This window comes from Pholis gunnellus (genome assembly GCF_910591455.1).
Source record: "Pholis gunnellus genome assembly, chromosome: 8".
Classification (NCBI taxonomy): Eukaryota; Metazoa; Chordata; class Actinopteri; order Perciformes; family Pholidae; genus Pholis; species Pholis gunnellus.
In genome coordinates this window covers 19,454,393-19,742,750 of record NC_136534.1, presented here as the reverse complement: position 1 = coordinate 19,742,750, position 288,358 = coordinate 19,454,393, and the positions used below count along the sequence as shown (strand labels likewise).

The 288,358-nt window shown below is 43.3% G+C and overlaps 9 protein-coding genes across 18 annotated transcripts; 6 read left to right on the top strand and 3 right to left on the bottom strand.

Moving 5' to 3' along the window:
• Positions 1-9,813: 9,813 nt before the first annotated feature.
• Positions 9,814-27,021, top strand: LOC306700340 (polycomb protein SCMH1). Of its 4 annotated transcripts, none has more exons than XM_079165337.1 (17): positions 9,814-9,875; positions 10,483-10,619; positions 12,410-12,478; positions 12,785-12,862; positions 13,116-13,186; positions 13,347-13,581; positions 14,019-14,107; positions 14,394-14,640; positions 18,664-18,905; positions 19,875-20,066; positions 20,450-20,576; positions 20,857-21,057; positions 21,280-21,450; positions 22,377-22,499; positions 24,400-24,531; positions 25,669-25,802; positions 26,020-27,021. In XM_079165337.1, the coding sequence occupies exons 3-17, from the start codon at positions 12,454-12,456 to the stop codon at positions 26,137-26,139; spliced, it is 2,187 nt and encodes a 728-aa protein (XP_079021463.1). In that variant the 5' UTR covers positions 9,814-9,875; positions 10,483-10,619; positions 12,410-12,453; the 3' UTR covers positions 26,140-27,021. The 4 variants fall into 4 exon arrangements, with proteins under 4 accessions (XP_079021463.1, XP_079021462.1, XP_079021461.1 ...); XM_079165336.1 differs by having other exon boundaries at positions 19,872-20,066; XM_079165335.1 differs by having other exon boundaries at positions 18,661-18,905.
• Positions 27,022-33,526: 6,505 nt separating this feature from the next.
• On the bottom strand, positions 33,527-36,306 carry cited4b (Cbp/p300-interacting transactivator, with Glu/Asp-rich carboxy-terminal domain, 4b). The gene is made up of 2 exons (XM_079163951.1): positions 36,142-36,306; positions 33,527-35,251 (listed from the first exon to the last, which is right to left on the bottom strand). Exon 2 carries the CDS (start codon positions 35,240-35,242, stop codon positions 34,382-34,384), a length of 861 nt encoding a protein of 286 aa, XP_079020077.1. The 5' UTR covers positions 35,243-35,251; positions 36,142-36,306; the 3' UTR covers positions 33,527-34,381.
• Positions 36,307-79,455: 43,149 nt separating this feature from the next.
• On the top strand, positions 79,456-88,909 carry ctps1b (CTP synthase 1b). Of its 3 annotated transcripts, XM_079164323.1 has the most exons (18): positions 79,456-79,587; positions 80,388-80,568; positions 80,766-80,936; positions 81,080-81,180; positions 81,866-81,982; positions 82,154-82,237; positions 82,924-83,004; positions 83,366-83,517; positions 83,620-83,752; positions 83,941-84,029; positions 84,790-84,884; positions 85,747-85,809; positions 85,935-85,978; positions 86,068-86,164; positions 86,250-86,305; positions 86,419-86,515; positions 86,926-87,070; positions 87,386-88,909. In XM_079164323.1, the coding sequence occupies exons 2-18, from the start codon at positions 80,403-80,405 to the stop codon at positions 87,462-87,464; spliced, it is 1,770 nt and encodes a 589-aa protein (XP_079020449.1). In that variant the 5' UTR covers positions 79,456-79,587; positions 80,388-80,402; the 3' UTR covers positions 87,465-88,909. The 3 variants fall into 3 exon arrangements, with proteins under 3 accessions (XP_079020449.1, XP_079020451.1, XP_079020450.1); XM_079164325.1 differs by lacking the exon at positions 80,388-80,568 and having other exon boundaries at positions 79,476-79,587; XM_079164324.1 differs by lacking the exon at positions 79,456-79,587 and having other exon boundaries at positions 79,908-80,568.
• Positions 88,910-89,799: 890 nt separating this feature from the next.
• rab42b (RAB42, member RAS oncogene family) lies at positions 89,800-92,088 on the top strand. Of its 2 annotated transcripts, none has more exons than XM_079163923.1 (3): positions 89,800-90,111; positions 90,338-90,560; positions 91,395-92,088. In XM_079163923.1, the coding sequence occupies exons 2-3, from the start codon at positions 90,343-90,345 to the stop codon at positions 91,834-91,836; spliced, it is 660 nt and encodes a 219-aa protein (XP_079020049.1). In that variant the 5' UTR covers positions 89,800-90,111; positions 90,338-90,342; the 3' UTR covers positions 91,837-92,088. The 2 variants fall into 2 exon arrangements, with proteins under 2 accessions (XP_079020049.1, XP_079020048.1); XM_079163922.1 differs by having other exon boundaries at positions 90,303-90,560.
• Positions 92,089-93,048: 960 nt separating this feature from the next.
• taf12 (TAF12 RNA polymerase II, TATA box binding protein (TBP)-associated factor) lies at positions 93,049-97,027 on the bottom strand. The gene is made up of 6 exons (XM_079163925.1): positions 96,891-97,027; positions 96,164-96,401; positions 95,707-95,784; positions 94,873-94,987; positions 93,923-94,011; positions 93,049-93,798 (listed from the first exon to the last, which is right to left on the bottom strand). The coding sequence occupies exons 2-6, from the start codon at positions 96,257-96,259 to the stop codon at positions 93,763-93,765; spliced, it is 414 nt and encodes a 137-aa protein (XP_079020051.1). The 5' UTR covers positions 96,260-96,401; positions 96,891-97,027; the 3' UTR covers positions 93,049-93,762.
• Positions 97,028-98,108: 1,081 nt separating this feature from the next.
• On the top strand, positions 98,109-108,128 carry LOC306699501 (cell surface glycoprotein MUC18). The gene is made up of 7 exons (XM_079164133.1): positions 98,109-98,261; positions 98,960-99,081; positions 99,567-99,765; positions 100,905-101,050; positions 103,618-103,762; positions 106,107-106,251; positions 107,322-108,128. Exons 1-7 carry the CDS (start codon positions 98,210-98,212, stop codon positions 107,407-107,409), a joined length of 897 nt encoding a protein of 298 aa, XP_079020259.1. The 5' UTR covers positions 98,109-98,209; the 3' UTR covers positions 107,410-108,128.
• A 4,031-nt stretch (positions 108,129-112,159) lies between these two features.
• Positions 112,160-255,565, top strand: cadm4 (cell adhesion molecule 4). 4 transcript variants are annotated; one of them, XM_079165095.1, is made up of 10 exons: positions 215,975-216,941; positions 224,236-224,382; positions 230,770-231,057; positions 233,990-234,151; positions 235,663-235,753; positions 242,396-242,568; positions 249,333-249,443; positions 253,548-253,676; positions 254,649-254,727; positions 254,881-254,978. In XM_079165095.1, exons 1-9 carry the CDS (start codon positions 216,845-216,847, stop codon positions 254,687-254,689), a joined length of 1,239 nt encoding a protein of 412 aa, XP_079021221.1. In that variant the 5' UTR covers positions 215,975-216,844; the 3' UTR covers positions 254,690-254,727; positions 254,881-254,978. The 4 variants fall into 4 exon arrangements, with proteins under 4 accessions (XP_079021220.1, XP_079021222.1, XP_079021221.1 ...); XM_079165094.1 differs by lacking the exons at positions 215,975-216,941; positions 254,649-254,727 and adding an exon at positions 112,160-112,547 and having other exon boundaries at positions 254,881-255,565; XM_079165093.1 differs by lacking the exon at positions 254,649-254,727 and having other exon boundaries at positions 254,881-255,565.
• A 3,786-nt stretch (positions 255,566-259,351) lies between these two features.
• LOC306699527 (adenosine receptor A1) lies at positions 259,352-261,301 on the bottom strand (the record flags this gene model as incomplete). The annotated part of the gene is made up of 2 exons (XM_079164161.1): positions 259,352-260,213; positions 260,934-261,301. The coding sequence occupies 2 exons, from the start codon at positions 261,299-261,301 to the stop codon at positions 259,352-259,354; spliced, it is 1,230 nt and encodes a 409-aa protein (XP_079020287.1).
• Positions 261,302-264,088: 2,787 nt separating this feature from the next.
• Positions 264,089-269,847, top strand: rps19 (ribosomal protein S19). Its single transcript, XM_079163996.1, has 6 exons — positions 264,089-264,121; positions 264,900-264,970; positions 265,509-265,609; positions 266,515-266,698; positions 267,708-267,762; positions 269,793-269,847. Exons 2-6 carry the CDS (start codon positions 264,900-264,902, stop codon positions 269,823-269,825), a joined length of 444 nt encoding a protein of 147 aa, XP_079020122.1. The 5' UTR covers positions 264,089-264,121; the 3' UTR covers positions 269,826-269,847.
• Positions 269,848-288,358: the final 18,511 nt, after the last annotated feature.

The window sequence follows — 288,358 nt, the reverse complement described above, 5'->3', positions numbered from 1 at the left end:
GCCCGGTTGACCTCATTGGCCAAAAACAAACCCCCCCAAACTCTGTAGAGGAGAGAAGGTGGGAGGCCTGTAAGGGTCGGCTTCTGCCAGAACAGAACTAGTTGTCTGACTACGTTTAATTTTACCTTCTTAAACTTTTACTTGTTATGAACAGCCACACTGGAAGGCTGGAGTGAAAAGCCGGCTGGCATAGTTGCGATGTTTAAATATGCAGATAACAGAACACATCTTCAGACCCTCCTGGAAGGCGTTCATTGTGCTGCACTTGGTTGTTAAAAGTGAAAAGTGACGGAAATATTGTATCAAGAATGTAACAAAGAGGGCGAGGGAGAGAAGGTCAACGTGGGTGGGAATGTCCGATTTCTCTGTGCATGTCAGGGCACATGAGCGTGCCCCGCTGACTAGCTAGCTCACGGCTGCCGCTTTGCACTGTGGTGCACTGATGCCTTTGTTTGCGCTGTTAGCACCGTTAGCTTCGAGCCGCCGGCTCAGCCTTCACCGTTTTGAGGGCAGTGTGAGGCAATTCTAGTCCAAAGACAATTCACAGGAGGAACCCAGTCTCATTGCAGAAATTATATTTGAGAGTTGCCGTGCAAAAACTCCATCTGCGACTTTAACATAGATGGCTACCATGCCTGCCCATCTGTCCACCTTCACTTCCTCCCTTTTCTCCCCCAGCTGAAGTGTCAGAGGCAGAGATCTTTTCAGCAGGCAAAGTGTGTTGTGAGTGGCAGAAATGAGATTGATTTTAATCAGAGAGCCTATAATTACATTGCTGCTGTTGTTGTCACTGATGCTGACAACAGCCAGCCCTCCTATCTGCCTGTCCTTCAGTATGACTACATCTTTTTGTCTCCCCGCCTGAAGCCCGTCTCACTGTCAGTCTGCCTGTGTCTCACTTTGTGTTCCTCTCTGTCAACCTGCTACCTGCCTTCCTGTCTGCCTGGCAATACGCCCGTCTGTGTTTCCTGTCCTTAAGCATGTTCTTTTGTCTGTCTTTTAATCGCTATGTAGTACGTGGTGTAATTACTTGTTTCTTTGCATGTTCCTATGACACTCACATGCAGGAACGCTTTTTTGTCTGAAGGGACAAAGAGCATTGCAGCTCAAAACAAATGACCTTGATTCACAACCTTCTGCCGAGGTCTGTTTGTTCTGCTTCCTGTCTGACTCGTTTGTGTGTTTACTGTCTTGCCTCGTGCATGTGAATGTACCGGCGGCTCTAATGACTGACCTTGTGCATCCTCAGACTTTTACAACACCTGCCTTTGAGTATGTCAGTACGTCGACATGCCCTTTTAGATTAAGTAGGATGTAAACTTTATTGAAATGATTCAAGGCGCATGGTTATTACAACTGGTGACTGTACTCTACTTTAAAACAAACCCAATCACAGCCAAAACAAAGTACTGCCAAAAGAGATGGCACACATGTCAAAATGTGGTCAAATGTGAAATTGTGTTCATTGAGCAGTGTTTGCTGTACTGCAACAAGTGTGTGTGTGTGTGTGTGTGTGTGTGTGTGTGTGTGTGTGTGTGTGTGTGTGTGTGTAGGTGTGTGTGTGTGTGTGTGTAGGTGTGTGTGTGTGTGTGTGTGTGTGTGTTCATTCATTCATTCATGTGTGGGGTCACAGCTCAACAGCTGGTCAATCAGAGCTCCTGCTGCCACATATGGACACCCAAAGTGTTCATGAAATAAATGATTAAATATAATGTTACGAAATGAATACATTCAAAATATCAGCTATGAAAACAGACTTTTAAAGGAGGAAATTTAGAATTCAAAACTCACAAAATGAGCTGACATAAAACTGACATGAAAAGAAACGAGATGAAATAATATTTCATCACAGTGAGTTTTTACACATATTGGACTATTTCACAATTTCATGGTTGTATTTTATTAATTCCATTTTTTTTTTTTAAATTGAAGACAATATTCTCAATATAATAATTAATTGACAAATGTAACAGTGTTTTTATTCTCTTCATAAATCAAATGATAATCTAATTAACTGATTTGTAATTGCTAATAATTAGAACTCTAAATGTAATAATATATTAATATATTATAATTAAACCATTCATTATTCTGATGGTAGACTCCATAGACCACACCACTTAGAAGAGGTCCGTTGGCTAACTATATATTTAAAATTGTGGTGAGCAGATAGTTATTCTCTTCCATTTCAAATTCCCTTGACTTAAGCTGCTCTTGTACTCTGGTTTTAGTAACTCCTGTGCTCTGTGTGTCTTTGTGTCACTAAAAATGTCAGTAAGGTGCAAAAGTGTGAATTGAACATAATCCTATAAATTTAGAGCTGCAGGTCTCTATCGTGGTCGGGCCAAAAGGTCCCGTGGCTTCTTGTTCAGGAGCCGTGGCGTCCGTCTGCCTGTTGGTCCCCTTTCATGTTTGACATGGCAGGGTGCAGCGTGGTGAACTCGGCTGCCTGGTGGGGCAGCGGACTTGTGACACTGCTTATCCCCCACACTGTGAGACGCCGACACCGCCGGCAAGACAGAATGGCATAGGTCAACTCCTCTCTTCTCCCTCCATCACCCTCGGTGCCAGCAGTCAGAGTGGACTCCCAATTAGGTGACCGTGATTCCCTCATAAACAAGGTCAAAGAGACTGGAATTAGAGAGTTGGGGAGGGTCAGGGTTCGAGTTTGGACCATAGAAGCAAAGCGTGAGAGGACATGCTGAGAGATGTGGCTGCAGAAGAAGAGCGATAGAGGCTGGGTGAGTCAGGATGGAGGGAGGGAGTAACTGGGAGGAAAAAACGGAAAAAAATTGAAAGAAGGGAAAAAGAGAGGGAGATTTGAGAGACAGAAGGAAAAGGCAGTATTAATATTCACAGACTCCCAGCGCTTCCTAAATATTTTATTACTTCCAGCTGTTTGATGTTAAGGAGACTCACCAGAGAGCCTCACACTCGAACACACACACACACACACACACACACACACACACACACACACACACACACACACACACACACACACACGCATGCACAAACACACACTAATGAAGATGGATACATGCACACACCATCACAAAGCAACATTCACTAACCCACATGGAAGTAAATACTTACACACACACACACACAAACAAAATCTCACAACCGCAAACTCAGACACATGAACAACGTGCACAGAAACATGAACATCAACAAACACACACACGCACACACAAATACCAGCAAACACACTTTGAACACACTCATGGACAACAGCAATTACACGTATGTTCAAAACATTCACAGCCCCAAACTAGCACACACCAAACCACATGCAGCGTGCATACATAACCATAACGCACAAAAGTAAAAATGCATTTAAGAACTCGCACACGCACACAAATGCACGCCACTGGCTGTGCATCGATCATAATCTGTCTTTCAGGAGTTCTGTCACGTTTATTCATTTATTTATTGGCTTATTTATTTATTTGTCTATTCATTATTCGTTGGGCTGACTTTCTTTTTATTTGCCAGCTCGGTTCCGAGGGGAGAGCGGGAGAACATTCATCTTCTGATGAGAGCAGTCATTAATTCAGAACAGGCCCATCCCTCGTTCTCTCCCTTTGTCAGTCTGTCTCTTTCTCTCTGTCCATCAGACGGGCGCTCTCGCTGTCTGTCTCTGCCCATCAGCCCAACTTTTCTGCCTCTCTGAGAAGAGAGAGTCTTTTTGTCTGAATCTCCGCTGATTAAACCTCCGATCTGTCCTCTCCCGCTCTATCACCTATACTATGTCTAAATGCAGGCAAACTCATTTAATTCAGACATCTGAAAGGGAATTAAACAGGGATTTAATTTCAGAGAGTTATCTTCTTATCTTATCTGCTACAAAGACTCTGACCAGGTATACGTCACTGTTTTTTAAAAGCTCCGTTTGTCCCGTCCGCACCAAAATGTGAAGCCAGTTGCATTTAGAAAGTTCCGCCAGCTTTAACTCTTTTTCTAGCGCTGTGTTGGTCTGAACATAGCTTTACTGTGGACATACTCTAACGCGTATTCTTTCGCTCCGTCTCTGTCTCTCCTCCCTCCTATCTTTCCCCGTCTGATCCGTCTACCCCCCGTGTTCCCAAGCCTGTTAATCAGCAGATTGTTAATGAAGGCCTGAGTTCAAAGACACAGAGAGAGGGGGAGAGGAGGCACAGAGTGGTAAGATAGGGAGGAGTTCTGGACCAACTGTCTGTTTGTCAAAACATGTCCACCCGGCCGTCTGTCTCTTTGCCTGTCTTCTCCTCTGATGTGAGTCCCTCAATGAGCCCTCCGCGAGGACCACAACACAGCATTTGCTCTTTGGGTTTCCCTTTCATGTTCCATTAAATGTGAACGAGAAGGAGACAGAGAGACAGCCAGAGAGGGGGGAGAGAGAGATTAATTACACGTTTCAATAATGGAGATTAATTAGTATTATTTAAACATTGACAGTATCAACTAGACGTCAGGCATTTTGCGAGACACACACTAGAGTACTCACTTTAATGGGTAAATTCATGTCTCTCCGTGGCAGCCTAAAAGTCGTCTCTTCACATCCTTTCCCTCCTTCCACTGCTCCTTCAATACTGTACATCAACTCCGCTGGCATCCGAAATTGTTGTTTTCATGCATATCATTTCATGTTTATTCCTACCTATATTAAGCTTCGCAAGCTTGAAATAATCTTCCTGACATTTATCGTTGCTGCTTTTCCAGTACATAGACAAACCACAGCTTTTATGAAAGACAGCAGCACAGAGAAAACTCCCAAAGTGGAAATGGTCAAGTTCGAAGCACCAGCGAAGTCAAACCCTCCCCCCTCCCCTCTGCTGCTGGATGCCAACACAAAAGTGGCAATAGAAAAACTGAAAAATCAAGCATTTTGGCTGTAAAGATGTCACACAGCCCCTGAAAACATGCCAGCACTATCCAGCCTTGGCCCCAATTTGAGAGGGTGACAGGAAACCGTGAGGGGAGAGGGGAAGGATGGCAGAGAGTTACTGTAGAGAGGAGAGCGTGAGCTCTCAAACCACATCCCGACACCACAGGCCGACCTCACCCTTTTTAACAGTGCCATATTTCCCCAAAATGTATCAGGCGTAGCACGTGATAGCCAAATGGCAGTGAAATCTCTGATAAATCCAGGGAGTAGTTATTCTCTTGAGGGAAGGGCTGTCTGCTAGAATCATTTACAAGGGAGTGACGAGAAGATCTGTAACTGTTCAAATAACGAGAATAAGTAAAAATAACTCAAGCGATTTGGCACTCATGGCCTTCAGATGAATCTGAGGGGTTAAAAGATGATTAACTGGACAGGAAAAAAAAAAGAAAAAAGACATGTATTTTTGGTACATGGCATGATGGCCAGTTTTAGAATTTGGTCTTTGTTGTTGTGAGATAAAAAATTTACAAAATTTGAGGAGCTAAAATCGCTCTTTGGTTGAATTGCTCTGTTTAATCTGTAATGTGTGTTCTTAAGTAGTCATTTGATTATTTTAAGGGGTCACAAAAGCAAGCAACAATGAGCATCAATACAATTTCTCTGCTTTTAAATTATGTAAATGAAGACTGACCAGCAGCAGGTATAGATAACACACATACAATAATTGTTGGGTCACTGTAAATAATATTAAGAGTATGGTCTGGACCTGCTCTATATGAAAATTGCCCCGACTTAACTTCTGTTATTATTTGGCGCTATATGAATACACAATGTTCACACAATGTGTTCCCCGCGTTTGAGATGATCCAGTCTGGAAATCTCTCCATCGACCTTTTACATTTTCTTTTATATTTGCTCATCCATGGGAGGTAGTTTTGTTTTTTTGTTTTTTTTCCTGCAAAGACCAGCTTCACATTCCTGACTTTACAAGCCCCGACACTTGGGAGCTGTCCGGTATTGACCTGAGGTCTTTTACTATTGACCAGCTCCAACACTGAAGAGCAGCGTGAAGCTTCACTCCATCTGTGCAGAGATACGCTACGTTGATGTGAGGGTTCGAGATGTATTCAGAAGTAACAAGATCTCTGGTTAAAACGCTCACAAGACGGAGATGAGGGAAGTGAAGAAAAACCGAACAGCGGGCATCCGCCTCATACTCGGCTCTACAGGGTGCATTTGTGTGTGCGCGCATGTGTGTATGTTGTGGGTATTTGTGTATCCTTTCTCCAGCAGGACCCCCAGATCAAAACCGCAACCCACTCTCCCTCCCCATGCCTCTCTCGTCCTCTCTCTCTTGCTCCGTCTCTCCTCCCCCTCTCTCATTAAAAACTGCAGGCCCTGGCTTCTAATTAAATCCCACTTGAAAAGTCTTAAAGTCAGCCTCAGATTGATTCAATTTGCATTTCTGAACAGAGAACATTGCCTAAAAGGATTAATAAATTGGACGGAAAAAAATTCCTTCTTTCTGCACCGCGCCGTCAGAGCTTGTAAGACAACATCCAAAGAGAAATATCCCCCCTCAACAAATGTCTATCCAACATATGCTCTTGCTCTCTCTCTCTTGCACGTCCCTCCCAGGATGCCAGCAGAGCTGGGAAGTGTGTATCGGGACTCTTTGTGTGTGTGTGTGTGTGTGTGTGTGTGTGTGTGTGTGTGTGTGTGTGTGTGTGTGTGTGTGTGTGTGTGTGTGTGTGTGTGTGTGTGTGTGTGTGTGTGTGTGTGTGTGTGTGTGTGTGTCCTCGTCTGTGGGACAAGCACAGAGTCCTCTGAGGCACAGTCGGGAGTGAACACACGCAATCTGACTCTCACTGTGTGTGCATGTGCATGTTTGTGTGTGAGTGTCTACTTGTGTGTGTGTGTGTCTGGGTATTTGTGTATGTGTGAGAGGGGCGACTTTGTTGGAGCGTGCCAGAGTGCTGAAAGTGACAAGAAGGCACAGTGGGAAAAGATCCTTGCTCCACTGTCTGTATGTGCAGAAACAGACCACGGCAGTGGAGCCGTGCCATTGGCTAGTAGACACCTACAGCAACATGTTTGGGGAAAAAAAACAAAAAAACGCATCGCCAGCTAAGAGAGCCAGATTCAAGTAGTGAGATAAAATGAAAAGAGAGAGGAAGACATTTCAAATAGACCAAAAACCGATTGCGCTGCCAAGAGAGAAGAGCAAACACTAATATGAGAATTTACATTTGCGTTGACACAAAAGGTCTGTCTGAAAATTGTACTTTACAGGCTCTGTGTGTTTTTGTATTATATTCAACTGTGGAACCCTGCTAACAAGATAAGAGGAAGATTACCTCTGAAATTTCTTCTGATTACAGCTATCAAATGCATTTGCATTTGCAATTCAAACCTTACAATTCGCTTATCTTTCTTGTGCCGTTCCTTATGTTTATGGTGGGGTTTTTTTGGGGGGAGGGGGGTGAAGCTCATTTTGGTAAATATTGTAAAAAAATAAAATGACCCAAGGATTTTCATTCATGACACTTTCTTTCATGAAAAACATTTTGCAATAGTTTTTTGTGTATACAATGTGTTGAACCTTGAGAACATGTGATTTATACTGAGCGGACTGTTGGATGTGACACATTGTCACTGTTGTTATATGCCAGTCAAACGGGCTTGTATAATGGCTGATGGACTTTCATAGACTGCTGGCAGCTCAGTGGTTAAAGCCTTATTAAAAAAAACAACTAGAACCACATTGAGTTCCTTACAGACAGACAGGCACACAACATACAGTGGCTTCATTGCGTAGCACTGAGTTTAACTATAATTATAGTAACAGAGAACACAATACGAATAGTCCTCAAATACATCTAACACAGAACTGTATGAAAAGGAAACGAAACCAAAGAATTTAAAATAATACAAGAAAATATTCCTTGAAAAGAAATAAAATCATAATCATCATTAGGGTTTAAAGAGGAAAGTGAGCGGCAAAAATAGCAAGTCCTGTGCTCAGAGAAAAGCACAAAATAATCATGATGAAATGAGTAGGGTGAGGAAAGTGGCAGAATTATCTGGCGCTGCTTTGTATAAAACAACACTGACCCCTAGTGATATTAGTTAGGACCAACCAGAAAGTGATTTACATAATTCCTGTGTGTATGAAAGTGTGAACCTTATGTCTCTGCATGAGGACGAAGGATACTTAATATTTCTATATGAGTGTGTTCCTGTACAGTAGTGGCTTGTGTTTCTTTTTTTGTCTGGGTTTTTTTTTGTGTGTGTGTGTTTATTCCTCCACATATGTACAATCATTACAACATTAGATTTAAGTACAGAGTCTTTGCACTGTGCGTGTCCATGAGGTGTGTGTGTGTGTGTTTGTGTGTGTTTTAATAACGGTGCCTGGTGGACTGGGGCTTCCTTTGACGCGATGAAGGCTGACAGGCGTGAAACAGGTCCAATCAGGCGCGTGGGCACTGCCAATTAACCCTTTTCACCGTGTGAAACCAAACATAATTGCCTTGGGTGCAGGGGGCCACTGGGCCATGGCCTGCCCAGCGTAGGCTGAAATGGGCATTAGCAGTGCTGCCAGGTGACCATTACACACAATTGAACTGCTGGGTGTTTCTCCAAATCACATAGTTACAGTTGCTACTCAGATGTAATTGGCATGGCATTACCAAATGGCCCCATTTCTAATTTTCACACCTACACAATTCATCAGGAATATCTTTACAGATATTGTACTGTGCCCGGTTTATTACACTACTGCAGGCATACTGTATTTCAGTGATATTTTGCTCTGATTTCACTCTGGGAGCGTGGATTGCATTACGTTTTAGATATTAAATTCCTCTATTTGTAGTACATTTTGACGCTGCCATGATTCTGTTCAGAATGTTATAATAATCTTAACTGGAACAAATAGTGGTTAATAAGTAAAGCTTTGTGTGCACTGATAATCAAAATGTATTAATGTTATGCTCAAGGCAAATACCCCACATTCTTAGTCAAACACCCACAACTAGAGCACTGTTTAAATGAAACTAGAGCAGTACTCTGTACAGCAGTAATGCTGAAATAATAATGTTTACTAAAATTCCACTCTTATTTGTCTTATTTGAATATTCGTCTCATAAATTAATGATCATGGTTATCAACATTGTGTGATAAAATTACTGCTTATTATTAATGAGAGATATTTCAAACTAAAGCGCTGCATAAGAACTGAAAAACTCAATTCCTTCAGCGTTCTTAAAAGCAATGCAGAGGTCTCAGCGATGCTTGTTGGAGTCCTGGAAATAGTTTGTTGGGGATATTATATTCACTGTAATGTACAGTACAATGTACGCAATGGCATTTAAATACATACATTTAATTTATAAGCAGGATCTATGCTGTAATATGCACACTCAGTTGCCAGTTTATTCGGTACACCTGGCTAAAACTATTGCAGAATAACACAACAGTCCTGCAATGAATCCCACCTTGATGGTTGTTATAATATTAAGTTTTTCAATAGGTGCTGATTCAACTTTAGTTTTGGACACTGCACGTTGACGCCTCTGAGCAAGGTGTGCCTAATCAATTGGCAAATGACTATGTATTATAACTAAAGCCTGCTCATAAAGTAGCCTAGTTAAAAGCTATTGCACACATTGCTCTGTATATTAAAATGAATACAATGTGTAATTGCATGTCATGTTTTGGTATTGCAGTGAAAAAGATACCAGATATTTTTTTTACCTGGGGGGCTTAAACTAGAAATAAACATGTTACATTTCATATTGCTTTTTAAAAATTGTTTTAAATCTTTTGTCCGCCACGGGTCGTTGTTTTGCCCTTTCTCCATCCTCCAACCTCCAGCCTGTCTGACTGACTGCCCAACAAAAAAAAAATGTTGCCAAAACCCCCCTCCTCATCTTGTAGAGAAAAAAAAATGGCGGACAAGCGCTAAATCCACACCAGAAACAAACACACGTTGCAAAGCAAGGTAAACACCCTCGGATACACCGAGCAACGTCGCGTTTTCAGCCTCTGCTTCAGCGTTGAGCCCAGATTACCACCGGCTGGCCCCATATATGCTGGTGGGCTCCCGCTCTGCTAATGCTAATATTTATAATCAGGTCAGCGGGCTACCTAGCATGCTAAGTTAGCATCCCGGGCAGTGGGCATGTCTCTGTGTAGCCGCGCGTAGCATAGCATGCTGGATGTGGTGTCTGCACTTGCCGCATGCATGTCTGATTTCCCCACTTACTTTTGTGTCATACTTCGAGAGGCTACCGTTAATGTGGCGTTAACTTATGAATAACATAAGTAGCGCTGCCGTCACGTAAACTGGCATGTAACCCGCATGCATATCTACTAGAGGAGAGGGCGGTGGGGGGTCTCCCATGTGTTGGCTTTGTGTTTTTTGGATGGAGCTCAACACATTTCTGCAACGCGAGACGCGATATTTAGTCTATAATTGGAAACAGCGTCCCGTGTAGAAGACAGCGAAGTGGTACTAGCTGTGCTTTGAGATGTAAACACAAGCAACAGGCAGAAGGGGTACATGCTGATCTCTCTTCTAAAGCCAGTCCTCCTGTCACTTTTCCCAGACGGAAATAAAGCAGGGACCGGGCCGCTTTAATTTGGACGCCACCTCCCCCTCGGCGGAGGAAAAAAGGCGCACTTCCATTGAAGAGGAAATCATCCGGGGAGGAGAAACGCTGCTCAACGGTTATGAAGTTTTAAGGTAGGATGCTGTTCATATAAACATAACAAACGTCAACTAAGTGACCTCGTGGGTCCTCTGACATTGCTGTTTTACTTGTTTTTATTTGTAAACTAACACTTAATTTATAACTGCTCTCACAATAATTCAAATATTTGGCAGATGGTCAACAAGTGTGTCAATACTCACTGCCCTGTATTTCATAAACTCTAACTGAAATCTACCTGTTGGATTATTTGTATTTATATTATGTCTGATAAATGCTGTGTTGGACTGTGGGACGGCAGAAACAAGCCCCTTGTTTGTATCCATCTGACCTGTTGACCTGCACATTGTGTTTGGTTGGTAACGCTGGTGAGCTCAGGGTTTGGGTCACAGAGCCTTAACTCGTAATCACTGATTGATGACTAGGCATTTTGTAAACATTCTTACTAGTTTATTGCATGGGAGTGTTTAATTGATGTTTTGAGAATAACATTAATAGCATTGGAGCTGTGTGATACTGACAACGTTTTGCACTATACTGAGAGGTGTTTCTAATATTGTGTCCCCTCTGATGTGATCAATTGTTGCCTGCACACAGTTATCACAGCAAGGAGCTCTAAGTGACTCCTTAAAGTGCGAAAAAAAGCAAATTAAATCCGTATGTTGTACATTGTGGGCATGATCTTGGGTCTCTTTTGTTGAACTGGCCTCTGGTTGCCTCCCGTGATGATGATGATGCTACAAAGATAACAAGAGCAGCTATCTGGTTTCTCTTTCAAATGCAGTACAGTTAACATGTTGTAGCCCCACCTTAGGTCTGAGTACTCCTGAGGTGTCATTGGTGTGATCAGTTGTTTGAGTTCACTCTTACACACTTTATTAGTGAGTTGTTAACCCCTTAACTTTTACTTAAGTTAAGGGGTTACTTCCCATTTTTTTTAACTTTAAGAAAAAGATTTATAAAAACACAAACAAGAGACAAACTACACACAGGCTTTATTGGGTTTACATACACGACATACGAAAAAAATATATAAAGGTTGCTTCAGTAACATATAATAGTCCATCCACGTCCAGACGTGTCGTATCTCCAGTGCAGTGAACACAGATGTTCGAGTAGTAGGTTTTTGAATTTAGTTGATTTGCTTACTGATGCAATCAATAAAGGGACCCAAAAATCTTCACACATTTACAGGATGACTCAGATGCAGATTACCCAGTCCTTGACAGATATAAAAAGAAACCATATCATTGAGCAACACAGAGGCGAGGTAGATTTCCATCATCTCAAAATAACCTTTTTCACTATAACCATATAAAACATTAAAACCTCAAATATCAAAAAACCCCAAATCCACACTGTCTGACATATCATATATCATGTTTTTTTGCTTGTTCCAGCTCTTTGTACAAACTATATTAAATCTAACCTGAGTAGAGAGATGCACCGATGGATTGATCCGATTTTAAATTTTAAGCCTCATACGGCAACTTTTTCTTAAATATCTCTTATATTTCCTCAAATTATTTTGGTTTAGAGAACCAATAGAGGAACCATAAGAGTAATAATCTCAAATATAATCTTTAATACTGAGTGAAATATTCAAACCTTACACTCAATGTGTTCTATGGCTCCATTAAATGGAACAATTCTAGATGTGTGCAAAATATTAAACACATTTCCCCCAAAAGTCAGTCCGACATATGACCACACAACGGTTTGTTTTCAATCGTAACGGCAACAACAAGCGATCCACCACGTTCATCTCTTCATTTCCCACAGCTGTAACGGAGCTCTTTCTGTGTTGTTTTTCTCTCGTCTTCAGAGTGGAGGCCACTTGTGTGTCGTGAGCTTGGTCAGTATTGGAGCATGAGGAAACCTGTGCCACAGAAAGGTAAAATTCTACTTTGCCATTCGCAATATGAAAGCAGTATTCTCCCCCCCCCCCCAAATAACTATAACAAACAAGTATTCATAGTAGCTTTCAGGCAACGCTAGACGCATGGCACATTTTAGTTTGAGTTCATTCCAATTCCCCTTTTGTTCTTACTGTGCAGGCAGCTCCATACATTCTCTTGTAATAGTCCTGTAATCCCAGGCCATGTTTGGAGCAGTGAGTGTGGCAGCTATTGCAAGGTACTGACTGATGTGAAAATCACCCGTAGTTGAGAGCTTATTCTATCTTTCTTGGCTCCTCTAGCTATAGAGTGGAAAGATGGCAGAAGGATCAAGCAAGCCCGGAGTGGACGGCCCTCCCGGGTGCTCTCACAGTACCAAGGTAAATAACCCACAGCAGCCAGTGATATATGAAGTCGGTCTGGGGCCGATTCTAAAAGGAGAAAGTGCCCAAGGATTTACCTCGGCGTTGTTTCATTAATCACAGAGACGATATTTGCCGGAGTGTTGGTAATAGATTTCAAGCTCCGTGTGTCTTTGTTGCTCTGTGTTGGGGCTCAGAAAACATTGTAAAATGCAACTCAAAATGCATAAAAACACATACATTTCCTGTTGCTCCTTGTATTCCTCTGCAGGGCTTTTCAGTTGGGAGAAATACCTGAAAGAGACGGGTGCCGTTGCAGCGCCCTCTGCATGTTTCAGACAGGTGAGCAAGCTTAAAAGGTCCACTCTTATCCGTCTTCATCAAAGCTATTTGTAAGCATCTCTCCTGTGATTAATTGATGACACCAAATTATTTATTTCTCCACCGCCGGCTTTCACGCTTGCCGCTCTCCAGCTAACGCTTGTCTGTCGTCACCATCTAGAGCCTCACGCCTCCACTTAACGAGTTCAAGGCGGGCATGAAGCTGGAAGCGCTGGACCCGCGAAACACCACGTCCACCTGCATCGCCACAGTGGTGGGCCTGACGGGCTCGCGGCTGCGGCTGCGCTTGGACGGGTCGGACAACAAGAACGACTTCTGGCGCCTCGTGGACTCCTCAGAGATCCAGCCGATAGGCAACTGTGAGAAGAACGGAGGCATGCTGCAGCCCCCACTTGGTAAGGACGCACACTGACACATTAACTTTTTGTCTTTTCCTGTTTTAGGGGATTTCATTCTGGCCCACAAGGTGTCAGTGACTAACAGCACAAATGTCAAATGTGTCATGTTAATGCCTATAAATAACTCCCTAACACAGAATAGAAAGCCTCCCAGCCCGGACATTTCTGTATTGAATAACCATGGGAAAAGACACAATAGCATCTGTTTGTCTGCCCATGGGTATTCGACTGTTTATCTTTTCTTCATTTATTCATCTACAAATGATGTACTTGATTAATCGTTGATGTCAATGAAATGTCATAATATAGTGAAAACTCGTCGGAATTTCTCAGGGCCAAGGTGACGTGTTCAGATGTCTTGTTTTTGTAGTTTCCCCATGATTTGTCTGCGTGCAGCTGTTTGTAATTAGGACAACAATTGTCGTCTTCTTCAGGTTTCCGTCTCAATGCGTCCTCTTGGCCCATGTTCCTTCTGAAAACGCTAAATGGAGCTGAGATGGCGCCCTCTCGCATCTTTCACAAGGTACCTGTACAAGGCTCACAAGCTCAACACACTCTGAAAAACTACTTTTTGTCCCATATCAGGGAGAAAACAAGCAGGTTTCTTTATTAGTCATAGTTACTCATTCATACCAGAGTTCACTGGGATCGATAAGTCACTGCCATCATTTCTGGTAGAATAGAAAAAAAAATAATAAAATCACCAGTATTTTATTGGTTTTACTGTACTTTCCTGGTACACATGAATACACGGACACACATGCCCACTTCATACCTGACCCCCTGTTCTTTCTCTCCATGTTCCCCAGCAGGAGCCTCCCGCCCCGGAGCAGAACTCCTTCCAGTTAGGCATGAAGCTGGAGGCGGTGGACCGCAAAAATCCCCACTTCATCTGCCCGGCCACAGTGGGTGCACTGCGTGGCGTCGAGGTGCTGGTCACCTTTGATGGTTGGCGGGGAGCCTTTGACTACTACTGCCGCTATGACTCGCGTGACGTCTTCCCTGTTGGCTGGTGCGCCCTCACTGGAGACAACCTTCAGCCGCCCGGCACCAAAGGTATGGACCGTAACAGTAGGCGTCATGTGTCGTTTTTTTTTCTGCTAGAATATATTCACCTCCGCTGTATTGTTGAGGAGGCAGACACACCAGAGACATTGTTTCAAAGTCTCAACATGTGAAACCAAATCTGTCCGCATGGCCAGATAGCAACTGAAGTAGGGGAGTAGTTTAGATAAACTGACCCTTTGAAGACTCATACACTCATGGTCCACCCACTCGGGCGTTTTCACTTATTTGCCTTGTTGGACTTCTTTTCAAGACAGTGGAATAGTGTACAAAATGTGCTTGATTGACTTCTGTCTCTCTCTAATTACAACGTACACTTCTATTAGAGCTGTAACGAGACAGAGAAATGGTACATACTTCGGTTTCTGGGTCACGGTTTGGTATCATTCAAGAGTTGCTCATCGGCCATAATTCTTACTTTAACAGTGAAGGCACTCAAACTCTGGCATATTGTCAACAATAAAGAAATAAATAACTCATACATGTCAGTGAACAACCCAAGATTTTAAAATAAGATGTATCACTGTATGGGAAGTGGACACAGAGATTACATTATATCACTTTGTTATATTTAGTATTTTTTACCCAAATTGTAATAATTAGAGTTGCATTAAAACAGCCATGACTAATTCTCAATGAAACTGTATTTTTCATCATGTTGGTTTGTATTACTCCGTGAAGATGCTGCTTTTATTTTGTCCACCCTCTGTATTTTCACATTCATATTTTGATAAAATCCAGTGCATAACGAGCACTTTTATGGTGTGTTTTTTTGGGGACCAGCTGGAGTTTTCTGCTTTGCTTTTAAATTCAAGCACTCTTCTCCACAATAATGAGGATATTTCTCTACTGTTAGTTATCTACTGCAGTTGTTCTATTACGTTTCACTGTATTTGTGGGTTTGGTTGGTGCAACGCGGTCTACAGTGTGATGTACATATTACATCATCCGCCCGAAGGCATCATTAGTCGATCAAGTCATCAAACATGCATTTGCTATTTTTAATTCCAGATGGTGATGTGATCTCTCTCAGGATAACCTTTCAACTGTGTTTGCAAAATAGGCTTCCAACATCCAGAAACATCCAGCTCAGTTCTTGTAAAACGTTAAAGTAGGAATGGTTCTGTTGGTGTGCGACACAATCGGACGGTGAACAGAACCACACGATCCGTTGCTTTGTTTTTCCATTTAGCGAACAAGGAGTTTTCTTGTCACCAGGCAGTTTTTTTCTCAAAGCTGGAGCATTTCAGAAGTTGTAGCCATGTTTGCTGTCTCAACATGGAAAAACAGAGGAAGCTATTTGTTATACAGGAAACATAAATGGAAGAAGTGGATACAAAGGTTAACGGCCATAAGGTCAGCTGCACTCCTCTGTCAGAATCCGTTAGAAGCAGTGGAAAAGGAAGGCGGGATGTGGGGAGGCACTACATGCCTTTGTAGCTCTGCTAGTGTTTCATGAAGGCCTGGCACTCCACCAGTTGGCAGAGTTGGGCCTTGACGTGGTTGAGTCGAGCCTGGGTGCCCCTCCACAGGCCTCCCATTGGCACCCTGGCTAACGGGGTCCGATTAGACAATCTCTGGGAGAATTGAGTCAAGAGAAGGGATAGAAACGACGGAGATAAGACAGACGTATGCTGCTCGAGGTGGATTGTTTACATTGCCAGCAGATGGTGGGAGGAAAAAGAGAGAAAGGAGGAGCAACGCAGAGGAAGAGTGGGAGAGGAGGACAGGGCAGGAGGAGAGGGTGAATCCGAGGACAGCTGTGCAGGCAACCACACACTTTTTGGCGTTTCGTTTGGGCGCGAGAGGTGAGTAAAGATGAACGACAACGACAGAAATGCAGTCGGGGTGATGGATTAAAAGCTTGTGAGAAGTTATCTTCCTGTAATGTGAAACTGGCAGTGGTGGCTTTGTGAACTCGGTGAACTCGGTGCACTGAAGGGAGAGGGGGAAGAAAAGAAAAAAACCCCAGGGTTTGCTCATTACGCTGTTTGTTTGGCTTTACTTACAAGCACTGCCATTGATCAGCGAGCATGTAACCTCAAGCTCTTTAAACCTTTTAAACATATTATCTCGGATTTGTCCAATCTGTAAAGGATCAATCAGGTGTCTTGTTGTGTTTTTTTTTTTCTTCGCTTCACATTGGCTCCCCTATGAAAAGTCGCAGTAGCCTGCAGACTGAGCTTTGCATTGATTGGTGCGCCCGTGTTTGATAAACACAGCCCCACGGGCCGAGACCTGTGTTAATGAATGTGGCTGCTCCTCTCGTAAATCTGTCTATGTTGATCCAGGATAAATACGTGTGTGTGTGTGTGTGTGTGTGTGTGTGTGTGTGTGTGTGTGTGTGTGTGTGTGGGGACTTGCAGGTGCATGTGAGGCTTGATATCCTGGATATACTGTGGTTCTTTCTTCAGCGTGGTTGTTTTTTCACACACACATTCTTGAGTTTTTGCCAGCTGTGTTGGCTTCCATGAAGTACATGGCTTACTTGGTTATTTTCTTTATGTATTTAATATAGTTCCGGCTCTAAGGGATTTTGACATGTGCATGTTCCCTCAGTGGTTCATGTGATTTCTGAAATGTTTCCCGTCATCAAAGGAAGGGTGTGCATTCATGGGGTGGGAGTTTGATAGTTACATTTTAAGAGCGTCTCACAGCTGTCAGCGGCTTATTTCTTTATTAGGGCTTGTTCCTCAGGCTTATAAGGAGTTCACACATTTCTTCTTTTTATTCTAGCCAGCAGGGAGTTCGAGGTAGACTAAAAGACAATCATCTCTGATTACTTGTGTTCGTTCCTTCTAAACGACTCTGTTTTTCCCTTCTCCTCTTGACCCGATATCTTTCAGTTCAGTCTTTTTCTCTGCTTCATCTTCATCGTTTGTTGGTTGAAATGAATCCCAGTTTATGCTGGTAATGCCTGTTTGTCTGACTTCACAATACAATACTGGACTGATTAACCAGATACCCACCATAGAGATACATACAGTGTGCTGCTACTTGTAGTGTTATCTGGCCATGCAGATGGTTAAGCTTTATTTGCTCAGGCTTTTAGAAATCACTCTCTTGTGCTTTGAGTAACACAAACTAAATTCCATCCTCCTCATTTGTTTTTTGACAAACTTCTCAAAATCTGAGCAATAAACTCTTATTTGTAATGCATGAGTAGATACCATTAGAGCTTAATGGGAAATACGTTTGTTTGTAATGTGGATGGACCATCACTAATACTGCGAGAGAAAACACAATGATTACTATTAAGCAGTGCATTGATGTCTTACAGCAAGTCAGTGTATCATGATTAATTGTAGCATCTATTATTTCCCTTCATCTGAATACCTTAAAGAGAAATCATGTTGCAGAGAAAGAGGCTGAGTTCTGTGACCTTATTTTTAAATGCAGAAATGCCGACTAAACCCTTTTTGAGTTCACTGGCACGTTAAAAAAACACCGAATGAGCAGTCTTCTAAAGCAAACCCGGTGCATGCTACCTTCTTGGTGTAACCCCTCGCCCTCTCTTCTTCTCTCCGACTGTGAAGCACTCTTCACAGTCGGAGAGGTGTAGTGTGCTGTCATCTGTAACTGAGGAAGGAAGTTCAAGTGCGGGAAAAATGTTTTCGCTGCTGAGAATGTTTGACCTTCTCTGCTGGGAGAAACTCCAGCTCAGGTGTTTATGAGCGGTCCGGATTTAGTTCTGCATTGAACATAACTGAACTTTTGAAAAGTTTGATGCGACCGATTGTGGAAATGAAGTGGTGCCAAACTTGTTGTTCAGCATTTGAGGAAGGTGTTTATGAGTAATGCTGATATCTGATGAGCCACATGCAAAGAAAGCATTGGGAACTCATTCTCAGTCTGTTTAAACATTATTACATTTCTATGTTCTCTGTGATTTATATGGGGAGCCTGGAGCTGTAATTTTGAACTTCTTCTTTTCCACTCTAATGCCACAGCATTTTACTTAACTCCCTTTTTTTTTTTTTTTTGCGTACCTGTCCTTCTTTGCCCATGCAGTAGTGCTGCCTAAGAGCCTTGGGGCGTTGACAGACGGGAGTGTGGAGAGCCCAGCCATGCACCCCACGCCCACCGTGGGCAGACCTCCAGGTCAGAGAGGACGGAAGCCAGGCCGCAGGAAAACCAAGGTGACGGGGCTCTGGAATCAGAAGGGCTCAGCGTTGGGACCACAGAGCATCCAGCCGGGCAAAGCCCTGGAGCCCATCAAGATCCCTAAGAAACGAGGGCCCAAGCCTGGCAGCAAGGTAGGCATGAAGTGGTTTAGGGATACCATCAGGGACGCGCCATTGCCTTTAATTGCAGGATCAGTTCACCAAGTTACGAAACACATACTTTAATAACGTCTCGCCATGCAGATCGTTTGGGTTATATTTTCCCAGGTTTTGCCATATCTGTGACCAAAATGTTAACTTTCATGAACTCAAACACTGTGAAAAAGGATGCATTTTAAAGACGAAAAGATAGACAACGCCATGGTAGTGACCTGTCAATCACAAGGTAGCCACGCACTAAATCGTACACTTTATTATTGTATATTTTACTTTAAATGGGACCATAATTTACGAAACCAACCATGTTGAAGTTGAACCATAGAGTGGTGTTTACAAGCAAGTGAGAAGAAGGGTCACTTTCTCATAGACTTCCATACAATCAGACTTCTTTTTTCAGCCAGACGAGTCGTCCTCTGCTGGTTATTAGAAATAATGCAAGTTGAAGGCACTTCTGCGTTTGCTTCACTTTTCATAACCGGACGTTGCTGCCTGGTTAAAGCTGGACTATTGATTCAGTTCTAAAGAGACTATGTCCTTCCACAGTTAGCTCTGTGCATTATCCAGAATTCTATTTTTTTTAATTTAGGACTTTTTCCCTTTTTCAATGCTGTGAGCACCACAGACAGAATTCCATTTCATTGTATTTGGGTGTCGGACTCAAAACCAAACTACTGTTTATACATGGCACATTATACATTAATAATGTTAGAGGTTAAATAAAATGAGTTGCGGGAACCACGACCAACTGGCAGGAGGAGTGCTTTTTCTGTGACACTCTTCTCTTTGCTCACCTCTTATGAGCCTTGGTTGCATGTACACATTTTTGACCTTGTGTCCCGTCTTGATTTCTACCATTGTAGAGTGTCGCAGCATGACGAGTTGCGCCACTTGACGAGTTACGCCACTTGACTCTTTGTCTCCTTCGCTCTTGATTTGCAGCAGTTGGGTTGGGCGAAGCGAGCTGGCTGGCTGGAAGACGCCATGGCGGGTCCAGGGCGGCCAGTGACGGGTCCAGGGCGAACCAGGGGCAGACTGCCTGCCAACTGGGCACAGAGCATAGCTGTGCAGCAGGCCCAGACTCCGGCAGAACCTATCAAGATCCCAAAGAAAAGAGGGCCCAAGCCTGGTAGCAAGGTATCCTTCCAGTACATACACACTAACACAGGTATCGCTGATCCACAGATTATCACATCATAGCATTTGGCTGCATAAGGAGGGAACTTATTGGGTGTATTTTATAGAACACATAATAAATAACTTAATTTCAATAGTCAGCTCTATGCGTTGTCCAGTGCTCACCTTCTTCACTTAAACAAGTTGTTCCGTCCTGTTAAAAAATGATGAGCTTGTTATATTCGTTTTGTTTACTGATGTTGCACCATGTTGCATTTACAGGGAGGCACTTTGTTTTAAGAATACAAATCTAAAAGAGCAGTATAAGAGTGGACTGATGGTAAAAAGAAAAGAAAACAACAGAAAAGGATGTAAAATGTCTGAATGCGTGTGTTTCTATCCAGAGAAAACCCCGCGTGGTACCTAATCCAGTCCCCACGTCTCCTACCAGCAGCACCCCAGAGCCCGACACCAGCACCGTGCCTATGGACAACGCCACCATCCCCAATTCTGCACTACAGGCCCCCACAGGTACACAGACAACAGACCTGGACATAGTGCACATTATGATTGATGGGTTCACCTGTCTGGGATGTTCAGTTCATCTGTCACGCTGTCAGACACGCTGTCACCGCCTTGTCTGTCGCGTTGGCAACGGAATCTGACAAATGATGATTTTATACATGCAAGCAATATTTTAAAATAGACATAATGGTCCCTTGTATTTGATTACAATAACTATTTCACCATCTTAATAAGTCACGCAGCCTTCAGTATTGACTTCTCTGCTTGTTGCCTTCCCCCTTCCTAGTTTGTGTGTATCTAAATAAGTACGGCAAGGTGGGACCCCATTTGGACCAGCGGCGTGTCCAGAAGCTCCCGGACCACTTTGGGCCTGGCCGGGCCTCCTCAGTGCTTCAGCAGTGTGTTCAGGCTTGTGTGGACTCCGCCCACAACCAGGCCACCGTCTTCTCCTGCCTCAAGTCTGGGCAAGGAGGCGAAGTCATATCAGGTGCGGATTAAACCGTCTTCATAAATACAGAAATATGACTCTCCTGTCTCTGTTGAAAGTCCTCATGAAGCTGTTGCTTTGTTTGTTTTTGTATAAAGCTCACTCCTCTCACATCCGCCAACACGTTTCTTTTGCTCGTGTTTTCCACGTAAAACAAAAGACTGTGCACTATATCGAACAGAATTTGATCCTCTGTCCTCTGCCCCTCTTTTCCTTGTCTAGCCTTCTTTGACAAGCAGCAGCACACCCTGACCCTGCCAACAGTCAGCAGTGTCACCTACGTCCTCCGCTTCCTGGAAAAACTCTGCCACAACCTTCACTGCGATCCTCTTTTTGGCAGCCAGCCTATAGCCAGAGGAGGCCTGCACTACGACACTCACACATACACTACAGGTCGGTGCTCCTGTGCTCCTGCTGTGACTCCACATGCACAGCTACATAGTGGAAATGTTTGGTGAATGCAAATGACATATTTGATTTACAGACAGAGATTTTTCTCCTTATTCATAGACACAAATCTAATAGCCGGGGTGTCGGTTTTAATGCATTTTATATAATGCTTGACACCAAAAGTAGATTTTCTGCACCAGAAGTGGTCTTTTTTAGTTCTTTAGAAGATACAAACTCCCTGCAGCATAAGACAATCTTGTCTGCCTTACTCATGTGGAGATGTTGGCAGTAACCTTCTGAAAAACAAATCTTGTAAATCCTCAAGGGAGCCCCATGAGCCTCCCCTGAGTATCTGCACAGTATGTTTTACACTGCCGTACAAAAGGCAAATAACTAGTGCCATGCCGACAGTTTAGATTTCTTGGGAAGATAAATCCGACATGAAATATCTTTTTTTGTTGGCTTCCAGTTATACAGCCAGACAAAAGTGTACTGACAACAAGGTGCTTTATTGGAGTGGAGTAAAAAAAAAGTCGCATGAAATACGCTGTTCAATGCCGTGATGACTGTTTGTGGTGAATGTTGTAGATTATCTCATCATTCATCACATCCATCTTGTGGAGTTTACAGTGTGTATTTTTGCTGATGTGTTTTAGTTTCCTAAAGTCAGTCACTTATTAAGGTCAAACGTGATACATGACAAAGCATTCTCTGACGGGAACCAAATTCCCGGTATGGTTCCATTATGTCCGGTAGTATTTAAAATACAAAAGTATGTATTTTTTTTTAGCCATTCAGCCTCTTTGACCAAAAGAAGAATGTAAACAAATAACATACAGTCAGGTCCACTTATATGCAGCTTTCTCACCTCTAACTGTAACATCTGGCTGCTTCCTTCATATGTGCTGGGGTTTTTTTTTTTTTTTCAGAGAGAAGAGGTTTTGGAGACAGCTTAACGACGGGCCCAGGCCTCGGCACCAAGCGGTTGCTCCAGGATTACAAAAGTGCACTTCCTCAGAAACTGTCCAAAATCCCCCGGCACTCCACTGATGGTATGTTACTTTGAGGATTGTTGTGTTTTTTTTCTTTAGAATGAAACCCTGGGCCTCATTCCTGTACACCCTAGAGTACAAAAAGATGTTCTGCTTGTTCATATGCAGAGCTAGGGAAACATGTGTACTATGTACATTGGTAGTATTATTCATCAGACAACAGTCATATCTGGACAAAGAGCATTGTCAGTTCCCCATAGCTGGATTTGTCTGATAGGTTTGTTCTCCTATAATAGTCCATTACATTATCACTTTTAATGAATGCCTTTAATTACACTATTAGAACAGTAATAAATTATGCCTCCTTTATATTGGAGCATAAGCTGTCGATGCATTAGCTGCAGGGGGACTTTGCTGCTGCTTGCTAGTAAATTTCAGTTTTATTTAAATGCTTGTATTTTCTTTGTTCTTTATTTGTGGGTTTAAAAAAAAAAGGATTTCACTGATTAAACAAGCCGTCCACTCATGTGTATAGTATTTGTTTATATAATCAGTCTCTCAACTCTAATGCTGCACCACGTTTTATGTAGGACATTTAATGCTGGTAATCGACTGCTCTGGAGTTGTCCAGTAAAGTCGCATATAATCATATAAAAGAGGTAGTAAAACAGAAGAAGCTCTTGGCTCAGGAGTGAGTCACATTAAGTTGTGGGGCAGGAGGTTAATCATTAAGTCATCTTTCAATTTCCTTAGATTTTAATTAAGTTAATGTAATATTTGAAGAGATTTATGTTAAAGGGTAAAATCCCCCTAAAAAGGGCCTTCCACTTTAACAGAAGGCCATAACGCACACTCAAAGCACTATAACACTCTCTGAGGGTTACGAGCATATCGCTGTGAAACATTTTATTAAGTCACATTGTGTCCACACATTATGTAATAACTAGATAAAATGTAATACATTTTATCTCCATTCTGAAATGTAATTTCCTGCATTTTGTAATGGATTATTGCGTATTGCAGTGGTTCTTACAAATGATGGGAGTTAATTACCATTCGTTCTTATGTTTTGGGCCAACGAGGACGAATCAGTCTGCTCATCGTCTCACTAATGGCTGACAAACAGTCACAGGGCTTGACATTAACTTTTTCAGGCACTTGTCCTTCAGCTGAGATGTTTCACTGGACCGATAGCCAAACTTACTTGTCCGAAATAAAAAGTGTAGGCCTTTTTAAAATGTAAATACAACACTTAAATTCACGCCATGCTGACGGATAATGGATCCCAGAGGCGGCATGTAGATTAACAGTAAAGGTCCTAGGACACTGCTTTTGGGCCGCACCGTAGTCAATGATTGCTGTTTTTCCGACATGTGACGTTATCTATTTCCTTCCAGTAATATATGATTGAAACTAGCTCAGTACTGTTCCAAGAGAGAACAACCACTTTCTTAAGACGGCTGAGTAAAAGACTGGTCAATAGTGTCTGAGTGTGGCCCTAAGGAATGACGACAGATATATTTCCACTATCAGCGTTTCATTTCAAACTTAGACGTGAGCTGTGTCTGTACTGTGGTTAGCTCTGAAGCCAGATTGTACATTTTCCACCCTCAGAAAGCTGTTTGTTTAATCGTTACAACATTTCTCTAAAAGTTTGCTCAGGAAAGGTAGATTTGAGATGAGGCGGTACTTATTAAGAGAGAAGTTTAAGTTAGTTTTAATGTGTAGTTTTACAGTTGGGGTCTTTAAAAGGGTTTGGGGAAATGCCAGCACAGCGTATTATAAGTAGTCTTGAAAAGGTCAGCTGGAATAGGGCCAAAATAGCAGGTATGGAGAAATAGGTGCGTCCTCATCCCACCACTGCTTTATTGTGTTTAAGTTCTTTCTATGTGTCATGGTGAAACAGTCAATGTGTTTATTTTCTCTCATTGGTGAGTCTTCTGTGTGATTCGTCCCGCAGGTGAGTCCCTCGTGGAGAACAGTGTTGTCGCATCAGAGCACTTAAAGAAGAGCCCTCTCTCTCCCAACTCTACGGTACAAACTCCCGGCCTGAGGTCTCCCTCCAAGCTGCTGCATCACAACAACTCCACAGGTAGGAACAGACACACTGCAACAGGAAACGTTGTCGCTGTCTTCGTTTTCACGACATTTCAGTGAAGCGTTGGTAATGCTCCTAAAGTGTGACCTCGCACAGTGGCTGGATTCTCGCGATGTAGCAAGAATCATGCGAGAATCCATCTCGTCATGCTCCCGAGTAAAGTGTTTTGTCAGGACCAATCGGCGTCCTGTGAGGAGCTTTTGGGCAGCTATGGGTGTTGTTCAGGTGTGTGTGACAACACAGAGAGATGGCCGGTCATTCAAACAACAACAGCGGCCACTAAAGATGTTAGCGTGGATGCTGCAGTTTTATTCATTAAGCAGAGCAAAGAACAGCACTGAAGGCTTTTCTTGATGGCAAGAGTTTGATTGACAGCTTGTTCATCCAATCACCTGCCAAGAATCTTTTGAAAATGTTTGCCCTTTTTCCAAACGGTTTCCAATGATGGCTTCTCAGCCGATTCTGTGTAACAAAGCATCTGTTGTGTCAGGTCACCTAAATGGACGATCGGACCAAAAACAGCCCTGTGTTTATAATAAACGATGCAACGGGCTGGGAAGAAGAGTTTGAAGGCTTGTCAGACACCAAAAATAGAAAAATAGTAATCTTTCATTATGAAGATTGCGTGGTAAACTGAGCATTCACGTTGCAAAATAATCAACCAGCAATGTGCGCTTGCTCGTATTGCATTGGCCCACAATCCGGATGACGACCCTGCATTTTATTTTTTGCTGGAGCACAATGGCACCTCTGCTGCGTCACCGGTAAGGCCCCATTTAAATGAATGATGGGCACGAACACCTTAAAATCAGAAGAGTCATATTGACTCAACTGTAAGGAGGCTTGACTGATAATGATACATTTGAACATTCGTGTCACTTCGTATAGTAGGTGAATAATAGATAGTGACATTCTGTCTTTACAAGATGAATAACACTTATAGATTTAAAGCTTTCAAACGGCTTGACGGATGGAATAACTTAGGGTGTGTATTTGACAGGTTTAAGTTAAATTGTAGTACTTTTCTTAATGGTGTTTGGGCATTGCGAGCTAAAGTGTATTAAAGTGTTTGGTGAGTTAATGCATTAATGACTGTCTTCATGGATTTGTTTGCCCTTTTTGCACTTTCAGGCTCAGGCAGTTTCCGGGAAAGCCCGAGACAGAGTGGTCAGGACCCCAACCTGTGGACAGTGGAGGATGTCATGCAGTATATCAGATATATCGACCCAGTGCTGGCACCACACGCAGACCTGTTCAGAAAACATGTGTGTATTCTCTCATAAAGGAGGAGATGCTTAAAGTGATACAAATGTTGCGTTAGAAAATATAAACTTAAGTATCTATAATGTATAGTATAAATACACGTTTTAGACCACACTAGACATTGATTTTTGTTCCGTACATTTGCACAACTTAACTTGGTGGACAGCTTTATTAAAAAAAAATGTTATTAAAATTTTTCCCTCCCTCTCTCTGCTGCAGGAGATTGACGGCAAAGCGCTCCTGTTGCTGCGTAGCGACATGATGATGAAATACATGGGCTTGAAGCTCGGCCCCGCCCTCAAACTCACCTTCCACATCGACAAGCTCAAGCGGGCTTGAGGAGGTCAGCAGTAGCCTTCCAAAGGACTGAACTCCAACCCCATCTTCCTGTTCTAGGATCAGTATATCACACACTACATATTGTACATGTACTGACCATTTACATGTAGCAATTTCCATCAGACCGCCATATCTGGTATTACATACCCTTTGTCCTGACCTCATCCAATGAGGAATGTTTATTTTGTGTAGCACAATCCAGCCCTAAGGCAGCATGGGATACGTAGGATGACCCACTTGTCCTTCATCTGTTTTGCATTTCAGTATAACTTGAAGAGTCATACGTGGCTAATTTAACTGTAAAAGGCTTTTTTTTGGCCTGCTTTTATTATGTTACATTTATTCTGTACATTTCATATTTTCTACTTTATGGATTTATGGACTAGTATTTTTGCCTTTTTCAACGGTTTGTGTGGGATATGCTTACGGATCCCTAAAGCAAAGAGAAGAAAAGACTACATTCATTCCAATACTTGGGATGCCTCTGGTTAACGTCTCAGTTTGAGGCATGGTTTTGCAACTACAACAATATTAATTATGGGAAAGGAAAAAACGCGTTTTATGTAGGGATGCAGCGATACTGATATCGGTCCGATACTGGCTCAAATAGCTGGATCAGGTATCGGTGACAATATGCGGATCTATTATTGGATACCATTATTTTAATAACAATTCTGTACATTTATGTCTTCTGTATTTATTTGTTATTATTTACTTTTACAAAGTTTGGAAGTAATGTTTAAGCCTGATGTTGCCTTACAAAAAAAAAAGAATGATCCCAGTCACTTCCACACATTGAGGCATACAGATTATAAATGATCACTGGTATTGGATCAGTACTTGGTGTCTGCTGATACCCAAAGCCCAGGCTGTAGGTATCGGGACTGAAAAAGTTGGATCGATGCATCCCTAGTTTTATGAAAGAAAAAGAAAACACTTTATTCTGAAAATACTGCCATGAGGAAATCTGTTTCTTTATTCTGATTCTGGATGTTGTTAACATTGCCTTGTCTTGTCTTTGTTATTTGTACTTTTTTAATTTTTATACTATATTATTAGAGTTCCTACATGGAGAGCCCTATCATACTTAACATTGTTCAATAAATATATAATGAGTCAAGTGTTGGTTTATATTTTCTGTGCTATTTGTTCTGCAGTGTCAACCTTTAAAAGCCACGCTTTCTGATGACACACATACATTTTGTTCTCTTTTAATTAGCACAATATTTTTGTCCCTTTTTAATTGCCCGACCTTTTGATATAAACGTATTACATGCCACATACAAATGTAGGTTTGACGAGTCTGACATTTTGAGACTAACTTTTTCATTATTATTTATAATTTTATTATGAACAATACATTGTGTAGTTACAGTAGTCCACCAACAGAGGGCAGTGCTGCCTTATCTGCAGTAATGTCTCCTTGCTGTAGCTCCTTGGGACTCTAACATTCACTACCATGGGTGGTCATATCTCCATCTGGTAGACTCAGCATGATAATCTCTGATATTTTTACATCAGGTAAAGATTTCTTCATATGGTTGTTATTTGTGTTGCTTCGTTCTCAGTATTTCCTGTATTGCTGTGCAGGTATTTCATGTATTTTCCATTATATAAAGACCCCCTTATTTATGATTGTGTCAACCCATTGTTAATGCTGTTTCTGGTAAACGTCGCTGTCATTGTTTCTGTCAGTACATGAGGGCGCTATTAGGCCTGTGGGCGAAAAATGACTTGTGTCTACTGAAGCAACTTGGCACAAGACAGAAAATCTAACCACATCCTCCGAGTGAAAACAGGAAAACATACCACGTAAGGCTGAAAACAGTGACCAAACCCACTGATTCTAACTGACATGGATGAGTATGAATGCATTTCTCTGTGTGTGAGCATATGACACATACTCACAATCCGTGCTGTGTTTGTGTGTTATGCTCATGCACATGTGACGAGCTCAGAGCTCGTGGCTGATGCCTGTGCTTGTTGGTGTGTAGTAGTAGCCAAATTGTTGTGCATGAAGCCAGTGCTATTTATAGAAATAACAGCTCCTTGTGCCGCATATTGTGCTTATGGAGGTTGTGAAGCGAGTTCTTACTTTAACCACCAACGGTGTGATTTTTAATCTTATAAGAGATATTTTTAAGATATCATTCTTGTGTTGCTGGTTGGGCAGCAGACAGAGTTCTTTTAAGTGTCGAGGTGAATATTCAATATGACTGGCTGGGTTCTCTGCAAGCAAGATAGATTATCTTTATTGTTATGACATACGGTGCTCATTTTGGGGGAATTCTGCCCCTTCTATTTACCAACAATGCAGTTTCAGTATGTGTGAAAGGAAGTTTTGCGGGCTTACAGATCAGTCAAAACTGTGAGAGAAAGAAACGACTTTCTCAGGTCTTTTGTTATGGCATGGAAATACCGTATTGTCTGCAGAACCAGCCTGGCATGTTGCACTCTGCGAGCACAGTCAGACAGAAACGATACCAAAAAAAATTAAGTGCTGAGTGCAACACTTTCTCTCTGGCGGATACCAGAATCCCCAGCATGCCTTCGAGGTGGCCTCAGTTGAATGTACTTGACATTGAAATGATCAGGCTAATCTTTGAATCATGTTTCCTCTTATTTAATATATGTATTACAAATGTTCTATTACATTTGTCTGTTTTTGGTCAGTGGTAGAACAAAACTTCTGAGGGTTTTAGCACCACATAAAGAGGGATGGAAAAGGAAAATGTGATCACACCTCAGAGGAACCCAAAGCCTTTTTTTTTTTAAGACAAAAAGTTATGTTTGCTTTACATGACACGGACCGTCTCTAGCTACGATTTTTTGCAAAAATCTGATTTCATTATCTTTTCCGGATGAGGCCGCTGGCTTGCTTGTCCTCGGTGCTAAGAACGTTGTCTTGACAGCCCTCATCCCAGCTGTATCAGCCTCGTGCCTACAGATGGTGTTGGGCCGGCTAATGTCGGGATTTTCCTCCAAGGAAAATGTTGGTCACACGGCAGCGTGGGTTTTATCTATCCGGGAGTTCAATAATAGCATGGATCTCACACAAACACTCACAGAAACACAACAAATACACAGGTGGATATGACGTGCATCTGTTCGCATTTACACATTGATATTACAGTGTAAGGAGATTTTAACAGCAGGATAACACAAAGCCTCACAAGAACTGCTCTCTTGTATTAATTCCACCCCCAGCCTATAGCCTGTTACTCCGTCTCTTGTAGCGTGTGCTTGCCACTGTCACCAGATTAGCACGCAGGCTTAAAGCCCTGCTCACAAAGACACTGTGTACAGAACATAGCCTGTGTTAATACTGTTTCCCTCTATTCTAACCTACCAACCTGTAACTCTCCCGGGCAAGCCCACATCATTTCCCTGCTCACATAAAACGAGCCGGAGTCCAATAAAACCGCCAGTGCAGGAGGTGAACACAATCATATCAACTCCTGAAAAAGCCTTCCAACAAAGTACTGCCATTGTGAAGCTCATAATGTTCAATCTTTGAGTGTCACCTCTCCATTATATTGTACAGTATTAATATTTTGCTGACGCACTGTCAACAAAAATGTAATATTTTAAGCGACAGATGGGGAATATTTGCTATAGATTTTTGGATTGTATTACATCGCACAAGGGTCGCTGTTAAATGTTTATCTCCTAATAATCAGCTTGGCAGGTTTTGACACATCAAACTGCAAAACAATAAAAGGAGTTTGAGAGGTAATTTGAGCTAATTTCTTTGGCAGAATCGGTTTGAATTGCATAATAAAACCCCTTTCAACCTGGTAATCCCTGCAGTTATACAAATTAACAAATAAGAAACCAAAATTTTGCGCAACTGTTGCGAAAACGCTGCCCCGCTCAACCGTGTAAATCACACAACCCTTAAATATTTACCAGCGTTAGACATTGTTGGGACACCTTGGTGTGTTTGAGCCAGCTCGACGGAGAGGTGTCAGCTGTGTGCAGGAACATAAATTATTTACATCCCCCCCCCCCCCCATCTACTTCAAAGAGCTGGCAAACCATTCAACCCCAGATTTGGGGAGGGAGGGGGTCAGAAGAGGAGCAGCTAGTCACTAGGCAACCTCTGTGTCACCTGCCCTGACATGCCAAAATCAGCAACTTACCTTTTGGAGGCTGCATTCACAAGGTACGCGGCTGCATTTAAAAGGCCTCCTCAGCAGGATACATGTGGAAAACAAAACAATTACTAAGACACAGCTGAACCGTGTGGTTCTGGGAAAGAGAGTGTGATGTGTTTATGTTGCTTTTTCCCTCCTGTGAGAAAGAGGAAAGCTTTTGTTACTTAGAAGATGCTGAGCTTTACTAAAATGCCCAGGAGCAGAATCCAGCAGTGCAACAACTGATGTTTTCCAGAGCCTGTTGCATTGAAAGATCTGTTATATGCTAGTATTTTTTTTTTTTACTCTGGGAAGTGGAAGGAAGAGTAGCAGCGTGTCAGGTGAAGATGCAAGGTGACTGTTCAGCTAGAAAATCAGGAAGTTTGGCTTAAGCAACATGTCCAGTCAACTGAATGAACCGTGCCCTGAGGGATCTGCTGTTTATTTACCCCCTGCCAGCACACACACACACACACAGTCGTACACCACTATAGACGGCCACACACACACAAGCTTATGATAAAACATGCCAAAAACCTTCAAACTGTCTTGTTAAAGCAGACAAGTTCAAACATGTGCCCTCTTTACATAATACTCACACAGAGAGAGAAACATGCCCCTTGTTGTCAATAAATAACTCACGTTGTCTTCTCACTTTGTGTCTCACTTTCGCTGCGTTTTTCACTCTTTTCTTTACAGTTATTCACACTTGGGTATTCTTGGTGTGACTCCTTTGTTAAATCTCAGAATTAGCTCTCCAATAAAAAAGGGAAACACTCAGTTTAGTCATACTGTTTAGAAATTGCAAATTTCCAGTACATCTTTATTAAGTACTATTTTCTGGATGTACTTTCCCCATCATGGGATCCACCATGATCTGCCAGAAACACTGTAGGTGTAAGGGTCACAATGACCAGATATGACACCAAAGAAAATACATTATCTTCCCCCTGACTCCACACCGATACTGATGTATCGCAGCTAGCCTGTTTGATCAGGTTGTGTGCTGATGCTGTGATAGTGCGTCTGTGTGCGCATGTGAAGTCCTGGCCATGCGTGACAACAGCAAATGACCACCTATCCATCATTGGCACTAGGGCCTGAGATTACCACGAGCCCAGGCATGGCACCAGCTGGACCAAAGCCTGGAAAAGGAAATCTAGACAGTGCTCAATGCATAGACACATACAGTTCATATGGCAGAAGAGGGGAATGTTATCTGGATTGCATTTAACATACCGTGCGTGATGTGCATTGAAGGCTTTTAAATGGAATCATAAAACGGTCGTGGGAAAACCCAGTTTAGAAATCCCCGAGGCCTAAAAAAATGAATGTGAACTGGAGAGATCCTTACATTCGGTCTCACCCTCTCATTACTCAACTGTTTCACTTTGGCTGTCTGCCTCTCTATCAGAATGTGGCTTTTGGTCTCTGACTTATAGTGAGAAAAACAGCACGCTGCCACAGGAAGACACACTGTTGTATTGAGCGGTTGCTGTGGGCGGGCTGAAAACGAGAGAGTAAGAAGAAGAAGAGAAGTAACTGTAAACGTCTCCGAGTGTCCCACCCTGCTTAGCGTGCGTCTAGACCGGCCCCTGTGAGGCAGGCGGCAGTCATAACAAGGGATTGGGAGAGCAAACAGGGCTGTTTAGCGGAGTTAACCACTCGTCTACGGAGTCACAATCAAGAAGCACAACCTCTGCATTTAATTGGGGCTAAACAAGGAGCTCACGGTGCAGCATACAATTATGAGATATATGAGGCGACAGAGATCTGACAATGTGCCAACACGCCCCATGTGCCACACACCAGAAGACCATCTCACCAGATTGGCACTGGGCAAGGGACCTGCAACCGTTACTGAGCACTGTGCCAAGGCTGTTGGCCTACTTGTGAGCCATTCTCTTGACAGTGCAAAGCCAAGAAAACACACACACACACACACACACACACACACACACACCCTTAAGCTAGTCTCTGTTACTTGAAACAAGCCCGCATTGAGGCCAGGATATTTCAGTTTGGATCATCCGTGATACGGTGTTTCGAATTTAGCACATCAGCCTCGAACACAATTGGACAAATGAGAGTATATGAGGCTGCTTTAAGAGCAGAGTTGACTCAAAAATTTAGCAATCGTTGAACACTATTCCTGGTTACAAACAACAGTGTTCTCATTCCCCCTTGTTACTCACTAAAGACGCATTCGTTGACAATGTGAAAAGCTAGATGCGGCAATGACATTCCCAACATGACCTCAATCAAGCGTTTTTCATAGCCCGCAGGCACATGACAATCCAACAAACTCACCCACCGCAGAGAATCTCTTTACCCTTGTTTCATAATGAATGTAATTATATGGGGGAAATTGTTTTACCCCTCCAACTGGCTGTGGCTTAGACTAGAGAGGGGCTTGTTCTGAATTTGCATAAGTCATTTGTTATTATTTAGAGCCAGGAGTCGGTTTCTCTGACCAGAGAGCTGGGGAAAAGCAGCACTGTCTTTGAGTCAGCAGGGCTTACACGCTTTAAGTCAGTTAAACCCCCATCACGGTAAGCATTCTTTGGTCATTTTCACCTCCCCCAACCACACACACACACACACACATGCTCGCATTACTCTTTACACACAGAAAAGAAACAAATGTTTGTGTTGCTGCGGAGAAAACAATTTTGTTCAATTACTGTTTTGTAAGCCCACCAGCCTTTTCAATGAATATCTTGCCATTATGGCAAACGTGCACCACCTATTATGTCCGTGCATGGCATTTGGGCTTGGATAAGCACCGAGATAAAATGTTGAATGGTTAAATCACGTTTGGCTACCGCGACCAGAGATGCAATATCAGATGTACACTGACATATAATACCGCTCCTCTTTAGCTAACCAGCAGGGAAACGTGTCAGTGTCTCTGTATGTCACTCGTGTTCAGTAGCCTTATTAGCAATGAAAATGGCAAATTAAAGAAACGATTGGACTCTGAAAACCCAGGAGCAATGGGAGTAGAGTATATTCCACATAAACGCATAAATATTCTGTTTGAACATTTCTAACCCAGACTGGAAAGAAACTGGGGTTTCCCTTCACCCACAGGTTAACTTAAGCACTTAGCTAGCTCTCCACTGCCTAGGGGAAGAACTGTGCAATGAATGGAAAAGCAGGCCACATTTCTATCCAGGCCATCTTTATTGATCCTCAAAACCCCCTTCACAGACCACCCCCCCCCCCCCCCCCCCCCCCATCTTGACCACAAAAAAGGGGACAATATAAACAACCAATAAATAAGAATCTGCGCGATTAAGGCGGTTCTACACCTCCAATAGAACACAACAGTGTGGACATTTTGGAGTTATACAGCTTCATACAGTAAAAGCAGTAGATTTTTTTTTGAGAACATTACATCTAAAAAAGGCAACACTTTACAAAAAGTGAACCATTTTTTAAAATCTGGATGAGGCCCCCATTCAAATGAGATAACATTGATCTTCTATCGAGTCTGACTTATGATAGAAAATACAGGCTCTTTTTTAGATGACAGTGTCATCCGAGCTTATTTAAATACTGGGCCAAATAGAATGGGGGGAAAAAAAAAAATCATGAAGAACTTAATTTAAAATGTCTCCCCCATCCTACTCTCAGAAAAAAAAAATTGTTAAAACCACTTGGTTCCCAAAATGGAGATGGTGGTTGTTCTTTATATCAGTTTTCTCAGATAGGAATAAATAAATACACCTTTTTACTGGTAAACTGTCATGGAGTCCAGGCTTGGAGGCTACACAGTGGCATAGCATTGTTCAGAGTGGCTTTCTAAGAATTTCTGCATTTCTTCATTACATTCATGTCCAGGAAATGGGAGCGGTGGAGCTCTGCCTTCAATCCATCCACCCTCAGGCCACTCGCACATGTGAGACTCGAGCACTGCGTGTTCCCTGTGAATATCCAGAGTTCTTCTTCTGTACATCCTGCGCCGCAACTGGGCGTAGTTGTACAGGGATGTGCTCACTAAATAAAAAGGGAAGAGATGAGCACTCTTCATCCACCCTGGACAATTCTCTCTCTCTCTCTCTCCTGTCTCCATTTGTGCCCCTTTTGAAAATCAGGTCCTCTCAGCAACTAACGGTGCTGGGCTGCTGTTTGCTGACAAAGTCTGAGATGAAGTCAAACTCATTCTGGCCCAGGAAGAGTTCAGGCAGCTCCTGGACCCGATCCAAGCCCAGCTCCATGACCAGCGAGGTCAGAACCTCCTCGTCAATCATATCCGCGTCCATGCCGTTCAGGGCCAGGGCTGGTCCGGCCATGTGCTGCATGTTAGCCAGCTGGGCCGGGTTCATGCGGTACTGGGTCGTGGGCCCCATGTGGTTCCCACCCATAGGTCCCAGTGGGTGTCCGTGGTACTGGGTGTTGAGTTTTTGCAGCTGCATGCTGGCCATGAGCTGCTGGGACGTTAACCCTCCGTTCATGAACTGTTGTTGTTGCTGCTGTTGTTGTGGTGGTGGTGGTGGTGGTGGTTGCTGCTGCTGCTGCTGCTGCTGCGGGTGCGGGTGCTGGGCTTGTTGCTGGTGCTGCTGCTGTTGTTGTTGTTGGTGCTGCTGCTGCTGTTGTTGTTGTTGTTGTTGTTGTGGATGCATGTGATGCTGCTGCTGCTGAGGGTGATGCTGTTGCTGCTGGGGCTGGCCATTATACATCATGTTACCAGAGGTCATCTGGTGGTGCCCCATCTGGGCCCCGTTCAGTTGTCCATTCATGGGTCCGCCCACCATGCCCTGCCGCTGCCTCATGGCAGTCTCCATGTTGGCCTGGGCGCCACCGTAGTGCATCATCTGGCCATTGGGCAGCGCCCGCATGCCCTGCTGGTTGGCATGCTGCTGGTGACCTGCCTGCAGGCCGCCATTCATGCCCATCCTGTAACCGTGGAGACTGGCGCCCGCTGAGCTGTGATTCATGGGCATCATCAGATGGTCTGCCATGCCTCCTGTCTAGGAACAGAGAGGAGACACTGTTAGATCATCGCACGGGTCAGACGTGATGTTTGGAGGCAGTAAAAACATTTAAAAAGGGAGGTGCAGCTGGAATCGAGACTGACATGAGCCCATGTAGCTGTCCAGAGTCACTGATCAAGACACACAATAATCGTGCCAATGGTACCATGTGTGAGTACATAGCTGTGGGTCAAACCAATTGCATACCCAATTGACTTCTCTTATAGTGATCGCACAATTCACCTTCATTCAAAAGAAACATTTTCCCCTTGTAACGTCACAGTTAACCCACCGAAACGCTTCCGGACCAAAGAAATATATGCACGGTTGTTTTGCATATTGGCGACCCCTGAAATGTTGGGTCTTCCTAAAACCTCCCCTCTTTGTGTCAAGGCATGAACGCCCAGGTCGGAATTACAGGTTAACATGCAATGTTTGGGATTTTTTTTTTTTTTTTTTCCAGCCGTAGATTTCATGCACGACGGGATCGACAAAACGGCGAAAAATACGTGCATCGCATAGTGCATTGCTTAAATCCCATTAAATGTTGCATGTTAGCTGAGGCCGAAACAATCTTGTTACATTTTACGCACGTAAGGTTGCAACAAAGAACACTGACATCATGCAACATCTCCCCAACAGCTGAATCACCACATTTCTAGCAGGGCATCAAATCCAACAAAGGCTCCGGTTTTCTCCGATCACTTTGTGCCGATTTGTTTCAACGTTGGTATACAAGAACACTGTAGCCTTATATTATCCATTTTGTTAGATCTCGAGTTTGAAACAAGGGAATGCAAACAATGGAGCAGCAGCCCCGGAGACCACCACAGACCCAAAAAAAACCCCAATGTCTCTCACAAATATATCCGAGGAAAAACACTTACCCGTATCCGCTACGTTTTCACAAAGTTGCGCGACTTTGCTTCGGCTCCGTTTATTTAAACAGTTTTCCTCTGCAGGGCAACGCTCCTCCGAATTACAGTATCTATTCCACAGGGTTACGCTTCATGCTCAAGCGGGGACGGTGTGCACAAAGACTGCCGCATCAGATCTTGAAACGACTGCCTATTTTCTGGGTCAACTCAGGGATTATGTACATCTAAAAAGCTCAGAGGAAGGCAGTCGGGGAGAGGTGGAGCCTCGGTCCTGCCTCTTCTTTGTTCCTATTGGCCCTACTTAATATAATTGTGCATGGGCGTAGAAAAAAAAGGGGCTGTAGGAGAGCTGTGACACAGTAGCCAATTTAAATACCCCCCTCCCCGCTGTTTCTTTTTGAAAGAATATTTGGACATCTTGTTTGTCTTCCAAAGTAGGCTAACTGCTGCTGTTATAAAAACACAACTTTTGCTAATTTCAGATTTCCTTTTTTTAGATAGATAGCTAGATAGATAGATAGACAGATAGACAGATAGACAGATAGACAGATAGATATAAATATTATTGATATTTTTAGTTTTCTTGTGCATGTAAGTGGGAGTCAGCATGCATGCTCATATCTGCCAGTCTGTGTCATACAGCATTAGTGTAGAATTCCGTGTTCCCCACCCTTGTCTGCACCTACTCATCTATTTGGCCTATGTGCGTGCACCGCAAGAGTGTTGCCCCGGTATGTGCATGTGCACTTCATCTCCAAGATAACAGTTTGTCCATGTGACCCACCAGTCTGCTGTGTGTCCGCCTCAGTGAGGCAGCGGAGGGAGGGCAGAGGAATGTAGCCCGTGTGCTATTCTAGGCCACACTAACTGCAGCGGCAGTGCAACCACTGCTGTGCATGGATGTGTGTTCGCCTGGTTTACGTGTATGGACTGTGGATTCAGGAGTGTCAGTACGTTTCTGTATGTGTGTATGTGTGTGTGTGTGTGTGTGTGTACCTCCACTCTGCAGATGCACGCGTCTCTTGATTGCCCACTTCAGGACAACGACCTCTTGCCTGCAATTGCAAATGAATGGAACCACTTTGGGAGAGCGAGCCAATCTATTGTCCTGGGAATTCAACTATAAATGGACAACCACTGGCAGACATTTGTCATTGTTTGACATTGTCCAGTCACTTTAAGCTAGTGTTAATAAGCCACTCCCAGGTGTGGGTGCTATCTGAGAAACTCACCCAGCCAGTCAGTCCAAAGAAAAACACACACAATCAACATACGTTTCTGTGACGAGCACTCTTTGAGCGGAGCGTGTCTTCTGTACAAGGTCACTGCAGTCTGTGACAATATGACAAACACGTATTTTAAAATGCATCAAAACACTCTTTATTTTTTATCCCAGGGCCAAAAGCTCCTAATGGTGTCATTTGCATTAGAGAGCGTATAGGCAATGTGTCCAGACCTTCTGGAGCTCACCAATCACATCACTGCGTCTGTTTAAAATCCAAGATATTTGCATGAAATTGCAATCAGCCATGATCGTAGTGGAAGATATGCATTTTGTAATTATATATCCATTGAACAGACTTGCGTTGTTGTAATTAGATGGAGGGAGTATACTGCAGTCCCTTAAAGGCTGCTTTTCTGTATATGCTTCACATCTCTAACTATGGTCTATAATTTGGAGCGGAGCCTCCACACACCTTGCCTTGAGCCATTCATTGACTTCTATGCTTTGGTGTGCGTGTGTGTTTTTAATTCCAAGGATAAAGAGCAAGAGAGAGGGAGAGTTCATGTGACTGTGTATATAGGAGCAATAGGCTGGAAGTGTTGCTTCCATTCCCAGCTTGGACACACCCCTGTGCCACACTGTAAAACATGCAGTAAAAATGCTGCAGTTGCAGGATCGGTTGATTTCACACAGGTTTCACGCTCTACATAGGGTCTAAAGAATTAGTAGTTCAGCTTCTCTTATTTGTGTTCTCAGCAAATCAGTATGAGCTTTTCCAACCTATGACGAGCTCCCCCTTTAAGAAAGGCCTCAGCATTCCTCGTTGACTCTACTTTAGTGACATAGCTAATAACATCTGTGTCTCGGCCCACTCTGTCTGTGCATCATCTGCCCAGGCTCTCTGCATGTAATTCCCACTGTGGACTGCACCGACTCCAGCAACCTTTCTAGGTGTTATGAAGTTGGCCATGGAGATCTCATAACATCTCGCTGCCACTTTCAGGCCGTCTACGTCGGAATTCAAGGGAGACAACAGTCTGTAGAGATGTAGAGGCCAATGTGTATTGCTCCTCAACAGGGTCTTGGAGTGTGTGGAGCGCCCCCCCTGGCGCAAAGGCGCTCACTGGAGTGTAGTGGAGTGAAAGTCTGATGTTCTGCACAGAGGAATTGCCAGCAGGATGATGCATTGACTGACAGTGTTATCCTTGTGAGTTGGTGGAGGAGAAGCTTATAGAAATTTAACACCTAAAACCAGCCAGTGTGCTTATGATAGTATTGCTAAATTTGAACCCAGGCCAATCACTGAATGAACTCACTCTGCAGTAATAGCACTTTCTATGTTCTCCAGGCTGTGATGAATGGCGTATCCTGTGTCTAACTGAGAGGCTCTATGAGCTACTCTAATCATCTGCCAGTGGACATTGGACTGATCACCCAAGTCATCTTTTATCTCTGTCCCCATCAACTAAGATCAGCTGTCTCAGTCCTACCTACCTGACTAATCCTCCCAACACTGTATCTGCCAGTATTTACTGGCAATGTTAGCAATGTTCAGAGCCTTATGGCTGGTACAGACATGTGAGTTTAGAGGTGGAGCCATATGGCTGAGTAGTCAGGAAGTCCTGCCGTGTTCTTAAGATAGTTTAGCTTGCATCAGTATTAACATTCCTGATATACAAGGTGTTGTGCAAGGTGTTGTGGTGCTCATCTCAGATAAAACAAATACTCACTGTATGTGCTTTGAATACCTGTGTGTTATAGTGTGCTAAATGCTCCAGCAGGAAATTGAATTCTAAATACTTTAAACTATGTGTTCTGCTGCTTCTAATTGTAAAGATCAACCACGCCACCATGATTACCTTAACACTAGAAACATAAATTGAAAATGGATAGCACGTTTTTCAAAACATCCCAGAAGTTTGCTCTCTACATTTTTAAACTCAAGACATGAATGACCTATGAGTCACTTTCAACCTGTTCTGTTAGAATTGCTTCACAACATCAATATGAATCGACGGTCACCTTATTCAACAGGACAAAGTGTGTCCTAGTATGCACATTTCCCCAGAGATGTGAAACCAAAAGTCAGTTTGCTTGTCTCAGTGTGGGGGAGGGTCGTTATTGTTCTGGTAAATGAGAGAGTCTCTATAAATACTCCCAAGGCTTCCTTCCCCGCCTCAACCACCAATCAACAGTCACTGTTCAGCCGAGCAGCTGAGAGGGAGCAATAAGCCTGAGTCAAGGCTAACGGGGGAGGGTCTGACTCAAACATGCTGTGGTAGAGAAGTGGGTGAGAGACTTTGGAAGGGAGGGAGGGGGAGAAACCTGGTAACTGCCACTCATGGACCTGGGCCACAAGTGGGAGTGAGACTTGAGTGAAAGTAGTGATTTGCTGTGGTGGGGGGTGTTCGAAGGGTACCACATTAAAGCAGCTTTCCAAAAACTTTTGTGATTGTTCCACGTGAAGTGTTTCCTTTAAAAGAACGTTGGCCTGTTACTGTTTGATGGTGATACACTTGATTGATTTGTTTTTACATGTTTATTTCATCCCACTTGAACAGCCCTAGAAGGCCTGATCTCTATAAGACTTAACAAACTACAAATATAGAAGATCCGAGAATAGAGTTGGTAAGAATGGGCTCATAGTTTGTCTGTGTGGAGAAATTGAAATCAATATCACAATATTAATAATGTCTTTTTTTATGGCCAATGTATGCAAAATTACAAAATAGTCAAACGGATGCTCAGGGTAGTTAACTGTGTTCCGCTGTTATTACATATTACAAAGCACACAACTCTGCACACAAAACTAAAACTTTAAAAAAAAGAAATTATAGCTTGTTTGAATTTATTTTACAGAACACTTTTCTGTAAAATACATTGAATAAATATAAAATAATAATAATAAATATTCTCACTTTAAGATTCTGCTGAGAGCTGTATAGAACATGATTGCCCAGACCCAAAGAACTAGATCTAAGCCCATGTTGGAGGGCAAAAGTGTTTCTCGTTGTTCTGAATGCCTAACTTAAAGAGGACATGGGTTAGGTCTGTACTTTACACAGACAATGTGACAATATGGCCAACACACAAGGCAGGGTTTGAACTTCTTTCTCAAGCTCTGTTTTGTCATTCGTCACACTACTACTTCTGTACAACCAAGCACAACACTGTGATTGCCTCAGAGGGGAGACTGTTTATGCGCGGTTATCCCCATTTGTTTCATTCATCCTACATTCTTCAACCCTCTCTGTGACAGCAGGCTTTTTTGCCCCCGAGTAAAAGTGTGGCGATTCAGAATTTTGCTTTCAAACATGATCAGATGGCATGTGGCATGACTTTGTTGAAGCATACTGTGGCCTTCAGTGGTAGCAGGAAAAGAGTTGTCGTAATGACTGAAAGAATGCAACGTTCCTGTTAGCTGAGATAGTCGAGACCATGAAGGGGTATCTGAGGCACCAGATAAACACTGACACAAATTCCCCACTCCAGCTGAGCATTCCCAGCGCACTTACCATGATAGCAAAGACGTGATAAGTAGTATTGGTGCCTGCAGGTGTTCAGACGCCCCAACGCTGACTTAATGCAAGCTATACAAACCCAACTGGAGTTGTCTGCCTGGTTTTATGTATCCAATCTTGGCTCATTATCAAGCAATGTCAGTCATTTACAATCTTTACCACTAGCCCACTGCCTGCATTTCCAAGCAACACGGTTCCCCTGCATTTACCAGCCTGAGGGATCGTTGTCGACACAAACACTAATCATGTTCCCTTCACTGCACTTCCTGCCTTATAGCCACTGATGACGTTCCCAGTTACCTCCGTGAGCGTGCACATGCAGTGCGGGATTGTGGGGGGAAACACAGACTGGATGGACAACAAGAGCCAGCGCAACCTGACAAACAAGTAGCTATATGGAAGGAGGAAGTGGGAGAGAGTGGGAGAACACAGTGACGATGTGAAGAATGACCTATTAATCATTCATTATCTCCCAGCACTGTTAATGAGGTGACAACTCTTTAATAATTAGCAATGTGACTGAAGCATATTTCCATAGCAGTAGCCCGAGGACATGGAGGGCATTGGGGACGAATGGGGAAGGGAATATGGGATGCACCAGGCATAAAAAACGAACAGCCCCCACAGCAGCTTAGCAAACAATAACTTTCCTGATAGGGGGCTCTGGGAGGCATGGACAGAGAGATAGAGATAGACAGAAGAGAAGAGAGATAATGAAGCTAAATGCAATATTGAGACAAGAATGAGCCATGGAGGAAATAAGACATTGAAATAGTTATTTCTATATGTAGTGGGCGTTTAAGTTGTTCACCCAGCAGCCTTCATTATCCGTCTGTCTCATTTCAAGAGGGGCAGGCCAGGGCCTTCAGGCTTTTCTAACACACAAGTCAACGGGAGCTGTGGCCGGCTAGCACCCCAGCCTGCCATGGGCCTATTCATCTTGCACAAAACACACAAAAGAGCAGACCATGAGCCACATTCTTGACATCCAACCTCATCACCCCCACTACCCTCCCACCCCCGGCCCTGACTAGCGCCCCTCCCCCAGTGCCTCACACCAGGCAGGGCAGACAGGAGCTGCTATGCTACACTACCTAACTGGCTGGCTGGCTGGCTGGCTGGCTTGTTGGAGTTGTTTGGTGGAGGAAGGGATGCATGGAGGGAAGGGTGGGTGTGGAAGAGAGGGGGCAGGGATGTTTTCTCTTCAGTCAGCTAATTGACTCACAGATGTCAGGAGGAGTTGGGTTTGTGGCAGGGCTAAAGCACCCGGTGACACTTTTCCCCTCCACAAACAAACATAACACCCATGCACGCGCACACGCGGGAAAAGGTTGCGCACACGCCAGCACACATGCATGCACATGTACCTGTGGCCTTACCGTCTGTTCTTTCGCTCTCTCTCTCTCCAGTAAACAGATATGTCTCTGTGTTGGGCAGGGGGATTGGGGGGGGGGGGGGGGGGGGGGGGGGTTGTCTTTTTTCACTCCTCCAAAATAAATCTGATGGTGTAAATATGACAGTGAGCTGTAAGGTAGTCCTGACTGGTGCTCAGCTCCACAAAAACACCAGGAACTAACAGCCTTTTGTGGACACTAACAATCTGGTATGGTCAGGGCATAATTTCATTTTTCTGTTTACCATCTGGGGAGCCTCTCTGGCTGTCAAGCTAAAGCAGGTCTCATCTACTGATACATCGGTGCAATAACAGTTGAGGCAGTTCAAACGCTGTACTACCTATGATATGACCTATTTCGACGCCATGGTTTCATGTCATGCCGTGTTTGCACGCTGCAGTTTCATCTCCTACATGTATGCACTGCAGAATTCAAATATCTTCTCTGAACACCCAAACCACTGACAGCTGTGTGCGCGTGTGCGCGCGCGTGTGTGTGTGTGTGTGCATCTGTCATCATGTTCCTGTGTTTGTGTGTTCCAACTAGACTGCTAAACAGCTGAGCCCAAATTGAAAGTCAGTGCTGTCATTCCCTATATTTACCAAATGACTCACTCACAGCAGAAATGGGTTTGGACACCGTTAGTATACAAGCACTTGGTTACCACATCGTTGACAGCAGCAAAATAATTAGGAGGGAAAGTGTGGGTTAATGAAGAAACTATTGCAGTATTACAGTGGTGGAGCGCTCATACGCTAAAGACAGGGTAGAATAGGCTGCCTTTGGTCTCTGGGGGGGTGATGAAAGTACAGCCAACCTCTAAAAGGCACAATGTTGCATCTTTTAGAGTGTATTCAATAACAGTTGAGAGATCTGTACATTTTCAGAGATATTCATCCTCCAGAGGGACATTCAGGAGAGCAATCATGCTGTACTACCAAGAAAACATAAATCATGCATTATTAAGTTCCCCCAAAAGCTCTGTGCCATGGGTGAAGTTCCCCCTGTGGCCTTTGTGCAGTGGTCTTCCCATCATGAGGTCTGTTTGTGGTGGAGCCATATCCCGCTCCTACCCAGGCGCTGACAGCCAGACGTCCGCTCCAGGAAACAGCTAGTTCTCCTTCCTGACCGGGGAGCCCTATCAGTGTTACACCACCATCGCTTCTCAATGTTGAGCAATGTCCTGGTGAGCACATGTCTTAGCGGGTTAACACATATGCTGTACATACACATGCACAGGCTTCAGCACAGACACAGACACACAAACATAAACACACACACGCAGGCCAATCCACGGCCCGCTAGAGCTGTCTATAGTCTGCCTGTCTTCTTCCTGTTTTTCCACTCACCCACACTGTTGTCACTTTGGCCAGGAAGCTGTGGGAGAGATACGCATGACAAAGTCTCTCTTTATTAAATTGGCAGAGTGTCTGTAGTGCTTTTGGAGTCCCTGTTTGTGTGTTCATCTGTTTGAGAGGGAGAGAGCGAGAGAGAGGGAGAGAAAGAAAGAGTGAGAGGGAGTGAGAGAAAGAGAGGGAGTGAGAGAAAGAGACAAGGACAGCAAGCACTAGATAAATGGGGGTGGGGACCTAAGCCAAGGGCTGGAGGCTTATCCAAGATCCACTCTAGGCTCATCCCTGGATATTGCTGTTTGAAACCATGAGTTTAGAAGAGAGGATACAGAATAAAAGCCAAATGCCACTGTCATACATTCCTAACAATATCCATCCACTGCAAGAATATAGATATTGATATAATAAATAGCTGAAAAGCATGTTCAAGCATTTTGCTTATATATAACCTAGTGAATATAATATGCGTAGTGCAGTTATGAATTAACTGTTATCTGTGCATCTACAGTCTATGGTATACATACAACAACAGACCCTTACAGGGAGAAGCAGAGAGTAGCAATTAAAGAAAATAATGTTATTTTTTGTGTATTTCCTGGTCGAGGCTAGATAATCTGGTGCTGAGCTTTTGTACAGAGTCAAATTTTGGAGGACCGGAATTTGCGGTGCTGACCAATTGCAAAGCCATCTTGGCCAGGCTGACCTCTGAGAGACGTTAGCATAGCCGTCTAACTAGCTTACTACTACCCGCCTTAGTAGCCGATTGTTATTTCCAAAGAAGCAAGGAGCATGTCATCAGCTAACTATATTATTACGTGGGGTTACAAGTTCTGCTGTGCCTGGCAAATGGTCAATTTGCTCAACTAGCCTTTAGTTATTGTTCAGTTAGCAACTGAGAGAACATCAAGTCACTACGTCACCAAGCTCCCAGCAACACCTGTTTTGTATGGACATGCAGACACATTTCCATGTGCCATTTTCTGGCCTGGTATTAGAGTTGTTAGAGTTGTTTATTGTACATAATATTTACGTCTGTTTGGCTGAAAAACTATAAAAAGAGTACCAAAAGATACCATACCAAACCATACCACACATTTTGCATTTGCGGGTTAAGAGTGAATATTTGGAGCTACTGTGACATTTTATTTTTTACTTTATTTAAATATTTATTGGCCATATGTACTTTTTCTTGTTATTTGCTCAATGGACTCTGGCTGAGGCAGCGCTGTCATTTGTATAAAACATTTCATTCTTATTTCCATTTCTGCAGGCAGCAAACATCTGTGTACAGTCTCCACATCCATGTGCTGTAGATAAAGACAGGCAGGACAGAGGACAAGATAAGACATTGTGCTTTGCGGTCAGGGAGTACGCCCTCCTCTCCCTCCTCCATTCTCCCTCCTCTCCCCTGTCCCTCTTATCTCCTGCCTCTGTCTTGACCTCCACCCTGCTGCATGGTGTTTAGTCAGCGGAGCAAACAGCATGGGACTGGAACAAGTACAAGTAAACTCTGTTAAAAACATTCTCCAGAGCATTCTTCTCATAGAAAAATACAGTGAAGAATGCTTTCTTTTCGCGTGTGTTCAAATAGAGCGATCCAAAGATTGCATAACAGACAGCTTTCAGGTTTTGTGCAATCCATTGGCTAGTAGAGTAAAGGCTGTTTGAGCTGCATGCGGAGAATTTATTATTGAAGAAGTTAACCTGAAACACACGGAAAGGCATTTAATGAAACATGAAAAAACCTTTAAAATATGATGTACATGGTTAGCAATCTCTGATTATGGCAGCGTTACCGCAGCAATTTGAAATGGTGTGTCAGCGCAGGAAAAACGGCTGATTTATGACCAAAATAACATTTCACTGCACATGTTTGGTGGCTCGTCTTTTATTACGGCTTTCTATACTCCCCAGTACAGTACGCTTCCCTGCACTTTAGCCTTTTCACTCTATTCAACACCAGTGCATAATTGCTTGATTGTTGGCACCTGATTAACTTGTTTAACCGCTGTTTTCAATTGGGAATTGATTTATCAGCACACTGATGAAGTGTGGGTGAAAACATGTTGCACTCTTTATTAATTATACATCACTAGTGTGTTGAATGGGATTCTTAATATTATATATATTCCCAGTATTACATCACCTGCTACTCACAGTGCTTGTGTCATGTTTTTATACTTGCGTTGTTCTGTCCGCTATTTCACAAAGTCGGTCAAAAGACGGTTAACTTGCTGTAGTTGTGAGGTACAACTGAGCTTCATCTGTGCACACAGGGACAACAAAAAGACTCACTGTCTGTCGAGTTATATCCCAGTTAAACCGTGTTCTCTATTGGTTGTTGGGTGTGATCGTGTGAATCAACCTGAAGCACAGTGCTCACAAATGTGTTTGTGTTTGCAGTGCTGTCTTTGACTATTTGTTCAAGGTTGATTCGGTTTCTAGTATAATGCACCATCCAGTTTTGTGACAGTGTGCTACCCACTGAATTATTATCAACCTTTATTTCACTATATGTGAGACTGTTGAAGAGGGACCCTCATTTATAACGGCCTTGAGTATGATACATCTGGATCGATATATAAAATATTGATACGTATCTTGCTCTTTAAGATACGCCTCTATTTTGAAATTCCAATGGCATGTCTGTGCCACCATCTCTGTCTGTATTTGATTTGCTTTTTGCGAGTTGGTACAAATGTAACTGATTGTGTTAAATAGGCATATTTCATATCAATAACAGGCCCCCTTTTAACATAACTCTGCCTGTGACAGCGTATGATTCAGACTCTTTCAAGATTTTGCACAATGTCAATGTTTAAGAATGCTTTACTCTGGTATGTATTAATCTCAAATCATCCACTCGCAGTGCTTTTTGATGTGTGAAAACATATAGTATTTTCTGATGTTGCAACTGCAAAGATTACGACAGGCTGTGAGTCAACATACACCGAAAACCGAGTTCCAAAGTAGTCGAGGCTTTTGAATAAAAGGGAACTTCATGGTCAAATTCACTTTTCACTGACGTTGAAACGCGACAGTAATGTATTCTGTGGTTGTGTGTGAAAGTCGCACTGGTCACTCTCCCCTGAGCGACAAACAACAAGCAACTGTTTTCACATGGAGGGAAAAAAATGGGAGAACCCTGCTAAAATGGCTTTGGTTTATTTGACTGTAAAATTAAAGAATTCAGCATCTTATGGATCAATGGATTTGAGTTTTTTTTTAAAAGATCACCCAAAAAAGGTTACAAATCTTTCCATCCATAGCAGCCACCTGTTGGTTTGTCAGTTTGTTTGTCAGTTGTAAACGATCATGGGCTCATGTAGAAAAGTGCCGTTAATACATCCCCACTAGCTCTTTACTGTCATGAGATAAATTGTATAACAGTTTCAGGCAGTCAAATGTACAGAAGTCATTATTGTTGCAGCAAAACTATTTTGAACTACTGCAGTATGTTTAAAAGCATAATGGTCTAATGGTGCACTTTACCAACCATATCATTTTGAAGTCCTACCTGAGAGATTAAATGGATGCCTGGGTTTAGAGAATAAAACAGTGATTTAAGTGGCTTGGCCAGGTCCTCCATCAGACATTATTTGCCATGTTAGCTCTGGGAAACTCATGAGAATGTATGCTAAATCATCGTGCAAGTGACTTCTAGCTGGTCAACTGCCTCAACAGATCTAGAAGAATGAATCCCTGTTGTCTCTACGCCTATGCTTGAAATGAAGCCACTCTGGACAATACTCTGTGTTCTCTGTAAATCCATGGCGCTGTCCATTTTGCTCAAGTGGAGTCCCACCCTTCAGGTCCCACTTTCGGTTATTCTCTCCTTGAGGGCATCCTAAGTCTCATTCTTAAGGTGTGTTACTCGTGTGATTCATTTGCATTTACACCTTTGTTTTTGTCATGAATACTTTCACACAGAACATGAATATAATGTGGTGAAAAGGCAATGTATTTTTTCGCTAAAAGGAAACTCAATAAAATAGCTTACAGTATTGAGGCTATATGCATCAATTGACCTCAGACAGACTGCCATATGGGGCGAATAGGATAACTGATTAGTTAGTCATCTGCCTACGGCAATCTATTAGAACATTTTAATGAAAAAGTCTTGCAACTAGTTTTGATGCTAAATATTTGCAGGCGAGTACATTGCATTTTCGTGTTGTTTAATCGTCACGCCCCCTGCGTGTAAAGGCCTTGAGGGAGGGTTAAAAAAAAAAATCATATTATTTATAGAAACAAAACTGGAAGCCAATGTTTGCACAATCAAAATGGGCTGCAATCAGTCACTCCGTAGCAAAGGCTTTCCACTTAACAAGTTACTGGTTTTACTTTTTGTTCCAGCTGGCTCAGCGAAAATGTTATGCAGAAGATGAAATGACTTCACACCTCCGGTTGCATTTTGGGAAGTATGAAGTGTATTCAAAAAATGGTGACACAGGGTCAGTTTGCCCTTTCTGCCAACACAAGTAGAATCCATTCTCAAGTCTGCTTTAGTAACTCCACTTCCATGTGAAAAAACTGTGATCACTCTGTTGTGATGTGCCATTCCGCCATGAGGAACTGAAACACCTACACAAACCTAACACCACTGTTGACGTGTTAGAGTAATTTCAAAAACACTTTTGAAATTGTTTTTACAGTTTAGAGCTGTGAAAAACCACTGCTATGATGCTCCTGCTCTCTGTTAATGTTTCATAAACATGTTGCCATGCCTAAATCCTTCCACGAACACGGTAAGAAGTGAAAAATGAACAATAGGTTTGTTGCTTAGTGGTGGACAAAGACATCTTTGTTTGACTAAGGCAGCAATTCAACCATAAGAGCAGAGCAGAGCAGAGCTCTTTTCCACCCCTTACTAAAAAAGACAATGATGGCATTATCACTGAAATGGGATGAGGTGCCACAAGCTGCCTCCTGTGGGGATTTCCTGGCGATGTGGTGATCAGGACACACACTTCCTTACACAAACATAAATACCATTGCCTATTTGATGGGCTTTGATGGACTTATATCCTGCTTCAGCCAGGAGGACAAACACAACTCCCCGGCCATCAGTTAGTAAGGTGTGAGCCGTTTGACTTGTGATGCATATGAGTCATGAACAAATTTTGCAGAATGACAAAGGCAACTCGGAATCAGTCACAGTTGTCTCGATTCACAGGCTAGCCGTGAGTTATTCTCTTATTCAGACATCAAGCTTTATGTGACTGATAAAGCAACCGATGAAGTGACAGTTTCTGTACTCAATTGAAGATAGCAGGGAGGCGGCATTTGACAGAAAACAAAATGGGGCCTTTAACTGCAAAACACTTTTCCTTTATCTAGTTACGGCAACTCTGTGACAAGCAGGAGTGCCTTCCACATTAAGCTCTTTCACTGTCAGACAATTTCGTCTCCACCACTGGCAGTTGATTCAGTTTCTCTGAGACGTTTTTGAAGCAATGAGGCAGTAGAAGTGCCACAGCTTCGAGCAGCCTCCTCGGTTCAACTCAATTCAAAAATGAATTCTTCACAGCAAAGCAGAGGAGTCTTTGTCAGTGTCTCTTCCTGACTCGCTGCTTTGTTCTTTGTCATAATACAGCCATACCTGGAGCCTTCAGGGTTTTTCAAAATCCCTGCAGCATGTATGGGAAGCCGTGGAAATCAATAAGCTTAAAGTGCTAAATTGTTTGCAAGCCATTGATTGAGTGGAACGTATCTCTGTTATTCAATCCGCCTAATGACAACCGATTACTGTTTCCTCTGCTTCACATCCCATAGTTCGAGCCTTGATTTGATCCAAAGAAACAAATCAATATATTGACGCCTTACTTGTTTTCCTTTGCCGACCTTTGCAGGTGTGAGGGTGAATACGTAACTGTGTGTGAAAGTGCTTGAGGGAATGGTGGCAAGACACCTATTGCTGGCCATCGCAGTCCTGCGTCTGGCTGTCGACAGCTCAACCGTCTAGCGGACCTGTAACAGTCAAGTCCAATAAGTGTGCCGGACCACTGAATACATTTCATTCTGCCTGGCATGACATGACCTTTAGATACTGTTAATGCATTTATACATGATAAAACAACTGGTCCATGACTGCCAAAATGCATCTGGTCATTGAGCACTGATTTGAGAGTTATTGTTCAGTTTAAATTGGAGAAACCAATTAAAAGAAAGGCTTAGACAGTTGTTCATGAAATGTATGTGTTATGCACTGCACAATTTAGTAAAAGCTGGGGAGATATACGAGTCCTGAGGCATTTAGACTAGACATTAAAAGTTTGACATTCCACGGCATCACGCTTAATTACCTTCTTGCTGAGACTTTTTTCTGATGCTACCCCCTGACCATTTTCATGTCAAGATAGAAAACACGTTGCCCTTGGTAGGATTCCTAAAACTACAACAAGAGCTCCTTTCAACACAGATAAGTGGATATGTTCACAGAAGACATTCATTGTTGTATTTATTAGTATCTCTAAAAAAACACTGTTGTTCCATGCTGGATTGCAAACAGTGTGTGGAATACAAGGTTTTTTTGGGGGGCTGAGACCAGAGCCTCAATAGCAAAATTTCGGGGAGGGGGGGTCTCTAAATTCATAAGACAACTATATGTCATGTGCAATTGTCACTAAAATGTATTGTATGTTTACCGAGCTGCATATATTATTCAAACTGCAAAATTTCCCAAATTCCCAAATATGAAATGTCACAGCCAGCCAGAGTTGCACAAAGCGATCCTGTCTTCAAGTCTTTGGACAAAAAAACGCCCCCCCCCCCCCCCCTTAGGACAAATTTGATCCAGTGCCTTTTGTGAGAACCTGGATTAAAGCAGATAGATATGAGGGGAGACCAGGGGAGACGGAAGCCCCTGATTGGGTATTTCACCGTTAACTAGTGAGGCCCCCCCCCCGCTTCTAGTCTCTACGCTAAGCTAAAATAACTATAAAAGTCTGCTGGCTCCAGCTTCATTGTCCGCGCAAAGATATGTGTGGTATCGATCATTTCATTATACTCTGGGCAAGAAAACATATATTCCAAAATGTTGATCTAACTATTCCGTTTAGCTTTGGCCTGAGGAGCTGGATGGAATGTGACCTGAAGCTCGATCACACGGGTGGTCCAGGGGTGGCAGTGGTTTGTCTCCATCCAGCTCTAAAATGACATCTGACAGCAGCCCAGAGAGTAACAAAAAAACTGGACAGCAACAAGTTAATTGGTTAACAGAGGTCACAGCAAAATACGACAACAAGGACACTCTCTGAGCCGGCTTATTTAAGACGGTGGGGAAAAAAGAACAAGCATTTGAACACCTATATTTCCATCACAACTGTGCTGCCTCATCTGCGGAGGAAGATCACAAGCTCCAGAACAATTCCAGTTTTTTTTCTATGTTAGTGAAGAGTTAACCCACTCCACTGTAACGTGGATAAAAACTCTCCCCTCAACCACACATCTTGAATAGTGTGATGCAACTACTTAACATGTGAGGAAACAATAGAAGTATACGTAATCTGGGGTATCTTTGCAATTGGCGACAAGTATTACAGAAAAAGGTGCAATCCTATAAAAACATGTTTGGAGCTTAACAACAGAAAATGTCCCCCCTCCCCCCCCTGTATTTGTGAAGTAGGGATTGCCTTATCAATATTTGAGGGGCAAGCTGAGACATTTATGGATTCACCGACACAGTCACCATGTAGACGAGTGGGGCCTTGCCACTATAGTCTCTTCAGACTTCAGGGGCTTCAAGTGGGAATGCTCGTATATAATGTTAGTGCAGTGTGCTTATGTGTTTTGGGGGAGGGTCAGGAGGCTTGAGGCATTGATCAGCGCTTCTGTGCATATTGCAAGACTTTGCATTATATATGCCTGTGTGTGTGTGTGTGTGTGTGTGTGTGTGAGATTGTGCACACATGGTATATTGTATTACAGGTCACAGCATCCAATCTTCCTCCCTTCACTCTTCTATCCAGTGAGACCCCCACTCTGTTCCTCCACCAGGCTTATCTTGCCCAGCCGTTCATTCTTGAGAGAAGCAGCGTTTGGCAGAAAGAGACATCTGCTCAGTGAGAGAATGCCCTAATTATTCATGACCATTTAACCATTCAGGATTTGGTCTGCGCGGCATATGTGGCGTTTCTCATAAGTGCGCATCAGCCACACTTGTTAATGGCAGTTTCATTACTGTTGTTTTTCATTCTGTACCTCCGAATCATCGCAGAACACAGGCCGCAATAATTTTGTTCTGTCTGCCAGTTGTTTGCTATTATAATTCAAGACTGGTGTTTTTTGGAAAAAAGAAAAAAGCATCAAAAGAATGGGAATGGTGTGTTTTATTTTTTTATTTTGTGTGTTTTTCCTTGTAATTCACTGCAGTTTGGACGTCTGTTCTCTAACCTGTGTGACATCACACTGATACATCTATTGTTAGGCCCCATGTCTTTCCTCAGATGTGTCCAGAAAGAGCTCTTGAGGGGGGATTTTAGACCCACACGAACACAAACAAATGCCCAAATAGCTTAACATCTTGTTTTGCATCTGACCAGACTTCTCATGCTCTCTCTCTGCCTTTCTCCTCACCCTCCCTCTCCCCTCATCTGTTTGTCCTTATCATAACAAAACCTTGTCACCACGGTAGCTGTGGCCACGTAAATCAGCCCGGCCAGCATCATCTGTTCCCAGCTGTTTACCTCCAGCCAAACAAAGGAGTCTGCCTTTTTGTTGTCGCTGGGGTGGAGTGCTGCGTCGGCTGAGGGCTGTTATTCAACAGCGCACGCTGCTATCAGCCCCCTCTCTGAAAAGGCCAATTCAACACAGGGAATCAATGGATATGAGGAAAGGAGGGAAGATGTCAATGTGGGGGTTGTTGGACACTTAGAAACTATAAACAATCCTTCTTTCCCAAAGGAGCCTAGGCAGACGGGGCACAAAGGAGGCACATCACAAGCGAACGTGAAAAGCAAATAAATAGTTGCTCATCCCCTCTGTTCTCAGCTCAGGTGTATGCAGGAGCTGTTCTCCGGGGAGGAGGGGGTTCAGTTTGTGTCTCCAGAGGAGCCTTGGCAAGCGTCGGTAGGAGCTGCGAGGTCTCGTTTGCATCTGCAAATGAGACAGAACCCGGCTGGCCCATGTCACCTTGGCAACAGGCCATCAGCACCTCCCTCTCTGCTATATTAGCAGCCATGGTTGTCTGTCTGCTTGTCAGTCTGCACCCTGCCTCCCTCCATCCCTCCGCTGCGGGTTTCATCGCCACAACAGCAGCAGTGGCAGTATCCGTCTACCTGAGTAGACCCATTGGATTAAGCATCTCCCGAAATCTTTCATTGAGACCGTTGAATAAAGACAAAAACAGATACAAGATAAATGCTCTATAGGCTTTTGTGGGTGTCCCGGTGAATCCGACTCAAAGCAAAGAATTGGCAGCGGTAACATGCTGTGGTCATGAAATTGACATGGTGTGCCTGTGCCAAGTGATGGGAGGCTGGCAGCCTGGGTTCTTCAGGTTTTTTGGGATAGTGTGTGCTGTTAATCAATTAAGTGGCAGCCAACAAGTTGCATAGAGATGCTATGCAAGACTGAAGAAGCTTACAGAGCTAACTCGGCTTTTCAATTATCTTCACTATTGATTTTCAGAAGGTTGCTGGTGTGCTGGGTAAATACGCTGCTCAGAGTGAGCTGCTGTTTTAGTGTCATGTGTCAGACAGATCAGCGACAAAATGTTGCACATCATGTTTCTCTCTTCCTCTTTGGAGGACTATTTTTAAAACACACAGGAATGCTGTCTATCACAAAATGCTTAGTGGCCAAGAGTTTGGTGGTCTGTCACCTTTTCCACCCCAATCTTTATTGTTTTTTTGTACTTTGAACTATCAGATTGAACAAAAATAATAATGATAAATTAAACTGTTTCTTTCTTTCTTTCTTCTTTCTTCCCTCCATTTTTGCTTTCCTTCTAAGCTTGTGCCTCCCCTCCCCCTCTTATAACCCGCCACAAGCTTCCTGTTTACTCCTGATGCAACTGGAAGAGAAGAGGGGAACAATATTTGGTTTAGGGTTGGCAACTTAAATGTCCTCAAGACACGCAGCACAAGTAGTCGACATTATAAAAAATCCTGTCAAATCACGTCTCATCAATTCCACTTCAGCATGACCCAAATGCTCGATTGTCGTAATCTTACTGATTGAGCTGTTATATTTTAGTTCATGTCAAGATTTCTATCAAACTAGGTGTGCTCACAGTATTGCACACAGGGTGACAGACGCGTGCCAGCCCTCCCATTCGAATGATGCAAATGTGATTTCAGTGGATGGGATCCAAACAATGCAGGCTGTAAGCAATTAAACTCAACTGATGCAACTCTGCTTGACTGGAATTTAACACATGCTTACATCATCACATCAATAGTGATATAAAAAACATGTGAAACATGCGCACTGTGCATACCTACAGTGTATGTAAAAAGTCTTGATGAGAATATTGACTATTTATTGTTAACATTCAGCGTTTCAATTCGGCATTTTTTTCACTGTAAGAATCTTTGCAAATAAAAGATATGGCTCCTTTTGTGAGAAACATGAATACCGACTGCAGATAGTTTCTCTTTAATTGTAAATCAATCCATATGATGTAACATGCATGTCTCTGTAACTGCTGTTGTGTAGAAGAAGTGGGTTGCCTAGAAACTCTGCACTAATGCATTTTTCACAGCTTATGGGCTGTAGAACATTTTATGTCCCTAATAACAGTATGCTATTACAGAGCTTCTCAGTCTACAGTTTCACCTTTTAACAAATACGTGGTCGTGACACTAAAATGATAATTGAGCCTGGGTGTAATACTTAGATGTTAATGTGACCTCTTTGGGTATTTGTGTAAAAACAATCCAACACCTCTTGACCCTTTGAGGCTGTGAATGCAGCATGCTTATGTTTGGCTTGGCGACCAGTGTAACGCTAGCCCCAGCGCTGCAGCCATAGGGTGTGTAACTTAATCACATCCGGTGTGATTGGCAACACTGATGAATGTCCACTTTGTTTGCACAGCACATTCACCCCCACCCCTCAGGTTGGACGCAACCAAGACTAAATCTAATTAAACAAGGCCACCGATGCTCCCTGCCCCCAATGCTATCCCATCAGCGCTGAGGGAGTCACGGCCCCTGTGTATACTGTGGCATAGTATGAATCCTTTTGTCTTCTGCTACGCAGACATAAGGATCAGTGCTCCCACATGTGTGACCCATTTTTCAGACATCCTGTAGGCAATGAGCCACACCTCCAGCTGCCTCGTCTGATTTTTCATCACAGGTCACAGCACTTTTTTTTCTTTTTTTTTATGTGTCCTGTTGATTGAAGCCATTCCAGTGCTCATTGACTCTTTGTCATTGTGGCAACATCGTCTTTCGTCGTGAGGTTAAATTGGAATTGGATCAATGCAGAGTGAAGTAGTGACAGGGGTAAAGAGGGTTCATGTGTCCTTTTCCTTTCCAATACAAAGTCCTTTTCTTATGGAGGCTATGCCCTTGTTGGAAATGATCCATGGTATTCTAGTGTGGCTCACATATCCTGGTTTGTGAGATATAATGACTATATAATATATAATATATATAATAAAAACATGTATCATTATTGTAACATAACTAAGAAGGTATGCCATTGTTGGAGAATAAGAAACAACACTACACAGTCAACTCTGATACAGTTACACATTGTCCCTCTAGTTCTAAATATGTGTTATTATGAAAAATGAAATTATTCACTCCATGTAAATAATCTCTGATAGCATGAATTACAAAAGCAATTGCACACAAGTCACAGCAAAGATCTAGATATACTGTGGAACATTTTTGTGACTTAAACTTACCTGCACCAAATATGTACAGTATATGCAACAAAACAAAAGTAGTTTTATCTCAGTGTACAACAAAAGGTTTTCATTTATTTAATCGGGAAAAGAGTATTAAATGTCTAAAGAAACCTTTGCAGCACAGTCCTCATCTCATCTTTTAACCCATATGCTCGGTATAGTCCAACAGTCTTCTTTTAATATATAGATTAATACCCTGCTTCTGAATGTTTAAGCGCCTGCCTCATGCTCCTCCATTGGTTGGAACCTGGCTATCTTAGTTAGCCTGATTCATTTTCCTCCTCCTCCTCCTTTTACTTCTGCCTTCACGCCTCAAAAATTATAAAAGTGGTGTTCATTTGGGAAGATTATCTAAAAATACGTCATCCCTGCAACACTATATTCATTGCAGTAGAAGTTTACTGATTTGCCTCAAGACAACCAGTACTCCTTACCAATGGATGAGCATGAGCAAAGCTTGTACCTGTTTGACAGCTCAAAATATGTGTATTTTGAATGTACTGAAGATGCAGATGGACAGGGGAGAAGCGGCTGCCACTTTTGCACACTGTTGAGCTGAGAGCCGTAGAGTACTCTCCAACAATAGAGCCAGTGGCAGCACATAGAGAAGAAAAACAAGCTGGTAGCTTGCTGCTCTTCTTCAGTCACTTGACCTACGTGGCATCGGTGATAGGTTTACTGTGAGAGCTTAGTCTATGTGGACAAGGTTAGCCTGTAGAGGAATGGCTTTGTAACGCTGTTAAAGTCGAGATGAAATGAAAAATGCCCTTATAACCATTTTAGATCACATTCCTGGTCATATTGTGCACTAAAAAAGAACTAAACTTTATTTCACTCATGATATTCAATCAAATGCAAAGGATTTTATTTCAATCCCTCGTGTAATTGTACCCCGTTCAAATATTCTGTTTCATTGAGGAATACTTGCAGTACAGAAGCTAAAGATGCTCTGACTTTCGGTTCACTGGTACTTTAATTGCTACTTATTTTCATTTGTAAAAGTCATCATAAATGATTGCAGGACCAGGAACCAGGAACTGCTGTCACCTCTTTTAAAGCAGAGGTATATCCCAGCATGCTTGCTTCCAAGGCATTGAGATCACTGGCTGTTGGCAATGGTGACCAAGCTGTGGCATGTCAAGTACCTCATGATCCCAAAATCAAATGAAGACATCCTATGCCAAATTGTTGTCTAGGAACTAAATATAAGAGTCATCTCCATTCATTAACAAGGCTCATTGTGACTGACGAAGTACACCAGGCTGTTCTCATACAGCGTTCGTAGCTATACCAGTTGATATGTAATCCACGTAATTGTGAACCAGGAAGAATAAGGACTGGACTTTCACCCAGGAGACCATTGTTCGTGTCCTGTGTGAAACCAGAAGTCGTTGTTGATTTATTAGTCACCTAACTTCCGTACTCAAGTAACGCCACTACCGAATTGTTATTGCAACCCAAACCGCATTCTTTTCCTAAACCTAACCAAGTTGTTTCCTGCAATGATGGAAGTTTATTTTAAAAAGACGAGTAATTCACGTGTTGCAGGACAATTGTAGGAGAACACATACCCCTGTTATAGGGTATGTTGAGTAAACATGCACATCTCAGGGTGGTGAATGATGGCTAGTTTATACAAACCTGTTGGAGAGTGAGGCCTTCGTGATATACAAATACACATTTCAACACACAGATAATGTTTTTATGCATATAATGTAAGTATCTCACCTTCAAGTGAGATATTGTGACAAAAAGCAGGTGCTGTCAAACTGAATAGAACAGGGTGATAATGGCCTGAGAAAAACATGAATTATTCTTGCAGCATTTAAAAAATCAAGATCCTACCATCACCGAAAGACATACAAATAGGTCGATGCGAGGGTCAACAACAACATAGTCTTTGTTTGGCATATAATTATGCAGTGAAAACTTATTTCATGCACAAATCATACTCCAAAATGTCCTTGGAAGACTGCAGTGAGTCTGGATGACAATAACAAAGTAATGCTTGCCGATAAGGAGCGGCAAAGAAGTGAAAGCCTGAAGGTCAGTCCTGGTTGTGCTGGGAGCTCCCAGAGCGCTGAGGATTCTGCTGACATCCGCCGTCTTTGTTCTGCGTAATTGGCTAAAAGACTGAGCAACTATATTTACACATCCCCCAAAGAACATTAATTACAGACTGAGAGAAAAAGAAGTATCATCATTTTGCTGGTAGCTGCACATATGAATGCTTATTAGGGATGGTAGATAATATACTTTCTCTGGTACCATTTAAAATCATATACAGGATTCAGACTGCTTAAATAAGCTTAATAAGTATGAATGTTCACTTATGTGCTTGAGACGGTATTCATTTGCAGAAAGCTGATATGTTCTTTACAAGACATAACAACCCACTCTACACATGTAAGGTGGCAGATAAGAGTTGAGACTTCTTTATCTACTTTCATTGCAAGATTTACTGTGTTTTCCTAAATAGCCTCTTGACAATATTTGAAAAGAAATGTTGCATTCACCTGTGGAGTATACAGAGAAATCAAATCAGTGATGTCAATATCAGTATGAAAGAGACTTATGAAAAATCATGGTCTATTTAGGCAATGAAAAAGTTTATGTCTAAATACCCGCAAAACATTCCCATCAGCCTTTATATGTACTTTGTCTTTAAGTGCTCATTAGCAAACGTTACATGCTTACACACTGAACATAGATGGTGAACATGGTGAACATTATGCCGGCTAAACAACAGCATGTTGGTATTGTCATTGTGAGCATGTTAGTATACTGAGTCAGCATTTAGTTCAAGGCACCGCTGTGCAGCCTCACAGAGTCACTAGTATGACTGTAGTCCCTTAATCTTGTTTCAGCACCAAACCCCTGACATAAAGCCCTGATGGTTTACATAGATTATTTCTATACAGCCAAACTCAAAATTGCTGTCTTGAAAGGAGTTTATTTGCGGGGATAAACTAGAGCCCCACCCAACAACAAAATGAACCCAGAAGGCCAGATATATCAATAACATATGCTTTAGTTTACAGCGTTATTGTTTGTCTTTGCATGCGTGTTGAGAAAATCTCTCAAGGGTGAATGAAGATTTACAAGGATATAGTAAAACCGACTTTTAGGCTTTTTTATTGTTCCATGTTTAACAGTACCTAAAACAGACACACCCCTCATTATGTGCTTGCATGTCAGTCTTTTTGTGAACAGAATAATTTTGTTGGGGTGTGCTGTAGTTGTGACTCTGACATTTACTTTGAAACAGCCATATTATTGTTTTTTGTTTTAGGCATTCCACTACTAGGGGTGCTTGTTAACCACTTCCTGTTATTGTCTATCACAGGAAGTGGATCGACACTACATTGCAAAAGTTCAATCGCAGACTTTCAATTTTCCTGTGTGTGTTCATATTTTGCAAAGGATAGGCACAAATTACCCAACACATTCCGGATACCGGAAAAAAAAATATATCTATACAGACCAAGCCTCCAGGAAGAGCACTAGGCTTGAAGCTAATTTTACATAGTGGCCAAACCGTGGAATTACAACTTCAGGGTTCGCCATGTGATGCCATTGGACCCAAAAATACTTTTTTCCCATAGACATATATTAAATGACTTACTTACACAAGATATGTAAATGAGCAAGTCATTTTTTTGAAGTAAATCAACTTCCTAGTATGAACATTTGAATAGCCATTATTTCAATTATTAGTTCCTATAAAGATAAAAAAAAAATCCCTAATAGCCGAATCCAGAGCAATTTTCCTCCCTCCGTTCATGTAAATATGACCAGAACCAAGGGCTTGGTGGCGGGGTTAAAGAATACTTGTCACGCGCCACTTATGCCACTTTCATGGGATTGAACGGCGCCCCGTCTCCAACGCTGTATCCAGTTCTCTTTTTGCATCCATGGTCCAGACCAAAAAGCTAAACAAACAAAATGTGACCACTGTCACTGTAAACGAGTGCAACTATGTATTATGTGCAATCAGGGCCAATTTGTCAAAATGCCTCACTCAGTAAGCATTATACTAACCATTTGTGCATCAAAAGCAGCAGAGTGAGGTAATACACTTCACAGCACACAGCAGCTTTAATCAGTATCACAGTTAATTTTGCTATAATACACTTAGAAAAGATCCATTAGAGTATATTTTCAAAAGGCACTTGATTAAGTATAGTGCTGTGTGAGAAATACAATGGGAGCTCTTGACCAGAGAGCAAGGAAACTAGCAAGGGAATCATGATAAAAGGCAGCGGGGAGGCGAACAATCTGGCTCATCAAGCTATTTGTCTTATACTTCAGAATGGAATTGTGATGAAATACTACACAGAACGGTTAGCAATACAGCAGTTTGGAAGATGTGACAATATTGTTTGCAGCAGCAAGACACCTGTGACTTATAAACGGGACTGAAAAAGACCTTGTAAGGCCTTTAGCTGCTATAGGGACTTGAAAATCAAATCTGTAAAAGTGATATATGACATATTGAGACCACATTCTTTCACTTAATGGCCCTCCTGCCACCGATAATGACATACCTCAGCAGGTAAGGAACATTTAGCATTTCCTTTAGGCTTTAGAAATGATTTCTGAAGCAGGGTTAGGGTCATTTTGCATAATAATTAGCCGTGTGCTTCTGTTCGTTGCATGTAGAGTTTGTATTTTCGGAGCAATGGGACTTTGTAACAATGGGAGTTTGTTTATGGGATAACGTGCTGTTGGACAAATGGGCTTTCGGTCCAATGGGACATTTTTCAGACTATTGGGGATTCGGAATACTGAGCTGTCGGAACAATGGCATGGCACCAAGCCCTGCCTAAAAGATGTGAATACACAAGCCAGCTTGTTCAGGTCATATTCCTCATGAGCCAAAGCTTTTCATTAATTGTATGGAAGATATACTGTAGAAAATTTACATTGAATTTATTATGTATGCACAGATGTTTCAGAGAATGTATGGTCATGAAGATTTGCATGAAAGTCATGCAAATGTATTGTTAAGAACGTGTATGAAGCCTGAAAGCAGAGCAATTGGGAATTACAGGAGCACAAGTCATAAATCCTATTCACAGGCATTGTTGCATCTTGTCTGATGTTTGTCATATTACATCATGCTATGCGTTGCAAATCTTTGAGTTTGTAACGTGTGACCAGTGCGGATTATTATTTGGAGTAACCAAGAGCGGTGATGCAACTGAATGCAACCACCCAATCGTTTCCCATGGAGCATGTTTTCTCTCCTATTTGTCTTAAATCCACATTGTCATTTTTTTTGTTTGGTTTTTAAAGCTTCAACCTCATGCCTGAAACCTATTGACACAGGTGCCAATCATCGTATTCATATTTTTTTTTCATCTGGATATGGAGCCTATTATTCTATAACCCCAGATACTGGTTAAAGGAGACAGAAGGAACTGTCAGAGGGTACAAGTGCAGGCGTAAGGGAAGAAGAAAAACAGTTCTTGCTGAGGAGGATGGGGAGTTGGCTGATGTAATTGAGATAGAATGAGATGGTATCAGCACTGGGGTCGCCATGAATAAACAGAGGGAGGGCACTGAGGACAATTGAGTGTGTGAAGGAGAAAGAGGCCAAACCTGTGTGTGTGTGTGTGTGTGGGTGGGTGTGTGTGTGTGTGTGTGTGCGTGTAAGTGGAAGCATTCTCCTATATGCCTTTGAGCATATGTGTAGCTTGCATGCATGCCCATGTCCCTGTGTGTGTGTGTGTGTGTGTGTGTGTGTGTGTGTGTGTGAGGATCATCGTTGTGGTGGGGGGAGGGGAAGCCTTCGCTTTAAGCCCTGGATCTGACTGACTAGTGCTTTCCCCTGTGGAGCGCTGGCTGTGTTTGTGCAGCACGGAATAAAGACCTCGCTCTCGTGAAATACCCAGGGGATCGTCACCTACACAAAACACCATCACACGCAACGTTGTCCTCTCTTTGTCTCGCCCACACGTCTATCTCCCGAATGTATTTTCTCAAACTCCACGCGCTCATGCACACACTTATCACAGAACCATCATCCACGTCAACAATCAACAGCTAGCACACAACATAAACTGACAGCCAAATCATGAGAGAAACACTTTTGTGAATATGGAGAGCAGATGCAGATCATCAAGTATTTGCAAATAAATAATGCATTTTTCACAACATGCTTGGAGTGTCAGATGGGTTGATTTTACACATTTACACACTTCACAATACAAACTGTTTCAGGCAATCCTTAAAAAGTGCTCGAATTAACTTTAAGATACATCTGTGCAACATGTGAATTGGGCTCAAAGATCCTGCAGGAGGCATGTGATATTAGTGAAAGAAATTTAACATATGGCCTTGATCGAACCTGGGGTTTCTGGGTTGTAATGGGTGGGACAAACTGCCTGTCTCTGGCAGTGCAGATTTAGTTACTGTTCCCCTCCCCCAAAGGCTAAAGTCTTCTGGGATGAGTAGAGTTGTAATGTACACAACATTTGAGATACAAGAGATGGTATCCAAACAAGATTTTGCTCACCAACAGCTTCAGTATTTCCTGTATAATTAAAATGGACGAGATGATGATAAATGAACTGCAGGTCACTTGCCATGTTTCCGATACACGTGTAGAAGTATTGAAAGAGTGTTTTCCCTGGACATTTTGGGACATATTTTTGGGACATATTTTTGCTAATGAGAACATTCTAAACTCCTTCGTTTTCGGTGCTCGAAAACTCCGGAGTCGTGTGGACGCTCAGCGTAAACGTAGCAAATGATATGCGATTGAGCATGTTGAAATGTCCGCAAAAGATAGCTGTAGGCCTGGATGCTTTGTTTAGCCTGCAATGCTGAGGGTGTGATCCCTCTATGGCTTCCCAAAAACACACATCAGACCCCGATCTCTGCAACTCAGTAGACCTCAAAGGTTGTTGGGAAATGTTTGTATATTGATAATGGTATTTGGGCACCGATCTCAGTTGTTTCAATTGGAATATCCATCCCTGTAATTCTAGGTACAGTCTCAGAAGAAGTACATTCTAAAAAACGTTTGAACATGTTCTGGGCAATATTGCCAAAATATTATATCCCAATAAAGTTCATTTCATATCTTGATAACAATATATATCACAATATGACATGTTTTCTGGTAATTCAAAAAATACATTATCTATATGAAATAACTACATAGTTGTATATACTTCTGTATGAAGGGCATATTTGAGAAATGAAAAGTATTGTGTATTTTCACATTTAATTTAGAACTTTAGAGCAAAATGATTTGACTTAGTATGTGCTTGTTAATTTCAAGTCAGACTACTTAATTGTGTACCACGATATCTCAATGTATGATTTCATTATGATTTGACTCCATTGAGAGACGATAAATAATCATATTGAATTATTGGCCAGCCCTAATTCATACTACAATTGAGGGTACGATTCGGTCTTGTGTCTTGTGTTCCATGCATGCACATTTCCCAATCCACACTCCATTCCGGTGGCGGTATCAATATATATAAATGTGTGCAAACGCGGATCTCCTCGCACATCCTCTCTTTATAACATGCATCCATTTTGTTATTTATGTCACTAGGACCAAAGCAGTCCCTCGTGGACACTCGGAAAGTATATGAATTGTCTCTCTGACTATGTCAAAAACCAGAACAACGTGGATCCAGAAACACAATGCACACCACTATATTTTTAAAACGTCAGTGTATATCTGATTACTAATAATATGCACATACAGGCTTGAGCATGTGTGCATACAGACATACACAAACACAAAAGCTTGTCCAAAGCAGAGACAGACATGTTTGCTGTGAATCTACGCATGTCCTGGCTAGTCTCCCTGGAAGCAGCCTTTGGAGAGCCTGGGGACTGAAAGAGGCCATTTGAGTCCTGGCTGGTCCATTGTTAAGGACAGCTGGGCCTCTTGTTTCTTCCTTTCTCTCTGGGGGCAATGGGCACCCAATATGAGGAGATCGGGTTTCCACCACACACTCCCTCCCAGCCCCCACGCATCTGCAGCAGCATTGACTGTGACTCTCTACCCTTCTGTCTGAGGCCACTCCTGGACTCTATTGACCAGACAAAAAACGTGCTGTTTGGGGATGAGAGGAATGTGTGAAAATATATATATATAAAGTACAAATACCTGTATTGTATAGAATTGGTATTAAGTAACACACTGTATAATTTAGTTGTTGCATATTTAGCTATAAACATGGGATATAAAAGGCAAATTAATTTGAATTTTAGAAAACAGTTTGCATATGCAACATTATCATTACTTTGTATATTACATAACATAGTAAAGTTGTTCACTGTTGAATATTCCAAGTAAAGCTACTCTGCTCTTTTGCTGTATCATTCTTTAATGGCTTCTCAAAGAAACAACGCACACAGCTCTGAGCTCATTCTTGTCGCCACATCTCGTCCCTCTGTATCTCCACCCCCCCATTCCTCCACCCCATTCCTCCACCCCTCTCCTTTTTCCCACACTCTCCTCCTTCCTTCCCTGCCCGGGGGAGCGCTGTGATTGGGTGAATAGAGCTGCTCTCTGCGGATTGTGCTCCGTCTGTCACTATCCTTGTGGCAGGAAAGTGGAATGGAATAAAGCTACCAAACTGGGCTTTTAAAGGATATTTTCATCCCTGCACGTCTGTTTCTGTGGGCTCATGCTCCAAATATAGATCTGGCACCAGCGACGCTAATGAAACACGTCCCCCTTTTCCCTGGTTTAAATCTACTTATGTAATCAACAGGAGCTGGCCATACCTTACCATCTGGCCCTGATCCTTCAGTTATCCCTTCCTGCCTTTGCTGTCTTACAAACTCAGGCCTGTGTTTTTCTCCTGCACCTCCTGGAGGGCAGGTTCATGAGCTAGAAAGTGTAGGTACAGGAGTAGGAGCAACATGTTTTCATTTATTAAATGTGGTGAACCAATCCAAGAAAAACATGCTGGGTGTGACTTACAAGTTCCAGCCAGTATCCTGTCATTCCAGTACACAATGCAGGGAGGGAGGTGACAAATCCCCAAGCCACTTTGTGTCAGATGCAGACACAAATAGAGTGGTGCTCCATGTGACAGATGCTGCACAGGCAGGGCTGTGCTAAAAATCAATGGTGGTTCATCTCATCTGTCATGTTCTGCACTTTGTTTCGCTAAAAAATAAATAAAAGTGAAATAAATAAATAAATACACAAAGCGGTTGAAACAAAAGTCTGCATGCGCTGGAATTCATCAGTAAGCAGTAATGCCACCAACACCCCAAAGACACAACCATGGAAGGATTTGTTACTGTGACCTGCTTTTGTCGTAAAAGCACTTTGGTGTTTATGGGGGGAAAAAAGAAATTCAGCAAGTATTCTCGAAAGAATGAGCAGAGTTTATATTGTGAAATATTTTAAATCAGGCTGTAAATAATAGGAAAAGCAACATTTAATCTACATGGACAGGTATGTTCCGAAAAAACGTGTTTCATTTTGGGGCTGAATCATAACTCCAGTGTTTCAGCAGCATGTCCTAAGGTAATTTATACGAATAAATCACCATTCTCAGTTTCTTCTGATATACGCGAGTGCGCGTGGCAGCCCTCCCCTCTCTCTCCTGTGTGTGTTTGCTGAATAGAGGTACTATGGGTCAGTGGAGCAGCTGGTGACTAGGAGGAAGAACTTAACCAGCCCTCCTTTGTGGATCAGCTGTCTCTGGCCGAGCTTTGTCATTCCAAATTGGGTCCCTCACATCCCGAGCCTGGGGAGGTTTTGACATGTAAATGGGTGACTGAGAGCTCCAAAGCCCCACGATTACTCAATAAAATGCTACAGGGGCCAAAAACGGTTCCCTGAGATGCACCTCTGGGGGGGAGGAAACACACACAGCCTCACCGCAGACTGAAGTGTGCCTCACAGTCTGGAATTATGTTAATGATTAAGCTTCCGTCTGGACACCAAACACTCTCTACCCTAATAGAATTATTTACGGATGATGTGGGGAGTCACTATGTGGGCAGTTGCATGACGCATGTAAACACTGTCAAGCCTTTCAGGTCATTGTTTGTGATATTGAGTTGAAACAACATATAAACCTGACCTGATTATAATGTTTTATTTATCTGTTAATTCATTTAACAGAGCAATGCTGATGAATCGTGCTCCACAGGAAAAAACAGATGTTGCAATTTATGTCTTAGTCAATTTGCAGCCCCTCTTCCCAATTTGGTGTTTAATTTAGTTTGGCATTGATTTCAATTTGTGTATAACAACAGACTAAATAGACTGTGCACATGTGTACAGTATATGCATGTGTTAATGTGTGTACAGTATATGCTGCAAATGACCTGTACACACTGATATACAGATGGAAAGTGGGAGTGTGCACATATCGGGATTTATTATTCAATTGGTAAATAGTTTTATATGTGCAAGCATACATATACAGTATATATATATATATATATATGTATTAACATCGGTATAGTTAGGACTCACTCAATTGCAACAAAATATCATTACAAAGGTGTGTTTTATTAAAAGGGCTCTTGAAACACAGTAATATCTGGGTAAATGAGGACATTAAATCAGTTAAAATCTGTAGTATTTTATTTTGTCATTTTATTTCATCATTCTTTTTTTTGTTTGCACAATGTTTAATCGCCGAATCACAAAGTCTACAGTGATCCACACAGTTTAACTACAGCAAAGGCGAGGGAGAGCAAGTGTAGCTCAACGTGTTCCACCTCATTAGCCGTGTTGACATTCAATTCTCAAGCGAATCTTAAGCAAACTTTTCAAATGTCACAACAAAGGAAATGTGAATGAGGCGGGGTTCCATCAACTGGTTTGGAGTGAATAAACACAGAGGTTGGCACTATAGGCTACGCATGGCTGTAATCCGCCAGAAAACTGAGAAAATGGAGAAGTTCTAACTATTATATCTTCAGGAATTCAATTAGGAAGATCTTCATTTTTCTTTCATGTCATGTAGCATTGTCCATGTCTCTTGCTGTTTGGAGACGAAGACAAGTATTTGCTCATTGAGGGAATAACTAAGATGATGCTGACAGCAGAAACAGCTGATATGTCATGTGTTAAATGTTCGCCAAATCACAATTTATTTGGGAAAGGCGTTTCCCCATCCGATTAAGCGCTTCAACTCTTCAACTAATGCAAAAACCACCTCAAGTGAGTGTAAAAACTTTTTCGTCGCAATTGAGGGAGTCTTATCAAATTTTGTCTTTCTCGTACAGCTTTTCTAAGGTGATACTTCAAACTGTGCATACAAATATGTAAAGTGCAGGTTTTTTATTATTCAATTTTAGTGCATCAAACAAACGTGCCATTTCAGAGTTTTCCCAATTTTAATGATATATTGAATAAAAACGTTACAGCTTTCAGCTTTTGCTTTAAAGCATATGCCTGACAACAATTAACAAACAGGTAAGCTGAACTACATAGAAGCCTATAACTTTTGATCATTTCAGTAGCTCTATAAAATGAAGCTTATGCCCAGACAGCAACGCCCCAGTGAGCTGGTGTTCGGCACGTCTGTGTGCCACATGTGCGCACGGCAGTAAAACAGCCAACACTTCTATCTCGCTCACTCACAGGAGAGAAGCTGGCCATATGCTGTCGAATGGTTACAATGCTGCTTTAACCAAGAGAACAAACAAACTAGAATAACGCCGCACATTTGAACAGGTGCCAGAGCTGCAAACATCATTGCGCTTGCACAAACAAAATACTCCATGGCCTCAATAATGCACCACATCACACATCTGGAACGTCTGTCTCATGTTTGTAAGAGAGGAGAAAACCAACAGCAGAGAGCCGCTGAGCAGCAGCCAGGAGCACTAGGCACACAGGAAGTGAAATTTGCTCAATATACTGTAGCCTGCGGCAGTTTGAGGGATAATTGCTGACACTCCTAGCTTTGTAGATAGCCATTCCATGCTGCAGTGGTCAGGGAAACCCCATGTTATAGACAGCTGTCTGAAGCACGGCACACAGAAAGGACATGACATGGAGCATGTAAACATGGATTTACTCATGTCCTCCATACTGCCTGCACAGCTTATTATAGAAGGATTCTGGCAACATAAACCAGGAATTGCTGCCTGCTGTGGCAGAGTGCTTCTTTCCAGGCTGCCCTACTTTCTGCCTGTAGTTGTTGACTTGGTTTATTTGTTCTGAACGGCCACTAATCGCTGTTCTTTTCTCTGCTTTTGTTGTTTTATGAGGAAATGGAGTGGCTCTACAAATGGTGGGGGGGGGGGGGGGGGGGGCAGAGAACACTTCGGGCTACTGCTGTGCCTCCATTTTCCATCACTGGTATCAGGGTTGCGATGCTTGGCCTCTGTGCACCAGGAAACATTCATCACACCCACGGAGAAGACCGTGATAATGAGATTTAATTGACAGCAGGACAAACAGTTTAAGTTGCATGATGTGTTTGCGTGATGTCAAGCACTTACTAATGTGTTTGCATTTAATGCCAATGACACAGGAATGGGTCTGATACGTCTTTGCAGTATGGTGACGCAGTATGAGAGAGAGAGAGAGAGAGAGAGAGAGAGAGGGCACGGGGGTGTGGGGGGGGGGGGGGGTAAGGAGATGAACAGAGCAGCAGATAATGACCTCAGCTTCCATCTGCTGGGCACCGCAGGGCGGAGACACCTTCAACCTGCCACCGGTCGGTCGCCACGGCAATCTGCCGCTCCCCATCGTCCTGGTGACATCTGCTTTTGGGTGACTGAAAGATGAATGCGGCACCAGCCGCACGGTCACAGAACAGACATCACGCAGACCGCTAGACACACACACACAGTAACACTGCGGCACAGATGGCCAGAGACACACTACTGTGGAGATTACAATCTAGGCATTCTCCTCTGCCACTAACCTCTCAGTAAAGTGGATGTAATGCAATGACAGATTTGTAGTGGCGTTTGCTCTGACTATGTTTTGGGTCTCTTCCTGAAGAGCTGCCGTTTGCGGCCAGTGGCTGGCATCCCACTAATCTTGCGATAGTGCAGTTTATTTAATACCCTCCTGTTACACTGCTCGCACACATGACACAAGCTCTGACCTGTCAAAGGAATCGGGCTCACATTTATGTCTGTTTGAGTTCATAACAATAATTGGTTTGTTTTTAGAGCGGGGGAATAAATGTTGTTTACTAGTACTGTGTATCTATGGCGGTATCGTTTTGCTTGACTAGAGTCCCCAGCCACAGCTGTCACAGTTATTTAGTGCCTCTGCGGTAACCTTGGAAACACCCACCCTGCATACAAGTGTTTTCACAAAATTGAGATCCTGAGAAATAGGTGAAGTCCTCGGAATGTGGTGATTACACACAAAGCAACACGAAAAAAAGTCACAGAGCCACCTTATGTGTTGGGTTCAATTTGAGGAGAAGGGCAGCTGGAGGGAGGACAGAGAGAGAGAGAGAGAGAGAGAGAGAGAGAGAGAGGAAATTAAGGGGTGGGGCGGCAGTGACAGAGGAACAGTGAAGCAGAGGAAGCAAAAGGAAAAAGAGGGGAATGCAGGTCAGTGTTGTGTGATTATGCATGTAGGGCTGGGCATTTTGATCCATCTCTGGCTTGGACAGTGAGATAAACGCTGGGTGAGAAAAGGCAGTTGTGTGATAGGAGGATGAACAGAGAGACGGAGGGTATGAGAGGGGAACGACAAAGTGAAAACATGATCAATTGTAATTGGCTTTCATAATTTCTCAGGGAGCAGGGTTGAACCTTTGTTGCAATCATCTCATGAGACAGCAGGTTGAATCTAAAGGGAATGCTGACAGATTATGCCAGCCCTGAAATATTACACCATGCACAGTTGGATGAGTTTGATCCAAAGCAACAACATAGCTTTTTGAAATCAAGAGATTAAAGTTGGGATCTGGCATTTGCAGCAACACCAACGTTATACTCAACCGTATGTATGTGTAGAAGAATGCTAATTGTTAGCTAAAAAAGGCTAAACTTTAAGGGTTGGGTTGATTTCAGTTTTCTAAAATACCAGGCAAGCTTAGTTTATAAATTGTAACTCCAGGAATGACTCCATGTTCCCTGTAGTTCGGTTACGCAGCAATGTTTAGAGTCCAGAATAGCCCTTTTATGGGTGTTAGAGGAACAGAATATCTCCCAGGCCAGTGTCAGAGGCGTCAAAGTCCAAAAATGTGTCAGTGTTTAATGGCACAAAAACTATTTAAGTCCACCTGGGTAAGTAGATTTTTGTGTTGTGGCTGATCCAGCTTGAAATGTCAGCAAGAGTTAAGCTATATGGTAATATATTATATAAAACTATACTTAATTGAGTTACAACCCACATATGACAAATCCCACCCACATGGCATTAAAAGGGCCATGTCATCCTTTCTTTCTAATGTGGGTGGATATGTGAAAATGTGTTATTAAATGATAACAACAAGATCAGGCAAAAACGAAGATCCTCTATCTAGCCAAGTATATCAACCACATACCATGTCAAATAACCTTGTTACATAACCTGTCATAGATAAACAGTTGGAAGGTCTTGCTCAGAAGTCTCTGTTCTAGTTTTCTTAATATAATGATTGTTTCTTTCTGTTTATCTTTGAACCAGCTGATGAGCAGCATGATACTAAGCTGGCAGCTCTGTGTTTTACACTGGGAATCTCAAAATACTCCCTGCATTCCAAATCACATACTTTATTACTTTTAGTACATACTGTAGCTGCCCTTACAAAGTACGTACTGTTGCACGCAGTATCCATCCAATTTGGACAACCTACTTCATTACAACGTTGAACAATGAAACTTGACCTCCTTGCTCATATGTCCGCCCCACAGAGAGGATTGGTCAGAATAGAAAAGCATGCTTGCTTGCATCCTGCAAAATGCAGAACATCCTGGTACTTTCTATTTGTACTGCCTCGATATACTATGTATTGGGACATTCCAATTTTTTTTCTGGCATACTTAATAGTAGAGATGCACCAGTTGCAAATTTCTTGGCCCATTCTGATTTCCAATGGTTTAAAGTCTGACCAGCCGATTCCGATTTTTGCCGATTCTGATTTTCTGTCTAAGAATATATTATAATTATAAAAAAGATTATATAACTATAAATGACAGCAAGCCAGACTTCTTTCAGCATTGCTCCAGAAAAATAATTTCAACCATCCCAAAGTTAGTGTAAACCGTCAAAAATTTAAATTGTTATCGTTTTATTTTGTTATTGTCATCTATGTTATTATTTGTATAAAAACACACAATTCAAATGATATGGAATTCACATGATTGTATTTTAATTTAAATACTTTTTTTTTGGCATCAATAGTTTTAAATATATATTATAAGCTGCTTATAGCAAGTGTTCAAACAGGTCTTACTCTCTCTCTAATATCCATGTGACACTGGGAAACCCTTTGTTCCAAATGGTATACTTTTTCTTTCTACTTTTAAGAGACTTTAACTTCCGGAACCAGGTGCACCTAAAAATTGCTCTTCAAACTTTACTATTCTATTGGCCATTGTTGAGTTTGTGTGCATTAATAATAAAGTAGCCCATACGTTTAACACTGCTCATCTGTTGCACACATTTTCTGTGCCACAAATCTTAGAAGGGTACTTACATTAGCACAAACATTAGCCTAGGCTTGGCTGTAGGCAAGCCTATTCAACCTATCTGAAAAGGCTGGCCTCCATAAACAGAGCATGAATTTTTCTTGCTTCCTAACTAATGTAAATAAAGTCCAATATTTACTCTCCAGTTTGGTTTTTGAAAATGTCTGGGTGTAGATGTTTGACTTTTCTTCACCAGCTAGTCTATAAGCTAATGAAGCTAATGTACCTCCCCGCGTGGCTTGTTTTTGCTCGTTGCAGCAAAAACATTGTTGTGCAGCAACTGACTTGTGGAAGATTCACCAGCCTGTTTCTGGCTCTAGACTCTGCAAATGTAACATCACACTCAGAAGATTCCACTCACTACCCCCAGCCAAGTGTGGAGGCCCACAACGCACACACACACACAAATGACAACTCATTTAAACACACACACACATACACACATGTAGCTACAAAATCACATGTTCCTCAATACACATGTGGGCACATACCCACACATGCATTCATGCTGACTTACATGTGCACACACAAAAACACTCACACAATCCCTGCTGTGCCTGTAAAATCAGCATAGCTCTCAGAAATTCCACTAACACCTCCCACCCCATGTGGACACACACACGCACGCTCCTGTGAACCCACACAATTAATGTGAAATCACATCCATCTTCCACCCCTCTGCCCCTCCCCTGTTCTCCGTTACAAATAGCTGAGGATTGCATTCTCTCCCTCTGGCCTTGCCTGATGTTGTTTTTACATGTCTTGTTGTGTGCAATAGTCTCCCTTATGTAAGACAAAATTACCCAATACAAGTGCTATTCTCAGTGGGGGAGATTGCACTGGTGCATTCCAAACTCAATGAAAGATGGAGAGAAATGGGGAGAGAGGTGAGAGGGAGATAATCTTTCCTTAATGATTATTTTTATGGCAGCCATGCTTCACTAGAGGGTCTACAATGAAGATAGAGGTAAAACAGAGGAGAGGTAAGTATGCTGCGAAAGTCATGAGTCAGATTCAAACTCAAGTGCACCTGCTGAGCTGCCAGAGTCAACCATCTTAAGTGGATTATTTCTGTGCAGATTTAACCCCAGCACCTCAGCATAAGCACTGAGGATTCCTTGACAAACATTGACCAAGAGATAAGGAGGTAGTGTGTGCAGTTAAGATCCCGTTTACCCCCGTACAGAGTCACAGGGGGCTGGAATCTATTCCAGCATACGATGGAAAGGAAGAGATTAAAATAACCAGAACTGGCACTGTATACAGTGCACACTGTATGGAAGGAGAGCATGCAAGCACCATATAGAAGTGCTACTGTATGGGACAAGATCTGCCACAGAGAGACAACTGAGGGACAGGAAATGTCTGTCAATAGCTTTGATGTTTCAGATGCTTCATGCACTCGGACAACAACTAACACATTCAGTCTTTTTCGCCTGCTGACCCATAGAAATCTTTGAAGCGCCGTCTCATGATAAACCTTTGGTCTTTGTAGAGAGTCAGTGTTACGTCCAGGCTTGTTACTAAACAGTACACAATCCACAAGGGCCCAACCACATTGGTTTTGGCTGGGTCATGTTCTTGCTTTCTTCCATACGCGTGATGCAAAGTGATGTGTCCTCTAATCAAGTTATTCATTGTCCTTGCAATCCTTCATGAAGACTTCTCACTGGCGAAACAAGTGGCTGTGATACTGAGGGAGAAAGCTCCTCTATTGAACACAGTTGAACAGTTCATTGTATGATACTGTAGCTCGTTTGTGGGCATAATACACTGGCAAGCACACATGAGGTATGGGACTGAAATAGAAACAGCCATTTCATGGTTATGGAATACTATCACGCAGGGTAAAGATGAGAGCAATGGAAGAGTGCTGGGGCACATGTAGAATTTTACTGATATGTTTACCACCAATTTTGGAATTTGGAAAGTCAATATTATCAATATTAATATGACGTTTGTTGCTGTCAGCATCTTTTCAGACAAAGGAATAATGAATATGGTGGAGTGTTTAGCAGCTAAAGACTCAGGAAGCACTTTCTCTCAAGAGTTGGTGAAGACAAAAAAAAACGATAAAAGAAGAGTGAATATTGAGCCCCTTTCCCAAAAAGCCCACTAACACAAACTAACATCATGGCTTGTGTCATTGGACATTAAACATGAAACCTGGGTGGAATATTTGCACCTTTCCAGCATGATGTCTGAAGTGAATACATAATAAAGACAATCAACAGGGATTTGGACAATATTAGAATTTATTAACGTACAAAACATACAATTAAGATGCTCACCTCAACGCCACCAGATTCCAGTCAGACAACAGTTATTTTACGTTGCTGATCATCAAAACAAACTTGATTCGACAGAATAAACCAAATTGAACTCATCAACACCTACTTTGGTTAGTCTCCGCACTGTTCCAACAATCAACAACTGTGGTTTGGTCCAAAATTAAACCTCTAATTCGCTGAGTTAGAGCATCTTAAAATGGTTTTGGGACATTTGCCTGTCTTATTCGGCAACATGAGGAAGGACATAACCTTAAACATCACCAAACTTTATGGCCATGAACTATTTTGAACTTGATGGCAACTGAAGTATCAGCAACCAGTCACACCTCTCCACAGCTAAGTGGTGTAAGCAAGCTGAACAGTCTTCGGTGCATGAAGAGGTTGAAATGATTGAATAACTGAGTTAGTGATAAAAGGACTGCTTGTTCACCCTGGCCTAGCATCTGACTTGAGAATGACATGTGGTCTTGAAGTGCTAATGCACGTGGTCACAAAGCATCAGGGTGTATCTCTTCCCTATCTTTGGTATGATCTGTTATCAGACTCGATGTCCAGGGTGTTATGAATGCCACTTCAGTTACTACAGTTATTTTGGGGAGCAACACTGAATATGATACTAATTGAAGACAGGAAAGGAAAATCATTTCTCAGTTCATTTTGATTTTACACAAACAAAACTTACACTACGGAATGGAATCATTATCTTTTACATGAAATAAGGGACATTTGTGTGGCTTTGTGACAATCATCGGCCTTTCATTCATGGCTGCTTTTTAAAAAAAAAAGTACTTTTTAATTATGAAAGAAAATGGAGCTGTTTTGATTCTAAGAACAACAAAATAATCCCTCTCTGTTTGTCCTGGCTTTGACTCATCGATCTTGTCACCATTCCAGCATGAAAAATCTCTTCACAGAACACATGATAGCGGCCCTGGTTTAAAGGCTACAACCCTAATACTGGGGGCTTGTTTGCACATTACACACATTATTTATAATGGAATACGTGGCTTGATGAATGGGCTCCCGTGATCTTCCTCTCAATCTCTCATTGAGCAGGCATGTCCTCCTGAAGGGGGGGCTCGTTGAAGAAATAAGAGGAGAGCATGCATTTTAAATTAATCAATCCTTCTCATTTCCCCCTCTCCTCCCAGGCAGACAGACCTCTCCTGGAGGGTGGTCTGCGGCAGTGGGGAGGGGGGGGAAAAAAAAAAAACCCCACTGTCATCTGTTTTCATGGAGGTGGCTGAGGCCCAGCCTCTGGCTGCGCTTTGGCTAGAAGAAAGAAGAGAGAGATAAGGAGAGAAAGATTGAAATGAGGGTAAGGAGGAGTATGGATTAGAGGAGAGAGGAAGGATAGAACAGAGACCCTCGAGGTGCAGGAGGAGGGAGGTCGAGGGAAGCGGGGACGAAAGGAACAGACAGGAGAGAGCAGGAGGCCACATGCTAGGAGTTGGGTCGGGATAACAGCCGAGGATCCTGGGAAATGCTGGCCTCCACACGTGTACAAAGACAGCTCACAGATGACAGTGCAGTGGCATACCAGGCACCGATCCAGAGCCTCATCCCCGATGGGAAGAGTTTCTCTTTCCCTCTATCAACGTGTCTCCCTCCCTCTCTCACAATATCACTCCATTTCTATTTCTCTCCATTTCACTCCCTCTCATCTTTCTATTGTCATTAGTCCCATGTTATCAAATAAACTCTTCCCGTCAATGCCGTTCTTCACTGGTGCTCATAATCAAATTAGATTTGCTCCAAGTAGTGGGAGGAAAGACTAACCCTCAGTGCAGACACCAAAACAGACAACGCCCTTCAACTGACATTAGTTTTCTCAATAACTCGTGTCTTAGGCAATGAGAAGAGAATGGTAGATGTCACACTCCCACACAGGCGCGTGCACACACACGCACACACACTCATTTACGTGTGTAGAGTAAACAGAGTATCAACTGGGTTTAAGGCAATGACAACAAACTTAGAGTGTGGGTTTCCCCAGAGGTCTATATGAGCTGGATTTCTCTGTGAGACTATTGTCTCACTCCTGTTTACAACCGCACCTGCCCTTGTTGTCATGTGTGTCACTGTAGCTGGCAGGGAATTACAATGTGTGTGTGTGTGCTTGTGTGTCACTTAAGAGCTTAAGTATTCAGTATTATCTCTAATCACACATTTGTAGAAGTGTTGATTATTATTATACAATTATTTTCATACAATGCTTATAATTTAAGCATTGTATAAAAATGAATATTAGTAGATCCATTCGTTCCCTTAAAATCATGTTTTAACACTAGAACTGAAATAATTAGTTGATCAATGGAAAATGAATAGGCAGTTATTTAAAATAGCTTTAAAAAATATATATAAAGCCATTAATGGTCGAAGTTATTAAAAGCAAATCAATCAAATTTACTGAAGAGGGAGGATTTGCTGCTTTTCTCTCTTGTATATGATTTGTTATTATTTTTGGGGTTTGGACTGCTGTTCAGGCAATAACAAGCACTTTTGGACATTTCCTATTATTTTCTGACATGTTATAGACTAAACAATTATTTAATTAACTACAACAGAAAGCAGAGTAATTGAAAATATTGACATATTTGTAGCCCTATAGCACCTGATGTACTGCCTGCCTCTTATGGTATGTCTGATCAAGACAAACCCTTTGTATTCTGGCCATCACCTGGTTAAGTGTGCTGTTGCTCTGCTGCAACACTGATCATCATTATCCATGCTATCCACATGCCCAACCATTTGCTGCCACAGCCACTGTTTATCCAGCCCACCAAGCACATGAGCAGCCATAATGACACTAATTGCCCAAGAGCTCACTTTTCCTCTGAGTGGTTGTGTACTGCATTGTGCCTTTAGAGCCATCTGTGTTCCCATCTTAAATCGATCCATCTTGCACATTCCAAAACTACAAAAGGACAGGGAAAGGCACCACTCCCATTCATAAATAATGTGTATGGGGTGCGGGGGATGTGGGCTACTGTTTCTTTGTGTCTATTTGAGCCGGGATTTGGACCTCCCCAGCCTACTGGAGGTCTGGGAGAGTGAAGCGGCTCATGACAGCTGACCCCAGTGCTATCAAACTTCATAGGGTGGAGGTGAAGAAGAAAATAAAATCTGCCAACACAAACTGTGTTTCTATCCTCCTTCCTTGTGGACATTTTATATATATTAAAATGTTTTGTTATGAACCAGTTTCGTTTATTCATATGCCATCACATTACATGCAATAGATGGTCTTATTTTAAAGAGTAACTGCACTATAAAAGGTGTTTTCCAAACTATTAATTAATGATATGACCGTACTGTGATGAAACACATCAATGCTGATGTTTGTATGGACATTTCTTACAAAATTCATAAAAAATGGATTAAAACGCCATCTACTGTTTTGAATATCCCCTAATCTCAACCTTTAGGAAATAATCTACGTCATTAAATAAAAGAGTAGATAAAAGATAAAAGGGTGCGCCTATGAAGCATTAAGTTGTTTCATTTTTCTCATTTAGTGTCTGGCTAGTTAGCTAGCTAATGTTAGCTTGCTAATGCCACCATGTTTCATGCTAATGTTACACTTGTTGCAGAATATCACTGTAACTACGGGCTTGGGGCCAAAGGCAGCAATGGGTCCCTGTTTGTTTCCAAAGCCGGTGCCCACTCTTCTCCCGGCAAAGTAGTGAAGGAGTGAAGGAGTGAAGCGGAGGACCGCAGGGTAAATTCTTGTCATGTTAAACAGTACATTCATCAAAATGCAATCACCCATGCCATGTTGCTATTTTCCATGCTACTGTAGCTGTCATATTTGTCATCGATGCATCAATGCTTTAGTCAAATGGTAGTGGGCGTGGTTTCATTGCTCAGGCTCAGACCTGGGGGTGAAGTTACATTTTAATATAGAGTAGTACAGGGGTTCGGTTACTACTCCTAAAACATAATAATTAGTTAAGAGAGAAGAAAAGGAAGATAAATTGAAATGTGAGTGAAAACAGACAAGATATTTGAGAGTTATTTAATAGAACTCCTTCGCATTAGCTCCAGGAAATATTAGTCAACATCGCCATGTCTTTCAATTTGTGCTGCTGATAATCTGTAGCAAAGTCAATTATTATAGACTATGGTAACAGACATGTGTTTTTTTTGCATTTTCAAGGGGAATTAAATATTTCAAATATTTAAGTAAAGAGGTCAAAATGTAAACCAAAGTCTGGTTTACATTGTGTACTACCTTGTCATTTCAAGTGTTGATTGTGAAAATAAATGTTATTTAGAAATATTTCAGGGCAAACAGAAGCCAAGTGCAGCGGCAATGCTCATAAAGAAAAGCAAATAAGCATATTTCACAAAATGACAAACTATTAAGTTTTTTCGTATTTTACTTATTTTTTTTCAAGAGCCCATAAACACGTCACTTTGTTTTTACACTTTGCAGTCACTGACACATCTGTGCAAGATGTTATGTACATTTTGATATTAGCAAAGTAAATCAATCTTGTATGAGCTCCACATTTATTTCAGTATTCATATTTCTCCAGACTGATTGGCTTATCTTGCACTTTGTGGAAGGCAAAGCAAAGCATTATGGAGACAATCGTTAACTGCCAAGAAACACTGCAGAACACTATATCGTCACTGTATCAGAGAACTAGAATATATTGAAGGTGGTTAATACCGTGCACTGCCATCCACTCACGTGTTTTACAAAAATGTGTATTCAAGGAGGTGGAAGTACCTTTGAATTGCCCTCTCTGTGATTTCAATATTGCAGAGAGATGAGGGAAGCACAGTACCTCTTCATGCAGGAGGTTAATGTGTGTCTGTGCTCACTTGTCAGATGTAATTGAAGGGAACAGCTTATGAAAATGAGGTGGCAGGGATGAGGTCTTTAATTAGATCAAGATCATGGACAGAAAGGAATTAGAATCACCACTCTCATTACCTACAGCAAAACTGGAGCAGTGCGACAGTGAATACATGAAGAAGAACTTTAATATCTCACAGACAGCATTACTGTATATATCAATGCGGTTACGAGGGACCATTGCTCTATTTCGTACTGCCTTACTTGGCTAAACCGGAAACTTTAAGGGTATCAATGCTTACAACAGTATCAATCTCTGTGTTGCTATATCTGATGCCATATTTACCCCTTCAAAGTGACAAGGTTCCATATGTGTGAATAACTATGTTAAAAGCTCAATTTGGCATAGAAATATGCTGAAAAGGCAACATAGAACTTACATGCCATCTAGTGGTGAAGCTGTTAACAAGTTAACTGATGAACAAATAAAAGAATAGGAGGTGACAGAATTATGACAAGAATGATTATGAAGAATAATTGAGATATTTTAAACTATAGGTTAAAAAAACTAAAACAATTAAATTAGAATAATGATGTAAGATGATATTATAAAATATGTCCATGAACAGTCATGGACAAAGATGTCAAAGATATCAGCTAACTGTCCAAGAAAATGTCAATTTAATTATTCATAATGTTTCAATAAGGCAGATAAAACGTTATTAATCCCAATGCAAACCCTAACCCTTTGCAGCAGTTGAAATGCAAAGTGGGAGTGGCAATATAATATAATTAGCAATAAGGTTAAATCCAAAATGTATGCAATATATGCAAGGCAAACAGTAAACCATGAAATATATATATATATATATATATATAAACTATATCTTGTAGATATATGTAGTCAGGATCAGTCTAGGTGGATTGCATGTGTGTACAGCAAGGTAGTGTAAGAGTACATGTAATACAGAAAGTATTATTAATTCTCCATATCCATCGTATTACAATAAATTGCGCTTGCATTGACCTTGAATTACGTTCACTTCAATACGTATGACGTCCTACGGTGAAAACATCTCTGTGACACGAGTGCCGTGGGTTATTACCGCCCACAGAGCTGCCTCCCTCGGTAAACTAACCCTGACATCCGTCCACCTGATTGGTGGATCCTGTGGTGGCGGCAGATACTGATCTGCCTGAGAGGCTAAGAAAAAGGGCGCAAAATACCCAAAAGTCAACTGAAACGGAAGAACACAAACTGTTCCAGCAGAAGTGGGTCAGTTTGTCAGTCAGGCTGCTACACGTGTTTCCACTGCAGGGGGAACTGATGTTCCGTAAACAAAAGTAGAGACAGTTGAATTCACAACAGACAATAATAACGTCTTTCTCTTTTTGCCATAAGGTAAGTTGTGTGTGGTATTACGAGACGTACGCGTCGTGTGCCCGGGAGTCCGTTTATACCGCTGCTGCGTGTGTCTTTGATAAAATGGTCACACTTATCTAACGTTAGCTAGTTTAACTGTAGCATGTTAGCTGTGTAAGCCACGCAGGCGGTTCATATTACCTTAACTTAACGTCGTCGTTGTTAACATTTCGCGTAGACAACAACGACGCAAAGTTAACGGTCAGCCTGCAAAACTGGCTGTGACGAAGCAGTCCTTGCAGCAGTTTGTGGAACTAACGTTATAGCTAAGCTACGTCAAACCTCCCCGTCCACACCACACCAACAGCTTTGTATGAGCTTATGTGCTTTATTACTTTACTGACAAATACGTTCTGGCATCGTAGGAGGAGCCTCCTCCTTCATATGAGCGTGCTTATTGGGTTGTTGGTATTTCCATTGCATTTCAGATCATGTGGGTAAACGTGCAGTAATTGTAAGATCTGCTTTAAAACGCGTTATGTGTCTGGATAACGCGAGGGCCCGATCCAGATGTAAACAAAGCGTTACTCTCACCTCTCCCAAGTTTCAAAACACATTAATGTTGACTGATTTTAATATTTTCTATTGCTGATGCATGTTATTGGAATGTTACAACAGAGGAATGCAAGGAGTAAATCAGAGTTTTACATTGGTAATGGCGCACTCACATTGTTTGTGTTGCATCATTCATCTCACATGTGGTTGAACAAGTTGAAGTATGGGCACGTGGCTTGAAGGTGTAGTACAAATTCAAATCATTTCTTTTGTCACGTTTCCAGTCTTCACATGCCACTATGAAGTACATCCTGGTTACCGGTGGTGTTATATCTGGTATTGGAAAGGGCATCATTGCCAGCAGCGTGGGGACAATCCTCAAGTCCTGCGGCCTTCATGTCACAGCCATCAAAATCGATCCATATATCAATATTGACGCCGGCACCTTTTCGCCATATGAGCACGGTGAGCGATCGAGTGCTTCCGACAAGCTTTTATACTTGTTTGAGGTATCACCTCCTGTTTAATGTGTCCCTTTGGTTAGACGGACCACGCCGTTGAGTGGGTCAAGCTGTTTCCTTACAATAGATGGTTGTTACTGTCCGTTTTCACTAGTATTCACTAACCCTAAGGTAAATGGATGTTATGTCTGTGTGGTGCAGGTGAAGTTTTTGTTCTCGATGATGGCGGTGAGGTGGATCTGGACTTGGGGAACTATGAGCGCTTCCTGGACATCTGTCTTACCAAAGACAACAACCTCACCACTGGAAAGATCTACCAGTCGGTCATCAACAAGGAGCGGAGGGGAGACTACCTGGGAAAGACTGTACAAGGTGAGTGACCTGCTACAGAACATGGAAGCCCCTCCCCCATGACCCTAAATTCAGCAGCACACTTGCTGTATTCTTCTACACAAGTATGCTCAATGAGCAGTGATCAGTTTTATATCTCTTTTATTCTGTAACTCTGTTTCCAGTGGTACCCCACATCACCGATGCCATCCAGGAGTGGGTGATGAAGCAGGCCAGGATCTCAGTAGATGATGATGGCGTGGAGCCTCAAGTTTGTGTCATTGAGGTAAGTCAGTCTTGTAGGTACTTGTATCTGTTCTCATCAAGCAGGGATTTTATGTAAATGACCAAACAAGATTTTTGCATTCAATGCAAAAGGACACGAAAAACATTCTTCGTCAAGTGTCCTATCTTTCGGCAACTCTTAAGTGATTTGTGACCAATTATTAGTGCGTTTTAAGAGAAATAACAAAAATAATTCGTTGAAATTAGATGTTGCCTGAAGCAATAGCAAACAATGGCACCATTCAGCAAGCAGAGAAATTGCTGAACTTGCACAAATGGGTCCATCAGAAAAGCAGAAAAAAATAGAGAAAGAAAATGTGCGGATTATAAAATAGATTTGCTGTGGAGTCTGTAAATCCTTACTCCTCTGCTAGCCCAACAGTAAAACAAAGTGTTTTATTTCCAAAAGGTTTGTTTGGCAGCATACACAGTAGAAGTAGATCATCCGTAGTATATTTGCAGTTGAAACGAGCCAAATCTTCATAAATAAAGTTGAATTATTACCCGGCCTCCAGCTGTTATTTTCTGGCATAAATCTAAACCAGCGCTGACAATTTTATTAGCTCAGTACAGCTAATTACATTTTAACATTCTACGGGCGTGGCGGTTATATAAGTTGATGAGAACCAACCTGTTTGTTTTGTGCATTGAGTTCAGTGGTCTGAGCTGGTGTTGTGTGTCAACAGCTGGGAGGCACAGTGGGGGACATTGAGAGCATGCCCTTCATCGAGGCCTTCAGGCAGTTCCAGTTCAAGGTGAAGAGGGAGAACTTCTGCAACATCCATGTCAGCCTGGTACCGCAGGTATGAAACACCGGTGAACACACACATGTCATGTTGAATATTCTTGCAAGTGAAGTAGTTGCAAGTCTATGCTTTATTCTGGTTTTTATTTTTTATTTTAATTGGAGGAGAAGGGGTTAGAGAATACCCACTGGTTTATCTGTCGCTACAATTTGACTTTTGTGCCCTCAGCCCAATACCACAGGAGAGCAGAAAACCAAACCAACACAGAACAGTGTTCGAGAACTCAGAGGGCTGGGCTTGTCTCCAGATTTGGTGAGTTAGAATAAAACTTGGCATTCCCTTCTGCACCACAGATGTAAACAGGCAAGGCCTCTCCTGTCCCTGTATGTGTAGAAAGTCTATATCCAATAATCCTTGGTTATGTATTCATCTTATGTTGTACACAGCCAAATCAAATGTACGGCAAAAGGTACGGCACTGAGGGGCAGAACGGGAACTTGTTCGGACGCGTGTTCTTGGCTACAAACAAATCACTGTCCAGTGCGCTGTATCTCTTTGGATCCGTTGATCCATTTGTTCCCTTTCACATTGTCACCACAGCATTAAATCAGCATTGATTAATCGTATTCCTACCAATGAATCTGAGCATGCCAGTCACGCTCTGACACCAACACGACAGGATATGTCACGGTCAGAAGCTGTTAGCTTCCCATCCCACACACCTGATTCTCATCACCAGGCGCCTATATTCACTTCTACATTAATGCTCAAAGCTGTGTTCAATGTCAGAACTGCATGTATACATTCACCTTGTGTTTCCTTCAAACATACAATAAAACAAACAAACTGCATCATGGCTCCAACAGTATATATATGGGAACCTTTGAGACTATACCAGTCATACACCTGTTTTGAATCCCGATGATCATCCCTGATTAGTTTGCATGCCTGTTATACGCTCGTCCAGTTTTAAAAACAAACATATTGGTCCTTTGCAGATCATGTGCCGCTGTTCATCGCCTCTAGAAACGTCCGTCAAGGAGAAGATCTCCATGTTTTGTCACGTAGAGCCCACACAGGTAAAGTAGAGTGACAACAAACAACCTAATTATCTATCTATCTATCTATCTATCTAACCTAGTTTCAATTAGGGTGATATTGATTCAATTATTGTCTGATGATGTGTGAATGTGGAATTAGCTGCACACAAAGCTCCAGCATGTAATTTTGAGAACTTGAGAACCTCAAATGTATCACAAATGCCATCACAACTAATCAATAGTATATTCATGTAATTGTAATGTTGAGTAATTGTCTTTTTCTTTTATCAGATGGATCAGATTATATTTTATTTTCCTCAGTCAATGTTAATATAAAACTGTTGACATTGCTCGTCCTTTTTATCAATTTAAAACATAAATGTTTGGTCATTCGTTCCAGGTGATCTGTGTCCATGACGTCTCCTCGGTCTACAGAGTGCCCCTGCTGCTGGAGGACCAGGGGGTCGTGAGCTACTTCTGCCAGCGGCTGAGCCTGCCCATCGAGGTGAAGCCCAGAAAGATGCTCACAAAGTGGAAGGAGATGGCCGACCGGTGAGGACTTTAACCTGTTCCTACGTTGTGTCTTGCTCAAGGGTCGTAAGGAACAAATAATTTACCTTTTACAGTTTGTAAATCATCTTGCTCTCTCCTCAGATCTGCCCGCCTCTTGGAGCACGTCTCTATAGCTCTGGTGGGGAAATACACAAAGTTATCCGACTCCTACACCTCCGTCATCAAGGCCCTGGAGCACTCAGCCCTCGCAGTTAATCACAAACTAGAGGTCAAGGTGTGGAATCAGTACCAATTCTTTGTTTTGTAAATTTATTTGTGGATTTTGCAACACTGCTTTGCAGATTGTATTGACGGTTGTCACAGAACGCTTGTAAAACTGGCATAATACCTAATGTTTACCCACATTGAAAGAGTAGCAGCATTTTGACAGAGCAGTCAACATCTGGTTTGTCTTCATTGCAGTACATCGACTCTGCAGACCTAGAGGCTGCCACTCAGCAAGATGAGCCCGTGAAATACCACGAGGCCTGGCAGAAACTCTGCAGTGCTCAGTGAGTAGACAAACTATAGTTATAAAGCTTCTTATTGAGTACGCCACATGATGGCAGCAGAGCGCTCTGAGGCCCAGTGGTTTAAGCAGCTTTATAAAATGGTCAATGACTTCTTTGTTTTGTAGAAGTTCACGGCGTTTTATTACATGTTCGTGTATAGATTACGCCTGCAATGTACTGGGAGGGGGGGGGTCCTGCAGGCATTCACATGGGGCCAAAGTAAGAAGAACGCCGGTGTTGCTTGATCAGATAATGAGCAATTATTTCTTCCCACAAAGTTTTGCAAATACGAGGTGATGCCTGCTAGATATCAACCTAAGTCTAGCAGCCATTAGTATGTTATTGAACTAGCTTACTCGATAGCTGTCCAGCATTTTGCCCCTCCACATATGTAGAGACGGAGGATTTCTATACATAGATCAGCAGGAAGTAGTCAGTGCCATGGGGAGAATAGCCTCCATATGAATTCACACTCATTGTCAGCATCACCTTAAATTCCAGACATCTTAATGTCTTTCTTTGCAAAAAAGTGCCATTTTTGTACTCTCTGTTATAGTCGAATGATTGCTGTGATTTACTAAATCTGCTGTAACTCATCTTAAATTCTACCTCTTGGGGCTATCTTTTAGTTTTTCAGTCATAACACTTTTTTATCAATAATGTGTCTAAAGGTATGCAGGTGTTTCTATATTGTGTAGGTTTGCCTCAAAGATAATCTGGACTCGTTTCTAAAATGTCACTCTTTCCTTCCACCCCGCAGTGGTGTGCTGGTACCCGGAGGTTTTGGTGTGAGAGGGACGGAAGGCAAGATGCACGCTATTAACTGGGCGAGGAAACAGAATAAGCCTTTCCTGGGTAAGTGATGTCATATTGTAAACCTGATGAGAACCAGACCCTCAAATGTGTCGACTGTTGCTTAAGACGTGTTCATATTTGGTATGCAGCTTCATATTTACATCATTGTGGATTAGACAACTAAACGAATAGCTACTGTGTCTCTAAAAAAAGAATCCCTCTCAATCATCACTGAAACCCACTTGAAGTGTTCGTATCTGTAGAGACCTTCTACCCATTTGTTCTTATTAGGATTATGAAGCATTATGTGTTTGGGTTGTCTCTCTCTCGTGAATCCAATACCTCAGGAACGCCTTGAGGGACTTTTCTTTGAATTTGGACCAAACGTCCACTAATCAAGTGTGAACTGATTAGATTTATAGACAAACGGTCAAGGCCGCTGTAACCTCAGAACACGTTTTTGGCCACAACTCAAGTATTGATATGCTAATTATGACAATTTCACACAAAAGTCTGAAAGGATAAGTGATGACAATTTGGATGCACATGGATGTAAACTGCAACTTGAATGGTTGGCGGAGGGACAAGTCTGCGAGGCGGTTATTCTGCAATATAAAGATGCACAGAATGAAAATTGTGGATTTAATTGCACATCAGAGTCCAGAACTCAAACCACCAACTGAGAACACGCTGTGTTCAGGTGTATAGAATGTTACAGAACTTAACTTTATATGTGATTCAAAGCTGAAATTGGTTAAATAATTCAGATCACATCACATAACCACTTTAAAATAATCACTTTCAAATGCTGCCGTGTTGGACTGAAGACCCCCACAGTGTAAACGTCTTACATGACTTAATGTACGACTCCTTGCAATAGCCCTCATTGTGCACTCATCCTGCTGCTCTTGCTTTTGTGCAGGAGTATGTTTGGGCATGCAGCTGGCAGTGTGCGAGTACGCCCGCAACGTTCTCGGATGGGAAGGTGAGTAATTGCACAGATCAGCTGGTGACACTGTTAAAATGTGTTGTTGTGGTTTCATGTAATGATGAAAGAACCATAGACCTGGTGGGAGCTTAGATCAGTTTCTTTTATCTCATCTTTTTCAGATGCCAACTCCACAGAATTCAATCCAGAATCCACTCACCCTGTGGTAGGTTATCTTCTCTTTTGAGCTCGTATCCCATCATACCAGCCGAGTCTTTACCAGAATGGTTTTTAAATCCTATTTGATCTCGACAGGTGATTGACATGCCGGAGCACAACCCAGGGCAGATGGGTGGGACTATGAGGTTGGGGAAGAGGCGGACTATTTTCAAATCCAGCACGAGTGTACTGAGTATGTATCCTCGTAGAGTTAATGGTGGACTGTTTGATCACTCTAGCTTGTGTTTTTTTGATGACTTGATATCTCATTGTTCTAGGAAAACTGTACGGAGGCGTGGACTATGTTGATGAGAGGCACAGGCACAGATTTGAGGTAAAACAAGCCTCTGAAACCTTTTTTTGTATGCGAGTACAAAACAAATGCATACCTCGTAACCTTCTTTCTCTGAAACCTTTCCTGAATCCTTGGACCATTGCTCATTCTAGGTGAACCCGGAGCTGAAGCACCACTTTGAAAAAAAGGGTCTTCGGTTTGTCGGCGAGGATGTGGAAGGAGAGAGAATGGAGGTCATTGAACTGGAGGGTGAGTGAAAAGTGTTATTGAAAACAAGCATCCACCTGCTGTTGCTAATGATCGGGGTAACGCTTTTCTAATCTTAGCGTCCACTCGAAGCGCTTTACAACACGTACTCGGCCCATTCACACACTGGCAGACGCTGCCATACAAGGTGCCACCTGCTCATCAGGAGCAATAAACATGCACACTCCCACACTCCCAATGGGAGCAGTTTGGGCTTCAGTGTCTTGCCAAAAGACAGTTTGACACGTAGACTGCATCTCCACTGTTTCTTAGACATGCTTTGCCTCAAATGTCCTCCTTTGGTAAATATGTTAGCCGTGTGTCATATTCTAACTGTGGTGTACTGTACCGCGCATAACGTCGTGTAGCAGGTTAATATGCCCGTGTTAATTGACTGGTCTTTGTTGTTTCAGATCATTGTTACTTTGTTGGCGTGCAGTACCATCCAGAGTTCACCTCCAGACCCATCAAACCTTCTCCTCCATACTTTGGTCTCCTGCTGGCTGCTGCAGGAAAACTCCAGGGCTACCTGAACAAGGGCTGTCGGCTCTCTCCACGGTAAGTTCAGAATGAAATGACTGTATGATGCTCCAGCAGGTCATAGTATATATATCATTATATTTATTAGATCTGTAAAGAGATTGATAAAAACAAAAATTTTTGGCATTTTTATTTGAATTTACTCAAATGTAGTTGACTCGTCAACCCGACAGGACATTTACAAGCATTTTTTTATTCAGTGTCATAATCGACTCTCTTACAGTGAGTGTACAGTGACACTATCTCATCATTGCATCTACAATCACAATAAAGCAATCCCTGTCTGGCATTCCTGCTATAAAACTCATTTAATGTATTCATCCTATATTACAGGGACACGTACAGCGACCGCAGCGGCAGCAGTTCTCCTGAAGAAGACATGTCTGAGCTGAAGTTCCCCTCTTTGTCCTGAGACTAAAGCCCACAAGGTCGTTGTGTGTGTGTGTGTGTCACTCGTGCAGATAAATGCGGGGCCCAGAAAAAAAGGCAGGTCTACTCTAAACTAATGCAACAACCTGTTTTTACATTCTTATGGTTACAACAAGTTGTTGCAATTAAAACTCAGTCTTCACTGATTGTATGAAGGTGAAGGGATGTCTTGCTGTGATCTCTGTGGGGCTTTGAGTTGCTGCATTAAGGAGAAGCTGGGACAAAGTGTTTATGTAGGAATGCCATTCACAGAAAACCTCTGTGGGAATGGAAACAAACAGAATAGAGTGAGACTTGGATGGTAAATCATCAGCCTGTCGGTTCAGAGGCTTGTGTAACTTTTGCAGCTTTAAGATCATGATGCTTGGGCGAACACGAGAGGAGATGGATGATGTGTTTTGCTGTGAAGTCTAGAAAAAATGGAACACGCTCAGAATATGCAGATTAGTCTGCGGCGGTGTCAAAATGTCAGGTTTGTTTTTGGGGCAACCGTTCTGCAAATTCACCCAATCTAATGTATGAACACATGGGAAACATTACTACTTGGGACTTGTATTGCAAGAATGTTGTCTGTTTATCATGACAGTTAGACATATCATTAGCTTGGTTAATACATGTTTTATCATCTGTTTTACAATTTAATGTGTTGATGTTTTTCTTCTTTTTAGGTTTAATACCAGCTTACAAATCATAACTCTCATTAACGGTTACTACAGAAAAGTGAGTAAGCTACATGCTTTCTGTTTTAAATACTCAAGCACTCTATTACATGGAGTGTACGAGCACAACCGCAAGAGTATGATATTGTTCTGACCACAAAGTTGTGTTTTGGTGAATATATGAATATTCTTAGTCATAATGAGCTTGATAGTTTAGGCATCAGCCGATATCCCAAGGATACTGGAATGTCATTTCTTCATGAAAGTTGTAATATTCATTGCACTTTGGGGGGTTTTATGCCTTCAACCTCAACTCACCAGTTTGCTTGCATGGTTTTTATGGTTCAGACCTTTTTACCTGCTTACATCGACAAACATGATTTTGAACTCCATTGCCTTTTACTGCACTATCTGACCCAGAACTTCCCAAAATGAACTATACAGATGCAGTCGTCTGACAAGCCGTCAGTGGCACTTCAGATAACATATGAACTGAAAAAGAAAGCTTGGCATACGAGAGCTGATGACTTTAAAGTGAAAGAAGAAAACTAAAGATTTGATCTCAGAACCGGAGCAGCTAACTGCAGATGATGAGCGTCAAGCTTTCAGATTACATTTTCGCTCTGAGTCTTCTTACATTGAGTGCACCTGAATAGTTATGCCTTCATTTATCTGCTGGTGACCCAAATATATGAGAAACGAGTATTTTTGTATTTATGAAGTTGCATGTGTGATGCGATATGTGTACACTCTGAATAAATATACTTCTAATATATTCCTCTTGACAATCTGTCCTTTATTCTGGTGGACCTGAGTATGTTCTGCTTTTTACCAGTCACTATAAAAGGACATGCATTAACATTAACACTCATAAGCACATCTTAAAGGGGATTAAACGGCTTTATCTTCACTGATAGCACTATTTTCAGTGTTTGAAAGTGGGAGCACTTGAAACCACGAGTCTGTTTACTGTAGTTATGTTCAAAATTAAAAGTCTTAAGTGCTCTAGCAGTCACTGGAGGCTGTCGTATTCATTACATCCCACAATATGAAAATATTTCAGCTGTGGTCTTTAACAGACCCAGAACAGTTGCTGTCTAGTCAATTTTGGGAGTGATATATATATATATATATATATTCTCTTTATATTTTGACCACAGGTTGTGCCCTATGTGCAATACTACAATAGCCGCATGGCTAGATTAAAGAAAGTAGACCTGTAGTCCTTTCTAAAAATAAAGTTAAACCTCCCTATTGTAGAAAAAGGAATTGGATATCCTGAGCTGTTCCTCCCGTTTCCCCATTGAATGTAGAACTGTATTGTCTTTAACTTCCCTTTTTAGGAGGCGGTGTACACTGTACAGACGAGACCATAAAGTGATAAGAATTGCTACAAATTGTGTGGGAAAACAGTTGCCCACACTCATCCTCACCGTCTGCGATTGTCAATGATGACATGCAGTAACGAGCTGGCGGCAGCAGGAAACTACATGGTTTGCCTTGATATGGTTCTAAATGCAACTACCACTTCCTTATAATGCCCCCCTTTCCTTGTGCATCTGGACCTCCCACAACAGCCCTCCCCGTGTTTCTATGCTGCCCCGCCTTTTGTCAAGTATCAACAGGCAAACTTCAGGAGTCCACACCCCTGCACAGCGCACTCATGCCTACAGTAGCAGTTAAGATCAGCAACTCGGATCACAACTGTACTGGGATCTACTTTGTGGGACATATTTCTCCAGATACCTGCTTTTGAAGAAGTTTTGATGAGCCACCGTGGGAATGAAGCTGAGGGACTTGTGATGCAATCATCTGCTGCATAGGAGTTTGTGATGACTGTCAACACTGCCTGCTCTACTGATAGTGAGATTTATAAGGAGTGGCTGCTGTGGTTGTTTCTCAACATTTGGAGTGTCAAAGATAGGGAAGCAACTGGTGGGAAGCTGATGTGGGATTGCTAGTCTCTTACAGGTTTCATCTTGTTTTTTTTACATTTTTCTCCATCCCCATGGTACTATCTAGGCTGTTCAATATATTATATATATATATATATATATATATATATATATATATAGCAACAGCTTTCATAATTCCTGCAGTGTACATCTTATATTTTTTTTTGTCTTACCCATAACTTCTATATGCTTTTGTATCCCCACCAGCTGTATTCACAGTCGTGCCTCTTTTCCACTACCAGCAACAATGGACCTGACTTTGTGGCAGTACCAGTTCAGGATCATCATGCTGGGGGACTCCACAGTGGGCAAGTCATCCTTGCTGAAGCGCTACACTGAAGACCTGTTCCTGGAGTCCATCAACCAGACGGTGGGAGTAGACTTCTATGTCCACTTCCTGGAGGTGGAGCCGGGGGTCCGTGTCAAGCTTCAGTTCTGGGACACAGCTGGACAGGAGAGGTTCAGGTGAGGATGCACCAGACCTCGTCGCACTATGCCTCCTTTGTGTAACGCAGTAATTATGCATATTCCCACTCTTGTTCATGCAAGTATACTAAACAAATAAACTATCACTGGTTATTCCATTCACACCGGAGCGGTTCATCAGTGTTTGCGTTCAGCTATGACTGTGTGTCCACCCTGTCACCCTCACAAGATCGGTGTGCAACGTTCACAGAGAGGCAGTGTATGTGTAATGCTTAAAGTGGAAAAGGCAGATCTTTACGAGGGCATTCTTCTTCATGAGCAGCATATTTACCAAAGAAAGAAGCAGTAACATGTTTCATTCTGTCTCTAAATTCATGATATCTCTTCTCCAGATGAATGAACTGTAGCTAATTGCAAACTATGCTCCTCTCTGCATGATATCTGTAGCCTGCTAATCCGACCCGAGTCAGCTAAAAACTCAGGTTTGTTTTCATTAAGAAGGATTGAAGAAGTACGTTTATACCGACTAGCTGCTGCGAGGACCGTTCACCGAGCCTTTCCTTTGCTTTAAACATGAAGTGTCTCATGGGGGAACCACATGCCTCTCGACGGTTTCATGATTAGGGGGGGGGGGGGGGGGGACAGTGATGATCAATTCCATCCAAAGAGAACAGACCCTTTGTCAATCAGCTTATCTTAAAAAAAAAAAAGCTCAACTCAAACAGTGCAGAGAATCAACTGATTATTTGCTTACTGGAACAGGAAATTCATTGGTAACAAAGTCTGAACTCTGCACAGCCCAGTGAGGGCTTTGTGAGGATTTCATGTTGGAGAAATTCAAACCCCCCCCCCGTGTGTCTCTTCCTTCCTCAGGTCAGTGACCCGTTCTTATTACCGCAACTCAGTCGGAGGTCTGCTGGTGTTTGACATGACCAACCAAGCCTCCTTTGACCATATTAAGGAGTGGCACGCCGAGGTGTGCGAGCGAGTGCAGCCGCAGAAGGTGCTGTTCGTCCTGGTGGGGCAAAAGAGTGACCGCGGCGATCAGCGGGAGAGGGTGGTGAGTCTGGAGGAGGCTGAGAAACTGGCCGGGCAGCTCGGCATGCCCTACGTGGAGGCCTCTGCCAAGACGGGTCAGAACGTGAGGGAGGCCTTTGAGCTGCTCACTCGGCGGATCTACCAGGGTCTGCTGAGTGGAGAGGTGGAGCTGCAGGAGGGCTGGGATGGAGTGAAGTGCGCTGCACCACGGGCGCTGCAGTTGCAGAAAGCCAGCCTGGCTCAGCTCAACACAGCACCCAAGAAGTGTTGTCCTTAAACTGTGGGCTGGCGGCGATCACCCATGTGCACTCATGTTACTGTAGAACCTAAAAGCGGCCCCCAGGAAGTTGGATCTGTGGCGGACGTTTACTGTAATAACGTGACCGTCATGAAAACATGTTTTTTGCACCTTTGCTGTGAAGATACAATCTTAACCATTTAGTAATGTCAGACTGATTTGAGGAAACATTTTGTGTATTTGTATGTACAAAGCTTTGACATTCCTGAAATTAAAGGTGTTTGTAACTGATATTTTGCCATGATGGCAGTGTGGCAATGTTGGTTATCGCCTCTTTGGTCCAGACTGAAGTACCTATGAAACCGTCAAACTATTTCATGGATTGCCATGACAGTTTGCAGACATTCGTGGTCCCCTGAGGATTAATTCATCCTGAGTTTGGGGATCCTGTGACTGTTCATCTAGCACCACCAGCAGCTTGACATGTTTGGTTTTTGGTGACAACTATTGCATAGACTGCTGTGGGATTTGCTAAAGGTGTTCATCGGGTCATTTCAATTTGCCCAAAGCTTTGGTTTATGAAAACTAATGCTAATAAGCTAAACTAAGGTTTGAGGAGGATGTTGAACATGGTACATATCAGCTCTATAAATGTTTCTCTTAATATGAAAAAACAGAAGTCTATACTACCTTTTGTGAGATGCTAGGCCGGCTGTACAAGATATTCTGCTTTATCTTCTGCACACACATCTGTGATGTCTGTTGCTCGTTCTGTCTGATTGGCAGCAGTGAAGGTGCAGTGTTTATAAATGTCCCCTCTATGATGATGGGAATTAATGCTTTGGGCTTAAGTAGTTGTCTGGAAAAGGCTTTGTTGCATCACCAATAATTGAACAGCATGCTCAGAGTGAGCGATTGTTTTCAGGTGCTGTGGTTGAAATTAATTAAAGGAACCACCTCGAGTGCATTTGGATATTGTTCTTTTGAAATGTTGAGGTTTCCATAGCAATTACTGTCCATGCCTGATAAACAGCCTCCTGTGTTTCGGCAACAAAAAAAACAATTTATTTTGCTACTAAAAGACTCTGAAGATTGAAGATGATCACTGACAGGTTGAAGCAGTGTGTGGACAGATTTTACACGAGTTACAAAAGCCTTTCCCTTAAGTCTAATGTAATCCTGTGTATAAACTAGACACCGCGGTTCACTTTGAGTTGAGTCTAGCAAGAGATTGCCAGACTGCAAAATATCGTCTTTTTTGATAACAGATCAGTCATTTATTTTTTTAATCTGACATTGTGAAAAGTCAACATCTGAGCACCATTTCTTCCATCATTTTGATATTTGCTGAAAGTAAAAATACAATTTACACAGAGTTCAAATAAATGTTAAAGTAATAAACCCTACTACAATCAGTAACAATTCACAACAGCATAAACATGTCTAATAACAGGAATTTACTGTGTTTGTAGCCACCATTTGCAGTTGGAATTTGGTATTATAGACCCTCTAACAAAAAAAAAACAAATTTATAAATAGCGTGAGTGGAGTGAGTAAACAGGGGAGCTATGATCTCTTACACACTCAAAAGTTATAATTACCTACTACTGGTAAGATAACACCAAACATAACTTTTAACATTCACTTCTAAACGCTCAAAAGGCAAATCAGATACAGCAGTGGTCACATCATCCAAACAAAGTATTCCAGTAAATGTTTATTGACAAAAAATGCGGAGTTCTGCCAGACTTAACTTAATCGCAACAAAACAGAATCAGAGACACCAATTACATTATTGTGTGATGGCGCTGGCAAAACACTCAAACGTTAGGGAGACGTGACAATGTCGCTATGAAAAACTAAACACCAAAACCATCTCTCTCTCTTCCTCATTGAACAAAACACAAAACAAAAAGAAAGAAGACAATACACAGAGTGGGTACAACATATTGGTGCACAGTCTCGCTATTTTTTGGTTGTCTTGCGGATCAGCGCCATTCTCTGTAAGGAAACCAAATGAAAACAGTTAAGATACACCGTATACGTTTATTATAATAAATACTACATTGTTAACCAACAGTGGTCATGTTTTAGATGTACCATGACATGGAATCTTCTAGTTTACCTGTTTGTGAGCCTCTGTGGTGCAAGCCTTCTTGAACGGCCGGATCTCATCGGAGCCGTAACCAGGAATCCACATGTTCCACTGGCGCTCTGAGAAAAGCAAGCAGCAGGACGCTGTATGAACTACTCAGGGCTTCCAACACGGTGTAACTACAGTACAACGAGGACACGTGACAACAGCGTCACACTCTCAAGATCGAATTTCCAACTAGAAGGGGCACTCGGAGCGCAGACCTCCACCAAAGCCCAAATGCTTTATCTCGCAATGTTATCTTAACGAAAAAAAGAATTTATGTGACTCAAGATCTGCTCCAAATTGTAGCAGTTTCTTCCTGACCTCACGCCACAGCTTTCTCACAGTTTATTAAACAGCGGGCGAGTAGTTTTTCTCCATTCTACTGCCGACAAACAGACCAAAAACACAACGTCCTCGGCGGAGAAACAGGTGTTAATAATGTTGTCAGGCCATTATACCCTACAGTCTACAGATTTATCAGGAACTGTACAAAAGGACTGTGAATGTTTGCAGTCACCCAAAGAGATGAGCACAAATTACTTTCAACACGCTTTTTTTTTTTTTGGCACAACATTTTCAAAGATCTGTTTTTTGTATTTTCTCGTTTTCAGCACTTGGGTCCATGAAGGCTTCTCTTTAAGATGCCAACCGTCGGACGTTTTTGCAAAAATTCACAAAGAATGAATCTGCAAATGTAAGTAACCGTCATTATGGCTAAAAAAATAAAGAGATTACTTTGGGTTAAGAAATTAATGAGTCACACGTGACATATGGGGGAATAATTAAAAGGACCCGAGGCAAGCGTTTTGAAAGCAATTATCCACCAGTCATTACAGGCTAACCATCACATCACGGAGACTTGAACCCACCCTCGTGAGAATATTAGGTTTTACAACCCTGCAAAAAAAAAAAAAAGAGAAGAAGAAGCAACTTACCAAGATGTAATTGAACATCCTTCACCTCCAGGGTGTTGGACTTGCGATGGCGAGCCAACTGACAGGCCGCTGTCACTACACTCTCAATAAAGTCATCTGCAATTTGCAGCAGCATCTGAGAAGAGACGGGCAGTGTGAGAACCATCCATCGCGCTCAGTAAAGCAACATTTCACCGCGGCTGGACAAATCCCTCATATTTTCTGCGGCTGACACCATTTTTCATGCAGCCAGGCTTTCAATAGAATAACATTTCCACATGATGGATGTGGCCGTCGGTTTGGGGAACTATAGAGCAACGAGAACCTGTAAGATGCAAGTGGTATTCACACCGAGCATTCCACTGCTGCTTACGTTATACCGGGGATGGGTTTCATCACTAAATAACTGCTTTTCAATATATAATGTAATAAAATTCAGAGTGGGATTAGAATTTATTCATATGTTAAAACAGCAAAGTAACTGGAATGTGAAATTTGTAAAGAATGAAGAACACAGACGGTGGTAAGTGTCAGTGCTTCCTCCCTTTGCTGATGTCAATCACTCTTTGTAAGTACTGCTGCTGGAGAGAAGAGGGGCTGGTTTGTCTCAGCCAGCAGACAAGCGTGTGTGTGTGTGTGTGTGTGTGTGTGTGTGTGGGCTCAGACCCGACAGAGAGCAGAGGAGATGCTGCAGTGCGATACTGAATTCCACTAAATCATTAGCGTTGATTAAATGTCTGAGCTGATGAATACTATGGTGTTCAATAATTTAATACTGCGTTTTGTAGCTCATCCCTAATGTTTACACTTGTGAGTTGAGTTTATTTTGAACTGAAATCAAAACGGGTGACAGACCTCCTCTACATCCTCATCCAGCTGCTCATTCGGATCGATCTCTCTCACCAGGTCCTGCAGCTTCTTCTTGCTGAGCACCTGGAGAGAAAGCAAACGCATCCATTCATTGAGTTACAGAAAGGGTACAGGTGTGTCAATGCCGTGTCCTCTTTCCTTTAGTCGAATGATGCCTCTAACTGCAAAACAGTCCCTCATGAGGCTTTCAGACATTTAAAATCAAGACAGACAAAATGGGTTACGGGGCTGGAACATGAGTTTGACACTGATATTTATAAACGTCACGACATATTGAGTGAAACAAGTACAAACTATAATATAATACAGCTCAAAAGATCAACCACATTGTATAACATGTCAAGACAAATTCCACAGCGGGACTGTCCCACGCTTTGGTATCCATACAGATGCTGGTGCAGCACCATCTTTGGGTTTGGTGAATTAACAAAAAAACACTGACCTGAGATCCCTCCGGACTACTTCTGCCAGCAGGGCCAGCGGTCCCAATAACCTGCTTTACTGTTGTTGTGATGCTGTTAGCCATGCTGGTAGCCATGCTGGTGGCCACACGAGGAGAGGAGGGACTCTGGTGTTTGATAGTGAGCAAAACTGTTCGTCTGTGTGAGAGTCCGGAGTGACAGTTCCAAGATGGGCACAGATGTGATAGATTATCGTTTGCAGGGACCACCTCCGTAAATCTGGAGAAAACAGTCGGGTTAACAAGACACAGAAACTAATAGGTTGATAAACATGCTTAACCTGCTTGGAGAATCTGTACGAAACATCCTTTTATATTTATATACGCCTTGTGTTTTATGTGTGATGTATTCTCTGCTCTCTCTGCTTTACTCTACTTTAATTTTCTGTTTTGCCTCACGACAAGATGCAGCAACTTCGCCGTAAAACACTGTAGGATCTAACGTTATTAAACATATTAACAGATTTAGAAAGATAACACCACACTAGTACAATAATAAAATCACACAGGAAACTGTTCAGCGACTGTGCAGCTTAAACAACTGAAACAAACAAGTAAAAACCGACGCTAACATAACGTAATGTGCTAAAAACAATAGCAGCTATCAAGCTTTGAATGTAGCCGAACAGGCTAACATTAGCTGCTAATCTAACGCCACGGCTTCGTACAACGGTACATCCCGAAATCACGCGTTATATTTACAACTTACCCAATAAAACAAACACTATCTGTCCATGTTTCGGCGTCGTTGTGATGACAATGAGTGAGTTTAATGCCAACAGATTTCCTCAAAGTGCTTCGGCACAGCTCGAAAAATTAGCGAGGTTATCTTTCACTACTTCCGCTTTGTTTCGGTCTATTTCCGGTGGCAAAACATATCGCCTCTATTCCGCCACCTGCTGGATATTTGGTGGAAGTGAATTATGGTTCAACAAATTAAATGAAAAACCAATATGCATATTTTTTTCTGGTAACTAATCACAATGCAACACAAACTTTAAACTACCAACATTTATGAATATGTATTATTATATATATATATTACTATACTATTATTATATTGTATGACATATAATAAGAAATCATGCTCAGTAAGACATCTTTACATAAGGATATACTAGAGACATATTGAAAGACGACTCTCCCAAGAATAGAGGGGTCCTTAATTTGAGTTTGCAGCTAATGGTTAAATATAGTTTAAGTATTTGTATACATGAATCCCTAAATATTATACACAATGAAACCGAGGCATTTCAAAACATATTATTATAGTTTTTTCCTCCGAATATTCTAATGTCAACAATAATATTGTATATGCCTTGGGTGGATGCAATAGACACATATGCCCACATCTATATATATATATCTTGGAGGTATATGTCACTCACGAGTCTAAAGATGACTCTGCGTTTTAAGACCGAGTACAGCAAATGCTCTCTGAGACGCTCTTTAATATCGCTTTCGATTGCGCCTCCTGTCCGGCTCTGGTTAACAGCCAATGTATCAAAGGTCCCAGGCAGCAAATGAAGCCTAACATGTTTGCTTGTTCGGTATTACATATCCCACGGGGATTTTGCGAAGCTCTGCGGTAACATGTCAAGGCTTCTTTCATATTCTGTTGGACTTCCTCAGAAAAACCATTGCCCTCAACAACAAGCTCAGGCTGAAAACCCGATAGGCACGATTCGCCCCAGAGACTAATGACGCACTGACAGTGAATTTGATTGTACAGCAGCAGCAGGTTTCTTTCTTTACAGTTCACATAAACAACAATTCAGGCTTGTAACACCAGAAACATAATAAGGCGTATTGAGCAATTTATTGTCGGCAGTATAAAGGTTTGGATGTGTTTTTCTTTGTGCGTTCAGATTTCAGACTATACTTTGAGCCTACTTCCTGAAAACACTCGCCACACCTCCAGCTCGTTATGGATATATACTGAGCAAACTTTCATTTCAGAGTAGAAACTGGACAGGAGTGCGCACCCTTTATCTAAACTTGTAAAGGTTTTTTTGGGTTTCCACAGTCATGAAAGTCCTTCTAGTTGCTGCAGTGTTCGCCCTGATTCATGGCAGTTCTGGTAAATATTTGTTTTATTTTCTTATGTGCTTTTATAGCTACGATCACCTTAAAACTTTTAATTGTATTGCTGCTCTGTATTTAGCTATTGGTTAAATCTTCAAGTGTTATTCTGGTCTTTTTTTTTCATCCACATAAATATATTCCGTTTCTGTTTTGTTATTGTGTGTGTTCCTGCTTGCTTGTCTGCTCGCCTGTCTGTTTCTGAGTGCGTACGTCCTCTAGAGGAAACGCGCAAGTTTCTTTTCTGTCACACTGATGGGTTTCCCCTGGTGGTTACAAGACCTAGACTCAAACAGGAAATGTGGACGTTATTATCAAGGGAACGACGAAAACAACAGTTAAATACGTTTTTATTTATACATACTGTATACAGAGACCTGTCTATATAACACTCGCAGCTTATGTGTGACAATAATGAAACAGTTTGTGCCGTGCAATAATTCTTGCCTGAAGCGAAAGACAAATAGCCTCTGTTGCAACTATAGCGTCAGTAAAGCAGCAGAACCTGTTGCTGGTCATGTGGCGGTGACTTTGAGAGTATTGGCAGTTTCCCCACAGGAGCCACAAGCAAATGTCAGGAAGAGGGAGCGGTTGTTTTGAAAGTGTTGCCCGAACAGCAGCGAGCTCCCCAGCGAGCACCCTGCCTACTCATGTTGTGATCAATAACCTGCATGTGTAATCTCTGTCCACATGCAGCCACTTTGCTCATTAAAGGGCCGACCCAGCCGGTCCTGGAGGGACAGAGCATCACGCTGGAGTGTCTGTCCTCAGACTCTGAACTCAACATCAGCCAGGTCCACTTTGAGGTCTTCTCCAAGGTGAGCCCGGGAACAAAGGGGTGGGTGGGAGGGAGAGAAGTGGGGTACATTTCAAAAGTTCTCACCTTTTATTTGACTATGCTTTCAACAGTGTAGTGCTGATGAGAAAGGCCAGAGTGCTCAAGGGTTTAATTCCTTTGCATTATCGAACGTGAAACAAAGGATGAATCACTTAATTATGCTGTTTTGTTTTTACATATACTGAACATTAGAAAAGAATGCTCCCTGGACATTGTCACCCATGTCATAACATTTATGGCCTGAATTTGCTATGACTCACCCTACGTGGGAAATCAACTGCTCTATGTAAATATCACGCCGTCGAGCAGCTGACTGCTGTGTTACTCCAACGCGGTGGAGAATTGATAAAAAAAAAACCGCAACACATGAAACATGACCCATCAGAATACTCCTCACAGTAGCGTCGTGTCATTCTATTCTTATAAATAATTCCATGTCAAGCTGAATCAAAGTTCTTTCTTCAGTACATGCAGCGCTGGCGTCCAGTTTGGGAGCGATCTTGGTGCTTCTATTCGATGCAGATCGAGCGGACTGCGGACAGTCTAGTCCTGTCCATCCCCCACGCTGGAAGGTTCTATGAGGGGCCCTACCGCTGCGTGTCCGACGCAGAAAATGTGACCGGGACGTACATCTCCTCCCCGCTGCTGGACTTCAAAGTGCAGTGTGAGTGCATGGGTTGATATGGGTAGCAGCTGTCTGCTGCAAAATGTCTGAGGAACAATGACTCTGTGACACTGTATTTCCCTTTTGATAAACAAAGCAACCTTAGATGGGTTTTTTTTTTCAAATTGTCGGTCTCCTGCAGAGGGAAAAGAGATTACTGCAGGAATCAGACAATAAGATAGGTAAAACTGTGAGTTGCAAATAAGATACACATGCTTCTGAGTTTCCCTTTCCAATAAGGAAATGCGTGGCATAACCGAGAATGCTGAAATTATTGACAAAGAAGGAAGCATAGAAAAGTGACTGTACACCGGTAAACAGTCTAGGTGAGGAAGACGGAACAAAGAAAGTCTGAAGTTTTGCAATTTCCTACCAGCAGGAGGGAGAGACCATTTTTCAGACACTGTGGATACAGCTTTCTTCACAGAGATATAGAAAAACACATTAATAGTTAATAAGACAAGACACATCTATGCGATGTAGCTGCAGAGGTGTACAACAAAATAACTGCAAAAAGCACAGATCCAGTGCAAACACGGTGTTGCTCTGATAGGTTGACGACATTTCATTTTCGTTCTTTTTTTCCCCTCTGCACTCCAGGCAAACAACAAAAAAAAGAAGCATTCTCCCGGTGGGGCTCAAGTTTGAAGCTTTCAGTGTGGGGATACATATTTGCATAAAACGGCATCCATGGCTTGCTAGTCAGATTATCAGCGTCCTCTATCTTCTCAGTGGCCATCAAATCGACCGTAATGCTGTTTGATAGGCTCCTCAGCCTCATGGGAGGAATCAATAAGAGGCAAAGATTAGAACGGACTAAAGGACCGAAGGAGACGCGGGGGGAGAGAAGCCAGGAGCTCGATGGACGTGGGCCATCTATTGAGATGGAAGATGAGCCATTATTCACAACACTGCCTCTCTAAAGACTTCGATAAGATGAAGCCTATTATCATTATTATTGATCGCGAGAGACAGTCTGTACCTTTGGGAGGCATTCAAACTTGAGCCTGTATACTTAAAAAGATCCGAGTGTTTTAGCAGCTGCTACCACTGCAAACATGTGTTCAGTCACGTCTCTTGGAGAAATTTCTCGCTTCATTAACGCTCGATCGTTGTTCCTCATTCCCGCTGGGCTTTAGACATGGGGGAGCTGTCACTGACGAGGGAAGGCTACACCAGCTACTTGAGTGTCCCACAGGAGCTGAAGGTGCGAGTCGGGGATGATGTGGTGGTGAGGTGCTCCGCCAGCTCGTCGGAGGAGCCATTCTACTTCTGGAATAAAGACGTGAGAAAAGCCTTCTGCACGTCGGCAGTGTCCTCATTACGCTTTTGGAAAGCTGTCATTGCCTCTCCAGCTCCCTCCCTCCACTGTCGATGTGACCTCTTTATTTCTTTCAACACATTTCTCATTCCTAGTGCGTCGCGTACTGACGCTCCCAACTCGTCCCGTACTGACATCACTTTCTAACACACTGGGGTTGCCAAAATCCTTTGCTTAGTTTCGGGCAACAAAGCGAAGGAACAAAGGATAAACATCATGGTTGGGCTTATAGTAGCTGCGTATAGTAAGTAAAAAATGTCACAAACATCACTAATGTTACTTCAAAATGACTCAACTCCTCTTTGGGATAAAAAAAAACGCCGGTCTTGTCCCTTATTTCCCATGGTCTTTAGACTACAGCGTCATCACACTCCCGGAGCATTTTTTCGAAACGTCTGAAAGAATGGCGTTGCATTCTCATACAGACGCTAAAGGGTGCGTCGTGTGAGGGTGTCAGACTCTTAGGGGACGCTACAAAAGCGTCTGTATTTGCCGCCCTAGGAATGAGAACAGGCTTTCTAGTTCCCTCTTTCTCTCTTGGCTTTGCTCACACCGTTCATCACATTTTCTCTCCTCCTCTTACACCGTTTCTCTCCCTGAGTTGCTCAAGCCACTTGTTTCCCCTCTCGGCTGTCGTCTCTCCATCCCCTCTTCTGAAGAAGTGCTCTGTATTTAAGTGACCGGTTGGCTTAGGCCCACCGCTCGCTGGGGATTGCAGCTTGCCCACTTACAGAGGATTAATAGTTTAATGAGGTCTAGACAAGAGCCAGTCAACCTGAAAACAATTATGTGTATAGATTTCTAATGATTTTTTTTTTTTTAGTGTTTGGTTAACCAGGATTGAATTATTCAACTGGACCATTCGATGAGCTAAGAAACCCTCACCCGGGGGAAATTAAGACATCTGTGTGTAAAATGCCAAAGTGACAATAGGCATGCAAGAAGACGCTGATGAGCTGGGAGATACTCTGTGCCCTTGTGGTGAGGAAATGGTATTACACTTTCTAGATGGAATCAAAATCACCGTTCCCCAATCAGAAAGCCACAAAATGAAGCTCCGCAACCCAGGATGATATCTTTGGGAACAGGCACACGTAATTGGAAAGTTCCCCCTTTTGTTATTCTTTTTGATAAGTGGGCTCAGGGTTAATATGCTTGTTAAAGGGTCACTGCTAATCCGGGTTTTAAATAGGCTTACAAGTCCAAATCCAATTCAGTGGACATTTTATACTGCTAATACTATTTGTCCTCCACATATTCTTATGAGTTTATTCTGATTTTTTTGGCCATTATTTGTTGAATCTACAGCACTTTGAGGAAGAAGAAGAATTATTGTCAGCGTGAGAGAAAGGTCCGTCACTGTAGGAGGAATCCTGTAGCGCACCTGCACTCATGATTCACCTGTCTATCTATTCATACTCCATTTACATCAGTCACAAAACCTTTGGAAAAGAGGAATGAGAAAAGGAAAAGATAAGATGATACGGAATGTTCGGTAGTTGTGTTTGTGAGCCTACTATATGTATGACAGGAGTGGATATGGGGCAAAAAGCGGCATCAGAACGGCCCACTTTGACAGACAGCCGTGGGCACATTGGCCCCCGGTAATGACAGCAGGACAGAGGCAGAAACCGGCCACTGCTTAGGAAGCCAGTGGATTTGCATACAAAATGCTGCTTTGGCCAGACCTGGCCTTTATGGGAAATCCTCTTAATTCAGATCCATTCAAATTGAAATGGACTTTCTTGGCAGGAGCCGCAGCTCCCAGGAGCCAAATCATTTGCATGGTGTAATGTCTTTTTTTTTTTTTTTTTTTTGTTTTTTTTTACCTCGTCCCCTGTGTTCGTTTGTTTTCCAATCCTTGTGTTTGGCCTATTATTTGTTTCCTCCCATGTCGAGCTCTATCTCATAATAGTGCAGCTATTTCTGTGTCAACAATTCATCCCGCTCCCTCGCCATCTCATTACGTGTTGTGTTAACAGTCTGTTGTTGTGGCTTCATTCTTTGCGGATGACGGCGTTATCTGGGTTATTGACTTGTGTCGATGTGTGTTCATTCGTTGGGATTACTACTCAGGTAAATACACTTCATTTGGGACTTTGGGGACTGTTCTCTGGTGGCCGTGCACCAGCAGTCTTTCTGTCTGTGCCCCACCGCCGTTGCCAATCTCTCTGTTTCTCCCTTTCGTGTTCTATTTCGTTCTCTCTCTCTGTCCCTCTATCACTCACACACAAATCTGCCAAAACAACACTTTTACTTCCTTTTCTTTCTCTTTCCCTCTAATACACTCCTCATGTCTGTCTGAAAGTCTCTGTTTCTCTGCATCTCTCTTTCGACCTACTAGCATCGTCTATTCTCTATCTTTCTTGTGCTCTAAGCTCAGCACAATTTTAATTTGTGGGAGTTTGTCGATTCTGTTCGGGCTGCAAATAATCCAGCCAATATTTCTTTTTTTTTGGGACTTTCTGCCCTGCTTTCTGTTTGTTGCACTCTCTTACGCTCTCTTCTAAGTCTCCATCTTTCTCTTTCAGGGTGACGACTGGATCCTGCCCTCCTCCACGCTGACGCTGAGGAAGATCAGCGCGATAGATGAAGGACAGTACACTTGCATGGCCGAGCATCCCTCTGTGGAGTCACTCAGCAAGAAACGCACCATCAGCATCACTGTGCTGTCAAGTAAGAAAAGACTATAGATCTAACTGGAAAAGTCCTGTTGTCCTTCATGCTGGCTGAGTGTAGAAAGGTCGTTTCCCGCTTCTTCTTTCTAAAGAACGGTTTGGGTTTTCTTTGTAAATACTGGGTAATTCCGCTCTCAACATCCTCTAAGCAAAAACAAGAAAAAAACATTGTGTTCTACTTCCTTTATCAATCAGCTGCTTAAATGTGACCAAAAAGGTCAGGTATGTGCGTGTGATTACGTCATCGGGAGCATATGCAGAAGTTCTCCTTTGCGAAAGTGCGTGTGCAACCTTTAAAGCCTTCCATTTCTAAAGAAATAGCCGACAGGGTAAAGGTTTAATTTGTCTGCACACTAGAATGATAATACAAAGTGGAGAAAAGACTGTAATGCTGTAGTAAAGAGAGGTTAGGACATTTTTGAAAACACCTCACACAAAAAAAGGTGACAAAGAAGCCCGTAATGAAATTACCTTTAAAATGTCAAATGAAAATAGGTAAGATGATACCAGAGGACATTAATACATTTTAAATAAATAAATGACAATGACTAAACTGCACCAACTTTAAGGATTAAAGGATAATTATTTAAACAGTGAAAGAAGCAGTGATTTCACCTGACCTTTAATTTTCTTTTTCTTTTGACAGAAATGTCAAGTCAAACATAAGTGCACTCTGGAGAAGGGCTTCTCAACATTTTGTAACTTACAGCCCACTTGTGATTGTTAAAAATGTCCAGAGGATCACCATAATACAAAAATAATAATACAAGATTAAAAGAAATAAACAGGGATGTAAATTAGTGTTCTGTCACCGTCAGCTGTAATGACCAAAAGAAAACACACTGCTTATGAATCCAAATGTGATGTAGTCAGAGTCATATTTCTTCACCACTTGCTTTGGAGCTGTTATTGGCGCCGGGTTGTGTCTAACATCACTTTGTCGTTTCGAGGGAACGTTGGCTAGCTGACACGTCTCCACCTGATGATGGGTCGTGATCGGTGTGGAGGTTATTCAAACGGAATAGCTCAATACAATGATGAGTTCTAGTTTGACGTTTACTGAATTTGAAAATTTCAACAACACAAAACGACATTATACAAAAACAGAATTAATAAAACTAAATAGGTGAGGATTGGCTAATACTAAAAGGTAAATAAACACAAATGGACTATAACAAGATAACCAATGAACTAAGGTAAGTCAAAATAACAGCATTTGTATGTTAGCAAAAAATGTAATTTTTATTTTGATCGAAATATGTTAAGGTTCCTCCACTAGATGGCGCTCTGATGCCCACCACAGCTGCTTTCGACTACGCAGCGAAGAGACACAGTCGTACAGATTAGTTAGAAAGTGAAATTTGGGAGCAGGTTAGGTTTCGGCTTTTTGTTACTTCATTTTTTGTCACTTATTCCAACTGATGCTGCAACGTCTTCTGAGATTTAGATGCACTCATGGGTCTTTCTAACACCATGACAAAGTACACAGTGCATCATTGTGTGTCATGGTGATGTCTACGGAGTGCAGGCTGTTCTTTGTCTTTATGAATGATACACTGTCTTATTTCTCATGATTGTATTCAAGTGGAGGACTAATTTCATTACAACATTATAGCTAATCCAATTTATGGCACTTCATCTGTCTTCATCATCTTTATCATTGACCGGTGGGATGACTGCACTGTGTTAATGCAATGCAGTTTTTAAACACCATCACCCAGTAAGATTCATAAGCCTTGAAATTTCATTCGTTGAAATTATGCAACCTCTAAAAATGCAATTAAGCCAATGCATGTTATTTATTATGGTAGAGTTACGTCATTACTTCTTCAATTGTCTCATTGGTCACCGCGCTCCACAGTTTCTCCAGTATTTTCTCTGAAGCACATGTAGTAATTAAAAAACGTAATAATCTCTTGAATAATGGTTGGGGTATGGCGGGCAAATGTTGCATGTCACTGCTGTTGCTTTGAATTTGCACTACAATAGCAGTGCAAACCTTGAACAAACAGTCCTGGTGCCAAGAAAGAATTCTCTTGACATATGGAATACGGCTACTGTGTATGAACAGGCAAAGCATGCGTTTGTTGCTGCTCCAAATCCTCTGAACCATAATTCTTCATTTTTTACTTTGTTGGGGATAATTAGACATTTAAAAATTGCAAAGAGCAGACTTCTGAAAGATCAGTGCGGTGAGCGGCAGAAGACTCTTTTCTTCCACAAACAAACAGAAGGTTGCCTTTAGATGCTTTGCCTGGAGGCAGGAAAAACTTGTAGTTCTGCTCCTTCCAGAGTCTCTATGATGCATGTTTGCCTTCATGTCTGACTGATCTGTCCCGCAGAGGATGCCCGCTGGTATGAGTCTAGTAACGGCCGTCTCGTGTTGATGACCTCGGCAGCGGCCCTCTCTCTCCTGGTGTTCATCCTCTCCATGAGTGTATTCCTGTGCCGCAGGGCCAAGCACGCCAAGACCTGCAAGGGACCCATGTAAGAAACAACTGTTTGAGTGTATGTATGTGTGTGTGTGTGTGTGTGTGTGTGTGTGTGTGTGTGTCTGCTCACTTTCTCTTTACTTGTGATCTGATCTTTTAAATCGTAATCTGATAAAGTGCCTCTGAGTGCGAGGGAATGCGAGCGCGCCTGCGCGATTGTTTGATTTTTTATTTTTTTTTACTGCGCTCCGTCCACACTCACCTTCCTATTTTCCCTAACTCAGCCTTGGTCTCTCCTCCCGCAGTTTGACTTTATATTACGGTTATGGTTATTGCTGCAATATTTCATTCTGTCTCATGCGATAGAACCGAGGCCATTACAGTTACAGTGTGTGTATTTTGCCGCATGTGCCAATGAGCACCTTGGTGTATACTTCACATTGTGTGTATGCGTCTTATAAATTGCCAAGTGATCTTGCAGAAAACCTTTTCCCACATGTGCAGACTAGTGTCTGTGTGCTTTTATGTGTTTTGAAAGGCGTTATCGGTGTTGAATATTAAAGTCCATCTCAGCTGCTCTGACCGACTTGACCCCGTCCTTGATCTCTTTCATGCTCCCTCCTCTCCCACGTGTTTCTCCACACTTTCTGCTTGTGGAGAGCCTGGGCTAATGGCAGCAGCTTCAATTCCGTGATAGTATTTAAAGTACATATAAAGGCGACAGCGATGATAAGAGCAGTAGCGAAGTCCCATTAAACCTATTGCTGACAGCATGTTAATGTGCACCATGACCCCATGCTGCTTCCCTTATTAACTTATTTCCCATATGGGCTGAAAAGAAGAATTTTCAAAGGACACAATTTCCATGAGTGCATGCTTTATACATGATCTCTGTGTCTTTGTGGTGACCCAGAAGAAATCGCAGCATTTGCTGCCGTATGAGCATGTGTGTATAAAGAGAGCGAGAGAGCTAAAGAGAGAAAAATGGACTTTCACATCATGGCTACATCGCTCGGTCCTAGTCTATAATTTCCTCACTTATATATTTTCTAGTGCCTACTGGGAGGTCGATATACTGATAATAATGCTCCTCTGTCTTTCCTTCTCTCTCTCTTCTCTCGCCAGTGATGACCGGTCTCAGAAGAAGCCCATCTACAAAGCCAGTGTGGAGTCCCTGCCCTCCACCTGTGCAGACAAACAACCTCTGGTTTGACTGCACAGGCAGGTGGAAGGATGAGGAGGGGGATGGGGGGGGGGGGGGGGGAGGGAGCAAGAGGGAAGGAAGATGGAGTGGGTGACCAGAAAATGAGGAATGGCATGGAGAGGATACTTAAAGAGGGAGGTTGTGCAGGTATCAGGGTGGTCACATCGAGGCAGGAGAGGGGGAGGAAAGGGGGCAAAAAGAGGGATATTTGGAGACTGAAGGGAAGGGAGAGCGAAGCTGTTGTGTGAGAAAAACAACATATAAACTTAAGGGCAAATGATTGCTTTAGAGGCACGGCTGCTGCTTTGCTTGTGTGTGTGTGTGTAGGCTGAAGTTGTGTGTCTTGGACATGTGGGCAATTTTCTTTTCATTTATTCTGCACCGTGGAAAACGGTGAGCTCCATTCTTAGTGAAATGATGGGGGATTAATCTTGTGTTCTGTAAGAGCTGTAAAGACTCCATATGTAATTCTCTCTCTTTTCTGTCGCAAACATAATTGCTCAGCTGTGTATTATGAATGAGCCATTTGGGTGATAGAACATGTTTTTATTCTGTTGATTTGTTTCCCTTGCAACCTCTTTTTCCAAAGCAGGAAGCAGCTTCTGTGAGAAGGTTATAATAATCTTTTTACTGTGACAGCTCTCAGGCACATCGCACTCAACTATTTTATTACTGTACTCTGGATTTCTTTGATATTAAATGGCTCTCAGAAAATATTATTTGCTGTCCGCCTGTGTGTGCCATTGATTTTGTTCCATTTTAGCGTTACAAAAGAGGTTGACGAGTATTGACAACGTGGTGAAAGCTTCATGCTCGCTTGGCCGAACATCTTCTCCATCCAATGCCATCTCAAGCTTGCATCAGTTTGTTTACCAACCTTTCCTTTCAGTGTGTAAGCCCTTACTCTGAAGCAGTGACCTTTACTCAAAGTACTGTGCCTGTGCATGCTTGTGTTTCTCCCAATCCGCCTGCAGGCACAAACCCATTCTCAGCCAGTTCAGCTAACAAACATACTCATGAACTAAAAACTCACACTTCAACACAGTGAGAAAAGTAGTAAAGTCAGGTAACTTTAAAACTTTGCCCATCCATTATAAGAATAGGCAGGGTTAGCCTCCAGTAGTTCTACCTCAATATGAACTAGATTTAGCCTATTCCGACTCCCCGCCAAAGTAACCATCATGGACTACAACTTCATCTTTTTAATTTTCTCCTCTGTTGCCTTGTAACCCTTAATGCTGTGCCATAGCACCATCGCTTATTACCATAACCGTGCTCATAACGCAAAGAATTTCATTACGCTTGTCTGTTGAAGTTATGTTGGGCTTTATGTGGTTTTATTATCGGTGTGTGGTTGACCGTAGGCCGTCGTTAATAATAGGCGAAGCGGCAGTTTAACAATGACACTCCATTAACGGGTGCATGCGCCACAGAGCACAGCCAGGATAATGTTATTAAACTGATTATTCAAGGCCCCCCTACAACTCGGCTCTGCTGCAGCCACTCTTTGTCAGGAATTTTTACGGACTCCTTGTTTTTCTTTTTCCAACTCCACAAACTTCTGCTGATTTTATGTCTTCAACAAGCCCAGGAATAAAGAGGAAAACAGATGGGGCGTTTTTTTTTATTAACCAAAACAGACTTCCCGCTCTGTTTGGAAAAAATACAATGTTGTACATTTAAAAATGCCCTCCTGCTTGTGAAATGCCAGCGAGCACCATCTCGCTTTGGCCTTTGAGTCAGTCATGAGTGAAGCGCTGTGTGCAGCGCTGTGTGCTCCCTGGTGGGCTTAGGTCCTGGGGCTTCAACTGGTTGGCCAGAAAAGACAAGATTATGTATCAGGAATTTCACACAGTGGAGCTGTCCCAGAGGTACAAGGTTCTGGTTGGGAGGGAGAGAAGTGTAGTTTACAGAGACATTTTGACCTTGATAGTGCCTCGAGGATAAACCACCGGACAATGGCTTAGGGCGGGATCTGTGCAGAGAATACAGAGAGCGGCCAAAAATATTAGCGTAAAGTCCAGGCAGGATGCAGATCTGTGACATGGCAACACCAGTGTCAATTAATCAGGTAGGCAAATGACCCGACGGCCCCTCGGTACACTACAAGTAAAGGTGAATTATACCAGACATGTCACCTCGCTGACTAATGCAACAAAGTGACAGATATTTGTAGCCATCGCCCACTGCTGTTCTCGCCACGGTCACTTGGTTTTGTATGTGCATCCTGCATATGTTGTGTCAAATGGCTGAAAATGAAGGAGTGGAGTTCGCCGGAGAAGCAGGTGTTTTCCCCTCATTACTTCCTGACAATGCCCCATCTGGTGCGGGGGGGGTTTGGGGGGAGCTGCCTGCCACCGACTCCCTGCCAACTGGGGAACAAACACTCGTGGAGAGGCTGACAGGGAAAAATGGGATGGGATGGGATGGGAATTGGGGGAATAAGTTGGGCAGACACTATCTTCGCCAAAACAAGGTTATAGCTTGTGTCGAGAAAGAAATTCACAGAGTGGGGGGAGAGAGAGCGAGAGAGCCTGAAGCAGAGACTTAAAGATTTCACACAGATCTACGCAAAAGAGGTCAGATGTGAGCCGAGAGTTCAAAGCAACCTCATGGAAGTCAAGGGTAGGAATATTTATAGTAATGCTAATAGACAGCTTTGATGCTTTACTGCCTGTTTGAAACCAAACTGACCGAAGTGTCAGGATTCGTGTTAGATGAGAGAGTGGCCTAAACAGATTTGAAACCCATGACATGCTATCTCCAAAGTTACCTAAAGGGGGCGCCAAAGATAGTTTTAAACGCCTGGGTGGCTTCAAACCCATGGCACAACACTAGATTAGCAGGGAAGAAAAAAAAGAGATGTGGAAAGCGAAACAATTTTCATAATGGAGCAGTGCGCTCTGACTGGAAAACACAATCATGGGCAAACTGTGGCCACAGCACGAGGGCAAAGTTAAAGAGCGTATTTAGAGGGACCTAATAGGCCCTGACTACAGATGAGGAGAAACTCTGGTTCGTCCGGGGCTCAAGTTTTTGTTCCGGGCCATTACCGTCATTGCGAAACGGTGATTTAACCGAATGCTCTCAGGTCCCTCCCTTGCTCTCCTTGATGAGTCATATGCGTACTTTGGAGACAAAGCAGCTTCTGCAATATAATGCCCCCTAATCTCAAGACACATGAAGACAGCTGCACATATTGTAATTTGGCAGTGAGTCAATAACCTTTCCTCCGCCTCATAGGTAAATAATCATTAATAAATGCAGTTATTCTTACAGAAAACAATTCAGTTTGCCCCCATTCCTGCCTTAAAGGATAACGTCGGAATTTCAATCAATCAATCAATCAATCAATAATTGTTTATTCTTTATTCTCGTTATGTTAGCAAAAATGGTGGATTGTATTAAAAGACTATATGTTTACAATAAATATAGATAAGGCAGGAATGAATGATTCTCACCGTGTGTCCCCATATTGATGAGTTAACTTACTAGTAGGGACAACAGTTTCTGTAGTTGATCCTGTATTGAGGTAGAGTGCTGCAGACAGAAGCTGCCCTCAGGCTGCACCGTAATTAAATTGAGGCAACACCCACCGTCAATTTACGTCCCCTAAAAGTGCTCCTTCTTAAAATCTCGCGAGGTGACGTTTCGCGGGAAGACAACGGTTGAAACGCGTGGGCCCCCATGGTGCCACCCCGGTATGATGTTTGACAACATCTGGGTAGATCCCCTCTTGTTGCGTTAGATGCTGTGTGCGCCAGAGTATGTGGATGAAGAGCAAAAGGAAGAGGGTTTTGCAACAGGCAGAGGAGGGTGAACCAGCTGCTACAGGGCCGGGAAGCTCGGGAGACTGGTGATGTTCCTGTGGGTGCTGTGACCCAATATGAGGCCCACGGTGGAACAATGCTGTAAAGAGTGGGACCATCTACCCAGATAATCAGATTTCACAACAAGACTGCTCCTTGACACAATAACAAACACAACAAGGGACAGGTTTGGAAAAGGGTTTTATTTCTCTGTGGGATCCTTTCCATTGTGTTGTCAGATAATAACAATCTCAGCCTGTCTGTGGCAAAGTAAGCACTTTTAGTGGACGAAATGCTTTGCGGCTTGCAGTGTTCTATTAAAAACTGTTCCCCCATAGAATAGTGTTTACCATATGACAGCGCCCCCCTCGGTGGTCAGGGATACGGGTTTGTTCAGGTGTAAGTAAGGGAAGCACGTATCGACAGGGAAACAGCTATCCCTCAACACTTGTCCATTTGCAAAAAAGTGTTTCGTACAAAAACATAGACAAATAGGGTCCAGTTTGAAAAATACCGACTACATGATACATGTGCTGATTAATCTGCGCAATGCCATTGCAGTTGACTTCACAATAGACTGACGCCTGCAACATTATTGTCTCTTCAAACAGTAAACATCTGGTTTATTGTCGTCATATTTATCATTGTGGAACACTGATCATTTTCGGTTCCGTGGAACTGAATATGAAATAAATTGGTTATTTGCGTCGGGAAATTAATGTTGGTTATCAATCACATTTAGGGCGAATTGATTTCAATTAATTGGACTACGCATCCCGTCTTCCTCCCCATCCCCTGCAGGCCCAGAGCCGATTTCATCTGAAAGCCCAGCCCCTCTTTCTCCTCCGCACACCCCTCCACCTGCTCCGGCTCTCTGCAATTGGTCGGAAACACGCACACAGGCCCGCCCTATTGGCAGCTTTTAAATATATTTACAAGGCAAAGTAACCAAGAAAAACCGGCCGAGCCGCCACATCCAGGCATTCCGAGGGAGAGAAAGTGTGTGTGTGTGTGTGAGAGAGAAGGAGCATTACTATGTAAAGACCTGCCACTACACGTACTGAGCGCTTGACAAAACACACACACACACACGCACACACTCGTTCACGCGGTCTGCACGCGCTCGCGCGCACTCACACACTCACTCACACACAGAGACGCTGAAGGCGCTGTCGGAGAGTGAACCTGCGGGTTCATGTCACTCTGATTTCTCCAAGGAAGAGGAATACCGAGGAAGAGATCAGAGGGGAATATCAGCGACAACGATGGCTTTCTCGACCGTGTGGAACTACTGCGTCCCTCTCACCATCATCACCGTCGCCTGCCTGGTGCGCACCGGTAAGACTCGGAACGAGAGAGGGAGTGAATGAGTGTGATGCGAATTGAGAAGAGTGGTAAGCCGCCTCGATGTGTTGTGGCTTTTCCGCGCAAGTTTGCCTAAGTCTTCTGAAAAGAAGCTTGAAAATGTGCCGAGTTTATTCCGACTCGTCAGGTCGGGGAGAAGGGAAGGAGGCGCTCCCCGCAGGACAAAACACGTGCAGTTATTCCAGTTTACAATCGTCCTGCGGACTACTGTTGGTAATCACCACAGTGTGATTAGAATCAAAGCCCATTGCGCAAGTCTATGGTACGTGCGTATTTCTATTTGGGTATGAGTCATTGTGATGACCACTTATGGAAACTGTTTGGCTGAAAAGCCCCCAAAAGACCTCAGAATGAAAACAAAAGTGAAAGGGTGCAGGAAAGCGGACACTTTTTTGCCCACACAGAAATATTTTGTGAAATCATCCCATGCTCTGTTGACCCGCGTGCGTCAAGGCATTTATGATTATTTTGTTTTCCCCTGGTCAGACCGTGTTTGGGAGTTATTGTGTGGGAGCTGGGACCGGATCCCCGGGAGACATACGTGCGTACAGCCATTCACGTAGAGAGCTCCGATTGAATATTCTGACAGGAACATGATGAGAGCTCATAACAAATGCCCGCAGTGGACCAGACGTGTGGCACACACCAGACCCAGCGGTTTATATTCTGCAGTAGTGTGAGCGACTGAAAGGACCTTTGAGACCTCACCTTATCAGATACAATAACATCGAACAATCAATTGCAAAGCCTTGTAATGGCACCTGCGGTGCCTTTCGTTGTGTTTACTCTCCCCACTGGAACCTCTCAGTCTGGGATAGTCCTGCATTGCTCCCTTATGGGCACAATAGATTTCATGGTCACTACCCTATAACAAGTGCATCTGCTGCAAAAATAGGGATTTGGATTTGGCTCAATCATGACTCTGAGCAACTTTAGCCTCATGGTATTTTGTGCCATCTGCTTGGGTATTGTAAAAATAACAGTCTCACAACGGACCTTATTACAGTCCACCAAAAACGTCAGTAACCCTGACGGAGCAGGAATGGCAACGAGGAAGAGCACACTGTGTTGTCTCAATGATGTGTGTCCTGCGGTCGTTGTGCTCTATGGGGCTTTTGTTTACGTTGTCCCGGGGCAGTGAAAGGGTTAAGTGCTAGGTCGCATTGTCACAGTCAGACCTGTGCTGTGCCGTTGTGATGATGTCTCTTTTTACACAGGCAGCAGCACTCCATAGCTCCATAGCCATGTCTGCAACCATACCAACCTCACCATGGCCTGCTATTGATTCACCCCCGCCCCCCCCCTTTTTTTTGTACATTCGTGTGGATCCATTTGTATGTCTGCTCCTGTAGCAGTGGAGGGTTGATTGTATGCATAATTGCGTAGGCGTTCTTATGTCAGTCTAACTGGAGTACTGTGTGAGAGCTGTGTGTGTGTGTGTGTGTGTGTGTCTGGTCATCCATCTATGAACATCCATGTGTCCTGCATGTAAATGTGCTTCATGTTTGTGTATGTGTGTGTGTGTGTGTGTGCGCGCTGCTTACAGTGCTGGGTTTTGCCTGAGCTGCAGGCAACCTCTGCTGGGGGCAGCTCACTGATCACTGTCATTAATCTAGCAACTGACAGGGGCCCGGGAGAGACGGGGCAGTGGGGGTGGAGGGGGGTGTTACAGGCAGGCAGGCAGGCGGGTGGATGGAGGAAGGAGGGAGAGAAGGAAGTGTAGAGAGACTGTTTCTGAACACCCCACATATGCACGTGTTACAAAAAACTGTATTTCCGATAACAAATCAGTACGTCTTGATAATTTCTCTTCCACAGAGGAAACTGACAAAACTAATCTTGTAGAAGGGGGGGGGGGGGGGGGGGGGGGAGGCGATGGGGGTTGTTATTATGCCAGGATAGAGATGGACAGATTGATTGGGCAGATAGACGGATGACAGATAGATTGCGAGGGTGCTGTGAAGATGGCGAGGCTGGGAGACTTGGCCCTCCTTTAAAGAACGAAGGAGAGACAGAGGGATGGGAAGATGGATGGAGCGAGAAAGGCAGGAGAGGAAGAGTGGGGAGAAGAAAGGCAGAAAGACTTCACAGTGTGTCTGACGGGCAGGCCTGCGGGACACACACACACACACACACACACACACACACACACACACCCCCACACACAATCACTTGCGCACAGAGTCAGTGCTGTGTGTTTGTGCGCTTGGTGCATGGCTTTGTGGGGGTGGCTGATCCACAGCAGCTGTGGGCCAAGCCGAAACCCCACGTACAGTAACAAATGCTGTTAACTCCACCTCTGCTGGCTGCTTGCCTACCCTTAATCGCTATACCCCACATTCCTCCATCACGTCCATTCTTCCTCCTCCCTATTCCTCTCCCATGCCTCCATTACCACCTGCCTTATCGTCGTGTGCATTCAATCACCTCCATTTGTTTATTCCAATCTGGGCAATGGGAGCCATCCGTTTTGAGCTTGTTCCTCATCAGGCTGTTTGGACCTTGGCTGGGGTTCTTTGGCGGTTGAAAAACGGCAGCAGTTGGACGTACTTGTGGGAGGAGATTTGAATACCAATTATAGCAGGTATATGTGTGCAGGAACCCACACACACACACACACACACACACAGAGGCCATGCATAAATCAATGTCGCTGTGAGTCACAGAAGAGAGGCCTGGCGTGTAAACACTAACATCAAGGGAAATGCTGTACACACAGAAACAAAAAATAGGGACGCGCTTTACACACACATAGGTGTAGAAACACACGTGTGCACATACACATAATATAGACCTTGCCTATACAGACCGCTTACGTAGTGCATTCGAGTTTCCTTTGAACATCAGAATAGGATCGCTAATGCCAGAGTTTGCCCGAGCGGTTGTAGTTTTAGATGCTTGTCAGACGCAGTTTGCGTCGTGTCGGAGTTAAGGTTGCCTATTTACTTTCTTCCACATTGCACAGTGCTTGCTGTTTCAGCGCCTTTCTTTGTTCTCTAATGCACTGAGAAAGTCGTCACAGTGAGCCAAGGTTTATCCTTTGATCCGACCCTCGGAGGATAATTCACCCCCCAAAATAAAATAAACTTGTCGACAGTTTAATTAAAAAGAGCGAGACCGCCCTTCCTTGCTCTCTGCCCTGCCATCTGCCGGTTCACGGTGTAAATTTGAGCTCAGCGCACAATCAGATTTCAGTCTTCCATTCCTGATTCCCTGTCTTTTGTAGGTCTAAATAATTGGACAAGCTGAACTTGGCAGACGGTGCTGGCATTCCCGTCTACACAAGAGAAGCTGAAATTAGCCTTTTTTTTAATACGCTGCCGCTGTCGTGCACGGCCCAGTTTGATCAACCGATGCAGTCTTAAAGGGTCCTGACAGGGTGGCCCACTATCTCAGCTGAGCAACTGCTCACACATAAGCTCCATAAACAATTTGGACTGTGTCGCTCTTTGGGCAAGTCATGACTGAGAGAGTTACGGAGCTTAGTGTGGGCTGTTTTTATTCTCCCCTGGGCTTTTATGGGTCCATTACTCAGAAGCAGAAGAAGTTCCTAGGCTCACCGTTTAGTGCAGGTGATGTATTTTACAGTAATTATCTCCTAATCCGCCTCCTAGTCCTCAATGCGATCTATAACTCCTTGTTTTGAACTGCTGTTGTTTCACGCAATGATTGCATCTCAATAACTCCCTCCAGCATTATAGGTCCAGAGAGCATTTTATTTTTACATCCACTGAGATGGAAGTAAAGGGAAAGAAGACGCGACAAATCATTTTGTTTCCACTGCAAGGACACATCCTGTTTACTGGTTTCTGTCCGTGTTTTGTCCTCACCGAGGGGGTTCATGTACAAACAGAATGCATCAGGCACAATGATTGAAAGGGGCACACAAACACACACAATTGGTAATTGAAGCCTTATATCTCATTTGACCATTTGTTTAATTGTCCCATTAGTGAAACTTTCTGTCAATCTAATCAGCCCAGCGCTAATGTAGAAACACTCTTTATAGCTGCCACCTCATCTCCTTCCCATTACTATTCCCCAGACAGTGGCGCTTGTGATTATCATAATGGTGATCTATGTCGTCCTTACGTGTCGCTCTCTGAGAGCAACTGGCGTTTCACCAACTTTGTCGCTGAAGTTTTTAAATGCTGTGTCGCATGCCAAGGACGTCTCGTCCATTTGCTGGCATCAGAAGCCTGCCAATCAATCCAGCGCTTTTTAAAACTCTCATCTGATCTGATTGGCTCGGTATAAAAGCGAACCCCCCCCCCCCCCCCCCCCCTCGGGTGCAGCTTTCCATGCTGTGACCTGATGTCCCCTGAGGCAGCAGCTTTTCTCCAGCCACTGACCCCTCTCGCTGTATATTTGTCTTTGCCAGGGGAGTGTGAAATCAGTAAACAGCGACTCCCTCCGCACTGCTTCTTGGCACCAAATACAAAAGGCAGTTGCTATGTATTCTTTCTGCTGGGTGTACAAGGTGTTTTAAGTTGGTCATAGTTGAATGCTGTCGGGGAAACAGAGATGGAGGGAGAAAAAGGGGATCCGGAGTCTGAAAAACCATGAAAACACTTAACGCCATGGGGTGAGCATTCCTCGCTATTGGTGACACAGTCTCCATGACTAAGAGTAAACGTTTATACCTCCTGCTTGGCCCTAGGCTTGTTTAACACCCTCCCCTGTTGCAGTGACACCTGTCTCTGAAGCTCCCGCAGGGCCACGAGCTAACTTGGCCCGACAACAGCCTCCAGTAGCGCCGGTAACCAAGGTGATCATCCTCACTCAGGCTCTGCGGCGGATTGGACGAGAGAGGCTGATTGAGCTGAAAAGGGCAAGTGCCTAAAATTGAAGAGCTGGAGACTGCTGGTGTGGAGGCTTATACACATCCCATCTGGAAGACTTGATGTTGAGACAAGAGCAGGGGGAAGGCTGATAATGAGGTGCTCGTCCAGGGCTAAGGAGGATCAGTTAAGGACTTAAACTCAGGTGAAACTGTCAAGGCCGGGCACGGAGGTTGCCAACAAGACCCCGTTTCCCTTTACCCTTGGGAAGTCTCTGTGTCCAGTGGAGGCTATAGCTGATGAAGAGTGACCAGGCTTAGCCGGGGCACCAAGGGACTGATGGGGTCGGAGAAGTAGAGTGAAACAGAGTGGGGGAGAGAGGGAGAGATGGCTGGCTGCACAGTGTATAAAAGAGCGTAGGACGGGAGCAAGGAGAAGGAAGGGAGCGCCACAGGCATGCGTCACAGACCAATGAAGCAGGGAGGAGCACAGCGGAGAGTCATGCAGAAAGGAGTCCAACAAACAAGTGAATGATTGCAGGATTTCAGCTCTGAAATGGGAGGGTGTTAAAAAAGAAAGAAAGACAAGGGAGCGACAGAGTGTGCGACTCCTGCTGTGCCAAATGAAGGATTTAGAAGGACAAAAAAATAAGGAAGGAGGGAAGGGTGATATTAAGAACGTGGGACCAAAGCAGAAAAGTACAGGGTGCTGGTGTGAGAAGAGGATGGCGGGTGAGGAGGAAGAAGAAGAGGAGGAGGAGGAGGAGGAGGGGGAGACAGAGAGATGGATGGTGATATACAAAAATAAAGACAGAGAGGGCAAGCACTGTGTAGGTGACCACACCAGAGAGACAAGGTGTCATGATCGATGAGGTCACGGCATACACACACACACGCACGCGCGCGCACACACAAGCACACAACCAAACGAGTCTTGAAATTGTTCGCCAGCAGCTCATGGCCAGTCCTCCCACTTTCGGAGAAGCTTCACATTTGCTTCGGTTGGGAGAATTAAACACCCACACATGCACAGGGCTATTCATCTGTCTGCCATTTAGAATCCTTCATATCATCGGCATTAATAGGTTGGCTTTGATAAGATTGTCGGACGCTGAGAATTGCCAGTCAAAACAGTGCTCACTATCTACTGGGAAATCAGATGGAGATTTTCAAAAGGCGGACGCAACAATGCTGAAGAGGTCTCAGATGAGGTTTCTATCTCGGAGAACTCTCAAAATGTCTCTCCCACGGGTGGCGAATTCATTTGATCTATGATCACGACCGACATAGATTAAGTAGCAACGTCATTTACAGAAACCTTTAGTTAGAACAGTTTGTTTCTCTATTATGATTCAAGTATTATCAGAACTCATTAGATCATACTAACGAGTGTTTGAAGCATTTTCTAAATAACGTTTGAAGTTGGGAGAAAATAGGGACGTGGTCTTAAAAAAGAAAAATGCATTTAGTAAGCTAAAGACGATCACAGATTATCTTCCCAAATGTCACAGAAAAGCACACATTCCCCCTCACTGTATGCACTTTAAAAACCAAATGCTATCACTCACAGAAAAGCAAGTGATAACAGCAGCTGCCAATAGATCAAACTCCGATTGGCCGACTCCATTCTGGACGCATGCCAAGTGATTGTTGACACAGCCACTGGAGAAAAAAAGAAAGAAATCGACTGCAGCCTTCACAATACTTCCCAGACACAACCCTACGCTCTCTGCCGCTTGCCTCTATTTGACTATTCTTCATCTCTTTCTCAGGCCCGAGACAACATCAGGAGTGGTACGTTTTGAGCCACTTCATTAGCAAACCTTAAACAACCACTAATTATAGGCAATTAATTAGCAGCACATGAAAACAATCCTCGAGAAATTGGCCGCTCTCAAAGATCCCAAAGCGCTTGTAGGAAGGAGAGAGATGGACAAAGAAAGGAGAAAGGAAAAAAAAAAAAGAAATGAGGGGAATGAGCCTGCGGTCATGCATTAATGTGCTGGGGCGAGATTTACCGCAATCATTTGCCGGGCTCTTTTGAGATTCATAAGGTCATCAATTCATGCGCTTTCTTTCAGCAGGGCAAAACAAAAGTGAGGCTATGCAGACTCCTGCACCGAAGCCGGGCCAAATTAGATTAGCGCTACGATTGTTTCTTCTGAGGTTGTTACAGTTGGCAAGGCCACTTAAAAAAAAAGTGGCAAAGCACCAACGACCTTGAAGAAAGCTCTGGCCGATTCTCTACCAGGATTCATTTTCTCCTGTGCGTTTTTAAGTGCACGACGGCTGATTCACCTTATGGCTGTTAACAGGTAAACCCCTCTACCCTCCACCTCCCATAAAGTGCAGCAGCAGACTGGGGCGGTGCTTTGACTCGTGTCCACAGACGCGTTCCTATCTCCGTGTCCATCTGTCGGCTGAATAATGTTATCGTGGACTCCAGAAGTGCCGTGCCTCTCCTTTCCTGGCCATTGCAGTGGAGCAGTGGAACAGCCGTAGAGTCTGTGATACTGAATGAGCTTGACACAGGCCTTGGGCGTTTGGGCACAGTTGCGGAGAAACGGTGGTTCGTAGCAACCGCCACCCGCTGGGGCCATACTGCTAAACTGAGCTGTGAAGCAGCTTGCAGAGGCCAGTGGGGTTCTGTGGTCGCTACCAAAGTAATTGTTCTCTTATGTGGACTCTGTAGCCACGGACAGCATGTGTTTTTTTTTTTTTTGTGTCTGCAATATAGATCTTACAATTTGGAGAGCCACAGCACGACACCGTCGCCTCTCGACTGCATGAGCCGTAACATACTTTGTTGCAAGAGGAATTAATCAAAGAAAGCTGTGGGGGAATGTTCTTTCAATCCTGATGATTTCTTTCTCTTCCAAAGAGCCAAGATGGCGGCCACCTGTCCTAAGTAACATTTATCCGAGCAACTGTGTCCGCTGTATTAATCACCGAGCTTCCAGCTTCCTCTATTTATGATCCAAAATGATAATTTTCCTTTTTTTTTAAAATATGTTTTTCCTGCCATTACAATAAATATGCATTTCACGTAAGGGTCTAAAATGTATCTACTTTCATTCAGCGTCAAAAGCGTAAAACGACATACGTCATGAATGCAAGTGCAAGGCATCACTCCATTGCATGGATGTGGTTACGTCAAGGTACTCTGAAGCACAGCTTGATGTATCCTTTGTAAGGCAGGAAATTGAGGCTGCCAACAAAGATGAAGGCTCAACAATCTGAGGGAAGATTGTAAGAGGAAGTGTGAGTCTGCAGAAATTAATTTATCAATGTCAGGATTCGGTCAACTGAGATAACAGAGGAGACTTTGCCCATATCTGTTAATGTGTCACTGTTGGTTAGATAAGGCTGCCAAATGTGGAGCAAAGCATAATTAGACATTTTGGACAACTTTCTTGGATAATTGAAAGTTTCATCAACTCAGATAAAAGATTTTTACAAGATGGAGTAAGTATCGAAAGATCAATTTCAACAAAAACTCAATTCTTCCTGATAGACAACACCAATGTTCATATGTTTTATAGAATGCAAATACTAAAATAACATTGTGGTACTAAGGTTGCACTCAATTATGCTGACCTTCTAATCACTATGTCAATATTAATTTGAATAAAATGAACATTAGAAAAAAAAAAGAAAAGATAATTAATAAAAAATGCATTGAAAATTGTCTCGTATTTGAATCAGCAAGTTATGGTCGAGGTGATTAAATAACAGATTAATCTGTCATCTGTGCAGTAAGTGAAGTTGCATATCAGCAAAATGTGTCCTTAATTTCTTAATTGGCTTTTAGGTTCACAATCATAAACCTTAGATAAGTAGTACGGATCAATTGTAATGCCATTAACATTATCATACATTTATCATCACATAAATAAGTGATGCTTCAAAAGCAATTCACTCAAAACCAGGACCGCATTGGGAGAGAAAAAGTTTTGTGACAGCGCAAACTACTTATATACGCAATTATAACAGATGCTTATTTACCATGGCGATGAATTTGAATTGTGCTGTGGGGAAATAGATTTACGAGCTTATGGGAAAAATTAAAAACGAACATAAACCATAGGTTATTAAAAAGCAGGTTGATCCCAAATGATGACTTGTATATAAATCTCTGGCCGAGTTACGGAAGTGTGCGCAAATCTGCGGCCAAGCAGGTTGGCAGTTTGGCACACTCTCACACAGACACACACATTTGCATATGCATGAATAGAAACATTACACTGCACTCGGGAGACTGGAGAGACCTTTTGGTGTTTCCAAACTTATTTACTGCAGCGTGTTGTGTCTTGACGCTCTGTGCCTTTTTAAATGCCATGTTTCCTCTCTGGCATCCTTTTCATGAGCTAACCCTGGATAAACAGAGGGACATGGGGACAAACGTATTCACAAATGCACATAGATGGTGGTTTTAGATGGTGTTTTTGTTTTTTGTAGCATAAAAATGTATTCTTGCTCACTGGGCTGGTTTTTTTCTTCTTCCCTCTGTCTGTCTTTTTCCCCCTCAACCCCTCCCTCATCTCTGTTCCCTCCCTCCCGATCCTCCCGCAGCGTGAAGCATGTTCAAGCGACTCAGCGGTGACTTAGTATCTTTTTGTTTGTTCTCACCATGATCACCCAAAAATCTTTTTTATCCCCCCTCCCACTTCTATCCCCCTCTGTGTGTGCCTGTCTTTTCTACGTCCAACCTTGTTGGTACTTAAATGCCAATGCCCGTGCACACCCTGCGCTTATGTGCTCCAGGTGCATGAGTCCGCATGAGTCAGCTCCAACTGTTACTGGGGGTTTGCAAGGAGAGGGAGACTTAATGATATTTTGAAAGACAGATTTTGGTGAAGGTGTGGGGAGGTATATTCGCTGCCAGGATCGCTCGTTGATGGATCTTTTGGCTAACAGTCTCTCCTGCCTCCCTGCTGTTTGTGCCCCGCTCCTGCCTCCTCTTCCTCTACCTCTTATACTGTAGCCGTAGGCGATTGGGATGCCAGGGCCAGGTGTGGAGAGGTAGACAGTGAGAGGAAGGGAAACGGAGAGAGGGCGGGAGGGAGGGATGGAGGATTGACGGGGCCCAGGTGGCCAGCTTGAACGCCTGTGCTTCTGCTTTCCCCTTCTCATTTGCATATACAAAATGTTTTTTTTTTCGCCTTCTGTCTGGCTCTTCATTTTCCTCGCGCTCTCATGCTATTTACATACGGCGTATTGATTCATTTCCAATAATATTTCTGTTTATTCCCAGCAACTTCTCCTGCCGCTGTTCTTGTTCCTCAGAATAAGTTTCACTTGCACTTCCTTGCTTTACTCTTAACTTTCGGTTTTCTTTTTATAGACAATTGACCCCCCCCCCCCCCCTTTTTCTTTTCTTCTTTTCCCCCGTACCTCCAGATTTACCTTCTTTCCCTCTTTCCGTTGCTCTGGGCTTGCTGAACTGTGCATTTTACTTCTATGCTGCACCGCAATATTCTGGAGGTGTAGGCTTATTTTCACTGTATGTGCACTTCAGAGACCGTGTAGTCCCCCCCCAACCATCTCCATTCATCTCCCACCCAGCTTCTCTTGCTTCCATCACTGTTTTTAACCAACCCTATCTGTCTATCTCCCCCTCACCCCCTCTCACTCCTTATATTCCCCCCGAAGCCTGTGCATAACTATGTTTTCTCTATTATTTGCAGCAAAGCAGAGTTTAGCTCGTTCATATTTAATTCGCTCATCTTCTTCCTACCAATCCCTTTTGATCAGGCCATCATTCACACACAAACACGCACTTCATCACTCTCCTCCTTCCTCCTCTACTTCTCCCATCTCTTGCCCTTCACCTCTGTGGCACTTTATCTCACTTATCCATCATACCTATGCCGCAATTTACCGTTTCATCTTGGCCTGTTCTTGGCATGTTGGCACATACAGTTGTGTGTGCTGTTGTGTAGGTGTGTTTTTGAAAGAGACTGAGTAGTATTCTGCCCTCACATGCAGGCACATACACATGCATCATTGTCCTGGCGTTTTTGTCATGCCAAACACACTCCTGACTGGCTCAGCCTCAGCCTAAATTGTGCGTAAGCGAGCAGGTGCTCTTAGGGAGATATATGTTTAAATAGTTTGTGAATTTGTTCCCAAATTCAATACAGACACCTAAACGCACCTTCCTTTAAGAGATATGCCAGGTTCTCATCTGTAAAATTCCAGCTAGGAGGTATACTGTATATAGGAGCCCCAATGTGCTTCCGCATATATTCAGGTGACACTGTTTGTCAGATAGCCACACACACACACACACACACACACACACACACACACACACACACACACACACACACACACGCAAGAAAACAGCCATCAGATTCCCTCAGAGTTTCTGAATTGAGTTATGTAGTCTGTCAGTCAACTCCCAGCTTCCACACACACCCCTGACAGATTCCTTCCACACACACACATCCGCCCGTCTGACGGTGCATATATTTCACATGGGGAAGGGACTCAATTACGGCGAAGGTGAAAGAAGCAATAAACACGGCACAGATACAGTGAGGCGCGCTCAGCAGCACTGCAGTCAATCACGGAGCCAGGTAGGTAGCCGCTTTGCTCACCCGGTTGTGAAGTGCAGAGAATGGCCAGGGGTGGTGGATGGATAGAGAGAGGGAGGCAGGGAGGGAGGGAGGGTGGATGTAGGGGGAGGAAAACGCTGCCATCCGACCCTCGTGAAAATTATGTGGCTGCAACTTACATGGACCTACCACTGAGAGGTGGAATGGATGGAGGGAGGACGGCAATGGGAGATGATAACAGCCCACCTTCATTTCAGCCCTCAGCATACACACAAATAGAGGTATATTCTGTAACACACACACACACACACACACACACACACACACACACACACACACACACACACACACACACACACACACACACACACACACACACACACACACACACGCTCACACTTGACCGTCCCTGGCACTGTTGAACAGCTACACGATTTGGTCACCCACCCACACGAGAGGACCAACAGCACAATCACACAAAACAGTGCATCATTTGCCCAGTATGCATCTGTTGTCCCTCGCGTGTGTGGGTTTATGTGTTAGGCTGATATAACAAACACCTCGCCTGATGTTACTGCCATCAGTAAGGCAGTGGTTTGAATATATGCGCGACATTATATGCACACGTGACTGCTAACCGCCTCACGGTGAATGCAAAGTCTACATGAATTCATGACCCTGCTGATGTTTCTCAAAGACGGGTCTCAGAGATGGGCTTTGCTTTTTACCTCAATGTGGATGAAGCGTTCTTTCTTCTGTTAAATTGAAGGATTATTCTAGTATATTACAAATTGGATCTTACTTAAGTGGTCTTGACCATCATTTCTATTGACTATGATAATATTGTACAAGTTAATTGCTCAGACCGAGGAACACGGCGCCCTCGCTGTAAAGTCTAATGGGGCAAAAAAGAAAGAGCTCTCAGTTGCTAATACAGATTGAAAACCAACTCTCAAGTTAGCCAAACTTAATTGGATGACTCCCTGCATGCACTTTAACCTACTGGACTTAACGTAGTTGTACATACACACTGTTATTCATTGAAGGATTATTACTAATATTTCAAGTGCACTCTGGGAGCGAGTGACCGCTGGGAGCATGTGGTTGTTGGTAGTGCGTGGCCGTTTGGAGCGGGCTGAATCGCTTGGCTCCAAGGAAGTGCTGCTTGCAGAGTTGTCAAGAACCGCTTATCGCTTGTTGACATCAGGGCGGTGAAGAAGAGTTTGTTAGTATATCCAGCAACAAAAGTAAACTGCAGTCAATGAGGCGCAGTCTGCTCACTATGGACAACAGTTGCTAAACTCAGTCTGCAGAACCCTGAGCCCCGCCGCCGCTGCTGCACAGGGCGCTGTTCGCTTGTTCAATTATTAAAAATCAAAGGTGTCACATGTTACGTTGGTTGTGGGACCCTATTCAACGCTGGCCGGAACTTCGCTATTTGAGGGACTTAGTAAAGGGTTAATACATCCACCAAGTGTGAACTAGATGAGATGACTGGTTCTGGAGGTATGCGAAGGTCATAGACAGTGATTCCTTACTTTACTGTTACATTGTGATTTGGATTATCTGGTTAAACAGTTGGTTGGTTTACAACCTGTCTGACCATCTCACCATTTGTGTTTCTTGCTCCTTACTTCGATGAGTCCAATATTATCATAACCACTACATATCATGGGCAAAGCTACAAAAATAACATCCAAGCTGGAATAGGAAATATCAACTGGAAGTACGAGTCCCTGGTTGCAGATATCACTGAGCTAAGACACAAATGTGTTAGTGATTCTGATATTTGGCAGCCTAGGGCATGTTCACAAACTGACAGTTAGTGGGTTACTCCTGGCAGGCTTACCGAAAATATGAAATAAACAAAAGGGCTAGACGGCTAACAATTGCACTCCATCCCAGCTGTAGCGGGTAGCCTGTCTGTGTCCCACTGGTGATGGTTTCTTACCCAAGTGTCCAAGAATGAACATAACCTCCATCCTGCAGTAAATCCCCCTTTCCCTGAAATGTATTCAAGTAAAGTACTTAAAATGTCCCCGAATGATCCAGACAATCTGTTGCTGTTGATGCATCTAACAGACTTCCACATTCTTGCAGTTGGTGATGTTCTGCCATCCACCCACCCACACATACAGGTCGGAAAAGTTTCTTTCATGCTCCGTGTTCCCACACAAGTAGAGATTTAAGTCAACAGATAGAGTTCTGCACATATATACTGTACATGCACTCACTTGGACTTGCACACGCGTCACGCTGTGACAGTTTATAAGTTGCATTAACAGCATCTCACGAAGCTCGACTTGACAACTGCAGGAGCGGTAGAGAGAGGGAGCGACTTCCTACTGAGAATCTAATAGTACCGGCAGCTCTCTCACTCAGCACAGCTACCTTTCGATGTTATCTGTCTCCCTCCATCTTCTATTCATTTCTGTTTCCCTCAGCACATGTTTCTCTCTGCCTTCTCCCCTGCCTCCTTCTCTTCCCACCTTCTCCGCTTCTGAATTCACCGCCAAGGCTTGCCTTTCTGGCAGTTCCTCCCCAATTTCTACTCTCTGTGTCTACTTACTCTCTTTCTCCCCTTTGATAGTCTCTTTAGCTCGGTCTCTGTATCAAATCCCTCTCGGTCTGTCTCTCACTTTGCACCTTCTTTCAGAAGATTGAGTTGGCAGAGATGTATGGAGGGAAAGCCTAGAGGAGAGGGCAGGTGCCGTACCGTCGGGGAGATGCCCGTTCTGTAAAGAGCAGCGAAACGCATACACGTCCTGCTCGAGATTAATCTTGGGTTGTGACACTCTTGTTTTTGCTTTTGTGTTATTAATAAAAAGAGTTACGGAATGAAGGGGCTGGAATCAATAAGCGGGCTTGAGGGGAAATCAAACAAGGAGAGAAGGGGACGGGGCACAGGGAGAAACTTGGTGCAGTCAGACATAGTTATTAGTTGCTGCTGCCCTTTAATGAGGGTTATTTAACGGGCCAGAAAATAGGCGCAAACACAGCAACCAGCAAACTGAATGTTGATTTGTAACAGCAAGTGCAAAACAGAGTCTGACAAGACTCCTTTTATACAAAACTGAAAACAATGAGAGTGAAATATGAAGGTGCCGGAAAAAGCAAAGAACTTGGCAAAAACCCTCCAGCCTGCTCACCCTTAAATCTCCTCTCCCCCCCACAACTCACTTTTGCTTGTGTGTTTCTTTCCGTTCCACTTTTATCCTCATTTACCTCTCTCTGTTCTGGGTCTCTCTTTATCACTCTTCCTCCCTCCCTTTTCCTCCCTCTCCCCCGGCGGCTTTCTTTTATGGGAAATGTATTCATTACAGGACAATAAAGGCCTGATTGGAAAGAGTGGACCGTCTTTCAGTACAGGGTGTTAAAAGGCAGGAGAGAGAGAGAGAGAGAGAGAGAGAGAGAGAGAGAGAGAGAGAGAGAGAGAGAGAGAGAGAGAGAGAGAGAGAGAGAGAGAGAGAGAGAGAGAGAGAGAGAGAGAGAGAGAGAGAGAGAGAGAGAGAGAGAGAGAGAGAGAGAGAGAGAGAGAGAGAGAGAGAGAGAGAGAATATGATGACATTACACACCTGATGTCTTCACTCAAAAGTAGCGCTGATTTTCTCCGCACCGCCGCTTACCCCTCAACATCGTATCAAAGCACCTGTGATGGAACATTGTTTTTTTTTCACGCTATTACAGTTGAGGAGAACTCTAGGATATCAGCTGTGCTTAACTGCTGCACTCAAATATAGAGCTATTCACTGTTATGAATGCAACATGGGTTTCAGAGCCGCTTTGCCATTGCTATATTTACATTTAACAATTGTCTGGATCCGAGTGTGACGCTCGTTCAATTATGTGATGTGTCTCCCCTGTGTAAACATAGCATAGCAGTGTAATGTAATTCACTGCAATAAAGACATCTCAAGGGTGTACGACAGAGATAGATAGATCAACACAGTCACAGAACCTCGTCTGCATGGTGTTAGTTCAGCCCGGGTTATCGCTTCCACCTTTATCTTTCCATTTTCCTCCGTCTGCTCTTATTTTCTCCTCTACTCATAAAACAATATATTTGTAATATAATGTTAATGCCACCCTATCTCCAATAATAGTGATGTTCCCCATAGAACTAAACAATCTCAATTACGTTTTGAAGGAAACATATTTCCCCTCATATTGAAAAAGGAAAAACAACTATTTAGGGAGTAAATTAAAATAAGTCCCTACGCAGACTTTGATTAGAAACCTATTTGTGAAAAATGAAATGCTGTTTGGTTATATGTGAAGAGAATTGTTTGGAAACCTGGCTGTAATAATGAAAAGTTCATTGTTATTTCATGAGTTGTTATGGCACATGCCAACGCCTAGACCTGTGTACACACTCGGAAACATGTGCTCTGGTGACACATATGAACAGTGTGGTTGTGTATGCACATCACTAGAAACACATGTATTCTAGAGTTAGACTGATAATAGCGTTACATTGGCAGAGCTATATTGATAGCAGTGAATCATTTGGCTGACAAAAATAGAGGAAATTTAGGATCACCTTATGAAATTGAAGGCGTTGTTGTCAAAGAATATTTTTGTCTAGTCATGTGTTTATGAAAGGCAATATTGAATATACAATTTATCATTATCAGATAAAACAAACGCGCTAAAGTACAGATTTGATTTATTTCTTGATCACAGCATTCTCTCTAGTAAGTAGCCTTCAGTCCCTTTGTAGCATCAGACCAACATGTGACTTACAGAAACGTACGGTGGAGATGCAGGTTAGAGACAAGGCTCTTCTGTAATACTTGTCCTGCTGCAATAATTCGTTTGCTGTAATAACTGGTCATGGGACAAAAATGCACTACCCATAAATGAAAATTCTCTGAAAAGACGCCAAATGTGGTGACATCATCGCTGGCCTCCCTCAGCCAGCCTTAAAAACTATAGACATTAATGACTATAAGACTATATGACCGGCAGACACTTTTATTACATTCTGGCACAGAAAAGCTCAGTGGCATTTTATTGGAAAACAGTCCAGTAACTGGAACAATACAAAATCCACACTGCACTGCACTCCGCAGACAACAGCAGGAAATGCACATCCCTTACAAACCACTGCAGCAATAATAGCAAAAAAATTAATATTGTGGAAGCAAATAGTCAAGTGATGAGAGATAAATTGGTTGGAGCAATGGAAGTATCCTATGAGACAAAGATGTTTCAGCTTCATTTTAATTAAAGAAAACACTAGTAGTTTTTGTTTTCTAACATCCAGGACAATGGGTTATTATTGCACTTCACAAAGTTTGCCCCCATAAAGTACCAACAACAGAAACATCTGATATTTAACACGAAGAATAGTCAAACCAGAGCCTTAATAACAGAATTTGTCAAGCACCCCTGAGAGCAGTACATCGAGTGAGATCATGCTGCTCATTTTGCACAAAGTCAGTTGAGTCAGCTTTGAATTTGGCCTGCAGGTGTTTACAGGTGTAGACAGACGATTCCAAAACTAAAAGTCTGTGAATAAAACAAAAGCAGAAATGTACATGTGCAAACTCTCTGCCAGATGTATTAACTCCTGTGCAGGCAGTCCTCTGTCAGATCCATCTCAAGTCAGTCAATTCTGCGTAATGACACACACATGTACTGCCTGTTGACACAATTATCCAATAATGAATGTCAGCTAATCCCTGTTTGACCTTATTTGGACATACACCAGACTTGTTTTGTCCTCAATCTGGCATTGGCACCGTCCTCTGACAGCTTCACGCCAGTCCTTTCTGTAATTACACACATCCATTACACACTGATATGTTGTGAGCCTTAACAGCCAATTAATGGCGCATGTGCACCTCGTCGCACTCTATAATCCGATGCATGTTAGTACAGCACAATTTGAACATGAGGTATATAAACATATACAGTATTTTTGTCCAAGAATACAACTTATCAGAGTTAATGCACTCCTCTCTGAATGCTAGGTGGAGCTGTGTTGAGAATGTGTTGAGGCCGACAGCATGATGTGCTGGAAAGATTAAGGCTCCAAATAAAATGTAGCCCTAAGCCCAAATTTCCTCTTTGATATTATCTGTCTCTTGGCTACATTTGCTATTTCGCAGTCAGGTCAGCGCACTTGTGAAGGTCTTTGTAAGCACGGTGTGATGCACGTGTGGAGGTTAGTGCTGAAACAATTACTTTATTAATCAAGTAGTCATTGGGCAGAAAATTAATCGACAATTATTTCTGGAAATTAAATATTTAAAGGCCTGTGATTCTGTGTCACACTTGGAGGACTCGCAAGAGAGAGATTTAAAGTTGAAGCGGCGGAGGCCGAGATGTCCTGACCTTTCTGGTCCCGGTTCGGAACACAGGCTGTCTGTTAGCTGAGATAACCCTGGTGACATCACTATGACATCACGAGGGGTTATTTTCTTTCTCAGACCTGACAAAGCTCCCTCATAGACCCATAAGACATTATGCAGCTGTAATCTGAGGCTGAGTCGTACTACCCATGGCGAGTACACTGACCTGCCTGTCGAGCCTTGTAAATATTATTCACGTGGCTTGACAAGACAAGACATTCTTGTGCAAGATTGACGTCTTGATTCATTTTTTTTTGAGCTGCAATGTCAAACTGTTGCTGTTTTTCTTGGCTTTATTTCATTCTAAATTGGATATCTTTGAGTTTTAGACAAGTTATTTGAGATGGCACCTTTGATGCTGAGAAATTATGATTTTTCACATTTATTGACTGAGTGAATAATTGATCAAAAATGAAATGAATGGTTTGCTTCAGCCTAGAGGGCTTTCTGTTGCATGCATGCATGGGAAGTAGCACAGGCACTCTTCTCTGTGCACACACATATTTTCGTTTATGGGAATCATGTGACCGCAAGTTCTGGTGAAGAGTGTGGTGAAGTTCTGTAGTTGAACAGCCACGCTCAAAGGCAGAATGAAAAGCTGGTATGAAGCTGGAGGAGACGCGATATCGATAAAATATGGGGATAATGGCAAAAATTCACAATAATAATGTACAAAAGGGACAAAAAAAGAGCTAGAGAGAGAAGTTCAAACCCGGCGTACTTTAACACCGCACTATATCCGCACAGCTGACCAAACAATGAGAGAATGTCGGTTCCTCCGTTTTGGAAAGTTAGTGAGTTGGCCCTGTTATCCGATGTTGGAACGTTGTTGGACTTTACAGGCCCCTGAGCAACTTTGGGTTCAGTGTCTAGCTCAAGGACTCTTAGCCAGTAAGCAGTGATCGAACCGCCAACCTTCTGGTTTAGGGACGACCACTCTACCCTACTGGTACATACACACAAAACCACTATTATAACTTCTTTTCTCTGTAAAGTAGCAACTAATCAGTATGGACCTCAGGCTGCACAGATGAAACGCATCAGTTATCACCCCAAACTGTTAATACAGCAGCATTATTCACCACCTGAAACGCACAGCACAAGGGAAGAAAGAGAGTACGTTTCTCGTTATAAATCAGATGACGGATACTTTCAACTGTGCATCTTTACTTTTGCTTTTTCGTGAGAGTGTATTAATGTGTTTCAAGTGATGTGTGTGTGTGTGTGTGTGTGTGTGGGTGCGTAAGTATGTGTGGGATTTATCTGCTTGTTCGCGCAGAGACTTGTGTTTGTTGCCGTTTCTGTTTTTGAAAGAGTACAAAGAGCCTGCGGTGGGAGTGAAGGCTCAGCCTCTAGTGCTATAGGCCTCCGATGGAGAGATTAGCTGAGAGAGCTGTGAAATAAAGAGTGTTAATTAAAAGCAGAGAGTGGAGGTGTGGGAAAATCAGGTAAGAGAGATAACATGGAGCCAGGGAGCTGAATGAAAAATGAGTTACCTGCCCACACACACACACACACACACACACACACACACACACACACACACACACACACACACACACACACACACACACACACACACACACACACACACACACACACACAAAACCATTTTACCCTGAGAAGATAGGGGTTGAGGGAGAAAATGAGCAAGTTAGTGATGTGGAAAGTGTGCAAGAAAGGGAGCATCGCTGAGTAGGAGGCAATGGGAATAGAAGATTAATTAAATCAGATTTGAATCCTGCTGTTTGTTGTATACATTGTATACCTAGATTTAAAGGGTGGGCTGCTGTATGACTGTAATCTTGGGCTTGTACCAGGAGGTCAAATAAGGCAAAGAAGAAGATGAAACGGTGAAATCAAGAAGTCAAGAAAACTTTCTGCCTCACTTCTTTTCTTCCTGTATGAAGCCGAGTACATGGAGGGAGATAACATTTGAGTCAGGCACCCGAGATGATTGCAGTTTCTAACCGTGAAATAATTACTGAGAGGAAAAATGTTTATGTGTCTGAAAGGGAGCTGGAGCAAGGGTAAGGAGGAAAGGAAAGGAAATATGAAGGAGGCAGAATGTCGGCTCATAAAAACGGGTTTTAACCAAGAAAGTTGGGAGTTATGGGGGGCGAGGTGGAGAAAGCTGCCGAGGTGGAAAGGGCAGTAAAAGAGAAGGCATGAAAAGAGAGAGGCAGCGAGCAAAAGGGATTAATCGAAACGGATTTTAATCCCGCCGGTGATATTAGGGTGAGTTATATTTGGGGGGTGCCAGGGGGCGGGAATTCAGAGGGAGGGGGAGAGAAAGAGAGAGAGAGAGAGAGAGAGAGTGGCGGGAGGGGGGGATTACATCTGTAAATCATTTTAATGACGCCTCTCCTCTGCATTAGAGGGCAGCCAGGAGGCCAAACAAACAGTGTGTAATTAGAGCAGGGGAATGGGAAATGGAGAGGACGAGAGAGCCGGGGCAAGGGAAAGCCATTTGGTAAAGTAAAGGATTGGAACAGGAGACCTTTGGACAATAATGGTTATGGCTCTCATTATATGGTGCCGCTGTTAAGAAATGAGACCTGACATGGTCCGTGTAACCAGCGAGGAAGAGGGTGATGAAGCTGCGGGCGGCCACGTCGATGACGTGGGTTATAGTGTTGCGATGATGGCGGCGGAGGTAATAAAGTGAGGAAACCGTCCCCCTGGCTCGGTGATGATGGTGATGAAGATCCCGCTGTAATGCGGATTATGATTATGACGGTTGGAATTATGATTACAGTAATTGAGATGATAAATGTGATCACAGTGTCATGATTGCCAGTGCTGTCAGTTCTGCTAATTATCCATCCATCCAGCTTCTATTTCCACTTATCAGGGTCACAGGAGGGCTGGAGCCTTTCCCAGCATGCATTAGGGTGAGAGATGAGAGGGTTATCGCATACAGTAAAGTCATGCACACGCATTAACGTCAGTAGAGTTCTTAATTGAACCTGAACTGTATCTGAACTGGACTGTTGGAGAGAGTTGGATCCCCTGTGCTGCTCGCTCCGTTCACCGTTGCAAGCTAAATTTAAACAAAGTTTTTTCGGCTGTTCCACATAATTGTCTGAGAAGTCGGTGAGCTCTATGCGTTCAGTACAAACTGAGCAGAAGTCTAAAATGCAAGTGTCCAAGTATTTTTATTTTTCCACCTGCAAAGGAAACAAAAGGTTACAGGGCTCTCTCAGCTTGTATGTGGTGATGACATTTTGTTTAGACTATAAAATGTCAGAGTGTAAAAATATCCCGTCACAATTTTCCAGAGCACAAGGAGTTCTTGTTGTCTTCAAATTGCTTTTGTTCAAAACCTCCCAAAGACTTCTGTTTCCAATTATATAAAACAGAGAAAAGCAGCAAATGCTCACATCCAAGAATGATTTTGCATTTGGATTCGATAGTTTAAATGTTGAGATCTGTCGGCTAATCAGTTAAGCAAATAATAATTTCAGGCCTGATTTTGTATTTTATGTTGATCTAGAAAAATATGATGTGCTTAATACTTAAGGACAGGTGCATGCTGTCATTGCAATACTCCAATGCCCATATGTGCATGGGAAGAGTTGTCCATTCTGGCTCTGAAAGGTTCCCTCCCTTGTAAAAGAAGGGAGACAAAATCGGCAGTCCTATTTCTGTGCAAAAATGTATTCTAAAGTTCAAGTGATATGTTCAAAAGTTAGCCTTTTTAGTGCAAAATTCCTAGACAGGGTTTCCCTGCTGAGCTGAAGGGTAGGCATAGTAACCCAGAGGCACTTTTATTTTTTTTGTGGTTATTTTAAGCCTTTATTAGAGAGTTGACAGGGAAGAGCGATACAGGAACATGTACCAAAAGTCCCCGCGCCGATGCAAACCGAAGACATTGCACTACATGGACAACACCTCAAACTCAAAGGCCACCAGGCTGCCTTGGAGGGAACTTTATTTACTTGGCTTGCTGAAGAGTCTCACACTGCAAGCCTTAGTGCTCAATTCGGATTATTTGCTCATGTTTGCTCATTTTCTTCGGCTGTTCTCATTAACTTTTAAATGTATCGGATGCCAGTGTGAAAGACAATAACGAAGACGTCACAAGCGGCACGCTATCATATCGTGGAAGTAAACATGAAGGCCACTTAAGTCACCGCTTATAGATTTCATAGATAGATTCCTTTATTTGCTAATTACTGTTTATAGCAATGGCAAAAACAACATTTTCCATGATGCATATAATAACCACAGTAATGGTGAAAGTCATAAGTCGTAATGAGGGAGGTGACGCCTACGTAAAGCCCTGGGTGTTTGCGATAATGCTCAGTTGCAGTAATGTTCACGAGGTCGACAGACAACGACGACGACAACGATGTCGCTCAAAGCCCGTACACGCGTGTGTAATTTGATTTAGTTGAGGTCATCGGCCAGCCCTTTTGAAGGTTGTTTTCCCTCACATGTTAACAGTGATGTTACCATGTTAAGTGTTTGTATCATTATCACAGCGCCAACAATGATGATGAAGAAAATGAAGTGTTGCTGTCGCAATCATCTAAACGGGACCCGAGGGATTGCCCTTTTGCCATTCTTGTCTGACCTGCTCCTCACACTTACACCGCTCCATAATTCATGTGCTGTGTCGTGGCTGCTGGATGGTGATACCGAGATGCTATCTGCTGTACACGGACGACTGTTTGTTTTGCTGGAGAGCTGCATATAAATGAACGCAGGCGGGGAGGAAACTCATATAGGCTTATCTAAGGTGCAACGAATGCTGGCTCGGGAGTGAGTGAAGGGAGAGATGAACAGAAGGAGGGGAAGGAGCCAGGTGGAGAAGTGAAGCCGCTGTGCAATCAGCTGATGCATTGCTTTACGCGCTCTGTATGCGGTTGCAGATGCGTTTAACGGAGTGGAGAAAACAGAGGGGGGGATTGTGTGAAAGAGAAAATAGATGAGAGGGGAACTGTTTAAGGTGTGTGAGCATTAGTGTGTCCTGTGATTATAGGGCTTGTCTGTGTGTGATTACTCTCTGACCTGTCGCCTGTGGCTTTGTGTCTACATAGACCCTCTCATTTGCACCACATACACACACAAACACACATGTGCTCACGCACTCTAAAACCAGTGTGTAAATCCAGCCAAGGGCCACAGGGCAGGCTGGAAAAAAGCACCTCAGAGACACCAAATCTCTCTCTTGCTCCCACTTCTTCACTCTCTGATCTCTCCCTCCCTCCATTTCTTTGCCCCCTTTTCCTCCTCTCCCTCCCTCCTAAATCCTCATCTCCATATTCATAGACAGAGGGGCTCTTTAAGAGGGCTGCTATCTGAAATGGGCCGGCAGCACCTCTTGTTTGTGGCTCTCCAAATGGAAAAAAGCCATTTCCTCTTCCTGTCAAGCATGGAGGTATACTAGCGTGTGCATGTATGCGTTTGAGCATGCACGTCTGTGGCATGCGCCCGTGTTTGGATGGAGAGTAGTGTTGTCGGGCAGTTTCACAGTCTTATAGGCTGAGAGCAGGCCAACAGTTGGAAGCTGAATCTCACTTTCACAATCACACTTCTCGTAAAAGCCTTAAACTGCAGCAGTGCTGGAAGAAGCAGAAATGTGGCAGAATCAGAAAGAGAAGGAAGAGAGTAGGAGCATATCTTTTTTTTATTTCATATGTAATAGTCGCATTCATAAGATACAGGGACATTTCTTTCAAATTGTAATAGTTTTCATATATTACACAGCTCTGCAAAGCATGATTGATGTCCTTATGTCCAGTGATGAATCATCTATGCAGACGTTTCCTGAGTTGTTTTCTGTGCTGTTTGGATATGAATGAGAGTGAATGGCAATGCATTAAAACGACTATAAACTAGGGATGAACAAAGATTTCTTAAATGTAATGTATGACACTTGTACAGTGCATGTACTGTATGTGTGCAAGTGTGGCTCAAACAGTAATATAATATGAATGTATTTAATTAAATGCTGGAATATTCCCACATTAAAAAGCCCATAAATAACACTTGATTACCAGTATGCACTATTGCATTAGTGGGATAAATCCAATTCATGCAACACTGCCATCACAACACACACTCTCTGCAGTAGAGTGATGCAACTCCATTTTCTAATTCAGAATGAATGAACATACGCACATTAGACTGGAGAGTAATTCAACACAGTTTTAGAGCCTGAGGGATGAAGAGAACCGAGAGAGAGCGAGACAAAGCGAGAAGGTGAGTGAAAACAAGAGGGGAGGCAAAACTAAAAATGAAACTGTGCAAGTTTAGGAGTGGTGAAGAGTCAAGAGTTTTCTTCGCCTACCCTCACCCCCCCCCCCCCCCCCCTCCCTTCATGTTTTTTTTTATTTCTTTCTCATCTTTTCCATATCCATGATGCAACTGAGGGCAATAGCTGCTTTACTTCGAGATTCATTGAGTCGTCATCATCATCATCATCATCAGAAAAGGGATAAAGAAAGGGCTGATGAAGGAGGTGACGAAGGGTGGCTCTCACTCTTGTTTTCCTCTCCCTTTCTCTGTCCCTGTCTCTCCCTCCTTAATTCGTGAGGTTCAGGATCAAAGACGTGATGTTGCATTAATGGCACGTCACATGTTGACTCGTGTCTTGCCATCCCAGAAAAACTTCTTTGGCTCAGAGTCAGGCTTCCGCTTCACGGAGTCGAATGCTCAAAGCTTTTGCCTCCTAAATCCCACAGAGCTCCTGATAGAATATACGGTTGGCTTAGGGCGGCTGTAGATTTTTGGTGGGTGTGTTCTTCTGCAGGAACAAACGGATGGATAAATGCATTGATAGCTGGTTGGATATAAATACATAGATGGATGGACAGGCCCGTATGATTACCATGAGTCAGGAGTCAGGAGTCGGGAGAGGATTGTTGTCCTGGTTAAGTATTGAACAAGGCAAAGAGTATACTAGCAGCTAGCAGCACTGTGGCCGTGCTTGATTGTTAACATGCTGATGTTTAGCGAGTACAACCATGTTCATTATCTCCATTTAGCACGTTAGCATGCTAACATTAATTTGCGTCAAACTGATGGGAATGTCAGTTTTAAAGGTAATTGGTCGTAAACTAAACTATTGGACGAATTTAAATCGGTCTTGGTCTCGAGACCGGTCTCATTTTTACTCTTGGTCTGAGACAAAGAGGACTCGGGACAGACTTACAGTATATATGGCAATGAAAAAGGTGAATGAAGAGGAATCTGCTATACCTTTCTGTGGGCATTTTCATGGAAATGTGGATCTTTCAGATCCATTTGAGGAGTGCCTATATTTTGCATCTTCCATGTTTCACCATAAGCGTGTCATGCGGTGTGGGACTCAGACTGGTCTGGTCTTGGTCATAACTTTGTCTCGGTTGATGTGGCCTTGACTGGAACACTGATCCATCCAATAGTTGTTGAGGTATTTCAGTCCGGACCAAAGTGGTGGAGTGAGTAGCCATCCTGCTAGCGGGGCTAATAAAAAGTTAATGCTGACTTAAAGCACAAGACGGGACCTTTTGACTTTGACATATTTAAACCGCAATTGTTTTCTAACCAAGAGTTTTAGTTGCCTTTACCAAATAACAATTGGGATGCAGGATGCAATCCTCAGTTTCCGGTGTCAAAGGCCTCAATTTTCTACAACCAACCCCCGTCACACTTTCTGGATGACAACAGGATACCAGTGAATGTTATCCATGCAGCAGCTAATATTTTGCAAAGAAAACAAGTATGTGAATGCATTTTTCAGAAGATAAAATTGCAGGTTTGAAGTACCTAAATAAAGCATGGCTAGTTGATGAAACAGAAATAAAAGCTGCTAGATTTGTCTTCAGCCTGTCAACAACTAATTGTGTAAGAGATAAAAGGTGTTATCCATCACCAGGCCCTATTCTAACGTCATTCATTAATAAATGCCTATGTGACTGATTGGCGAACACAAAGCTAATGACACACATACCGATATGCAGGCCACTGTGCCGTTTCTGAGCAGAGTGTCAGGAATAGATTGCAACTGTCGTTGAAAATGGGTACGTATCAGCAGGTGGATTATGATGTGGCTTTAGTTCGTGTTCATGTGTGTGTGTGCGCATGTGTCTCTTAAGATGACTCTGGCTGTTCCACAGAAGGGAGGTACTTCTTACCAGCCCTGTAAAACCGGTCTCATCCGTCATTTCGACACATTCTGTGACATCCTACACTCCTCATTAGACTATGCAAACATACGAGGATGTGTGAGAACTTTCCTTGATGCCTGAAAACAGAAACATGCACTGGCAAACACACACACACACACACACAAACATATGCACACACTCCAGCACAAACACCACACTGTACATTTATCCTCATTTACTCCTCCTGCCTCCCCCTCCTACTCTGCCTCTCCCCTCACTAATCCTTTTTTTCTCAGCGTTCTCTGCGGGCCGATTTTCTCCCCCCTCCCTCCATCCTTCTCTCTCCTTTTTCCCCCCATTTCTTTTCATTTTTCACTTTTCCCTTGTTTATTTCCCCTGCCTTGTTCCCTTTTCTTCTCAATCCCTCCCTGCCTGCCTCTTGTCTTTTCTCCTTCCACCTGCTCTCATTTCTCTCCCCGGCTCATTTTCTCCTTCTCCCCCTGTCTCCTAGTGTATCGCTGCAGACTCTTGTAGTCAATTATCCCTTCTGTTAATGAGCAGATAAATCTAATTGCTCTCTCCTTCAGTGCCTGATGGCGTTTCTCTTCTCTGCCTTTCTGAGCCCGCAGGACGCGCATCATTCTCTCCCCCCATTTTTCATTTTTCATCCTCCGTTCCTCTTTATCACCCTCTCCTGTGGCTTCCTGGCCCCTACAAGGATTCGTATTGGTCTGCCTATTGGTTTGCTCCCTGCATCTTTCATGTCATCCCCACTTTCTTTTTTTGTTCCGCTGCCCTGAGCTTTTCTTTCACCTCACCTCAGCTGACTATTCACCTTCACCTCGACGCCACATCTGCTCACTTCATCACTCCTCCTCTTCTCTCCGCTTCAGTGTGATCAATAGTTTAAGAGGGACGGTGGGCTGTGAAGGGCTGGTGGCCGTAGGGACTGATGGCGTCAGAGGGCACGGATGGTTTATCCTCTCCGCTCATGGGGTCAGCTCTCTCGCCGATGATCTATCAGCTATCAACAGATGCTCTGCAAAATTAGTTTAATTATGAACGCTAGAGCTGAAACAATTAGTCCATTGAGCAATTCTTTTATTATTATTTATTATTTTCTTAGTCTAATAGGATTTTGGGCTGATATACCATATGAAGATGCCACCTTGGGCTCTGGTAAATTTGTCTCTTTTTGCCATCATTTTATAAACCAAATAAGTAGAAAATAACCACTAATTAATCGATGAGGAAACTGATGGTTAGTTGCAGCCCCAATGAATATGCAATGTAGCAATCTGCCTTTAACAAACTTTCAGTTCAGACACACCTGACGTTTGCACTTGTTATATAAAACCGCTGGGTGAAGAAAATAAGAAATAACAGAGGTTTCATGATTTCATATGGTGGGTAAGTTTGGGGGCTTCTTTTCATTTTGAGGATTTAGTCCTTTAGTGCGCCTTTTCTTGCTGTTAATGATCCGTTTCTCAGAGAATAGAAATATCCATTCAGTAAGGTTCTCTTCAGTTAGTAACCTGATATTAAAATGATCTGCTTTTTGAGAGGAAATGCTTGTTTTCACTCTACAAGTAAAAGAAACAAAAAACTGAATGTGGTACAGTCAGCAACATTGCTCCTTGTGTTCACTTTAATGATCTCCGTGAGGTTCATTTTACAGCTTTATTCCTTCTCCGTGTGGCAAGCGGCTCACTTCACGCTACTGTAACACAAGGGTGAAAACTGATGTGTCAACTGAAATGTTGGCAGAGGCGTCTTATTGACATAATTGATGTCACTGGATGGCAGGGTGACTGCAATACGAGACATTACATAGTAGGAGCAAACAGCGTGGAGGTAGCCCTGAATCAGCTTACTGTGCAATGCAAGGGTTAGTATGAATTATCGGTTACTGTCGCAGTTGAAACAAAACAAACAATCTTAGTTTAGTTTAGCAAAAGGCAAAAAGGTTTCATCTGAGTAGTGAGGTTTGTTTAAATTGGGCCAACACAAATGTACAGACTGTCGGTGTCTGGAGTCAGGGTTGCTGACAATCCAAAAATATGACTCTGATAATGTCATACTTGAATGTTCTATGTGTGTCCCGGTGCTGAAATGGTGTTCAAGACAGTACAAAACTGCAAGCATACAAAATAAGTGCCAAAGATAGCCATCTTCAATACATCCTCACAAACGTCATGTCTGTCTTTTCCCAGAGTTTGTGTGTCTGTATTATTTTGTTTATTTTATTCATTGTATTTCAAAATCATAAAGTTTAATGTCATGACAATAAACCACATTGAATTAAAATGTTCTCCCAGCAGACAGGTAGCCGCGAGGATTTCCTGCTTCGAGGAAACAAAATAGTTCTGCCACTGGAGTAGCCAGAGGGGAGACAAAACAAAATCCCCTCTAGACTTTCCCACTTGGTGACAAATAATGTCTGATTGTGTCAATTATAAAAGTACAAGCAGAGTAAACCAAGTATTTAACTCCTGCACTGGCTCTACATTAATCATGTTATAACAGAAAGGACGAAAATGATGAAGTGTCACGTGCCTTAACCACACTGTCAAATTCAATGTATGTGTTTTATTACACATTGTATAACTGTGTTTTGTGCAGGCACTCTTAATAGCACTGGCAAGGTACCCACATTTTTTTTTTGCGCTGGCATGAATTTAGTCTTGGTGATGTAAGTGATAGACATAACGTGTTTGCAAAGCCGGAGGGTGCTAAAAATAATCTGTCATAAGCATGGTAGACCTGTGAGGGGTTCAGAAAGACAAACACACACACAGACAACGGGACACAGCACACACAAACATAGGCAGAAATTATATTTCACATAATTCAAACTCGTGCATACATAAACATCAAAGCGCACTGCGATCTTAAGGCAAACGCAGATGGATAAAAATAGGGGCGCACACACACACACTGGGACATGGAAAGATAAAACATCTCTCAGACACACATATGGAACCGCTGAAATACAGAAATTACAAACCGAAACGTCAACCTGCTTAGCATGTACACAGTGGGATGTAGAGAATTAAGAGAAGAATGTAAGAACATCACTCATATAGCATTACCGGAGGGAATACAAGCATACGAGTGATGAGCCATCATGTGGTGTTGTCAAGCTGTGGAATACATTTATGTACAGATGATTTGGGTCTGTGTGCATTTCATTGTAAATGAAATTTTTAATCAAAGGACATCTGAGAAGCTTTTATGTGTACAAGTGTTTTTGTGTCGGTGCTTGTGTGTGCGCTAGAGAGACGGTGTGTACTTGCACGACAGGTCAGGTTTAGTTCATTTCCTCCCCATCTACCTCAAGCTCCTCGTCCCCTGTTGAGCCAATCAGTGTCCTCCGAGACAACCCACGTCTCCAGCAGTGCCCTAAGAGCCGAGCTCGGTGGCGAACGGAAGCCTGGTCGACACAAACGCACACCTGCGTGCATTCACACGCACACACGCACACTCACACTCACACAGAAATGCGGAATTCAGGCATGCTCGAGCCTCGCGGTTGGCCGGGCTCTTTCCTCATCCTGGCAGAGCCCTGTGGGAAGTGAGAAGAGGGGGATAAGGATGGTTGGGCAATGATAAAGGAGGTAGTTAAGGCATAATTTGAAGCCGCACCCATTTAGTGGCGCTGCTGTCATCAAACGCAGCTCCCATCATGAGCCGGCCAATCTTGGCCACTCCACACACTGCGCAGGTCAATGGCAAGGCCTCTGGCTACCTACATCAAAGATGGTCATTCTCTTAGAGTGGGTGGCCATGCTGGTGGAGCTGCCATCCCGGGCTTTGAGACTCATTTGCCACCTGCTGGCACATTACATGCCAAATTAGAAAGCCTGCTGTTTCATCAAAAGGCTGAAAGTGGGACGTTTGTTCGGAAAGAAAGAAAAAGTTGTGGATGATTACAGGCAGCAATCAAAGCCCTTAGGTGTTGCTGTTCAGGGCAGGAGTGAAGCATTGAAATCTTAAGTGATAATTTCTCTTTTCATTGTGTGAAATATGAAATATTCTTTGGCCTGAGGGTAGAGTTAGATAAAACTGCATTTCACAGTTTGGTTTTAAGTGGAATTCATGAAAACATCATTACTGTTTAGTCTCTGAAAATGCAAAACTGGAGCAAACGAAATACGAAAAAAAAAAGACTACCAGCAGTCTTTATAACTTAATATCATCCGTGGGAATATAGGCACACACAACCCTGGTTTATGTCCAAACCGTTGACCTGAAAAGCCACTGACACAGCCACATCAGTGACCGCTATGATTCTCATCACTTCCTCACAGGAGAAAGGAAAATTTCATTTCTGCCATTCTATTGGAAAGCCGTCAGATGTGATTGATTCCATTGGAAGATACACCTTGATAATATTGATCCCCTGCCCTGCCTTGGGCAACATTCGCCGCACTAACAATGAGAGGAAATCTGCTGCACAGAGCTCAAGCCAATTTTACCCAAGTCAAGTCCTGTTTGTCTTGTGAGGAACAAGAGGCAGCAGATTTGACAACATGAGCCTTCAAGCATCCCAAAGGAGAAGAGGGCCTATAGACTTTTAGAATTTAATATTGATAACGCATAGGTAAGCAATTTAAGCAAAGGAGGATTTTCATCTATTTATTATTATTAGTATTAGTTAGTATTAGTATTAGTATTTCTTGGTATAGCTGGAGAGTTCTTCACTCTCCAGATTGTCCACTTAGTCTCCTTTTCTGCTGCTTGTAAGGTGCTATTCTAGGTTAGAATGAAGAAGCCTATTCATTATGCATAGGGCGAGGGTGCTTCTGGACAGTCATGCAAATGTGATTCATAAATAGCAGATTTTGTCAAAAAGATGACGTTCAGTTCAAAGTCAGCTACCTCAGGTGTAGTCGCTGTGCTCAGCGAGAGGTACTTGAGCTAACTGGTTTTGACCATTGCCAAGTATATACATCCATACTGTGGAGGATGACTTTGATTTAGAATTCCTCTTATTGCGCCTGATCCAATCTGGCAGCAGCAGGTCGAAAACAATTCATTATATGTCAGGCTATTCTTAGTTCTTGCTTTCACTTGTAGGCATGCAATGAAATATAGCAGATCATGAAATATTATGGAAAAGCTTGATCTGTTAGAACCAAAAAGCAGGGTAAGGCTCGTGCAAAGCAACACTTGTGAAATGAATTTGGAAGGGGCGAACGAGGCACTTGAGGAGTGGAGAAGAGCTGATTAATGGTAGGGAGCAAGTGTGATTGATTATACGATGAAGTTAATCTTTTATTTCCCTCCCACTCTCCCGCAGCCCTCCCCTTTTTCATATTAAAGCCCCCCTTCACTGACCTAAACACCCCTGTAAATGTTCTACGCTTTTTTTTCTGTCTTTTTTTTTTTAAACATTTTGCAGAAGGATGTGTGATTATCTCCACTCGCTGCACTCCAAATCAAATTCACCACGTGCAGCTGACGGATCGGCGCAGAGATGCACAGCTGTGTATTTTCCTCTCTAAAAATGAGTGTTTCCCATTATGATCCGCAAACCAAGGAGAAGATTGTCAGGAAAATCTCAGAAGAGCCGAGTTAAAAAAATGAGATTGTGAAGGAAATGTTTGTGTGTGGCTCGAAATTACAAGCGGGGAGATTTTTTTTTTCAACTCAAAAACAGAAAAAAAGGGTTTTGAAAATCACATAACTCACTGCCAGACACGTTAGTATTGATCAACCCTATGATACCCCTGCAGAAGTTTGTTGATTTTATTTTATTGATCAGCCGAGGTCTCTCTTATTCCACCTTTTTAAAAAAAACTGTGGCGTCACCTATTGAGCAGTTACTCTGAGAGAAGATGCAGAAGGCGAGGATGTCGGGTTAGATAATGTAATGAAGTGCAGATTCTGCAGACGGAGCTCCATCTGAGAAAAAACATACATACATTTTTCAACTGATGTAATTTCAAGATATTGTGGTTATCCAATTCTGAATTCTTTTTGATGTAGACTCTGTTTGTGCCAGGAACCTGGACATGGCTCTACATACTGAATAGGGTTAAGCATTCATTTATCACTTCCACAGAATGAGTGCAAATTAATCAAATGCACTATGAATGCTTGGATCAAAGTACATTGATGGTCTAGTCCATGAGAAATAGACACCTCTTTGCCAATCTTGTAATAACCTGAGGGGGGGGGGGGGGGAGGTGCGTTAGTGCAGGAAGTGTGTTTGCAAGCATTATTTACTGGCACAGTGGTAATTATTCTTTCATGGAAACAGTTGGTTGGAATAAACACAGGTTGTGTTGTGTTGTGTGCGTGGATGCAATGAACTGCACCTCACGTGTCTGGGGAATGGAAACAACAGGGTTTGTCAGAGAGAATGATGAACCGTTGCTTCAGAGGCAGAGAAAGCGCTGATTGGTCGGTGTGGAGGCAGAAAGTGTTGGTTGGTTAGTCGGTCCGGGTCTGAAGAGTCCCCAGACAGCTCCTGCGCTCTGACTGCAGACAGCGCTCGCACTCATCTGACTCCATTGCCTTGACAGCCTCATGTGGGCCTACATCAGTTTTCTCCTGTCTCACCCGGCTCTGGGTGATCATGATGACATGTCTTCTCCTGTGTGTCTCCTCTGTGTGGTTACGTTGTGCTTCATGGCAGCTGCAGTCAGAGTCAAAGGGTGCGTGCTTGCATCATTTTTTGTCTGGCTTGTAAAAGCCAGTATTCTTGGAAATAGCTTCAGGTAAGCTTTATTTCAGCAAATAAATATGACAAAGCACGAGGCGCAAAGCGGTAAAAGGATTGTGGAGGTAACATTAATAGAAAATGAAAATAATAAAAGGCAAGGGGCTTATAAAGCAGCACACTTCAAAACTAATGGACCACAAAAGCCAAATGACAAAAGCACTGCTGAACTGGGTAGGAAAGTAAATGACAACAAAGCCTAACCAAGAAGAAATTACAGGAGGTATATTCACAAACTAAAGAACGGAAGGAACACATCAGTGCTTGTCTCATTTTCTGGATCCCATTTCTATTCTATGTGAATAGCAGAGCATTTCTTACATTTTTCATGCATTATCTATGAGTAGATTAAAGTGAGCGAGTCGGACTCTTGCTAGAGAAACGCATCAATAAGACACATGGACACCTTAGATGTTGTGGGGACTCTCTAACCATCGCATCGTGCTCTACTTCTCCAAATGACCACAGGGCTTTCTTTAGTGATACAAATTAAAACAAAGATACAGTACAAGGCGCTTGTCTGTTAACTGGGCTTGTTTTTTTTTATATCAGGGAAATGACAATCAATATGGTCTTTGTACCAGTCTGTCTGAACAAACAAATGGTATTGGTTTCCTGCTGAGCACATTCTTTCAAAGCACTTATCTGTAAACTCGCTGCCAGTTATCAAAGTCATTGCCTGAAATGAATAATTGAAAAAAAAAAAGAACCTTTTCCCTCCTGAGTAAAATGAACACGCTGCATTGATGGATTGTAGGTGCAGATTGACAAGATTGTCTGTCAGCAGGATATTTGATGGAGTTTTAAATTCAGTGTATTCCCAGGAGAATTTAAATCTCACAGTCACACACTTTTTTATATATATATATATATATATATATAAAAGAAATGAACCGCACCGAATGAGAGCGTATAGATGGGTCAAAAGTAGTGAGAAACATGGCGGAGCTAAACAAGAAATAAAACTCAGTAACTCCCGTGTTTTTCCTTCAAGATGATTTTTCCTTTTTGTCGTGCTCATCTTTTGAACTCAAACTTCTCAATGGGTCCAAAGTTTTCTTGGGGCATTTAGAGCCGAGAGAGCAACACAGTTTCTGACTGCCGGCAACCTCTGCTGAATTACAGAGGCTGTTAAGACTGTTAGTCTGCCGTTTCAAGTCGGCGATGGATACTTCTGCACTGCTTATAAGCTAAGCCATGCTATGACAGGTAATCACTATTATGCCTGCGTTTCCATTTGGGTTACTGATCACGGTGTGAAAGCCCATAGCCCTGATCTGTGTGCGCAATAAAGCTCAGGGAGTAAAATGGAAGAAAAAGTGAAGTGGGGTGGGGGGAATGGTGTTGAGAAGGGTGGAGAGATATAAGTGTTGGAGGAGGTGTGATAATGAAAGAATGGAGGCAGGGATGTATGGAGGTGTGAGGGGAGGGGGAGGGGGGGGGGGCTCTGAAAACTATTCTCATATGGAGATGTGGAGATTGGACAGGAGGGTTAGAGACTGGAAGAATGACAAGTGTGTGGGCCAATCAATAAGATCCTGTCAGGCAGATGGCAAATTGGAGAGTGGCGTGACACGGAGATAAATTGACACAATCAGATCCACGAAGAAGAACAGTCGTTCGAGGGTGTGTGTGTGTGTGTGTGTGTGTGTGTGTGTGTTTGTGTTTGTGCTTGTGCGAGTGAGTGAGTGCATGCGCATGCTTGTATGTGACATACTGAAGACAAATCACATCACCACACACATGCATGCAGAAGGAGGAGAGGGGGAGGAAGAGAGTATGGGGGAGAGGATGTGAGAAATGGGAATGGAAAGGGAGAAAAACGGGAAGGGGAAATGAAAGAAGAGCGAGTGGCATAAAGTGAAGATTTGTATGTGTGTGTGTGTGTGTGTGTGTGGTTGAGAAGTGCATAGACCATAACCTTAAATCTGTCAGTGTTGAGGCCAATATTCTCCTCCTCCGTCCTTGTGTCACTCACACATTCTCTTCCCATCTCAGTCTTGCGCGTCCCTCTTTGCAATTGCGCATTAATTTTTCAGTGTCAATCTGGCTTGTGCCCTTAGCCCTACTATCTTCTCCGCTCTCAGCTTTTCTCATTTCTTCCCCACTTTTCTCAGTTCCTGTATTTTGCCTCTCACTCTCAGTGTTGTCTTCCCCTTGGATCTGTTTTGTTGTTGCTGTAGCTGCTGCGTTGCCTTTTGGTTTCTATATACGTGTGCCGGCGCTCGTGTGTTTGAGCGCCTGTTTGTACCCATTCGGCATTAGTTTATTCAGTCAGGACCATTTGTCTCTTTTGTTTGTTTGTGAGCGAGAGATAGATAAATATAATTAGACAAATGAAATAGCGTCTTTGCTGTTTTATCTTTGTTTGCTCTCCCTCTGCTGGGCATAATCCATCTCTGGCTCCTTCCTCCCGTTGCCCCTTTTACCCTTCCCAGTCTTCTCTCGCTTGTCTCTCTCCCTTCCCGTCTCTTGTTCCCTGCCTCCTCCTTCCCTCCGTCTCTTGCCCTAACGTATTTTCATTTGGGCTGTGGAAGTTGCTGTTTGAATAGGCATATTTGTCCTGGTTAATAGCATACCTCCTTGCCCACTATGTGATTTAGCTCCTTGGCCTTATCTCGTGCAAACACAACCACTTCTCTGTATATCTGGGGGCTTCTCACACTCTCTCTTTTTCTCCTCTCGTGTTGCTCTCTCTCTCTCCGCCGCTACCCCTAGCCACTGCAACGCCCCGCGGCTTTATCGAAAAAGCAGTAAAAAGGCGACGACCATGCGTTTTGTATGACCAGATATGATAACATTTTGCCATTACACCAGGGTGGGCTGCTTTTAACCCTTAATCTAATGAACAGCAGGTGGTTGAATGCTAAAATGAATGCATCTATTTTAGCTTGAAAAACCCTGCTGCTCCTGTGTTTGATTGCCACAGGGATTCTATTTTTTCTATTTATTTTTTTTGCACTAATCTGACTATATGGTTTAGGTAAAATCCAAGTGGAGAAAGTAAGACAAATGCTGTCCTCACCTCTTAAGAAAAGTTACATTCCCTCAGCTGCCCCTGGACCTGCTTGGTATTATACTAGAAGACTGCAGTTCTACTGGGGAGCTCCCTGGTGTGGCTGCGTGAAACTGTGAATGTGAATGAATGTACTGCAGCTTCACCTCTGTAAATACTACAAGTCCATTCTGTACTCAGCTTTTTCTCAAATAACTTATTCCACTTTTCTTCTACTTTCTTTTATCTGCACAACTGCGAGCATGAATTACAGTAACAAGCATCAAAGTGAGGGGGCGACTGTGGCTCAGTGGTAGAGCTTTAATCAGAGGATTGGTGGTTCGATCCCCGGCTCCGCTAGTCCATGTCGATGTGTCCTTGGGCAAGACACTTTACCCAGAACTGCTCCTGTAGGCGGTGCCTCCGGTGTATGAATGAGTATGAATGTTAGTTAGTTCTGATGGGCCGGTGCCACCTTTTGCTAGGTAGCCCCGGCCATCAGCGTATGGGTTTGGATGGATGAATGACATGCAGTATGAAAGCACTTTAAAAGACTAGAAAAGCGCAATACAAGTCCATTTACTGTTTACCAATAACGCATAAATAAAAGGGATAAATCAACACTTCCTGGAAAGAAATCATTCAGTTCTCTTGTATTGACGAATGCCGCCCTTCTGACAATCTCTGGGTGGGGTGTCATAGCTCACCCGTCTTTTGTCTACCGCAGTGCTGATTACAGTACGTGTTGTTGTTCTCATCTGAAATGTCAGTGGTTTTGCAACAGGAAACTCTTTCTGTGTCACAAATATCACAGAGGCAAACATGGAGCCATTCCCCAGGAGAGAGACGCTTCCAAAACCCAATTACATTGTCCTTTCAAACCATCAGTCAGCCATGGCGTGCATCTGCACCAACTGGGGGGAACAAGCCACGCTGTTGTTCAGTAGATTGAAAGAACATACCACATTTTTCTCTCCCTGATGGGGTTCCATGAACTAGAAAGAAGACAAATTCATGTGCAGCTTTTTTGTTGTTGTTTTGTTTGTTCAACATTTTCCAAATACATACAACTGACCTTCGGCGCTCCTCCAGCTTAAGCACCTTTACCCTGGTACTGGATCGACAATTGAGATGCAGCTGTCTGTGACTTCCAGCACAAAAACACACACAGAGTAGATGAACAATTGAAGCATGCACACACAGACACTCATAACACACACACACATGGACTTACTCACACAATACGGCTGCCGTGCGTGTTCACGCGCATTCGCCGATTCAGGCGACACACAAACAAACACTGTCGAGTTCTTATGTAAGATTTACGTAATCGATGTCTGAGACTGTCTGGCCTGTGCATGGGGGAGCGGATGGATTGTAGCAGCCAGAAGTGGGACCTGACCCCTTTTAGCCTAATTGGTCCGATCTTGGTGATGTGTGTGTGTGTGTGTGTCTGTGTAAAAAATACACTTTTTAAAATGTTTAGAGGAGCTCTTGGCTCTTGAAGTTTTTATTTTTCTTCCTATTTTGTAAAACCAGTGGGAAAAGTTTCATGTCTTTTATTGTAATATCCAGAGGCAATAGTTATCTAAATTATTACAACAGTTGTAGTAAAGAGGATGGCAGCAGTTTGATAAAACACATAGTCCATAGTTGTTTTGAATGAACCCTACAAACTCGCAGCCCCCCCACTGAATACGACTGCCTCTTAAAAGACATGACACAATCTAGATGTGTTGTTTATGGGAAGAAGAGTAATGTGCAAAGAAAGCCAACTCATAGCCAATTGTGTTTACGTTAACAATAATAAATTGATTTGTTACATTTCTCCTTTAAGAACATTCAAACAAATAACTGAACATGAATTATAAATGAATTTTCAATAGGTCACTCTTTTACAGTGGCCTCTCCACGTTAGGAACTAACTACTTATTAGATACCAGCACCCCTCTCTGTGTATATACATAAAACCAACTACGGGTAATTTGTTGTTTCAGCTTCTCGTAGCAGTCTGCACCACTGCTCATTTTGGATGAATACTGAGACCAACATTTTCCTGTTCTCTCAGTGCACTTATTCAGCGGCACCAAAGTTAAACCGTCTTTGTTGTCAGCTACACAAACGGATCAAAGAAAAAATAGTTATGATGCAGAGTATGAATAAACCGCTGGCATCTGAACATGCCCTGAAAGCATTCTGAGGTCAGGGATGGTGCCTGAGGGTTGAAAAGAAAATCAAAAGGATGTCGTGACACGTATTACAACGAAAACCAGTCAGTCAGCTAATGACCATTGTGTGTGTGTGAATTGTCTTTGTGTTGGTATGGGTGCACTTGTGTGCAGCTGAGCCAAAAGTCAAGATCCCACGTCTGGAGTGTCGACTCTCAACTGTAGTCAGCGATGGTTTGTTCATATGCAGCGCTCTCTTTCTAGCACCTTCTATTTGCATGTTGGTGTCACTGTGCTGCAGGTACTGTGTGTGGGTGTCTATGTTTGGCACCGAGCGGCTTCGCTGCGTGCCAGCTCACCAGTGTGATTTTTCTCGGGGACAAGGCTAGGTCATGTTTGTGCTTGTTAGTTTCGGGAAGCCGGCTGTGAGTGTGTGCCTGTGTGAGACTCTGGGTAATTTAGTATCTGAGCCTGTCTCACTTATTGACAAAATGTGTCTGTCTCTCTGTCGTCGTCTCCTGTATTTCTGTCTCTTCCTGTCTCTGCTTAACCAGAAGACAATTACATTTTCCCAGACACTACTGGTTGTCATTGAACATTTCTTTTAGATTTTATCAATACAGACGTTTTGATTTAAGATTGTAAAAACGTCCACAACAATGATGTGAATACATTTATCTTAACTTGATGTGACAGTTCATACACCACCAGAGCTGTTAAACTCCCTTTTATTAAAAATATACAATGCATTATGTTTACAGCATCTACATCATAGAACTATTAAAAGATTGTAAACCATTTCAGAAGTCATGCAGCTGCTTCGGTCATGTGCAGAAGAATCCAATCGGTCCCCTATTGAAGAGCCACTTTGGACTGGAACCGGTTTGCTCCTGTCATGCTATTAATCCCGATTGAATTGATTTTATTGCTGACTCAGCGGCAGCTTAACAGGCTGCAAGCACAACATTGATATATTATTAACTTTAAAACGTTGGTATGGCATGTTAGCGAACAGTTGCCTCCAGCAAACACGGGGCAAATTTAGCATTTACTTGGATCTGGCCAACTGGCGAATAAGTCCTGCTGTATATTACCCTGTTTTAGCTCCGGACTCCAGCGACTCCTGAGGGAAATCTCAGGCTCTTTGGCTGCTAAATGGTGACACACTGATTCGCTAACTTTGTCTGTCTGTTCTTTGGTAGTGTGCAGGTTGTGTCCAGGGTTCTGGGTTGTTTTTTTTTCTTTCTCTGAAAACAGCTACCTGGTGTGTCTGGAAATTATGTTGATGAGAGCAGTGATACGGAACCGAAACAGTAAAGCCTTATGGAGATGAGCCAAACAATGAGCTGAAAGACGCTGTAATACCTCGTAGAGCTAAAGAGTCAGGTGATACACATCTCTCTGTTCATAACAAGTGACCCTTTTCATAGTACACAGCAGCGTTTCCATTGTTGAAATAAAACTGATTGTTGCGGCTTGAAACCAACGCTCAGGATCAACTAGAGCTGAAACAATTAGTCAACTAAGTGATTTGTCCGTTAACAAATATATAATCAGCAATTATACCGGCAATACAAGTAATTTGATTATTGATTATTAACTTCAGTCATTCTTTTAAGCAAAAATAGTAAAAAAAAAAAAAAAAGGTTACACATTCTCAGGTAGCAGCTCCTCCAATGGCATAATGTGCAGGGTTTCTTTATCACGTATAAGTGTAAACTGAATAGCGTTTGGTTAGGTTAAACTAGATATTCATCTTGGGCTGTGCGAAGTTCGCTGTTTTTTGAAGTTTCATGGACCAAATGATTCATCGTGAAAATTGGCAGACTGATGGACGATTAAAATAACTGTTATTTGCAGCCTTACTCATCACACGAATTGCGAAATGTCATTGTGCTTTCTCACGTGCGGTAAAGGTTAAATGTGTGGAAGCCCGTCATGAGTTTCATGACGTGGTTGTGCATTTATTAATGCGCCAATGGCATGTGCGTGTGTCTCTCTTTCTGTGTGTGTGTGTGTGTGTGTGTGTGTGTGTGTGTGTGTGTGTGTGTGTGTGTGTGTGTGTGTGTCTTACTTGTGAAGCCAAGGAGAAAGTGTAATGTGCGTTTCTGTGTCAGACTGTCTGCTCGGATCAGTGCCAGAGGTGTTGTGTTGGGCGTGAGATGTGTTGTGGACGTATGTTTATTTATATTGCTCTGCGCTCGTGTCAAAACGTCAGCCGGGATTAACATCATTGAGTTAGCAACTGTTTAAGCACACTACGGGTGAGTGTCTGTGTTAGCTTAGATGGCTATGAGTGTCAGTGAAATGTTGTGTGAAAATGTCTGCCGAGATTAATGTCTTCATTTAAGTCTTTTTTTTTTTTTTTTTTTTTTTTTTTACTGCACGTGTATGTCATTTGTTTCAACTGTAATCCATTTGTCTTAGTGCGTGAGCCAGAGTGAGGCTTGTTTGCACGTGTGCGCGTCCATGTAAATGTGAGGCCGTGCACTTGTTGCATGCATGTCAACTGCAGCAGCAACACCACCTCAGTGAATCGGTAGATTAGTACATGAGGCTCCGTCAGCAGACTCGGAGCCATGTTTCTCCCTGCTGTTCATTAGACGGTCTCTCCGTCTGGCTACGTGTCTGTCTGCTTTGCTAATAGGCTTCATGGCTTGTTGGCTGCTTGGATCACAGTGTCTCTGGGTGCTTGAAAGCCTGAAAATACCTTAAATTGACTAAATGAAAATGTCCTCGATTCAATTCAGTTTAGAGACCTTATCCTTCCCTGTGCAGTTTCTTTATTCAGGAGGAGTAACAGAGAAAAGGACCGCCAGTGCAATAAACAGCTTTTTAATTGTGTCTGCATTACAAAACACAATTGAACTTAATGTCCCTGAACAATTCCATCTTTGTTTATATTGCTAATGTACAGTTTAAAATGTCCATTCAGTTCCATGGAAAAAGACGCAATTGGCTTCAGCTTTGTCTCTTGATTGCTATCGTAAAATAAAAAAAAAAAGAGCCCTAGTTTACATTTAGCTTGCAGACACGGAGGAGAGGCTGAATGTATGGCCACGTTTACAATTGTGGTTTGCCACTCGTGGACTTTTGGTCTGAGTCGAATGATGAATGAATGGTTGAATTGATCGCGATACAGTAGGACGCCATGTTGTCTTTAGCCACGTTTCCACTAAAAAGCTCCTTTCAGCCCATTGTTGTCTGGATTTCCATGTCGATCTAAAGACCTGCTGAGGAGAGTTGCTTGTAGTCGTCGGGGTAAACACAGTCTGCAGACTACAGGTCAGCGTGCCCGCCTGTCTCATCAGAAAACACTGGATGTCTCTAGCTCTCTCCTACCGCCTGACAGCTAGGTTGGCGACCTTTTGTCGGCCTTTTTAAAAGAAGCAGAAAGCCTAACTTTACTTTTAACGCTACAAAACAAAGAGAAATGCTCTTCACTTGTCCTGAAATGGTCCTGAATCGATACTTCTTTGTTTTTACAAAGGAACCGGTACACAAGCCGAAGCGGCAGCGCTTGTGTGCGTTTGACCAATCGGCGGCAGTCATCCCTGCAAACCCCAACCCTTGAAGTTCCTGTATTTGCAGACAGTACCCTGACCCCCACGGTTGAAACTCAACAAGTTCCTCAAAAGTCCCTGAGGAACGTTCCTGCTGTCGAAAAAGGGGGCTTCTGTCGCTGTGTGCATGTCCAAATAGTTAGCTGGGCTGTCTATCCGTCTATTTGGCACTCTCCCAGAAGCATTACTCCTTGGTCCCAGTTTCCTGTGTGAATATTTAATGAGGGCTGCGCGCATGTTAATAGGCCTGCTGTAATTACCCCTTCCTCTACTGTCACCCCATTTTTCAGACCACAGCCGCCCAATGCCAATGTTATTTTTAGATGGCAGTAATGATAACTCTCCCACATCACTAACATCCCCCATGCTGCTGATTAGCAGAATCAAACTCTCCCCTGTCTCTCTCTTTCCGTTCTAACCCTCCGTCGCTTGTTCTCCTGTCATTTTTTTGTTTCCCTGTGTCTCTCCCCCACTCTTTTTTTTTTCCACATCGCCAGCTCATTCTTCTTCTCTGCCTACGCTTTTCTTATTCCCCCCTTCTCTCTTTCATCTCCTCTGGAAAATAGGATATCAACAAACATTCATTCTGCCTTGCTCGCATTTCTCTTTTGCTTCCGTCACCCCGCTCCCTCTCTCTCTCTTTCCACCTTCATCCTCCTCTTCTATACCCCTCGCTTACCCGCGTGTGCTTTTTTCTTTTTTCCCCATACTTACTCTGCCCTCTTCATTCCTCACACCTCCCTAATCGCTCCGTACCCCTCTGTCTCACTTTCTCACCTCCTTTGTCTCGGTCTGTTCGTTCTTTTCCTGGGGAAGTTGTAGTGGCTGTGTGAATGTGTCAGTCTGATCTCTGTTCACCCCTCTCGCACCACTCCCTCCATCTTTCTTGCTCACCACTCTTCTGTTCTCAATTCCCCTTATCTCTCCTTCTTCCACTCTTTTTTTGTTTCTACCACCTCACAGGCTGAGCTTCAATATCTGACTGGAGGACATTCATGGCTGCAAAACCCTTTATACCAGTCCAGTCCCCCCCACCTCTCTTTTCCTCTGTAGCTCTCTCTGTCCACCACCACGCTGACAGAGTGATAGGCAGCCAAACACACACACACACACACACACACACACACACACACACACACACACACACACACACACACTCACACACCTCCTTTCCAATCTCTGTGGTGATTTTTGGAACCTCTGATCTACTTTTTTTTTTCATCCCCCAACTTTTCACTTCACTCACCACACCTCTCCTGTCGCTCTCTCCGGCCCATCTCTTTCTCTCCATCCATGCAGTGAATCCCACTTTTAGATCTCTCTCTCTTTCTCTCTGTGTCCGTCAGTCATTTTCCTCCTCTTTCTCTCTCTTCTTTTTCTCTCAGCAAGCACTCAGGTTCCATTAGGGTTCCAGTCAAAATAAAGACAGCTCCGTGTAATTCAAAAGAAAAAAATAATACAAAATCGAAATAAAGATGGATCGAGGGAGTGAAGGGGGAGATAAGGCTTGCCGGTAACTGGAGTAGGGCAAAGTATCTTGTTCTTTATTATCTCCTTTATTCTCTTTTTCTCTGTGTTTCACAATTCCCTCTCTTTTCTTTGTCTCCCCCCTCTCCCTTTCTCTCTCTCTCTCTCTCTCTTTCTCTCGCGTTATCCAGGCCTCCAGAGGGATCTGCTTTAGAGCTTCATGAAAATCAATCACTCCCTCCGTCCTGTCTCCCCCTCTTTCATCCTGTCGTGACGTGCGGTGGGGTGGTTCTTTCATTCTTCCTCTTTCGAGCTCTCTCTTGTTCTTTTTGGGAAGCTCAATCCCATCCACTTTAAAAACAAATCACTTGGTATTTGCTTAAGGTGGAAGGGGCCGATAAAACAAAGCAACCCCAGTTTGGCCTCCCTACGCGCGCCTCCAAACACTCGGCTCCATGATCTGCATAGTGATCGGGCTGCGAGAGAGTGGGAGTCTAATTCGGGTTGTCCATGTATTTGAGGTGTGTCCTTTTTAATTCTAAGAGTGGCTGCTTAGTCTGCCGGGCCGGTAATCCAATCAGTTGTCCTGTTTAAAAGACTAAATTAACCCCCGTCTAACCTCCAGTCTCTCTCTGTCTGCCTCAGTCTGTCTTATTCCCTCAGGCAGTGATGGGGAGGGAGGAGAAGAAGATGAGGGCGAGAGACACACCGAGGATTTCAAACCATGTTATTTAGTTGCGGAGAGTGTGTGTGTGTGTGTGTGTGTGTGTGTGTGTGTGTGTGTGTGTGTGTGTGTGTGTGTGTGTGTGTGTGTGTGTGTGTGTGTGTGTGTGTGTGTGTGTGTGTGTGTGTGTGTGTGTGTGTGTGTGTGTGTTGCTGTGCCTTTATACTTGTCTGAACCAGTCTGAACTCCAGACCTTGGAAACAAGGACATCTCAGGACAAGTGAGGATAGTTTGGTCCAAACTCTCCAAAGTTTGGTCAGTTTACACATATAAAAGAAAAAAAATATACATAACAAAACTCAAAAGAACCACTCTAGTGGTATCTAGATTGGATTTAATTAGCCCATATTGTTGGATATCGGTCTCTGAGATTTCAGCCTCCACTTCAATAAAGTCTGAGTTTATGGTGAACAGTATTACGTTGACCAGACGTCCCGGTTTTTGTCGGGATTCTGACGGTTTCAAACCGGGTGTCCCGAGTCCCAAAAAATATCTGTAAAACAAAAAAATTGTCTTGTTTGTAAAAACACATCTGTATGTTTGTCAATCAATCAATGTGCCAATGTCAAGGCTGTTGCTTTGGCGCTTGTAGCTCTTTCTGACAGAACAGGTACGCTAACTGTTAGCTGTCACACCGAAGAGAAAGTCTGTGTTTTCTGAAGAGCTCCAGGAGGCTTACGTCTCCGTAAAGTACCCGGCAACAAAAACTCTGCTTACACCCACTGCAGGAGTACAGAATCGGTTGCATGCAGTGAAAATGCCAGATGGACAGCCAGATAGCAGTATACAATAGCTGGCAGAGAATTTGTCACAGTTGGTTTTTGAGCCGGTGGCCGGGCGCTTGTGCACACTGACAAATACCCTGTGTTTAGTACAAAAGGTATCTGATCATCAATAATTATACTACACCAATGCAATCCTTCTGTTTTGTGTTGACTAGTGTTATTGTGCAGTTTTCAAATAAATTATGTTTTAGTGGATTTTGGGCAACAAAGCATAGTTTTTCTGCTAAGGCGCTGTCCGTGGTGTTGAACGGTGTACTCGGTAGGGGTGCTAAGCGCTGAATAGTCCCCTATCCTGAAAATGCCTGTTGTGTAGAAGCGGGTGAGGGTCCTGGTTTGGTGGTTTAAAAATAGGGTCAGTCTGAACGGCAAAACTACCGCATGATAAAAGCTTTTTGTAGATTTTCCAGAGTAGATACTTTATGAAAAGAGATTTTGGAAATAGATGTTTTTTTACCCAAAGCACTTTACAATGTGCCATTCATTGGCCTCACAACGTTGCGTTGTAGCAGGGTTCAAATAACGTCGTACGTGGTATCACGCTGAGGCCCAGCTGTTGACACCTGCGCACCATGCTATGTTTCGTTTGGTGACTACGTTCTAGCATCTACCCCGAAACTCAGACCAAACAGTCAGCGTTGCATTGTGGATAATGTCGAATGAAATGAATGGATGTGTGGAATAAATGATAAGTATTAATTGTTGGATTGCTCCTGTAATGCGAGATGGCGACTAAAGTGGTAGAAATGGCTTTAGGTGAGAAAAACTATTAAAACTTTTAAGTTTGAGGCCTAATAGGTCAGGTTTATGGGATTGTTTAATCAATAAAGAGCTGTCATAAGATTAGAAATAAGATGACAAGATGTTTTTGTGCATCACTCCACCCAAAAAACGCACAGACACAAAGACAGTCATGGACACAAAAACACTTCAATTTTCTTCTCTTTCGTAAATGAAAGCGGAGGCAAAATACAATACCTTATGCACTCCTATAAATGCTTGAGGCGATGGAAGATTTATTTGTAAGACACGGTGCCAAACCCCCTGGAGCTTTCATCATATTACAATTCCATAATATGGTCTGTTGTATTAGCCACACACACACACACACACACACACTCTCATAAACACACACTCATGCACCATTTCAAGCGTTGTTCAATTTGTTTCTAAAATAATGTAACCCAATATGTGCTGTTGTGTTTTGTAGCTTTTGTTTTCTTATTCCCTGATATTCACAGGACTTTTTCTCCTTCCTTCCTTCTTCCTCCCCCTCCTCCCTCCCTCCTCTTACCCCCTCCCGCTGTCTCTTTTTCTCCGCCGTCAGTCCCCAGGAGTCGTATCTAAAGTGTCCGTTGGGGATTCAGTGCTTTCAATAAAGTCATTACGCAATCGCCCATGCTCCTTCCTCTCCTCACTCGTTTGCTCTTGCCTCTCCCCCTCCCTCTCCCTCTCTTCTGCTCACCTGCCATACTTCCTTGCTCGCTGCTGTCTGACACATGCCGTAAGACAAATATGTGATATATTTATTTCCTCCAGTCTTTCTGGTTTCCTCGCGCTCCTGCTTCCATATTTTCCTCTCAAACTCATCTCTATTCTCGTTTCAATCTGTTTCCATCACTCTCATCTGTCTCGCTGCCTCCCTTTCCCTTTCTGTTTCTCTGATGCATCTGTCTCTTCCTCCTTTTCTCTGTACCCCCCCCCCCCCCCTCTGCTTCACATCATAATCTCTCCATCTCCTCTGCCTCTCCTTCCCGGTGAGCAGCTCGCTTTAATAACGTTGGATGTACATGTAAATCCTGTTCTATTCTCCACAGATTAAGGCACAACACATTCCCCCCAACCCTTTTCCTATCTGTTATCTGTACCTCCTATGATCTCACTATGAATTACCTCTCTCTCTCCAGCTGTCTTTCTTCCCATTTTCACCCCCCGTACCTGCTACTTTGATTTTTGCTGGCTCCTCGCCGTGTTCTGCTTCGCCCGTCCCTCGTCTGCGCTTCCTCCTCCCTTTCAACTAACTTTGTTTCTCGTCATCTTTTAATCCCCCTCCTCTCCCCCTCGTTTTCTTTTCCTCCTTTTTAATCCATCACTTTCCTCTCTGTCATTCTTGCAATTTCTCCAGGCTTCCTCTACGCTCTCCCTTCATCTTCCTGCTAACCACCCCCTCTCCCTAAAAATCTATAAAAAGCCCTCTGAGTGTATTAGAACGGTTTGGTTTCTGCTTCCTTTCTCTCTTTCCTCAGTCTTGCTTCCTCTTCATCCCTTTGCTCCCCTTCATTATAACAGTATACATACATCTATGAATGTATATCAGTTGGCCCCTCGTGTTGTCCCAGATCTGAATGGGGCCCCCTGGGGGACCACACCCGCTAATAGCCTGATGAATTCAGGGCCCAACATGAATATTTCAAACTCTGCCTTGTTCCTGTTTACTTAATGACAGAGCTAATTCAAATGGCTCCATTTATTAAAAATTCATTTTATTTGTTAGACGCTTGCCTTTTATTTATTCCTGCCACTGCCTGCGTAAATAGCCGGGGTGTGAACGTATGTGTCCGTGAGGCGGTGAGTGGTGAGTCGAGATACTTTTCGACGAGTGGAGGCTTGCTCTGTGCTTCTTGCGATCCCATTTGAGTGGGTAACATGTGTTGTGCGCCGCAAAAAAAAAAAAGAGCACGCACGTGCATGTTTCCGCGCGTGTTTGCATGGCCTAATTTCCCACATTGTTTAGATTTTCCCATCTTTCCTCCAGAGGCCTCACTATCACAGCAGAACAACTTCCTTCATCACAGGGAGAGAACACAGAAACCATACCGCTCTAATGCATTCAGACCTCCTCTATTCCATCTTCACTTCTGTTTGAATGATTGCTGCTGTTCCATCTTTTTGCCCTTGCCTTGCCTCTGTCTCTGTTTTTCTCCTTCCCTCCCCTCTTCCCTCTTATCTCCAGCCTTTCATCCTGATAAAACAAGCCTCTGTTTATTCCTCACATCTATTTTGGTGTGTTTGTCTCTTTGGTCAATGCAAGTCCACAACACTGCTTTCCCTCTGAAGGCAGCGGTCATGATGGGAATGATTAACAACTCGCTTTACGCGTGTGTCTCGAAGCTTTTTAAAAGTATTTAAGTTTTTTCTTTTTTTTTTGCGAGCAGGTGACGATGTGTGTGGGCAGGTGTGCACGCGTGCTCGGCCCACCGATCCCAAGTGACAGCTGAACACAAGCCTTTTGCATCGACGCATGTCTTGCTTTTAGTCCTCTCCTTCATCTCTCCACTGATCTCCGTCTTTCCGACTCTCCGTGCGTCCCTCCTCTCTGATCCTCCTCTTTGTGTCGTTTACACTCTCCATCTCGCCTGCTCCCTTCTATTCTCTATCCCTTTCTTGCTCTACCAGATGTCAAGAAAGGAATCTGTCTTGCATTTGATTCCCCCCCCCCCCCCCCCCCTCCTCCCTCCTCATCTAATCTTGTCACAAGGCCCTGGCAAGTGAGGAACAGAAGAGGAGCGTGTGGAAAATGGAAAATGGGATCTTTATTCGTGTAGTTCCCCCTTTTGTTCTTCTTATATGCCGCTTTTTTTTTTGCCGGAAGGGCGAGTTTGTCGCACACATCTGAGAGGAGAAAAGAGGAAAAAATGCACAGCGGAGGAGTGAGAGATCGTACAAAACAGCGTGGGACAGAGAATGAGAGAGAGTCAGAAAGTGATTTCTTTTTTGAAGGGTTGTCAGGCCGTGTCAGAGTCAGAGAAAAGAAGGGACAAGAGTAGAAAGGAAGAGTGCGGAGGTGTCAAATCTGTTTATCTCCCTTAAGAAAGTGACAGTCGTTTACCAGCTAACAATCCATTCTTGCTGCTGCACTCCTCTCTGACTCCCTAGCCTCTGCCTCTTATTCTGTCTTTCACTCTATTTCCCTCCCTCTCCCCTAGAGCGTGCCTACAGAAGCGGCCTTGCCAATTTACTGTAACTCTCCATCATCTTTTCTCTCTTTTCCTCATTTTCCTTTTTCATCTCTCTGCATTTCCTTTCTCAATCAAATATACATGGGCTTTTTTTTTTTTCTTTTTTCGGAGGCCTCCCTCTCTTTCTCCCTTTGCTCTCTCTGCCAAACATTCGCTCATGTTTTCTTCCACCATTCTCGCAGCATTTTATCTTGGCATTTCAAAACTGAGGCGCGTACTGCTCTCCAGTCTCAATTGTACACATGATGTTGGACTTATTCAAGTTCTTGTGTGTGTTTGTGCGTTACCCAGCCTTTATTCAAGAATGTGTGTTTGGCTTTGGATTTTACGAAGTACTCTGATGCCCTTTGGCATTTGCTTAGAATCACACAATTCATATTGTCTGCGTGCCGCTGTCAACTTTGACAACACCTCACTTTGTGTATGTGTGTGTGTGTGTGTGTGTGTGTGTGTGTGTGTGTTTGTGTGTTTATGTGTGGACATTTTGAGAGCACTCATGTGTGGACAAGGATAAATAATTGATTATGCTGGAAGTATAGCCGCCATTGTCTCCAACATGACATGTGATGGATGCAGTGCTGGGGGAGTGTGTGTGTGTGTGTGTGTGTGTGTGTGTGTGTGTGTGTGTGTGTGTGTGTGTGTGTGTGTGTGTGTGTGTGTGTGTGTGTGTGTGTGTGTGTGTGTGCACTCTCTCACAAAGAGTAATTATCACTGGAAGGTTGCTGCCCTATTGGCAAATGCCAAATGTTTTGTTCTACTCTGCTCCAGGTTAATTGGCTGATTGAAGTACAAGACTCCTACTAATGCTGTATTGTGCTGTAACGTGTGACTGTGTATGAGTGTGTGTGTGTGTGTGCGTGTGTTTGAGGGGGTGTGTGCCTCTTCCTACACTTGAACCATGTTAGAAAAGGACACGATTTGGAGCAGAAACAAAGAAAAGCGGTGCTAGAGGTGATAATGAGGGTAAATCCTGTTACGTGTGCAGACACGCTGAATGCTCTGAAAGGAGAATTACTGTTTGTTACAACTTGGGTCTCCTCTTTATAATTTCTACCAGTTTGACATTGATAATGACACTGTGCTCGACTTGCTTAGATCTGGCAACATGGTGACATTGCGACGAACACAAGATGATCAAACGGATTGTAAACTAGCCTTAAACAAGTTCTATCCCGCTTTATTTGGAGGCAAACTGGCATCATGCAGGAACACTGAGTGCGCACACAACTCTGGCAAGTACAGTACTTCATCAAAGTTGAGCCATGAAGTGGGTCTGTAAATCTTGACTGTTAAAACAGTCTGGATACAACTTTTAGTACATCCACAGTGAGTAATTATTTTATTACTGTTCAGAATTTGGCTAAGATTGATGTTTCTTGACCTGTAATGACAGTTGACATTGACAAAAATAACACCCAAAATGTTATAAAACCAAAATGACCTGAGCATCGGAAGCACAGAGAGCAAAGATGTCACTTATGCATGAAAGGAATGCATGAAATGCTCTGGACATGTGTGTACATGCGAATTGTTTGTGTGTAAGACTGTTTAAGAGAGAAATTTAGATAAATTGTTCCCTTTCAAGTGTGTGTGTGTGTGTGTGTGTGTGTGTGTGTGTGTGTGTGTGTGTGTGAGAGAGAGAGTGTAAGCTTCTGGATCAGAGTGCTGGTTAAATGAGAGGGGTAATGCAGTAGCTTTGTCTGTGCGACGAGGGGCCTAACTCAGCATTAGTCCGACTGATCTCCATTTGTTCCACCCCGTGTAGAGAGAGTCAGACGGAGAGCGAGAGAGGGAAAAAGAGGGAAACAGAGAGACAGCGGGAATGTGATGAATTACATAACCATTGGGGAGTTGGGATGTGGGGCAGAAAGGTTGGACGGGGGGAGAGATGATGGAGGGAGGCAGATAGAGAGAAAAGAGCAAAGACACAAATTGTGACGACGTCGCCAGCCAAAATTGAAAAGACTGTTTATGCGTGACAAGGACAGGCACCTGCACTCTGAAACATGTAATAGCTCACTTTGCCCAGATCGTACAAAGGCTTGTGTTATTGTTCTCCGAAGATGCTCGTAAAACTTCACTGCGGGTCTACGCAGGGAAAGACGTCGAGGCTTCCTAAATGGCAACAATGCGTTGTGCGAACCTGTGCGTCAAGCAAGCGGATTAGTTGATCTATATCTTGTCAGGAGGCGGGTTTGAAATGAAAAGAGAAGCACCTCCCAGCCTTTTTACAGATTTGTTTTGAAAAAGCATCTTGTTTCAGGTGGGAAATTACTCCATTGCAGTGTGGACAGAGGGTCAAAACCAAGAAGAAGAAAAAAAGATGCATTTTTAAATATGGCCATGGTACTCTAAAAGAAGAAAACAATTTTAAAGGAGGAAAAAATGATAGTACAGAAAAGATGGAGTGGAGAGCAGAGAACTCTGGAGCTTTGTTGCTCGGGTATCGTTTCCCCTCCTCTTTCTCTCTCTTTCTCCACCATCACAGTCCTTTGATCTGAGCTCATGCCAAATTTAGAGATGCGGTTTAGCCCTAACCTTTCGTCATCTTCCTCTCTCTCTCCTTCCTCTCTCTCTCTCTCCATCTCTCTCTCTCTCTCTCTCTCTCTCTCTCTCTCTCTCTGTCTCACACACACACATTAAAAAGGCCCACACTGATAACTCTCTCTCTCTTACTCTCTGTTTCACTCTCGCACAAATCCATGCATTCACATGGCTTCGTGCTGTTATAATTTGGGCTCCGCGTGAGTGGGTGCGTGACGATGACAGTTAGAGGACGGCATGAAAGAGCTGCCACCCAGTCCTCGGGTTGAGACAAGCTCATAGGCCTAAAAGCGTGCCCATCCGCCTAACCAGCACCACATCCATTTCGACCATTATAATCAGGTCGCAAAAATCTAACACCGACGCCTCAGGCCACTAGAACATCTAGAAATCTCACACCTGCACTCACATTGCCACAAGAAAAAATATTCTTTAAAAAAAATGTGCCTTTTTATTTATTTTTTGGAGTTGCAAGACACTAAGACTGTAATGTTTTTTTTAAATCAATAGATGTTAATGTTAAAAAATGAGAATGCATGCAAGGTATAATTAAGAAATCAAAAACCCACCAAAGGGTATCATAGCAAAGGAAAATGAACGATTTAGGAAGTTGCAAAAAAACAACAACACCGTAACAAACTGAGATACAAATACAAATTGCATTGGGAAAAAAATGACAAGAATAGTCCACCATGAGAGGCACATGCTCTAGAATAAAAACGAGGAAAAGGCTTTTCAGATGCAAAAAGTAAAGAGACTGTAAGAGAGAGTTCGTGAAAGGAAAAATCTTTTATACACCTTCTACCTCTTTTCATATTTCCTTTAATTGTCTGCTGGCCTATTTCATCTCTAAAAATACATGTCTGTTTATGACTCACCTTTCGTTCATGCTTTTTGTCAGCTTCTGTATATGAAATAAATGGATGCTTTTTGCATCCAAAGAGCCTCTCCAAGTGCAGGCCTGTCTTCTTCATAAATAGACTGTTCACCCTGGCTACATGCACCGGGTACCAGCTCATGAAAGCCTGGAGTGAAGAGCTCACATCATGCAACATTGTTAATATTTGAAATTTGTTTAATTGTGAAAGGTTTTTTACTCGTTCTCCTTTTGCTTGGGGAGAGGGAAACAACAAAAGGTATCTTGAGTAAAAGCCTGAGCAAAACTGGTTCTCCTTTGTACACACACTTGTGTGGTAACAAGAGCCTTTCTTGCTCTGAGAGGAAGTGTCATTTTGTATACATCTACAGTAGAGAGGTTCACCTTTTATGCCATAGTAAAACGTACATAAAAGGGGACATCAAACAAAGGTCCCTGGCTGGATTCAAACCAGTCGCGAACATGAAAACAACATTTTAGACTGAAATTGGAAGTTTGAAAGGATAAATAGGATTTTCTGATGTAAAATTCCACAGTATGATAACGCTACATTGCTACAAGTATTTCAAATCAGTTTATTTGAACTGTAGGTGAAGTATGCTTACCTGAAACATAGAGGTGTATGAGTGGAAATTGCTATGGCAACTCCTTTTAATGTTTGGAAAAAACTGAACAAATCAAGTGCTCTGCAATTATCAGCTACTGCAGACTGACCTGAGTTCAAAGTAAGAAGATAATTTCTAAGAAAAGTGAAAGAGGAAATTAACAACTCCTTCATAAGGTTTTCAAAGTTGATATTTGAAGTCAAACAATCTAGACTGTCAAAAAACTCAAATAAGTTTAACACAACAATGTGCGTGGATGCTTCTTAAAGCTACTTTGTTGCAAAACAGTGTGTGGTGTGATCAGATGTTTTGATCAAGGAATAAAAGGCGAGGCCAGAGCTCTGTTTGTGCCGGGTGATTACATATTTATATGGATAGGTACGTGAGTTAGTAACCTCAGCCCGTCATATCGGAATATGTGATCGGATCAGTTCCATTAATATTTGCAGCATATATTGAGATGAGTATACAAAACTATCAAAATAAAGTAAAAACAATATATTAAGAGGCAAAGACATTGGGCGGGAGCGCTATTGTCCAGATCCTTTTTAAAACGGACTCAAACTTCTCTGAAAGTTTCAAGTCTGTCTGCACATTGGTCCAGTAAAAGGGCAACTCCCAACTGTGTCCAAGCTCGGGGAGATACGGAAGGAAGTCTGATCTGGGGAATCAAACCACCCGTTCACCAAGCAGCATCTCAAGGGAGACAATCCCAAAGTTTCAGAACCGCAGGCCAGTAGATAGGAGACCTGTTTTAATCCTACTGTGACCTTTTTAAACAGTGAAGTGGACAAGGATGCATTTAAGGGACCCAGACCTAAAATGAAGCTCTCAGAAAAAAAGTTAGGGGTTGGCTGGCTGTAATGGGCCGATATGGTGTGTTTATGTTGTGCCTGTGTAATCATATTACACCCACCCTGACCTTGCTGCTGGCAGGCTTCCAATTTGAGTCAGTGGACCACAGTGAGAGTGTGCGAGGAGAGAGGCAGCAGTGCCGAATCTCCGTTTTCAGAATGAGGTTGTTGGTGGTGCACTGTCTGTGCCCCAGGGGTCGAGCATTAGCTCTGGTCTCGGGGTGTATAGAGAGATTTTGTGTGTGTTTGTGTGCAGAGTGGATTGCACATGTGTTTATGTGATCTCGGATGAGCGGTCTGCTCGGTTTACTGTGTGTGTGTGTGTGTGTGTGTGTGTGCAGCTGATGCTGCTGTGTTGTGTCGCGTGTTATCTGAACCGCAGGGTTCAAGCAGCGGTTTTAGATGAAGCATGGATAGGTTTTTGGACACGGGTGTCGGCGCTCGTGGGTAATGTGGCGCGTGTCGTGCGAGCGGTGTTTTCTTTCCCTGTGACAGGTGAAAGGTCACGACATGATGGTACAGGGGACAGCAGGTGAGCTCAGCTGAGAAGGCAATGTCGGCCAACACTTTCTAATGAGACCTGGCACCTGCCCTGCAGCAGGGAGGAAGGGAGGGATAGATAGAGAGGGAGGTGAGGAGGGGATAAAGAGAGGGAGGGGAGGGCAGGATGAGTCAAGAGGATGATTATGCAGTTCAGCTACACAGATATTGTGACAATTTCAATAATCATCTTTGTTGTGCTTTTCTCTTTTTGCATAACTATTCTTCCAAATGCCACTACAAAACATCCTTTGATTCACTAAATGATTGTTTTTTTTTTTTTTTTTCCTGTGAGAGTCATTTAGGTGTCAGCGCTGCAGTTGCAGATGGGGGGGGAATGGCTCCTGGCTAGAAGTGTATTGAGAGAGAGAGAGGACGAGAAAATGAAATGATGAGAGATAAGTATAATGAGAGAGAGGGAGAAAGAGATTGATGGATGGCAGAATGAGAACAGAAAAAGAAAGCAAAGAGGAAAATAAAGATGAAGAGTAAACGAGTGCACTTTTCGATGTGCAGATAGAACATGAGCAGTGAGATACCCTGAGGTCTTTAAAAAATACAAAAACACAGGAGCTAGCGGGAGTGGGATTAAATGAGTAAAGTTAAGTGAGTCAAGTGATGACGGCGTGAATCGGGGAGGAGCAACGAGGAGACAGGAGAGCGAGAGTCTAATGCTTTCACACTACGAGCGACAAAAGCAACGAAACGGCCAAGTGTGGTTATAGCTACGTTGTCGGCTCAAGCATTCGTTGACGTAGCTATGTCGTTATATAGCACAGTGAACCGACCGACAGCATTTTTCTTCCTTGGAACTGGACCGGTGGAAGCAAAGACATATTTGGTTGACACTTTGCCGCGTTGAGACCAGCTGAACTTCGAGTTGAGGCGCGTTGTGCAGCGACAAGTGTCGGGCCTTCGTTTTTGGCTTCATGTCTCCGGCTTCCGTTGAGAATGAGTGCTGCTGTGTTGCAGCATTAGTATCAAAACATCTCTCTCTCTCTCTCTGCCTGCGCATTACTTCTTCATAATGACTTTTTTCATTCAACTCCCATTGTTATCACCAGGGCTATTCAGCCAGCCTGTCCATGTGGGTCAAGTGATGTTGAATCCTAAGTACTCCTGTAGCACCTCTGGACCCTTCTCAAAAAGCCATTCATTAACCAGCACACTGAGAGCGATGGTGGAGGTGATGGAGAGCGATCTGATGCCCTCAACTATGTATTCATATACTTCAGCTAAGGAGAAGATATTGTACTGCAGCTGCAAGTGACTCAGAAAACATAAGATGCTTGTAGGAAGATGCCACACTCTGCGCTGAGGTGAGCGTTTTCAAGCCAGCAGGATCAAACATCAGTTTGGACATTGATTGTTGGTACGACCGTGTTTTTCTCAGCTGCTGAGCGAGCGCTTCTGAGGCAGCGAAGTCAGCCAGTAGTAACACAGAGATTCATGGTGTTGATGCTCAGAAATGTCTTTCGCAGTCCCGTGGGCTGAGGCACAGGTCAGTGCAAATTTGAAAAAGTGCTGACTGTAGTCACAATGTTTGTAGAGCGCCGAGTGATCGGAGGGAAGAATCTGTGGCGGGCGATGGCAGCGAGAAAAAACGTGGCTCACAAGATTGCTGTGCAAACGCTTGGCTTTGATAATAACATAAGGAGGTGTTAGGCTATGTTACGTCCTGCGTATTGTAATTAGCACCGACTATTACACAAAGCAGACTAAAATTGAAACTGTGGATAAAACGTCAGAGGATTGCAAGCCAGAACGAGGAGGCGGCCATTAACAGGTGTTTGTATAAATAAACGAGAAATTTCCACTTGTTCTCCAAAGCAACGAGGGGGATAATTGTAGTAATGATATGGAGTGTTTGTGCACATGAAGCCATTTACCTGACTGCATAGGCACACGAGCTTACTTTAATGCAAGGAGAATTACGGTGAAGACTGAAATTGCCGCGCAAATGAGGATAATCTATAACCGCTTGTTACTTGATGATGGAAATGCCAGCAAACATGCAGGTTGTATTTGTAACATTGGAATAAGACGGCATTGCTTTCAAATGCAAATCCAGTAGGTTACCTTCCATCCACTGGGAGAGGGTGAAGATTTGTGTCTTTTTTTTTTTTTTTTTTTAGCGACACAAGCTCCATCATAGGACTGAGATAAAAAAAAAAATCCCTCTCACCCTGACCACCCCCCCCCTTCCCCTCCACACCTTCATTGATTTTTCTTACAGTTACCCTCGTCCTTACATGTCTCCTCATTTCCTCCCCCTCCACTCACTTCTGCCCTCCTCGCTTCCACATCACTGTCACGTTTCTTTTTTTGAAACTATCTTTCTCTCCATCTAACCCTCCGGAATAGCCATCTCTTTTATGTTTTTCCCTGTTACTGCATTGGTTTACCTCATCGCTCCCTCTCACTTTGTCCAATCGCCTCTCTTTTTTTTCTGGAGCGCGGTCTCCTTTTTCTCTTTCCGTCAGTGGAATGAAAGATTAAGATCTTTAATTAATCAATCCACATACTGTTGCCGAGACAGTCTCTCTGTCTTACGTCTCTGGCTCTGCCTTTGGAAAAAAAAAAAGGAAAAAAGAAGAAGACCTTTTGCACCTTTTCTATAATTCATTCAAAGAATACAAGAATATTCTTTTTCCATATTTGGCGAGGTCAGTGTGGCTCTGACCTTTGCACACCTCACTGAGCATTCACAAAGGAATTAAGGTGAACGTTTACTTGCATTATGAATCTGAAAATAGGAATAGTGTTTTAGTGTGGCAGTTTTTTTTTTATCTTTTCTTTATGCCAGGTTAATTAGAACTGCTTGAAATTAAGCTTCAGTCTTTCATGTCAGGTTGGCAGCCACAATTAAAAGTCTCCTTCAGGAAATTAATTAATTTTTTCAACCTGATGACAACATTAAGTCACATTGACTCTCCCGGCTATGCAGACATGGGAAGTATAATTCTGTGCTTTAGGGGCCCCCTCACCTCTTGGACTTCTGGGGCCGGTGTACCATAGACCTGATCAGTGATCCACCCATGAGCAGCAACTGTGCACTACCTTTGTTCTAACTGCATACCAAGTATGGCACTGTGGGACCTCCTCAGACCGTTTTACTTTGCACCATAAAAATGATGCAGAATTACCTTTTTGTAGCATTTTCTGTTTGCGATGTACTCATGGATGTGCAGATTGCTGCAACTGGATTACTTTCAAACTGAAGAAAACATTAAAACGCGATGACTCTGAGGGAAGTTCTGGAGTTATAAGGAGAATCTTTTTATGTTTGTTCACAATGGATAATAGATACAGGTGATATCCTTTGGAAGTGTAAGTCGCGTTGAATCTAAAAATAAGTGCATCAAGTCTGTGTGCTCAAATTCGACTTAAAGGTTTACTCAGAAGGAATGCAGTTTTTGACGCAAATTGTGGCAGCCAGGCCATCCATTTGTTTTCCGAACACTGTGATGCACCTGTCCCTCTCACCTCACAGTCAAAGTATATAAATATATGGAGGCCTGGAAAGCTTTCTGTTTGGGACCAACTGTCTTTCACTTTGTTACAGCAGACAAAATTCAGCTTGAGTTGGATTTTTGCCTATTTTTTCACCAAGTTGATGGCACCGAAAAGCAAACAATGCGTCTGTCTCGCCGCGTTGGCCTCCTTCCATCGGATTATACTTGGATGTTTTGAATTCTGGCAATCAAGTGTACTCACTGTAAGTTACTCCGAACAAGAGCCTTGATCAGATGCCTAAAATCTAAATGTCTTTCTCTGGTATACAACACCAGATTGTTCCTTTCCTTTGCCCGCTGGCGTCATGGTTTCTTGGCCTTTGCCCTCTGTACGACCTCATGCCAACTATTCCTTTTTAGTGATGAGAAAGGAGCTGTCAGCACATACACACACACACACACACACAGATGTTTACACATTACACCATCACACATACAGACTCGCTGTGAGCCATGATTGTCTTCTGCGGACAATAAGAGCGAAGAGTGACCTCTTGCAGCATCTCTGGGTCTCACACTATCTCTCTGTAATCCCTCATCTCTGCCTCTCCTCATCTACACCTGCTTCTCCTCACACTCCTCGGTTCCACTGTTCCTGTCTTGTTCTGCTCCGTTCCCTATAGCTGATTTCTTTGTTTGCAGTGTTTTCTTTGCTAATCTGTCTCCTTGTTGTATTTTCTTTTTTTCACCCCCCCCCCTCTCCTTCTTCCTCTCTTCTTTGTTCCCCGTTTTTCCTCTTTCTCATTTTTTTTTTGTCTGTTCTCGCCTCTTGTTTTTGTTCTTGCTCTCCTTGTTTTGCCAAACATGCTGTTTTCACTCCTCATCCCCAATCCCTTTTGACTTGTTACAGTAGCCAGATTCCCCATCTCGCCGTCCCCTTTGTCCTCTCCGCTCTTCCCTTCTTTACTTTCATCTCATGTAGCCTTTTACAAAGATCCACTCTTGGCTGTATGTTTACCTCTCCAATTAAATTAAATGAATCAAAATTAGAGTTAATTACTCTTGCTTCACTTGCAAGCATGGAAAATGACTTCATGTTGCAAGGGCATATTTCACTCGTGCAACAAAAAGCCAAGACACGCAATATGTCTAAGGGGATGAACACTAATTAAATAGTGTGATTAAAAGACACTTGGGAAGATGGTCATGCACAATTTAGCACAGCTCAGCTTGCCACCAAACCCCAGTTTGGCAGGTTTGTTCACAGCTTCTGTGAATGACTTTCATATGAATTGTGTTGTTTGGTGTCTCTGACTTGTTTTAAGTTTATCAGAAGCCGCACCGTAACAGGCAAAATTGGACCCAAATATGCGGTCTATATAAATACACATTTCTATTATGAATACCTTTTTAATTTTACCTAAAGAAATAACTTAGCATACAGTGGATTCATATGCACAACCTAGTGATGAATATGAAGCTGTTTGTTGTAATGTTCAAAGGACTTTGCTTAAAAAGCTGAGGTTTTTAACTTCGTTCTTAGGCAGATGTTGTAGATTCTACTGATGAAGTTCATGTTATATGATTGAAAGCTCCAGAAAATCAACTAAATGAACCTTGTAGTGGGTGGGGAGTGAGTGGTGATGACTTTGTACTTCATAATAGTGATCGTTTTCTAATCAAATGTACATGAGTTGGAAAGCAGGGGTGGCAGAAACAGACGCGCTGCGATGTCACTTGACCTCACTCACTGTACAAGTACACCGCCTTGTTCCTGATAAATAAAGACATTTTGAACGTGCATTTTAATAGAATAACCTTCGACCACTTCAGCGAGATATAGGATAACACCAGAGGAGCAAAGAAAAGCTCCTGCTTACAGCTGTCTTTCCCACTCAGAAGATTGTGAAGGATTGCTCACAATGCTGTAAAAATAACACCCAGGAGCTACAGTGGAGGAGAATTTTGAACCAGCAAACCTTGAGTCATTGTCAATCAGCACATTGTTTCAACTGCAGAAAAAGGCTTTTTTTTTTCAAATTGAAGCTCTTTCTTATTTCACCGACAGCGTAGCAAAATATATTGGCTGCCACTGTATTAAACAACGAAAGTCAGAATGAAGCCGCGCTGTGTATTAAAAAAATGTGGACTTCATGTTTAATGCATCAGTCTCTGATTAATTATCCCTTCCGACATTGTGACGTGTTGGAGCTGATTTGGCAACCAGCGACTGTGCCCCCTTCACTCCGCTCGGAGTTTCTGAATATTACGAGGAAGGAAGAAAATAAATGGTGCTTACATTTACACACGGGGAGCAAGTGTATTTTCCCATCGCATTTATAATATACGAGTCAAACTTGCTCTCTCTGGTGTCTGCTTTTGTTTTGCCATCTATCTTGCATTTCTGCTTCCTTCAGCTCTCTGCCTCTCCGCATGTGTCCGCTGTCTGTCTGTGGCGAGAAATAATTCTTTGAAAGATTAAATGCAACCTACTGTACTGTGGTTACTGTCAACAGCCCCGCTGGATAAGACGGAAAGAGAAAGGGAGTAAATGCAACAAGGGAGCTGTTAACAGACTGGGATGGAGAATGAAAGAAAGAATAAGGGGGGTGGCCTGCGACACGGGAGGAGATGGAGGGAATACAGAGGCGGAGGAGGAGATGTAGAGGGAAAGGGAGGGAAAGTGGAAAGGAGTGAGAGACGGGAACAGTGTGGAAGGGAGGGGTTGGGCGAGAGAGAAAATGGAATTGGAGGCTACTGTAGCGTTACTCTATCTAGATGGGAAAATATAGGGGAATTCAACGCTGTGTGTGTGAGAGAGAGAGAGGCTTAGGCAGTGGGTTATATGCTTTTGTGATGAGTTGGTGGGCCCCTCTGTGCATGTGCTTGCATGTGTGTGTGTCCTGGTGAGAATAAGTGGCTGCAATATCACTGTGCTTCTCTTGGGGGAAGCAGTGCATAGTAGCTCATACAACTTGATGTAGTCACACACGGAGCATTTCAGCATGAACGGCTTGCGAGCACCTAACGCATGTCGACTAAGCCAATGTGAGCTTATCTTGAATTTAAGAGAGTCGGGCACATGTCACATGAGTCACCTTCTAAACCTTCTAAAGTACTCTGAGTGGACCGAGCCTATAACGCTCAGTCCTTGGACCTCTTCTTTTTCACATTTACATGCGTCAATTAGATCACATTATACAAAACAGTAACATCAGCTAACATAATTATGCAGAAAGCAATCCCATTTACCTTGCTCTGTGACCAAGCGACCATAGATTCTCTCTGCAAGAGCATTGGACGAAAAAAAAAGTATAAATGGGACGTGCCGGAACTTTCTTTAGCTAAATGCAGACAAAACTGTGCTAATTGTTTTTGGCACAAAAGAAGGAATGCTTAGGGGTTAGTGCTCATCTACACTTTCTGTCTCTAAAAACCAAAAACCTTTAAAAAGCCACATCAATGCCAGTTATAAAGTCTTCATTCTACCATGTTAAAATCATAGCAAGAATCAGAGGATTTCTTGTCCAGGCAGGGCTAAGAGAAACTAATCCATGCTTTAATTTCCGGCGGGTTCGATTACTGTAATGGTCTTTTCTCAACTCTCCCTGAAAAAAAAACAACAACTTATGCTCATTCATCATGCTGCTGCTATAGAGTCCTAACAAAAAAAAAAAAGATTAAAAGCGAATACATCGCTCCAGTTCTCAGGGATCTGCACTGCCCTCCAGTGTGTCAGAGAATAGAGTTCAAAGCACTGCAAATACATCTCAGACTGCCTATATGAACCCTCTTGGGCTCTCGGGTAATCGGGTAGAGGGCTGCTAACTGCTCCTAGATTGCAAACATGGAGGAGCAGCATTTAGTTACTGTTCTCCACAGAGCTGCAGCAAACTTCCAAATGATATCAGACTTGCACCAACGTTGATCTCCTTTCCATCCAGGTACTGCACTGCCTGTGACTGAACCTTTTAAATACCAACCATGGACCATCTCACGTCTCCGCTCGTAACGTTGTAATTTCCCTTTTTAGTTTCCATTCTTATCATTATCATTATCATTTTATTGTTTGTCTTTCTTGTTCTTGTGTTTTGATGCATAATGTAAAGCACTTTGAAATGCCTTTGTGTAGGAAACGTGCTTTAATACACTTGCCTGGCATTGCCTTGCTCTCTCAATGTGATCAGATTACTTTGTGTTAATTGTTTGAAACTGTTTGAAATGAGTCTACGCGGGTAGTTTTTGGAATGTTTTCACATAAGCCTTCTTAGCCCCTTTCCATGAACCTTTTTCTGCACTTTAAATGTGTTCAATAAAAACAAAAACCACAGAGCTGGTAATGGTGGTAGTAGTAGCAGCAGCGGTACTAAAATACATGTCGTTGCAATTTGCATAACTGTTTAACAGAGAGCACAACTGTAGTTGTCAATGTCCTCAAGGATCCTCCCGGCGCTGCCTCATCAATTACTTTGCTACTCAATAACTACTGGCAGACTCAAGTGCAACAGTAAATGAGATTCTTGCATAACACGACATGGGCCAATAATGACTTTGGAAGCTCACTTACATGCATTAGCTTTGGAGGCCAGGTATTGCAATTCTGCACTTAAAATCCAATGCTTACTGCACACAGACCAGCGAATCCGTTTATGAACACAGCACTTATAACATTGTGCAATGGTGTGAGTACCGTATATCTCCAGATATCAGTTCAAGCATCATCAGCATTATCATTTTCCATCTTCTGGCTGCTAGCTCCCGAGCACCTTGACCATTTTGATCAGCTAAATGTATTTCTTCTTTGCATTTAGTCATTACCTGACCATTAACGGTAGCTCTGCCAGAGGCTTTATTAGGAGGGTATGGGGATGCACCGATCCAAATGTTTTTAGTCCCGATAACCCAAAGCTGTACCGGGTACCAATCCGATACCAGTGTCTGAGGAACTAAGCTGTATGCCTCGATGTGTGACTGGGATCATTCCAACACCAGGCCTGACTTAAACATTGCTGCCCTAGCATTGTAAAACTAAATGTAACAAATATATATTTAGATATACATTTTGCTGAATTGTTATGTATAATTAAAAGAATAAATCTTGCACTAGCAACTTGGTAAAAACGTATGTACAAATAATTGACCCAGCCAGATGGACACCACTTTGATTTTTTCAGACACCAGATAAATCACCAGCTATATTTTTACTGAGCTGTGGGCCAACTCCTGTAATCAATGTGCTCCTCCTGTAAGATTGCTGGTATTGTGTGCAGATACAGACCTTAGAATTGGCTCAGACCTTTTGTGAGCAGATGCTGCAGCAACACTTTCCTCTCCATGTCCACAGGGCAGATAGAGGAGGGAGGGACAAGGTATTGCATTATGTTAAAGGTTTACCTTGAACTCTGCACATCTTCATCTCACAACTTCACCCATGCTTCTTCCACTTCCCTTTTCCTCACGAACACATTGGATTTATTGTGCAGCACACCATGTTGAAATTGTATCAGAGGCACCGTTCATTTACCACTGCACACGCACATAGCAGAACAGAAAACCAGCGGGGCTCCTGCTGTGACAATTTGAGTGACGTCTGGTATATAGCGATATCCAAAGCAACATTATGCACTGTAGAAATACAGGTGTTGTGTTCTGCTGCAATGTAGCGGAAAACATTGAAATACAAGCAATCCAGTTCAATGACCATTCGATTGTGAAGCCTGTAGTGTTTCCTTATCTTCATTGAGACCGCGTTCACTCAACTCTATGCTTATTTTTTTAGTACTCTCTGGTGTTGTTGTGGTGTGTTGCATCGTATTGCCAGATGTTATGAATGTATATATTACAAGCTCGAAACCTTCACAGACATAGTAGTGATTGATGCATTAATTTTCCTGCGTGTGGGCCGCTAGCTGTCTGACACACAGAGACGGCTGGTAAAACCACACAGACGGTCAGCAGTTGGTTCATCTTCGCGAGTCATGTTGGTCAGTTTATAAAGCTGTTACATTCTGACGCTCCAACCAACCCACACAGTGGGCAACCCACCAGTATTCATCCTGCTTCTTCAGTCTGGCCACATGGTATGTGTATATGCATGTGTGGGAGGTTTTGTGTGTGTGTGTGTGTGTGTGTGTGTGTTTGTGTGTGTCTTTATTTAATTTGTGCCTATTTAACTGTGTATTGGATCTTCTGTTTGTTCATGATGTGTGTGTGTGTAATATGTGTGATAAAAGTACCCAGATCTTCAGCGTCCATGGGGCCCATAGAGGAAGTGCACTATTGTTTCCTTTGACCTCTCGGTCCAGCCGTGGTCTTGGATTTATTTACATGAAGGGAGTAATGAATAATAACTGTGGATTCGGCTATCAGTGCATTTTGAAACTTTAAGACCAAATGATTTAAATAAGGGCTATTCAAGTGTTCGTACTGGGAAGTTAATTGGACTCAAAAACAGATGTCTCTTTCCCAATGTAAGTCTATGGAGAAAAGTTGTTTGGGGCCCAATGGCATCACATGACAGACCCAGAAGGTGTGATTCCACAGTTTAGCCTCTGTGTTCAAAGCCCGGCGTTCTACCTTGAAGCTTGATCTGCATTTGTGTGCCTGCCATTGCCTACAGTATGTGTGTTTTCATGTCTGCGTGAGCCTGTCTGTGTGTGTTTGTGAGCCTGCCTGTGTGCGGCCTTTGAAATGCGCAGAGGGGGGGTTTGTCTTGTCATTGTGCATCCGTCAGTCTTCCTGTCAAGACAGTCAGACAGCAAAGCAAAGGAGGGAGGAGTGGGAAGACGAGACGGGGGAAAGGACGGATGAGAACAGGAGGAGAAAGACAGACAGCGAGGCGTTTTTCTTTTTTTGAGAGGAGCTTGAATTAGAAAATTGTTTCAGGGAGACCGTGTATGTGCGTTCTTCATGCCTAGCCATGGATATGTGTGTGTGTGTGTGGGTTTGTGTGTGTGCGTGTGTGTGTGTGTGTCTGCTTTGAGTTTGACCTTCGTACTAACCAGCATGACAGCAAACACACACACTCACAACTTATGAGAGAAGAGGAGTTTACACCGTAAAATGAAGTCCCTACAAAGATAAAACCATGTGTAAAAAAAGATCACTCATCAATAATAGAGTAAAAGAAATCATCAGTTCATAAATAATGGGACACCCCCACAAGACACCGAGAAACACACACACACAGAAGTCCCAGCCGGACAGGAGTCAAACATCCTTTTAGAGATCGTTTGATTCACACAAATGCAGTAATGAGCTCTTCAAGCCTTGCCTATACACACAGGCTGGCTCTCCCATGTGTATTCCCCCAACTCAAACATTAACAGTCTAACAGATTGAGTGCACACACACCACATAATCCGCAGCTCTCTTTTTCTAACTGTTTCTCTCTCTCTCTCACACACACTCACCAGAGCTGCTAAGCACACCCCTGTATCTCCGATAATGTGTCAACTGTACTTTAATTAAACTTGAATGCCATTGCTTGGTGTGCTGCCGTGTATGTGCGTTCTTCATGCCTAGCCACGGATATATGTGTGTGTGTGTGTGTGTGTGTTTGTGTGGTGTGTTTGTGTGTGTGTGTGCGCTCAGTCAACTATCACTGTGTCTGCGTTTGACCACAGTAGATTGATTGGCTCAACTTGCTCTCTCAGTCCCTTGGCCTTGCTCACTGTGGGACTTCACAGCACAACAAACCATCAAGTTCTCACCCAGATGCCAACCTTTGGACCGGAGGAGCACAGAGCTAAACTCCATCCACCCTAAGGGTCGGGTTATGCTCAATCACAACGAAATTGGACGCCGTGTTGTCCGACCACGTCGGAAACAGAAGTGTTTCTAGCGGTTGTGAATGGCCTCACTGGTCATAGAAAGGGGGAGAGGTGATATTATTTAAATAGGGGGATAACTACGCACATTTCACTCTTTTTTTATTTTACATGAAAGGGGACAGAAATAGTTGTGTAACTAATAAAAAGAAAGTTCGAGAGAGAAGCTGAAACCATGGCTGCTCTCCTACCTTTAGCAGTTCTGCCAGAGTATGCTGGCCCCTGAAGTTGGCAAAAAAATCTTTGTTTCTTCATTTTGGCCTTATTTCCACCGTAAATTGGCATATTTCACACCCACAAAATTAGCTTTTAAAAATGCTCTCCACTGTGGATGAATCCAGATACACTGGCATCAGGTTTTTGTTGCTTCGGGGAAAATGTAGCTGGACAGAAACTCGCCTAGGCGTGTATGGGGGCTGGTAGCAAAGTTAAGAACATGACTTTCAGTTGCCTCCAACTTTCTCTGCAATCATGCACTGTAAATGTCAACATAGCCTCTCAAATGTGTTTTTATACTGTTTTTATGTTACTCCGTCATAAAATAGTGATCTGACAAGCAAAGAATGAATCCCACTTTGCTCGTTCAGTTGTTTGATATTAGAAATGGAAAAAGATGCAAATGTTGGCGGTTTGTTTGTGTCTAAAACAAATGTGCCTGTTGGACGCTTGTTTACGTGCTTTCGTGTGTATTTGTTATTTGCGCTTGATTGTTTGCGCCGTTATCTACATATAACCAATGTTGGTGATGGGAGGCAATCAATCGTCCAACTACACCATTAGCAGCAGCCTAGAGAAAGTGTGTGTGTGTTTGTTGGTGGTGTGTGTGCGCGTTATATGTGTGTGTGTGCGTGTGTGTGGGGGGGAGGGAGGGACAGTTCTCTCTGTTAATTTGTGTCAGGCTATTTAGATTCTCGCAAAGCAGCCAGAAGAGAGCGAGGAAGAAGGGAGACGAACGGGAGAGCCGACCGAAAGGGACAGAAAACAAATGGAGTGGAAGGAAAAACAAGACCAGTGGCGGCGAGAAAGCGGGACAGATTAGATGGGAGAGGGGGAGACGGAGTGAGAAAATGGGATGAGAGAAGTGTCAGGGAAGGCCAAAGAGTCAAAGTCAGCGTTTAATCCTCGAGACGGCTCACAGGCGGGGCAGGAATCAGCCTCGCTACAAGTTACCGACCACACAAACACAAACACACACACACACACACAGACACACAATATCATGCAAATCTCGTGTTGAGGTTCACCCTGATATCCACTCAATGTTATTGAGCCCTCAAACACCGGCGTCTCTGTTTTCTCTGTTTTTCGGCGTCGTTTATTTCCAAACGTTTTCTCCATTGCACACCATGTGACCTTTATGAACAAGGACATAGGGTCGTATCAGGGATTAAAGGAACTCTGTGCAGCCCCAGTATTCGACGAGACACCAAACAACTATGTAAAAAGAGTTTTTATTTATTCACTTTTAAAATACGGTCTAATGGCTGTTTCAAAGAATTCTCGGCACTACTGGAAATATTGGATTGGAATAAGTTTGAGGGAGAAATATTAAATCCCTCCATTTTATTTGAACATGTTTGCTTAGAAACTGGTCTTTAAGCCTGTTTTGAGTGTCTTTTTTTGCGTACGTGCAGTACATGCCTTGATGTAAACCAACAGTATCTGCCGCTATTTGTTCTCCCAGGAACTGCACTGCTGCACCGAGACAAGGACATTAGTTACCCGAGAGCAAATGACTTAATTCACAGGCCATTTAGCACTGATCTCTTCCACCCGAGTAACTAGACTCTATACTGTCTGCAGCACTTCCACTAGCATTAGCACCCGTGTTCATTTCTTCATTACGTGTAGCATTAGCTTAGCTATAGGCTCTGCGCCGCCCTATTAATTAAATCTGTTTTTGGCGCGGCGTATTTCGGATCACGTTAGCGCGCTAACTGATGCACGACCACTCTGTCTTGCCTTGTTGCCTCCCTCATCACACGCCGGTTTCTCCTCTCTGCCTTTACTTCTTTGTCTCCTTGCCTTGCCTGCTCTCATTTTCTCACTGGGGTCACTGGCCAACCATGACAAAGAAGAGGGCTGTCTGTGTGCTGAATTTCTATTCGTGTGAGAACCTTTTATTGAGATTTAGACCCTTGTCATAAGAACATGTGTTCGGGTTACGGCGCTGTTTTAGGCTCGAGTTTAGGATCAGATTGAGGTTAAGCTAAGGGCGAGACGTGTGACAGTGAAAGGTTGATAAAAAGGTTAGGGCCTGGGTAATGAATGTCCAGCTGAGTGTGCTTCAGACACTAAGATTGGCTCTGTTATTATCTGCAGTGTTGCAAGTTGGGTTTGTGTGTGTGTGTGTGTGAGCTCATGTCCATGGAATAAGATGTGGGTCTCAGTTTTGATTGGATGAATGCAGGGAGGGAGATGAGAAGAGGAGTGGGTGACATGATAAAGTGGAGGGTGGGATGGGAACACGGATGCGGGGGTTTAGGACAGCTGTCTGGCGGAGGAGAGTGATGGGTGGCAGGGCCAGTGGTGACAAGAAACAAAGGTGAATACAGAGCAGGAGGAAGCAAACAAGTGCAGGTGCATTTTATGAACGGCAGCAGTCAAAACAGTAGACCCAGTCCCGTCTTTCGCAGGTGTACATGAGAGATGTTGGTGGTTAACGTGATTGATATCAGGAGTCCTGTTTGCAACATGCAGGGCGGCAGTACGCTGAACACAAGTGAACATTTCAGAGCTGCAGGGACACACAGACTCGATCAGCACATACAGGAGATCCAGGGACAACAATCCAGACGAAGCAATACATAAGTAGATTTAGTACTGTACACAATGTAGCGTTTTGAGGTATTGTACTTCCTTTTTTTCGCTACTCTATATTCATAATCCACCACATTTAACAGGGACATATTACTATTATAATACCTACTTTTTATTCCACTGCATTTAGTAAGAGCTATTTGCCAGTTACTTTGCATATTAAAAACTGGCAAAGCACTAATACATAGTAATATTGTGTTCTATTTATGAGGTATATTAGGTATTGTTGTAGATTAAACTGCCCAGCAGTACATGAAGTTCCGGCGCAACATTAAAAGGCTGCTTATATATTAATGCATAAATAATAATAATCCACTCATAAAATATGAATCACATATGAGTATATTGTGTAAATAATGCTGGCAAGACTGAGTAACATGTAGAGTCCACCTACCTGTATGTTTACAGTGCGGTGTAACTCTTACACACGTAAAGGATCAGAATGTTTTCGACCTAAATTCTCCGTTGCTCATTTCCATCGAAATGATTTGCCTATAATCGTTGTGTACTCAGTGTAAATCTCCTTTTGTAGCCTGTGAAGATGAGTAAAGCAAACATTATCACTCGTGAATATATTATCATAATGCTGATTTAATAATACGAGACATGTAACCTTGCCTGTTTTAATCTAAATGGAGATGCATACAGGCATTGCGTTTTGCATTCTTATCAGAATCCTGTTCAGAGGCATTAAAGCTTTTTGAGTTGATCTGACCTGAGGAGGGAAACCAAGATGGAGAGACAGACGACGGGACAGAGAGACAGATTAAGGGAGGGAGACAGAAAGAGAGTGAGAGCGACTGAATGACAAAGAGATCAACAAACGCGTCTAATTAAGACAAACAGAGAGAGTCTGTCGTTGAAGACGACTGATGGCTGATAGATGGCGGCTTTGAAGGACAAGAAGAGTGTTCTCTCGTAATGGTCATCCTCTGGCCGGCCTCTAATGGTCGGTTCAGCCCGGGCCTCCCAGTGACATCACTTCTCCCCACTGTAGGGCGTTGGGCGTTAGTGTCGCCGCGGCAACTGGCTCTCCTCCAGCAGTTGCCAGGCGGCAGTCTCCATGGAGATGTATATGGTGGGGGGGCGTGGGTGGAGCTAGGAGGAGAGAAAGGGTAAAGGGGCCGCTGTGTATATGTGTCCCTCTATTAAAATGCATTTTTCAAGGTGAGATAATAATGCTGTTAAATTTAATGACGATGTTGACAGAGATGAACATCCATACTGGCAGCGATGTGGCTAATTCCAGCGGTGTTTGTTCGACCGACAGCAAAAAAAGCCTTCTTGGACTAATAGCTCTCTTAGTGTGTGTGTGTGTGTGTGTTCATGTATGTGTGACGACGCAGCAGTAAGTAAGGATCGCTTGTCTTCCTGTCTCTAATGATTTACTACCTGTAGCTAAGATAGTAGAACACGCACGTACACACCCACACGTACACACACTTACATATTCACACACAGCCTTGATTTTTCTCTATATTCTTTCATTTTATTCCCTCTTTCCCGCTTCACTTCACCCCTCCATCTCTACCAACTCCCACGTCGCCCTCTCTCTCTTGTAATCTGATGCGAGTAATACGCATTGTCACCGCTGAGCAAAGTCTTGCTCCTTCTCTCTTTTTCGCAGTCGTCACATACACGTTGTATCTACACGCACGCTGTACATGTTCTCATCCCCCACTTTGACATGGGCGATGCATTTGATTCTCCGCACCAATGAACCTGATAATGCTAGTTTTGGGGTTTCTTGCAATGCCCAACACGGTACAGTATATATTGTTAAAGTCTTCTATTGAACCTTGTGCTTCTCAGCGTAAGCCTATGGACTGAGACTAATAGACACACACACACACACACACACATACACTGAATAGCTAACATGATCGACTAGCTGTGGGAGCTCTTGTGCTTGGAGGTTTTAACAGTATTTGTGCGGTGATGTCAAGTCAGTGTTTCTGTGAGCTCACAGGCTTCCAATCCTGTTATAGTCCAAAAACATGAATACATTCAGGGCCCCAAAAAATTGATAAGCAGAATTGGTAAGTTAAATATAAAAATGGCAATTTGACTCATTACGTCATTGCTCTACTGCGTCACCAGAAGTCACAAACCTCAGGTTACCATTACTCTGATAATAACTAACTTAACGTGTCTGACCAACAGGGCTGTTGAGTTCTCAATCACGTGCAATCAATTATTCGTCGCACATCCCCGGATGGTTGTGGCTGATTGAACTATTTACCTCATCATTTCCTGGCTTGAGAAAAATCTGCTTTTCTGCTTTTGTTACGTGCTGCTTTTAACAATTACCTGAGAGCATTTGTATCATGTCCAAGCCTGATCAATCACTGTCATCTGCTGCGCCGAGCCTGACAGATCCTTATGGCGTTTCGTCTGCTGTGATCAATTTAGTTACCGGAGGAAGTCTAAACAATCGCCCCACTCATTAACTATATTGCCTTTTGCTGTGTGAAGCAGCACCTCTGCTTTTGTCTCCCCTGCAGGTTCAGGTCTACTTTTATATAAGGGTAATCATTTCCTATGACGTTGGCGAGAGTGGAGGCCGTTCCGCTTCTGTTAAGAGCTACAAGAAAGGGTGTCAGCGGGGGGGCAAACTTGGCCATTTTCATTGTGTGTAATGTGCATTTTCTGTCTAAAAGTAGCTTGTGTTCACACTGGTTTTGCATTCAGTGCCGCTTTGCCTATAAAATAACTTATATCAAGTGAAACAAAGAAAATAAAACCACAAAATAAGGCAACATCATTGTCTTTCACCTAGAATTGACTTTGTATGCTTGTTGTACCAGCCGTAAATGTAATTTGCAAATAGAGTAGGCCACCAGCCAGGTAGTTAAACAAGAGTTTTTCCCACAAGTTATAATTACTTTATCATTCTAATTGCTCCAGAACTGTGGAAGTTAAAAATGTTATTTTAGACCCTCAGTGGAAGCGCAGGCCGTTAAAACACAACATTTGTGCCTGCATGGATTCGTATTGTTACCCTGCGAGCTGAGACTCCCTGGCTAGCCCTGAACTAGTGTGTCTAGTTGCAGCTCTGCCAGTTTTTCTGCCAAGCACTTTAATCAGCTCCTCATTGCTGCATGAATTCCCTGTGCAGGCCTGGCCTCCCTCCCCTTGTGCCTGGCAGCCTGTTATTTTCCCTGCCACATCCACAGCACATCAACCTGTAAGTGTCATTTAGATATCAACACACACGGCTCCCCTGAGCTTTTTTGTTATTAAAAAATGGGACACGCTCCCCTCGCCGCCAGGGTGCCACGGGTTTTTTGTGTGTACGAATGTGTGTGTGTGTTGATGTTCAATTTGGCTACAGAGAGACAGTGCTATTACTAAGAGTAACCCAGTGTTCCCCTGGAGGAATCAATGAATCAAGAATTATTTGTGTGGCTTGCTGTGAGTATGTGCGTTCCTGTGGGCAAGTGCTTCTTTTAAAGCTCCAAGAAATAGGTGTGCTTATTCTTGCTTGCGTTACTTACTGTGTTAGCATATGTGTGTGTGTGTGTGTGTGTGTGATATGTGTTCTTGTTTTGCGTGGGCTGACGTTTGCAAAAAGCTCAAAAATGTAAGGGAAATACAACCCTGGAAAATCTTGTTCTCCCTCATTGCTGTATGTCAGGCCTCACATTCAAACACATTTGCTTGTGAATTTTTCATACCTCGGCCCACATAAGCAGGGTGATTACCTACTTTACATGTATTCGATTTACCGGCTGGTACCAAAGCACACGGGTGATAAATTGGCCTTGTTGTAAGAGAGATCAATCTGCATCGGAGTTTGCGTGTAGCGGTTTGCAACCTAGTTTAATATCAGTATAATTATTCAATTAAATGCATAGCTCATCTGTGTGTAGATGGAAAAAGAAGAGCTGTTTACATTAGTGAATCATGTGGAGAAAAATTAGCTGTCAGATACAGTATATATAGGCTGCTCTGTGTAAATCTGTGTACACATTTCTCATTTGATCAACATTAAGCTGTCAGAGATGTGCATTTCTTGGATGCATACTTTTCATTGATACTTAACAGCCATGACAGCGTGTGTGTGTATGTGCGTGTGTGTGTGTGTGTGTGTGTGTGTGTGTGTGTGTGTGTGTGTGTGTGTGTGTGTATGCGCATGCACAGCACATTATTGTCGTTTTTCAGGAGGCACACTCCAGCGGCTTTTAGCTTCGCCTAAATCTGTGCCATATTAGTATTTATATATTCAACTTCATTTTCCACACGTTTACACGCAAGCGCAATCACATAGGTGCACAAACAGTGAGCGCACGCACACACACACACACACACACAGAATGCTTTATTTATTTAATGGGAGTAATTGCCTCCCAAGAGTAAAGGGGAATGACAAAGGGAAAGAGAGAGGACGGAGGCCTAGAGGGAGAACGTGCACTATAAAAGACTGAAAGAGAAAGTTGTGGAGTGGGAGGAGCTTTGTCTGCAATTTGAACGTTGACATTATTTTTGAAAAAGCGTGTTTTGACATGAACCGTCTTGAAAAGTGCCCCCTGTGAGTGTCTCCTTTTGAGAGTGTGTCAAAAGAGTGGGACAGATAACCACTGATGGCGCGTGTAAGTGCACGCCGATCCATGCTCGCTAAGCTAACGGTGTGTTTGTGAGCGTGGGCGATGAGCGAGACATCCCTTACTGACACCGACAATACTGTATCAATTGAGTGACGGAGAGATTGAAAGGGAAGCAACGTGACGAAGGCAGAAACACAAAGAGAGACCGAGAGAGGAAAAATATAACACTTAAAAATGTTTGCACAAATATTAAGGAGAGGCAGAAAGACAGGTAGACACAGAACGCACACACAGTGACAAAATTACACAAATAAGAAAGACAGATGTAAGAGAGGCCAGTGGCAAAATGATGCAGAGATGGAGAGATAGAAGAAAAGACAAAAATTCAAAGAGAAGATGAAGATGATGGAAAAATAGGCCACCTCGGCTCAGGCAATCAATCATTCTATTAATCTCAATCCTTTCCATGAATTTATTAGTGACTCGCTGCTTTCTGCCCCCGACACGTATCTTCATTTTTGTCTTTTGCTTCTATTCTGTTCTTTCCAGCAGTTAAAACATGTAATTGATGCCAACGGAATTAACATTACTTGTAGAATTACTCAGCCCTTCTCCGGCAAAGGTTCCTTTTAAGCAACTCCAAAGGCTCCCTAGAACACTCCCTAGAACACGCGAAGCAGCCAGCTTACATGGTTTGTATTCACCCACCTTTCATGATGGGACAAAGCGTCTGACAAATTTCTCTTAACAATTTCTAAAACTTTCCAAAACCGACAATCTGATATTACAGGTATAAACACTTCTGCATTAAGACGTGGTCGGACGACATGTTAACTACCTGTTACTAAAAAAAGTAATACTTTTTCAGTAAAAAAACAGACAAACGATAAGCCAACAATGAGAAACATATTGTATTCTATTCTATCCTGGACTCCAGATGTGGCAGCGTCCTCCTTATTGTCCTCTTCCCCCTCTCTTCACGTCGACATCTGGTACTGACAATGACAGAATCCAATGTACGTGTACGATTATGACACAATGAGTCAACACAATACAAGTGGATTATGTGTTCTAAAGTACAGCGCTACAGTTTATCCACCATCTGCTGCAATGCAAACGCTGATAGCTTCATCTCAGTTTGCACCGGAAGGATGGAGGGCTTACAATGTTGTTGTTTTTACAGAGGTTGCCCTGTTAAATATGTTTTTTTTTTAATTGGTATGTAAGGGCACTAGCCCTCAGTTGTTATTGTAGTGACTGTAGTATTTCTAAATACGTCTTTGTGTTGTATAGCATGTTCCCTTGCATTGCTTCACTGCAGCAGGTTCGGAGGACTTTAGAAGCTGGTACATAGTTCGATGTTCGATGGTGCATGGAACACCGTTTAAACTAATCTAAACGAGGGTTGCTGACATATTTCTGCGTATTCTTCTCCTGCAGTGTGGCAGGAGAAGACAAATCTAACTCCTATGCCGTGCAGTACTCTAATCTTCCCTCTCTCTCTCTCTCTCTCTCTCTCCCACTCTAACTCTCCTAATATCGCTCTCTGTTTTCTTTTGGAGGCTGTACTGGTCTTTCATGCAGCACATTGTCTGCGTGTCCATCAGCAGTGGGTCTCTTGGTCCTTGTATGTTTCAAGGCCATTAGTCACATTGTCACGGGGTCAGCGCAGGTCAACACAGAGTGCAGCTTGGGCTTGTTTACTTCTTGGTCCTCTGAGCTCATCTGTTCATCTCTCTGTACGTCTCTGTTTCTCTGTTTGTTTCTCGCTCCACTTAGCTACCTGACCTCCTCCCCGCTTTGTCTTTCTGTTTAGGTGTCTGATTACTTTGCTCTCCCTCTGCATTGTATCTGGTTAGACTTACTTTGCATGATTGTATTCAATGCTTACATGTCTTTATTAGCAGGGATATAGACAATACATGTGAAAGCTATGAATTAATATATGAAAAGTAAAACAACATGGACTCATTTTCTAACCTCTTCCCACTCTCCATGTATGTTTCAACTCAATTCAAGCTAGCTTGTTGGCGTGATTGAATCCTTTTCTTGTTGCCAACATACAAGTGCCAATCACATCTAATGCAAATATATGAGGCTATATTTGCCTCATCGGTTTTCTCTTGAAGGTGTAAATCTTTAAAAATAGTTTTTTCAATAGGTTTTTTTTGCAAACATTACTCAAACAAGAAATGAGTTGTTAGGGACCATTTTCTAAATACACATTTGGTGTCCTCGCGTGTACGTACAGCAGCAGGATGGTGGATGTGCTATTCACTCACAATTGCAACGGTGTGGCTCATTAATGTGTTTTTAATAGCTTTTGGACAACAATGCCACAGAGGAAGGCCCTGGCTACACTAACAACATTTGTTAGTTAGAATACATGGGATTTATTTACAGTAAGAAAAATACAGAATGTCACCAGCCCCCATTCCTTTATTACCTTTTCAAATGTTTCTCTCTCTAACCCACCACTTCTCTCTCTCTCTCTCTCTCTCTCTGTCTTTCTCTGTCTGTTTCGCATCAGTTCAAATGAATTTGAAGACGCTTTATTGACATGATTAAATCCTCCTCAAATTGCTCAAGCACATGTGCAAATCACATTACCCATACATCTCAATTTAGATTGAATAAATAAGCCCTTACAAATCATACAAATGTATTCCATCTGTTCTCTCTCACTGCGTTGAATGTCAGGGAGATTCAGTGACCTTTATTTAGAAGATGACAGTTTGTTGATACTTGTGTGGAAATTGTGAGTTCACACCAATGACTGAGCGTTTGCCAATTGCAACATTAATTAGGCATCATAAGTGGGAGGTATGGAGTGTAAAAAAGACTATGGATTGCGTTCCCTGTCACGGGAAGATGTTTATAACAGTTCCAGCTGTTTACGTTGATCGGAAGATAAAGTCCAATACATACAAATATAAAAATGAAATGCTCTCCATCTGTTTGGCCTGTTTCTTCCTCTTTCTGACTGCTATGCTCTCCCCTTTTCACCCGTCTGTCTTTCAGACTGCGTGTCTTCTGCGCTGCTCTTTAACTGTATTATAAAGCCATTTTCTTACAGTAGCCGCTCTGTCTCCGAGCCTCCCCCCTGTACCAGCTCTCTCCCCTCCTACTGCTTCAAATCAATGAAACTGCACAGGCCCTTCCTCTCCCTCTGACTTTCTGAATACGGTTCTCTCTCTCTTTCTCTGAATGTGTTTCCCTCCCTCCCGCTGCGCTATTTTTTCTCTCCGCCTCTCTCTCTTTGAATACTCTTTCCCCCGTCTCTCTGTCAGCCCGTCTCTCTCTCTCTCTCTCTCTCTCTCTCTCTCTCTCTTTCACACTGTCTGTCTTTCTCTCTGTCTGTCATCTCTGCTGGACAGTTAATCTGTTTTCATAAAACTTTCTCTGTCCTCCGCTGGCTGGATTTGAAAATGTCAGATGAGAGCCAGAGAGCAGTGATTTCTTTTTTCCTTTGACACACACAATGTCCCTCTTTCTGTGTCGCACAAATGCAGGCGACTAAGTACGTACACATGAACAGACTCAAACATCAATGCTTCCTCCACTTCTCCACACAAACACACACGCACACACTTCTTCGCATCCTCCATTGCCCACACACATACGTGCGTTGACTCATAATAATTGGTAATGCTTTCTTTTACTTATGAGAGCACACACATTTGGTTCTCACAAAAGACAGCAAAAACACACTTTTACAGTGCATACACAGTGTAGCGACTGGTGCTGGTGTCTAATTTTTACCCCGTTGACATATCTCATGTAGGCTTGTCAGTAATGAAGCCTGTGAACGATTTTGCTCTTCAACACCACAGCCAATTAGGGCCGGGATCCTGAGCATGGCTTTTAAAATTCTCCAGAGCGGAGGATGTGAACAGACGGAGTCGTACGGCAGCCGTGTTCTGTTTTTCCCTCACATCATTATCTCCTCTAGGCTTAAGCCTGTGGGGAGATCATGTGTTCGGTCGTGTGCGTGCGTGCGTGCTTGTGCGCGTATGTCTGTCAGTCTGTGGCTAATCTCACACACTGCTGGACTCATCAGTCAATTTTAGAATTTTTTGATAAAACTTTTATTATTGACTGTTTCATACTGCCTTTGCTTAACCGACGCTTAACAAATGAGAAACTGATCCGAGCTCTTATTACATAAGAGCACGACTTTTCATGCTGTTACTATAGTTACTTTCCCTGGGAGGAGAGCTAGCTGTTAGCTGTCAGGCGGAGGGCAGCAGGGTCCTGCGGTGTGTTTAGCTAATCGAGCTAACAGTTTATGGAAACACACAATAAATAAATAAATAAATGTACTTCAGCTGAGTACAGTTTGGAAGTAAAAGTACTTTTAGTTTGGAGTTACAGACACTTTACTTTTATGTAGTAGTGAATGTTTGCGTTGATTACATAAACTACATGTAAAACCAAAAGAAACAGCAGTTAACTCGGATATAATCTGGATCACTTTAAAATCAATCCTGTTAATCTGGTATTTTAGGGCTTCTAGGGCTAGGAAAATAAATAAAATGTGTATTTTCCTCAACACTTTAATGGTGTTTTTTTTATGCCACTAACAACTAAGATGATAATTACAAAGTAGAGATGCAACATTTTAATTTTAGTTTTGATTAATTGTGATTGTTTCGTGACAATTGAGAATGCCCCGGACACATACAGAAAAGATCTGCCTTTTTCTAGTCTCGTCCCTCCAGGAAAATATGGGGGCTAGGAAGAGACTTTGACATTTTGTTGATGCTGGCATGTAATTTGTTGTGGAGTGGAGGAAGCAAATTAGTGATGCTAATCTCAGTTATGGAGAATTTGTTTAATTGCAAATCCTCATGATGGGAGGAAAAAAAAGAAATAAGGAAAAAAGAAAAGCGAGTGCTTTTGTGTCTGGATAACCACTCAAAAGATTTTTCAACATGTCGGATCGGAAAAAGAAGTTTAATTTCACAGCTACTTGGGGACGTCTTTGCGAATGCGTGTGTGTGTGTGCAGGAGCAACCGTTTACTGCTAGTGATGTCTGTGTGTTTCTCTCGGATTCCTCTCAGTGTGTGCATGTATGTGGCTGTTTGTGCACACGTGCCACTATTTTTTTTTTCAGTAATTGTGTGTCGGCATGATTGTATGTGATGCAGTGTCAAGAGCAAAGTGTATATGCACGAGTGTTTGACAGCAGCTGTGTTTGTCTGCAAAGGAAATGGATGACGAGCTCTTTGTTAATTCGCAAATAGGCTGCAAGTGTGACTCTTATTCAGCTAAGCAGTGAAAGACTCATAGTTGCAGCTTCTTTCACATGGGTATCGGAAAATGTTTGGCAGAAAACGTGTACAAATGAGTGGAACAGAAACGGAGGAGGCAAATGTGCCAAGCGAAAGCGATGTGTTTTCAAAACAGCAGCTAAAGAAGGCTGGATTGAGAGGAAAAGGGAATGCCGTTGTGACTATTGCAGCAATGGGGCGGGGCGGGGGGGGGGGGGGTGATGAGCGGACATTGAGTTGAGAGGTTAAATGCTGGGTGAGAGGATAAAGCGAGAAGGAAACACACACACACACACTAAGAAAGAGAACGACAGAAACAGACAGGGTCATGCCAGTTTCCCCGCCGTTGTCAAAGTCAAATGCCGCCGGTCGCTCCAGAAACATGCAAATGAAGTGCAAATGAGTTGAACCGCGAGCGGAGAGGGGCGGTCTTCATGTTGACGTTGTCATGGAAATGCCCATTGGCTCACAGCAGCGCACGTGTGTGTGTTTGTGTGCAGGCATGTGGCTGGATGGATGGATTGGTCAAGGGGTGGGAGAGGGGGCTTAAAAGAGGGGTGGACGGACGGCTAATGAAGATGAAAGAGTGAGAGACTGATTACCTCAAAGGAGGGAGAAGACGGAGAGCTGCATCTGGCCCGCTAATGCAAAACTGCTGGAGAATCCTGGAACAAATTTGATGGACCTGAACTGAATGATAGGCGAGGGTAAACAATTGATGTTATTGGTGGATAATAAGAGCGAGAGGAGGGGAGTGATAGGATGCAGACGAGGCTCAGAGAAGTGAGTCTGTGTCGAATGTTCATCATTCTCTTGTCTTCCGTCCTTCAGGTAATTCGTCCTCTCCATTTGTCCATTATCTTCCATCGTCTTCCTTCTACACTCAGCAGCCCTCAGCTATTCCTCTTTCAATTCTCAAGGTTCAATCTCAACAGCCACTGTGTCCGACTCTGTTGAAGCACCATTAGGCAAAACAGGTGCTGTAACTGTGAAGCGGATGGCGTGCATGCACACCGGCAGCCATGTACTAGTCCCTCTCATCATATATATTATTTTCTCCTTGGATAAGTGCTACAGCGATACTGCAGGCAGTATTTCTTTCCCTGAGTGTTTCCTTCAAACAAGGCCAAAGTGATATACTAACAACATCCAGCCCTGTCTCATTCTTAGTTTGTCAAATATAGACGCTTTGTCACGCCCCTCGCCGTCTAATACTAACGCACAATACACCCTTTACCATCTGTGTGAGAAGAGCCAGGTTTTTACCCAGGAGACTGCTGTTTGTCTCAACGTTGACTTATTTTAGGTTGTTAAGTTTACTTGCACAACATGCTTAACTTACGTCACATGAAGTCTATTGGTAAACCCTGCTTGTCAAGCATCCATATGTGACAACTCGGGCATGAGAAGGGGTTGCAAAGTCTCAACCAACCAGTCTGCAGGCCGCTCCTTTTAGTCTTTGACTGACAATCGAAGGCAGCGCTTGTATTGTTCTCAACCACTTCCTGTTGGGAATGGGGCCAGAGTGTGCAGCGGTTCATAAAGTATGCAGTTTAAAGTGGAAATTCAACAGTGAGTGCATCTTTTATGTGCATATCAATATGATACTGTATGCAGAGAAACAAACTCTTAATTACATTATGAGTCAGAAGCCAATTAAGATCCCTAAAAAAAACCTTATAAAATAAGCACACAAGGGCGAGCCAGAGGAGGTAATGACTCTCAGCAGCCGCAACGATGGACAAAGAAAAAAGTGGTAGAGATAATGAAGAAGAAAACATCACATGGGCCGCAAAGGGCAAATGAGAGAAAGACGGAGAGACACAACGAAGGAGGGAGATAAACAGGCAGAGAGAGGCGTTAGCGAGGATGCAAAGTGCACAGTAGGTATGTAAATGAGAGGAGGGAGAGAGGGGAACTGAGGGAAGGAAGTAAAACGAGTGATGCGAAGAGGGGTGGACGGACAGATGAGGGAGGGAAAGCAGTCGTGCAGGGAAGGGCTTTGAGGCAAGGGAGAGGGCTAACAGAGGACCATGTTTTACAAATTGCCATTTGAGAGGCGCCAACGGAGGGATGAAGGGAGGAAAAAAAGAAAATAAAACAACCGCAGACCGGCTCCAGATTGCACACAGCGAGAGTTGTACTCAGGCACCTCCGAACACTGTATCATGCACACATGGGTGAACACACAAACACAAATGATTCAGACACAGGTAGACAGAGATGCACACGAACATGATTTGATGGGTAAATTGTGGTAGCATGCTCATAGTTGTGTCTGTGAACCCATCCTTACCTCTCATTGATTCGCCTTATTCACTGACCCCTACACATACCGCATGTCAACTCTCGTGAGATTGAGAGAACTTTTCCTTCTAGCTCTGACTTTCTCATAAGACTTGCTGGTGTTGTGTCAAAGGCTGTTTTCCCATCAATGTGGGTTTCCACTCACCTGAACCTGAACCCAACCTTAGCCTTAAACCCAACCAGTCATCTTCGCAACCAAAAAGTAATTAAATACATTTTTTTTGCGTGAGCACATATCATCAACATGTCATTTAACCTCGTAAAAACCTGAAACCTGAGTGGAAACATGAGAAAATGGTGCTCTCTCTCCTGATCTGGCTTTCTGAAACTTAATTTGCGAATGCGTGGTTGATTGACACAGGTGTGTCTTGACGGACACATTTCAAAGTGTCACAGGGCACGATTTTGGCTCCTTTTGTACATGCTCAATTTGGTAATATGCTGGCAATGTCGAGGACCGCTGCACAGTGTGATTGCATAGTTTGTCACCATTGTAATAATGGCCTCTTCTTTAAACTAAAAAGAAATGAGAAGCTCTTGTCTTAAGTGACTCATTTACGTAAATGTGAAATTGTACATTTAATTTCTATTTAAACTTTATCGACTAAGTTAACCATCTCCTCATCTTTTTCTCTGGCGTTTAAATGCGTGGTATATGCATTTTATTTTTTTGTCAAGACACAACTGTGTGTTGAGGCATGATTACATTCATTCCAAATGTACAAATGAGTGGTTTGAATTGATTTATTTCACTGTGCGAGAAGGCAATTTCATGCAGAGTTGTTTTGAGATTTTTGGACATTTCTTGTTCTTCTGTGATCATTCCTGCCTTACAGTATGTTCGGCCCCAAGATTGTTTCAGCAAGAACTGCAGTGAGTTACGTATTGAAATTCAGTTTACTTTTCATTTAAAACATGACGTTGTACCTAACTAACACAGGGATTCTAACCTAAAGCCAAAACCCAAGCGAAACTTTTGAAGAAATTATTTAGCAAAAACTGTCTCACTCTGCATGTTGAGAAATAAGAGTGTACAAGAACAACAAACACACATACACACACACACACACACACACAGTTAGAGACACTCTCACTGTCTTTGTCTCATTCTGTTAAGCCCTCCAAATCCACCAGGCGCTCACTCTGTAGCGTATCCTTCCAGAAGCCTTGCTGACGCTCCTTTCTGTTGGCCCTTATCCCTCCTCTCCCAGCTACACGCTCCAGCGACACAGGACATCATAAAAGTCCCATCAACGCAGCACCACTTTTCTTCCCCTCCCACCTCACAGCCCCCGCCGCTCCCCTCCAGTTCACTCTGGCCATCAGCAGCAGATGAAGAGACTGAAAATGTAACGGGAAAAATGTCCTCCTCCCCCGGTCATTTTACTCCAATAACACTTTAGATTAAAAAAATAGGTTATTGAGCTCGAGTTGATTTGTCAGGCAACATTTAGTGAATGTAGTAAGTTTAATATTTAAGTGATTATTGTTTTTGGCGCCTGAATGTCCTTTGTCCAGATATATATGGTGTAAACAAACACACATATGTTAACTCTTAGCGTTTGTTGTATAGCCTCTTCAGGTCTACAGTTATACACGTGTTTGATTCCGCTCCTCATAACACATTTTTGGAATATTTCAAACCTGCATGGTTTGCATACATTTTTACTAGCACCTATTGTTGAAGCTATATTCCACGTTTCTTGGCATATAAACGTCCCACAACTGTGGAGTTGTGTGAAACTGTTGTCAGTGTGTGTGTGTGTGTGTGCATATCTGTCTCTTAGAGCAAAAGATAAAAACTAAAATGAGGTCTCACTCAGGGTTACTTGTTTGTTTTTTGTAAGAGGCGACATTCTATTAGTTCAGCCAAAGCAGTGGTTCTCAAACCTTTTTGTTTCTGTATGTTGTAAATAATAATAATTAGATTTTCAATGTCCTGCACAGCCCATCATTTTTTCTAAGCATGTTATCTTGTTCTTCTCGAAAGCATCGTCTGTTTTTCTTTTCGTCCCTGGCAAATATCCAACAGACTACCTGTGCGAATGAACTCCATTGCTATTGTGATGGCTGATTTGTTTACTGTTCCGTTGTGAAAAAACGATCCCCGGGTCAGTTAGTTGTTAGTTCTGCGTCACATTTCCCCCTGGCCACACGCGCCCCACCTATCATGTCTCTGCGCCCCACACTTTCAGAACTACTCATCCAACGTAAATAGTCCCACCACAACAATTTTAGCCACCTCAGCAGTCAACAGTTGTTACATGATATGCAGATGAGACTGAGCTATGGCATTCATTAGAACCATATCAGCTGTGGTATACACAACCGACTAATTGCTGATGAAGGATTATACAGCCAACAGTTCCTTCCAGCTTAACTGAAAGAAACACAAGTATTTATTATCATTTAAGGTAGTGCTGAGTCTGACTATTGATTATTCAAAACAATGAAGTTGCTATAATGTTTAGCTGTTAACACCACATCTAGTCACTTCTTCTATTTCCAAACTACAGTCTATTGTGCTTCAAAACAACTACTAGAATTGATTATACATGCTCCGGTCTCTCTCGGCTGTCGGCGCTGCAGAAATTACAGCTGGTTCGCCACAGCAAGGCTTTTTATGTAGAATCAGCTGCAGGGCACATATCACCCCTAATCCTGACTTTGTGTTCCTGAATGCTGGCTCAGAGCAATGTTGATTTCAAGATGTTTAAAACCGATATTTATCTCTGTAATCAGGCTCCCATGCCTATACTTCTGCTCCACATACTGCACAAGCTGTACTGGCTGTTCTCTAGTCAAGTTTCAGGATCAGTGACCCGTTGCTGTTGTGGCTCCCTGGGTCTACAGTAGCTTTATTTGTTTCCTTTAGGTTCGTCCGGTTTTAAAGTGCGCCTGTACCTGTTTGTACAAAGTGGCCTTTTAGTGACGACTGTGTTTGACTGTGTGAAGTCTGTCTTTGTCATTTGTTCTGCTTTTTTGGCTCAGGGTGTACTTTGTGACACTCGCTATATAAAGATGCTACACAAATGCATTTAACCTTTTTTACAGTGCATTACGGAGAACAACAAATGTAAACCTTTCTTATGGAATGAGTGTAGTTGAATTACGGTTTTATCAATGAGTAAGGGCAGCAAAACAGGCTTTTTATTTATTTGAAAATACACACACGCACACAGACACACTCAAGGTTGACAAGATAAAAGCTCTCGGTAAGAATAACACTTCACTGCTTCTTCAGCTTTTTTTGCTTTCCCCGTGTTATCCTCATTGATTTTATTTTCCAACCGCATCCATATTTCAGACGCTGCTTCATTCCCTTAAAATATAGGCTGTTGTTTGTTCACCTTTAGAAGGACTTAAATGTAGCTTCACTTGGGCCTCATACACAATGAGATCATTGCCACAATTGAGGGAAATCCCCCTTTCAAAGGGCGGGACACAATGTTGTATTATTTGGTGTGTCATTCAGGTAGTGTGAGAACTGTGTCACACTGTTCTGTCTCATACTTTGACAAGGGCCTTCACCATTCTCTTCTGTCAATATAGGGCAGATCCACTGGGAGAACGGGCTGAATACATGAGCCATTTGGAGGAGAGCCTTTTCATGCACTGACCCTCTCTGGGGTTTTCTGAATTCTGTTTGTGTCACAGAGACGTCTGTGTGTGTGTGTATCTGTGTGTGTGTGTGTGTGTGTGTGTGAGTGTGTGTGTGTGTGTGTGTGTGTGTGTGTGTGTCTTTGTGTGTGCGTGTGTCTGTAAGGGTCAACAAAGACTGATGATAGACTGACGAAACAAGGACCAATCAACTTCGATTATTGTACAGAAGCTCTATTGATGTTGTTGTGGTTTGTGGTAGTGGTGTCTGTGTGTGTGTGTGTGTGTGTGTGTGTGTGCACTGAATGCGTATATCCAAGTGATTTGTAAGTGAACTGGTATTTTAGTGTTTTCTTTCTTTCCTCTATTTCCACCAGTTAATCTGTTTGATTTAAAGTTTTAACAAATGATCTTAAATCGAATCACTAATATAAGATCCTGGTGAATATCAGATGATAAAACCACCATTTGCTGCCTTGTTTTTTTTACTGTTCTTTTGTATTTATCTAGACTATGGCTTGATTGTCAGTCTGGCTGACTGTGTGCAGGCCCGGGGGGCCAATAAGGCAGCGGGACCCTTATAAGCCAGAGCCTCTGTGTGAAAGGACGGTAAGATTTCACAATGTAGAGTGAAAAAAAGCTAAATCATAATCTGACAAACTGAAGAACTAATCCAAATGTTCTCTTTGAAGTTGCCAAAAGAATGAAAGCAATGTGACACCTTCAAAGGGTTAGTGTGTGTTTGTCTCCTCGGGCTTACTGTAGGACGGTTGCAGTAGGTCCTCTGCTCTGTGGTGACACCGTGCACTACGGGTGCTTTGAACTATGCAAGAAGAAATAAAGAAGTCTAAACCTGTGTGGTCACTGCACGACCAAAGTTAGGAAGCCTTTTACAAACCGATACCCAGGGGACCATCATCTCATAATTCGTCTATGACTTAGTGGGACTCTGGTGCATAATCAGCCGCTCATTTGCATTCTATACCCATTTGTCTCTTTACTTTCTATTACCGGCACATTCTCTGAGCCGTCTCTTCACAAAAGGACCTCATTTACTGTAAACAGCAGTGATCGGAGTCTTCTTGCCGCAGGGCCCACAACAACTTCTGTGAAGGTGCATACAAATATGGGTGTGAGCTTTTCTGTTTCTGGGTATTTCTTTTGTAAAGAACCAACGACAATTAGCCGTACATTTGTCTGACTTTTTTTCACATTGGTGCGTAAAACAGTGGCACTACAGAGGTGGTAAACGGTGGGACTTTATGGAGGCTCTGATTGGTGATATGGATAAACAACTCTGCAGAGTGTTTACTGGGTTGTTTATTGCTCACTGTATTAGCTGGGCGCCGTTATCTCAGCCCGTGGCGCTCTCACTTGGCCTCCACTGTTCCACAATAGGATTCAAAGTCAGTAGATAAGTATGGGAGCAGGACAAGTGGGGGAAGAGGGAGACAATGGAGGGGTGGAAAGATTAAAGAATGACCTCTGTGTTTGACAAGTGAGATGGGAGTGAGGGAAAGAGAGATGAGCAAGAGACAGAAGTCACCGATGATGCTGTAAATGGTTAATAATCCCAGCAGAGGGAGATGAGTGTGTGTGGGGGGGGGGGGTCAGGAATAATGGAAAGGGTGGGGACGAGTGGATAGTTGACTATGTGGGGAATGGGGTATGTCACAAATGTGTGGCCTCCTGAAAATGCAGCACAGTAGCCTACTCGTGGCTGCGATGACATTTAAACACGATTTTCTATGGAATAAATTGCTTGTAATTATTTAGATCTTCTATCTGTAGTAATCACGCTGCATTTTCCTTCCACTTGTTTGATTCTGCCCACACACACACACACACACACACATGTACTCGCAATAAAAATACATCGCTGCATTTGCACTCTGCCACATATTTGATAATTCACTACTTGCGAGTGCGCGCACACACACACACACACACACACAAACACAAACACAAAGGCGCCCTTATCTTCCCTGCCTCCCTTTGTGTCTGTCCTGGTGAATAAACAATAACTCATCTTTGTGACAATAAAAGTTGACACCCCACCCCTTCCCATGAGCATTTATTTACGATGAATGGCCCTCAGCACAATGAAGGCGCGCCAAGCACTCGGCCCGTCCCTCCTCTCCTTCTACTAACTGCATCTGTGCCACCACTCAGACACCCCACCCACCCCAAGCCCTCAAACCCGCATTTTTGCCTTCCCCTTCTCCCTTCCTGGAGTTAAATTCAAATCATACAGGCTGCTTGATGAATCTATTGTTACCAAAGCACTTCACAGAGAGAGCTAAAATGCGGGCTGAATTAATGGGGGCTCAGGACCAAATAGCTTTCAAAAGGCAGCTCCTCTTCAGCTTTTCTCATTGCTCATGTTCATCCCTCGCTCTTCTTTTTGCTTTCTTTTTTGTATACTCTGGCTCCCACTCGCTCTGTTTTTTTTTTTTATCCTCCCCCTTAGGGCTTAGATAAATGCTCTTTCTACCTCTTCCTCCTCTCTAATGAAGATTCCCTCTCTCTGACGCCTTTCATCTTCTCTTGTTTTTGTGTTGTTGTTTTTTTATCCATCACGTTGCATATCTCTCCTGCTTCCTCTCTCTCTCTGCTCTCTCTCTCTCTCTCTCTCTCTCTCTCTCTCTCTCTCTCTCTCTCTCTCTCTCTCTCTCTTGCTACCTCTGTTTTTTCCCTTTCCCATTCTGTCATCACAAATTACTTCCCCTCTCAATCTCTCCTTCTCAGCGCAGCACCATCTCCCACGACGGCCTCCATCTCCCATTCAGATGCTCTTTTTTTCCTCTCCTATGCTGATAGTATAGGATATTCTGTCCTCCTTTCACTGTCCATGAGCTGCTGGCCGTTTACAGTCCTCGAAGGCAGGGTGTGTTCGGTGTCATGGTGAAGCTTGTCTTGTCACCGCAGGCAGCTTTCATCACCACTAGCCTTAAAGGAGCACACCCACACACACACACACACTTGCATACCAACACTTGAAAGATGTTGTCTCGAAGCAGCAGGGGATTGATCTCTTAGGGACAGTTTTGGCCTAAGGGCTGTGACATTATCAAAGTGCTCTCTCGTAGTAATGCAGCAAGCTTGTGTTTGTGAGCGGGTGTGTCCATGCTGTGACTCCACACAGGGATATGAGCTGTTTTTATTTGCATTTGTCTGCTGCCTGCCAGTGCATGAGTGTATGTCTCCATGGGCTAGTATATTGTAGGGTATCATCAGCCAGGACTACACTTTGCATCTTTGTGTGGCTATAATGTGTGTGTGTGTGTGTGTGTGTGTGTGTGTGTGTGTCCCTTTGCTCCAATATTATACAGGAGCCATCACTTTGAATTGTGGTTCCTCTGTGTGTGTGTGTGTGTGTGTGTGTGTGTGTGTGTGTGTGTGTGTGTGTGTGTGTGCGTGCACGCATCCTATTTAGGTCCTCCCCTCTCCTGTCCTCTCTTTGAACTCTGCTCCACCGTTCACCGCTACAACTGCCGGACACAAGGACCATACCAATTAGATTCTGGGAACACACACACACACACACACACACACACACACACACACACACACACACACACACACACACACACACTCAACAGTTCCTGTTTTCATTGATTTTCACCCAGAAAAATACAAAACCTTACAGAGTTTTATTGAAAAAAAACCCCACCAGATCTGTTTAAACTGATTTTCAGTTTAATTTTATGTTCCCACGCACCAAAAAGTTGCACTGCATCCTGCCAGAGGCAACTGTTCACCTCGGTTAACAGCAAACCAAGGTCCTCCTGTGGCAAAGACAACTCAGAATGTGCTTCTGCTAATAGATGGAGAAGTGAAAATGAGGAGATGCTGATTATGCTGCGGATCAGCCCTCCAAAAGCCCCTGGAAGTAATAAAGAAAAATATAATAAAAGATAAAAAAACATATTGATTCTGCACATGCTGTTTTTTTCCCCAAGAGTTTTGCATTCTTAATATTTCCTGTTATTCACAACAACAACAACAACAACAAATGTGGAAATCATTTTCTTAGAAAAATGGAAAAAGAATGACTCCCCCAACAAGCATTGTATTGACATGTGTTAGATGTGGACACAGCGCGTACAGGAGCAATTACACACTGAGGCATCAACACGACGAGAACGACAAGGACAGTGATGAAAGCCAGATAATTGCGTCATGTGGAAGAGATGAAACGCGGGACACAGACAAGGAAAGACAGAGAGAGAGAGAGAGAGAGATAGTGTAACAGATTATGAATACACAGCAAGAAGCAGAATGTGACAAACAGATAAGAAATGGCATGATGCATGATGACATGAAGGACAGGGGGAAGGAAGGAGGGAGTGGCAGTGGGTGAAAAAGGTTGGAGTCAAGGAGAGGTAGCACGATGGAGGTGGGGGGAGCAGGAAGGGGGTGTTAGGGTATTGAAGAACAACCGAGGAAGGGAGAGAGAGAGAGAGAGAAAAAGAGAGGTGGGGGTGGGGGGCAGAGAGGTGAAGCGATGAGGCGAAAAAGCACAGCACACCAGGGAGAGATAGAAATGATGGAAGGATCGCAGCTGAGGCACTGGGTACAGACGGATAGAGACACGGAGATAGAGGAGGGCAGAGGGAGGGATGGAGTGACACAGAAGTGTTTCCTGCTGCCTGCAATGATGACATGGTAACATAATAACACAGCTTGTAGCCAGAGTTCCTCACATTTTCCACACATTTCTTATTAGCATTGGGGGCCACGGTAGGAATGTGGCGCCGAACCCGTGAAGTCAGAGGTGCCGTCTGTTTTCGTCATCACTGTAAATGTTGTAAAATGTTTTTCCTTTAAAGTTCCTCCACATAGAAACACTGGGGTTCCCTGCGTAAATTAAAGGTAACTATAGGTTTTGTGTTTTAATTATTTCAGCTTTGTTTGTAGTTAATGGCTCGAAGTACTATTATACCACGAGCTTCGGCTACTTCACAATGGAGAAACAGTTTGTGATCGTAACTGGAAACGAAGCATGCACCACAGTTGACAAATTCCAAAATGTAACCACTATCCTAAAGGGATCAGATTGAACCTGCTGAATGTAGTATTAGGTGTCTTAAGAGTTTTTTTAAGTATAATCTTTTGCTTCCACTTACTGTAACTTACTTCATTTTAAGCCCAGTGATTGGCTGTTTATCACCAAAATGTACTTGGAGAGTTTTTATGGCGACCTTCTCGCCATGCACATTCATGTCATTTGTATCTTTTACTTTTTTTAATCAAAGAGCCAGATATTTTGTAAAGCAGTTGCTAATCTTTTCTAATGATTATTCAACCATGAGCGCTCCATGCCCATCCACATTTGGGAGAGGACGGACATGATGTGTGTGCCCAAAACCCGGGACACCCAAAATAACTTGGGTGCAATATAGAATGAGACAGAGAGAGTCAGAAAAGGTGTAAGACATAGATAGAGTAAGGCTGGTCGAGGATTATCTGGCTGATTTACCCCAGGTTTTCTCACCCGGACAATTGGATCAAAGGCTTGATTGAGATCAGTGGTCAGCCTAAATTTATCCGGTAGAGTGGGGGATTCAATTATAGCTAACCCCATGAAGCCACCCCAATAATGTCAAACATGCCCGATAATTAGAACCCAACATCTGCCCGGATTCTGACAGATTCAGTCCAACGGCAGATCTGAGTGTAAGTTTGTTATGAGGTGAGGCTTAGCAAGAGTCTTCCATTGTTGTTTTTATTGGGGTTTCATTGGAACAAATGAGTTCTTGTGAGATTAGAGGTCCTAAAGTCAGTGTCACATGAAGAGCCAGCAGGTTTGTTTGAGTTTTATTGTCAATGGATAACATTGTTGTTCGTTTGAGTTTGTGCCTCGCTTCTTTATTATTTTTACTAGCAGCGTATTAAAAGAGACAAAATAGTCAATTTTTTCCACCATCAAAAAATGTCATTTTCGCAGCCATTTTATACCCTGCCTGAAAAACAACTTTCAACAGACTTGAAAATTGCCTGAGACAGAAAATCCATCACAGTAAAAATTGAAGCCTTGATTTGGTCTTGTTAGAATCTGTTTTATCATTATCTCATTGTGCTAGAAAGTCCCCAGGTCGAGTGCTTTCATACCACTGCGCTCCGCTTACTGTCGATCCCCCGACACCAACAAGAAGAAATACAATTCGATGGCGGGATTCGATAGTCTCCTTCAAAACATGTTGCGAGACAAACACTGTCAACAATCTAAAATACCGTCATAACCATGTCTTGTTATTTTAGGCATTAGCCAGGATGATGAGAACATTTCAAGACAGATTTGACAAGAAAATGTGAATCAAATCAAATTCTCTGCAATGCAAATGCTTTTGGTAAAATGCAAACAGAAATGCATACACATTTGTAACCTGTACATGACACCAGTATTTATTCTTGTGAGCGTAGTATCTCATCTTTCTCTAATCTGTCTATGAGCACAATAGAAAACACCATCCTCCGTTGTGTATCTGATGCAGTCTATCTACAAAATAGGTTTAAAGTCACGGAGTGCCTCCTACACAAGCGCACAGAGAGGAGGAGAGGAGTCGAGCTGGCAAGAATGAAGTTTGAGTGCCTCGACTGTGTCAAAAGACCATAACAAAATGAAGGGAAAAGCTTGACAGAGAAAAAGAGAGGAAGGTTTGCACTGGTGACACTGAAGCCTTATTGACTACCCTCCACACTTCCCCTCCCCTTCTCTCCTCTTGATCACCGTTGTTTTCCCCAGGGGAGCAACTCACCTGATTGGCTGCCTGTCAGGGGCAGGCGACTCGGGTCCGGAGGTGAGCGTGTTTCCTGATAGGTGGTTGCTAGGCGATGGATGTTAGTATGAGGAGCTGGGTGTGGGGGGGGGGGGGGGGGGGAGGAGGGACCAGCTGCAAAGGATGATTGTGTGTGACTATGTCTGTGTTTGTGTGTGGGATGCTGTGGGGGGTTGTGTGTGTGTGTGTGTGTGTGTGTGTTTTTTTTATGTTTGTGTGCATGAGTGCCTTTGCAGAGTTTTCTGTGTTGGTTGCTTCCAAAATAACTCCCTGATTGAACTGCACAATTGCATGTGTCAATTAAATTGCTGTAAGTGTATGTGTGTGTGTGTGTTTGTGTCAGTGTGATAGCCTCCTGCAGGCAGAGCAATGTAATAACTATTATTACCAAACCATGGGCTGAAGCTTACTTATGCAAGTAGTTACGAAGGGGTTCCTCGGGTCATGAAACAAAACTGGAACCCCTCCATCTATATCAGACACACAAATGCACACACGCACACAGCTTGGAATCTATGTATGGGTGTGCAGGCCCCACATAGTGCCTTATTAGGCCTGTTTATGACTGCTGCAGCTTAATTTAGTCCCCTGCTGGGAGTGTTATTCTCTTCATTAGAATTACCAACAGGTGTACTGGGAACCTCACTGATAAAACAATGCCTGATAGCAACGGTGTTACAAGTTGGGGTCTGATTCTTCTTCTTGTGGTTAGTTTCTAAAAGGTCTCAAACCCCCCCCCCCCTGAAGCTCCCTCCAACCAACCGTGATTGTTTTGATTTTTAAAAGAGGTGAGAGGTGTATAAAATTCACGCTGGTTAATTGCTCCGAGCTACTTCGGCTCATTTGGTGGGGTCCCTCTGCTGTTGCTTTGCACACTCTCCGACCACTGTGAGCCGTCCAGGAGTAAATAGAGGAACGTGCGTGTGCGAGCTTGTGTGTTGAATTCACCGTGTTCTGAGAGGCACAGTGCTACTGGCTTGTTAAAGTGGTCTCAACAAGTATTTGCTTGTTAAAGGCAAACAACGCCCAGTAGCCTGCAGTACAATTAAGTAGGGAAAGAAAGCCTCTTTGGTTAATTGATCATTTTTTTTCATTCACTTTGGCACGAGAGGGATGCAGGCTGTGTCCCCTTTTGCTCCTCTTGGCCCTGGCTGTGATCCGCTGAGTGCTGTGTGGGATTGACAGTCACTCTAAAAGGTAGGGTGAAGTAGAGATTTGAGGTTTTCATTTTTAATCATCAAACTCATAATAATCAATTAAAAGTGAGGTAGAACAACATTAGCAGATGTCATAGGGGTGTTAAGTATTTTTCAACCTGGACCCTGGAGGAAGCACCGTCGTTGTCAGAGGTTGTTGTGTTGAAGTAGAGAAAGCAGTAGCTTAGTGTTATCTAAAAGATTTTCAATGCCGTGGCTGAATATTTAGCCGATTTCGGCAATTCAGATATAATCAAGCGCAAGGGAAAGAAAAAAACATTTTATGTCTCTGTGGGGTACTTTCCATAATGTTGTCAGACACTTAAAATAGCAATCTGAGGCTGTCAGCGGGAAAGAACAAGCACTTTCAGTGGATGTAGCTATATTGACCGTGTGCATTTGCCCGATATGATTACATTGTAGCCTGTATAGCGGCTGCTGTCTGCCACGTACTCCCTTAATACTGGACCAATTTCAAAAATTGTTGTCCCCATTAGACACATAAACATGGGACAATAGAGTCCAGGTTGAAAAATACTGAAGTTACCTTTTAAGGCCTTTGTTAAGGTCTGGTTTGGTCGTCTCTGCTTATTGAAAGTATAATTCATATTTTGTAGATGTCGACTTAATTTTTCCCCTACAGATTTATCTGTCCATATTTATTTGGGCGGCTTTATGTTCACTGCTCAGGCCAGTGCGAGAGAGCGTTAATAATTATTACGTAGGTAAAACAGTGGCAGTGCATTATAAATGAATAATCGGAGCCTGAGGGTAGTTAGAAGTATCTTGCTCGTGCCCAGGAAAAGCTGATTTCCAAAATAGTTTTTGACCTGGGAAAATTTGGAAGATAGAAAATAACAAGCTTTTATTTGACTCACAAATACTACATACCGTGTTTTGGAGAAACTATTCCTGCGGATTAATTAAAGGTTAGGAGGCCGAGGCGTTCCCCCGGTGTCGGTGGCCCTTGTTAGAGCTGGAGGACGTGAAGAGAGGAGAAGAGGAGGAATGGGCTCATGAATAAAACCAGTGCTAAGTCAGGGTCACTTGTGGAGGCAGTGTTAGGTACCTTGAACATGCTGTTCAGTACAATGCTGATGTATGTGGGCAGTGATGTGAGTGCTAGTGCAGGAGCGACAGAGAAGAAAATATGCTGCATTCGATACCTTTAGCTCTCTGATTTCAACAAAAGAAACAAACTTTGAACACAAAGAATGTCACCTTTGTTTATCTCCTCAGAGGATAAAACCCCCCGCAAAAATAGGAAAATAACAAAGCCTCAAAAACAACAACAACAAAGAAAGGAAGAACTGAAAGGGATCAAATCAAATCAAAACCCATAAGACAGTTTATGTTCCACGACTTGAGACAGCAGCGGCAGAAAGACAGATGGTGGAAAAGAGAGCAAAGTTATAGCCTGAAGAAAAGTGATAAACTTGTTCTGATCCAATAAATCCTCCTCGCTTTTTTTCTATCAGCAATCATTACTTTAATCCATTTACCAAATATTGCCTCGTAAACCACAATTGGTAGCCTCATCATATGTCACAATTAGAGAGATAGTCATTTGTCTGCATTGATCATCATTTGTCTGATGTGATCGTTTAGCTGTGATGTGGGAAGCTGAAATGTGGGTGGATGCTCAAGCAGCACTTTATTTGTGGAGCACAAAGTAATATAAAAGCAATCCAAAGTGCTGTACAGAGTGATCAAACAATAGAAAATGAAATGAAAACATGATACATATTATTATTACATATACAAAATGTACTGTACATACATCAGAGATCAAGATGTCAAAGCTCTTATCTCCAAATAAAAACTCACAATACTGTAATTATTATTTATTCTGACAAAAATTGGTAACAAACATATATACAATATATATAGATATATATAATATAATTGATATAGAGCGACAACAGCTGGCAGAGAGAAGGAGAGAGACACAAAAAAAGGAAACTCAAAGAGGTAAAATGAGGAGGACTGCTGTCAGAGTCACCTTGTAGAAACAGGAAGTGAGTGTCCCAGTGAGGGATGTTCGGTACAAGTCAGACTAAAGAGAGGAGGACGGGGATGGAGAGAGAGAAGACAGGCTGATGAAAGAGGAGGAGCGGTTAGAGAAGAGCCGTGACAGATTGTCATTAAGAAGGACAGCTGCCTTTTTCCGCGGTGACTTCTAATCTATAATCCAAACGCACACTCACTCAGACAAAAGCATGCACGTACTCACACACAGTCAAACTGCTCATATTTTATTTTTTGGTACTGTGGTCTCGTTAAGGTTTGGATCTCCGTTTCAAGATACGTTTCTGCAAATACATCAATGAAAATGCACAATGTAATTTAATAACATGTTCAGTCAACATGCACTTAAAAAAGCAATTATTACATTTTTGTGAAAATATGAGAGGAGGTGGGATTTTAATTTCACAGTGCTTTGCTGCCAGTTTTATTTACAAGGTGCAGAAACCAGTCATGTTAGGAATTTATGCACAATGTGTTTAATTGGAACAGGATCTATGAACTGATGCCATAATTATTTGACTTGAAAAAAGACAGTGGAGATGTGAACTGCACGGGCAGCTTCGAGAGAAAAGTTCAAAAACGAGATCGATAAAATGTGACGCTCCTTGTCTTCTCACTGTGGGATTTTCAAGAGCCACCTTTTTCAAATGAGTCACAACACGGATGTCAAATTATTTTCAGTAATACCAACATGCAGACACACAGGCATGCAAACATAGGACAGGTTTGGATCTTACTCAACTTCATTCACAATTGAATTGAATGCACATTTAGCCCTGAAATTTGCTTGTGGCGGTGCAAACCTATAGGCGAAGACCTAAAAAAGTGTTTCAACTAGAGCAAAAAATGCCCACTTATTTCAGATTGAATACATATATATATATATATATATATAGAGAGAGAGAGAGAGATGTATATGTATGCATAGGTTAAACTTATATCAAACAAGCTAAGGTTAACACAAATAATGGAGTTGGTAGATCAGTAATATAAGCAATGAAAGCAGTACATGTATGTGTGATATGTGTGCTGTGGATGATGCCAGCTGCTGGAATGGAGAGACAGTGTGAGCACAGGGGCCAGCGTTTATAGCTTTAATGCCCCATGAGCCCAATCAGCTCGCGTTGGCCAGGACAGCCTCCAAGGCAATGGGAGGGGCATCACACAGCGGTCAAATTCACAAAAATGAAGCGAAGAAAAAAAATTGCTTCGATCTAAGGAGGCTCCAGTTGTCGAAGTTAGCCAAATCAAGTATATCTTCATCCAAGCCGTCGCTATTAGGTTGCTGTAACTGCCGTAGTTGCATTCTGGCAACCAACCCACATGTCACGATGTATCCCTCCGCCACTCAGCAGGTAACAGTGTCCGGGGAAACACTGCTGTTATCCAAATCTATCCTTTTTTACAAATATGTATAAAAGGATACATGTCACTGCGTGTACAACCATGCACGGACATACACACCCCATCACAGAGTCAGACAGGCGTGAGTGAACTAATTAAACACACTCTCTTTCTCTGACTCCTGCGAGTCCATAACAACGGCGAATATCAAAAATCGAGCTAACATACCTATGGTGTATTAACATATTGTAGCTCGGATATGCAGACAGAGAAAAGCGAGTATAGAAAGAGTGATGAGAGGGAGACAGAGTGAGGAGGGAGAAAGGAGATGAAAAGCATGAAGCCAGAATGGAATGGGAACAGATGAGAGGGAGAGAATGGAAGGCGGAAAAGTGGGGGAGATAGAAGTGGGAGAGAGTGATAGGGGAGCAGTGGAGCAAATCAAAGTAAAATTAAGTGCATTTACATATTTAGATGAGCGCCTCTAGTCAGCCTGTCTAATTATTTCATCTCCATTTTTCATTTGCACGCTGTTCAATCCAAAAGCAGCAGGCCGTGAGGAAAGTTTCTCTCTCTCTCTCCCTCCTCACCATTACTTTACCACATTCACACTTGTCCCCCTCTCACACTCTCTGACTCCCCTCTCCTGGCAGCAGCCTTTCGTTATTCGGGTCATTACCATACGCTTTTTGTCCGTTCGCACTTGTTCTCTCTGTCTCCCTCACGCCCCCTGCTCCTGCTGTCTCTCATCATGTTTTATGCATACGAGGATACTGCCCCACATGTGTCCAGAAGTGTGTGTGTGTGTGTGTGTGTGTGTGTGTGTGTGTGTGTGTGTGTGTGTGTGTGTGTGTGTGTGTGTGTGTGTGTGTGTGTGTGTGTGTGTGTGTGTGTGTGTGTGTGTGTGTGTGTGTGCGTGCGTGCGTGCGTGTGTGTGTGTGTGTGTGCGTGTGTGCGTGCGCGCGTGCGTGCGCGCGCGCAAAGGTTCGCTGCTAATGCCCTTTCTACGACCATGTTTTATGCATTGTGTTGTCCTGGCGAAGATAACTATGTGTATGTCAGTGTCCGATAGGTGTGTGTGTGCATGTGCAATGACCCGCTATTAAATCTTTCAAATTAGCATGAACCATGTCAGGGGAAGCCAAGCCACGTTAACCTTCTATCACTGATTTTCCCCCTTTTTTTATGCCTTTCTTCACACTCCATAAATCAGTATTTCTCCTCGCGCTCACAATCTTTCCTTTCCACCCTCTCTCCTCTCCTCACCTCTCTCTCTCTCCTTCTCCCTCTCTACCTCCCTCTTCCTTTCTCTCCACTTTACTTCCCTTTGCGCCTATAAATGTCCCCCTCCTTCTACACCCACGCTCATCGGCACAATCTATTAGTGTGTGTGTGTGTGTGTGTGTGTGTGTGTGTGTGTGTGTGTGTGTGTGTGTGTGTGTGTGTGTGTGTGTGTGCAATAGCACGCGCATATGTGTGAAAGCGCATCCTTGCTTTGAGGCCTGTACGCGTGTTTCTGTTTATGTGAGCCTCTTTGCCCGCGTATGTAAGTGTGCTTAGGCCAAATTGTGTGTGGCAGCCAATGTGTGTGTATTGTCCTGCAAGTGTTTTTTTTGTCCGTGCATGTGCACAGAAGTGCATGCGAGTGTGTTTGCTGGCATAAAAGGTTGTTATGTGCTTTAGGTGTTAATTGGCTGAGGAGCTTCGTTAATATTCTCCTTGCGAGCCTGCTCGTCAGGAACAGAGCCGGCAAACTGATGAGTGTGTGATTTTCCTCCAGAGAGAGAGAGGGAGCGAGAGAGAGAGGGAGGGAGGGAGGGAGAGAGAGGGAGAGAGAGAGAGAGGGAGGGAGCGAGAGAGAGAGAGGGAGGGAGAGAGAGAGAGAGGGAGGGAGGGCGAGAGAGAGAGTGACTTCAGTGCAAAGACCCTCTGTAAGGTCAGAGTGAGAGAAGAGTAGAGCAAGAAAAGGATCGGAAAAAAGCAACAGAGGCAAAGAGAGGGCAAATAGGGAGAGGGACAGACAAGCAGGGAGGGGTCGGAAAAACAACAGACAGAGTGAGAAAGAGAAGGAGGGAAGGAAGGAGGGAGGGGAAAGAGAGATGTGATAAAAACCCATAAAGGACTCCATTGAGGCATCGGGTGAAAGGAAAGATTATATCATGCGGGGGAGAAATTATCCCTTTGTTAGACGTTTGTGAATTGGCGGAATGGGGGCAAGGCGGATGGCGGCGTAACCCCCGGCGAGGTGGCACATAGCCGCTCGATTCCAGTCACCCTCACTGCACCAGCGGGTCGTGGACCAGGTTAGCCGCGTGCAGTCACCCCCACTGCACGCGGCTAACCTGGTCCACGACCCGCTTCCAGCTGCACGGGAATACACCAACCATCTTCCTGCAGAGCGAGCAAAAATGAAACATCAGAAGCTGCGGCCTTGACGGGTTGATATGCACATCGGTAACACATCACACGCATATACCTGGAAAGTAAAGAGCAAGAGTAGAGAACTGGTGCGTGCATATATAGCCACAGTGACGACCTATCTGTCACACACACACACACACACATCAAGGAGCTTTCCACACAGGTAACACGCCAATGTTTAGCAGCACATGCACAGCGAACACAAAGAGGCGAGACTGACACATGCACTGCAGCAGAGAAAACAGTGAGCGCAGAGTCACGGCCTGTCACTGGGAGGTATGATGCCACACGGATAATGAGTGTTAGTCCCAGCGGGTAGCTGTGTAGCATGTGGCTCACAGCGCACACGGAAACACTCGTTAGGAAGCTCCAACAGTACGTTCTTGACTTGGCAGGTAACACTGTTTGCATTTATCTTACTGAACAAGGGATGACGGGGCTTAGCGCTCTGTTGAATCCAAGCCTTGCATGGTTCTGCATAATATAATATGCCTCTAATGCCTTCTGATACTTAAACTGCGTGCCTTTCTATGAATGCATGTATGGTAACGGCAAGGGCCAAGCACACATTTAAGTGTCACGTCTGCATTCAAAAAAGCTTCCAGCCTTGTTGGTCTATATACTCTAACACCTTGTATCCTGGAGTTCTCTTTATCAGAGCAAATGAGAAAACCTGCTGCTACCTCGAGTCCCGCTGTATCTGACTGCCAGTGTTACACATAACCTTTTTTTTTTGTTGTATTTTTTACAACTTTTCAAACTAACTAAAGGTACTCTTCGAAAAAATGTCCCCCGAACGGCAGCTTTGACTCAGTATAATTCCCTGTGTGTCTCAGGGCCTACTCAGTCATTCACACTGCAACCGCGTCTCCTACAAAATACATATCCTAATTTGCTTTGCCAATTATGTTTTGTAGGAAAAGTAATTGCTGCTGGGTTTACGCTTAGTGGCAAGTTTTTTGTTTTTTTCCAGTCCAGGAAGTTTTGATTTAGTCTTATATATCACAGAAGTCGGGGAGGAGGTTATAATAGGTAGTTAGTTATACAAAGCACAGGACTTTTACTTTTGACTTTTTTTGTGTTCCGAAAAAGTTTGATTTGGTTTTGTGTTACAAGAATATAAATATGATCATATTCTTGTTCTTATTTGGGCCAAGTTGGTTCATTTCTAGACATTTCTTTGTGTGAGCAATTTGCAGGTGTCTCGTTTTTGTGTCTTTAAGCTTTTGTCCGTACTGGCATTTCATTCTTTGTGGAGACAAATTGGCTCGCATTCACGTATGACCCAAAGACTGAAACATTTGTTGTAGCTCTCCGGATGAAAGCAAATGAGAAAGGTTCTGAGTCCTTTGTTAGTTATATAACAGTTATTTCTGATGAAGTGAATTCAACACAGTGAATTAAACGAGGAGCATTCCTATATTCTTTGCTATGTAGTGAGCTTTAACCGGCTTGTTCATCTACACTAGTTCCCGGCAATCTATAGCATTCTCCATCTTCAGTTCTTGCAGTCTGTCACTTCGAGTGTTTTGTTCTAAAGTGCATGCTCAGTTCTTTGCCACGTTCGGAAAGAATGATCCAAAATTGTCCCCTTTGATGCACGGTTGATGACATTGGGATGAGACTAATTATAGGATATTTGCAATGGCCACCACAGCGCCCTTAATGCCTCTCCTTCCATCCTGTAAAACCAGGGAAAAGACATTGACGAGTCTTTTTTCTGCCAGAGAGCGAGCCTAATCTCCTAGGTTACTCCTACAGTAACCTAGGAGCAAAGTATGAGTGTATGAAAAAAACACCCTGCCTGCTCATGTATTCAACATGTAATTTCAGACAGCCAGTGACTCAAATACTAATCTGTTTTGTATTCTTGTTAGCCTGTCATGATGTCAGCCATATTGATTTGTATTTATTTGCCAGGCTCTGCTGTCCACAGACTGTGAAAAATAAAGAAAATCAAAACTTTGTAATACTAAATTGTGTGAAGAAAGTCGGGCGGTGTTACTTGAAATGTACCCAAATGATTGGGCCGTATTGATCTTTGTGCCCGGGAGCATGAGGTGAGCAGGAAGTAGCCTGAGCTCTGCCTCCAGAAAATGCAGTCACTGATAGTGTCCATAGATCGGGGAACTGTGACTTTTCTAATTAGGGAGTTCAGAGCAAACCCAGTTGGATTAGCTAGTGCATGTCTCCAGGCTAGCTATTAACAGCAAGTCAGACAAACAAGAAACCAGAAAGACGGGAGGAGAAGCCCAGCAGAGGGCCGGGGAGGGGCTGAGCATGATGGGAATTTACTCAGACCTGGGTCAAAATAGCAGTTTTTATAAGAAAAATTGCTTACAGTGGGGTATTTATGATGTTCTTCTTGTAAATGTTAAAGATAGAATCAAGCCCATTTGCAGTATCTATAACGTAGTTGTATAGTATTTGTGTATTTAGTTTACACTGGAGAGAATCCCAGAAGAGATTACTCAATCAGGACAGTTTAGATAATACTTTCTTGTGAGTGATTAAACTTTCTGGTAGTCTGGGACTTTGTGGCAGCTCCATGAAACAAACTTTATATTAAAAAAAGAAAACTTGAAACTACCATTGGAATTGCGCTCAGAATATCCACAATCTATATTCATGAATATCTGTATATATGAGATCACATTCCTACATTAACCACACTAATACTTGGATGCTGACTTGGATCCACCCTTGGGGAGATGTTCATTTGATTTATCCTTACCTTTCAGTAACACATGCCCTCATTCACACTTTGCCAGCTAATAAACCCTCAAGATCCACGCCTACACAGACACATATATACATGCAACCTCCTCAGCATGCTCACACACGCTCACGTACACTCCCAACCCACTCACACGAACAACCTCAGGGGAGACATAAGAAATAAATTCGACACTTCCGCTAACCCAAGAAGCGCCTTAAGGACAAAGAGAAATTTAATCTTGGATAAGCCTCCCGATAGAATCTCTACATTACCCCTCTGCTGCTGGTTTACAGCTATCCCATCAACCCTTACCTCCCACACCTTGGCCCGATTCCCTCGCATCTCTCCTCTACACTGCTTGTTTCTCCTCTCCTCCCTTGTGTCTCTCGGACTGTCTCAACTCTTCTTTTCACTTTCCTTTTCTCTCCTTCGTTGTCAGTTGCACTCTTTTCTTCACCTCACTACTACTGTTAGTCCCTCTATCTCTTTTGAATCTCCCTCGTCTCCCACCGCGTGCCGTTCTCCAACGACAGCCTCCATCTCCCCATCTATTCCCAGTTGTGGTACATACTGTATATATCTGTATTTCTGTTCCTCTCCCATGTCGGAGCGCTTTAATACCATTGGTATTAAATGCTGGCACGACCTCCTTGGCATACTTAAGCAGGCAGGGATCCTTGTAAGGCTGTTTGAGTGCTTAATATTTTCAGCACGCCGCTGACTTAAGCCCCTTAAGTGCTTTGGCAACACTTATTCCACGGTGGCACCAATGAAGCCCATTAAAAATTTGATTTGGATGAGAGAGGGAGAGAGAGAGAGAGACAGAGAGAAAAAAGAAGGGGGATAGGGGACACAATTTGCCATTACCTCCCTTCCTTCCGCACACACTGCGACAAAAACAAATATACCCATCAGGGGGTTACCCACACAGGGACTTTGTCACACAAATACACACACACGCACTTGCCAGTAGTGCAATGTTTGTGATGTGTTCCTCTTTTTGTCTGTAATTATGTCCTTTGTTGCTCTATAAAGCACTTTGTGATGACCCTATTTTGTTAAAAGCACTTGATAAATAAATTTGACTTTATTTGACTTGATAATAGGGAACAGCATGTTTCAAATTGAATGCATGAAGATGTTTGTAAATACAGCATGTGGCAGATTAGAGCTGATAGTTTATGATCAGTTGATTAAGAACAAGTAGAGGAGCTATTCTAATAGCAAGACTGTGTTGCCTTTCACATTTTACAGGACAATGAAAGTCAAAGACACAGAGTCTACTGTAGTTAGCTTCCATCATTGGCTTTCTATTGCCAGTTTTATTGCCAACAGCAGTAATGTTAGTACATGTGGCAATGAGCACGAACAAACGAAATGCATTATGCACGATTTGTCGATGCAAAATATACTGACAAGTTGGACAAGCTGTTAGCAATGACTTCTGTTTCATCAGTGTAAAAATACGGAGCTGATACCTTTTTATTGAGCCAGGTTCACATCAACATAAATCATAACACAGGCATAGTCCCGTACGTTTCTGCTATATCCACATCCACTTTGAATTACAAATGCCACGCATAAACATGTACACAGTTCCTGTCAGCAGACAGCCGTGTGCATCCCTGCAGCCATAAAAACGGCAATTTAACATAAAGAGGCTCTATGATGCCTCTGTGTGTGCCTGCAAGGATAAATTAATGGGTAGTAGATAGTGTTTGGGCCAAACAGGCAGCCAAATGTACACTCTGCTTCAGTCAACACTGGACAGACGAGCACATTCAGACACACACATCGCCAGTGTTTGTTGACCTGAAAGAGAACCATTGTCACTGCCTCCATCCACACACACACTCATCTCTAACCTTCACAAAATAGTATGCAAAATATGCAGACACTGATCCCACACTGACACACACACACACACACACATTCTAAGCAAGGGGAGGGTGGCCAGGGTTATATAAACAAGTGGAACACGGAGAACAGATCCACGGGCAGATGGATGTGATCAACAACTACACCACATCGGGATTATAGCAATTTTCATAGATCAACAGGACAGAAGTGAAGCGAAAGGAGGACAAACTTGGAGGAACTAACAACAGCGGGTTGACTGGGTGACTAAAGGAGGAGCGAGAGAAAGAGGGCAGAATGGATCAACTAAACACAATTTGAGGAGATCAATTTCAACAAGTGAATAGAGTATATATTGTTTTGCAGTCCGTCTGCTGTCAGGCGCCACACCTGCCAGACCTGAGTTGCTGGTGCACACCAACACAGAGTAATTTTCTCAGCGTCAGCCAGTTGACCGGTGAAGTCGGCGCCGTAGGGAACATTGGCAATGATCCGCTTTCGGCTTTGCCAGAAGTGTCGGGGCCATCGCCATTAGAGCTCATTGTGTTTGCAGTGGCACAGAGAGTGAGAGAGAGAGAGAGAGAGCGGGCAGTGTGTAGTAATCTTAGGATGACACTCGCACTTTATTCCATCAGATAGGGCTCAGTGAGGTGTGTGGTGCAGCTCATCGCGTTTGTCTTTGCACTACAGACACACAAATACACACATTAAACACATATAGCTGCACATACAGACACTCGAGAGCAACAGTCTCCCGGAGACCAATGATGCATTAGATCCTGACAATCAGCGGAACTCTGTACGGATCTTAGACAGAGCAGGCTTTCAGATCAGAGTGTACGAGTGAGTGTTTATCTGGAGTGCACCCAGTGGAGCATGTTGGAAAGGAAGAGTAAGGCAGGTCGATGCTGCACGATTACACTGTCTGATAGCATGTGATTAGTCTGAGGGTCTAAAATGACCATGTAAAATTCACTGTCCATTTACGCCGCAGTGTGTACATGATAGCATATCGAAAGAGTTCCATCATTCATGCGAGTAATAGTAGATACCTTGCGTGAGCAATGTGCAAGTCTCTGGGGTGAAAAAGCAGACTAAAAAGTGTAATATCTGAAACTAACGCGTCTGACTGCAGTTTGCTCAACCTCTTGCAGGTTGGTTATTCTACACAGGGCAAGCACTTCTACTTTACAGTATAGAGCGGCACTCAAGCTCAATGGCTTTTATTTAACCTTTGCTATCTCCAGATGAGTTGTAGTAAGAAAGTGTCTCCATCTCTCCAGAGGCCTGGCCAGTTTTGGTGATAGCTCAAAGGAACATTGAATTCTTCCTGACAATCTGTCGGGTGAGAAGTGCAGAAAAAACCCTGTTTGATTCATTGAAATACAATGTGTTTGAGAATGAACATTGTTGCCCTGGTTTTCTCTGTCCTCGAGGGCACAGCAACGTAGGTAGCTCTATTTCAAAAGGTAGCATTCAGTCACCATCAGCAGAGATACTTGCTTTGGAAGACAGTTTCTCAGCCTGTATCTGACTGAAATATAGTATTATTGATGTTTTCAGTTCCTCGGGAGCAGTGTGGTTTGACCTATACGAGACAAGCAGTCTGTTGTTGTGGTTAATTGTGTGGCGGCTGATTGTTGGGGCGCCTCACGGAGCTAGCTTAGCTCCCAATTTGGCACTGCAGTGTACAGCCGCTGATGAGCTAATTAAGTTGCCTCTTATTTGGTGATTTGGATAGCTGCCATTGCTGAATACTCTTGCTGGTAAAGGACATAGTGTTGCAGGTCTGCTTTGGCAACATCTTGGTTGAGGTTTTTGTGGTTTATTGATCTGAGAATCTGTGGTCTCAGGAGGCTCGGAGCATTGTGGTAGAAAATAGCTAGCCTAGCAGGGTTTGCTTTGTTCTTGTTTTGCTTAGATGGGACTGAGCTCCTGTACTGCTTTGTAGCAGCAAAGCCTCTACACTGTATGGATATAAGACAACGCAAGTCGTAAGTTATTTCTAAGTAGCACATGGTGCTAAAGTCAACAGTGGAACTTTTTGTTGCTCTAAACTCATCTCTATGTGCATTGTGATATAGTGTCTAAATCGCTAGCTCTGTTAGCGCACTGAGCTTTGTCCAAACGTCTGTGGATTGCATGCAAGCCCTCGCCACAATTCATCTCTATCTCACTTAGCAGCTAAATCCCTTTCTTTGCATGTGTTGTGATGCAGTGGAGCACATAAGAGTCCTTTCTTTAAGGTTTGTCCTCAGACAACAACTTCTGTCTGATTGCACTGAAGTAAATGTGGGCAGTTAGCGTGTGCACGTGTCTGCAGCATTGCAGTTGAGAACAAATCAGTGTGTGTGTGTGTGTGTGTGTGTGTGTGTGTGTGTGTGTGGACTAGTTTGTCTGTAGCAGTGCAGCCAGGGTCACAGAGGAGCTATTGATCAAACGTGCACATCCACACACGCTCACACATACACACACAGCTTCTCAGTACACAATGAGGCCTGTCCGGAGCTCTGTCCTCTGCCACCTCCTCCCTGCCCCTTTCTCTCTGGCCCTACGCAGCCTGGTCCTGGTCCTGCTCTGCATCACTCGTAAGTCATGCACACATCAACACCCACATGTGCATACACACACATAGATTAAATGAGACGTGCAGTTTGGATTCTAGAGGGAAACTCAGGTGTCATTACCACCAAATATGTCACAAAAACACGCATATCGTTTCATGTTACAGACAGGATGTGGCAATTTTGTGTAATTTAAACTCCCGGCAAATATTTCTCTAGATGTTGTGATGTGATGTGATGTCGTATAAAAAGAGAACACAAGAGTATTAAGTATACTAATTGGTGTAAATTGATACAGAATGAGATCCAGCGCAGTGCCCGCACATGACCAAGGGAGGAATAGCTTGTGATTGAATCACGAAATGAGAGCTTCAGATGAATTGTTCAAAATGCTGGTAATTAAGTTAGAATTGGTAATTAAGATTAAAGTCTAGGGTGAATGGGAAGAGAGTAGCATATGCCCAGGAGGTGACAGGACCAGGGAATGAGAGACCAGGCGGAGAAAGAGAGAGTGGACGGAGGGACCAAAAGACTTGAAGGGAATCAGTCACAAATGAAAAGAGAGAAAGAGAGAGAGAGAGAGAAAGAAAGAGAGATATGAGAGTGGCTGAAGTATTTTTCTCAGCTCTCTTCTGAAGAATATTATAAAAGAAAGTTGAACCCCAGAGTGGTAGAGATATAGGGAGCTGTATGAAGAGGTTGTCAAATAGAAAGAGAATTGGGGGGGGGGCTGCAGTGAAACAGACCAATATATATTGAAAGAGAGACAGACTGACAGACACGAGCCGAGAAGGACCTGGCCAGCTAGAAACTTGGACTATACGCAAGGGAGCGGCAGAGGCTGAAATAGAAAAATAGCGAGACAGAGATGGAGAACAACGCAGTCTGTTGTGTGTGCAAGAAAGACGATGGAGATGGAGAGGGGGGAGGGGGGGGGGACTAGATTAAACAAGAGACTAGGCCTCAAAAAGAGCTATGAGGTTGAGGTTTGATCCAAGAGTCTTATGACTCTTGGATCAAACCTCACGAGGCAGCAACGGTGACAAAAATCAGTACATGAAGTGGAGTGGGATCGTTGGCAGAGTTGCTAGCTGCTATTAATACCTCCTGTCATTATTATTATCATGCATCTAATACAGGGAGATGTTCTTTCCCCCCGCTGCTCATTGCTAAACAAGTGTTGTGCTGCGGTTCCCCTCTGTGCCAGCCAAAATCTCAATTCAGTTGTTTTTTTGTGCATATTAGATCAACAGAAGGACATTGTGTTTTTGTGGGATGTTGGGGGGGGATGCTGGGTGGGGGTGACAATAGGGGAGAGCGGGATACAGAGGAAGAATGAGTTTGTGTCTTGGCAGTCAGCGTGGTTATGTAATCTTGCCAGTAGGGCAGTTTTGTGTTGGGCCTTGAATGTGCACATGCACACACTCATACTCTCTCGTACACATTTAACGCGCGAGCACACATGCACTCTTCATTTCAAAAGCACACACGCCCGTGCATTTCCTCGCTCTCCCACATACACATTCATCAGCATCACGCTCACACAAGTGTGCCGCAGATACACACCAAAGGGAAGGCAGCCATGTTGTGGATTTTAAAGGCCAGTTCTTTTTGGCGGTGGTGAATCTCCAGTGTGGTAGCCACCGCGTAATAGCCCTGTAAATTTCCTTTAAGCTGCTGTTGGGGGGGGGGTGTGTGGTGGCCATTGTTGGTGGGGCTGTGACAGACCCGGGCCATAAAACACTGCAGAGTAGATTGCGCTAACCAGCTTTAGCTGTCAGAAAACGGGAGAGAGGAGACAGGAAAGAGAGAGGATGATGACGGTTTGTGAAGGGTAAGAAGAGGTGAGTAAGAGAGAGGAATAAGTAATGGGATGGGTGGACAAGAGGAGAGCGATCAGAGAGATGCAATGCAGCGGGAGAGGAAAGAAGAGGGGATGGAGTAAGAGAGGGATGAGGTGATTGAAATAGGCCTACCCCGAAGGGCCGGAGAGACATAAAGATGGGAAGGTCAAAACGAGAGATGCTGGAGCCGGGGAGGGGAGGAGGTAAAAGGGAAAGGTGATGAAAGGAAGAAGACAACATAATTTGATGCAGAGGATGGAGGCAGTGTGACTGGGAAGCAAAGTCAGAGTGTTAAAAACAGGATGTGAAATAAATAAATATGTGAAAGTAAATGTTTCTAATGAGAGGTCAAGAGTGAATGGAGACCGTGTTATGCTGATTTTGCTGATTAGCAGTGCAGTGCTCACAGAACACCATTGGGTGATGGAGAGAGGGTCGGAAGTTCCTGCCAGAGAGAGAGAGAGAGAGAGAGAGATTAAGAAGCACAGGCAGAGAGAGAAACAAAGAGGGATAGAAAGTGGAGAGGGGGCTGAGCTAAACAACTGGCAATTAAAAGAAGCAAAAGTACTGAAGAAGTTGAAAGATGGAGATATTCAGTTTCCCGCTCCAATCATTTGTTTTGTCCTTTTGTCCATTCACTCCTCTCGCTTTTTTTTTCCCTTGCTCCCCCGCTTCCGCTCTCCTGACACACTATAAAAACAGAGCGATTATGCTGCAGACTTGAGCTGCAGAACAAATCACATTTAGCAAAGGAGAGAGTGGAGATAGAACCAGCAAAGAGGCAGGAAAAGATTCCCACTGAGTCAGAGAAAGAGAGACAGAGAGACAGAGAGAGATTGCAAGGGGGATGAAAGCCTATTGCAGCTTGGAAGGAAACTATTGAAGACGAGGGGGGGGGGCGAGGACAACATGAAGAAGGGGACAGGAGTGAGACAGCAGCTAACGGGAGAGAGATAGAAAAGAGTTGCAACAATTCTCCTGAGGCCCATGAGGGAGACGGAGGATCTTTAGGACAGCGCTGATGAGGATAATATGCAATAATAGATAAGGGAGAAGAGAAGGAGGAAGAAGACAGGAAGAAAGGAAAAGGGACTGATGAAGGGAAGATGAATCAAGGATTAGATCAGGCAGAAGGTGGGGAGGAGAGGGATTGAGATACTGTGGGTTTAAATGAAAGGAAAAAGAGGAAGATGGTGAGAATGAAATTAGACACGAAGGCAGCGGGGGGGAGGACAATTATGAGTTGTGGACTAAGTGGAAGCAGGGGTGGGGGGGGTTCGCTCAAAATAGGGGAAGAAAAGGAGGACAGGAGAAAGCGACGAAGGTAAAGAGAAAGACGAGAAGGAGATTTGTTAAGGATTTTGTATTATTTATAGAGGGAGTTTTTTTCCTGCACTGGATTTGATTGGTAGAGTTCCGGCTCCCCCAGATAGATGGCGTGTTAATTTTAGACTGGTAAGAGAAAGGGGGGAGAGGGAATGGGGGAGAGTTGTGGGTCTGCAGACGGAGGTGTGGAGGAGAAGAACCTCAAAGTCAGTACAGCGCAAAACTCTGTGATTAACCTGGAGCGAGTGTACATACACACATACACAAGCATATAAACATTGCAAACTTCATTTGCATACATACTGTGGAAACCGGCTCGCCTCGTAGACTCGGGGGATAACTGAAAAAAAATGTACATCCAGATGGGAAGAGATGGAGAAGTTGCCAACGGACGACCCCATAAGACTGGAAACTATGAGCTGCTGTTATTGTTTTAATTAAAACAGTAATAGCATACAGGGTCGAGCTTTGTATTCTCCTGCATCGATTCCCTTGTAAATACGTGGCCAGCATACAAAGAAAACACAAGCTCTTGGCCCGCTCCCAATTGAAAGATAATGAGAGATAATGAATAGGGAGACAGTGACTGCACTACTTCAAGGATACATGGGGCCTTGTTTGGGGCAAACGGAGACGGCTCATCTCTTTTGTGGCTTGTCTTTTTGCTCTACCTCTTCCTCCCCTCACTCTCCGAGACGTGGGGAGAGAGAGAGAGAGAGAGAGAAATAAGGGCAGAGTGAAACCGAGGGAGAGAGACGCAGCAAGGCGGTAATTCAGCCCGCTAACCCTGCACCAGTGAGGCAGTTTCTAGAATTTACCGTGACCAAGGGTGAGCCAGCAGTCCACCTGGCTGCCTCCCAAATCCCCCTCTTTTAACTCTCCACACCTCCCTTCACCCCCTCCCTCTGTCCCTCTATCCCTCTGCCTCCCTCGGCTTATAACTCAACCCCATTGCGGGACCATTAGGAAGGGCCCCTGAACAGCCTTGTCTTATGAATTTGCACGCCTATTATTTATTTATTTGTTTATGTATTTTGAAATGATAGCCCTTCTTGGATCTGTATTGCTGTAGTAAATAAGGGCTCCTTTTTTTTCCCAGTGACAGTGGGGGTATAGGCATCTGAAATGATGAGGAGCACCAATTCACTGCTAAGAAATACTGCCCCCGCTTGGTTGGAGAGAGAAGGGATTGTTGTTGTTCCCCCTCCTGTTTTATTTATCCGTTGATCATAGCAGTCAGTGCACTACCACGGTATCGATTGCTCTCAGCATTCTCTCTTAATATGATTCGGGGCTTGTGCAGTATTTTATTATGGGCATAGATTTTAATGGGGGCCAGATTAATACCTCTGTCACAGAGGTTGATTCCCTCCTCCTCCTTCTCATTCCCTCTCTGTACTATACTTATGTTGGTGATCAGAAGCACCAGCGAAATGGCCTTGATGCGAATGGCAGCCTATAAAAACCTACAGTCAAACTAAAGTGCTGTACCCAGCTGCGTTATGAGCGGGAGTGGAAGAATATGCGTCATATCTCTCGTATATTTCGTCCAGCCCCCGCCAGCTGCATTATTATGCGCAAACCATCACTTCCTAACTCACTCCCCGATATAATTTCCTGGTTAGAGCCTCCCCCCACGCCCCTCCTGTCTCTCCATGCCTCTTATCACTTTGCCCAGACTGATCATCCACCAGCCACCCACCAGCAGCCAGCAGGTGTTTCTGGGGTGGCATCTCTCAGCAGGAGACAGCGGATGCCAACCAATGCCGCTCTCAACAGCGGTTTACACATTTCATTTTTATTCTACTTTTCTTTGTCGCTTTTCTTCGCACTTTACTGCTACGCCACAGCAGCTAATTTCCTTTGAAGGGGTGACAGCTGTCAGGCGAAGTGGGTGTACAAATGGACAGCAAATTGGTTTATGTCTGGCCTCCTCCCAGAACCCAAACTTTTGACCGCTTTCTTTGTCGGGAGTCGCTCTCCCACTCGAAGCCCTCTCTTCCGCACACCGACACCGCTCTCTGGCTTGGTTGGGGGATGCGCAGCAGGACAAATCACGATCAACACTGCTTAAAACAATGGCGACCTAGCCCGGTTGCCATGGTGATGCTTAATAACAGCCATTAGAAAAATAATTGGGATGGCGGTGGCAGGCTCTGATGGCCCCCGATATGAATCACAATATTGATGCAGAGAATGGGAGCAATAATGACTACAATTAGTGGTAATTGTCAAGATTTTTTTTTTTCTGTTCCACGGAGTATTAGAGTCCCCTTTGTCTTCATCCCCTCTTGGTTCCTCTCCGTCTTCAGTTCAATATCCACTGTGTCTCTCCGTTACCCCTGATGTGATGAATATGTAGGCTTTGACTATTTCATTAAAAGAGATTAAAATCGAGGGGAGAATTAAATTTGGATGAAGTTGGTGGGATCAGATGATGTCAAAGCAGCTTAATTGCAATATGCCAGCCCTTGCATATGCACAACCAATGCACATGCTCACCTATTGTGCATGTGTGCGTAGACACACACACACACACACTTACACAGACTCAGCACACAGATATAGACATCCATTTTCACCCAAAGCAGTCAAGTCAGCAATTCCTGCTATGGCAGCCACCATCTGTTTGTCTCATTTCCTGCCTCCTGAAGATGCTTTACAGAGCTCAGAGACACTGCTAGACCCGGCAGTGAAATGTATATGGTCCCGTCGTCTTTATCGGCACCTCTTATTGCCTGCTTCATCATCACGCTTCAATATCGGTGTTGATCTCTCTCTAAATCCTCCCCGAGGCCAAGATTTCTTTTCAGGGAGAGAGGGAATGCAAATTGGTAAATACTAGTTTGAGGAGCCCAGCAAGCTGGTGCTCTCTTCAAGGCAATCACGTTCCACTGCTGGCTGGAGCCTGATGGCTAACTGCGCGTGAATCTACGAACGGCGCGGCTCGGTGTCCATCGCGCTCAGCAGGAGGTGTGACTCAGCCGCGCCGCGTCAGCAGTCTGACCCACAAACACGGAGGGCGCGTCCTATCGGAGCGTAATCAACCTCCTCATTACTGACTCTTGGGCTGTCGGCAACATCAAAGAGGCTCCCTGCTGTTGCTCTGCACGCTTGTCTAAAATAGATTGGGTTTAAGGGCCCAACAGGTTTGTTTGAAAGAGAATGTCCAAAAGTTTCCGTGAGTGTCTGTGCATCTTGAGTGTGTACTTGCTGGAGTGTGTGCATGAACACATGAATGTTCATACAGGTGTGTATGAGCGTATTCATTGCCAAAAATGGTGAGTGATCCCCCCCCCCCCACCGAGCACTTTCCAAATACCTGTCATAAGAACCATTATATTGGAATAATGGAGTGTAATCAATTGGTTTAACTTGCACCTGGATGAGAAATGGCATTGATAGTGTGTGAAGTGCCTTCGAGGCTGTCAAAATGGTCTTTTCCCACTGAGGCGATCCCCAAGATTCATGTGATAAGGCCGCATGTTAAACTATTCATTTACACACAGGTGGTGGCAGGGCCGCAGTCCAACCATGTGGTCTGTTTGTGTGAGTGTGTGTTGGTCTATTTGTGGCCATGTTCGTGTTTGTGTGTCCATTTGTGTGTGTGTGTGTGTGTGTGTGTGTGTGTGTGTGTGTGTGTGTGTGTGTGTGTGCTGGTGCGTGGACCGACAGCCACTTAGAGATTTAATAAGGCATTATGTATTCAAATGTGTGTGTTGATGCATTCTGTTAGGCTGGCCAGAGGCAATAGGCCTTTTTGCATGTAAAAGGATGAATAGCAGTAATTACAATCATAAGAATACATTGTTTTTAAGGACCCACTTTTACTTGTTGAGTCCTTCAGTGTCTTTTCTCTTGCTCTCAATCTCTTCATCTCCATCACTCTGTCTACTCCTCCCCTTTCCTCCCCCCTCTCCCTTTCTCCCTTGTTGTGTCCATATGATGAATAGCGGGTAAATGAAGGATGCTTTAAGTACCTTACTTTGAAAGGTTCTATCTCAAGTGCAGTGCAAATGAACATCATCTTCATCACATCTGTTCCTCCTTTTTGATCCCTCTCCTCTTCTCTCCCCCTTTTTTTTTCTCTCCCTCCATCGGCCACTTTCTGTATCACTATATTAATGTCCGTCTTTTGTGTCCCTCAGCTCATTGTCAGGCGGTGCAGGCGGAGAATGTGACTGTCTTGGAGGGAGGTACAGCCGAAATCTCCTGCCGCCTGCAGAACTACGATGGATCAATCGTGGTTATCCAGAATCCCCGTCGGCAGACCCTCTTCTTCAACGGCACGCGAGGTGTGTGCACATTGGTCCCTGCAGACAAAACTTAATCTATCTGTGTCTACGCATTTGCCCTCAGTTCCATTTTGAAGCCAGCCTTTTAAACACATTAGCAATGACTCACCAACACTTGCACTTTACATTTTTCTTATTGCAAATGTCCTCGCTTTGCCTTTCAAGCGATTACACATTAAAAAGTCAGATAACCCCAGAGTTAATTTAGATGACGGTTTACCTCTCTGCCCCAACAGTGTGACTGCTTTAACTGTTTTGAAAGCATAGTTCAAAGCTCTCTCCATAATCCACTTTTAACCCCTGTGATGAGATCAGAACTTATTACAGCTCCTAATTAGAGTGTGGCCTTGCTAATCGCATGTTTTTTAAAGCCGTGTTATAGTAAATTACCAGTATAACCAATATTGTAATGAAGGCATATCTCACTGTGGGCAAACACTACAGTACTTGTTTTTCTTAACTAATCAAGGGCAAAAGCTGGCACCTTTGCCAGATTGTCTGGTAGTGCTGCTAGGAAACATTTGAGCAAAAGAACAATGAGCAAGGATATTAAATACTGCCTTTGAAATTCGTGTGGGGCAGCTTAATTGGAGTACATTTTTTGCAGTTTTGTTTGTGTAGCAACTGTTATTTAAGCCTTAGGTAATCAATGTGATAAACTTTTAAGACCTTAGCTCAGGCTTAAGGCTATGGTGTAAAATTGTGGTTTTTAACTGTTTAGAGTTAAGTGCAAAGGGGTCCATTTGAATATATTGGGCATAATTTCGGTCGTTGAAGCTTATGAGACCACGGCAACCAGCGGACAACCCAACGGATGTTTTGGTTTGGGTTTTTTATTATTTATACCACATGCCAAACCAGTAGCAGCTACAGTTATACCAGCAATTGGCTGTGCAAAATGTGTGAATGAGTTCCCCCTTCCCCAAGTCAAATGCAATGCAAAACACTGCACTGCATGGTCAATAAACGGGTACAGTGCAATAGGCATAAAAACAGTAACCAATTAACTAACAAATCAGCTACCAATTGTAAGTAAAAGGAGGCTAGGAACAGCACAGATCTGCACACACGTGCAGCTCCTATATTGTATGCTAGCACTGATATTCCTTCACCCAGCAGTTTTTCCCAAATGATATCCCAAAACACAGTTGAGTTTGTCCTATATAGTCATTAGCTGAGACAGCTCAATCGGTTATACCAAATCCTCTTTATAGAGCACCTGCTCGCCTATTATCAGAGAAGCCATCCACATCCCAAGATCTGATGCTCTCAGTTCACTGCATGGTCAGCCCACTCCTCTCTGACCCGCTGCTTTTGATTATTAATGATTTTGAAAAGGATTGTTCTGCGGGTACAGTTGTGTCAGGTGTTAATTTTCCCAGCATGCTTTAGACTCTCAGAGAGTGTGTTTGCTGAGCTCACTTCAATCAAGCTGCTGAATGGGGCTGAGTTCCAAAGTAGCTTGTAAAATACTCACTGAAAAACTCAATACATAGAGTTTACACGTTTTTGTTTTAATCTCAATCTGCTGCTGTTACTCGCGACATATTTTTTAAATGTGATTGAAGAACAGTTTCATTGTATTCAATTGAGTTGAACTGACGACGGCAACAGGCGGCCAAAAGTTTAGTTCCAAATATTTCTGTTTATATTTGTCTCATGGCTTTGAGCCTGTGATAGACACAGAACTCATCAGCTACAAGGAGCATGCAAGAGCCAGTCTCACACTGCCTTAACATGGCTGCATATTCATCATCTTTCCAGTATACAGAATGGCTAATTCAAGTGCTAGGAGTGTGTTGTAGCTAGACATCCTCAAGTGTAGTAGCATTGTTAAAAGATTACAGGGAGAAGTGTCAAAAAGGCCCCTCTACATTGTAAATGGCAGAGATAGGACATTTAATGATTAATAGTACTACTTTGAAAACACGCCCACGTATTATGACGCCATTTGCAATAGATTTGTTTAATAAAATACAGTAATCTATAAAACAAATGATTCTTATTCTACATAAACTATATACATTTTTTAAAACTATTCAATTAAATAATTGAATAATAATTCCACCTTCTGTCATACCTGCTAATCGAGCAAGCCGTCGTGCCTTTCAAACATAAAAGGGGCATTAAGAAAAGACAAGACGGATAAGGTAGCAAAGCTCCCTAAATTAGATTAATTTGGCTTTTTTTATAAACAGTCACCAGCCCACAGTGCGCATGCTTGATAACCTGTAACGAGCGTGCACAAGGGCCCGTCATAACTACCATACGCCACTGCTCCACATGATGAAGAGAGGGTTTCACATTACTAGTTTATATGAAGATAAGCTATGCTCAAACTGTCTTAACAAATGCTAGAGCGTACTTGATGAACTGGTATTTTTGGAAACTCAAACACAGATATATTTATGTATATTTGCAAACATAGGCCGTGATATTTTTATACATTCACATGTCAAATTCTTACATCCGGCGCTCTGAATTACATTGATTCAACGAGCAAGACTTCCACGCTCCCCTCGGGGACCGTCTCTGTCAACATGAGAGTCGCTGAAGATGTTCTGCGCAGTACGCTGAGATCAGAATAAAACACTGAAGACAAACAAGTTCACTGATACAACATTCAAATACTTTTGTTCTACACCCCGATCACGGAGTGGCCCTTAATTGGGTAGCTGAGGTCGCCCCCCCCCCCCCCCCCCCCCCCCCCCAATGCTATCAGATCAGCACTGCTGGTAAGTTCGATTAAGTATTTGAAGTGAGCCGCCCCGTATGTTCTCCCCCAAGACATTGACTTGCACTCTTCGTAAAGCCGAAACAGAGTGAGGAGGAAGACAGGGTGTCAGAGCTGAGGGAAAGAGAAAATGAGAGAATAGAGAACAGAGTGGGGGTGAGTGAGACGAACGGGTGGAGGGTGAAGGAAGACACAGCAACAGACAGAATGAGGAGAGGGAGCGCCATGCGATGGAGAAAGAGAGACGGCACCGGGAAATGATCCAAAGGTTAGGCAAGAGATAAAGTATAGATGGCTTCCCGTAACTAATTTGGCTCCCGTAAGCACGGAAAGGCCTCATTGGGGACATTTTCTGGGAGCGTAAATTACATCTCTCTCTGGCTCGCTCTACCTCCACGTTTACTCCATCACTCGCTGTAGGGCTCTTCCATTTCTGCCTATTGCCCATCTGGCACCCAGATATCAGGCCGACAAACCAAGGCCTTTTTTCCGTGCCGAGCCATTCCACACTAACTGCACGGATAGAGGCTCTGCCGTAAGTGCTGTGAATCAGGCTGCCCTGTTTTGCAAGTGAGCAACCAGCCAGCGGTGTGTTTTATGAGATTGCGGGGACTGATAGCCATAATAGAGCGGTGAAACTAACCAAATGGACCCGGTTCTCCTCAGTGGTCCATATCTCTCTTTCTCCCGCTATTGCCAACTCTTCTCAGCATGCAAATGAGAAAGGACAATAAAGGTGAACTCGGACTTGAACAGAAGTCTGACATTTAGTTGCCATTTAGTGCAGAGGGAGGGGGAAAAGATTTACCTATCTGTGGGGAATAGCTCACTGACAATGCTCTCGCTGCCATGGAAGAGAAATTTCGGGGGCGGGGTGGAGAGATTAGTGTGGTGTACTTCCAGGAACAGAGGACTGACTCAATCGCTTCGGGCCGCTCTCTCTCAGTCCCCTGTGGATTTCTGTCTCCATCTATATTCTTTTTTTTCCCCGCTTGCCGCATTATGTAGCTATATTAGACAATTTTCTCATTCTTTCTTCCTCCTCCATTCTCTCTGTCACACATGCCCACGCACGCAAAGCCAATATCTATACTGTAGTGTCTTCGTTGTGATGAATTTTTCCGCGAGATGGCCGGTTGTTACATCAGGGATGTGTGCGCTTTTCCCTACGTGAGCCGGCACAAAGGAAGCGAAGAGAGGGACAGAATAAGTAATAATAAGTGACGGAGAGGTTTCACAGTCAAGTCGATACAAAGTGAGTCTCGAATGAGAAGCTATGGACGAGCCACTGTCACCCAGGCTGTTGTTAGCGTTATTTGTTATTATCAGCATTTTTTCTCGCCATTGATTTATACTCTTTTCTTGGGGAACAAAAGGAAAATTGCTGCATGTTCAACTCCTCTCTGCGCTTTCTTTTCTTTCTCCTTTGTGCATTATGGGGTTAGTGCGTGTAGCTCATTGGTCTGAGGTCCAAGTTCGGCTTATGGGATTTTTACTCCTCGTTTCCAATTTGTTTGTATTCTTTGTACACTGTGTACAATTGTAGTATTTAGCATGTCTCTCGCTGATTCAAAGGGGCAGCACTACTCAATTTAATAGCTTTCCTAAAAGGATTTCTTTGGGTTGTGCAATAAGCTTTATTTGCATAGCAGTTTTTAAAAGGGTTACCAAGTGCGTCACAGCAAGTAAAACAATAATGATTAAAACCTAATAAGATCAACAATAAAAGCGCCAGACACTAATTAGAAATGGGCTTACAGAGGAATAAAGCAAGCAGTTACAAAGAGAATGAATGAATACGTTTTAGTTTAGGATGGCCCAATCAGTGCTGGGGAAAATGAACATCACTCTCCCTCAAAGCTGGAAATGTGAGAACCAAGACATCTGTTATGTTGTATCAATATACAGCCTGGAGCTGCTCCATCGAGACTGACTTTGCAAACTCTCTCTGAACTTTTTACATCAAACTGAGCTTTAGATTTTTGCAGCACTATCAATTCAAGAGCAGAACATTTGTCTGCGGTGCTGTCACAGCCACTATTTCTCCCATGTGTTGCAGTTTTTCCGCTGCAGCGTTGTCAATGGGAGTGACATCACAAATTAGAAGGAAAAAAAAACTCTTGTTCTAGATAGAACTGATTGTTTGCTAATACAGTGCAAACTATATTGAGGCTAAGGAACAACTGATTCCAAAGCTGATGTCATACCACTCAATTGAAGCAGCCCTTGCTTCTCTTGTGCACTTGCCAATTACTGCCTGTGCAAAGGTAAATGTACAGTACTTTTAATGTACTATATTTTTCATACATATATATATTAATAATCAACACCAAACATGTTGTTATTGATGCAAAGGGCCAGCAGCCAGGCCCGGCCAATGTCATTCAACTACAGAGCAACAGCCATGCAACTTTGGACCTGTAGCTGAAATAACCTTATCGGCAAGAAGCGCGGAAACAATTGCAGCAACTCTCACTTTCTTGGCCCGTAAAAGGCAACTTCAGCCCAACTACATCTCCAGGTCTGAACTGATATTACTTCCCTGAAAGGTGGTGCAGGTTTGCGCTAGCCTGGCTCCAGACCCCTGAAATGCCGGCCACATGGACGATTTTTCTGCCCATTCAGATTCCTGTGTTTTTGGTCATTGAGAATCTTTTTTACAACTATAGTTGAAAAAGAGTCGAGCCAAATAAGAGGGTGCAGGTAAAATGCCAGGAGCCTTTCGCTATGTTGCAGCCAGCAGCAACCAATTTAGTCATTGATGAGACAGCTTAATTAAAAGTTAAATAAAAGACTCGAAGGATCTCTTTCTTATCACTCTCTGAGGCGAGCTACCCGCTCTCTGAGCTAGGTTGTTAAAGGAAGGTTGTGAAGGATTTGGTCACACCTAGCGGTGAGGTAAATTACAATACCAGCCTTCCAGAAACTGAAAATGGCTAACATGATAAATCGGTCTGATTATGTAGCTAGGTGTGCACAGATAGGAATGGTCAGTCAGTGAGAAAACAGCCCCCCCCCCCCCCCCCCCCAGAGAACCTGCAGCGTGCTAAATGAGATTGTGAGTGAGGTATAAAACCATTTCCTGAGGTGCTTCACATCTAAAAACAAATTCAAAATAAAGCAAGCAAAAGCCTGCCAGTAAAATGTGTTGATATATGACACTCCCTTTGTTTGTCTTAGCTTGTGTGTGTGTGTGTGTGTGTGTCTGATATATATTTCAAGCAAGCAAAGCACCATGACAAAAACAATTCGTAATGCTCTCTGTCTGTCCCTGAAGCATTAGAAAACATTGAATCGATTACACTGACCCAGAGCAAAATACTTTTTTGTTGCTGTTTTCCCATTGTTTTATGCTAGATACATGAAAACAGCATTTAGCTTTTATTTGAATTTAGTCTCACTTCACATGCAGATTGTGATTCTTTTCTACCAATGACCGATGTACTCACCTTCCCTCTCCTTGTTCTTGCCTCTCTTCCTGTCACTCCCCCCCCCCCCCCCCATCTTCTCTCCCATCACACCTTCCCCTCTTTTCCCTCCCGCCTTGGCTTCCTCTCCCCACTCCGCTCCTCTCCCAACAACCCCATCCCATGCTGTGTCACTTCCGCGCTCACCTCCATCTCACTTCTACTCTTTCCATTACCTTTGTCCAGCCCTGAAGGACGACCGTTTCCAGATGGTGCTCTTCTCGCCACGGCTGGTGCGCATCACCTTGACCAACGTCAGCGTGTTGGATGAGGGCGGCTACTTCTGCCAGCTCTACACGGACGCCACGCACCACCAGGTGGCCACGCTCTCCGTTTCGGTGCCTCCGGAGACGCCCACGGTGGAGGTGAAGCAGGAGGCCGTGGAGGGCGGCGAGGTGGAGCTCACCTGTATGTCGCCGCGCAGCAAGCCGGCCGCCACCCTGCGCTGGATTCGTAACGGCCGCGAGATAGCAGGTATACCCGGACACGGCTGACAATGGACTAATGGACAGTTAGATGATTATGAGAGATAAATGAGGAAACTAATGGGGGAATACGGGGCAGGTGAAGTGAAATGGGTGGATAAATGATCACAAATTGAGTGCTGAATAAAAGGGAGGATGAATGGATGGGTGATTGATGGGTAAATAGAAGTAATGGCGGACGAGTTGATGGGAGCAGGTTAAGATGGATGGATGGAGTAAATTAAGGTTTTGGCTGCGGGGCTGCCAAAATCTCTCCTCTCCTCTCTTGTTTCCATGATTTTGATCAAGTGTTCTTTGTAATATTTAGAGGAGACGATCTAGTTTCAAATGATCATATTTTTGGGACGTGAACTCTGTTAACTTTTCTGCCTCCATTCCTTTGAGAGAGAGTCATAAGTTCACAGAGGAAGTATTTATCCAGGTGTGTCGATCTGTGCGTTGAGAAGGCAGACATCAACAGGAAGTAATAGTTTCTGTCTTTAATGCGTCCACTAGTCAAACTCTCTCCCTATCAAAACAGATATCTCCCTCCCTCTCTCTATATATATATATATCTCCCTCCCTACGCTCTCTCTTGAAAATTCTATTTCAAATGTGTTTTATTCACACATATCTGACAACTCCATTTCATGAAAGTACAGATGCTACATACGCTCCAGATTTTACACTTCTCTCTTTCTTTCACACGTTCACAGAGAAGACACTTTAACTCATCGTCATCTCACTCTCCTCACTTCTTTGCTTCTGATAAATCTATGAGCCATCCTTCAGTCTGGTACCTCGATCTCTATCCTTCTTTCTAACTTTCTGCCTCCCTTGACTTCTCTCAGTTAAAGGGGCACTTCACTCAATAATACATCTGAGACCAATCTTTCCCTTGCCTTCAGTCTGATTAACCCCCGAGAAATCACTTTTTTGCACTCCGCCGTTAAATCAGCATTTGTGTATAAATACGTTTTGATTAGAATTCCTCAAAAACCTTGTACTGTTGACTGAGCACGAACAAGAAAAACCTTGGAGACTAATTTATGCAAAGCATCTCTGACTCAGGCTTATGGCTATTCTTTCTTTTTTTTTTTTTTTATTCAATTCATCTCAGATTATTAATAAATACAGACAGTTTTGTTTAAAAGTACAAATCGCTGCCAAATGTGTTGCATTATTCATTAATTCACTCACCGCCCTCAAATAACTCACACAGACCAGATGAAATAGTGTGAGATAATCTGGTGTCAACAGTTTTCGGGACATGCATTGTGCACTGTTTTGCCGTCGTCTCTTTTACTTTCTATTTCTGTCTGACACTCGACGTCTCTTTCATCCAGTCTCTTCCCTTTTTCTCTGTCAGAGCACGCCTGTCAGCGTCATTCTGCCTCTGCCCTGTCTGTCCTTCCCTTCTGCTCCTTCCCTTTCTCTTCATCTAATCTCCCTTTCTTTTTTTCCCTTTAAATTTGACTGGTGACAAAGACTTGACGCTCCTCAGCTTGGTTATCGGTCGCAAAGGGCTTTAATAGTCAAAGAGACAGAGAGGGGCCACACTTTCTTCCTTCTCGCCTCGTCTTTTTTAACCATCGCTCCTCTCCTCTCGTCCTGTTTCCTCCCCTCTCTTCCTCTTCTCATCTTCTCTGTTCTTCTCCCGTTTCCTCTCTTCTTGTCTTATTCCCTTCCCGTTTCCTCTCCTCCACTCTTTCCATCTCCTGTTTCCTCCCTCCTGCTCTCCTCTTATTTCCTCTTTTTTCCTCACTTCTCCTTTCATTTCCTCTCCTCTGGATTTCTCCCTTCCCCCTGTTTCCTCTCTTCTCCTGCTCTCATCTCTACTCCCTTCATCCTGTTTCCTCATTTCATCCCATTTCCCCCTCCCTCCACACCCCTCCCCTCTCTTTTGGCTGTGAGTTAAATGAACTGTGACACTAAAGGTTAGAGGCAGATCCCAACAGATATGGGGAAAGCACTCTTTAATTAAGACACTATCTTCCCACCGCTGCCTTATTCCTGCTCATCTGCACACACACCGTCGTCCTCTCTCACGCTTCGATTGGGCCTGCTCTCATTTACTCGCCGGCAATAATTGAAAACTCAGCGCGATATAAGTAATATTGTTGTGTTTTGCCTCAACAAGCACAAACTCCCAATACGTGACCATGTCACCCCCGCTGTTCATCCTCCCTCCTTCTGTCTCCCCTCCGCCTCTATTCTCGCATATTTCCTCCACGCTGCATCTGGCTTGACACTCTTATCGTCCTCTTTCATGTCTGGACTTGTCTCGCCACAGCCCTCCTCGCCCCCATCCCCTATCAATCATGCCCGTTTTGCTGCCCTCTCTCTCTCTCTCTCTCTCTGTCTATGCCTCCCTTTCCCTTTGCCTTTCTTCTCTCACCCTGGTCCTTTGACGCCCCCCTCTCGCCGTGTCTGGCTCAGTTAAAATCTCAATTCGGTTATGCATATCCTCTCTTTTTATCCCCCGCTCTCCCCCATCTCTCTCTCTCACTTTCTTTCACTCAAGCACACACACAAATTATTCAGTTGATTTGCCATCTGCAAACAAACAGTTCCGCCGCTCATAATTGCCACGAAATATAGATGAAATTGCTTTCTCTTTTACTCTCTTATTCTGTCCTCCACCGCTCATCTTCCTCTCTGCAGGTACCTGGTGCTGCTGGAGAAAGAGCTCATTCATCCGTCACCAACTTCTTCTTCCTTTCATTCTGCTCACTTCTTCTATCCACATCTGTGCTCTCCTCTAAATGTCTCGTCTTTTCCCTCCCTGCATGTCTCTCTCTCTCTCTCTCCCACCACACATGTGATGTCTCAGCAGGGTAAAGGGAAGAACGGGCATGTTTTCGCTGCTGGCTTGTTTCTCGGCCACCCCACCAGCCTTCTTTCCCTCCATCAACTCATCCCGTCTTTTTTATCCTCTCCAGGTGTGGAATCTCAGCAGGTCAACGCGAAGACGTTCAGCGTGTCCAACACCATCCGGCTCCCGGTAGAGAGGAAAGACAACGGGGCGGCGCTGAGCTGCGAGGCGTTCCACCCAGCACTCGGCGGGCAGAAGAGGATTCGACACTACCGCCTGGATGTGAATTGTAAGTCTCTCCTTCAGGCGAAGTGTGTTTGTGTGTGTGTGCACTTCACATCAAAGCGCTCTCTATCCATCTTGGATTCAACTGAAGTAACATAATGTTCATTGCCAAATTTTAATTTTTTACTTCAATGCCAGCAATGATTTTTTTTGTTCAGGGTAGCAGCCTTATTTTTCAAATGGTGGATGTCTAATTTTAGAATGAAGCTCATTTATACACAGTCCAGGATTTGTACAGGGATATTCAAAGATGCCCTGTATAAGACCTGCTCTCATTAAAACCTAATACCTACAACACTTGTCATGCAGAGAGCTGACAGTATCAGGCCTGCGGCCACGCTGGGGTCCCGGCTTGTGGTTTAAGTCTAATATTCATTCGGGGCAACCAGTTCAGATAGAACTATGTTTTTATTTTAAAATGAATTCACAATATTTTCCCAAATCTCTAGACAGTTGAGAGGGATTAATCATGAAAATGACAGCTCTTATCCATATCCTTGGAAAAGTCTGATGAAATTGATTATTGAATGTATTAATATGAAATGTTAATCCATTGTCTTTGCTTCTATCCCATCAAACATGTCAAGTTTAACTCTATTACTTTAGTTTTGACCCTTCTGTCAAAACAAAACTTTCTTACAATTCAGTAACGATTCATACTTCATGATGATATTCATTGTTATTATGTTGTCTGCTGCAAATCCTTTTTTGAAGTTCAGAATACAATGTAACACATCAATTGAGTGGCACCCGACTTAGATTCTCAGTCTGTAGTTACATCAATACTATTTGTTTTCAATGAAAGTTGATGCTAAAAGTACGCATAATCATTTTCTCCACCAATGTCACTGTGATGCTATTCGACAAGTCGACAAATAGTCAATAAATCCATTTGTTCTCTCCTCACATTAGTTTCCCTGCCAGTATAATATGATCCTTATCCCATATTACATCAACAATGTTGGATAGTCAAACATCCCACAGGCATATATAAATATTTACCGTTGATGATATTATTCATATGTAGCGAGTACTTCCGCATCAGTCTTTGAGGACAATTCATTTGCCACATGTGGATGATAGATCACAATGATTCATATTCAACGGTGTTGTCAATCTGTGAGCTGGTGGTTCCTCCAGCCAGAGAACTGGTAATAATGACCAACTGTCAGCGGGGATTTGGCTTCCCATCGCTCTGTTACTGAAGCAAGTGCAGTACAGCATCTGCTGGAGCGGTGGGCTGCTTATGATAACAGGTGTCTCAGCTGTAGGATTGTCAGCTGGTTGCCTTGGAAACAGTCGTCAAAGACCCTTCATCCTGACACTTTTTCACTTTCCTCTTGTCCCCCCCTTTTTGTTCCCTCGCTGTCTCTGTCTCATTCCTGATTTTCTTTTCTGTTCTCTCCGACTGTCACTCCATTTTGATCCCTCCTGATCCATTTTGTTTTTCTACTGTGCCTTTCTTGTTTTATCTCTCACATGCACACTCATTTATCTCTTTCTTTCTCCCCACAGTTGCACCAACAGTCAGAATTGTTCCTCCCTCTGGCATTTTGCGAGAGGGCGACTCGCTCAGCCTCACCTGCTCAGTCTCTGGGAACCCTCTGTAAGTGTCTGTGTGTGTTTGTGTGTGTGTGTGTGTGTGTGTGTGTGTGTGTGTGTCTGTGTGTGTCTGTGTGCTAAATTGTTTTGTGTTGGTGTGATAAGATGGTGGTACCAACCACATGCACACCTACAGACAAAAACAAGTTCATCCTGCACAGCACATGTGCTATCATTGGTATTGCTATTGGCAGTAAAGGAAACCTCACATCACTGGACTCTAAGTCACTGCTGTCCTCTAATATGAATGACGGCCTGTTTTGCTATTCTAAAAATATACGTGTTCAAGCTGTTTGTAGCTCTTCCTATGAAAAGTAATGCACGGTAATTCATATATATCCCACAAAACCAATTTGTTTGTAATCCATGTAATATTGAACCAGGAAGTATAAAGCACTAAAAGCTTCACTTACGGAGGAGGTTGGGGATGGATGGGTTCAAAAATATGCATGTAATAACTTTATTTATACTGCACCTTTTAAAAACAGTTTACAAAGTGCTTTGACGGACAAACCAAAACACCAGACTTTCACCCAGGAGACCACTGTCGGTGTCCGGTGTGAAACCAGAAGTCTACATGGATTTATTTGTCACGTAACTTCCATACATAAGTAATGCAGCTGATGTTATTTAAAGCCAAATGCTGACTTGTTTGTCACATAACTTTGGTATTTAACTAACGTCGCTTGCATAGTCATTGTAACCTAAAACCATAATCTCAGGGTTTCAGGAGGTACGATGGCTTTTTGTAGTTTGAGAAAAACATTGAATCATAGATGCATTCAGTTTCACCTTCAACAAGAAATGGAAAGGGCACATTTAAAAGCTGGCACAAAACGCTGCTTGAGAAGCTTTTTTTTTTTTTTGGTATGTCATAGCAGTGTGTTATTGCGTTTTCTCTCATTTCTCTGAATTCCTGACAAAATAATCAGAAAGTATAAAAGGTTTGTCTCAACAAAGCGTTTGTGCGTGAAAAGCTGCAACGAGTCCTGACAAATCGGCTTAAGAATACACAGAAAGCGTTTGATTGACGGCAACATGCAGGAGGTTGCCAAGTTCAACGTCAATCCTTACAAACACTACATTTTTACAAAGTGATAATGTAGGACAGCAAGTATTCACGTTTAAAACTGTTTTGGGAAATTGTTTTGAGGTGCTATGAGAATGACATTTACCATTACCAAACAGCTGGTAACTGCATTGATTTATTGATTAATTTGTTTGTTTTAGTATCCTCCACCATTGGTATGGTACACAGCCTGCATGGGCTTACAGGACACTTGACAACAACAACCACGATGGCCACATGAACAGTCATAACATGCAGCTCCACAAATTGAACGAAAGAAAGAAACGGAGAAAATTAACAATTTCCATACCATAAAGCTGTTATTCTGATGGATACAGTGTTCTCTGTCTTAGTTTAGTTTGCAAGTAGCAGCTACATCGACAGATACTAGTCTACAGGGCTCTACTTTCATTCTGGGTTAAACTTTTTACTTGCTTTGGTTCAGGTCACATTTAAGCCAGAGCACCTGGTGTAGAATAAGCTTAAACTTAAAAGTCAGAGCAAAAAGTCCGACTGTGAGTCCTGCTGTGTGTTTGTAAGTGTCTGCTGGTAATGTTTCTTTGTATTTACTCAGAGCAATTTTCAAAAACAATGAAAATAATACCAATGATGATCTTTACATTATCATTGCAGCGGGGCAGTTTGGAAGATTTAGAACCGAGTCTCAACACACAGATGAACACCGATACAGCAATCGTCCGTTTGATTTATGGGCCACAGAGATGAATCAGAAGATGATCTGTGAATATCGTACAGACAGCTTTATTACATATACTGTCTTTACAAGTAATTACTTTACACTTTACACAAAACAAATGATTGTCGCTATCGCGGAAACATCCTTGAGTAACCTCTAGCTGCTCCAGTGGAGCTTTTCCCTGGCTGCAGCATGAAACAGTGTTTTCTCCTGGACGGCTACCAAATGTATGAGAGTAAAGCAGGCCATCACTGTAAGGAGAACATCTGCACTTTATTAGCCTTTCAACACAGGTTCCAAAAAAAAAAGAAGACAAATGAGTGAGAGCTTCTCCCTCTAAGTAGCTTAAAATAGCCAGCTGCATACACTATATCTTACCCCTTCTCTCTTTATTATGTGTTGTTGCAATGAACACTAAGTTGACCTCTCTCTGTATAATTACTGTCCCACATAATTCCAGGGGCCTTCCTTGGAAACTTCAAGTAATTACCAAGTACTGCTAATCTCCACTAACTTCAATGTGTTCCCCATAATTACTGTAAGATATGGCGCTTTCTAGGCACCATCTTTAGCTACTTCGTATCATCTCCTTTCAAGGAAAGTATTAGGAAATAGACTATCAGAATTAAGTACGGCCACATGCTGTCCTCCACAAATGATGAAGAAGGCCCCCTTTGGTCCATTCAATGTGTGTGTCTGTGTGTGTGTGTGTGTTTATATGTGTTTGTGTGTGTATATATGTATATATATATAGATAAACAACTGCCGTTCAAAGGTTTGGAGTCCCCAGACTGGAGTCAAATCCTTCTATAATGACTTATTTAAAAAATAGAAAAAAGAATAATTCAGAAACCAAATTTGAATTAGTCTTGTCCCCAAATGCAGAAGAATTAAATGATTAAAGCTTATGTTTACTCCACGTCCTCAGTTACATGCCAGGGGAGAATACTGTTGGAACCATTTTTCTCCCCAAAATACACATTGATTTTGATTTTTTCTTTCCAGTCCAGAAAAGCATAAGTGACCCACGATCATTATTTAACAACAACAGTGCTTGTATTAGGGCACTAAATATGTTGGGTAGCTGTTTTTATTTGGGTCCCCTGCAGACTACTCAGTGGTTAGATTGAATAGGTTTGAACTGTGATTTGTCAGTCATCACAGTATGTTCAGCTGATATTCTGTGATCCAATTCCAATGGTGCTAATCCTACACTAACCTTCTGTTCTGTATTGTCACATTTTAAGAATGGCTTTGCTTAAGCAACACACCTGCTAATACTATACAGCTTGATATTTCTTCCGTTTAAAACTGCACACATTTGCTAAGCTTCCAGTTTCTCTTACCGGTGACGGGTGATTTCTTCTGTTCTTATTCAACTGTTGCTCAGAGGGATCGTTGTCTCTTTTCTGCCATTTCAATTGTCAGTCTGGTTGAACCGTTCTCCATGAACAAAACATGACTTTTTGCAAACCCTTCATACTAAATTTTGATCGGCAGTATCTATATTTATACATAGAAATACAAATAAAAGTAGAAGAAAATAGATAATAACGTAAAAGTAATACATGTTAAATCCCAAAACTGCCACATGGAAACAATGTAGACCATATCTTGGGAAGGGTATGAACATTTGTATAGAGTCACAGACTCTATTCTCATAAACTTCAGATTTCCCAATAGTCTCTCATTATTAGACATCATCTCTCTGGAACTCTATAGCTCGAGCCAACGGTGCGAAGGGATATACAAGTGACACCTTGTCCAAGGCACTGGAGAAAGTTAAATCAAGCTATATAACCCGGACCTGACATTTACTGTTTGATGGACAGATAAAAACCACCTGATCCAGATGTTATTGCATGAAGGACTGAGAGAAAAGGAGCTTAAGACGAAGGCAGAGAGGTTACTAGGAAAGTGTAGATGTGGACATATCGTAAACTTGTATGGGACTCTGTGTGCGATGGTAGAGCTTCTAAACCCAATCAGCATTCGACACTTTTAAGAGCCAGCTATGAAATAAAGCCTTTTTTCTAGTGTGTTCGCAGCCCTTTGTGCACTTTCCAGAAGGGTATTGGGTCCTAAGCTCTTAAACTCTCCCCTAGATGGTCCGTCTGTCTGTGGGCATCAAGTCCACCAAAGCTCCCCAGTAAAGCTGCATGCACCCAAAGTATGTGCATGTGTGTGTGTGTGTGTGTGTGTGTGTGTGTGTGATGACTTAAGTGAAATCCCACAGTGAGGACTGGCTGAGAAGTGTATTGGCTATAGCCCCACTAAAGCTTTGTAACGGCTGGTTGGGGACTGTGTGTGTGTGTGTGTGTGTGTGTGTGTGTGTGTGTGTGTGTGTGTGTGTGTGTGCGTGTGCGTGTGCAGTACATGCACAAGTATGTGACAGTGAGAGATGGGACAGCGGGCCATTCTGGACTCTGACCCTTATCTCACGCTGGACTACACACACACTCACACACACACACACACACACACACATCACTGTTCCGTTGTCGCCCTCCCGCTTGCTCCCTGGCCCTGTTAACTGCCTGTTAAGTATTAATGACCAATTATATGCCACTTCCTTTTGGTGGAGGGTACACTTATTGTTTTTCTGTTATTGGGAGGAGAGATGGAGATGATGTCTTGTCATTTTGCTTAATTGCCCGCTTGTTAGTGTTTGAAGGACTTACCGTGTGTGGGAGTACTTATATATATATATATGTGTGTGTGTGTGTGTGTGTGTGTGTGTGTGTGTGTTAGAGAGAGAGAAACAGAGGGACATTTTGTTAGTGTGTGAGGGAGTGTGTGTGACTAAGCAAGAAAGAGGTTTAATTAGACGTCCTGAGGGATTAGAAACTAGATGAGTCAGGATTTTAATCTGTCCAGGGTGGCATGAGCCATGACACTCAGCCAGACACACACACACACGTACACACACACAGCATTGTTCGCCAGGATGTCTAAGTAATCCTCGCACCTCCTGTCTCCTTTGCCTTCCCGTCTTTCATGACCAATTCATTTTGTCCGCCTGCTCCTTCCCTTCATCTCCCGGCACACCGTTTCTTCATCTCTCTCCTCTTGCAACACTCTTTCCACCCTTCTTCTTTCTTTTATTTTTTTCTCCACTCTGCTCATCTGACACCCTATTTCTCTCTCATCTGCCCTCCCTTGCCTCCTGCCAACCCTTTCACACCATCGCCGCCCTCTGACCATCCATCTCCTCATAATTGGTCCGGACGCAGCCCTCTGTTGCCATTGGCTCCTTTCTCCAAGCCCCTTTTATACTTTCTTCTCATGTCAACTTTCCCCCTTTCCCCTGTGGGCTTCTTTACACTCCTTCTTCACCTTTCTTTTTATAGCATCCCCCGGTGCCTGTGCTTCGATCCCTTGTCTTCTTTCACTCGCACATTTTTAATACCCTTTAGCACCTCCGGGTTTTACTAAATGTGTTTAAAGGAATACTTTGAACGCAAAATGACCATTTGTGTATCGATTACTCACCCCGTTACTTTGAATTCTTGAGGAGAACTTTGTTGTTCTCACATGCCTCCAGGGTGGGAGGAGAATCAAATAACAGAGAAAAGTCTTAATGAATTGAGGTAAATGGGAGCGCGCTGTTTTACGTGCTTTACTTGAGCATAGCACGGTCTCTTGGGCAGGCGCGTTACTCATCCGTGCGGGTCCGAAGTGTTTTTGGTAGTACGGTTTAAGTGAAGATGTGTTTGGGTTCTGCACATACAACTAGATAGATAAGACTTGGATTGTCTGATTTGTATGAGAGTTTGTAAACAGATTGGATAGTAGTCTAATAGTTTTGCTGCTGTTAAACGCAGCCCCCCATTTATTTCATTTCAAGACTTTTTTCCGTTTTTGGATTATTTTGGGGTGAGTAATTGATAAACAAAAGGGCATTTTGTGGGTGGAGTATTCCTTTAAGACTATTATTCTACTGTGGTATTAGTTAGACAGGATGTTTTTGTGTGGTATGCAGGCTTCACCTGCAATTCTGAACAAAACCATGTGATTCCTAGATATAGGTTTACCTAACGTTAGCAGCTGCATGTAGCATTTGTACCCGTAAAAAGACAAAACATGTAAATAGGACAACTTTGTAGTTGTCGGCAGCCATGTGTCTCCTTGTGGTGGAGGCACAATACCAAACCAGTCTCCACTGAAACGTACCTGACTTAACTTATCGACCCTCCATCAAACAGATAAGACAGGGAACAAGCAGACTTAGTAACTGTTAGTGGGACTCGTAACTGTTATATAATAACTACATTTCAAACTTACTGAAAAAAGTCAACACATTACAAAGTATTGCATTAGTGCAGAACACGTGTGGTTGTAGAGATAACAGGAAAAACTAGTAGAATTAACAATATACAATATCGCAGCATTTAATTGGCATACGGAAGAGGTTGACCATAATACTGTGGCAGGATTAAGTTTGAATATTTGCCAATATGAGTGTGCATGCATGTGTGAGGCTATGTGAAGCTCAGGGTCAAGTTTATGAAGTTGGAATTCTAAAATGAACGGATAAAGCTAATAATCATTTCAACTGTCAACGAATGTATTCATTTATTTTTCAATTGATTAACTAATCGTTATGAAATGTCAAAAGAAATACATAACTATTTCCCAGAGCCAATGATGACGTCCTTAAATGATTTGTCAAACCAACAGCCCAAAACCCCAAAATACTCAGTTTACTGTTATGTAAAGCAGTACATCTTCACAGTAGAGAAGCTAGAAACCGCAAATGTTGGACATTTTTCTTTAAAAGTTGATTTCAACAATTAATCAATCATCAAAAATCAAGGGAATTGATTGACACATCGTTTCAGCGCTTTTAAACATGAAACCTCTCTCTGTCTCCTCATCAGGCCCAGAAACATTCAGTGGTCCAAGATCAATGAATCCTTACCCGAGAGGGCAGAGATTTCTGGCCCCACCTTTCAGATTTCCCGCCTCAGCCAATCGCACAACGGGACGTACTTGTGCCAGGCCCAGAACAACTATGGACGCGCTGCCGATCATTACACCCTCTTGGTGTATGGTGAGTAGATGGCTTGACAGTTGATTATTTGTTGCAAGTTGTTGTGTGTGCTTGAAAAGTTTGCTCCATTGATTCTTTTACTCCATTGTTTTCATTTCCAGTTTTAGTATCCCAGGTAATTGTTCACTATTAAGAATAATTTTACGTTCAATGGATCTTTTGTTTGTTACATTTCTTGTTCTTGTGTTTTGATGTTATTGTATTGAGAAATCTTTTAAATTGTATTGATCCTTTTATCTTCCCAGTGTCTTTGGAGTCTGGCTATTCTGGCACTGGGCGACAGATCCATTAAATCTTGATGCTTGTCTCATCTGTCTTTCGGCTTTATTTGTTTTCCTGATTCGGTACACAGCAGGAAACCTCTGCTAAACCTCCTCCTGAATCAATTCAACAGAGGTATTGACTCCTCAAGACGACGTGGGCTACCGTGCTCAGATACTAGTCACCAACATAATTATTCAGGCTATCTCTTGTAAAGAACCAATTGATCGTGTCCCCTGCGACCCAATCCTCTCTTCGGGGAATTCAGAGTAACTTTAACAGTCAAGTGCGATAAATAAAGATTTGTGATGTTTTGACAACTACATGAATTTCACAATACGAGCCGATATGAAGGACACAAGGACAACAGACGCACTGCAAAGCATTAATGCAATCTGTTGGAACCCTGCATTTTACATGGTAACATTTGGCAAAAAAAAAACAGTGAAACATCTGTTGCATTTAAGATTCAGGGGAATTAACTTTGCTTGTTGCTTGAGCAGAAGTATCAGCCGGGGGGGGGGGGGGGTGTTGGCTTTTGTTGTCAGCCGTTGCAAGTTTTCCAAGATGTTGCACCTCGATTCACTGGTGGTTTGCTAAATTCTTAATGAAGGTTGACCCAGATAGACTGCACACCGTGGCTCAAAGAAGACGACAGTGGAGCTCGCAACATCACTGGAAATCGTGTTACCACGATAGTTACTTTTCAGAAAATGTGACAAATTGGCCAACTTTCTCCCCGAGTTTGAAGCACATTTTCGAAAACAAGGCTTTTGGATGCGTGTTAATGTTGCGTAATCCACTCATGAAACAAATGAGTAAACTTGCAGTCAAACAGGGACACAATTGGAATTGTGAGATTTTAATGGGACCGCAGCAAACCTAGCTCATCATTAGAGGCTTCTATTGTTTCGCATCCAATCCGTGGCCTAATTACACTACTGCCACTCAGCAGGTTTACCTTTGTTTATTATTATTTAGGCTGCTCTCCCCCTTCTGGCTGCTCCTGTCATTGCACCCAAGCGCACCTTGAATTGGAGATCAGAAGCAGACGGACGGATGGAGGGAGGAGAAGCATGATATCTTATGTAACATTTTTGGGCTGCTTTTGGTTAGCGCCCCCTCATCTATCTATCACACTAACACTCTCTTTTCTCTCTCACACGCACACACAACAATCGCACACTCTTGTACAAGCACAGCATCAAACAGCACACATAATGGCAGCTTTCCACTGGCATCAAGGGTGGCAACAGTGGCAAGATGAAAGGTGACATCCGCATCCACTCCCCCTTTCTCGTTGTCTCTCTCTCTCTCTCCCTCTCTCTCTCTCTCTCTCTCTCCTGCTATCCTAGAAGGTTAGACATGTCGAGCTTTGATGTGCGTTGCCACCTCTGTAGAAAAATGTTCTGTCTTTCCCCCTCCTCCTCAGCTTCCTCCCTCACCATTTTTGAGCTTTCTTCTTCATTTGATCTTCTGTCTGCCGTTTCGTCTTTCCTACATTTCGTCATTTATCTTTTTTATTTCATGCCGTTCCTCTGTGCGGGTGATCAGTTTGATTTATCTTGCAGTTTCTTTTTCTCCTTATCCTCTCTTATTATGAAAAAAAAAGAGGTACATTTAAAGTAAGGAATCTTGCTTCGATCAAAATCCATAAAAGACCAGAAATCCACATAACCAACATAAGCCAGGCTTCAACTCCTTTGCTCTGCACCACGGATTTCCAGCAATCAGCTTCTTAAACCCTCCTGCTGTAGCCGCGTATCAGTAGTGGTTTGCTGTATAGTTCAAAAAAAAATATGTACTCGCCCACGAGGCAGATTGTTTCAAACCTTATCTCAAAGAGCTCAGAGATGTTGATTCAGCCATCATATTAATCTGCAGACGACAGAAAGTCGCTTTCGATTTTCCTCCACGCCGCAGCTAATAATCTGACTAACGTGGTGTTGATTCTCTCCTTCATTCAGGCTTTGATGTTTCCAGTGATATGTGTGTCTTTGTAAATGTTAGATTATTGTATTATGCTATACATCATTGCTAATGCAAATAAACCAATGGTTTAACATGGTGTTAGTGAACTTCTACTTTTTGATGATTGAATACCACGTTCGTCAGTCAGCATTGCAAATGAATATGATTCCATTATGTAAAATATGTTAAGATGACTCATGACTCTAACACAGAGTGCTTTTTTTTTCTTCCTAGAACCCACGTTGTTATTGTAGGTGTGTTGTTTATACTTTTTTCAAACTGTGAATATCTCATTTTGGAACAAAGCTCTTTGCTTATTCCTAAAGACTTGCGATAGAAAAAGAGATACGCTCTCATTGTTGCTGCTTTTCTCATTCTTATTCTTTTTGTTTCATTCACAACTATTTCGACCTCTCCATCCATCTCTCGTTGTCTTCTCTTCGGTTATTCTCACTCTCTCTTTTCTCTCCCAATCCCCATTCCTTTCCTCGACATCCGTCCTCTCCTTTACTCGGCCCGCCGTTCTCGCCTCTTTTACACCTACTGTCCACTTCCTCGTCCTCTCTCCACTCCTCCCACACCCTTTCAACTGTTTTTCACTTTGTCACCAGTTTGCCCTCTGTTCTCGGTTCAGCCGCAGTTCAGCCTCTTTACTCAAAGAGGTTTCTTAGAATACGGCACGGAGAGAAGTGAGTGTAACTGAGTGAGGAGTTGGTGGGGATAGATGGAGGGATAAGGGAAGGGGGAGAGGAGGTGGGAGGAAGTGATGGGGGAATGAAAAGGGAGAGAAGAAGGTCGATGGAGGTCGACCGCAGGTTAACATGCACTACCACAACCTGTCAGATAAACGGAATGGCGGTTTAGTTGGCTCCTAGCCTTCCCAGGGGGAATCCCAGAGTGCACTGGGGGAGGAAGGGGGAGCAAGGAGGGCGCGCTGGAGGATGTGTGTTGTAAAAGATGACTCAGCAGAAAAGAAACAATTGTATTGCGGTTGCAGAAAAACTACCAGTGCTCTCTCCCTCGACTCTCTCCTTCTCATTTCGTGTCAACCTTCCCTCTGCGAGAGTTATCTGCCATCAGGGTCTGTACATAGAGTACAAACTCAGGCAAAAGTGCCAGCCAATTTTGTCACAGGTGCTTTAGGCGCTGTCACTTTATGAGGAGAGGCGGGCTTAATGCTGGCGCAGGAAAACAAAGAGCGAGAGGTGGGAAGCTCTCCGGGGGCCGTGGCGAAGACGTGATGCACTAAACTTGAGCTTTATTTGACCGGTCATACTTGTGTGTACATGTAAGTCAGTGTGTGAGTGTGTGAGTGTGTGCGCATGCGCTTTCATGTGTTTATTGTTTAGAGAAAGAGTGCATTGTAAGTTGATCCGATGAAATGAACTTCTTGAAGCTTTCAAAAAGTCCCTAATGATGTAAATGTGAGAAATTGTTTTGATCGAACAACAGAGCGCACACGCTCGTGCGCATTACACACACACACAGCAAGTATCTGCGGAATGTGAAACGGATGAGGCCTCTGTTGGTAGTTTCATCTCTGTGCCACCATTGTTAAGGAGAAATTGGATTTTTTTTTATTTTTATGTATGTATGTATATACGCACAGGTGCACGTGAATGTCTGTGCATGTGACGAGGAGGAAAATGTTGCTGATTGTCTGGTGAAAGCCCAGAGGGCTTCCTTATGTAATTGAACTGAGCTGCTGCACTCAGATGAATCGCCAAGCCAATAAAACCCATTAGAATTGAATTGCATGAGAGAGTGTGGGAGATGGAGAGAAAAAAGTACGAGGGAGGGAGAGCTACAGATGAGGACATACACATTTCTGGTTTGCATATATGTAACACACATAAGTGTGTGTGTGTGAGTGTGTGTATCTTGGTAAAACAGAGCAGGGAAGGGAGCACGGGAAGAATAGAGAGACTAATGGTTTCATAGAAAGTTTCATAGAAAGCATAGGGGAGTGATGGGAAGATGAAATGATGGGTACGCAGCGAGATAGAGAGGGAAGCTAGGTGACCAGGGATTAGTCTGTGTCTCCTCGGCTGTTGTAATGAGCCGTCAGGATAATTGGAATGAAAAACATAGTCCTCCATTTAATGAAGTGAGACTTTCAAAAAACATGCAATGAGAATGAAAGTGGAGAAAGGTTTGGGGCTAGTGGCAGAGGAAGCCAGACGGAGATAATGCATAGTTCATTTTGGCAGTTTTCCTCCACACACACGACAATGCGCTTCTATTGGCGTCCAAGTGAATGTTGAATGAGTCCTCAGCCAATCAGTGTCGACCTTAATGGCCTCCGCAGTGGACCCCTGACCAATGTCCAGCATTCAGTGCACTGATTGACAGCTGGAGCCACCACTGCTCTGGGCGAAGCCCTTATAATCAGGAACAACCGAACATGAAAGAACAACGGGGCTCATCCAAAATGGCGGCGCAGTATCCTCAGGCGCACTTCTGCGAGAATGAGATACGAGGAGAAAACGTCATTATCCCGAGTGCCGCCACATCCGTCCCTGGAAATAACATGGGCTGTGTGCCTGATTGGCAGCCATATAGTGTTAATGAATAACAATATGATGTAGGGGGGGAAAAAAAAGGACGCTATCGGCCAAGAGGACGACAGCTGTATGGCATTCTCCTTAATTAAGTTGAGGAGAGGCAGTGAGGGAACGTAGTCGCAGAGGAGGGAAACCAGAGAGGCAGCCGAATGAAGGAAAGTAAAGGGGGGGGGGGGGGGGGGGGGGGGGTGCAAATGAAGGGCGGAGAGTTTGGTAGAAGAAGAACAAGGAAAAAAGAAGTGAGGGATGACGGCGGAACGATAAGAAGAAGTAGTAACATAGTGAGAAAGAACAATTTTTAGGTCATTCGTGAAAGCCAAGAGAAATTAATCAGCGTCCAGTTAATTAGTGCGGCAACCCCGGGCCATTAATGCTCGGGCTCAAGTGACAACCACGTGCACGCATGCTGGCATCCACACGCACATGCAACATATATGCACTCAAACAGGAGAGCGGCAACGGACGCACATACGTCCATAAGTGTCACTTTCTCTCCATCTGGTCTAGTTTCTTTTCCTTTCCCCCCCCCCTCTCTCTCACACTTTACTTCACAGAAAACTCTGCTCATCTCTTTGTCTTTCCCGCAAAATACACTACACATCATGTAATATTTCTTCGAGAGAAGAAGACCAAGACTTTGGCCTGAAGAAGAAAAAAAAAAATTCAGGAGCGGGGAGGTATAGTGCTGACATAAGAAGAGTGCAAAAAGAGATTGATGATCTCAGGGCCACTGGGAGAAAGGGAGAGAAGAGACAGAGGAATACTTACCAATAAATTACTCCTGAGCAGAAAGGGCAGTGCGTGTGTGTGGGCGTGTGTGTGCGTGCGTGCGTATGTGTGTGTGTGTGTGCTTGTACTGTATTCCTCTGTTTGCCTTTTGTGGGTGTGTTGTATGTGACTTTGCATAGCCAATCATGCATATGTGTGTAAAAGTGCGCAAACATGTGGTCTGGGTATGTGTGTGCACAAGCTTGCATGTATTTCAAAACAAGCTGTGCGTGCGTGCGTGTGTGTGTGTGTCCTGAGACTGGGAGTGCATTGACTGCGGGTTTTATAGAGATTGTTTGATGAAGTGGCATGTTATTCACTCTTAAAGTGCTGATGCACTCATAGACACACATTCACACCCACTCTTCCATCTCCCTTTTAGTTCTTGTCAGCCATTATTTTTTGGTCTTTAACGCCAATATGAACTTGTCTCTTTCTACCTCTCTACCTACCATTGTGTCTCAGCCATTGATTCGGAGAATGTGTCAAGATCCAAGCTATTGTTCTGCATTGAATGAGACAGTCCCTGCATGGCACTGCTCCATTGGGAATGCATCTGTCACCGACAATGTCTCTGTCTCTCCTGCCATTGTGCCATAGAAAATGTGTCAGTGATAGAGAATGTGTTTCCTATATATTCCTTTTGCCTCGTAGATGAATGTCAGTCTGCCAGGTATGATTCCCTTCAGCCTTCTGTTTTCAAGCATGTCTTCACCATTGTAAACGTCTTCTTTAACCCCCACAGCTGGCATACAGGCCTGCCAGAGAACATCATTAGTCCCTGTCCTTATCGCTTGTCAGGGGTCGAGATCGATTCCATTTTGCACACACGGTCAATTTGGGAAAATAATTAGTAACATTTGTCTCTGGTATCGAAATGGCATCGGCCTCAGTTGCTGATCAGCGTGTTTGAAATAAGTCTTTCCTGCAGTTCTCGTACATCTTCTCCTCCTGCTCAAAACTCATTGGAAGAGACAAACTGTCCCTGAGACTACGTCCAATGACTATCGAGCAGGATGCTGAGGTAGAGCAGCCAAGAGACTCAATTAATATGCAAAGTAATAAAGCATGTGTCATGTTTTATAGGCTGTAGTAACTTTGCTATGGAACCCTGCAACGCCTTTGTTAAAGTGTCACTGCATGTCGTAGATAATAGCATTTGTGTATGTGTGTGTTATCCCATTCCCTGTCTGTCTGTAGATAATGTGTCAGTCACTACCACGGCCCCTCCCACTCCCACCACCCAACCAATCACCTCCCATCCCACCACCCCAACCCTCCTAACACCCAGCTTCGCTCCGGACGCACAAGGTAACATACACACATCTTTTTATTCTGCCTCTGCTACCTTCCATCTCTCTCCTCGTCCTTCCCTGCTCTCCTTTGGTGTCTTTCACTACCCTAGTCATTTGATAACTCTCAGGTGGCCTACAAACACACACACACACACACACACACACACACACACACACACACACACACACACACATACACACTTCCTCTGCTGCAACCTTCCTTTGCCCTGCATCTACATGAGCGTACGTGCCTGCAGACGCTTTGGTGTGCACCGAGCACAACCTCCCACTCTCTCCATTTTTCTTATCACTGGCTGTTTGATGCTCCCCACACACACATTGCCCAGTCAGCGTTTATCTACGTGTGTGTGTGTGTGTGGTCTTTGTTGGGTCTTTTGATGCTCGTGGGTACTGTTAATGAATCTGCATTAAAGGTTTAAGGAACTGGAAACGACTGACACTGGCCTCTGCAGGGCCAGGGAGATGCTACACAAACACATTTATCTGCAAACACACACACACACACACACGCACACACAAACACGCACGTATTCTGACAGAGAGGAAGATCAGGGATCAAGGTGTGTCTAGTTGTATTCTCCCTGATGATGATGTTACACAGTAGGGGAGGGAAAGGCTGCTTGGCTATGGAGGGTGGAAAGGGTCACGGAGGATAAGACACACGCACATGTGATTATTAGTCCCACAAGTGTGTATGTATGTGCCCGTGTGGCTCCTACACACAGGCGTGCACGCGTATGTACATCTGTGTGCTCATCCTGCAACTGCACAAGTCAATGTGTAAAATGATAAAACATCATGATTGACAATACAGCTAAAGCAAAAACAATTAATAACAGACAAATAGTATTGCCTATAATCATTAATAGCCTGCCTATTATTATCATAGTTTAATTTATTGATTACAGGGAAAAAAAACACATGACTGAAAACAAATGGAGTTATATCCTATTGTTTTGTGCATCAAGCCCATTGTTCATAATTTCAGAGAAGCATTTAATGGACAGATTAGACGGTTCTATTATGATTTACGGCTGGAATATACAGTTAGTTGATAGAGAACCTGTGAACCCGATGCTGGATTTGGCTTAATGTTCAATCAGGCTCCTTTTCTCTGTAGCATTGTGGAAAATCAGTTTTTAAACCAGAAAAACACATTAGGGAAAAACTGCTCTAAAACGTTGATAGAATGCTCGAATGCTGAGTAGAGTTTTAGTCTTAATTCATCTCAAATTTTCTAAAACAAAAAAACAGACAAAACAAGTTAGTCGACATACTTTTAAGGAATGATGTCCTCATGCAGCATGATGTAAAGATATAATGAGACAATGGTGATTTAGAAGCTGAAGAAAACATGCTTGAGGCTGGATTTGACTTGCCGACATTGGGCTCTGTAGACCTGCACATTACTGCTACGCTACTATGGCCAAGCGGCAACACTGAGCATCATTTCTGCCATATATTAAAAAAAACGGAAGCTCTTAAAGCGATAAAAAAAGGTTGTTAAAAATGAAAGCTACATAAATGACCAAAACAAGAAGAAAAAAAAACAATAATGAGTCATACTAGGCTGTTAATGTGTCCCACATTTAGATAAACAGCTGTTTTTCTCCTGCCAAGGTAATAACAGTGTTCATTTGCTTTTAGCAGCTGAAGCCTGGTTTAAGAGTCAAACGTGTGCACATGCACTCGCAGGATGCGCACGCAGACAAATACACACATGCCAGTGTGTTAGGAGTAGTGATTCGCCGTTGTTAACTGCAGTCCCAATACCGCTACCTGGGCTTTGGGTATCGGCCGACACCGAGTACCGATCTCATGTTTAATTAACAAGCTGTACGCCTCACTGTGTGGAAGTGACCGGGATCCTTCTTTTATGTATAACGCAACCTCAGGCTTGAATAAAAAATGACTTTTCTAACTTCGTAAAACTAAATATAACAAGTAAATACATAGATATATTTTTACTGAATTGTGATTTACTAAAATAATGGTATCTGATACCAGATCGGCCCATTGTCAACGGCACCCGATCGGACTGGTACGTACGTCTTGTCCTCTCTGACCTTTTGGCCCATAGCTTGGCACTACTTTGCTACCGTGTGTGTGTGTGAAACTGCACACCCATCCACTGGTTTCCCTCTCTTTATATCTCCAGAATATATTGATCTCATACATAGACTCACACAAACACACTCACTGGCATCTCTTCTTCTCCTCCTCCTTTCTTTCCATACATCCGTCTCCTGTCTGTTACTTAAAAGGAGAGATGAAGCGAAGGGAGCGGCAGCATTCCTTCCATTGCCGCTGCCGCCGTCTGTGGCAGGTGGAGGTTGTTCACCTGCTGGGGCGTGTGTGGAGATGTCATAAAGAGTCGTAGGAAAAGCAGCTGCTTGAACAATTTGGTGAACGCTTAGTCGATGTATCATCTGAGGGGCTCCTCGGAGAAACGCCGCACTGTACTGTCATACATTTCCTGCGGAGCTTTGGGCTGCGGTGGATTAAAAACAAGGGTGGCGTGAGGTAAAGGTATAGTGCTTGAGGTCTTCCTTTTTTATCCCCCTGTGAAATCTTGCTGCTTGATCCAATCACAGTCGAATCACACGTGTCCGGTGTGCCTACAGATGCACCGATGTCTCACAGATGTGATCCTATACACACGCAGCGACACATGATCATACACATACGCAGGAATGTGATGCACTCACAGTCACAGTGTCCAATGAGACGCTTGTCCATGAAATGCATGTGCAAGAATGCACCCTCTTTTCTTCAGCTGTCAATCACTGCTCCACGTCCTTCTCTTCCTTTTCTTTGCCTCCTCTTTCTCTCCTGATCTCTTTGTTAGCACTCAATTAATGATTTATGTTTTAATTCGGCTCTGTCAAGGTCCAAGAGCTGCATCAATAACTCCACGTCCTTGCCGCCTATTTGGCGTTTCCAGCTTTTATACTACATCCACTCAGCCCCATCACAAAAAAAACAACTTTTGTTGTTGTAAGCGACTCAGATACTGTACGGACTCAAAGACCCATTTAGTTCTCTGTCACCTGCTTTTGTTGTTGTCAGGCAGTCTTTACTGGTGAAACTGTACACAGATACATGCTTGGTCTTAAGCCTGCTTTATAATGGATGTTAGCGCTGCGACTAACAGTTAATCTGTTGATTATTTTCTCAAGTAATTCATTGTTTAGTTCTCAAAATGTTAGAAAATACAAAAAAAAAACTGTCACCACAATTTACCAGAGCTCGCAGACGATGTCTTAAGATTGGTTGTTTTGTCTGACCAACAGTCTGGAAGCTCAAATTATTCCATTTAAAGTGACAAAACACAAAGAAAAAGCTGCAAATCCTCATTAATGAAGCTGAACCAGTGAATATTTAGCATTTTTGCTTGATAAATGACTTCAACAATTAATCAATTACTAAAATCATTTTCTGTTTCATTTTGACTAATCGTTTCAACACAATCTACACTTCTTTTCAATATTCCTCCGTTTTTCTTTTAGTATTTGTTCTTTACTTATGCAGTGAAAGGAGAGGTTGACGTGAATAAGTCCTTACCACTGCTGCAATTTGATAAATATCACAGAATTTAGCTTGCTTTTTTATCTCTTCATCTCTCTTCACTCCGTTTTTTGATTTCATTTCCCAAGGCTGCACTACTCAGGGTGTGAGCACACTCAAAGTTTCCCTCACTCAAAATGCATTGTGTTCTTGACAGATGCTTGGCTGAGGTGGGTTTTTAGAGGTTATTTTTTTCATTCACTTTCCTCATTTCTGCACCTTCTTCTCACCCATTTGGTCCGTCTGGCGTTCTGTGATGAAAGGTGATAATGCAAGTTGGTTGGAAGATATTGACTTCTGTTTTCTCCTGTCTCGCTCCCTGTACTCTCCCACGCTGCTGTTTTAATGTGCTTTCTTTCTCTCCCTTTTATATCTTTTTTTTTTCTTCTCTCATGCTTTCACTTTTGTTCCAGTTCTCTCTTACTCTCTATTTCTTTGCCTGCACTTCTCTCTCCTTTCATCTCCATATTCTCCTTGATACACCCCCACACTCCACCCCCACCCACTATTTGTCTCTTTTGTTCCTTCTCAGATCCCGGTGCAGTGGTGGAGACTCACAGTGCAGTACCGTATGCAGTGATAGGCGGCGTTCTGGCACTGCTGGTTTTCACCGTCATCTGCGTCCTCATCGTCACCATCTGGTGCTCTGTTCGACAGAAAGGTAACGCACACAAAAGTTTCTTTCACAAGCAAGCGGACATGTCTGGCAATCATAGTATTTTTATCACATCTTTCACAGGCGCGTTTTTCTCATTTGCGCCGCTCTCTGGCATAACAAGCTGTGAAAAAAAAAATCATTGCAGGCCCGTTACACCCAGAATCCTTGAAAATAATCTCTTAAACTGAGGTGTAAAATTGTCAGTGCAAAGCAGACAGGATGGGATGCTCCTCTCTCCAGGCGGGCGCTGTCCGTGATGGACGACCTTGGCCAGAATAGCAGAATATATAGGGTGGGGTGGGAAATGTAGGAGTGGTCCCCGTGTTTTATGACTATATCTTAGTGTATCAAGGCCCATCTATTAAAAGCAGCCTCCCTGCATTCCCTATCTTTTTAAGTGCCCCTCTTTTGGCAGCCTTCAACTGTGCGCCTCAGCTGCCAAGAAATCATCCAGGAGCAGTGTAGCAACCAGCAACCAGCTATTACTTACCCTATGGCCAGACAAGCCGCCAGTCAGCAGTCAGTATGGCCTGACCGCCAATCAGCACATAGACAGGACCATTACAACCAAGCCATGTTGAGACACAGCCATTAAGGCTTTGTCTTCGGCCCGCCGTGATTGGCAGCATGCCAGTCAACTTCGGTAAGGAGAATTAGAGTGTCACTCACTGCTGGAGTGAGGGGACACTCAAGCAGGAAGATGACTTGAGCAGTTCTTGCTCTCTCTGTAACCTGCACTGCTCCGACTCATTAATCATACGGACCTGAGGGATGTTAAAATGTGTTTGATGATGGGTTTTATGAGTGACACAAACGTGCCATGGTCCTCTTGCACCTAACCTTCCCTCCGTCCTTTTTTCTGCCAATCTCTCCTCCTTCCCTCTCTTCTGTTCTCTATTATCTTCTCCACCTGCCCCTCCTCTTCTGCCTCTTCTATTCACACATCCATCTCCTACCTTTAATTTCCGCCGGTAGGCTCCTACCGTACACGAGAGCCTATTCTTGCTTGGTATTGACCTAACAATCAGTTAACTAATTAATTAATCAGTCACAGGTATGGAACTCAATAATATTGGCGCTGGTTGGTTTGATAATGCTGCATGGCGCTGCAGTGTTCATGACGCTTTGCCACCTAACCTTCCCCCTCCAATCTCCCTCTTGGTCTCTCTCTCTCGCTCTCTCTCTCTCTCTGTCTCTTTTCATTCAGGTTCCTATCTTACCCATGAGGCCAGTGGGTTGGATGAACATGGTGAGGTGCAGGAGGCTTTCCTCAATGGGAACGACGCCAGCCAGGGCAAGAAGGAGTACCTACTGTAGCCCCTCCCCCTCCCCTCCTCTTCTGACCTCATCGCCCCCCCCCCCCTTCCCTGTCTCTCACCTTATATACAGTATACACACACACGACACACACTTCTATACAAAGCGCCATAACAGGCGGCCTTCTGAAAACGACTGTATACAGATACTGCACATAGCCGATCCATCCCGCTCCATCCCACTTCATGTCCTCCATGCACACACACACACACACACACACACACACACACACACACACACACACACACAACCCAGTGACAGACTGAGAAAAAGAGAGCCTATAGACCCACCAGCTATTGACGACTGTGCCATATACTGTAAGTCGGAGAAACTGTGGAAAATGGAGAGCAAGAGAGTCGGGGAGTGGGTGAATGTAGACAATAACGAAATGATGCCATAATTATTTTTGATCGAGAGGGAAGCGGGGAGCACAAAGAAAATCGGCACTCTGCCCGTGCAGCCGCCAAAGTGGAAGGGGAATTAGGGGCAGATGACTGCTGTAATTCCATGCCTTGAGAAAACCATCTATTTTACAAAGCTCAATCTATAACTGATGGAGACAGTGGGAGCAGCTTGTGAGGAGGGGGGGGGGGGGGGGGGGGGGGGGTGAGCGGGAGCTATTGAGAGCTAGAAAATTGAAATTTTGAAAATTGCCAGAGCATTTTTGCTATATAGCAACTCATTTATAATTCTCTAACAACACTGGAGTGTTTCAGCCCAGAGTCCCGGGCGGTGTCTAGACTTTATGGACAAGCTAACTGTCCCAGCAAGGTGGCCTTCCAACAATTTGTGAAAAGAAATCATCTTTTCATGATTCGATATCCTCTCGCTGCAACAGTGAGGAGAATGGTTCTCTTTTCTTTTAATTAACTCTCCATCTCCTCCTTCCTCTCCATTCACCTGTTACCATCCTCTCCTTTATATCTCTCTTTCTCTCTGTCTGTCCCCCTATATCGCTCCTCCTTTGTTGGCTCCTATTAATGAAAGGATTAGTGTTGGGCTGCGTTCCCGACAAAGAAGAAAGGAATATGACTTGCTAAGGCATTAAAGAAGAGCTTAATTATTTTAGAATGTCATTAAGAGGATAAAAAGGTTTAAAAGTCTTCATAAGAAGGGCAAAGGGGAGTGAATGAATGAGGAAATAAAATGGGTGGGGATTTTTTTCTGAATGCTACCACACATGCAGATACACGCACACATTCATACGTACAGTAAACATGTTGACAGAACAAGTATACATATCTCTGAACTACGTATTTGTATAAAAAAAGAACAGAAACATAAATTAAATCTTTTAAGAAAAAAAAAAAAATGTTTACTATTGAAACGCATTATGAAGCAAATATACTAACACAGAATATTAGCCAATAGAGGTGCAAAGCCGAACAAACCACTGTCCAGTGATCTTTAAAGAAAATAAAGAAAAGAATAAAAAAAAAATGTCATTTGTCTTTATGAGAAACAAGAGGTCTTATGAATTTTTTATTAATTATTATTATTTGAACAATTATGATTGTTGTTAATGTTATTATTATTATTACTGCCGTTGTTATTATTATACTTGTAAATGTTAAAGAAATGTACACTTCCCATGGTTTGTTTTTGGTTCTACTGTAGAGAAATTGCTGTCTTTTTTCACTCTTACCTTTCCTCTCTCTCCTAGTCTTTCTCTCTCTTCGTCCTCTGTGCCTAGTCGTCTTTTCTCCTGTCTTTCACTCTTGTTTATTTTAGAGTCCATGTGTAATTGTTGATATATAGCTAACTATTCTTTATAGGGGAAAGATACAAAGCACGACAAAATTAAAAAGAATTCAAAAATAACCTCTGGGATCAGACTGGTTTTTTGGGCGTGTGTTTACTGTGTAATTAGCAGGTGGCGTTTTTGAAATCCTGTGAAAAGAGAACAGGAGATGGAGCATATGATTCGATCAATGGGGAATAGCGGAGTTATAGCGGGGAAAATAAAGATGAAGGAAATTGAGCCGGTTGTAACTGGCAGCTCATTCAGAATAAATAGAATAAACAAAACAGAAGGTTCTGTGGCGCCGCTAATGAATCATAAGAACAGATAGCGGGGAAGAAAGGGTGACAAGAGGGTTGAGTCAGATGCATACAGAAAAATATGACTCTGCCATTAACTTCCACACAATCAATACCCGATTCTGTCGGGAAGCACTCAACGTGTCCATCTGTGCACGGGGCTAGATTTGAAAGCCGCCGGAGGTCGCCGGGGTGATAGATCGATGTGTTTCTCTTCCATCGATGGCAAGGCTCCACGGTCGCCTGTCATAAAGACAGATTGTCAAACGGCAATCAAAGTAATGGACTTGCCAGGCGCTACCAGCATGAGTTGACACTCCGGACAACAAACATTTCACACACATACACACAAGTAGACACCAGACATATCTTCGGTTTACGATGACGAGATGGCGCAAAAGTAGCGGAGGAAGCTGCTGCTATCGGACCAACCGTGGTCGATGGGTAATAAAGCCAGAATATTGTCCGTTTAAATGTCTTCAAAAGCGTATGTCCTTCAAACAGAGGTTTCACGTGTTGTTTTCCTGTGCGATTCTCAGCACTCTGGTTGTGTTGTTGGCTGCTTTATAGGCTATCGCTATGTGTGCTTCTCCTCACAGGACAAAACAGAAGTTTCTATAGTTCAAGCACTTTTTGTGTGTTTTCTACAAAGAAAGATTTCAATCAAATCCTATTTCACAGGAGGGATGGCGGTTGCTAACGTCGTCACTGCTGGTGCATCCTGGGAAATACGGCCATTATCTACAACAATGATACAATTGAGCTGCTAGACCTTATGATAATTAGACCACCACTGTGAACATGGATGATGATTATCGAATCAATAGACATAAGCAACGATGTCATTGGGACGAGCCAGATAACAGTTGGTCGTATTCGTCCCCAGTTTATGATATACAGGGAATGTAGCATAACCTCGCCAGTAATGACAGCAAGAAGTCTAAGTCTCCCTGATGCTAGTTTCACTGTTTAACGTCCTGGAACGGGTTCACGTTTGATAATTCCCGCTTTATGACCCTTTTATGGCGGTCATATTTCATTTCTACGAGTTGCAGTAGATATCACAGGCCATCCAAACACAAACTCTTTATATTTCTGCTGGCTACATGGTGGATTAGACAGAGTCTTATCCATCTGTAAAATCAACCCTGATGACCTGAGGATGGTGAACGCAGCTTATGTTCACCGGTCTTGGCATTTCGACCCAAGCGAGGCAAGCAGGAGTGTACAGCGTGGCAGCAGAGCATGAGCCATTGATTGAGGTGCTTGAGTGTGCCGAGGCCCACAATCAGGAAGCGGAGAGCTTTCAGGCAGAGAGAACAATTGAATGGGCAGACGCCAGGGAAGCTGGGGAAAATCTTTTTATCCAGATTTCTCTATCAATAATGTATTCCAGTCAGGGTTTTTTTTGTTGTTGTTTTTTTTGTTCGACATACTGTACTCTGTGTATTTTTTGAGAACATAAAAAGGAGATGGAAAGCAGAGAGTAACATAACGAGTCTGAGAATAAATGGAAAATAGACGCAAGATCTGTGGCAAAGAGCTGGAACGTAGTCAACTGACGAAAATTGCGAGCAACAAATCCAAACCCTGAGAGTAAAGGAGAGAAACGAAGACGAAGAACAAAGGGAGAGACGGAGCTGCTCTACGATCATGAGAAACGGGGGGGGGGGGGAGAAATGTCATGTCAATGTCCCATGCAGAAAGAGATGGATTTCAACAACGCGGTCCAAGATGAACAATCCAATTAGAGTGAGCAAGGCCCTTTTTATTACACGAGTGCATCACGTTGTATTTACAAGTTTAATCAAAACAGCCATGAAGATTGTGTCATAACTTAGTTAATGATGTTTTCCCTACGATGCTGCAGCCTCTCTGGACCACATTTTTACCGAATGTTTAATTAAACACTGTCACTCATTTATCTACATCACTGGTGGTTGGCTTAGCAGAGACTTAGAACGGGCTCAGAATACGACCCACAGGAAGAGCAGTCAAAGAAAACAGACATCTGTGATCAGGATAGTAGTCATCACCGAGAGACTTCATTTTCTCACTGACATTTGGTGTGGGACCTGATAATTAACTGGCCTTTTCATTTACAAGTTATTCATGGCTTCTGTGCGCAAGGTAGCTGATTAGTTAACAGGCAAAGACGAAACAGGAATATGCTGTGCCTATATTTATTCTTCTTTAGTCCACAAGCTGTTTCAAACACTTGCCTTTTCTCATGCACACAGAACACGGAAGGAACATTGTTTTGAAGATGATGACAAGTGTATGTGGGAAAACAACAGCCCGCTTCTTCAATTATGAAGAATTCAGACCTCTGGGAACACTTTGGCTTTAAGTGAGTGTTTGGCTGAAGACCATGGAGCTGCCTGCACTGCCTCACACAGAGCCATACGGACAGATTTCCCTCTGGACGCTGCTGCTGGAGGGGGAAGGTGGGCAACAGAAAGGGGAAAGGATGCCCTTTCTTCCCCAACTTGTTTCTTGGGAGGAGTGAAGAGAATCTGGGGCACGAGGCTGTACAGCTGGAAGAGGAACACGGAAACTGCATGAGCCCAGGCAGGTAGATTGGTGTTGGGGGTAAAAAGCAAGAGGGCATGGATAATGTGGAGCGGCAGGCACAGCAAAACTAAAAAGGAAAGGGACAAAGCCAGGGAACGGACCCGGTAGGAGTCATGTTTAGGGGGGTCTGCATGACTAAAAGGAGTCTTCCTGGGCTTGATGCATAGCAGGTCAAGGTAGATGACCAGCAGGCAAAGCAAGGGGAGCATGAACACGGTCATCCCATGCACATAGACGAGGAACTGTGGGCTGAGAATGATGTCAGGGGCACACACTCCCCAGTGGCTGCTGTGAATCTCAGCGTAGGTGAAGTTGTGCATGTCTTCCACGTAAAACTTTGACAGGAAGCCGCCGTATGGAAGGTACTTCCCGATGACCTTGCGGTCGTGGTGGTACTTAGGGGGCGGGGAAGGGGTGAGATAGGGTAAAGAGGTCGTCCAGTTGCCATACAGCCCGAGGCCAGCTGTGCCCTGATCGGTCCCGGTTCTACTTCTCCAGGTGTCGAGGATGTCCGAACCGATGAACTGGGCGAAGGAGGACAGAACGGAGCCCACCCAGCAGAGCAGAACCACGCATAGAGCTCGTTGACGGGTCATCACTGAGGAGTACCTGGCATTCACAAACATGTGGACGTATTAAAGAATGAAATGAGCTCGAGCAGTTTCCACAATCCTGCACTGCCTCGGCGCTCGCCTCTCAATGACACCAAGATGTCACAATGCCGAAATAGAAATTATTTTCTGACTTCTGTCGGAAATCTGCTTCTGAACAAGGTGTACACTAACTGGTTCAAAAAAAATATGTAAAACGGTCTCTCTTCCGCTGAAGGCTGGATTTGTAGGTCACTGTCTATCAAATATCAAAGAGCCTCAGAGCCTATTGATATTTACTCACCCCTGTTTCTCTCAGAAGGCTCGTATAAGCAGTGTGTGATAAAAAAGCTACCTTGTGATCACTGAGCAGCCTATATCGATGTAACAGCATGCCACAGTGGCAAACCGTGACATGTTTGCTGCTTTTTTTTATCATATTGATTTTCTTGCTTTACTGCTAAAAGCATGCTTCAAAGTGTTGACTCTTGCCACCCACATATTCCCCCTCACCCACACATATAGAAGATACTAGTAAAACAGTGTACACCATTGTAATTTACAGTATGTATTGCTTTATTATATTTGAAAGAAATATCATATGTATTATATATAAGGTATGCAATCGGTACTATCTTAACATTTTACATTTACCATTCCATTTTGATTGCACTGATTTGTATCCTGATGTGTATCTGCTTCAACTGCTTAAGGTGATTTAACCCTCTTCCAGACTCACCTGTCTGCCAAGTGATGCTGCAGGTGGGCATCCAGCATAAGGATCATTAACAGGAACATGGTAAACTGCCTGACCAGCAGGGGGCAGCACACCAAGGTTATGCACGTGTACAGACACTGTGGGGTTCGCAGGTTGAGCAACACGTTCACCGGGATCCCGAGTGCGCCGCCTGCAGCACCCACCCAGCCCAAGCACAGCCGAAGGCAGCATGAGACGCTCCCGGGTTGGAGCCTTTCCCCCTGGGTTGCCTCCTGGACGTCGGCCACTCTACCGCTGCCACTGACAGCCATGCACAACCTCACACTCGCCACAATTACAGATACTGATAGGATGCACTGGCACAGAGAGTACAGCCACATGAATTCCATGTCTGGGGGAGATAAAAAAAAAAAAAAATGATATAGTTTAAAATGTCATTACTGATAATGATGTGAAAGAGCAAAAGAAATGCATCGATGCTTATGCAAATGCAGCCTTGTTCACTCCCACTTTAGTTGCCACCCCTGCCCTATGTTCCCACGTGGCTCTTTCAGCAGACTAGACTGCCCCTGCAGCGTTAACTTGCATTGTCAAAGGAATGGTCAAACTTAGAGAAGGACAAAGAATAGAGGGAATACAAATGAGAACAGAGTGACAAAGGGTGGGGGAAATTTGAAGTCAAACATAGGGGTGTGGGACGGAATATTAAAAAACACACCGCAGGAGAGGCAGAAAGCACAGATGTGGAAGGATAGAAAATGTGATGAAAGTTTATGCTCGTGGCAGAGAGACGGGCAGGGGGAAGCGTAGATATTTTGATAGGTATTGGAGTGCTGTAAACGTGCCTGGAGAGTGAAAAGGTCAGGCCAGACCAGACTTGACAGAACTCCTCCACTGAGGATGTGAGCACCATGCAAACACAGAGCAACAAGCACCAAGCTGGGTGGCAACATAGTGTTAACACTCTCTTCTCTCTCCTCTTTTGCTGGTCTTTGTTTTGCCTCTGTTCTCCCTCCGGCCCACCATGCATCATTCGCACACTCATACTCTTCTGAAACACAAATAGGCCTAGACAGTTATGTGTAAATACTTGAACACTCGCACTCAATCACACAAGCGCACACTCTCCCGAGTGAGCAATTTCCAGCAAATTGTTTAAAAAATGATTGACAGATAATTTTAGTCCATTTTCAAACAAAATAGTCTTGGATAAAGTGGAACGGGTGGATATGGAAATAACAGATTCGCCAGAGCAATACGACACCTGTCCATTCCACGTAATTAGTTTGACCTTTTCAGAACGTTCGGTGTTAGTCGTCCCTTTCCCATAATAATCGTGACTGGCTGAAATAACCTCTTTATACCACTTCATAATCACTTTACACAGTAGTCTCCTGTCTCGCCACTTGAAGGGCCTCGGCGAAATTGATTTAGTGAAGTAATTAATGGAGTTTAATCCACCTCGTGTGAGTTTTCAATTCAAATTGGTGGCTGGTCACTCCCAGTGTTATTAATTGCCTTAATTATTCTATCAAGCTCCTTGAAACAACATTCAAGATATAGGGCCAAGCCGTTCAGCATGGCCAGGGCTTCTGAGAGCGCTGAAAAGTCCGTGGTGCCTGGATGTTGATGTGGTATCAAAGAAGTAAATTATTGATTTTAAAAAAAGGTACAGTTACCTGTTGTGAAGCCCAACGATGACACAGATAGTTTATACAAAGCTCTGTAATCTATCCTCTGGATGACTTTGCTGCCTTTTTATTTCCCTCCAGGATTTCTATCCCTCACTCTCTCACTCTAAACTGTCTGCCCCCACTGACAGAGTATAAACCTGATTCATAAACCTCTGCTTATCCACCTGCCTTCTATCTCTCTCTCTCTCTCCTGTCTCTGCAAACATATCAATTGTGTCAATGTTGGAGCATGGCTGCCCTTTCCATCGGAGATGTGCAAAGGGCAACACCACCACTGCCAGCTGGGGAAAATGTAAATAAGGCACATATGAGCATGGACAAATACGCAGAAATAAGTTTTATTCTTTGCACCAATTTTTCTTTTTTTACCCATTTGCTCAGATTCCTCCCATTTCCTCTTAATTGGAGAGAGACAAAGGAAAATAAGAGGTGACTCTTAACGCCGAAGGCAAAAAAAAAGCTTTTTGATGGAGTGGATTTGAGCTGGAGGTGATAAAGATGAGAAACGACATTACAGTCTTATTTAGGCAGCGTTCCATGAAACAAAATAAGCAGCCAACGGTGTATGAGCTATATGGCTCGGGTACCTGCTTGCCTTCAATCAAGAATCTACCCTTAGGCCTACTTTACATTATCCATGTTATTCCTGTGATCTTAGGTAGATCATTCAATAATATGCTCCAGCAAACAGAGAAATGTATAAAACTCCACTGACAACTAAAGCCTGGAGCCACTCTATTGAAAATCGGTTAAGAATTGAATTATGCGTCCTCAAACTGTTCACTTTATTTTTTAAATGCAAATCAGCTTCATTGAACTGCAGGGCTGACAGTTATGGCCTGGAGAATGTGCATATATCTCCAAAAAATTACCCAAGCATATCATTCTACAAATCATTCTCCCACGGTCTGCCAAAAGGGCCAAACTCCAGGCACGGCACACTGAGCCCAATTTAGCCCCACATCAACAAACCCAAAACACAAATCAAATACAGAGAATTGCAAAGTAACCTCTGCCTGCTGCAATTTTAGATACAGCTTCAGAACGTTTGTTGGTTGATAGTGGAAGTGGGGACCTGAGGAATACAGGAGGGGGGAATACAGATTACCCAAGCAGAACCATGATTCGTAAACACTGCTACATTGAATGTTTCCTCTCCGTGTACCCTCAGTTTAAATACAACCTAATACTTGTGGCACCAGAATGTGGCCTATCTCAAAATGAACTCTTTGCCTCTCATTTTAAAAGTCTAAAAATCAAAAAATCTAGATGTATTCAAGGTAATAAGACAATACAAGCTCTATTTCAGTGAATGTGAAAGATTAAGAAATTTGGTCCGTGCTGTGCCTCTCGAAGTTTTGCTCATTCACTATTATCATGTGTTCGGGAGATGCGATGAGCGGCAACGATGCGAAAAACAACGCCCCGGTCTCGCGTAATGACACGAGATTTGCCCGTTTTAACATCACTCGGAAACCCCGTTCCACCCTCTTCCCTTCGCTGTCCACAAGCAAGGTAAAGCGCTAGATTTCTTCCTCTGTTACTTGACACTAAATTGCTTAAAATCTAAAGCATTTCCACAGAAACGTGGTCATATAGGATACGAGGTACAGGTTAACAAATTGGTTGAGCTTCACGCGAGGTTGTTGGACGTCTTTATTTGTTCTTACAACGATTTTACGAGAATGAAGCGGTTACACTGTAGCTCTGTTTGTAATGGCTGCCCCCATGCTACCGCGTTGTGGCCTGCTAGCTAGTGGCTAGCTGGCCCGATTTAGCTTTGTAATTCTTGCCGAAATGTGTACATTACCTAAATGTATATCACTACAAAGGGTAACGTCACTGTGATCAAAGCGAAGTGTTTAGAAATGTCCAGTATTCACGACTAAATGGGGCTTATCTTTGTAACGGGTCCGTGAAAGTTAGCTTAAGTAGCGCTTATTTCCTTGCTAGAAGCTACGCGTGTAACCAAGATCTCCAACACTTATATCGGCACATAATTGTTGGTTTGGTGCTTCTATTGTTAAATTGGCATTTCGGCTCTACTAATCACGTTAGTAGTTAAGCAGAGCACACCACACATCTTATTCGGATGTGATAACCCCGGAAAACTGATCTCTCGCATGTTCTGTGTAATGTTAGCTTACAGCACGCTATTTCATCCGCACAGTGAACAGCATCCCGTAAAGAACAGAGAAGCGGTTACGTTACTTATCCAGTAACCACCTCAGTCTACTCCAGTGTGTCTGAACTGTTTTTAACCTCACTGAAACGTGTCTCCCATCTTATTCAGATGCCGGGTGTCACGGTGAAAGACGTCAACCAGCAGGAATTTGTCCGTGCCCTGTCGGCCTTCCTGAAGAAGTGAGTTTAATGTTTTCTACATGCTTATTATTGGCATTGGGGCGAAATATTGTAAATGTAGTTCTCAGTGTACATGTAAAGTGGATTATAATTGAATATTCTGATTAGAACTTGGCTGGATATTGTATCTAAAGCAGCAACACTATATAGTCATTGTATAAAGTGAATGTCTCACTGAAAACAAATGTATAAAGTAAAAAATATAGCTTGCACTAAGAGGCAACTCCACAACGTAACTTGTTGCTATTAGCTGATCTAGGGTGCAGTGCTTGTGTTAACATAGTTGTGAATGAGAAATATCACTTTCACGTGTTTATGCTAAAGCATGTGTTTTGATACATTATTGGCTTTATGCTTGCAATGGTTTAATTGCACTTACAGTAACTAGTGTAGTTGCCATCAACTTGAGTAACGGTTGATCTTCACCTCACCTGGTTCACTCGAGTCTGTTGTGATCGTGCCGTGTATGTTGAGAGCTCCTCCACAGCCGTTCTTTTAGAGGTTTAGTACACGCTGACGCTTCCCTCCTTGTCTCCAGGTCAGGAAAGCTGAAGGTGCCTGACTGGGTGGACCTCGTCAAGCTGGGTAAGCACAAGGAGCTGGCCCCCAGTGACGAGAACTGGTTCTACATCAGAGCCGGTAAGTCCAAAGATTTGTATATTTGATCCATCCGTCTGTTTCCTCTCTTGGATACTAGAAATACAACATTTCATTCACATGCTGGTGCTGGAAGTTTCTGTTGCCTCCCTGACTGACTCTGCATTTGATGACACTACAGGGATGTTTAGAAGTTCACATGGTGGCTGTCTGAGTGCAGCGTGAGCTTATTTGCTCCAAAAATGTCAGCACAAACCCTGCTGTGATTTGATACCCAATTGAATGGTGGCTTTTTGAATGCCTTTCCAATCTCTGGAATGATTGACATCCTATGTGAAGAACATACCTTGATTTAACGGTTCACAACCCTGGTGATTTCTAGTCATGCACGTAGTTTTGGTGTTTGTTACTTTGTCTCCCATTGAGACATGATGCCTAATAACTACGGATGAGAGTACCAAAGCTTATATTTCAAAATATTTTTGCAGTTTTTTAGATGGTGCATGAAAAGCAAAAGATTTTGATGGGAACACAATTTACATGCGTGATTAAGACTCACTGCTTGGTGATGTACAAGTTGTTCAGAGTTTATCTTTATCCTCCAATGCCTTGCTTACAAAATATGAAACTGTACTACTTTTTCATTTTCCTGTCCTGATTTCTTACTGAGGACGCAAGTCCATTTCCCCAAAATACACTCTTTTACATTACAGCAGACTCTTTTATCCAAAGCGACTTACAATAAGTGTATTCAAGAGAACTACTAGTCACCAGAAGTCATAAGTGCATCTCCTTTTTTTTATACAAGCATCTAAGAGCATAAACCAGAGCAAAAGTGCAGAGACAAACTAATACGAATACAATAAATGCTAAGTTGAGAGCACACAACTCGAGGCAACAGTTACTGACGCTGCATCATGACACCTTCATCTCCTCTGCTCCCACAGCATCCACAGTCCGCCATCTTTACCTCCGTGGAGGTGCTGGTGTCGGTTCCATGACCAAGATCTATGGAAGTCGCCAGAGGAACGGTGTGTGCCCTGCCCATTACAGTGTAGGATCCAAGAACGTGGCCCGTAAAGTGCTGCAGTCCCTCGAGCTGCTGAAGATGGTTGAGAAGGATCCCAATGGGTGAGTACCTCTACTCATTGTATCCACTAGATGGGATCTGGCATTAAAGGGTAGATATGTTGATTACTTTGTGGCAATTTAGTGTTCAGACACACGCTTGTGTTCAGCATTGCCTTGAAGAGGTTTTGTGGTTTTTAATCTGAGCCGTGTATGTGTAACGTACTTGCCAATCAACCAATCAACCGTTTCCGATTAGGGCTGCAACAATCAATTGCATTTAAAACCATTCGAAAATGTTTGTTAGTTAATTTCATATTTGATAACTTGTGATACGTTATGAGATTAAGTCTCAGAGAAAACAGACCGACGGGATTTCTGTCCGTTAGTTTTTAATTTAATTTCTTAGTTTTTGTTGTTGTAAAAGAGTGTTAAACAAAAAGAAAAGGACTAGGTTTTGTTTTTTATAATGCAAGAATTAATTTTCTTTTTCTCTGATTAATCAGCATAATAAACAGATAAATTAATTATCAAACTAGTTGTACGTTAGTATGTATAATAGTTTCGTCGTGCATGATGTGGTAGTTTTTTCTGGCTTAATGTGGGCATGAAGTAGTTAACACCCCGCTCTACACATGCAGTCACTCACACTGGCAATACTGCGATGTTTCTTTCTGCAGAACCGTGATGTAAAACAGACCATTAATGTAACTCTAATGACTGACTTCTCTAAATTCAAACGCTTGACTCTCTCTGCGAGTGCAATAAAGATGTATTCTCGCTGTAGTGGGATTGATTGGCTTTGTTTTTATTTAGTTAAAACGGGAAGAAATTGAGTTTCCTTTTAGAATTGCTTTTCTTTCAAGGTTGATGAGTGATTTTGCCAACGCGTGTGGACGGTACATCAATATGTGGCGTTTCCTAACTTTAATACTGTGGTCAATGTGGCGTTAAGTAGTTATTGGAGGTGTAAGCATTTTTGTATTGATTTTGACTAAGTTATGTAGCTTGTGTATTCTATTATGTTCCCTTAATTTCCTGTTTAATTTCTGCGGTTCTCTATTTCTTTCAGTGGTCGCAGACTTACCTCCCAGGGAACCAGAGATCTCGATAGAATTGCTGGTCAGGTGAGAAACTTAACATGTCTTCAATAATTATGTTGAACGTCAAAAAAGGAACTTATTATCAGAGTACTTTGAGTAAGTCTGATCCAAATCATACATAGAGGCATAACTCTTGCTGTTACCTGAGTTTATTTAATACTTAAGTTATTACACATGTCATGGCTGCATCATTACTTTGAGTAGCCGGTGCAGTGTACTGATCAAAGTACATATGAATGAGTAATTGATGCTATTGTAGTAGTGTACCCAAAAACACATGAACCGGTCGCTTGCTGTCTTGTGCATTTCTACATACAGTAGTGTGTCTTTAAACCGTTCTGTGATACACAGGTGATGTTTGAGCATGACTGAAAATAAAATACAGCTTGATAGAGAACAGCAGGAGGGGTTTAGAATCTGGTTGTGAAACATATATTTTTTAAATATGTTCATTACCCAAGGACAATGTCATTACGAGTGTGCATCTGAAACGGGACAAATCCATTTATTGATGTGTATGAATACTAATGAGCGATACGGTTGGTAATACACTGAACCTGTATCTTGCTTCAAATCCTTACACACTATTGTACTTATGGTGTTACACCTTCAACGTGCCACTGCTTTGCTTTCGGTTCAACATTGTAACCCTTGTAGAACAAAAGTCAAATAGCAAATTGAGCCGCACTGACCCTCATGCAGGACATTCTGTCAAGCGAGGTATGTGTAGTCTGATTGTGGCCTTAGTTGTGTTATTGTTGCAGTAATGGCATTTCCTAAATGCAGCTGAGGTCTGTGGTAACGGTAAAGACAATCTTCCTCCGTTAGCTGAGAATTAAATCCACCAGACCCTTCTCCTCTGTGCCTTTTACTTGTTTCCTACTGTCTCAATAATACAAAACAAGAAGGGGAGTTGACTTGCCACTGCTTTGAATGGTAACCATTGTGCTGTGGAGTTTTAGTATGTATGCTACAGCCTGGTCTAACCTACTGCTAGAATTTAAATGCTCCCGAGCTGTTGAACGAATATCCTCGCAGCCTGATTCTGGCCAGGCAAAGGTTGTTTTTTGGTGACTGCGTTTGTCACACTGGCATTTTATGTGACACTAAGACTCACTCCGGGCTGTGCCGCAAGCGTGTGTGATCACACAAATGCCATCCCTTTGCTTTGATGCGACACCTTGTCTGTTATGGGACTACACAGCCCCAGTGTCACTTCGGCATGCACAGCTTTTTAAACCACTTGTCCTTGGGCAAATTTTCCTCTGCCAGCCAAGTGAGTTATGAGTCTTGTGTGGCACGCTACTGGCATTGTTTGTTCGCCTTCACTTAAAAACAAATCGCAGTTGGGTCTTGTCAAAAATCATCAGAGAGGCAGCAGTGTTGTGATAATCCAAGGGTAAAGGGGGTAAACATGTGGTGGGAATTTCATGCTTGGCAAGTTTGCCGTATGGCACCAGTTTTCTCCCTGTTTGCCCATGCTAATGAGCAGCATGCTAATGAGCAGACCTGGGCTCCGCCTACCTGCTGCACAAACTGGCACAAAGCCTGTTTATGGCTCTGCTGCCTCCTCACCAGTCCCCTCTGTGTTGTAGTTTCTTTTTAAGAGATTGAAGCTTTCTCCTCTTGAAAGCGAGGTGTCTGCATGTCATTTCGGTAGACTACTCGTGGTGTTTTTGGCGGCAACTAAAACAGAAAACAGTCTCTCGTGACTGTGTCCCCAAACTGAAGTCCCCATGAAATTGCATTTTGATAGCATCTTACTTCCTTAAGTTGCACATTTCCTGTTCAAACTCAATATTATAATGTATAAGTAAAGAAAATGGAATATTAAGCAGATGGGAAGTTTTCTTTGATCGCTATTGATACAAACGCTATGGCAGCATAATGAACCATTAGAATACCCTCTTTTTTTTTTTTTCATCTTTTTTTTTCATAGCAAGTAATTGGATTTTGTTTTGAAGACGACAAAAGTTTGAACGGCACTGCAGCACCTCGTCTGCTCTTGGACTTAATTCATGAATATGCCTCATGATGTTTTTGTTTTTCCACAGGTCGCAGCTGCAAACAAGAAAACTGTTCAATAAATCTTTTTTGGAGAAAGTCAAACACTGTGTGCTCTTTGTTTCCAACGCATGTGAAGATTAACTCGAGGGCTTTAATGGTCTGCTCAGTGTTTCTGAAGTACTCACCATGTCTGATTGTGTCTATGGTCTCATGTTTCTTGCCATGGTTCGAGTTGAGCCAATTTTACCTGCAAGGGAGGGAAATTGAAAAGGTCGAGATGGTTGACCTGATCAGCTACTTTCCACACTTGGAGTTGAGCTGGATTGAGGAAAGCAAGCTACTGCTTAAAATTATCCTCCGCCGGGATCTGTCTGTGTGGTTTAAATAGGCCGTTTATTAGCCACAAAATCCAGGCCAGCTCATGTAATTTAGTCTAAAGGGCAGCTAATGACCACTGGTTGTAGTTTAAGATCCTCATCCTCTACGCAGCAAAAGCTCACTACCGGGTGCAGTTTCATTAAGCGGGCTGAACGGCTCCTACGAAGCCTTTTCAGTCGGAGCCAATACACACACAGCTTTCATGTTAAGCTTTCGTCCTGCCACTGTTGGTGCATCACATGTGGTCTACAGGGTGATCTGTGATGACAGTTTAATAAAGGCGATTAAATCCCCTTAAGCAACAATGTTGACGGTTCAATAGCTGGTAAGGAATGATGTCATGATTTAGCAGTTTAATTCAGGGCCACAGTGCCACCTAGAGACCGAAACGGCCAACATCAGCTTCTTTAATCGACTCGACCAAAATGGCATTTAACAAACACTACCGTTCGCTATTTTCACCATCACTGCCAACATAACTTTGATATTTGGGAAAATGGTGTCACTGGAAATGAACAGTTTGTGTAGGCGGTGTGTTGCTCATTAACAGTCGGCCTTTACTGCTACTTCAGGAACTTCTTAATTTATCTCATTAAAGAAACTTAAAAAGTAATTGGTCTATAGTTTATAATCTAAAATCTTTTCCAAAACGTCTTAAATATTGGGTTTTCAGTTTGGTCGAGCTAAAACAATGTGTTGTGCTTTATTTAAGGAGATGTGCTTTAATGTTCTGTTGCCCAAAAGTTCAATCAGTGAGAGCATTTGACTGATTTAATTTGGCGGTGCTTCTGAAATCCTGCAGATGGTGCCAAAGCCTATAGAATATCTATCCTGAATATATATGCACTTTAGGTCGATAGCCTGTAGCACATGATCCAATTGCACCAGACTGTTTCTAAGGAATAGTGAAAGTCACTTAATATAGATAAGGCGGGTGCGCACAATACTACGGGTTACTTTAGCTTTTTCTGCTACCGGCAGTTTCTTTACCCCAAATTTGTTTAGCTTCGTTACAAGCCGGATACAACTCTTCAAATTGTGTTTATCGTGGCAGCTTCAGGAGCTTTGAGAGAAATGTAATGCGTTGAGCCAATTGACTGTAAAACATCCAATCTGTTCTCTCTCTCTTTTTCAATTTGGGGCAAAGTGGAGCTTCATGTGTCGGCTTCTTTTCCTTCCTCAGCTGGCCTTGGGGCATCAAAACTACAAGCACAACCAAATGAGAAGAGGGAAAGAGCAGCGTTCACGCATGTGTCCTTTTTGCCGTAATATAGATTGCTTTTATATCGTTGACTCAATACATGTTGAGATTTGAAGAACAATAACTGGAAGGCATTGTTCACCAAGGAGCTGAGCTGTTGTACAAAGCCTGCTGTGCTCACTGTGTGTGTGTGTGTGTGAGAGAGTGAGAGAGTGAGATTATACTTGGTCCTGTGTTGCAACATATCGTGTGTTGCGGCAGATCCCTGGACAACGAGCCTGCTGTGTTTGCCGGTCTGTCATCCACTGTATGAGTCTGTATGCACAGCACACACAACACGGCACACAATGCAGTGCGGTGAGCACAGAGTCTCCAATTATTCTGCACGTCTCTCAGGAAATATTAATCTCTGGTCTTTTTATACACCTCCGCTCTCACTCATCTCCATCTCCTTGTTTTTCCATTTGAAAACCAGCTGCTCCTGAACACCTGAACCCATAGTCTCTCCCTCCTCTCCTGGCCCGTCCCTCCCTCTCTCCCGCCCCCCTTTTCTCCTCTTCATGATCCCGCTTTTTCTTCTACCCTTAAATTTGGAAGAGAGAGAGGAATAAACATGTCCTTGAGTGGTGGAGAGAAATGTGTGGAATCCGCCAGAGGTTTGATATGTTTGTTCGACTGTGTGTGTGTGTGTGCGCATCGCATGTGTGCCTCCTGCAGCCATATTTTGTGTTAATGTGATTTCACCTCCCGTCAGTCAACTTGTTTGTGCACTGATTTATCATTGTGTGCAGCGTAATTATCAGCAGGCTGCACTCTGGCAATTAATGCTGTGGAACAATTTCCACTTTAACAAATGCACATCCAAGTGGTTTGCCTTGTGAGTGTGAGTGTGTGTGTGTGTGTGTGTGTGTGTGTGTGTGTGTGTGTGTGTGTGTAGGTGGCTGCACCTACTCACGCTCCCGATTCTTTGGCAGCTCAGCTTGATCACACTGAGAATGGATGCGGACCTGCCTCTCACCTCCTCGGGGCTGGAAACTGCAGATAACTAAGAAATGTCTCTGCTGCACAAGTCTATCTAAAATAGAACCACTATCAGGAGAGTACACACACACACACACACACACACACACACACACACACACACACACACACACACACACACACACACACTGTCAACTCACAGCTTCATGCCCTCTGGCATGTTTTCCCCAGAAGAGAAGACACCTCAGAAAGTTTCCCAGCATTCCCAGTCTTTGGCATATTGAATTAACTGGGTTTTCTTTGGAAAAGCTGGCACTGATCCCACAGAATACACTCCTGGCTTAGCCCAGATAATATCAGCCCTTCCTGTCCCACAACACAATGCTTTTCTCATAAACTACATTTGTTACATTTTATCCTTTGTTTCTATTCATTTTGTACAGACCATCACAATATCCAAATCATTCAGCTTTGTGTCACAACCTCTTTTTTTTTTTTTCTTTTCATACTGATCATAGTGAGCTCGGGTATTTATTTCTTGTCCCGCAGCAAAACCTAAGCCTTAATTAAGTCTTATTGTACAAGCCAGCGGTTAAACCAACAAAGGAGATGCGGCGTGGAGGCCTCGCATGGTTTGTGGATGCTGTTCGGCGAGGGTCAGCCCGAGTGTGCAAGAATTTGTTTATAGAAATTAGTCAGAGGCCAGAAGGTCAGTGTTGTTCTTAGTAGAGAGCTGAGCTGCATTACAAGTCTGTAAGTGGGAAAACTCCTCCGCTACAAAAAGCCTTGCTTTACACACTTCTCTGTCCCAGTGGGTGGGTTAATACTGATTGATGGATGGGTTTGTTTTGGTGTGTTTGCAATAATGAATATGTTTGACCTTGTTGACTTCCTGGATAGTATCATATACATCTGTCTACTGTATGTGTGTTGCTGCTGTTCTTCTGTGCGCTGTCAGCGCTAATCCCTCATCCTCTGCTTGGCCTGAGAGCAGGTGGTGTAAACATGCGACGTGCTGCTCAGCCTTTCTGGCACCACAGGGCACTGTAGCTCGGCCCCTCAGCAGGTGTGTCTGACTGTGTGTGTGTGTGTGTAGGCGAAACACTAACCATGTGTCAGTGACTTTTGGGTCTCTGTGAGCTTTGTCTGTGTGTGTTTGTGTGTGTGTGTGTCTCTCTCTCTCCATAGCTTGTGGGTCTGAATCCCCTCCACCTGTCACAGAGGGTGGGGTGCAAAGAGAGGATGACGGGGCCCAGAACAGATGCAGTCTACAAAGCCAGCCGAACTCACTGAAATGCACAGTGTGTATTGTGTGTGTGTGTGTGTGTGTAGGCCATATCACTTCTATGATGTGGCTGTGCTTGTGTGCGCACACATTCAGATCAGAGCTTTCAAGTCATTCCCACTTTGATGCTGCGGCCCTGCGCTTCTCTTCAGCGCAGAACAAAGGAGTGACAGAGGGAGACAGCTATAGACACCAGTGTGACACCGAATGGCTGTGGAGATAGTTGACACGGTGACAGACCGAGATAGGAGGAAGTGTGCGTTTGTAGCTCTGTGCTCCATCACGTCTCTATCTCTCTCGCAGTCTACCTCCTATCTCTCTGCGTGGAGGGAGGAGAAATCTCCAAAGAGACGCCAAGCAGAGGTGTCCGACACTGGCCAAGCCACGTGTGAGCTCGCCCCAACGGAGCAGCCTCAGCTCACTTAGATCCCCTTCAGCGTGCTACATTAACAGTGATTAGATGAGCCAACTTTGCTCTCTGTGACCTTTTTGCTGAGTTTCATGTCAGGTTGGATTTACTGTAAACACCAGCGCTTGACTGGGATACTGTTCACTTCAGGCTCGTGGCAGTGATAGACTGGAGGAAATTGATTGTAGGATATCTACAAATATCTCTTAACTTGTTGACAGATTAGTGTTGCAAGATACATGGCGTGATCATTTAGAAGTTGTACCAGTGAGATGTCATTTCATTCTTTTACTTCCACAGTCATCTGAAACACACCAGACCAAGACTTATTGAATTAGCGTGGCCTATGGTGTGGACGAGACTCTAGGCCTTTCTGTGAGTGTAAAGTCACTGTGGGGGGACTCCCTTAAACATTAACGCTTACGAATGTCAGTTATTATCCAAAAATAACACTGGAAAGCACAACAAAATGTATTTTCTCCCCACAGTGCAAAGTACCAACTTTGGCGATCTCCTGATTTTTCCTCCGGAGCCACAAACATGTCAAAGTTTTGAACTTATCTTGTCAAAAATCTCAACATCTACTTCATGGATTAACCTGGTTATCCTCTTGACGTTTCCTCCTGGGCCACAGCTCTTTGTTGGAATATCTTGAAGGTTGGATTGCTGTAAGATGAGGTACACACATTCATTGTCCCCTGGGGATGAATTGTAGTGACTATGACCTCCTAGCTTGTTCATCTAGCAATTTATGAACAAATAACTGCACAACTCCAGACATCCCATCTGTACTTTGTTATGGTGCTGATTAGCAAATGTTTGCAACTATGCATGCTAACATGCTAAACCAACATAAGCATTATACATGCTACACATCAACATGCATTGCAAGCAAGTGTGTTGAGGTACAGACTCAGACGTGACGGGCATGGCTGTAGACGTTGAGGCTACGCTCCAAATTGCATACTGCTTTTTTTTGTTTTTTTTTAGTACGCACTGCAGCTGCCGTTACAAAATGCCTTCTGCTGCATGCAGCATGCATGCGTACAATTGGAACAAGCTACTCCGCCATAATCTTGTGCCTTGAACTCTGACCCTCTTGCTCCTTTTTCCCAGCGGCTTCTATGAATGAGTTGTCATCGGGCTGTCATCTGGCCGTGCTCACTGATGTGACGTACCTTCCGCTGTGCAAAGGATTGTGGGTCAGAATAGCCTAAAAAGCATGCTGGCTTGCATGATGCAAAAATGTGACTGGATGCAGTAGGACATCCTGGTAATGTTTTGTTTTCTGGCATATTAAATAGTATGGTGGATAATCTTGTTTCATTCAGCATACTCCACCTTTTGAGACTTGAGTATCAGTATCAACAAGATAACTTTTTTTCTGACTTCTCGTCCTTTCATCCATGGCTCTTTCTCCTCTTACTCTCATTCAATCTAAACAATCCCTCGCACTCCCCCTCATCGCTCTAATGGTCTTTTTCCCCCTTCAACCTTTCCTATTGTATGCCTGTGTTCCCCCTCTTCCTGCTACCTTCTTCCCCTATTACCCTTCATGCTTTATCCCTGGGTACCATTACTGCCCTCTTGCCCTTCCCCCAGCCTTACCGTTCGTTATCGGGGCGAGAACCCCTGAGGCTCTGGCATTGCCTTCGTGTCGTGCTTTGCCTCGACTAAAGAGGTTCTCTGCTTTCTACAAATCCCTGCACCTCTTTAAGTCATATAACACATGGAATCCAATATAGTTCAAGATGGTTTCTCCTGATATGATCAAAGTATGGAGAGAAATACATGAAAAGCAAGCATAAACTGAGTAGATTTGCCAGTGTCATCAGTAAAATGTGATAACAAGTGTCTCATTGTTAATTCAGAGTGGATCAGTACACGTTTAATAACTAACAGGGGACATCTTTCTTTTAAGTTCATCTTATAAAGCTGTTATTACCTGTGGCTTTTGTAGTTTTGGACAGTAATGATGGTATTGTTTTGACCAGCTTCAACTTAAAAGGCCTCACACACAGCAACAATATGACACCAATAGCTGAACGATGAGCACTTTTACTTCCGATACGTTATTTCCATTTTGCTGATAATTCTTTGTTTGTACTGTAACATTTCAAATGCAGGAATTGTACTCATAAGACTATTGCCTCCAACACTGCCAGCAGGTTAGCCAAATTAAATAAATCACTTCATATGAAGGTGAAACCCGAAGCAAGTGCACTCAAAATATTCTGTCTTTGCTCATGTAAATCATGTTTGCACAACTAAGACAAGTGCAGCAGGTACAATACACCAGCATGTCTGTCTTTAAACTGTGACGTTTGAGTAACACAGTTGCTTGTTTTGCCTCTTTCGATTCTGTCAAACCTTGAAGCTTTTCTAACTGCGCTTGTCTCTTTCCCTCTTGTGCTTTTTTCTAATACCTTCATTAACTTATTACATGCGTCTGCGTCTGTGTGTGTGTGTGTGTCTGTGGGTGTGTGGTGCTTCATTGTGATCATCTCGTGACTTTTCTGAACCCGTTTCTCAATTGAATTTGAGGGAGTAACGAGACGAAGCTGTAGAGCTTCACAGATTCAGCAGCGGGCCCGCCACATTGTACGAGATTGGCTGTAGTTACCGTGCGTTTGCTATTTGCCAGACTTTCATTCATGACACCAAACCCTGATGTGCTGTTTGTGTGTGTGTGTGTACGCATGTGAGTGGGCGAGTGTGTTTGTGCTGCAGAGGTCAGGGAGCTCATTTTCAGGCTGCTGCTGGCTGCTAGACTCGTCTCAATCTAATGTCCTCACCCCTCCCCTACGGACAAACATGCCCTTATTTTCTCTCAACATCCACACCGTCTTGAATACTTCTCCCGTCTCCTCTCAGTTTACTTTCTACATTCCTACCCTATATTGTTCCACTTCTCTACTCTCTCTCCCACTTGCGATATAATTCTTATCATTTTCCTTTCCCGTAACAGATTTTCCTTCCCCTCTCTGGCTGCATGTCTCTGCGTTTTCTATTTTTCTTTCTTTGCCACTCGTTTCAAGCACACTATTATTTAAAAAAGACGTGACCTTGGACTCAGGAAAGAGTCTCTGTCAGTCAATGGGCTTTTGTTTTGTTACCTTCCCTCCCTGAAGAGATAAACTAGTCAATCCTTCGGTGTTGTCAATGGGCTACTGTCTTCCTTGCACACACGTACGTGTGTGTGTGTGTGTGTGTGTGTGTGTGTGTGTGTGTGTGTGTGTGTGTGTGTGTGTGTGTGTGTGTGTGTGTGTGTGTGTGTGTGTGTGTGTGTGTGTGTGTGTGTGTGTGTGTGTGTGTGTGTGTGTGTGTGTGTGTGTGAGTGAGTGAGTGAGTGAGAAAACCCTAGACACTGCCTGTGTAGATGTGCGTGCAAGAACAGTGTGACGGAGAGGTGAGGTTGTTAGTAGAAATCGTATTAACTGCTGAGCTGCTTTCAAAGCTTCCTCGTCTCTTTACCCACAGTTCTTCGCCAACACATCTCCTGAGAATCTTCTTCTTCCACGAATAAGCGATTTCTCTTTTTTGAAAATAGTGCAAATGCAGATGTGCACATTTGGCAAAAAAAAAAAAAAAACTTTCACATAATGACACCGGTGACAGTATTTTGCAGTTGTGCCGGTTTGTGAGCCGTGATTAGGCGCCGTTTGGGGACCTGTTGGATTCATGACTTCAGGGTGGGAGGGGAAGCTGAGACCAAACGCAGCATTTGACCACCGACAACAGTCATGGAAATCGTACTGTTCCTCCGTGGAAATCCAGGGACACCAGAGGGACCCTGCTTCCGGGAGGGTATTTAATTCGACGACCGGGTCCTGCCGTGGCAGAGGTTTGGTACAACATTAGGATAACATTATGCACTAGCCTCTGGGCCTGCTGAATACGGGCGGGCAGCAAATCACAGGGTCATGCCTCTCTGGGTCCTGATAGATAAATTGTTCTCCTGGCTTCTCTCCGTCTCATTTTCTCTTCTCATTATTTCATTTTTCATTTTCCATTACACAGTTTATTCTCCCCCTTCCCCCCCCCCCATCTCTCTCTGTCTCTCTCTGTCTCTCTCGTCTTTCTCCCATCTGGCTGTTCCAGCTGAGGTCAATACCCACAACTCCGCTGTGGCACCAGGACAGAAATCTCATGAATAGCAATGTGCCAAACTGGCGGGCCCCCTGACATTTGGAAAGTGTGCGTAAAACTGAAGTTCATTTCAATATTTTGATTATTATGTAAAGCAAACTTTATTTATAATTCTAATTTTCCCGTCACAATACTTTTCAGCAGTTTTCTTTACTTCTCTGGTCATTTCTCAGTACGATGTACCAAGTGTGCTGCAAGCTGCACTATCAATATCATTCAGACGCGTGGCCTATCGCTGCTGTTTTGTAGCACATTGTACAATGTTACATCTCGTTCCACACCTACTGAAGTTCAAGGTCTGGCCATCTCAAAGGCTCAGCCTGAGTTTTTTTTCACATGGATCTTGTCTAGGTCCAATTAGAGCTTGTGTGTGAGCGGGGTTTTGCGCCTTTGTGTCTGAGAAAGAACACTGGGTGTCTTTGAGACAGTCCTGATCTAGTTTTCCACCATTTTGCAGTCCTTCCTGAGTAGATTATTCCACTTTGATTCTCTTCTCCATCCTCTACTTTTTCCCCCAACGATTTTACCGGCGTTTCTCTTCTTCACTTCTCCCCACATTTACTCTCCCTCTCCTCACTTTGTTGCTGCCTAGCTCTGCTTCCTACATTTTCCCTCTTAGCCACCATCATACACCCACCCACCCGTGTTCCTTTTTCGCTCTCTCTCTCTCTCACTCTGTCTCTCTACTCTGCTGGTGGCCCAGCCAGGAGGCAGTGCATGCCGTTTGAGGAGCATAATCTGCTCTTTCTCCCACTCCCATTTCCATTTCAATCCTCTGTTCACAGCTGGAACCAAGGCGCTCTGCATGCAGATGAGCAAGAGTTGACTTTTTCCATAATGTTCATTCAGACAAGAGATGGGCAGGAGAGGGGGAGGAGAGAGAGAGAGGGGGGGGGCAGCAGAGGTAGAAGAATGAAATATTATGTATTGAAGCAAAGCAACAGTTACTGGCGAAGGGAAATCGTTCAATTCAACTTCATTGTCATTCAACCTTACACAAGTGCACAGGGAGAGATGACTCGTATCAGCGGGTCACAACAGCCTCCGAACAAGAACAAAAACAAGACAAAACGCAGCCTGTCAATCAAACGTCAGGTCACGGCACCACAGAGTAGTGTAAAACAGAACGGTGCTGCTGCAGCCAGAGTAAGGCGGGCAGTGTGTGAGATGTAAGAGCGGTTGGCATTGTGTCTTTTTTTTGGAAGTAGACGTAACATAGCAATCCAGACGCTTTTTGAGATTCAAATACCAAACATTGTCATTACATTATTTCTTAAAAACATGTTGATAAAGCGAAGGTTTTGCTCACTTAGTGGGTCAAACTGTTTTCATACCGGAAAAAAAAAGAGATCTGATTGCAATAATTTAGTGTAGATAAGACGAATATAAAATGTTTTTAGCCCTGTGTTCTTTGTAATTCGAAGCGCTTAGAAGCTTTATCCTTCACCAGGATTTCTTTTGAATAATCAATTCTGTACAGAATTACACAAAGCCAACTCACTCGTGCTCTTTATGACACATTATGATCAGAGACGATCTCTGTTCATTCCTGCCAGCGGTCAAGTGCTTCGTCACCCTCCCTCATATCCCGACAGTGATGACAAATGACCACGAGGTCGTCTCGGCCCCTTGTTGATGACATCAGAGTTCTGTCCAGCGGCATAGAAGCTGAGTCACTGACGATCCGTGAATATGGAGGATTGTTTTGGGCTTTGGCGCAGTCACGTGATCCACTGGCAGCATCCATTATAAGGGGCGCAGATACAAACACACTCTCGAACACGCACTCTGATTGATGTTATTGTTGTGGGACGGGGCCCCTAATGCACTCTTGCTCAAGTGCTGTGTAGCCGGCCACTCAAGTTTCAGTCGAATCCCATTTATGTGGAAAAACCATCTGCTGCCAATTGATTACAAAAGCTGATATTGATTTGAACGGGCAAGCTGGGCAGCAGAAGCAATTCGCTCATAAGGACGCAATGAGGCGTGGCAAAATATGTTCACCACAAAAAGGCTATTTTAATCTTTAATGCGAACTGTCATCATCCACTCCTTGAATTACTACTTTTTCTCTTTGCCTCTCTTAAATCCACAAATAATAAAATGGCATGCCCCCTGTCTGTGTGGGTGAATCAGCCAGAAATTAATGTAATTGAAAGTTCTCCTCCTCCCCCGCCACACGTGGGTGGCTCCTCTTGCTCTGCCACAGCGGTGTGATAAACAGCCTCGCAACCCGAGTAGCCCACAACAGAGCTGCATTAAATCTCGTTACGCCAAGCGGTCTGCCCGGCCCAGCAGGCCAAGCAAGACAAACTGCACGGCCGGTCAGAGGGGTCCACTGGTTTGCAAGTGCTCATTTTTGCTTTCATTGGCAGAAACCTTCTGTTTTGGCCGTCCGCCGTCCTCTTTAACTCTCTCCGTCTCTTGCCACGGGTCAATTTGCTGCACTGAAACACACCAGTGTCTCCCCTCTCTTTCCCTTCACTCAATCTTTTGATCCTGGCTGCACTTGCCTTATCCCTTCTGTCTTTCATTCTCTCGCCACCCATAAAACCTCCGAGCGACCCACATCTCCTTTCCTGTTCTTCGTCCTCCTTTTACACTAATTGACTCTCCACACCTCCGACAGCCACCTTCTGCTGTCTTTCTTCCCAATCGTTCTTATTTTTGGCCCCCTCCATTTTTAATTTTCCCTTCCTCCTCCTCTCGGCCTCTTAATGCCCTCCTGTGGAGTCACAGAAGTCTGTATCGATGGCAACACTCGGCGCGTGTGTCACGGTTCCTTAGCCCCCACTGCACATCACTGGGGCTGTAATGCCATAATTACCCCCCATTATGGGCTAGAGAGGTAGTTTCAAAGGGAGAGAGGGGGGAGTGGACGTGAGGAGAGATGGATGAGGGGAGAAGATCAGTTGGACGCCAACAGATGAGTGAGGGACAAGATGTTGGAGTTTGACAGAGATGAAAAGAACGAAAGATGGTTCCGGATTAATAATGCTGGTCAGCGGACCAATCGGATTGAAGACTCGTGTGTGTGTGTGAGAGAGTGACTGTCTGGGAGTGTGCGTCTCAGGGGGGGGACGTCCTGTTCTTGGCTCCTGACGTGGGTGGGTGGGTGGGTGGGTGGGGGGGGTGGCACGTCAGTAGAGATGTTAATGATTCAGGCACCATTGGACACACACAGATGGGTCCCCATCACTTTGGTTACAGCAGACACACAGACAATGAGCTGCTGACCGCGACTGGTTCTGGATTATAAATCTTCAACATTCCTCTTACTTACAAGCTACAAAATCATAGAAAAGAAATGTGACCTCATCTGTGTCTGTCTGCCTTAATTCAGCTTCTCAGAGCAAGCTGAATATGTGCACCATGTTTGACTGCTCAGTAGTTACACAAGCATATGTGTGTATATTTCCGAATGTACATAGCAGGTTTAGGTTAGAGGATAACATTGCTTTAGGTCGCATCAGAAAACCCACCCAGATAGAGTAAACATGCAAATGAGAATGGGCTAACATGTAACCGTGCCATTTAAGTTTGACAGGGGTGGTAACACTTTCATATTCCTGTTGTAACCCCCGGGGCAGACACGGAGAAAATGCAATTGCCTGCAATTCATCCAGTGGTTGAAAGAAGATTAATATTCTATAAAATGATTTATGTATTCATATTCAAAGCCTGCGGGTTTTAAGTGCAGAGACGACGCCAACGTTGGGTTGGTGTCGGCCCGATATAGTCCACATAGCCCAGCGGGCATGGAGGAGTGTGAGTGTGTTTGTAAGCAACAGAAAGTGCAGTGCAGAGACGTTGGAGACTTTGAAGGCAAAAAGCTGATTCCTAATTAATTTTCCTCTGAAAGCTACATTTACATGCATTATAGGAAGATGTCTGAAGAAAAGCCAACTGTGGTTCAAGAGTTTAAAAGAGTAAGCTGCATAAAAAGACTGAAAACATGAAAGTAGATTAATTTATAGTTTTGTAGGAAAGTCATATTCATGCTGTCTTTAAACTCGTTAAACTGTTCGTCCTTTTACTTGTTACAGTACGCCTTTAATTTTTGAAGTAGATAAGCTTTCATTTGTAATTTCACATCAGATTGTTACTGGCGAAATGTACTGAGAAGACTGCGTAATGAATTAAGTAATAAGATCTGGTTTCTCCACCCAACATGGCATGGAATTGAATTATAATAAGATGTGGATTAAGATTAAAATAGCCACTTCCGCTTACAATAGTCTGCCTCTTAATGATGGTCGTCTCTTTTGAATACCTTTTAAAGGGAAAATCTTCCCCTTAATTGGATTCACATTGGGCTCGTCTGGGGATTGTTTTACAGTGTAAAGTTGGTGTTTACATTAGTAGTTTACTGTTTTTAGTTGGGCTGGCAATCACAGCATCATGATTTATGCCAAGAGACACAATGTAGTCCGTTGACGGTGTGACATGAGCCTCTGACCAACTGCAGAACGAGTAAGTCACATTTAACTGTATTTCCAACTCATTAGCCCGCAAATGTAAGTTTAGTGTGCATTTTAAAGTAATTTCCTGTTCAGCCCTGTCGCCAAGAAAAATGTGGGCATTGTAGGCTACGTTTCTGCAAAACCATGCATAATATCAATGTTGACATTTTGCGTTCGGTCAGCGCAAGTGACGTATATCAACCGGCCGTTAAGCTTTCCTGGTATAACAAAGATGGGTGAAACAAACAGAGGACTTTCACCAACAATATTATCACGAATCTATTTCCATGTATTAAAAGGGATGGCAAACTGTTTTGACACTGATGCTATTAAATAGTGATTTGTAAGAATAAAACACACAAAACACTGGGCTGGTCTTTGAAGAAAAGCAAGGAAACAGAGGTGATTCGGATCGGATTACAGCTGTTCTCATGGGCCTCATAGTACAAATAATACAGAACAAATTTGAATAGAACAAATAGATTTATAAAACGCATTATTTGCCCTGTGCTGAAAAGGATATTGTGCGAGGCTTGGGGGACAGCTCCATGACAATGAATTAGTGAGTGACTTGAGGGGATCAGACACTTTTTGTTTGAGATATTAGGCTACATGAGTTTTATTGGAATGCAGAGCTCACAGCTGTGAATCAGAAAAAAAACGTCCCCATATCCCAGTTTAATCATTGCTTTCGTGTTAGGAGTGGTTTCATTATTCATTGTCTGGAGCAGCTCTAGGATTTGAATGTGGATTATATGATCGCTACAATCTGCCTCCTTCTCCTTGTCAGTTTAAGAGGAGACTAGCTCAAATCCACTAAACTGAACTGTAATAGGGAAAGAGTGTGTACATACTCTCTTGGCTGGATTTCACCCTTTAAAACCGGGAAAAGTTGCGTGAATAAATTAGTTGTTTCCTGTTGAATATGACCCAGTTCTTGTAAACTGTGCTGCCAGTTGACCACGCAGATAACCTTTATGATGCAGTGACCCGCTCCATATAGGCACAGAGGCGGGTATGTGACTCCCATATTGTTCAGCACCATTTCCTGCAGCTTGGCCCCGTCTATAGCGATGCATGACAGAATTCCCTCCCACAGCGTTACTGTGAGAGTGGGTGGTATTGTGCCTGGCATCCCGTCAGGCACAACCCACTGCGATAGACACATGCACACAGTAAAAGATATGGTCCCGGGAAAGGTCTTCGGGGGACAAAAACAAAGAGCAGCAGCTCATTTGATCCTGTTACAACCAACACAACAAATGCACACTGCCTGGAGAGCTCAAAGCTTTGTACCGGGGATTGTTGTTCTGCCCAGCGAGTGATCCAATCGATTACATCTAAGGCAGGTAAAAACCAGTGGGATAGAAAACAGATAGTGATGTTAGGATGAATCACAATGATTAGCTCATTTCAGTGACTTCTATTGATCATCGGAGCCAATTGGCTGCAAACGTACGGCCGTCCACATAACACACAGTAGGGTCAATTTCCCAGAGAATAGCTACATCACTGCACAAATCCTGCCCTGTGACTCACGCTCCGCTGTGTATCAATGCCCGGAAAACAGCTGTGTGATCGTCTGTAGCTCGGCCAAGAGGCAAGAGAAGGAGACTGAGCGAGAGCCTGGAGGGGATAAAGATATAGGGAGAGATTAGAGTGGACAGAGATGGAGGGCACATATAGAAAGAGAGACTAAAAGAGTGAAAAAAAAGGGATAGATCAAAGAATCGTGGGGGGATGTGAAGGATGGATGGAGCTTCGGCACATCATTCATTCATTCTTCCCTGCAATGCCGGGGCCCGACATCAGAGTTGGTGCAAGATTACAGTTTACCTTCGCTTTCTATCTCTCCCACGTTCTCTCTCTCCCCGCCTATACTTTGCTGTTATTCCCCGAGGCTATGTGTTACCCATTCCCTGACTTTGGAATTAAAGTTCTCCCCTCCTCCACTTCTAATCTGTTCCCTTCATTATTCTTTCATTACACATCTCTGCTCCCTTTGTAGTGCTTCCGTGTCTCGGTTTCTCTTTATCCCCTCGCTTTAGGCTGACGTGTCAGATATTCCCCCTGTCAGGTAGCCTCATTTTTGACATGGGGTGGGGGGTGTTAAATCACATAAAACAAGGGACTATAAAGTGAGCTGTCTGATTAATATTTTGCAAGGTGTGACGATTTGCCAAAAAGGACCTTCAACGAGTGTCCTAAAACGGCATGGTTTTATTTCTCTTAAGGTCTAAAAATGCTGACAAGTTTCAGTGCGTGCAGATGATGCCCTCAATATAATTTTAACAACCGTGGAGTTGCTTGAAATGCCATGAAAGGTCTACGCTACAGAAAAAACCTGGCAACGTCTTTCTTTCAGTCTGTTGGTCAGCTCACATCTCGTCCTTGATCAGCTCGCCTATAGGAGGTTTTGAGTGAAGTGTCTCAACAGCTATTACATGGATTGCCATGACATTTGATACGGACAGTGATGTCCCCCTGGGGATGAATTGAACTTATGGTGATCCCTTAAAGGGGAACACCTCTGATTTTACACATCACAGTCAGTTTACGTGTCTTGGAGTATACTACTGCATATGTGAAGAAGTTGTTTTAAAGCCTTTTGTGTTTCCAGCGGAAGTTGTGTAAAACTGATACTAATGTAGGTGCCAGGTTTTGACAGGGAAGAAGAATAGTAAAGAAAATATCTTTGTTTTTGTTGCATCAATTTTGATCCTTTGAATTTATTCGTCCAGATGCCTGCAAAGTTGAGGACATTGCCGCCCACCATAGCTGTATTTCGTTTCGAGTAAATTAGCAAATGTTAGCATGCAAACATGTTAAACTACGATGGTAAACGCCTGGCTAAAAAGGATTTCTGTCTTTCTTCTCCTCCTACACAGTACAGGGCCAGTTGTGCTAATTGACTCTTGAAGCAGCAGACACATTGAAGGACTGTTGGTTGGTTTTAAAGAGTCATTGTACCAAATTGCCCGATTAAGTAGCCAGAAAGTTTGCCAATGAAGTGGCAGATGAGGGCTGTGGTTCCCATTTTTACCAGAAAGCGGTGTATTGCACTACTTAAGTTCCATTAGAAAGCTTATTCCAGGGCGCTGGAAAGGTTCCTCCAGCTGATTGTCAAACTTCAGATTGAGGAGGAACAATAGAGATGTCATCCTGGTTATGGGAGAGTGGATCAGCTTTGTATTCTTGCAAAGATACTGAGGGTTCATGGGAGTTCAACCATCCAGTCCACATGTGTTTTGTGGATTTGGAGAAGGATTATGACTGTGTCCCCTTGGGTTTTTTGTGGGGGGGGAGGAACTGTGGGAATATGGACCGTTGGGTGACAGGGCCGTTGATAAAGTGTGCTTCTAACCAGAGTTAGAGCTGTGTCCATACTCTAGTTAATGGGACCTGCCAAGGTTGTGCATTAGCACCAATTGTCAATTAATATAATCCCTATATGAGATTGCAGCCAAGGAGTGACAGTGACCTTTAGAATGCAAACACATTGTTTCCAGCCTTGTGTGAAGTGTTTGTGATGAGCGTAAGTACCCCAAGGCCCATGGTCCTCTGCTGGAAAATGGTGGATTGCCCTCTTCAGGTTGGCAGCCAGCTGCTGTCCAAACTGATTCACGGGGTTCAGCTGTGGGACTGATGCTCTTTTGTGTTAGAGGGAACCTGTTGCGGTAGATTCAGGCTTCGGAGGAGGATGCCCTGTGGATGTCCCCCTCTTGAGGTATTCAGAGCATGTTTATTTGGAAGGAGACTCTGAGCCCACTGGAGGGATTAAATCCCACCTGGCCTCAGAATATACCACGGTTGTGGGGAGGGGGGAAGACATGGCTGGGGATAGGAACATGTGGGCTACCTTGCATGGACTGCGGTTGCGATCTAGACCCCAACGAGCTGCATGAAATGGGTTGATGGATGAGTGAATTCATCAACAATTGTTGGCAATATTTAGAGGCAAACGGTTATATTCATGTGCTTATAAAAGATTGGAATTCAACAATTGCCTGCTCATGAAGAAAGTTTGGCTTGTCTAGGTAATTAATGGAAGACTAACTTTATTTGCACAAAGTGAGCATACAATTCAAGACATATCATTTCTATGCCAAGTATGGGGTACATGGTGCTAAAATAATAGCATTTCAACAGTGCTCTGCACTCAGCGGATTATGTCAAAGAACACAAAAACACAGAACAATGGTAACCCTGTCATTTTAAAACCAATCTTGTCTGACACCACTTTTACAAATCAGGCACAGGGCTACCTCCTCCTCCTCCCATGTTTAAGGCCACCATTGCTCCACCTGTGGTATCTAAACAAGCTGAACTGAGAAAATAAGCAGCCATTTGTCACCAAGACCTACTTACAAATACAAATACTCTGGAGTGTATGTCAAGAAATCTTTCTTCCTCTTTATTCTTCACTCCTTCCTGCCTCTCTTCCCTTCCTACATCAACCCTAATCTCTTTATATACTCCCCTCAATTCCCCTTTCCTGTTACTTTTGCTGTCCTCTTATGTTTTCTTCATTGTCCTCCATCCTCATTCTCCTCTCCTCCCCTGCGGCTCCATTAGGTAATGAGCCAATACGATAAATTACAGCCACTGCCACTGTACAGTGTGTATGACTAAAAAGCTGTGCGTAAGAATGCCCCTCGCTTTGCTAAATCAGCATTAGCCACAGCTATGCGGCATGACACAGGTCTGATGTAAGGCAGTGAGCGGGTTACGCAGCGCTTAGTCCTTCACCACAGGACAGGAGACTTGTGGCGGATCTCATGTATTTACAACACGGAGAGATGATTATGACTGGGTCGATATCAAGGATGAGAGGCTGTATTGATGTGAGATAGTCAGTGGAAAGGCTTTGTTTCCCTCCCGCTGTCATTGCTGGGAATAGACAGAGAGAAAGAGAGATTCAGAGAAAGACACGGTGTGATGGTAAACTGCCTGCGCCCCGTCAAACTCTCAGTAGCTGATGCAAATTCCCGCCAGTGTCTTCCTCTAGAACAACTGTGTGTGTGTGTGTGTGTGTGTGTCTGTGTGTGTGTGTTCGTGTTCCAGGCAGCTCAACTATCAGTGTTTTTGTGTGTACGGTGCAGTGGAGCAAGTATCGCCTCTCCCCTTCGAAACGGGGCTGAGAAAATATTAACCAGCTGTTTTTGGGCCAACTATGTTTGGAATGTGTGTCTTTGAATGCAACTGCTCTGCAAGGGACTATTATTACCTGCAGGGTGTGCCGATTATTGAGTGCTGCTCCACAGCCAAACAGTCTCCAGTAGAAAGAAACTACACGGAGATAGATGTTTGTGTTGTGCACTTAGATGGGCAGTGGTTCCATTAAGCCATCTTATAAGGGATTGACATGTTTATGCTTTCCAACTGCTAGTTTATGGAACTTCAACTTCATAGATCACACAATAGCCACTCCAGGCACTCAGACTGGTATTATAGCATTGCAAATAAGCCACTTAGCCCCTCATGATAACTGTATGTCTGAACTTTACCATGCCCAGTAAATACCCAAACAGATTCTAAAGAGATTACATGTCTAGGAATGAATGGTATGTCTGTCAAGGCGAGACAGTTTAGCCCAAGAAATTCTCGAGAAATTGCCCCCAGTTGTTTTGAAAATTAATTTCATCATTTGAGACAAATGCAATGTTGAAGGCCTAACCGGGGCAGGAAATTTGTCTGTGGAACAAAGTAGGCAAATAATGGTGATTTCTACTCCAACCAATTAGTTT

What these genes read in the sequence shown, in the direction of transcription:
- LOC306700340 (XM_079165334.1), top strand. Translation starts at nt 12,454, where the DNA reads ATGAGGAAACCTGTGCCACAGAAAG. An exon ending in GGTGCTCTCACAGTACCAAG is followed by an intron (nt 12,863 to 13,115) that starts GTAAATAACCCA and finishes ATTCCTCTGCAG; the next exon opens with GGCTTTTCAGTTGGGAGAAA. An exon ending in GCATCACAACAACTCCACAG is followed by an intron (nt 24,532 to 25,668) that starts GTAGGAACAGAC and finishes TTGCACTTTCAG; the next exon opens with GCTCAGGCAGTTTCCGGGAA.
- cited4b (XM_079163951.1), bottom strand. Translation starts at nt 35,242, where the DNA reads ATGGCAGACCATCTGATGATGCCCATGAATCACAGCTCAGCGGGCGCC.
- ctps1b (XM_079164323.1), top strand. Translation starts at nt 80,403, where the DNA reads ATGAAGTACATCCTGGTTACCGGTGGTGTTATATCTGGTATTGGAAAG. An exon ending in GTCACGTAGAGCCCACACAG is followed by an intron (nt 83,005 to 83,365) that starts GTAAAGTAGAGT and finishes CATTCGTTCCAG; the next exon opens with GTGATCTGTGTCCATGACGT. An exon ending in GGAGGTCATTGAACTGGAGG is followed by an intron (nt 86,516 to 86,925) that starts GTGAGTGAAAAG and finishes TTGTTGTTTCAG; the next exon opens with ATCATTGTTACTTTGTTGGC.
- rab42b (XM_079163923.1), top strand. Translation starts at nt 90,343, where the DNA reads ATGGACCTGACTTTGTGGCAGTACCAGTTCAGGATCATCATGCTGGGG. An exon ending in GCTGGACAGGAGAGGTTCAG is followed by an intron (nt 90,561 to 91,394) that starts GTGAGGATGCAC and finishes TTCCTTCCTCAG; the next exon opens with GTCAGTGACCCGTTCTTATT.
- taf12 (XM_079163925.1), bottom strand. Translation starts at nt 96,259, where the DNA reads ATGGCTACCAGCATGGCTAACAGCATCACAACAACAGTAAAGCAGGTT. An exon ending in GTAGTCCGGAGGGATCTCAG is followed by an intron (nt 95,785 to 96,163) that starts GTCAGTGTTTTT and finishes CTTTCTCTCCAG; the next exon opens with GTGCTCAGCAAGAAGAAGCT. An exon ending in GGATGTTCAATTACATCTTG is followed by an intron (nt 94,012 to 94,872) that starts GTAAGTTGCTTC and finishes TGCTTTTCTCAG; the next exon opens with AGCGCCAGTGGAACATGTGG.
- LOC306699501 (XM_079164133.1), top strand. Translation starts at nt 98,210, where the DNA reads ATGAAAGTCCTTCTAGTTGCTGCAGTGTTCGCCCTGATTCATGGCAGT. An exon ending in ACTTTGAGGTCTTCTCCAAG is followed by an intron (nt 99,082 to 99,566) that starts GTGAGCCCGGGA and finishes TTCTTTCTTCAG; the next exon opens with TACATGCAGCGCTGGCGTCC. An exon ending in AAGACCTGCAAGGGACCCAT is followed by an intron (nt 106,252 to 107,321) that starts GTAAGAAACAAC and finishes TTCTCTCGCCAG; the next exon opens with TGATGACCGGTCTCAGAAGA.
- cadm4 (XM_079165093.1), top strand. Translation starts at nt 216,845, where the DNA reads ATGAGGCCTGTCCGGAGCTCTGTCCTCTGCCACCTCCTCCCTGCCCCT. An exon ending in CTTCTTCAACGGCACGCGAG is followed by an intron (nt 224,383 to 230,769) that starts GTGTGTGCACAT and finishes ACCTTTGTCCAG; the next exon opens with CCCTGAAGGACGACCGTTTC. An exon ending in CTACCGCCTGGATGTGAATT is followed by an intron (nt 234,152 to 235,662) that starts GTAAGTCTCTCC and finishes TTCTCCCCACAG; the next exon opens with TTGCACCAACAGTCAGAATT.
- rps19 (XM_079163996.1), top strand. Translation starts at nt 264,900, where the DNA reads ATGCCGGGTGTCACGGTGAAAGACGTCAACCAGCAGGAATTTGTCCGT. An exon ending in GTTGAGAAGGATCCCAATGG is followed by an intron (nt 266,699 to 267,707) that starts GTGAGTACCTCT and finishes TATTTCTTTCAG; the next exon opens with TGGTCGCAGACTTACCTCCC. An exon ending in TCGATAGAATTGCTGGTCAG is followed by an intron (nt 267,763 to 269,792) that starts GTGAGAAACTTA and finishes GTTTTTCCACAG; the next exon opens with GTCGCAGCTGCAAACAAGAA.